Source organism: Ctenopharyngodon idella, chromosome 6, assembly GCF_019924925.1.
Source record: "Ctenopharyngodon idella isolate HZGC_01 chromosome 6, HZGC01, whole genome shotgun sequence".
Taxonomy (NCBI): domain Eukaryota; kingdom Metazoa; phylum Chordata; class Actinopteri; order Cypriniformes; family Xenocyprididae; genus Ctenopharyngodon; species Ctenopharyngodon idella.
Genome location: NC_067225.1, coordinates 19492586 through 19694628, shown reverse-complemented (window position 1 = coordinate 19694628; position 202043 = coordinate 19492586). Strand labels below are relative to the sequence as shown.

Below are 202043 nucleotides of genomic sequence, written 5' to 3'. Positions count from 1 at the left end.
TTGTGATGGTTCCTCGTGTTTATTAAATTCCATAGTTCATCTACGTAAAGCATCTTTGATCTGGATTATCAAGTCAAGCCAGTATGTGACAATGCATATATATATGTATATGTTTATATATGTTTATGTATGTGAATCTAGGTGATATAGGTCACCTAGATCATCAAGTGACCCAGGACTGTCACTGACTGATTTTCCTTATAGAAAACAGATTCATGACTCCCCTGCTCCAACCAACTTATTTTCATATGAATTCTTCATTTGTGCATGCTTTTAAACACTTTACTTTGAGCCATTATAGGGATGGTAAACAATTGGATTTTCCTCCAATTTCCTAAATGTAATTCTGACATGTCAAAGACTCACACATGGCTGGCAGCTGATAAGGGCTGGGAGAGGGGGTGGGGGGTTTGCTGGGGAATCACTCTTTGCCGAGGTGCATCCCACGCTAATAGAACATTCTGTTTACCAAACGATGTTAATTACCCTTGTCCTGATGTGCGATCCGCTTCTCTCTCAGTTCTATTAATTAACTTAATCGGCAAGCTGAGACTTCACACCTCCAGCTACACTGTTTTTTGAAACAGGAGGTGGAAAATAGCACTTTTCCATGTTATTTCCGTGTTATCATAATAAATATTATCCTCTCTCACTTTTTCATCGTGTATGCTCAGGATTATTATTCATTATTAATCACAGTGGCATGTCAGAATATATTAGATTAGCGCTTTCTTCTGACAGGGAAACACAGAGTACTTTGAAGGCCTTTTTATATTTTGGCAGGCTGAGTGAGGCTGGAGATTTCCTAGCCTTAAATATCCTTATATATGACAGAATGTCATAAAATTTGTGTAACAGAGGGGAATCTGCCTTCATCTGAATCAGAATTTTACATTTTAAAGAATTTTAAATCAGAATTTGTAAAGTAAATAAGTTTATCACTTGTTTATACTGTTGAATATTTCAGGAAATGTAGAATTGTGCAGTTAAAGGCACAATATGTAATTTTTCGCCACTAGAGGTCGCCTATTCAAAACAAAGGCGTAGCTTGATGACGCCAAGATTGAGCGGAAAAAACGGAAATCAAGGGTAACTCAGGTATGACATCATTGACAGCCGGCACAATGATACGGACCGTTACACTGGTTAAAACTGCTGATTTCTCTGCATTTGAACATTCTTGGAAACATCTGGGATAATGTAAGTACACAAGTCAACAAAATATATAACACTGTTCCAGTGGTTTTTGAATATTTTAATACAAAAATCTTACGTAGTATGCCTTTAAGGAGCTATTTTAACTTCATCTGACCCTTACAAATGACTTTTCTTGGGATTTTGTTAGTTGATTCATATTAACCCTTAATTTTTTATTATTCATATTTTAACAGACATTTAAGAGGCTATAGGGAGGGATAGTGCATGAAGGGCACTGCTCATTTTTGAGGAATGTATTGAAAATGTGGTCAAGTAACTTGGTATTAAAACTCTGGCATCAGCTTAATCTAAGTGACATAAGGATACAGTTTTGAAGAAAAATGTGAAATTTTAACTTTTTAACTTTTTTCCCCTGTTCTATTAAGGGCTAAATAACATTTTTGACCAGTTGTTTAGATGTTATGCACATTTTTAACACCTTTCATCTGGATTCTCCCACTGCAGCAGCTGAATGTGAGAGATTCTTTGTTGCTTTTAGGTTGGTCTACTGTATTTTTGCATGCATGCGCTTTTCTTTCAAACCATGCATTTAGAATCAAAGAGACTCATTCAGGTGCATAAATAAGCAAGTATAGCATTTACTATTATACCCGGTTTGCCTGTTATACTGTAATTCAGCAGTTCAAAATGAATGCTCCTTAAGCACTGCCTGGTGCACATTTGAATATGTAAATGATAGTAGGACTAAACGGAGACTGTTGCACAGTGATGTAAGAGTGATGAGTCATGCCTCAGGGTCGAGTGAGCAGTTGTTGCGGTGATGGCCTCTGATTTGGGTGGGAGGCTGCACTGTGGCTGCTCACGCCTCTTCTATTAGATGAGTAACACACCCCACTGGGTGAATAGTACTGATGCTCAGTAGGACTGCTACAGTGAATGCCAAGAAGCTCTGCTGACGTAAACATACAGTCATCAGTATTGTAGTCCAGTTAAAATCCAAAACAGAGAAAATGTAATAAAAAGACACTGAAGGTCACCTAACAGCATTACGTTGACATGTGTGGGTCATTTGTTGCTGATGTTGCGGGGACCAAATGCCAATGGATTCTAGTTTATAAAGTTATAAATATGGATATTTTTCTTACAAAAATACATCGCTTCGCTTCACAAGGCCTTTACTAACCCCCTGGAGCTGTATGGATTACTTTTATGATGGATGGATGGATGTGCTTTTTTGGGCTTCAAAATCTCCAGTACTATTCACTTCCATTATAAAGCTTAGAAGAGCCAGAATATTTTTTAATATAACTCTGATTGTGTTTGACTGAAAGAAGAAAGTCATATAAACCTAGGATGGCTTGAGGGTGAGTAAATTATGGGATAATTCTCATTTTTGGGTGAACTAATCCGTTAAATCTGACAACTAAACAAACGTAGGCTCATTAGAAAAATATGCCTCTATGTACATTTATGTGCTGGTATGATATTTTCAACGGGATAGAGCATTACCTTTAAAGTTGGCATTAAACGGAAATTGTGATAGCCTTTTCTTCCATATTACAACTAATGCTGCTTTCATGTGCTAACTGAATTATCGTAAATACAAGTTTCCTAGTTAAAAATTGGACATGAACGCTCTCTCAAGTTGTATTTACCACTGGGAATCTCTGGGATAATTTTGATAGTTCCAAGTTCATAAACTTTAAACATGGCGGAGGGGAGAATGAATGCTGCAGTGACTGGTATTCTTTATTAGTTTTTTCCACAACAGCTACATCGCCTTGTTTTGTCATTAAAGTAGTGCATATTTACATATATGAATAACCAATTAATTATTGTATGTTTTACACACAGCAAAAATAGCCTGTAGCAAGCTGACGATCTAGATATAGCGGTAGATGTTTATATGATTGTCAATGAATGGGACGCCAAATATCATTTTGGCTTTAATAAGATTTTCCTAATAAATAAGCAGGAACAAACCTAGTGTCCTCCATGATTCTTGTTCTTTCTGACAACAAATCACTTGAATGCTACAAGCTCGTAATCATGACTTCAGAAGTGGGAAGTAGGAAATTTCTGATAGCATGTGAAGGCAGCAAATATCTGAATGAAACAGCTTCTCGAACAAGAAGAAATGTAGGGCAGGACTTAATCTTGTCTATCAGGAATTGATTAGATCATTGGATTGTTGTGGTTTCCTATTACTGTAACAGGTTGTCCCACCATGTGTCAATAAACAAATCATCAGAGAAGAGACGAGGTGTAACTGGTCTCTTATCCTCTTTGCGTTGTATTGTGTCAATAAAGCTTGTGCTTCAAGAAATCGTCTCCCACTAATTTATTGATATATAAGTTGATGAGTTGATACATTCCAGCATATTCGACACTCCTTGTGCTGGCGAAAATTTAAAAATATAACCCATGGTTCAAAATAATGCATTGTCACAAAATCAGAACATAACAATATCTAACACTTTTCTTGATATCGAATATATATATATATAATAATTATAAATAATTATAACAGAGTTATATATATATATATATATATATATAAAACTCTGTTACACATGGATAAATCATTCATAATCACTGCAGTTATATAAAATCATTTTTGATTTCATGGTGACTTTAACTGCCACTCACTGGAACTTCTGTGATACTTATAACAACCAGTATAATAAAATGTTGTCACATTCTGGTTCATCTGTTTTGAATAAAATGCTCCTTTAGCTCCACTCACTGGACATTTCACTTTATGAACGTGCAAGAAGCAACATATTATTTTGTTATTTTATTTATTTTTATTATTTACAATGAGCCTGGTTTGGACTAAACTTTGTGTGGGGACATCCTTATTTGTAAAAATGGTTGTAAAATAAAGTTTTTTGGGTTAGGGTTATGTGGGTTAGGTTGTGGTATTGACAACTAGCTGTATATAAAAATGAGAATCAATGGAATCTCCCAATTTAGCCAATGTGCCAGTGTTTCAGTGCAGTTTTCGTCACTTCTAGACAGAAATTTTGTTTCCTGAAAAAGTATTGTCCTTTTTTACTTTTCATAAAAGTTTTGAGAAATACATCAGTATTTTCCTGTGGCCTTTGTTCTACTGCTATTACAGTGAAATCTGTAAACACATGTAAAAAAAAACATCTTGATTTCTAATCTAAACAAGGCCTCTGTGGGGGTCATTAATCGCTAGGCTAATTGCTGGGTGGTTACTAATGAGAAGACAGTGCTGGTGTTACAGTGTGTGTAATTGTGTCCTCAGGGACCTCGATATCCTCCTGCTCTGTCTAGAGTTAATGTGATGTGTCTGAGCAATCGAATGCTGTCTAATTTGTCAAGCTCTATCTGTCTACAATGTCAGTGTGCCACAGGGTGAGAAGATTTCTGAATATATGTTCTAATCCAAAAAATATTTAGAAGGCACTTTTTAAGTGGACTAGAGGTTTGATGGACAATACACAAGCATAACATTAGTAGTATCCATTAATCATTTTTCTCATTGCCACTAGAATAGATGCTTCAGTAAAATGTGGGCCATAAATATTTAAGCGTGAAGGCTTGACCATTTAAATATCTGTGTACGGGTTTTGTCATGAGTTTTGAATGAATATGCGCATGAGAGAGAGTGTGTGCATGTGAAAAAGCTCCTGTCATTCTGACACAGGACAGCAGATGGTCTTATTTCTTAATCACGGTCATGGTGCTTAAGCACTAAATCCTCACTGGAACAATACAACCAGGCTTTAGCTTTAGTCTTTGCCTGACCACCTCAAACACCCGCCTTTACTGGCACACACTGGCCTTGTCCCAATTCCCTGAGTAGGCACGCTAGCCTCATCTTCTTCAGTCGTTATTAGGGATTTTCAGCCATTAGTAGTCCAAGAGTCTAATCAGTGCTTTATTACCAAGTGGAGTAACTCCAAAGCTGATTATGAAAATGATCAGTGAAAAAATTTCATTAAGGTTCATAAAAATGTTTTAACCACCTTGCAATGACTGTGTGCTTTTAGTGTCTGGAATATTCTGTAGTGTTTTGTCTGCCAAATTAAACACTCATGAATGAAACTCTAATGCATAACCTTGCATAATTGTATAACTAAACTCATAATCATGTGGATCATTCAGCTGTTCATTTTATCAGCAGCTTTGAATACTGTCCAGATTTTTTAAATCTGTAGCAGCATATTTTAGAAATTCAAATCCATCTAATAATTTGACATTGCATGGTGTATAGTTCAAGATGACTTCGAATAATTGGACATGCACAGGCTAAAGAATTCAAACTTAATAGTAATGTATCGGCCAACATTTCCCATATGTGTGAAAACAACAATGAATTGTTAATTTGTAGCATAAATGGTGATGTACAATATAATGACAATAATAAGACAGCTGAACGGAATTTAAACAAGTAACAGTGATGATTAATATAATCAATTCTGCCTTTGTAAAAATTAAAAGATGTCATGATAACACCTGTCCTCCTTCCCACACTCTGGACTCCATTTCCCAGCATCCCTCCTAGTTCTAACCTGTGTAACCCCTCTTGTTCGAACTGTCCGCTCTAAGCGGGATTAGAACCCGGGTCCCGGGCATGGGAGACGGGCGCTCTAACAAGGAGGCTAAAGACCTCAGTCTCTACCATCAGTTGCTAGAGCGCCCCTTGAGATCAGGGGAGTGAGGTTTACACGCACAGCTCTTCATTCCTTCATACCTGCTATAAGGACAAAGAGACTTTCAATTCCCAGTTAAGTGGTGCATCAGTGGCTTTCTCTGATACAGTTGGCTTACCGGATTCATTCCTTGTGTTACATGTTTCAATAAAAAAACTGTATCTGTGAGTCTCCTCTTCTGACCCTGATGGTACTGGTGTGGCAATGAGGATCCCCAATTTGTGCCTTTCAAAATGACAAGTATCTTTCCTTTTTTTTTATTTTTTATACAGTATTTTACGACTAGACATTGTAGTATTTTATGATGTCCAGTGCAGCTGGAACCATCAGATCTTTGCTCACAGTGTGCTGTATGAAAACTGGCACATCCTCTTCATATCATGTGGTGCATTGTTCTCTTTTTAACCACTGTGTGCGTGTGAGTATATTCAACACTGTCCATGTCTGCAAAGTTGATTTATACAAGCCCTTGGAAATGCTGCGTCAAGACCAGCACTGCTCGTCACCTGATTTTATAGTGTGTGAGCAGGGCTAGTTGTCAAATGGGGGAAATGTGTCACAAAGTCTGTCTCAGCTGTCTCAGCAACTATTGGTTTTAAATGTCAGTTTCAAAACCAAAATATGTTTTTCTTTGTTTTGTTTTTGTCACACCCTGGCATACATTCAATGGTCATCTATATAAAGAAGGTAGATTTTTAACCAAAAAGCTGAACCATACTCTCAAGACATGTATTTTAAGTTGTCACAGACTGTACAATATATCACAGACAAGGCTTAAGACATTTTTTTTGCAGGCAAGGCTTAAATGTATGCACATGTAATAAAACTGACTTTCAGAAACAGCCCACCCCTAAAAACATTAACTGTCGTAAAAAGTGACAGTATCCCCAGCCTCAACCATGGCTTTGGTCAGGCTAGTGACTCGTGCAGGACAAATATTCTATTTGAACCAATGCCTGGAGACGAACATAAAATAAATGCAGTAAATTGAGCATTCATCCCCCCATCCAGTGACTTAATCACACGCATCCCACGTCTCAGTGTATATAAGCGCTCTTGTATTGGAGATCCTCCTCTGCTTTTGACAGGCACAGTGCACGCTCAGCCTCTAGAACGAAAGCGCAAGCCTGGTGCGCGTGAAAAACGCCTGCTTCTTGCCAAAGCGACACAAAAAAACGAATACCAGCATCTTTTTAATTGTAGTTGGAGTGTTCGTTTCTTCTGTACGTACCCCGTGTATCAGTTCAGACTGTCTGCGATTAGCAGTGCTGAAGGACACAAGCGGAGCGGGTTTCGATACCGGGACAGAAGATGCTGGTTCTTCTTCATTGACGGTTCTGGTCCACCTCATGGGTTATACACACAAAAACACAACGGCGCAGCACTCGTGTTATTGATCACGAGTTTAAAACGGGATCATTTTGTGCCTCTTTTGTCTCCCACGTGCAAGAAAGTGGATCCGTATTTGAGGTGAGAATGTTATGCTCAGATGCTTGTTCCTGCTTTTGTTCTATTGTTTACACTGTTGCCTTTATTTTTGATATTAGAGCGTTGTATTTTGAAAATGGAGTGTTTTTTCATCTCAGGATTCTCAGTTGGGATGCTGAGGGCTGTTCATTAGGATTATTCAGTAATGTCTGATTAAGTTGCTCTGCTGGATTTAATACCAACGCTCATAACAGCGTTTTTTTGTTTTTGTTTTTTTGTTACAAGACGAAGTATTATAGATGATATGGGTACTTTTTGAGTGCTGTTCTTCTAAATATATCATTCTATCTCCGTTTGTACAGTAGCATTACAATGTAGTCTTTTGTAGCCAAGTGTTAGCTCGGAATCAAAAGAGTTAATTCCTACTATATAGAATAGAAAGGCAGCCAGCGATGACGCGGGAATTAAAAACAACTCCACAGCTGACAAAAATATGTTACAAAAACGTTTTGTTAACGTTCCCATTAAGAAATGAAAACGTTATTTCTGAATGTTCAAAACGTTCCATGATTGATGTGTAAATAACATTTTGTGCTAATGGTTTGATAACGTTAATAAAGACCAGATAACTTACATAAGCCATAAACAAACATTCTGTTAACATTACTGGAACGCTTGCTCATAACTTTGAGAGAACCTTGACAGAATGTTAACCAAAGTTCTGAGAACGTTCCCTGTTAGCTGGGACAGCCATTATTAAAATAACGATTTTAAACGAATGCAGCAGCCATTTCTGTGTTTTTTCCCCTTGAAAACGGAAGCAAAGTTGTTGATTTTCCTGTCGCAAGGAGCAGGTTTTAGTTGGAGCATCTGTTTGTTAATAGAGAGGTTTTCAGTCTGTGCGTGGTTTGTTGACACATGACATACACCACACTATTTTAAAGCATTTCAACATCTTCACTGTGATTTACTATAGCCTACTTTATTATGAACTATAGGCTTTTTTTGCGCAAGTAAAGGGCATGTTTGAGCTAAGTGGAAGTTTGTTACAGTAAAACGCACATTACATACAAATGTATCTAATTCTAGTATGAAAATACATATAGTTTCCCAATTAATCTGATGCACCAGAAATGTTATATGTTAGATTTAGCTTAATCTGTTGCAAGCACTTTCAGTTTGACTTATCCATGCAAAATGATTGTTTGCAGGGTTTGTTAAACCCTGTTTTTTGTTTGAAGTCACCATTCAGCCAACAACAGCAGACTGAAGTGCTGTCAGCTGGCAAGGCAGTGAGCCCTGGGAAAACCCCCCCATCTCCACACAACCACATTATATTGCCATCTTTGTTTTTTCTGTAGAAAATTTGTGTGTGGTTTCCTACTATGACCATTAGACTTTTTTGTTTTGAATAATTCTCCTTTCTCCCTTCAATCCTATCACATGTATGTCACACATGATCTGCACCATGTATTTTTGTCAATATAAATACACATTTTTTCCAACTCGGCAAGCAAGAAGATTTGTATTGATGACATATAAAATATTTACATATCTGCTGCTCGTATGTAATAAAAAGCCTTTCAGTTTAGCAGTATTAAGGCAATTTCTTAAACAGAATTGAAGCAGAATTAGCAAACAAGTCTGAAAAACTCTTATTATGGCATCTCTTTATGGTGTTCCCTGTAACAGCTCCAATTTAGTTCTGGGTAGATTCTTTCACCAGCTTAAGTTCCTTTTGTAGTTAATCCTGATGAAATAATAACATTACATAAAAATTATTATCACTGTTCACATGAGTCCAGAGGCTCCTTGTTAATTTGATGCATATTATTTTCTAGGCCCCTATCAGCATAACTATAGCAGTTTTGTTCTAGAGTATCAGAAAAAATGGAAGATAGATTTAGGTAATGCTTACAAAAAGATCAGTTAATCAAATTACTTGACAATTCTTTAATCATTTTTGACATCTCTTATTATTCATAATATTGCTCTAAGGATTTTATAAAAGTGACTATTTTTTGGCAGAATATACCACATACTGGAAACCATTGATGCAAAAGATTAAAAATCTCACAAAAGTCCAGAGATTGAGAGTGTATATGAGAAAGATCATATGTGATTTAGTTTGCCCTCCTAATGCTACTTGGCTTTTCTCCTATTCTGAGGCTTTCCTCATAATTACTTGCCCTGTTGAGCCAAGCATGTTTGCTGCCATCATCTCATGGACAATCAATCAGACCTTGGTTGAACAGATGGACCCTCAGTAACACAGGATAAAGGGTTTGCTTGATATATTTCATACCAGAATAACACATTCAATGCTTGGCTTGCAAGAAAGTCTGTATTTTAAAGTGTGAGTGCGGGGAATTGCCCTCCCACTCAACTGAATGTGCGATGTGAGTTTATGCATCTATGTTACAAGGTCTTTGTAACAGGCTGGGTTAGTTTGAATATATTGCTTTACTGAGCAGAGACCCAGATAAGTTTTTAATTGAAGTTTGTACTGTGTGCTATGACTTCTCATGTATAATTGTTTGTGCAGAACCTCAGCCACATAGTACCTCATCTGTTAGACCTTAGCACACGGCAGTTGTCATCAATCTCCCTGATTGTTCGTTTACTTTGGCTAATGAAAACCATACATTTCATTACTTCAGTCCATTGTTATAAAAATTATCTAGATTACTGAATAAACCTCTCTTTTATTCAAATATGGATTAGTTTCTTGTATATTGTTTGGCAGGGATTGAAGACGGACACAGTTTCATGCTTCAGAAAGTCTTTCATTTGGTCAGAAATACAAATATAAAGGAAGAAAGTCTTCAGAGGGTGGCTATAAAGGCTTAAACAAAAGTCATGCATGGTGACCTCCAATGCTCAAGACAGAAGGGATAGGTTGTTGAGCCAGAAGAGTAGGTGGTCATTCATTAAGTAGCCTCCCAGTTAGGTTTTGCCGTTTTGGACCTCAAGGAGAAGCTCCTCATGCACAGTCAGTATTGGCATGATATACACACCTCCTTGTGCCCGACACGCTGATCAGCCTTACAGGCTCAAGTAGTTCAGGCTCAATTAGTTTAGCGTAGGTTTAGGGCCATGTCAGCTTGTCAGCTCAGGACACCTTGCACCAGTGGGCCAGAACTGGTGCAGAGATTGAGGTAGAGGGGTTTTGGCAGTGGTGACAAGGTGCAATAAGCAGCAGGTGCGTCTCATTGTACTCTGCCAGCAGCACTCATGCACCTCCTCATTGCCATGCACTCCTATTGTGAGCCTGGCCATGGGCCAGTGAGAGGAGGGTCAATGTGACATTAATTATAGGGCTTGATTCTGTGTCTGTTTGCATATGCATGAAGATGAGATAAAGTGTGTCCTCAAATTTCCCAGGATCAGGATCTCAGTGGTTCCCAACCATGTTCCTGGAGCCCCCCAACAATGCACATTTTGCATGTCTCCTTTGACACACCCATTTCAGGTCTTGAAGCAAAGCCACTGGAAGGCAAGCCTGCAACCTTTAGCCAAAAAATCATAATGGCTAATGCTAACGCTCCGGCTCTGGCGGTACGCAGGGAAGGAGTTTTGAACGGCGGACACTGCCATTACACAATAGGCTGAGAGGTGCCGCACATGATTAAGTTAGCCGTTACGCTTTCTCCAATGGTAAGAGATACAGACCCTCTCATCTCCCTATAATATACAATCTCTCGGCGTTTCTCAATACCAAGTACACGAAGTTCGGACTTGCGTCCTTGGTAGTTCGGACTTGGCAAGTTCGACTCAGGAGAACGGCAAATGGTACAGCAGCGTACTTGATTGCGTCAATCAGCTCGCTCTGGCTACTCCGGTTATCTCTGTATGTATATTTTAGGCAACAATAAAACGAAATAAGTGATAAAACACCACTCTGCCTCTTTTCGTTTTCATTTAAAAAATCTTGAACATATTTATAGCCTCACAAATGTGGTTTAGGCAACGCGTTCATGATTATCTTCACTGCATGTAGTATTTATAACAAAACGAAATATAAAACACTGCAACCCTGTTTACATTTTAAAAAAATATGAAACATATTAATATGTGGTTCACTGTTATAAAATGAAATGTAACATAAAACACAACCCTGTCTCTTTTTGTTAAATGTCAGTTTTAATGATAATGGCCATTATAAAAGTATAAGTAAAAGGTATAAGAAGCAAAAAAAGCAAACAATTCAATCAAACGTACAAGTCAGCGCTTTAGTAGGTTAACGGTACATTTAAATAGAATTTAACTTAAATAGAATTATAGATTCATGAGACCAAAGATCACCCGTTAGATATACACAAGATGAATTTTGTCATGTTTAACCACTACAGAGACATTAGAACCAGCGGCAAATATCAGAAGGATTAGCCAAGGTAAAGCTGTTCTCGGCGGGGTATATGAGCGCTGAGCACCGGTGATCGCCTGGATGTCACAACTCCGAAAACGTTAGATCAAATTTTCAAATAGGCGCTATCTTTATCAATAAACCACAGATTTGAGCTTTAAACCAGTACATCACCTGAAAAACTTTTAAAACTACATATCATGACATAAAAACAGTAGTATGTTTAAATTACGTGGGTTTTCTCCTTTACTATTGATGCTTGCTGGTTAGTGCGAGATGCATTCTGGGATACCTGGCTGTCTCAAGTCCGCACAAGTCACCTCTCGATACATCCTCAATAAAAGGGGCGGATCAAGAACACATCCTGGGATTTTAACTGTACTTAGTTAGATGCGAACTTTGAATTGGAACAGTACTTAGGTAGCGACTGATGACGTTTCACAAGTGCACAAGAACACAAGTACAGACAAGAACGCATATTGAGAAACGGCTTCTGTCTTGAAGTCTCGACTAATGAGCTGATGATCTGAATCAGGTGTGTTTGATCAAGGAGACATCGAAAACATGCAGTGTTGGGTGGGGGGGAATCGTGGTTGGGAATCACTGTCCTATCTCTATATTCACATTTAACATATTAGGGCTGCATCTAACATAAATTGTTGTAACATCCATCAGTTTAAAACAATGAGAGTCTGATAAAATGATTAATTAAATGTATTATTATCCTTCCTTTTAAAACTTAAAACTGCTTTAGCTTCAGTTTTAGCAAGATATAAATGCATGACTGAAATTTAGAGGACCTGTAAAATTAAAGTTTTGTGATTAATTGCAGTTATTTATAATATTCAATCTGGCTGTAACCTTAAAGGTGTCATGACATGAGAAAACTAATTTTCCATTAAAACATTACCGTTAATGCATCCTGCAAGTTTCATAGCTTAAATTGTCCTCCTCAGTACAAAAAGAGGATTTAAAAAAAACAAGCTCCAAAAATGGCACATTTAGATGTTGTGGGATTTGCGAATTTAGAGGTGACTTTACATTTGCACATGACTGCCTCTAGAGCAAGACATTGATGAATACTTTTACATCATTGCACCGTTGGCCCCCCCCCAATTTCTGAACTACTCCATCCATTCACTTGAGCTGCTCCTGCCAACAGAACAATTGAGAGAATAAAAGAACGTTTGCTTTGATGCGGGGGGTTGATACTTTTTCCTATGCAATGACATTAGCCAGTCATAACAGTGATATTTACTGACAAGCCTTAAGGGTGATGCCCTCTTAAAACGATGAGTCATAATGAGACTTGAAAATAATAATTTGTGCGAATATATGACTTTTTTTTTTTTTTTGGCAAAAAATTTATTAACATAGTAAGTGAACCTCAAGAGACAACGCTGCTGTTTCTGAAAAAATTCATAGATGCATCCTTAATATCAGGCTTTTTAGAGAAGCTCTTGCTTTTTGTAGATGTTATTCTTATTTTTTTTCTTAATATTCTTTTTTTTTTTTACTTTGTGACCATGAGGTTAAAAGTTATGAAACTTTGTATGCCTGTTATTTCTGTAGCACAGGTTTTAAATGTGAAAAAATGCACCAAATATGGCATTTCCTTCTATTGAAGAATGAACTTGCCAACAGTATGTCCATGTTCTGCTTTTTTGGTTTATGAGTAACACGCTAAAATTGGTTGTCTTGAACCACTGAACTGTTTGCTGGAATAACTGAAAGGGTAAACAATGACAGAGATATTACAAAATGAATGTTTCAGTCAATGAGTTTTCATGCAAAATTTAGATTGCAAATGAAATGGAGTCAAACAGCCTGACAAGCCTCTAGGAAGGAAGAGCTCACGAACTGCTGATGTTGTGCAAACTTTCATGGTTGTGGTTGCACTGGTGTTGTTTTAGCAAACTGATATGGGTATGACAACATTTTTTTTTTTTGTTCTGCTTATGTTATTTGCATATTACCAATGACAAAATAGACATTTCCTCTCACAAGCCATTATCACTTATCTAAACACAGTTAGAGTAACAAAGTTTTCTATGCATGTTCTCTGTAGATTGGAGCTGTTTGCATCTATACAAACATACTTAATGGTCTTTAACAAGACATAACAGTATCCAGTTTCCATTATGTGGCCTTTAGGTGTTTGTTTGAGAAAAGACCATGAGAACATTGTCTCATGATGTCATGTCTTTGCAATTGCTTGTTTTATTTAGCCTATTTTTCTAGATGTGCCAAACCAAGTGTGTCTTTTGCATGAAACCTTGGGAAAACAGCATATTAGCCAGGAGATATTTGTCAGCATTGGCCCCAGTCCACTCAGTTTTATGTAACACAGTTCAATAAATCTATAATGGCAACACAGGCTGAGTTTTATTCACTTTTGATGAGATAAGTAGATGCATTTTGTCAACTGTGAATTTGCCCCTGTTTGAGTGTCATTTTCATTAGTCTACTCTAGACAGAATGATTGGATCATTCTTCACGTCAAGATTAATCTATTTTATTTGCCTACTGAAGCTCTTATACAATCCTATCTTTAGGGCAATATGCAACTCATTAAATATACAGTTTTGACTGGTAATATTATAAATGCAGTAGTAAGTGATGTTTACATACAGTATGGATACTATGTATTTTTTAACGCATTTTTAAGCTTGTATTGAAGAGAATGTTTTGCATGTCTCAACTGACATTTATGTGTTATGTGAATTTCTATCTGAGATTAATTACACATTTTAAGTGATTTAATTAAAGATATTTTTATAGCTTTTAATGAACTACCATAAATCATTCCTGTAAGTCCTGTAAATTAAAAACTTAATAAAAATAATGTGGTTCATTGCTATTGATTAAAGTGGTTTTTAGAGAGTAACTGAGCTTAGTGTCTGTGTTGAATGTACATGACATTTATATTTGATCAATTGCTGATTTCTTTTGTATAAGCACAGTGCACAGTGCCAGCTTGACCTGATTCAACATGGCATTAACAGTGGCAGTGATTTGAAAAGCTGCTGTTGATATGATCTGTGGTTATCGCAGCTTCAGATCCCATGGAGAGTCAGATTATCTCTTTAGATTTTAATGCATGGAAGTATTTTAACAAGTATATTCACTATGGTTTCGCAGTCTCAGAATTAGGGCACCAATTATTCAGATTTAAAATTAAAATAAAATCCTAGGTTTGCATTTTGGCTTAAATCATCTTTGTTAGAAAATTATAAATGCAGAGGGAAGCAGAGACTGGATGTCTTGAATTAAGCTAAAGCTTAAGAAAATATAATCCGTGGCCCTGAGAATATTATGAAACCAAAAGAACCAAGGTGGATGTTAAAGAAAAAATTCACAGTCAAATGGCAGCAGTGATTGGATTCTAAAACACGCTTTGTTTTCAATGAAGGTCTATGGTTAAATCAATCAGGTCTTTAGCAGACAGCAGGATGTAAATAGTAAACAGTATTCCATTAAAGCTTCAGATCCTGTATATGTGGATAATTAACTGAATCCAAAATCCATCCACTTAGCTTTTTAATCAGAGAGAAAATGGAGGAGGGCACATAATGTGGTGGATCGCGGCTGTGTCATGTTTTACTCTGTGGTGACTTATAGGCTCGTTGTGTGTGTGTGTGTGTGTGTGTGTGTGTGTAGAGAGAGGAAACCTGTTTTTTCCACAGGGTGTCTGGAAGGAGCTAATACATCATGATGAGGCTGGCCAAGCTGCTCCATTTGATGCCTGCATGTGTAGCCTTTGAGAATTTATATGGTTTCAGCTCTGCTATTATAACCTTTAATAGATTATTGAATTAGAAATCTCCTAGATGGTTTATTTGGGAATTGTGATTGTACAGATTTTATAAAAGTACCATTTCCCTTAGTTATACATGGGCTCTGAATAGCCGCAGTCACTAAGTATACTATAGTCACTAAGTATAAATAAATACATAAACACACACACTAACATTCAAAAGATTGGGATTGATAATATTTTTTAAAGTCTCTTATGCTCAACAAGGCTGCATTTATTTGAAAAAGAAATAAATCCTGTCACATTTCATCAATTTAATACAACCTTGCTGAATAAATGAACTTACATTTATAAGAGACATAAAAAATATACTGGTGCAGTATATGACACTTAGGTATTTTAGTCCTCATATTTAGGACTAAAAGCACCTCTACCTTTTTTGAGCTGATAATTGTATAAGAGTGCAAACACTATGTATCTCTATATACAATTTTGTCTAGGATAGTAAAAATGTGCCAACTACTGTATGCAGTACAACCCAAACCTAAACTGACAAACTAATTCTGCATTTAATGCCATCCAATAAAATTTGTAGGAAAAACAGTTAAAGCCTTTTTGACCCTCATGCTTATTCTTTTGTGACAGCATATTTGATCTGAACTGTGTCTGAACTAGGATTTGTTACACAGCCTTCATTTTTTTATGAATACACATAGTGCTGTTGGCTGATGTGAGAATGGTTTTTCATTTAAATTTCTTGGGAGTGTTTGAATGTGTGTCTGAACCCAAAGCATATGTTCCTGTGAGACTGTGCCCAAAACCAAGCCAATGCTGCTCAGGTTCTGCTGAGCCAGATGTTGAATGTTTCTCCGCCAGCCATTTCACTATATCACAATGACAGTTGCTGGTAAGAGCCAACAGCTTGGCATGCTGTTCCCAGGTATACCTAGTGTGTCATTTGGAGCTGTCTATGGAAATCGTGCCCTAGTTTTGTTGAATATTTCATGTTGTTGTCAGGCCATTGTTTTGGGTTCATCATATAGTGGTGTGAATGTCTGTGTGTGTGAGTGTGTTTTATAAAGCTTTACAAAAACCAAAAACTTGGTCAATATAAGACAGAGCATGGATACCCTCTTACATAAAATACAACCCGAATTCCGGAAATGTTGGGACGTTTTTTAAATTTGAATAAAATGAAAACTAAAAGACTTTCAAATCACATGAGCCAACATTCTACTCACAATAGAACATAGATAACATAACAAATGTTTAAACTGAGAAATGTTACAATTTTATGCACAAAATGAGCTCATTTCAAATTTGATGCCTGCTACAGGTCTCAAAATAGTTGGGACGGGGGCATGTTTACCATGGTGTAGCATCTCCTCTTCTTTTCAAAACAGTTTGAAGATGTCTGGGCATCGGGGTTATGAGTTTCTGGAGTTTTGGTGTTGGAATTTGGTCCCAATCTTGCCTGAAATGGGACCAAATGAAATGGGCCTGAAGCTGCTGAAGAGTTTGTGGTCGTCTTTCAGTTTTATGATGCACCAAATGTTCTCTATAGGTGAAAGATCTGGACTGCAGGCAGGCCAATTCAGCACCCGGACTCTTCTACGACGAAGCCATGCTGTTGTAATAGCTGCAGTATGTGGTTTTGCATTGTACTTCTGAAATACACAAGGCCTCCCTGAAATGGAAGTCGTCTGGAGGGGAGCATATGTTGCTCTAAAACCTTTATATACCTTTCAGCATTCATAGTGCCTTCCAAAACATGCAAGCTGCCCATACTGTATGCACTTATACACCCCCATACCATCAGAGATGCTGGCTTTTGAACTGAATGCTGATAACACGCTGGAAGGTCTCTCTTCTCGGCGTCCGTGATTTCCACCAAGAATGTCAAATTTGGACTCGTCTGACCATAGAACACTTTTCCACTTTGAAACAGTCCATTTTAAATGAGCCTTGGCCCACAGGGCATGACGGCGCTTCTGGACCATGTTCACATATGGCTTCCTTTTTGCAAGATAGAGCTTTAGTTGGCATCTGCAGATGGCACAGCGGATTGTGTTTACCAATAGTGGTTTCTGGAAGTATTCCTGGGCCCATTTAGTAATGTCATTGACACAATCATGCCGATGAGTGATGCAGTGTCGTCTGAGGGCCCGAAGACCACGGGCATCCAATAAAGGTCTTCGGCCTTGTCCCTTACGCACAGAAATTTCTCCTGTTTCTCTGAATCTTTTGATGATGTTATGCACTGTAGATGATGAGATTTGCAAAGCCTTTGCAATTTGATGTTGAGGAACATTGTTTTTAAAGTATTCCACAATCTTTTTACGCACTCTTTCACAGATTGGAGAGCCTCTGCCCATCTTTACTTGTGAGAGACTCTGCCTCTCTAAGACATCCCTTTTATAGCTAATCATGTTACAGATCTGATATCAGTTAACTAAATTAGTTGCTAGATGTTCTCCCAGCTGAATCTTTTAAAAATGTCTTGCTTTTTCAGCCATTTGTTGCCCCCCGTGCCAACTTTTTTGAGACCTGTAGCAGGCATCAAATTTGAAATGAGCTCATTTAGTGGATAAAAGTGTAAAAATTTCTCAGTTTAAACATTTTTTATGTTATCTGTGTTCTACTGTGAATAAAATATTGGCTCATGTGATTTGACAGTCTTATAGTTTTCATTTTATTCAAATTTAAAAAACGTCCCAACATTTCCAGAATTCGGGTTGTATATAATATAATATAATATACAACAGTTCGTTCTGCTCCTCGAATCTGATTGGCTGAGAGCCTTTTCCAGCCATGGTATTTTATTATTTTTTAAATTTTATTAGTAAAATTGTATTATTTTACTATTTGTATCACTCTGCTTGTCTCTGCCGGATCTATACTGGCAGCATTTCTCACAGTGAGCTTCAGAGGAGCAAACCCACTATAATTTTACAAATACTACTTATATTGTGTCACGGAATGTAGTTTTAAGAGTTTTTTTAGGTGAGAATGTAGTTGTTTAGACCTCAAATATGCAATTTATATATAAACATAGCCCCTGTATGAAAATTGATTTAGGCGTTTTCAGAGATGTGAGTTCCAGGCCGTCAGCGGCTGTTCAGCACCCATGTACCCGCTGAGAAGAGCTTTATATGGGCCAGTCCTTCAGGAATTTGCTGCTTATGTAGATAGTGGTTAAACATGAGATATAATTTGTTTTTGGGTATGTCAAACAGTCAATCTTTGGTCTTATTAATCTATTACTTGCCTATGGCCTAATCACAGCAGTGCTGATATAGAGCCATATCACACTCCTACTCGTGTGATATATATATATATATATATATATATATATATAATAATACAATAATAATAATAATACAGTAATTATTATTGATGTACAGATGTGCATTACATTTCAGTTTTACTTGATATTGGCAGGACAACAAAACTGTTGAACTTAATCATGTGGTTGAAGTTAACTTTATATTATATTAAATTACAACTGCATTTCCAGAAAAGTTGGGACATTTTGTAAAATGCAATAAAATCAAGAGTATGTGATTTGTTATTTCTCTTTAACCTTTATTTAACTGACAAAAGTAACTTTTCTAAAAAAGTGGGGTTGTATTTTTTTAAACGCATATTATTATTATTATTATTATTTTTGTGCAAAAAATAGTATAATATTAATGAATAATTGGCAGACCCCTTGCAGTACCACTCGCAGACCCCCTGTTGAAGACCCCTGGTATGATGGAACAAGAATTTCCAAGTGTTGTATTAAATTTGTTTGTTTTCATACTGTCAGATATGCCAACTTGCACCATCTGGTGTTCACCAGTACATGAGATGAAACGTCAGTAAGTTTAATAGAAAACAGGATTAGAAAAGCGCATGTGATGAAAGGGACAGAAATACTTGGATTTGAAAGAGCAGGTGGGAGGCAGTAAAATGGATGGATGATAGACAATCCCACTTGGGAGGATTCTCAGAAAACACCTTGTAATTAGTTGAAAAGCGTAGTTTCAGATCACCTTGTCCTCTTCCTAGCCACCGGTGACTTCAAATTGGTAGAGCAGCTGGCTCAAAGGTAATGATCTCAGAATATTTGTTGCAGAACAAGCGCTGCTCCAGGGACCTTCTGTTTGCAGTGTCTCTGCTTTTACGTTTCTCCATGCACTTTCTCAGTAAATAATGAGAGAAGGTGACGGATGGAAACGGGAGAGTAGGAGGATAAGAGAGGGAAATTGGGCTGGAAACAATGGATGCAAGTGGGAGAGATTGCATGAAATGGCTGGACAAAAAGATAACTGGTTGTGTTTTTCACAGAAACGTAAGAAGATAGAAGTGACAGAAGTTGGCAGAGAATGAAAAAGAGAATCAAATCACTGACAGAAAGGCTTCCACAGTGGTGTATAAACCCCAGAAATGGTCTCCTCTGGGATATTGTCTGGCTATTTTCTTTCCATTACACACAGAGGCAGCAGAATGCTTGTCTGTGGTCTTCTTTCTTTGTGCTATATATGGTACATAGTGCTGAGCAAGATTTGAATATTCACGGTATACAGTACACAATAATTTTGCAGCTATATAAAATTAAATAATATAAATATAAATAGTTTTTTTTTTTTTTTTAGTTGACAATTAAAGGGATAATTTACCCATAAATAAAAAAAAAAGTCTGTGATTATTTACTCACTGTTATGTCCTTCTAAACCTGTATGACTTTCTTTACTGATTGCTCACTAAAAACCCTGAAAAAGACCGTAATTGTGAATTACGGTCTGCCATATTCTTCCGTTCATCTTCATCTTAATAATCCTCAGAGTTTTTTTTTCTTTTTTCCTTGTGAGAAACCCATTTTAATGCTGTTGAATCCTCTAATACTCATCCATGAATCTTCAGTTTGTGTTGATTTATTACCACTGACCAGCTAAGCCTCATTATTGAATGGGAAAATTTTATGTAGACAACATTGGCGACTCAACATTATTTTCACTAATTGACAGCAGAACACAGATGGCTTCGATAGAGCTTGACTTGTGTTTAACACTTTATGTTCCTTTAGGATTTTTTTCAGTCTAAATTGGGATTTATTTTCATTGTATTTATTTCAGTGGAAGCCATTCTGTCACACCATATGCTCACAATGATGCTCATTTTAAAATTCTGGACATTTAAATAATCGTTTCCTGTCAACCACCCACAAACACATGCCTACACAAACACATAAACACACATAAATACTGTATATGCACACACAAAGAAAAGTATTTATACTTTTGACTTCATGTAATCTTTTTTTGATAGATGTGGATGAGGTGGCATTGGTCTTTTTGAAATGAGATTATGACAGCAGCCATAATTCTTCCATTCAGTTCATCAGCTTGTTACATTTCAACTCATAAAAGCTAACTAATGCTTTGTTGGTAATGCTTTAGATTAGGGAATACATATTAACTATCTTTTATTAACTAGGAGTTTTCCCTCAATAAACTGCTAATTACTGCTTATTAGAAGTTAGTAAGGTTGCTTAGGTATGCGGAGGGATCAAGAATATGGTCATGCAGAATTAGGCCTTAATATGTGCACTATAAGTACTAATAAACAGCCAATATGCTAGTAATATGCATGCTAATAAGCAACTAGTGAATAGTGTTCCCTAATCTAAAGTGTTACCACTTTGTCCTTTGAAATCAGCCTTCCCTTCAGCTGCATCCGCTGAACATTCCAGAGTGATTTTACCAGCTCTTTTACTCACTCTGGATGAGTACAGTTCTTGGAGAGTGGGAAGGGGTGTACTGATGATTCTCCCAGCAGTCTGGACTATCCGCTGTACTCTTCTGAGGTCTGATTTGGTAGCCGAGTTGAACCAGACAGTTACAGAAGTGCAGAGGACAGACTCTATGACTGCAGAAGCAGCTCCTGTGGCAGGTTGAACTTCCTCAGCAGGTGAAGGAAATATAACTTCTGCTGGGCCTTTTTCAACAATGGAGCCTAATATGTGAGTGTCCCATTTCAGGTCCTGAGAGATGATAGTGCCCAGGAACCTGAATGACTCCACTGTTGCCACAGTGCTGTTCATTATGGTGAGTTGGGGGAGTGCTGGGGGGTTTCTCCTAAAGACCACAATCATCTCCTTTGTTTTGAGCATGTTCAGCTCCAGGTTGTTGTGACTGCACCAGACAGACAGCTCTTTAACCTCCTGTCTGTAAGCATACTCGTCACTGTCCTAGATGAGGGCAATGAGTGTAGTGTCGTCCGCAAACTTCAGGAGCTTGACAGAGGGGTCTTTTACTGTGCAGTCGTTGGTGTAGATCAGTGGAGCAGTGTCATGATAACTACTTTTTGTTGTGCGATATATTGTTCCAGAAATAATTGCGATAAACGATATTATTGTCATTTTAAGACCATTTTATGCCACTGAATATATAATCATAATATAACAGCATAATAATGCAAGTAGGCCTACACACTTTCAAATGACAAAAACCATTTAATTCTTTAGATCATGGAAATGAAGGATCAAAAACTTTAATATCCTAAATAAAAAACTTGAATAAATGGTAAATATTTTCTACAAAAGTGCACAAGTAAAAGTAAAAAAAAACTGAAAATGCACAAAAGGCACTATGGAGATTTTCCATTTACAGATTTTTATGGCCTTCTTTTCTCAGTAAAGTAAGGGTGCACTATTGCTGAAAACACAAACCCTACTTAGCAGTCAGATGTCCGTATGAACAAAGAATTTATATTTGCACCGGAAGAGTGAATTGCAATCAAGAGCATTCGGACTTGTTCTTCCAAACTGTATGTAGTTGTCAGGAAAACACTATAACGCCTCAAATAATGCCTTTTTTCACCGGTCGTATGTAGGAACTGCAGATGATTGGCAAAATGTTGGTGACATTCGTTATCGTGTAAACATAATAGGCAATATATATTGCGTCACCAAAATTGATTGAGGTCATGCACATACATTGCGTGATAAGTCGATATATTGATTATTGCGACAGGCCTAATTTCAATTACTGACAGGGATTTAAAAATCAGTTGTTAAGCTTTTAATAAATGCAACAACAGCAGAAACATTAAAATGATAGCATTAAGCCAGCCTTTAAACCAGTTTTAAGAAACAGGATGAGTCAAAATGATTATACGTATTTTTATCAGCTCAATAAATAATTCTAGATACCTTATTATCCAAGTTGTTTAGATTTTTAGAATGCACATTAGCTTATTTTCTATTAACTGGTTAAAACTTACAACAATGCATGTGGTCTGAGTTTCACAAACAAAAACCGCAGACAGGCTGAATGAAAATGTAAATCCACTCTTTGTCGGTAGGTGGTGCTTATGGAACAGCAGAAATAGAGCTGTTTCCCAGGTAACCTCTGTAAACAAAGTAGCGCTGTGCTTAAAAACACTACGCGTTACACGGAGTCAGTTCCCTTCAGAGATACATTCATAGAATCTATTCACACTTCAGTTCATCAGCACTCGGTTGTAAAATCACTTCTTTCCACCATTTTTCAAACTGGTAAACGTTTCATCCCTAGTCCCTCAAACTAGAGTGAGCTTGGCGACCCTTCGTAAATCTTTAGCGGTGGTCGTGACCCCCAGGTTAGGAAACACTGGTGTAGAGGGAGAAGAGTGTGCTGATTGTACAGGTGTTGGATGTGAAATTTCCCAGTTAAACTAGCTGTTGTCTAGGTGTCAGAAAGCTGGTGATTCACTGACAGATGGAGCTAGGAACAGAGAGCTGGGTTAGTTTGGTCTGGAGGAGTGTTGGGATGATCGTGTTGAAAGCTGAGCTGAAGTCCACAAACAGGATCCTCACATAAGTCACAGGTCTGTCGAGATGTTGCAGGATGTAGTGCAGTTCCATTTTGACTGCATTATCTACAGACCTGTTTGCCCGATAAGCAAACTGCAAGGTGTCCAGCAAGGGTCCAGTCAGGGGTTCAGTATTGTGATTTTTGGGGAATGATGGTGGAGCATTTGAAGCAGGAAAGGACTTTGCATAGCTCCAGTGATCTGTTGAAGATCTTTGTGAAGATAGGGGCCAGCTGGTCAGCGCAGGATTTCACATCCTCTTCACAGATCGTAAGAGCGGGACTTGAGGAAGAGGGGGGTTGCTGGAGGTGTTGATGAATGCATGGAAAGAAGGTCAGAACGGGTGCGGGGTACTTGAAAGTACAACTAAAGAATGGAAGCAAGATATGGAAAGGCAAACACTTTAATTAGATTTTTTTTTTTATCATGTCCAAAGTGCTTTATATTTATATTTTTGTTTAGCACACATACTTCCAAGTTACAATTTTTAGTTAAATTGGTCACCAAAAGAAACAAACCTTGTACAATTCGTTGATGGACAGCAGCACTCAATGACTTTTGTCAGACTATTGTTATGGTAACTCCTTTTAGTTTGTTTTCATTTCCATCATGTGTTCCTTTGTTCAGTTTTCCCGTTCCTCATTTGTGTTCTTGGTTTCAGATGTGTTCACTATTTATGTTGTTCCTTCTCCTGCACTCCTGGTCCGATCTCAGTTGTGTTTAGATGTGTTTGCACTGCCTTTCTGCCTGCCTTTTGGATTTACTATTAAACTTTGTCGTTTGGGACTATCTTCATCTGCCTTTGTCTGTTTAACACCCGTGACAATAATGATAACTCAGATATTTGTATGTGTTCCTCAGGCAGCAAGCATTTTTAGCATTAAGGTTGTTATGAGCAAGTTTTACACAATTATTCCAATGTTCGTTTGACCTTTCATCTGCTGCAACAAATACATGTAGCTGCTAATGACAGATGCAATATGCAGAGAAACTATGGTTTAGAAATGCAATTAAATACAGCCCTAAAGGCATTACTTGCATGACTAGATGTCAATAAACAAGTTGGTGTCATTTGGGGCAAAGACTACATCAGCTTTGCACATACTGTAGATCTTTGGCCTCTGGATGTTTAATCATAGGATCAGAAAGGGCTCTATGGACTTAGCTCAAAGTCATTCTTCTTAATGCCTGGTTTTCCACTAAGTAATCCGCACTTCAGATTTTTGACACTTCTCAGTGCACCATGGGAGGCATATTCAAGTTCATCATTAACCCTCAAAGACCAAATTGTGCAGTGATTAAATGTTATTCTTAAATTATAAAATATAGAAATATAGAAATAATTAAAAAAATATATTAAATAACAGCTCACGCACACATTAAATGTATCATAACATCAGTTTTGGCAGGAGAATATTTACAATTTCTATCGCCCACACAATGTGGTCTCTGCCAAGCAGTGGTCAATTCCAGTGGACATCTTTGCTAACTGTTATGCATCAAATTTGCAGTAAAATTCCAAGTGATAAATATTTCACCTTTTTAGAAAATGGGTAACATCCCTAAACAAATTAAATATTTAATTTAATTTAATTTAATTTAATTTAATTTGCCTAATCAAACTATAGAGAGAGGTTTGCTCTGAACTGTCAACTTATTGGAAAAGCTATTTATAAAGGTCCAAACAACTGCATTGTACAATTCTAAATATACTTTTCAATTCAAGTCAGTGAGGTGTAGAAATGTCCAAGGATCTGGAAACCATAGAGTATTGGTGGGCTGGGGTGAGTTCAACTCACTGAACTTGTAGCCTTCTAGGTCAAAGCATCTGCTGTAGGCCTTTGTCTAAATATGCATTTTCAGTTTATTTTACAGCAGGGTCAGAAATCTGTAAGAATATTTGAGTGTCATAAAAATATCCAAATTTAAGCCTTCCAGCTAGCTGGAAAATCGTCTCAGGAATGAGAAAGCATTTGTATTTGTATATTTCAACTGAAAGATGAAAGTTTTCATGTCATTGTTTACTGGACATTGTAATGGTCTTCAAGGTACATCACAGAACCTGACCTGATTCAAGTTTGACTGCATTCAACATCCTGCATTCATGCTTAAATAATTTATTATATCAACATGTAGTTGTGAATGCTGTAAGCTCAATGGTTTGAAATTAAGCATACTGCAAATGCTTTCCTTTTTAGAATTCATTATGAAGGCCATGCTTCACAGCTTCCAATTAATAGATACAATACATGTCAGAATTTCTTCATTTTAAAGCAAAAAAAAAAAAATGTGTAAAGCAGAAACACAGATAATACGTAAGCAATAAGGTACGAGAGGCTGTGCTGTTCAGCCGTGACTTATTCACGATACAGCACTAGCCTCGAGTACTATATTGCTTTTATAAAATGGTTACCACACAATACAAATATTAAAGCCAAAAAATATGTATCAATGCAACTTTCATGAAGTAAAATCACTAAAAGGCTTCCTTCCACTGGAAAAAATAGTCCCTGACCGTGAACATCAACAGAAGTTACATTATTACACCATTAGATGGCGGCAAAGACTGTCTTTATGAGTGAGTCACTCAGTAGCAATAGCTTTATATTGAAAAGACTGAATTGTTGTGAACACGGAGCAAGACACAACCAACAAATGCATTGACTAGCGCTGTCAGTGACAGGAAAACCCCTTAAATGTTAAAAGGACAAGATATTGCAGCGGACATTTAAACAGATTTTTTACTCGATCTCTTTCTCACGATACTCTTCTACATAATACAGTAAGCTTCAATGAACAATATAAATTGAGAACAAACCGTTTACATTGCTAAGAGTGGTTGCTAAGGGTGTTATACAGAACCGTTGGCTGAAGCGGTCATAGCCAATCAGAATCAAGGACAGGAACTAACCGTTTTATAAAGGAACAGTAAAGTCTGTTTTTTTTTTATCATTAACATTTATTATCAACATTTACAGAACATGATAAACCATTTAATAACTTTTAAATTAAACATCACTAAATGTGCTTCATTCTCTATCATGATCTCTGGCAAGCATGATTCTCTCTGTATAAATGAGCACTGTCTGTCTGTGACTACTTGCAGTATTCAGCATTTCTGCTTATGTTCAGATGAAAGGAAAATTATTTCCTATTTTCCATGCCTAACGCTGTTTATTTTCACTTTTAAGTTTATAATACAGAATTTTCAGGTTAAATAAATATATAATAAAAATACTAATACAATTTTTAAGTCAAGATAATATCGACTGGTCTGCCCGTCTGTAGGAAGTAGAGACTTGGCTACATAGATGACAAAAGGAATTCGATTTAGTCTCATTGCACAGTTATCAGGCTCAGTTCTGTTGACCCTCTTTTTTATGCAGGGTTATGTTACAGTGAAACTAATTAAGTAAAGTGTCAAATATTCAGTCCTTCAGCAGTATCGGTAATTAACCTAATTACACATTAGGTTAACTACCAGTCTTCACTCTGTTATATGAGCCAAAAATAGGAGGTTAGTATCTAGAATAATAATTAAGGGGTGAGTAACTTCCCAACCTGCGTAAATCACATTAGTCCGCTGGGCATGGAGAAAAGGCACAGCTGCATACAAGAAGAAAATTGATACAGACACCAATATAATTTAGAGATATTCTAATAGAATGAGAGGATTTGGTTAAAACAGCATGTATTCAGTAGTTCAGTCCTGAGCTGTGACAGAAAATTTTCAAATTCTAAAAACCCTCCATACAAATAGTGTAGTATCTATATTACTAAATGAAATATCATTACTAGAGATGTCCATTTTCAGTTTTCAGGAATATTAATAATCAATTTCCATTCAAAATGAACGATCATTAAAGTTTTTTTCTATGTTAAAAAACATTTTCACACACTTAACCCATGCAGTTTATTGTTTATTGTCTACTACTAGTATGCCATTCATGGGTTTGTCTCCCCCAAATGTATAAACATTAAGCCTCCTCAGGTACCATCAAAACATTGAGAGCGGCCCGCTCAGATCCGTCAATCTCTTTCCAGCTGGGCATGGCTACTGTAGCAGGCTGAGCCAGAGGGCGTTTAACCGGGCCATGGTTGATGTGTTACCTGGGAAAACACATTCAGCTTTGGTTATAGAAGTGCCAGCCAAAATTTGCTGCATTTAGACCTTTTATTAAACAAGTCATGAGCACGTCAACGTGAACTGGGGATTGTGATGCAACGCGCTACAACGGACACTTCAGTACCATATACAGCATCATGATGCATCCATTCAGAAAGACAAATGTATAGTTTATAATATTTACTTTGATGTGTCTAGTGTAGACCATCTCAAACAGTTGTGGCTTATTATAAGCAAGATGCTCGTGTTCGCTCTAGAGGTCGCGTTAACTGAAAATTTTCCATCATTGACTGAATTTTTTTTAGCAGTGACGGAAAAATCTGAAAGCCGTCCGTCATTTTGACAGATTACACTGAGGGTCTATTGTAACTTGTAACTGTAATTCTCACCCCTGTCCACTTGGTGGCGAGTGCACTCTTGCTTGAATGGTCAACGAATGGCTTTTCTGAGTTAAGTGACAGTGTTTACAAGCTGTTTTATTGACGTCTTTCCGCGGGTGAAACTCTGATTTAGCGATTAAATGAGACATGATACGGATTTCGGTAAGTTTTACTGTATCTTTCAACATATTTTCTGATGTTCATTCATGTTTATTTTGTTCTGTAACGTAGTAAAGAGGAAGGTCGCGTTCACTTTCGCTCTGCTGCTTGAGCTGAGGCACTACAGTGATCTCTCGCGCCACATAAAAAGCGACAAAAGGGTATTTATTGTTTGAATTTTGTGATACAATGGACAAAATTTGAAAGCTGAGAGTGTGTTTCATATCAAAAGTAACAAAGCACAAAGCTTATTGCGATGTATTAGACAATTTCATGATAAAACTTGAAAAGTGACCCACAGTCTCTGTTCAACTTTCTCTTCATAAATGTGCATAATCTAGCCTAAATACTTGTCCTGTAAATTCGTGAATAAAAATGAATATGTGAACAAAAACAGAGCATATTAAATAGCTTATTATCATTAAAATATAAAAATTAAAATGATGGATAATAATAGATTATGAGAGAATTTTTACGACCCTGTCCTCTGCTCTAGACAGTGTTAGCTTACTCATGACACATAGCAACACAGCTAAAAGTATTCCTAATATGTTGGACCTTTCATTCAAATTAACTTACTTTTACCTGTTGAGACAAACCTTCATAAGCACCTGTAAGAGATGTCTTTGTGATGTTTGAGTTGGGGGAGGCATGACGCATGAAAGGGCGTGTAAGGGGCATTTGAAAGGTTGTTTGATTAATGAAAATATGCTTTATTTTTGTAATTTTGCAAGGTCCCATTAGTGTTGTAGAAACTTCATACATCCCCTTTAACTTGGTTAAAGAAGTCACTGCTGCTCACCACTGAAACACATGATGTTGCACCAATTTTCTCCACTTCTCATCTCTCATAAGTGCCGTGGTGTCTATTAACAGACACTGGAGCCACACAAATAGTGCTCCTCACATGAAGTGCACCAGACTATCAAGTATGATGTCACACATCAATGTTTCTGAGCCCATGCACTCGTGTCAGACCCCAAAAGCAAACTGTGAAAATATACACTCACTATGTGCTGTAAAACTGAAATAGGCCTATATCCTAACTTTTATCTCCATACCAAACTCTCTGTTGGCCAGATAGTGATTCATCTTTTCTCAGTCGTCAAAATATCAGGATGCCGTGATCACAGAGACTGTAGTGTACACAGTGGGTTTTTAAATTCTTAGCTTAAATGAATGCTATAAATAAATAGTGCCCATAAACGGCTGTTAAGAACGTATTTTCAGTTGAAACGAAGTGGAAAGCTTGGACCCGGAAACGGTAATGTCACCACTTAACAAGCAGATTTCTCCTTCTGCTCATCTGAACACAAGCAAAGATGCGTAAAGACACACAGACAGCGGTGACCTCTGACATCTCACTCATAGTGCACATTTAAACAGAGAAGTGCATATTAGAAATGACAGAGGCAGAATAACATTATCACTGTAAATAATGCTAAAGTGCTTGTTGTCATGTTGTACTTTAGACATGATCACAGTGTTTGTTGTGCCCATAATTTTTGTTGCAGATTTTATAATTTTTTTTCAATCAAGGAAGGATGCGCGTTTGACATGAATACATTCAGTGCAGGGTCTAGTGCGCACACTAATGTTGGATGATTTTATAGACCGTGTTTTCGCCATTTGCTTGTATGATTACTGAACGCAGTTGTGCTGTAATTTATTAATGAACAATCTGTAAACTAGATTAAATCATTAATGCAGATAAATTGATCAAAAATCAATCATTAACATTAGCATTATATTATATAGCTATAACTAACTAGCTATATATTGTGCCCTTCAAGTGAAGTCGGAAATATCGCAATTAGTTCTGAACATGAATGATCAAAATGAAGTTGTATTTAAGTGGGAAACTCTAGATGTCAATTTATATATATATATATATATATATATATATATATATATATATATATAAAAGTACAATCTATATAGAGAGATCAGTATGCAGAAAGCAAATCAGTAGTGAATTATAATTAATTAGTTTTTGCAAGTTGTTTTAATTTTATATGCTGTATTTCAGTCATTTTAAGGTTTTGATGAAGGAAACATCTGTAAAGTTAGTCATTCAAGGTCAGTTTGCTTTATGTAAATTTTTTTTAGTTTTGTTAATGTATGAATAAGTGATATTAATTTATCACTTACAAATTTATATCACCAATTTTCATCATTTTAAGTTCAGATGTAGTTATTTGTGTTCATTGTTAGTTTGACTACTTCCATGTTATGTATCCAACTTGAATGCGTGATATAATGAATGCTTGACTCTCACGGGAAAACATAACTATGTTACGAGGTGGCAATTGACCCTTCGCCGAGGATTTGACTGACAGGCGATCTAACCAGTCATAACGCCGAATCTGCCATTTTGTCCGACAAAGAAGTCAGGGAGTTAGTAGATTAACGTTGGTGGACTTGAACTTGAAAAACTGTGTGTACTGACATCTTTCCGTGGTTAAAACAACATTCCTTATGATGTTCATTCATGTTTATTTGATGCTATAAATGAACTAATAGGAAGAGATATTCGGTTCACAAGCCGCTTGAACTGAGGCACTACAGCGATCTGTCACGGCACATTAAAGAGCCACAAAATGGTATTTATTGTTTAAATTTCTTTAAAATGACAAAATTTGTCATTTTAAAATTAACAAAAAATGACTTTGTTTCATATCAAAAGTAACCTGCTCTGTCTTGTCTGTCGACGCGTTGTCAGTGTCCTCTTTGCTCCGCAATGTATTTTTCACTGCGTGAGAGCATGGTGTGTGGTGTGAGAGCGGCATGGCTTGTCAGACGTAGCAACACTAACTAAAGGGGGCAGATCTTTGCGAACAGTCAAATTCTTATTTGTTCGATGTGAATCGTACAAAAATGTATGATTATTAGAAAAAAGTAAGCATGAAGGTTCACCCCTAAACATAGCAGTCATTGGGACATAAGCAGATTATATGAAAATGTACATCAGATCATAAGAATACATACGAATTACCCATCAATTCACCATAACGTAACGAATACCATGAGATTGTGTTGGGGTAATGGTATCATGCTAATAAGCCAAACCTTGACCCCTTAGAAAAACTCAGAATTAATAGTCAATAGTTTTGATTTTATTTTCTTTTAATCAGAAAGCATGCATCTAACTAATAAAAAATCTAAATGCATCAAAAACTATATTGCCTGATGCAGTTAACTAAATTCTTGGTATTGGTTCCCCAGATAGCTTTTCTGAACTGCTGTACTCAGAACTCCAGTTTGGAGAAGCAAAAGAGGTGTTTATTCACCCATGTCCCATCTGAGAACAGAATGCCAGTGTGACTGGTATCTGGTGGTGACATTACATCAGCAGGGAATAGCACGCAACAGATCAGATACAGCAAACAGGAAAATTTCCATGACACCTTCATATGCATTGATTCCTGTGTTCTTCTGACATCCAGGAACTTGTTTCTGCCCTCTAGGGAAGACTTTAAAAAACACAGTTCTACTGTCACCAGACCCACTGGGTGCAATAAGTCTCTCATTCATTTTTTTTTTTAACAGATCGGATGATGACACCATAAAAATTAGATAAGCTGTATGATATGCTCAGGGACTGCTTTAACAAACTTATTTCCTCCTGAGTCCTGGAGTCCTTGTTTGTGTGTTTAACAAGCTACTTTGCTGTTGCATTGTTGTTGCTGGTGCTCGGTAATTGATGTCTGTGCCTCCTCCTGTCTTCAGGTATTGAGTTTGCAGAAACGATGACAGCTACTGCTGAAAAAGTTCTGCCTTTCCAATCCTTGTCACTTACTTTTAAAAAGTCTTTACTTTTCTAATGATACGTTTTGCCCATATAACAGTACAGCATCTGTTCCTCGCTGTTGCTTGTTTGTTCCTGTTCTTTGATTTGATGTTTGCACACCGCTCACACTGTGCGATGTAAAAGCATTCGCCACAAGCATAACTTGCAGAGTCTCTGATGTCAGGCTTCCTTTGAGGGATGTTATCTGGGCTTGGTTAAAGCAAACTGTTGTTCATGGCTGACCATCAACCACACTTTAAAAGTTAAATAACTGCAAAGCAAAATAGCATCTTTGACCAAAAGTGAATTTCTAATCAAGAAGTTAGGGGGCTTCAATTACCTGATTTAACTGCTTGGAGGAATGTAATGGCATTGTAAACAGCTTGATAAAACTGTTATTTTCAATTTCAGCAAATAATATTCTCATTTTACTCTCTTTGAAAGAACTAAAAGTCTGCCAAAAATAGAAAAGAAGTGCAGAACTGTGCAAATGTTGCTGTAGATGAGGATATATTTTAAAAATAATGCCATGAATAATATTTATCATTGAACTTCTTCTATTAGCTAAATCCAAATCATATTTGGTGTCTTCAAAGCAGTACACTTTCAAGGTAATAGGTTTTTGGAGCTGAGCATTTTGGAAACTTTTCCACAGTTCATCTATGGATTTTGCCTGCCTTTTTTCTCTCTCACTTTCTTCAGTTTCTTCATGTAATTCCATGCTGACTTGATGAGGTTGAGATCAGGGCACTGTGTGGGTCATACCATCTGTTGCAGGACTTGTTCATGCAAAAATCTTACTGGATTATGACAGTATTTGGAAAAGGAAGGTTTGAATTCTGTACTGAAACACTAAAGCTGAATGTTTTTTAATGAAGCATCTAATATTAATAAGCTGTGGTTCATGGTCATTGCCACTCATGTTCTTAGCACCCAGGTCTAATGAACCTAATTATACTGTACTTCATCAAACCTGTGTGATACCCTGTCAAAGCTTTGTGTATCTTTTACCAGTTCAGATGAGCTTTGCAAGGTTTTAATGGAGGAACATTAAGGATTGTAGGGAGAAGATGTCCTTTCATCACCTGTTTGCTTCTCCCTGGAGATATTCTGCTCTCTTTGCCACCTGTCTAGTGTTGCCTCTTTTTTGAGCAACTTGGGCTTATTTTCCTTAAACTCACTTTTAATTTCGGAAGTCATGGCTTTTGGGACTTATTTCCATAAAAGTCACATTTTAGGCTTTCTTAGCACAATTAAATGTGTTCTACTATTCATGCTACATTCTATATTATGGCATTATTAATCACTGTGGTTTGCTTGGCCTTTTTTTGTAGTTTGTTTCTCCCATTCTGCCTTTCCAAGTTCCTCCCTCACCTCAATGATGAGTACTCATTTATTCTTTCTCAGCTTTGTGTCTGAATATTTTTGGATTTAATTAAGGGATGCACATAATTCATTGGTAAACTGTTAACTGACAGAATTTTGACTGATTAATACTCTTAGGCCATGTGCACACACTGCAAATAAATGTGGTTGTCATTTCACATTTTTGTGCTTAATACCGTTCTGTACACAGATCAGTAATTTATGGGAATGACAATTGCAGGTATTGACAATCGGATTTACTCAAAATCTATGCAGTGTGTTTGTAACCAAATTGTCAATTCGTCTGTCCGTCCGTCCATCCATCTATCCAACTCACTCTACCCTGTCTGTGTTCCCTCTTAGTTATAAAGCTCAACAGAAATGCTGATAATCCCTGATACATGTAAGCCATTTCCCCTCTTGCACTCTGGATTATTGCTTTACTGAAGAAATCCCCTGCTACAGACACAGGTTATTAAGGAAACCTAAATTGCCTCACTGGAGGGGAGAGCAGCTCAGTGACTAGGAAGTCATTTTCATTGAGTCTGGATCATTAGGACAGATTAAACATTAAAGACCTTTTATCCAACCGTAATCATTATCTGTTTGGTTTGATGTTCAAATGGGTGAGTGTGACTCTCACTAAACATTTTACATGGGAATTATCCCTATGATACAAAATACACAAATCAACAAGGTAGTATAGCATAAGCAACAAAATATTTCTGTAAGTTTGTTACTTTACCTTGATACGAGGATTTCTGCTTTAGTAGTTTTTCATTATTTGTCCGAAGCTGTATATCATCAATTCCCTTACTTAACTCCAAATATTTTAACCCTCATCTGGTCTGGGAAGTATATTTAGGATTCCTCAATGAACTTTGACACAGATTGGCCAGCAGTTAATGACTGTTTAGAAACAGCCCCAGCTTAGCAGTGTCCCCAAAACTAATATTTTGTATAAAGAACATCATGCTGGCATTTTATGGTTTTAATTGAGTTGTAAGTACCTCCACAAAACAACAATTCGAGCACAGTATAAATGCCAAACTCAACTAGGATGTACCTAGTGTTGTCAAAAGTACCGGTACTTCGGTACCAAGTCGGTACTGAAAATTTGAAAATGTGACGATACCAGCATTTCTGTAGTACCGAGAGTACCGAGTATCCGGGTATATTCGGTACCCACTGATAGGGCTGTGCCAGTATTTACGTGAATATGAAACAAGTGAAGCACAAAGCTTTGTTCATGAAGAAATAATAGGTTAGCAATTAAATGTGACATCGCAGCCATGGAAACATTTTGGTTCATGCTGAATGAGGGAGGTACGCGAGTCAATATTTAAGCTTTGTCAGCTTTGTGTTCTATTTTGCGAATCACGATCTGGTCACCTGATTAGCAGAGAATTTAACAATATTCCGTTAGTTATTCCACTGAACATGGAATCTCCATTTCTTTTCCCAAATCTCACGCAGGGGATTATAATCGTTTCTTCCTTTCGTTCGCTTCAGGCCTATTATATTCGCATTCTTTACTGTGGTAAAGTAGAAAAAACACTGTAGGACAGAAACCTTTTTGCTTGCACGTCAATTTCTGATAAGGCTCGTCAAGTTTATTTGTATAGCGCGTTTCACACACGGCAATTTTTAGTTTCGCTGTAATGATGGGCCAACTGCGTGAGGATCCATTTGCAGTTTCTTTATTGCAAGAACAAAGCACAAAGCAGACAAGGGCAAGACAGTATCGTAAACAGGGACAGGCTTAGGTCGAGACAGGCGGTAGAGATTCAGGGTCTTACAACAGGCAGAGTTCAGGGCAGGCGGCAGGCAAACACAGTCCAGGAAGCAAGCAAGGTTCAGGGCAGGTGGCAGAGGTTCACAGGAGATAAGCAGTCCAAACAATAACAGAGTAACAGTCCACAGGAAAACACTCAGTAATGATCACCGGGGCAAATCAAGACTTTGCAGTGGATGGATGCGTGTGTACGTCTTAAATAGTGTGAGTGTGATGCAGTGCAGGTGTGCGCAATCAGTCCTTAGGAATGAGGGCCTATGGGTAATGTAGTCCAGAGGGAAGTAGCTCAAAACTCAGGTGACGGCTCCCTCCGGCGGCCGGGAGGAGGAGCCTCGGGAGCCGTGTTCATGACATTCGCTTTCTCTGGCCTTTTACAACAAGTGTCAGTTATCAGGAGATAACATGAAGATATTATTGAAGAGAAATTATCTCTTTCCTGCTCGTGTCCCACATCCCTCTCAAAGCGCAGAGCGGTAGGCTGTATGACGCATCTTTGTGTGGAAATAAAAAACGAATGTTTTTTTTTTTTAAATAACATTTAACTTTCTTATTATTTAGTTTACCGTTATTTACTGATATTTATTTCATAGTTTTACAGGCTGTAGTGTGTTGTTTCACTGACAGAATAGCTAAAATAAACACGCACGTCTGTTACAAAATGGATGTTTGAGCATTTGTTTATTTTTTTTATTATATTTAAAAATGTATTTTATTGAGGTATATATACACACACAAACATACACACACACGCTCCAAATATTTATATGTATGATTACCATCATATTTAATATGTTTTTAAATTAGGCTAGTTAAATAAAATAGTAAAATAGTTCCAACAAATTTTCCTGTGGTACCGAAATTGTTACCGAGAACCGTAAAATTTTAATGGTATTGGTACCAACTACTGGCATTTTGGTACCGTGACAACACTAGATGTACCAGTTGACAATGTTTATTTAATTACTATGCTCTATGATGCAAAACATTCTTCTTAAGATTGGTTTATATTGTTTATATGTGTTTTATAGTGTAATAATGGTAACAATAAATACTTGAAAATTGTCTCCTAGAAACAAGTTTTCTTTCAGTGTTGTCACTAGTTCTTCATACAAATGGACTGTAACTAATTGTGTTTAACCACTGAAACACTCTGTCTTAGAATATGTATGTTTGCTTGAAGGCACATTATACATGCTGTCTGTCAGATGTCAAAACATCTGGCAAAAGAAGAGCTTTAGTCACAGTAATTATTATCAGGATGTCAGAGCCTTTCACAGAAGAACAACAAAACGACAGCAGTGGGACTAAATTGTGCTGTTGCCCAGAGGACGCCTCAAATATTATAACCCTTTTATGTTATTGTCTAATGAGAATAGACTCCTCAGTGCATGTAATGCTGTTTTTAAACTAAACGTAGGAAAGTGAGCAAGCAAAGAGCAAAACAACAAACTTGACCTTTATGTCGAAGAAAAAAAACAAAATCTTATTTAAAAAAGCAGCTTTACAAAAAAATAGTGGCAAAGAAAAACTCCCTCAGATGTTTGAGAAGATGAGGGATAAATAAATAAGTGTAAATTATGTAATATAGTTAGCCACATAGTAAATGATAATATTGAATAGTTTGCTTAATTAAATATGAATACAATGACTAATAGGAATCCATGCAAAATGCACTTTTCTTTTGTAATAAACTAGAGAACAAACAAATTAAGTTCAAGGTCTATGGGAGAACATAAAATGTGAAGGAAAACAGGATTTGAGATCCACATATACTGACATATTCATGCTGCATCTGTACAAGACTTTGTAATTAGTAGGGGGGCGTATATTGATTTAATGGGGATGGTAATTTAGCTGGCAGTGAATCACCCCCTTTTCTTTTGTGGGCTGATGATTGTGCAGATTACAGCAGCTTACAGTATTATATTAGAACACATTTATCATTCATTTACTCTTTGAATGGGGAGAGGTGAATAGGTAAATAGGTAATTAGGCCCTCAGACTGTGGAGTATCTGTGGAGCTGATGTTTTTCTTGATGCTGCATTGCATGTGCATCCATTCTTTAAATGGATATGAGAGGATTGGCTTTTATTTCAAGGGTTTCTGATAACAGTCTAGTTCAAATGTAGACTAGACCACTTTGGACCTTCAAGATCAAAGGTTGAGGTTATTATATTTATATATATATATATATATATATATATATATATAGCTTTAATGCTTCTTTGCTCTCTCTGGCATTCTGACAATTCTAAACAAGTATAACACTGTATACAGCATTATATCATGAAATATGTCTCCCTTAAATGTGATTTCATTTCTTGTAATTTCATTTTTATATCTCACATTTTATTTTGTTTCTCGTAAAAGGGATCTCATAATTGTACCTTCATTTCTCATTTTAAATAGCACATTGTGACTTTATATTTCACAATGTGATTTTTTTTTTAATCATAATTACTTGTTTTATTTTTTACTTAGTTGTGTGAAGTAACTTTTTTTTTTCACGTGCACTGATATTGAACAAATTCGTAAATTGGAAAACATTCAAAAATTTCACCAACACAATGTAATGTTGATTATAATGTAGAATTGGTGAGTTATTTTTAGATTGTTTTGAAAATAAACATCTCTGCCTTGCCTGAAATGTTCTTGGAAAATCCTTTTCGGGGCTGACTGGACAGAAAAATGGAATTCCCCTTTTTATGTGTCTAAAGATGAGCGACTGTCATATAAAAGACACATTGCCAGATACTTTTCATGCCACATATTCACCCAATTCAATGAAGTCTGTGACAGCGGCAATATTTAAAGTGAGCTCTTACTTACCGTTAGACCTGACAGGGCATCTAAATCCTTCTCTGGTTAATGTCAGTATGGCCAGGCTGCTGAGCATAGAACAGACAGGGTAAGAAAGCAGAGGTCAAATCAATAGAAAGCGGTTATGGAGTCACGCTTTTCAGGCTTTCAGCTGTTGAGAGACAGCTGCCCAATTCCAAATTCCCTACGGGCTGGACTGTCCGTCATATTCAGTGGCTAAGGATTAAGCTGGGCACAGAAGGGGCTGATGTTTTGACAAGAGAACACAGCTTTAAAGAGATACTTAAGAAAGAAACTTGGCAGTGGCTGCGAGACGACTACACACACAAAATAACAAGATGTTCATTAATGTTTACTTAAGCCCCGTTTCCACTGCAGGAACCAGGGTCTAAATAAAGTTCTGGGTAAAAATTCTCCCCTCAAAAAGTACCTGCTTGTGAGGTAGTACTTTTTCAAAGTTCTGGAACTTTTGGGGGTGGGACTTGGGCGCTAAACTAGCTGATTGGTTGTGTTCACACAGCATTTTGATTGGTTGACTCCACACAGCATTTTATTTCAAACACCATTTTTAAAAGTCTGTTGCGGTGCGTGCAGTGAGAGTTGTTTGCTATTTGAATCAACATTGAAGTTTAAAATTACGACCGATGGACCGACGACGAGTTTCAGGCTTTATTAAGCTTATATGCGGAGGATGAAATTCAGCAGGAACTGGAAAGTCTCATTAATATATTCATTCATTCATTCATTCATTTAAACTCTAGTTTGAGTGTTTGGCATGGTAATGGATATGACAAAGCTAATATGTTTGGTCTTTGCGGAATAGATCTGCTACACTGCTGCTGCTACAGAGCAAGTATAGGACTTGCTACTGTCAATACATAACACGCTGCTGTGAGCAAGTAGGACATGCTGCTGCTGTACAATATTGCATGCATGAATTACCTGTAGCAGATCTATACAGGTGGAGCTGGAGGAGGTGGAGGGTTTTTGAAAGTGTGCTGCAAACTGCTACAGCAAACTCTGACCAAGTATTTGGAAGTTGAGCAGCGAGCTCATTGGCTGCTGATATAGCAGGAACCAATCAGCTGTGCCCTATATGCAAGTAAATTGAGTTAAGGACCTATCACTTGGAATGTTTACGTTTGAGCAGCTCCAACGTACAGCAACAGCACATTGTCAATGTATTATTTTCTTACTGGTTAATGTTGCTTGTTTTAATATCATATTCAAACTGATTGCAATATTTCATTAATTCAGATTCATGTATTTGCTCAGCTATAAAAATCAACCCATCTGTTTGATAATTCTCAATCAGTACACGTCCATAGAAGAGTAAGATCCTCTAAATGACCCTTCACTGAGCTCTGCCTTCCTTGGCTACTGTTGCTAACTTTAAGCATTATGTCAGGATTATATTTAGTTTTCTTTTTGTTCCCATGTTTGTTTCTGGTGGTTCATTTTAATCCTGATTAGTCCCTAGTTTTTTCCCTTGGTTACTGATTACGTTCACCTGTCAATCATAATGTCTCTGTGTATTTAAGCCCTCAGTTTCCTCAGTTCATTGTCTGGTATCATTTTTATTTCATGTGATTGTATGTTAGTTTTCTCCTTCGATCTTTTGTGTGTATCTTTTTGGATTACTTTGTATTCTCCTGCATTGTGCGATTGCTACAACCACAAGTATGAGACGCTTTACATAAGATTCCATAAGAATCAACTGGACATTTATGTGAACAGCATGATTCAGTTAGATGTACTCATAAAGTGGTAAAAATTGACTGAAAATTATTAATTAATGTGGGATGGAATTATAATTAATATGTGCGGGATATACTTAACTATAATATTACAAAGCAGTTATATCTTTTTTTTTTTTTTTTTTTAAAGAAACAGCATAACATAAATTCAAAGCATAACATACAAACTTAAGGCAATCAAAATTAAGGTAACATCTTTTTACTGTCAAATTAAAAGAGAATTTGAAAGTGATTGCAAGTGATAACACTAATGTAACATTTCTACAACACACTTTGATTTTCATTTTTGCTATTGTAAGTGACCCAGCAGCATCATGCACAAGGGATGAAAAAAATATCTGTACAGGGATCTCTTTTTGAGATAATTTTTGCAAGTCAGTTTAGACAGGCTGAAAAAAATATTGAGCGCAAAAGCTGATAAAGAGGTTACTGCAAGGGTTTAAGAGATGCTTGTCACTGTCAGACTGAAGACAAACTCTGCCTCTCTCTCGATCACTCTCATAGAAGAATAGAGAAAGACTCTCCATCTTAACTTTACCCTGAGGCTCCTCTCTCAAGAGCATGCAAGGTCAAATGTCTTTTCTTTCCTCTGTTCTTTTTGTCTTTGCCACGAGAGCTGATTGTGTGGGTTTGTGTTGATGTTTTGTGCAGGAGAGTCAGCGGAGCAGGCCTGTGCAAGACAGGGAGAGGAAAACTTCACAGAAGATGAGGAAGAGCCGGAGCGTTCTAACTGTGTCACCTAATGAGGTGAGTACTGGGAATACAGAATCATATAAATGACAAGTTGATTGACTAATTTATGACATTAAACAGCTCTTTGGCATATTTGATTCTTATTGGTTATATGCAGCATTGAACAGTCAGGTGTTTTGGAATTATTCAATTGGTTTTGTATAATGAATATTTTTGTATCATTTTTTCCACACTTAGTTCCGGTCCTTAAATTTGATTGGCAGAGCAGTGTGTAAACAGTGATGATATTTAATCCGCATTTGTACAACTTTACAGATGATCGATGATATTATGTTTTCAGTCACATTTATCAAACGCAGTTTACTCATGTACTTAATATGAAATGATAACATTTCGCTCTGTTCTGTGTGACTTTTGCTTAAAACTCGTTTCCAAGGATTACTATATAACACCGTGTCCTAACCAGACGCGACGCCGCAACAAGTGATAAAAGGTATCTTTTCCATGTTAATTGGAGTTTTTGTCCTAACCAGCCGCGACGGCGACACGCGAATATTCTATTGTAGAAACGGTTTCTAATTCTCCACGATGTCGCGGCTGGAACAGCAACACAAAGTATGGCAATGATAATATCTGGTACTGTTCATGTGCTTTATTTAATGTTAAAAGTGTCTAATGTGAGTTTCCAGCTGTTCCCAGCTTTTTAGCTGTAATGAAAATAACACTGGCTAATTCACCTCAGAGCTTGAAAATAAATAAATGGGCATAAGAACGTTCAAACTGTCAACTCAATGCGAACAAACAAGTGTATTCTATGACAAAGATTGGTTCAGTCACTCCGTATGTACTTTAAATAATGTTTAAATTGTGTAATATTTATGAATTTTACTAGGTACTTGCCCATTTCATCGTGTCTGCTGTGCTTTTGCCGAAAGAGCCCGCCCACACTCTCTTCTGATTGGCTGTGGATTTTGATTGATTTTATCGCTTCTCATTTTCACGTCGTGTCTAGTGTGGACAGTCAAATTGCTCATCGCTGGAATCTTATCGCATCGCGTCTGGTTAGGACACGGTGTAAGAATATTTATTTTGTTTGCCATGGGACACAAAAGGCGTTTTCTCAGTATAATCCTATATGCTGTGATTGACAATAGACCCATAAAATACACCAAAAACGCAACATAATATAAGGGGTACAGGTCAATTTAGCTCAAAGGGAATTATTAATTTCTAGCAATACTTTGTAAAACCTGACCTGAACGAACCATCAATCATTAATTTAACCCTTCTATCGTTTCTTAGGCAGGGTTATTAAATTTTCAATCAACGCACCAGTTCAATTCGTTACTTGCTTTTGTTGTTGGTGTCTTTGAATGGGGATTCCCTTCATGGTCTTTGCTGGAGAGGGATTTCCCAGGTTCTTTGATTGGCTGGTGGTCTCGTTGTGTCTTTGAGTGACGTTTTTTTCTTGGGAAGCCAATCACGTTGGTATATTGGTGGATGAATGGATGCGGAGTCTCCCTCGTGGCTGAAGTTTGGAGTTTTGAGGCCGGCAAAGACTGTAGAGTCGTTGATTAAACTTTGCGGCAAAAATTAACTTAGAACACGAGACTCTCAATGGAAAAGAAAGGAAACTAAGTAAAAGGAAGAAAAGTAAATGAGACAAGAGCAGTTAGATGGCTTGAATGAAGCTGTTCGTTCTTAACCCATCTTCATCTGATCTTGATCTGCTCTCTGTCTTTGTCTGCTTGTCTTGGCCTTTAATCTGAGGTGTCTATCCAGCCTCTTTGAGAGTTTCTGACCAATTAGGTATCGTCTTTGGTTCAGAGGTGGCTGTTTCTCCTCCCCTCACATAAATTACATGTTATCACATGGTCTCTTAACTTTCTCGTTCTTAGCAGAGAGTACAGAGGGTACAGTTTAGACATGATTCCTATAAGAATACTATACATTTTACACAGATTTCATTCATCATCTTTTGAATTATGAGCAGACGATCATACTGATAGGAAACAAGAAAAACTTTCAGTCAACCATTCAATAGTTATAACACTTACATGAATTATGTGTGATCTAAGCATAATAGTCACATATATAGGTTGTAGACATGATATAAAATTATGCAGTTGAACGATTACAAGTCTGTCTAGCATCGTTTTGGGATGATTTGATGCATTTTTATATGTAAAAGCAGTCTCTGTGGTTTTTAAGAGATTTCAATCCTGTGTATGAGCTCAGGTCAAACAGAGGTCTTTGAAAAGGAGAAGGCCTGTTTTCTCTCTCTGTCTTGGGGATCAAACAGCCTCTGGCGTTAACCCATGGTTTTCCTCATTCAAGTCATGATGTGTTGTCTTTTCGATCATTAGCCTTGGGTTAACTGCCCAAAGTTGACAACGTTCTTCCTTTAGCTAGGATTATCTCTTACAAGCGTGCATGATCATAAAGTACTTAGCTGGGGGTTCCTAGACTGAATGGCATTCCAAATGACAGATCCTCTGATTTAGTGTTGATTCGGAATTCTATGGAATTCTGTTTGAATGAATCATCTCTGTCCGATCTGCTCAGTTCCTACAATAAATTTACAAAAGTAATCCAAATCTTCAAAATTCATACAATTGGGAGTAACATACCCACATTTTTACGGGAGTGATATCAAATGCTCATTGGTCATTTTTAAGAAATGGTTATGGTCAGGTTTAGATGTAGGAGTGGGATTAGCCACTTATCTTTTTAATGCTATATTGTTACTAAAAATGTAATTTTCCTACACATTTCTGTAAATTACGTTTTATATATTCTTGTTTATTCTATATATAATTGTAAAAGGACAGTTATACAAATACTATCTTTGTGATAGACTTTTTAAAAAAATATTTTACGTTTCTTTAGCTCTACATAATAATGTTTACATTTGACTTTTGTCAATACATCCATACTGTATGTTTCAGCATCTATCCAAATGTACAGAAATGTAGGTTTTGTACCTCTAAATGTTACGTATGAATACCTCTATATTAACAATAAGATCAGGCTGGAATTTTCATTGTGATCACAGTACTTGCACTATTTATGCTACAAAAAGGCATAGAATAGTGCATAAGTATGCAAATTGGGAATAATCTGAGTCAGCCACTGTCCTGATTTGTTCGAAAACTCAGGAACCTTATTTCAGGAATGAAGCCAGTGACTGTCAAGCCACTGTCTTCTTTAAGTCATTGAATCATTCAGTCAACAGATTTGTTCAAAAATATTATTCAAGAACTCCACCATCTCTTAGGGTGTACTCACACTAGGCTCTCTCAACCGTGCCTGAGTGCGTTTGACCCTCAAAGCCCAGTTCGTTTGACAAGTGTGATTGCTCCAAACCGTGCCCGGGCGCGGTTCGTTTAGCCGTCCCTGGCCCGCTTGGAAGAGGTGGGCCAGAGCGTGGTTCAGTTGGGCTCGAGCGCGGTTCGCATGCAGTGTGAGCGCTGACCGTGCCTGAGCACGGAACAGTGTGCACTACTGTCATCATTACTACGGCAAACATCTTTTTTACTACTTGGATAGTACACTTTTCAGTTAATGTAATTAAATTGAGTGTATTTGGCTTTATAACGGGTTTGGTTCTCACCTTATTGATGAACAGGAATTGTAGTTTGCGAGCAAAGCTGCAAATTCCTCCATTAACGTCAACTGTCTTCGTAATAGTCCTCTGATATGTGCAAGTGAAAATCGCGTGGCATAAATGATAAATCTATTAGGCAATATCTTAGCGAAAAAGTGCATTTCTTCCTGTTTTCTTCCATTCAGAAAGTTGCATTGTATATGACGTAAGCGTGTTAAGGGCAATGTGAGTGCAGGCCATCGGGGGAGTGGGGAGGGGGGACAATCGTGCTCGGGCTCGGTTCAAGGCAACTGTGCCTAGTGTGAGTACACCCTTAAAATATAATGGTTATTACCTAAAATGGCTGGAGGTGTATAATGACGGTTGTTAAGAGCAAATGTGAAGACAAGGATAGTCAAAACGTGGATCTACATCCCTGAGATAGGGAAGAAAATGTCATGAGAAGGAATGGGGGAAGTTAAAAGGAATGTAGAGGAGATGGAGAGGTGTAGGAAAACTGTCCCTAGATATGAGCTGAGCCAGTGATCAAACCGCACAAAGTGTTCCTTGACAATCAGATTGTAGGAAGATGTGTGCCTGTAAAGATAAATGTTGAAGATATACTGCTTTTTCTATCTATCTTTCTTACTCATCCTTTCACTTGTTCAACACTCTTTTCTCACTGTGCAGATCTGTTTTTTATCATCTATGGTTTCCTCTTGTTTTGTACACTTCCTAACTTCATGTATGTGTATGTTTTCAGCAGCTTTGTGGTATTTTTTTAAAGTGTCATTTTGGTTGACATTGAAAACACTATCCTTATTACAGAGGATGTAACAATTTATTCAAGATTAACCAAATCTAAACGTTTTAGAATATTAGAACTACAATACCCTGATTATTCCAAACCCTGATCTATAACAAATGTTTACATGTTACATAGCTGTATGTAGTAGCAGGTGAACATCAGTGCCTGGTGACATTTAGAAGCAGTGTTTGAGGGTTATCTAACAAGGTTAACCAAAAGTCTATGTTTTTGACACATGTGTTTGTAGGAGGCTTTTCAAGGAAATTTTGACATTCTTCTTCTCTGCATTTTATTCTCACATGTACACACACACAGACAAATGTGCACTGTTAAAAATTGTTCTTTTTGACACTGCTTGCTTTCTCTGCTCTGTTGTCAATCTAACAATTCCTGTTCAAGTCTGCTGCTTCCTGCTTAGCTCTGCACACTCCATCCTAGTTGACATAACACATACTTTTTTATATATGGGAAGTGTAAAGCTGCTTCTTTATCAGCACTCTTATTTAATTCTCCATCTGAACGTTCTTCAGTCTGTTTTCTTTAATGCGATTGGTCTTTGAATGTACTACAGTATGGTCTGCGGCCTTGGACCCATTACATTGAATTCACAGAGCTGTTTAAAAATTGATAGAGTCTGTTGCCAATGGCTGACATGATGAAGACATGAAATGCAATAGATTGATTGTGTAACCACAAGGCCCATACAGACTGACATTTAACATAAAATATTGAATATAAACCACAGAGTGCTACCAGACTCAGTATTTTTGAATTTATATTGCAGAGAATTCTGGTTGTGAAGTATTTGAGTTTGTTAACATATGGTTTGTTCCAAGAACTAGTGAGCTGAATAGAATACAACAATAGAAAGTCATGTTTTTTTTTTTTTTTTTTTTACATTATTATGCAGTACACTCTCGTTTTTGCCTTGTCATATATAATTCAGACTGCAAACTCATTCGTAACTCAGGTAAATATGATTTATTTTTTGTGGTCCTTGCTAGTTGCCCTTTTGTCATGTCATGTGATTACATGCCGCATGTGTAGCTTGCAGCCAGTTTTTAGCTTGCTAGCGTTTCACCTTGCAGGCAGGAGAGTTTGTCCTTGCATGCTTTCAGATGGAAGTCTTTGTGGTGTGCTGTGAAATTGGAAAAGAAGTGTCACTGGTCTGTGTGTAGTTCAAACATGAGGTCAAGAAGTGCACTTCTGTTTCCACTTCATTTGTGTGCAGTGGAGACTGGAGACACAGCCTGTCATCTTTCTCTGTCTACTTCTTTCCTCTCGTCTGTCCCTTTCTGCATGTATCTTTGGGTACTTTTCATAGTCACTGTACTCAAATATTCTGCCAATTTGCTTTCTTTGTTTAAGGATAGATATTAGCACTCCAATGTACTTTTTTGTGATGTTGCTTCTGTCCAATGTTTGAGGGTTTTCTCTGTTTGTGTTTTAATAATTTGGCTTGGTCAACTTAGTTTGAAATGCTAAGCCAAGTCTTGGATTAGCTAGCTGAGAGGGCTTCTGTGTTGTTTTAGCCCTTGAAAGCTCAGGACTGTGCAGTTTTGTCACTTTTTTTTAGGTTCATATGGAAATTAATTAATGTAGAAATTAATTAGTTGATACAATCCTAATTCTGTTAAATGCATTATTTACAATTCTGTAGAGTCTGATTTCCTGTCCATGTAGAAAGTGTTTTTTGAAGAAAAAGTACTGATCATTTTCTGGCATGACATTGTCTGTTAAGTTTACGGACATTTCCTTTAACCCTAATATACACGGGTATTTGTAAACTAATACAAGCTGAAATTCAAAATACAGGTAAAACACCTGTGAAAAATCAATACAGAAAATTCATTCATATTAACACAGACACTGTAGATAAAGTGTCTGCCAAATGCATAAATGTAAATTAGTCTCTATTAGATGTGTGTCCAATTTATTGAACTGTTGGTTTATGAGTAGCCCCCTGAACTCACATCGATATTGTGGTGGGTCTCTTCTGTCTCTCTAGGCATCTTTAATGATTCTCTTTATCTCATTTGGGATAATTGTACTAGTAGTCATTCACAAGGGTACTTAACATAGTTAAGCTACTTATCTCCTTATATTTGTTAGGATTATGTATAATTATTTGTGAAAGTATGTCTTTACACTTGGGATTTGTATACAGAATCATGTTTATTGTAGACATTTGCTCAAAAGTTGATTAAAAAAAGGCAACAATACACAGTCTTCATGCAGTACAGTACCAACTGAGTTCTGACCTGAGGGCCGTCTGAAATATGGGGGCTTTCAAATCCCCAAATACTGTACACTGTGAGTGAAGTCAAATGCACTTTTTGTTCAAAATGCCCATCTTGGTGAGGTATTAATGTATACACTATCACTGGTATTAAACAACAATATTAATAATAATTGTCATTATCCAATATTAATATTAAACTATGTTAAATAAGCCTTAAGCAATAATATTTATTCAGTGGAAAATACTTGAAAACTGCATTAATATGTTTTAAACTTAATAGTTATTATTATTATATAACTTTATATAAAAATCATTTGTATTAAACAACAGTATTAAAATAGTATTAAACAACAATATTAAGAATAGTTGTCATTATTCAATATTAATATTAAACAAAATGAAATACAAAATAATTTTTATATTTAATATTGCTTCTTTAATTAATATTAAAAGTACTTAAACTACTTTTAATTATTGTAACCTTTGAAATATTGAGTGTTCAATAACATTAGTTTTACGCTGTTATTGGTATCGACTACTGCAGTGGTTAATTTTTTTGATGTCTTCTTTATCTAACACACCTGATTCAAATCATTAGCTCGTTAGGAGAGCGCTCCATTAAAGGGTTAGTTCACCCAAAAATGAAAATTCTGTCATTTATTACTCACCCTCATGCCGTTCCACACCTGTAAGACCTTCGTAAATCTTCGGAACGCAAATTGAGATATTTTTGTTGAAATCCGATGGCTCCGTGAGGCCTGTATAGGGAGCAATGACATTTACTCTCTCAAGATCCCTAAAGGTACTATTTAAATCAGTTCATGTGAGTACAGTGGTTCAATATTAATATTATTAAGCGACGAGAATATTTTTGGTGCGCCAAAAAAACAACAAAATAACGACTTATATAGTGATGGCCGATTTCAAAACACTGCTTCAGGAAGCTTTTGAGCATAATGAATCAGCGTGTCGAATCAGCAATTCGGAGCGCCAAAGTCACGTGATTTCAGCAGTTTGGCGTTTTGACACGCAATCCGAATCATGATTCGATACGCTGATTCATTATGCTCCGAAGCTTCCTGAAGCAGTGTTTCGAAATAGGCCATCACTAAATAAGTCGTTATTTTGTTTTTTTGGCGCACCAAAAATATTCTCGTCGCTTTATAATATTAATATTGAACCACTGTACTCACATGAACTGATTTAAATATGTTTTTAGTACATTAATGGATCTCGAGAGAGGAAATGTCATTGCTGGCTATGGAGGCCTCACTGAGTCATCGGATTTCAACAAAAATATCTTAATTTGTGTTCCGAAGATTAACGAAGGTCTTATGGGTGTGGAACGGCATGAGGGTGAGTAATAAATGACATTATTTTCATTTTTGGGTGAACTAACCCTTTAACTGAACTGAGTGTGTCAGATAAGAGAGACCTATACAAAGTATGCAGATCGGTGGGTCGCCAGGACTAGGGATGCAGCGATTAAACGATTTCACAATTAACCGCGATTTAAAATGTCACGGTTAATTAATTGTAAAGGCTCTGCTACACCGAATGTTTCTGTTGTATAGAAATGTTGCAACTTGCACAAAATGAAAACGAAGTTACACTAGCGGTGCACCAGCTTAAAGTGTCATGCTTATCAGAGACACGGAGATTACTACTCCACACACTAGATTAACTATGGCCGAGGGACCAAACAGCGAAGCTTTATTTCCACCAAAGAACGCCACCACCGTTTTTAACAGTTTTGTAATTTTCACAAACATTTCATGGCCCCTACAATATTTTGTTGTATGAATATCTGAACATGCAGTATATCAAAAGAAAGAACAGAGCCTCTGCTTTTAAACAAAAAAAATTTATTCTAGCTTCATGTACAAACCCGATTCCAAAAAAGTTGGGACGCTGTACAAATTGTGAATAAAAAAGGAATGCAATAATTTACAAATCTCATAAACTTATATTTTATTCACAATAGAATGTAGATATCATATCAAATGTTGAAAGTGAGACATTTTGAAATGTCATGCCAAATATTGGCTCATTTTGGATTTCATGAGAGCTACACATTCCAAAAAAGTTGGGACAGGTAGCAATAAGAGGCCGGAAAAGTTAAATGTACATATAAGGAACAGCTGGAGGACCAATTTGCAACTTATTAGGTCAATTGGCAACATGATTGGGTATAAAAAGAGCCTCTCAGAGTGGCAGTGTCTTTCAGAAGTCAAGATGGGCAGAGGATCACCAATTCCCCCAATGCTGCGGCGAAAAATAATGGAGCAATATCAGAAAGGAGCTTCTCAGAGAAAAATTGCAAAGAGTTTAAAGTTATCATCATCTACAGTGCATAATATCATCCAAAGATTCAGAGAATCTGGAACAATCTCTGTGCGTAAGGGTCAAGGCCAGAAAACCATACTGGATGCCCGTGATCTTCGGGCGCTTAGATGGCACTGCATCACATACAGGAATGCTACTGTAATGGAAATCACAACATGGGCTCAGGAATACTTCCAGAAAACATTGTCGGTGAACACAATCCACCGTGCCATTCGCCGTTGCCGGCTAAAACTCTATAGGTCAAAAAAGAAGCCATATCTAAACATGATCCAGAAGTGCAGGCGTTTTCTCTGGGCCAAGGCTCATTTAAAATGGACTGTGGCAAAGTGGAAAACTGTTCTGTGGTCAGACGAATCAAAATTTGAAGGTCTTTTTGGAAAACTGGGACGCCATGTCATCCGGACTAAAGAGGACAAGGACAACCCAAGTTGTTATCAGCGCTCAGTTCAGAAGCCTGCATCTCTGATTGTATGGGGTTGCATGAGTGCGTGTGGCATGGGCAGCTTACACATCTGGAAAGGCACCATCAATGCTGAAAGGTATATCCAAGTTCTAGAACAACATATGCTCCCATCCAGACGTCGTCTCTTTCAGGGAAGACCTTGCATTTTCCAACATGACAATGCCAGACCACATACTGCATCAATTACAACATCATGGCTGCGTAGAAGAAGGATCCAGGTACTGAAATGGCCAGCCTGCAGTCCAGATCTTTCACCCACAGAAAACATTTGGTGCATCATAAAGAGGAAGATGTGACAAAGAAGACCTAAGACAGTTGAGCAACTAGAAGCCTGTATTAGACAAGAATGGGACAACATTCCTATTCCTAAACATGAGCAACTTGTCTCCTCAGTCCCCAGACGTTTGCAGAATGTTATAAAAAGAAGAGGGGATGCCATAAATGGCCATAAATGGCCTGGTAAACATGGCCTTGTCCTAACTTTTTTGAGATGTGTTGATGCCATGAAATTTAAAATCAACTTATTTTTCCCTTAAAATGATGCATTTTCTCAGTTTAAACATTTGATATGTCATCTATGTTGTATTCTGAATAAAATATTGAAATTTGAAACTTCCACATCATTGCATTCCTTTTATATTCACAATTTGTACAGTGTCCCAACTTTTTTGGAATCGGGTTTGTACATGTAAAACAAAGATTGATTAACGTTAGATCAAGTTTATCAACACCCCTCCCCAAAGCTTCACAGTCCTATAGTCGACATTTCATTCAGTATGGTTAGGCAGTTTTGATTTATATGCTGTTTAATGCTGATGATCGCATTATTTTTCATATGCATCTGCTTATTTGCGAGATCACTCTTTTCTGCTTCTTTTTTGCCTGTGTTTTGGAATGGAGATACTGCACTCGTTCAGGAGATGCGTACTAGCGTACTGTATAACAGTGAAAACACGGAAAGCCGGAAAAACTAGTCTCATAAAAGACGATAACTCAATAGCAGGGTAAAAAATGAAAGGGAAATCCATAGCTAATTTGTAGCTTATATTTCATTCCAAAGAGACAAAGACTTTGTTTATTTTCATTGTGATTTATCATCCCTGTTATAGTATTATTTATGTTTAAGTAAAAAAAAACAAAGACATTTTTTCACCGTTTCCAAGTCCTCTGTTCCAAAAGAAATGTAAAAAGAATGCACGAACTTAAAACACTAAATAATTTTGTGATTATTTCCATTTGTTATTTTCAAAAGAGAAATACTGATGTGGATGTTTATGGTCACCTTTAATTCAAAAGGGAGAGATGGACTTTTGTTTGTCTTTATAATTATTTTTTTTAAAGAGTGTTTATGTGATTTTATACATTAGTAGTGTTGTGAAATTAATGAATGCATAATAATCGTGATAATCGTGAAACCGTGATTATTCCTCAGACTATAATTGTACCAACAAAATCTATAATCGTTGCATCCCTAGCCAGGATTGGAATTGAGAACCATCTGGACTACTGAAATTTTGATATTTTGGCAATCCTATCATGTTGTTTGGTCCATTAAATGTGCTGTGTATGATAAAACACTTTTTTTGAAGTTTTTTCTTTCAAACAAAGTCAGTGAGAGTCAAGCACCATATGGTCGAAGGTATTTTGTTAGAGTGCGTGTGCTTTGGGTAATTTTAGTTTGAAGGAGAAAAGGTTGTCTGTAGAACACAGGGCTGTTTTATAGAGTGATGCTGCATTAGTCTAATGAATTAAAAAAGAATGTGGTCTCGGGTGACTGCAGGAGCTGACTGTGAGCTGACCGCAGAATGTTCCAAACACAGGGAATCTCAGGAGGTCACCTTGGTCATCCCTGGTCTGGCTGATTGCTCCGTCGTGCTCCTGTGCTCTCCACACAGAGTTCATTCGGGGACAAAACGCTGTAATTCTGAGTCACAGACAGGGCTGGTCCAATCGGCTGGATAACATCAACTTAGGAGGACGCTGTCCAATCAAAAAATGATTTGTTTATCGTGAGCTAATGTTTGGATCGGTCAAATGCAGATTATGTTGTCCTTTGCCTGACATCATGAGCTCATAGAGGACATCTTAATTCTGCAATATATCTTCATTTCTGGCCTTTATAGGAGGGGAATCTGAACACGGTGTCTAAGGACACAGTAATAGTTCACCCAAAAATGAAAATTTGTTGCTGTTTTGACGCGGATACTAGTAAAGAATGGGAACCTAAGATTTTGACACACACACACACACACACACACACACACACACACGTATATATTATACAGTATAATCCATGTCTTCTGAAGCCATATAATATCTTTGTGAAAAACATACCAAAATGGAAATCATTGTTAACTGAAAATCTTCTTTTCCAGAGAGCTGATTACACCACTACAACTGGATCAACTCGAATCATTCAGATTTATGAATAAATTAGAATGAATCAGGTTGATGTTGTGATCTGGGTCAAATGATTCACTGAATAGATTTGACTCAAAAGAATGATTTATTCACAGAACAAACAGGGCTACTTTGCTCATGAATGCTCTCAAGGAGAGATAGACTGGATGTCAAGTTTTTCAGTGAATAACGGGTTAATGTCAGCATGAAATGGAAGTTTTCTTCTTTATTTTGATGTATATCTGAGTGAAATGGTTTCTCGAATGAGAATTTTGTGGGTGGGATCAGTTAAAAATCCATTTACTATTGCAGCGATCTAATCAGTGTGATGTGGGTGACAGCAAGTTTACTATGAAGACAAAAACTAATAAAAAATCTAAAAATGTGTTTAAAATGAAAATGAAAGGTTAAAATAAACTTAAAATAATTTAAAATATTAACAAAACTATAATAGTATGTTAATGATACTAAAGCTTTGTTCACGGCATGTTGGAATTACTGTAATTACAAAACTGTTCACATCTTCGTAGAACTCGTAATTACCACTTGTAAACTTGAATTTTCAGAGAGCTCAACTTGTACCACGTAATTTCATAAAAAATTAAGAATTTGTTCTGTCTTTCTCATAGACCTTTTGTATGGCTTCAAAAGACTTGGAATACAGTACATGGGTCATTCAAATCACTTTTATTTATTGCTTGAAAATCTCTGTAACATCTGTCTTTCTAGTAGTCACCTCTAGCCAGGAGACGTTTTGTCAGAAACAACATGTTCAAGGATCAGAGAACAGACCAAACCTTTGAATAAGTATCGCTATATGTCTGTGTGGAAAGTTGAACTTTTCTGCAGTGTCCCTGTCAGAGTGTTTTGAAATATTGAAATGAACTCTAAGACTCTCAGCATGATTCATTCACCCAGGATGTGATGGGTAGCAAATTGTACCCAGCATTCAAAGTGAATATTGCATTTAAGGACAAAAGCAGCAGAGCGAAGCACATGAAATTCCATGCTGAAGGAACTACATTAGAAGTTGTTTTTTACAGTCTTGAAAAAAAAAAATTCTATGTAGGGTTGTAAAACTTATACAGATATTTCTACAATTTGACCACGTATGTACAACTGATCTGCGGTAATGCCTTTTCTATTAGGTTAGGGCATCATTTGGCCTCCACCTTCTCTGTTTTCAAATGAAACCTTCCCCTTGAATTGGTTCTAGTAAAGAGGGAGTGTGTAGGTGTGTTTTCTTGTCGTAGCATCTAGAGCTCTGTAGCTCTGACTGTTTAGATGAGCTTTTTAGCAGACTGTCCACAATGTTCCTCTTCATAACATGGAGCTCTGTTCACTTCTGAGAGTTTTTCTCGTGGTCCCTGGCAGATGATGCAGAAATACTCTTCTTCTTTTCTCAGCTGTACTGATGATATCAGTTGCTGGCAAGTTTCCTTTGCTTTCCAGCCAGTGATGGTCTGCTATCAAACACCTTCAGCTGCCCACATATCTTCCCATCACACTCACTACTACCACTCTGTTGGACAGCACAGCACACAACATTGTAATGCAAATGGTCTTACATGCACAAAGCTGTATTAAACTTTTAGGTAACACTTTACAATAAGGTTCATTTGTTAACATTAGTTATTATATATTAACTAACATGAACTAACCATGAACAATACATTTGTTACTGTATTTGTTAATCTTTGTTAACATTAGTTATTAAAAATACAGCTGTTTATTGATTGTTCATGTTAGTTCACAGTGCATTAACTAATGTTAACAAATACAACTATTGATTTTAATAATGTATTAGTAGATGTTGAAATTAACATTAACAAAGATTAATAAATGCTGTAGAACGTCTCAGGTTACGCATGTAACCATGGTTCCCTGAGAACAGGGAACGAGACACTGTGTCTTAACGCATATGGGGAACGCCTTAGCGGGAACCGGTGTCTGAAACGCTATCAAATCACGGCATTCGTATTGGCCGGCGACAGCCTATGACGTCACTACTAGTGCGACCCAAACGCACATAAGGGGTGCCTAGAGAACAAGTCATCCACTTATCGTCTGAAGGGACTGTTCAGCAGGCGGCCCCGAGGCATGGCAGGGAGACGCAGTGTCTCGTTCGCTGTTCTCAGGGAACCATGGTTACATGCGTAACCTGAGACGTTCCCTTTCGAAAGGGAACTCGCACTGCGTCTTAACGCATATGGGGAACGAATACCCATGCCGCCATGCTGAGGGAAGTGCATGCCAAAGAATGGCAGTGACAACTATCAGAAACCATTTCAACTGAAATGCCAAAAAAAAAAAAAAAACACTCCTCCTAAGGGTCGCAAAGGCTGTCAGTGACAGCATTCCCTACGGCCACCACCCAAGCTGTAAGCCTCAAAGAGGCCTCCAGAAACATCTAGAGGCCTACCAAGGCCGCTCAAAGGCTTGGAACCAACGACTTCAAACAGAAGGGGACCCTTTAAGGGAATGTGGCCAGGGAGCCGAAAGGAGCCCCGGCCAGTCACTTCTCAGGGGAGCATAGTCTACCCTGACTGCCATCAGGGAGGCCGACCTGGTCCCACTTAGTAGAAATCTAGTCTGGCCAGCAACCTGTCTGTTACCAAAACAGAATCTCTAAAGCACTAGCCTCCAGAGGAGGGGTCCAGAAAGAGGGACTGCAAACTGGCAGTAACTAGAAGTAACCAACTCAGACCGGACGTAGAGACGGGCATCCTGAGGAGCAGAACTAAGCATACCGCTAGAACCCTTGTAATCGAGGGGAGTTACTTTGCTCAACCTAGGATCTACAGAGCACTTCTTAATAAGCACTCTGGAGGCTGAATACTCTAAAAAGGGTCCCAAAAGAGAGACGTACCTCCAGCTCCAACAGGAGCTGATCGATCAAGGGATTTCTTTCTAAAAAGAACCCTTTAAACCTCAATGAACAACTCAGGGGCGAGGCCCTCAGCCTTCAATACTGACCTCCCAGGGAGGTCTCACGAGAGACCTTCAACCTTCCGATCAGATCTCGGGAGTGCAGTACTTTAAAGAACGACCCTCAATGTGAGGGGAGTACCCACTGGACTCAACCGAGACGAGTATTGACCAAGCTCAATGCAAGTACCAGCGAGGCCCCTAAAGAGCCTACACTCTGATATAACTCTAGGGAGTCAGAAAACTATCTTAGCTGGAAGTGCTAAGGACCTACTCGACCCAGAGGATCTCCTTCAAGGTGGCCCGCTCGAGGGCCAACTATTTGGTAAAGATCTAGAACTCCAGGGCTAGTATCAGGGAGGCTCCAATGGAGCCTGAACTACCTGACAACCATCTGCTCAATTCTAGGGAGCTAGGACACTCAGGAACCTAGCTCAACCCAGAGGATCGCTTTCAAGGTGACCCAAGGAGGGCCAACTACTTGGTAGCAAATCTGACTCCAGCAGAGATAGCCACTAGAGGTATGCAGGCTTGGAATACTCGTTCGCATTGCTATAATGAGCTGTGTACTCAGCATATCGCTTTCTACCCTTAAAACAAGGGGAGTACAAAACTATGGGGCCAGGCTGACGAGGAGGCCTTAGTCAGGGCCTACTACTCTAGCATAACACGGCCACAGGCCCGAGGCTAATGCTTGAGCTCTAAGGGAGCGTGCTCAACTCACCCTGAAAAGGGGGAGCACTCGACACGCTCGACCTGAGCATCACTGGTGTTGGGCACATATGGGGCACATATGGGGCACAGAGCTCTGGGAGCAAAGTGAGCTAACCCGAGAAAGGCTCAAAGGTAAAAACCTGAGCAAAAGCTCTCGCTCCAAGACGAGAAAAGCCGTCTGAGCTCAGCTCTGGAGGAATGGAGGCCCCAACAGGAAGAAATTCCACAGGAGGGGCCTGCAACACTCGACTCCGTGACTTGATAATAATCAAGGAGCTTTTGGTGGAGAGATGCTCCAAGCTCAAACAAGCTACTACCAAAGCTCTGGAGAGCGGAGACTTCAGCATAGTGCTTTCCACTCTCTAAACGAGAGGAAGTCTAACAATGCTCAAGGACAACCACAGGGGAGGCTTTCAACAAAAGCCTACAACACCTGGCTATTTGTCAGTGCCTAACACCACCAGGGAACTGAAGCTCAGCATATCGCTTATACTCTAATATCGAGGAGTTTCAGCTCAACCTAGATACATTGAGGAAGCCGTAAGGCCTGCCACTTGCTTTAATAGCCTATTGCAGAAGGCGGGCCCCGGCCGGGGACGACTATAACAAAGAGAGGAGGCATACTAGGATCACTAGCTGCTAGTCTTACGCTGGAGAGGCTCTCCAAGGAGTAGCCTACTCCGGGCTACTGCATGCTAGGAGGCAGAAAGCTACAGCTGAACTGCCTCTGTCAAAAAAGACGTATTCCTGAGTACAAGCCTAGGCCGGATATCAGGGCGGCCCAAAAGAAGGGCTGGCACACACGCACTCATGACCTTCCTGGAGCTCAATGAAGCGGAGACTTCAGCCTAACAACTCTAAAGAAAGGAGGCCAGCTCATACAACACTCAGGGGAACTGACCACCTAGAGCTCAATGGAGCGGTGGCTTCAACAAAACGACTCTCCAAGTGAGAGGAAACAACACACTCACCACAGGGAATGTCAAGGTGGCCTTAACAGGCCATCACTTGAGGACATCAACTACCTGGAGCTCAGTGGAGCAGAAGCTTCAAAAAACTCTCAAATGAGAGGAAGCCAACATACTCATCATAGGGTGATTGTCAAGGTGGCCTTGCAGTAGGCCAACTTCAAAGACCTCAACTACCTAGAGCTCAAATGGAGCGGCAGCCTTGAATAGAGACTCTCAAACAAGAGGAAGCCAGCTCACTCATACAGGGTGATGTCAAGGGTGGCCCAGAGAGGGCCAACACCTACCGTCATGATCTATCTGGAGCTCGGGGGAGCGGAGGCTTCAGCATATCGCCATCTACTCTCTAAGTGAGAGGAAACCGCTTCACTCAACCTAGGGGAAGGTACCAAGGGGGCCTAACAAAGGCCAAACACTTCAAATCGTGATATTACCTGGAGCTCAGCAGAGCGGTGGCTTCGACAAATGACTCTCTTTAACGAGAGGAAGCCAGCCCACTCAACCCAGAAGAATTATCAGGGCGGCCCCGGAGGGCCAAACACCTGACATATCAACTACCTGAAGCTCAGATGAGCGGCGGCCTAGAAAACCAACTCTCAGATCGAGAGGAGGCCATACCATTCACCCCAGGTGATATTTCGTTCTTAATGCTGCCCGCTATTAAGACCTCACAAAGAGAATAGGCTCATATAAAGGGCGTCACGATAACCTTCCCTAAGAATGGGAGCTCCAGGGTCCCAGTTTAAATGCCTCAATACATAAAACATAGAGTACATATCCCCTTATTCCTTTCTAAAGGGAGCTGAGGTCACTAAATTTGTAATGGCTCTCACAGAGGGAGAAGTAACCTAAAAGCTCAACCTGAGACTTCAAAGAGAAGAGGCCTAAATGTAAAAGTGGCCTGCTATACTCTGCAGTCTGAAAGGATGCGCTCACTAACAAGCTCTGTGCTGGATCCACAGATGGGTTCAAACAGATGGAACCAACACATCATTGGTCCAGCCTCAGGTCTGGTGTAAAGCGCCTGGGATATAAAAGAATAAAAGCCCCCTATTATTCCTTTTCTATAGGGAGCTGAGGTCACTAAGTGTAAAATGGTTCTCACGCCAGAAAAGACAACCTGCAAAGCTCAACCTGTAACTACAGTAAATGGAGGCCTTAATGTAGATGAGGCCTGCCATACTGCTGTAGACTGAAAGGATGCACTCAATACCAAGCCCTTATGTCGGACCAACAGAAGGGTTAATAATAATGAAACAAAACCCAACATCGGTCCATTCTAGGCCTGACAAAAAGCGCCTAATATGAATAAACACCCCCTTTATTCCTTTCCATAGGGAGAGATGAGGTCACCAAAAATATAACAATTCTCACCAACGGTGAGGTGACCTACAAAGCTCAACCTGTGACAACAGAAAGCGGAGGGCTTAATGTAAATGAGGCCTGCCATACTGCTGTAAACTGAAAGGAATAAACACTTACTAACAAGCCCTGCGCTGGACCAAAGGGCCCTAATAATGGAACAAACTGATCATCGACCCAGCTTCAAGACTGATATTAACAGTGTTTGGGGGGGGGGATTTTTAGTTGGAGCACAGCATAAACTGCCACCGCGTATGTCCTGCCATATACAGACAGGACCGTTTTCTGCTTTATAACACATAAACACGAGTGCAGACAGGAAACACGCAACTAGGGTTGCCAAGGGAAACACTCAAGTGCGGGTAAACAGCCTTATAGAGTCAAGTGTGTAACTATACATGGATGTGCACACTGACTGAAACGTCTGTAAACAGCCGTTCTTACCTTTGAATAGCGCTTCAAACAAAACAGTCCCTGAAAGACAAAAGAGGATGACTTGCTCTCTAGGCGCCCCTTATGTGCGTTTGGGTCGCACTAGTAGTGACGTCATAGGCTGTCACCGGCCAATACGATTGCCATGATTTGATAGTGTTTCAGACACCGGTTCCCGCTAAGGCGTTCCCCATATTCGTTAAGACGCAATAAAGTCAGAATTGAGAGATGTAAATGCACAATTGTGAGAAAAAATGTTAGAATGGTGAAATATAAACTCACCATTAACGATTAGAATTTTGATTCCCAGAAGTCTAACTGGCCAACTGACTTTATTGTGTTTTGGCTACAGTAGGTAGTTCCAGTGAGAACAACAACCATGCATGTCATTTCTGCAGGCCGCATCTTACTCTGTGAGATAAACAGTCATTCTTTTCATAGCTTTTGCTGGCTCTGAGACACTCGCTTGGTATTTCTCCTGTTCTTTGTCTAGCAAAAAAATCCCTCATCACTAAATAAAAGCTTATGAAGGCCTGATTATTTCAGGGGCCTTGTCACAAGTCCATTGTTTTTGAATTTCTGTGTTACTTTTGCTATATTTTCACACTTAACACAATGATTTGGTAATCCTCTTGTACCACTGTCCTCTTTTGTGCTAAGAAATAAGTCTCCTGACAGTTCTCTCCCAAGTGGTTCCATTGTTGTCAGCATTAAGTCTGAGAATGATTCAGTGGGCTATATAACACTTTTAAATGTCAAGAAATTACTTCTCTTTAAATGTTTTGGTTCAACATACTTACCTGTTGATCAAACATTGCCTTAAACTTGCACCAGAAAATTTTTATTTTGTTTTATTTAGTAACTTTTAGGAGGGTGTACTCATTTTTGCTACACAACATTTTATCACCTTGATAAGAAAATCTTATTTTCCTGAATAATTTTGACATACTTCCTTGATAATTGATTAAGCAGACTTGCTGGAACATTATATCTCTAAAGAATCCTAACATGTCTTCTAAGTAGTTGAGTAATTGCTGACTTTCAGAAGTTTCAGAGGGGGTGTACTCACTTATGCTGTGCATTGTGTGTGTATATATATATATATATATATATAATATATATATATATATACACTGCTCAAAAAAATTAAAGGAACACTTTTCAATCAGAGAATAGCATCAAGTCAGTTAAACTCCTGGGATATTGTTCTGGTCAGTTAAGTAGCAGAGGGAGTTGTTAATCAGTTTCAGCTGCTTTGGTGTTAATGAAATTAACAACAGGTGCACTAGATGGGCAACAATGAGACAATCCCCAAAACAGGAATGATTTTACAGGTGGAGGCCACTGCCATTTTTTTCCCTACTCATCTTTTCTGACTGTTTTTCACTAGTTTCACTAGCCGTAGAAGGTCCTTAACCCATCAGCAGGACCGGTATCTGCTCCTTTGTGCAAGGAGGAACAGGATGAGCACTGCCAGAGCCCTACAAAATGACCTACAGCAGGCCACTGGTGTGAATGTCTCTGACCAAACAATCAGAAACAGACTTCATGAGGGTGGCCTGAGGGTCCGGAATCCTCTAGTGGGCCCTGTGCTCAATGTCCGCCACTGTGGAGCTAGATTTGCATTTGCCATTGAACACTAGAATTGTCAGGTCTGCCACTGGCGCCCTGTGCTTTTCACACATGAGAGCAAGTTCACTGAAATCCTTGGACCCATTGTCAGACCCTACGCTGGTGCAGTGGGTCCTGGGTTCCTCCTGGTGCACAACAATGCCCGGCCTCATGTGGAGAGAGTGTGCAAGCAGTTCCTGGAGGATGAAGGAATTGATACCATTGAATGGCCCCCACGCTCGCCTGACCTAAATCCAATAGAACACCATTGGGACATTATGTTTAGGTCCATCCGATGTCGCCAGGTTGCACCTCAGACTGTCCAGGAGCTCTGTGATGCCCTGGTCCAGATCTGGGAGGAAATACCCCAGGACACCATCCGTCATCTTATTAGGAGCATGCCCTGATGTTGTCAGGCATGCATACAAGCACGTGGGGGCCATACAAACTACTGAGTACCATTTTGAGTTGCTGCAATGAAATATTATATATTATATTAAATATGATATTTTTCCCCATTGAGATCTGATGTGTTTTCAAAGTGTTCCTTTAATTTTTTTAAACAGTGTATGTGTGTGTGTGTGTGTGTGTGTGTGTGTGTGTATGTGTGTGTGTATGTATATATATATATAGAGAGAGAGAGAGAGAGAGAGAGTCAGGTCTTAAAATCAGGTAAATACAGATGAACAACAACACATGACATATCTCACAGTGTCATTATTTATTTAACAACAACTAGGCCAAAATGGAAAAGCCATGGGTGACAAACTAAGTACACCCTTACTGCTTCCATAAGAATTAAGAGGGTAAGTAGCAGTCAGACACTGCTGATCAAATGCTTTTGATTAAACAGATCATCAGCAAGCGTGACCACCTCTATAAAAGCAGAAGTTCTGGCAGTTTGCTGGTCTGGAGCATTCAGGTTTGTGTTAACACAGTGCCAAAGAGAAAAGACATCAGCAATGATCTTAGAGAAGCAATTGTTGCTGCCATCAATCTGGGAAATGTTATACAGCCATTTCCCAAACAATTTGAAGTCCAATATTCTATAGTAAGGAAGATTATTCACAAGTGGAAAACATTCAAGACAGTTGCCAGTGTTACCAGGAGTGGACGTCCAACGCTCAGAGAAACATGCAATGCTCAGAGGAATCGCAAAACACCCAAGAACTACACCTCAGACTCTACAGCCCTCAGCCAACTTGTTAAATGTTAAAGTTCATGGCAGTACAATTAGAAAAAGACTGAACAAGCATGGCATGTTTGGAAGGGTTGCCAGGAGAAAGCCTCTTCTCTCTAAAAAGAACATGGCAGCACGGCTTAGGTTTTCAAAGTTGCATCTGAGCAAACCATAAGACTTCTGGAACAATGTCCTTTGGACAAACAAGACCAAAGTGGTGATGTTTGGCCATAATGCAAAGTTAGGTGAAAACTAGACACAGCATATCAGCACAAACACCTCATACCAACAGTCAAGTACGATGGTGGAGGGGTGATGATTTAGATTTGTTTTGCAGCCGCAGGACCTGCGCACCTTGCAGTCATGAATTGACCATGAACTCCTCTGCATACCAAAGTATTCTAGATTCAAATGTGAGGCCATCTGTCCAACAGCTAAAGCTTGGCCGATATCATGCAAAAGGACAATGATCCAAAGTTACCAGCAAATACAACAGAAAAGAATTAAGGTGTTGTACTGGCCCAGTCAATGTCCAGACCTCAACCAATTGAAATGCTGTGGCAGGACCTTAAAGGGTTATTTCACCCAAAAATGAAAATTCTGTCATTAATTACTCACACTCATGACAATCCAAACCTGTAAGACCTTCATTCATCGAATACAAATTAAGATATTTTTGATGAAATCCAAGAGCTGACTCCTCCATAGACAGCCATTTAATTACCACTTTCAAGGTCCAGAAAGGTACTAAAGACATCGTTAAAATAGTCCACGTGACTGCAGTGGTTCAAACTTAATTTTATGAAGCGACGAGAATACTTTTTGTGCGCAAAAGCAAAACAAAAATAACGACTTTATTCAACAATTTCTTCTCTTCTGTGTCATTCTCCTACGCGGTTTACGTTTACGTTCACTTCGACTCATTATTGGCTGGCTCCTGCATCAGCATCACACCCATGCGATGGGGGATGGGTTGGCGCTGATGAAAGTGAAAGTGAAGGATATATATATTCCGTCACTAATATAAATATAATTAAATTTAATTAACTTTTCAAGGTCTAAAAATCACACTTTTAAAATTCCCTCATATAACCACTGGTCTCTTTGTGTCTCTTTGCTGGTGAAATGCTGTTACAGACTTGTAGCTTTTTGCTTATAAACTACCTTATAAGTCTTAGGGGTTTGCTGTTTGTGTGTGTGTGTGTGTGTGTGTGTGTGTGTGAGAGAGAGAAAGAAAAATATGCTTTAACACAGAGCTGTTATGTTTTCTTTGCTATTTTGAATAGTCTTTAATTTTTTTAATAAAATTGTGGTTTATTTAGATCTCCTTTCTTCATCTGCCTGACATGACAGATTCTAATCGATTCATTAGAATCTAATCAGTTCATTAGAATTGCCACATGAGAGTCATTTGTTTGTGAATCTGAGTGCAGGTTGTGTTATGTTTGATTTTGTGTGCACCTTTTGAGGAAATCTAAATTGAAAGAAGCATTTGCTTGATTTTGCAGTACACACAAATGTAGAGTCTGCATGCCAGAAGGTAATGGGAAATTTATTACAGCGACTACAGCATATATCAATCAATGCAAAGCATTTTTCATATCTCTGTTCTGTGGGGGAGTTTCTTTTTCTTTTTTGCCTATTACAAAACGTACAATGGAAGTTCCATGGTAAGATATATATATATATATATATAAATGCATATACCATGGAATTTCATGGCACTCCAAAATACCTAAAATACCATGTCCAAAAAACACAACCATACCATATTACTTTTTTGCTTGTTTGTTAGTGTTGTAACAGCACTCTTGTTTGAATATATTAGACTGAAGATTTGTCTGACATGCCTAAACCAAATATGTAAAATATATTAATTGCAGCTGTTTTCTGTTTTATTTAGATTTTTCCACATTTAGAACTTATGTTCGTAGGGCAGACTTCTATTAAATGTAATTTTATGTACAGTATTTTCAAGAAAGATAGAAATTGAATATTAAGTGAAAGGTGTTGCTGCCCTCTAGTGGTATGAATTTGTATTGACATACCATTCAATTCTTTAGTCCAGTGGTTCTCAAACCTGTTCTTGAGTACCACCAGCCCTGCACATTTTGTGTTTCCCTCATCTATCACACCTGATTCAACACATGAGCTCATTAGTAGAGACTGCAAGACCTGAAACGGATGTGTCAGATATAGGGAGACATACAAAATGTGCAGGGCTGGTGGTACTCCAGGACAGGTTTGAGAACCACTGCTTTTGTTTACTGAAAGGCATTCCATGTTTAGCCTCTTTTTCTCTCTTTTTCTCCAGGACAGTAAAGAGCCTCCGGACACCAGACTAAGTGAATCTTTCACCTCTTCTGGTTGCACGCTGGGGGTAGACCTGCGCAGAAGGAGGCGCCGTTTCTCCGGTAACCTACAGTTGCCTCCGTTATCATGGCGGCAGATGGAGAGGTCACGCAGTCCGGATGACGAGATCATGGCAAGACCAACAACCCTGCCCTTCATCACACCCCCTCGCATTGACATCACACCTGTGGACTCTGAATGGTGAGTCCATTTACGCAGTTGCTGTGGAGTTGATTCAACTCATCAACTAGCATGTGCCATCATGTTAATCTTTTGTGCAAATCCAGTGTTGAATTGACCTTCATTTGTGAAGCAGTCTGGCGTAAAATAACGGCATGGCAACAACACTCTACTACAACACCTCTTCCTCTTCTCTAAAGCAGCTCAATATGGCCTCACCCCCTTTGTTGCGTGTTCTCGGGGGCAGGGTTTATGTAAATTTTAGGGTTACTGATGTCACTAACCCAGGAAGAAGCTCGTTTTAGTTCCTACCAGCCATTAGTTGTAGTCCTTAAACAAATTCTTTAAAAGAAAACATCTCCCTTTGCATTGAACTTTGAGCGTCATAACTTTACAGACGTTGTTTATTCTCTAACAGAAACATTATACACTAACTAAAGTTAAAAAAGTGAAATCATAATCAACCACCCCTTTAAAAACGATCTGTGTAAAATGTCTGATGTTAAGGAACTTTCTCCAATCCCAGGTTAAAAATGCAGAGAACTAATTTTTTTAGGTTGTTGTAAGACAACAGAATTTAAACACTGTGGTTCTGTGGCACTTTCAAAATATGAGCTTAACAATTGAAATTTTTGGGAAACCTCTTTGTAAACAATCATTAAGTTTGCAATTCTTTTTGCATAGATTATATAAGCTTTTATATTATATAAGCCTATATAATATACGTATACACTACCGTTCAAAAGTTTGGGATTGATACTTTTTTTTTTTTTTTTTGTCTTTTATCCTCACCAAAACTGCAGTTATTTGACCAAAGATACAGTAAAAAGAGAAATTTTGTGAAATATTATTACAATTTAAGGAAACTGTTTTCTATGTTAATATATTTTAAAATGTAATTTATTCTTGTGATGGCAAATCTGAATTTTTTGCAGCTATTACTCCAGTCTTCAGTGTTTTAACATTATAAATGTCTTTACTGTCACTTTCGAGCAATTTATTACATCCTTGATGAATAAAAGTATTCATTGAAAAATCTTTCTGACCCCAAACTTTTAAACAGTAGTGTATACTACTTATATAAGCATGTATTTATTTTTAAATGTGGTCATGTCAGGTACCCTATAACCTTAATATTAATAATAAAAATAACTTGAGCTCGTTGTGCTCGTTTTTGTGGCAGCTCTCAATATCAAAAGTTTAGAGCATATAATGGCTTGCGCTTTATATTCATTTAAATATTTGTTGCCAGCCAATCACTGCATTGCCGATCAACATTTTACAATATTAACACTGTATTGTTAATGTGAAGCTGCTTTGAAACAATCTATTGTGCACTGTATAAATAAATGTGACTCGTCTTGGCTTGACTTGCTGATCATGGAATGGATCATGCACATATTTTTCAGGAAACCAAATTGGCCAGATAAGAATTAGCATACGAATGGTGCAGAAATGACACATTTACAAGAATGGTATTTAATTGCACTGGCATTTAATTTGTACAAAGTTTTTTTGTCAGTAAACATGAATTAAATGTTTACTTATTTGCATATGTGAGGTCTTTGGCTGTTTTGGTTTGTTACTGTCTGTTGCTCTGGTATGTTTCAGGAGTATAAAAATCACTTCTAATTTGTAGCTATGAAGCTGATTCTCATTATTCATGTTTTTTCAGTGTGTTACAATATTCTTTGACAACATTCAGATTTGAATGATATGAATAGTATTGAACTGGAAGTTGCTGTAGATGTGTTAAAGTGTGAAGTAAATAGTAGACATATTGTACAGAGCATTGAATAATTAGAAATCTCCTTATGTCTTGTTAGGTCTTTCTAATGTATATGTCTTAGCGTCTGAAATTTGCTTTATATATAGCCTAAAATTATGTAAATCTCAAACTGCTGCACGATGGGAGATTAAATTATATTAATTTGTGCTTGCAGCACACTGGTTATTTAAGCTGCAGCTGCTCAGTGTTGTTGCCATGAGGAGAGGGAAATCTGTCTGGTTGCAGTTGGCAACACAGCAGAAGCTGGTTTATAATCATCAATCAATAAATTTGTCTGGTAAAAAGACGTGATTTGACATCAAAGTTGCAATAGTCTGATTGCCCCAAAGCAAATGCACCAATGAGCCCCAACTACATTTGTGCTTAGATACTTGTAATACATTATAATTTTATTTGTTTTTTTCTTTGTTTTTTTGTTTTGTTTTGTTTTGTTATTTCTATATATTTCAACTTTTTAAATTTCTATATATTTCAACTTTAAAACACATAAATTGTATTTATTTAATAAACATTTGCCATTAGATGACATTTATAAAGTTTGTAGTTGTTGTTGTTTGCCAGTGGAGGGCAGCATTGAGAATAAAATACATCATGATACCTATTCTCAGATGTTTCTGTGTGACACCTCTGGTTTAGTAAACCTCATGAGCATTCATCAGTCTGCCCCCTCTCAAAACACTCCAGACCCACATTTGTCATATCAAAGTAGGGCATGTGGTTGCAGTCCTCTTTAAAATGGATAGCAAAACGAGGTTATACTGGATGTTTGTCTCAGAATGTTTATTCAAAGGAATAGTTCACCCGGAAACACAAGAGGTGAATGATCTAGGTCAGGGGTATTCAAGTAAAGTTCTAAGAGGTCCGGTATCTATAATTCCTTCCCAGCGGAGGTCCGGACAATACTTTTTTGGAACAGTTATACATTTCCATCAGGGCAACTGTAGTACTTTGTAAAAGAAAAAAATCCTAAACACTCAAAATAGTCATTAGAGAATCTTGGACCCCCAATAGCCAAAGCAGTGATGTCTAATAATTTTTTACCAATATTTACCAAAATAAATATTTCTCCCAACTGGATATGAATATAAAAAGGTTCGATCAGATATTTTATCAGGCTATTATTATTATTATTATTATTTTAGACAACTATGTTTATGGCACATATAGGCCTTGGGACTGAGAAAACATACTGGGGGAGCAGGGTTTATCTCTTAAGAAAAGTATGGATTATTTTTATATTTTGCACAAAGTAATAAACTACTAAAAACAAACAATGTACATAATCTGATAATCAAAACTCTCATCATGAGCACAAAACAAAGTACTTTCTAAGTACTAACTAGTACTTTCAAAGTTTTTGTCTTCCCTTGCCATCTCTAAATAATTTTACAAATTATAACATTGTTTATTATGAAATGCTTTTAATATGCTGATTAATAATGCTAAATGTATGTAAGAAAACAAAACGTCTAAAGACACCATGCGTTAACTTTTAACAAAACTATTTTACTTAAATGGTCAGAGTCATCTGTATTAGTTGTATTAGCTGCATTCTCGTTTTCTGCAGCGTTTTAGCAAAAGTATCTGTTTTGCTCACCGTGTATCTGCTACTGTTGTTAAAATAACCGCGTCACCTGGAGCTCTTAATGCAGCGCTTTACGTCTTTAGCGAGAGAGAGAAGCAGCGTGCACAAAACAGAAAGGGCTTGAATGAAGCGCATTTGGCTCTAGATAAAAAATATTAGAGGATGTAGCACGGAAAGATCTTTACTATAAACTACCCTGAGCACTTGTGGTGTGTACCACTCTGTTGTTTTGTTGTGCTGCTCACTTTAAACTGTAGAAAAGGTAAAATGGCACAATTATATCCAACTGTCTGGATGGAACCAAGCCGTGGTCCATTTGAATACCACTGATCTAGGTGAATATTCTTTTGAGGATATTTTCAGCGAATTGTTTGATCAGGATAACAAAACAATTCACTGGAAAGACAGATTATCAGTAAAAAATTTCTTAAATTTCAGTCTGTTTGTCACACAAAGACATTGTATGATACGTTATATGGACCATGTTTATAATACTTTAATGTGTTTGTTTTTTTCATCCTTATATGTAAAAGCTGGCCAGAATTTTTTTTTTTAATCTTTAAAAAAAAAAAAAAACTTTTTTTGTTTTCCAAAGTAATTCATGTGAAGCTATAACAATATGAGAGTGAATAAATAATGATAGAGGTTTCATTTGTGGGTGAACTATTCTTTTATAGTGATCGTTAAAGGGTTAGTTCACCCAAAAATGAAAATTCTGTCATTAATTAATCACCATCATGTTGTTTCAAACCCTTAAGACCTTCGTTCATCTTCAGAACACAAATTAAGATATTTTTGATGAAATCCGATGGCTCAGTGAGGCCTCCATTGACAGCAAGATAATTAACACTTTCAAATGCCCAGAAAAGTACTAATGACATTTTTAAAACAGTTCATGTGACCTACAGTGGTTCAACCTTAATGTTATGAATTTTTTGTGCCAAAAAACAAAATAACGACTTTATTTAACAATATCTAGTGATGGGCGATTTCAAAACACTGCTTCATGAAGCTTCGAAGCTTTACGAATCTTTTGTTTCGAATAGTTCAGACCGTGTATCAAACTGTCAAAGTCATGTGAACCATTGAAATTTTGAAACGTTTCAAAACACTCATGACGTAACAAAGCCTCGTTTACTGAAATCACATGACTTTGGCATTTGATACACGCTCCGAACGAATGATTCGAAACAAAAGATTTATAAAGCTTCAAAGCTTCATGAAGCAGTGTTTTGAAATCGCCCATCACTAGATATTGTTGAATAAAGTCATTATTTTGTTTTTTTGGCGCACAAAAAGTATTCTCGTCGCTTCATAACATTAAGGTTGAACCACTGTAGTCACATGAACTGTTTTAAATATGTCTTTAGTAGCTTTCTGGGCATCTGAAAGTGTTAATTATCTTGCTGTCAATGGAGGCCTCACTGAGGATTTTATCAAAAATATCTTAATTTGTGTTCCGAAGATGAACATAATTAATTACAGAATTTTCATTTTTGGGTGAATTAACCCTTTAAAGTGAGATTTTCATAGTCTAAATGGTTTAGACGGCATTTATTGACTGCACTGCAGCATGTGACCCACAAAAATATACTTGTTCCTTTTTAACTACACAGGTTCATATGTAAGCACGAGCCTGTGTAGATTTAGAAGCTGTGTAGTGCATACACACATATATACACATACAAACACAAATGAATACGCACACTCACCCTGGAAAGCATTTGTTATTTGCCTGCTATCTCACACTCATGCATTTCTGCTCTTGTTAGAGCTGTCTGTTTGATGTGTGTGTCAGGAGAATCGGGAGACAAGGTTTAGGGGAAGTGCTATATTTAGAGCACAATTATTTTTCTGCTGACGTGACTCCGTTGCAGATTGATTTGGGTGCTCCCAGGTGGCTTATGGGATAGCTTTATGGGCCAGGCATAAGCAATGATGCTGGAGGACGAACACTGCAGGGCGCTGAGCTGTCTGCCAAGCGAATTCATCAGTGACTTTACCCACTTTCTCAGGATCAAGCTATTGTGTGCGTGTGTTCATGAGAAAAGAGAAAAAAATTCTGACATCACGTCACACAGATTCATTCAGAAGTGCAATTACAGAAGACTCCAGGGCAGATCTCCTCACGCTATTGAGTCTGGGTCAGGCTGAGGTTTATTTAGTCCTAATCTGTCATCCTGTACCATGAATGGCTTTATGATGTAAGAACACGTCTGTCTTTGTAATGTTTAGTCATTATTGTCTCTAAGCAATATTTAATATACTGACCCTCATGTTGTGTGAAACCTGCATGACTTTGTTGTCAGAGGAACACAAAAAGGAGAAGTTTAGCAGAATGTTGAAGATGCTTTTTTAATAACAATGTAAACATTCATGTAAACATGTTCATAGTTCATACAAAAATGAAAAATCTGTCATTAATTACTCACCCTCATGTCGTTCCACTCCCGTAAGACCTTCGTCCATCTTCGGAACACAAATTAAGATATTAAGATATTTTTGATGAAATCCGAAAGGTATCTGACTCTTCCATAGACAGCAATTTAACCACCATTTTCAAGGTCCAGAAAGGTACTAAAGACATTGTCAAAACAGTCGACGTGACTGCAGTGGTTCAACTTAAAGCTACAATATGAAAAAATTTCACCGCTAGAGGTCACCTATTCAAAACAAAGGCGTAGCTTGATGACGCCGAGTTTGAGCACGGAATCGTGACGAGACTCGAGCAGAAATCATGTTCATGGATGAGATTACTAACGTTACTGTAGTATGAAGCAGCGCAGGGCCGAATGAGGTTGGAACTGAACGAGGACGTGGGAGAGATTGCTAATGAGAGACGAACGCGACACACGGCTCGAGAGCAGCAAAACTTTTATTATGCTGCAGTCGCCAACGCTGCTTCTTCCAGTCATGTGTATGAGGTAACACAGTGTTGTTTATCATTTTAGATACATTTGACGGCGTTGAAAATTATGTTACGACGTTACTTTGTGCGTTCGGTCGGTGGCTGCTATGAGACACTTGTTGCACACTGTAGTAAGCTAGATCGATTTTAGAATATCATAATAATAAATACTGGGTGGCTTGTGTTGATAAATGGCATGCAATTAATTTTAAAACGTATTGTATGATAGAGAAAATGCTGTATTAGCTACTTGACAAAATAGTGTTTTTCTCTGAGGCATGGTAAAAGCATGGTACTCTTGGAAAATCAAGAAAACTAGATTTAAACAATAAGACTAAACGTGTTGAGCTATATAACAATAATTAGTTTTCTGTCTATAAATGTGACCAAACAGTTATTCCCTTTTCTATTAAAACATGTAATATATTAAAGCATCTTTAGTGTTTCCATGGTTTCTACAAAATAAAACCGGAAACCGAGGGTAACGCGGATATGACGCCATTGACAGGCGACTCCCGTACACGTACACGATTTACAAATAGTTGGAAACATTTGGGATATTGTAAGTACTCAACTGAACAAAATATATAACTGGCTTAGTGGTTTTTGGATATTTTACTGCAAAAATCTTATATATTGTAGCTTTAATTTTATGAAGCGACAAGAATACTTTTTGTGCGCAAAAACAAAACACAAATAATGACTTTATTCAACAATATCTTCTTTTCTGTGTCATTTTTGTACGCTGTTTATATTCAGCGCTTCCAGGTTCTACGTCAGAATGCTGACTCAGTATTGAACGAACCCTTTAACAAAAGGATTTTTCACCCAAAATGTTTTAACCATACAATGAAATCAATGGCATATAGATGTTTTATTTTGGCCAATCAGTGTACCCAGTAAATCTGACAAAACTTCTTTTGGGGATGTCCTCCTTGGTTAAAATTGTATAAAAATATAGTACTTTTTTATTGTAAAAATTCCGAAGTTTTCTATTAGTGTTAGGGTGTAGGATATAATATATATAACTAGCTGTAAATAAAAACAATAGAAGTCTGTGAAATGTACCCATTTAGACAGCAAAGTAAAACGTGTGTATGTTTGTTTTTTCCCAGTCTGTTATTTTCTCATTACTTAGTGGCCTTTCTTGCAGAAGATTAGAATCGTTTTTCTCAAAGGCTTTTGATTTTTTTCTATTGATGGTGTCCTTCAAAGCTCTTAGTGGAGGATTTTTGAGACATATCCTTTTGTAGACACTTCACCTGAAAATGGCTGGCTGGGTGAAGGATGGCTGGGACACACGCACACACACACACACACGCACACACACGCGCACACACACACAGGTTTGTTTTTGTGAATTGTGGGGACATTCCATAGGCATAATGGTTTTTATACTGTACAAACCGTATTTTCTATCGCCCTACACCAACTCTACACCTAAACCTACCCATCACAGAAAACTGTGCACATTTTCACATTTTTCAAAAAAAAAAAAAAAAACCTCATTCTGTATGATTTATAATCCTTTTGAAAAATGGGGACATGGGGTAATGTCCTCATAAGTCACCCTCTCCTTGTAATACTTATGTCATACCCATGTCATTATACAAATTTGTGTCCTGATATGTCACAAAAACACACACACACAGTACCGTTAGAACTTGATCACAAAACTGTGGTCATAGTCAGACACATATTGTGTGTGCGCAAGCCATTTTATTGGATTATTTTGGCATCAAGCTTTTGACTTTCAAGGCTCGATTTGTGCTTAGAGACTAAGTAATGGAGGCAGGCTAGGGACTGAGTAGGCCTGCAGTAATCAACTTCCCTCCAAATCAAACTGACCTGCATTTCCCACATTGTCAACTGCAATGTCTCCTGCCGCGGAGTGGAGTACTCATTCTAATCATTTAAATGAATTTACTAACAGCCCAAAGAGTCTGTCCCACATATCCATAAACTGCAAGAACTGCATTTCAGTGCAACTTCAGGAGTTGCTGACTGGCTACAGTGCAGTTACAACAGTAGTAATTGAACTAGATTTACATTTCCTTTTTGCCTTGGCTCTGTGTAAATGAAATGGAGCATCAGAGCTGCTTTGCCATTGTTAGTACAATTAGTATGTGTCTTGTCAGCTCATAACAGCTTCTATGCTGCTTTTGCAATAAACAAGCGGATGAGCGAATATGGTTAAATAGATGTATAAAGAAAAACCAATCACAATTCAGCATGCAAATGAGTGCAAGAATGAAGCCAAATTGCAGTTCAGTATATAAACATGAAACCTTCAAATGGGTTAGATTTTGAATAGTGAACATTCTAACAATATCAATCAATTGGAAAGTTTAAAACTTTAATCTTAAATTTCTTAGTAGAGTATAAAGTTTATAAAAACTAAATAGACGAGACTTTGTTTAAACGTTTTGAGCTGAATTAATAGCAGAAAATTGCAATTGCAAGCACTGTAACCATAACCAGCGCTCTAAAAGATGGCTTTACAGTAGCTGTAAAAATAGATCAATTAAATCTATTTATAGCTTGATACATTATTTACTTTTAAAGGCAGAAACCACAACTGATGCACTCAGTATTTGGGGTAGAGTAAATCTTACTTGTTCTTACAGATTCATAAAATACTTGGCAGCACTGTGTAGGGTGAGAAATGTAGCAGGGAGACGTTGGAGTTTACAAGACGGCTTCTCACAAATTGTAATCCTGTGAAATGGTTTTAAATTCACTCTGCAGGGGTTGTGTTTGCCCTCATTATCATTCTGTCACTACCACACTTCTCTCTCGTCTTAGCTTTCTATTTTTCCTCATAATGTCCCCAGTGATGCCCAGCGTCTCTCATCCTTTTTACTGTATGAACTAGCATTGTGAGCCATATGACTTTCGTCATCTCAGCAGTAAGGAAATGTCTTTATGTAAGACTTTCAGTTATGTAAGACCTCTCCACTAAGGCTCCATCAGTGAATAGGCTCACAACTCAGAAAGGTCAGAGTGACTTGATCACATTCCTCTTCATTGAACTCGGTGCTCAACTTGTATTACTACACAAGGTTTGTAATTCACAGTAGCGCAAACCACTACAAAGGATAATAGTTATAGTAGTTTAGTAGTAGATGTGGGAGAGTAACCCAAAGGTTATAGGTTCAAATCCTGACAGCAGTGAGTCATGAACTATCACCTATTAGCAAGCCACTTTATGTGAGGTTGATCCTGGAGGACTGTCTGTTGTGTAATTGTCTTCTAAATGGAGGTCCCACCATCTGCAGGGTCCTCAAAATGGTGTTTACAGATTTGCACTGTAGTTTCACACTATGGCGTTATCTCCCTGCATGATACTTTATATGTCTATAACTGTAAATAGAATAAGAGCCCCAGTCTCCCCTCAGTGGGAGCCAGTTTACCACAATGGTGAAGATCTTGAGAGAAATACAGGGCAGGTTAAACATTGACAGTCAAAGACTGCACTGAAGCCGTGTTATAGCTGTGTTTACAAAACCAGTGCATAAAACAGTAAGTTTACCTCACAGGCATATCCTTTAAAGCTAAAAGTATACTCCCCTTGTCCATTTTTTGCTCCGGTTTGTTGATGTCTGCGCAAACTGTCTGTGCAGCCTGTGTTCACGCAGACGTGCACGAACAACAGCAGATTTGCAAGTGATTGAGTGCTCCAAAAACAAAGGTTGACTAGGTAGTGTGTATGTTTTGTATGATCATCCATCCACACTCGATAGAGTATACTTTGAAGGCCTGCGCTGCAAAAATAATGTATTCTAATTTCCTGGAGAGAAGGCGTGTCCAAGATTCATCAGCTAGTCAGTGGGGTGCCTCAAGATTCAGTTCTGGGTCCCCTCCTTTTTTCGATATATACAACCTCACTGCTCACAATCATAGATTCTCAGGTGGCCAGTGAATTTTTATGATGACCTTGTTCCAGTTTGAACTGCAGTCCAACTAAAGGTTCAGTAGCCCTTAAACAACTTGATACTGATACTGTCCATACAGATATGCCATACTGATCTCAGTTGCTTTCCAGTATCTGGCTCTCTCCTCTTTCACAGCAATCTGCAGAATTTTACCTCTGAGTTTTAACCCAGATCAGTACTTGCTTAACTGGGGAATTTACGTTATCTTTCATAGGTCTTCTGTGTTGAAAGGTCTGTCAAAACATCACATAAAATATAAGATTTTACCATCTGTTCCAACTTTTTTGTTTATCCTCTCATTCATTAACTTTTCCTGTTCTCATTACTTCCTCCTCTCCTTCGTCTCCATGGTGAAGTCCTGGCTGCCGGCGGGTGTTGACTGGCAGGTTGATTGCTGGCTAACATACTTCCATTCTTCAGCATGTCTCTATGAGAGCCGAAGATAATCCTGCTGTACTGTGTCACACAGGGCGAGCGATATGCTGTTTCACGTTCAAATGTGATTTGAAGGGCAATTAACAATTCACCTCCAGAAAATGCATCACGGTTTTGCGATTTGTTTCATTAGGTGTTTTTGGTGATTAGGTATCTAGGTGTTTATTGGCTTCTGACTGAACATCTGATCACGTGTAACATGAAATGTTATTTAAAGAAGGTTGTGCATTGATTTTCCGGGGTGGTTAATGAAATTAAGCATGTTCGGTTAAATATGTATGGAGGATATTCACACATTATTATGTTTTCTGTCTTTTTGTGTCCGTGCTTTGTTTTCTTTCCATATGTATGTTCCATTTAAATAATTTTCTCTTTCCAATTCACTCACATTATTTTCTCTTCAAACCAGCCACTTTAGTATCTAAACCCTCATTTAACTTGGAGCTATATTTATTTCCCCAGACACTGCTAATCCTGGGCTTAAATTGCTTTTGAATTTTTTTTTTCTTTTATCAGTGTCTTGAACGCTACTGAGCTGTGAAAGGGCAGAAGCCCTCATCAGAATTCAGCCAGAGACACCCATCAAACTAACCACAGCTCAGCCAATCAGCTGCAAGGAGGGGCGGAGCTTTTACGTCACTATGCACATTTTCTTAGGGTTTTTTTTTTTTTTTTTTTTAAATCCAAGGATCTCAAAGCTATTTCGATTATTTTCAAAGCAGACAGCACCTGGGTTAGCAGAGTTAGGTGCTCTCAGTCGGTTCCTTCTTCCGGGTCTCCTCTCCACATCATGAGAAGCTATACCTGGTAGTTCCTAAAGAGATGAGCCACTGATGGGAGAGAAGACCTGCTCTTGCCCACTGTTGAATAATTAAGACGGAGTTTCCTGGAGCTGAGTGAAGTAAGTGCAAGTCTGAGGAGCTGCGAAAATGGAGCAGGAGGAGTGAGTGGGAGAAAGTCTTCTAAATAAATGAGAGAAGAAGATCCTAAGAGTCAGTTATGCCTGTGTAGGAGAGACAGAGAGGGCTCTTTTTTCTCTTTGCCTAAATGGAGAAAGACAGAGAGAGGTGTGGTTAAAGAAAGAGAGAGAGAGAGTGAGTGTTTTTTCTTCTTCTCACAGGAAGGAGGTGTGACTGCACTGACGGGGACTGCTCTCAGTGTGTCAGTGGAACTGAACGAGAGAGGATTATTCTACTGCATTGCCGAAAGCCTAAGCTGACAGAGGAAGCTAGAGAATAGAGCAGCTCAAGCGCACACATTTATTCCTGTCTGACACACAAAACATCAGCCTGCATGGCATAACCTCTAGTTGACTGAGAGAAACGGAGGGAACAGTTGGTAGTGTGACTCAGAAAGGGCGAAATAGGGCTGTTTCCACCCTCAGCATCACCATGTCCTCCAATGAGCTGAGTGCTCCGGAATTGGACCCCTGCATTCGTACCTTTAAGGAGCACATGCATTTGGAGCTGGAGCCTCCGAGACTGGGTACCGGCAACAAGCGCATCACCTCCCCCAAAATATCTCCCCGCAGCTCCCCGCGCCTCTTCCGCAAGCTCATGGTCAACAAGGGCGGCCGCCACAGGCGCCGATTCACCGTCGCACACACCTGGTAAGCGTGTCTGGGGTATGAAGGAGTGACAGGTCATGAAAGGAAGTGCGAATGGGAGGGTTTTAGTATTACGTTGTTTTGAGGTTTTTTTTATGAATGACAGTGAATTAGTTTGGGTAAATGTTATTATGGGTCAGTGGGGTGTGATGTTACTGCAGGTGTGATATGGTAGTGCTATGACCAAAAATAGAGCTTAATGGCAAAAGAAACTAGTAAATGATGTGTGATGTGTCGACCGCAAACCAGAGAAGCTGAAATAACAGGGTAATTCTGTCAATGTGACATGACATATTGTGATGCTCTCTTTGGTCTCTCTAAGTGGAACTGTCGCAGTCTCCTTTCAGGAATGAGTTAAGACTATTAACCCTTTCTCTGCAAGTTGCTATATAGATTTTGAAGCAATGTATGCTGAAATTTTATTGGCTTATTTCACTGTTGGCAATGACAACATCATAGTCAATGATGTTCATACCCAAAGTATTTAAAATAATGTGCGTTTGTTAGTAGAATAATATATAATGTAGATATATTTATACTTATATAATATTTACTATACATTTTCCATAATTTTATATAATTTTCTATCTAAACAGATATGTGACCCTGAACCACAAAACTAGTCATAAGTCGCACGGGTATATTTGTAGCAATAGCCAACAATACATTGTATGGGTCAAAATTATCGATTTTTCTTTTATGCCAAAAATCATTAAGATATTAAAGGTGCAATATGTAAGAATTTTGCAGTAAAATATCCAAAAACCACTAAGCCAGTGTTATATATTTTGTTCACTTGAGCACTTACAATATCCCAAATGTTTCCAACTATTTGTAAATTGTGAGAAAATTGCAATTTTAACCAAGGCTCCGGGACGTGTTAGGAGTCGCCTGTCAGTTGCGTCATACCCGCGTTACCCTCAGTTTCCGGTTTTATTTTGTAGAAACCTTGGAAACACCAAAGACGCTTTAATATATTACGTTTTAATAGACAAGGGAACAACTGTTTGGTTACATTTATAGACAGAAATCTAATTGTTTTTGTATAGCTCAACACGTTTAGTCTTATTGTTTAAATCTAATTTTCTTGGGGTTTTTTTTTTGGCGAGTATTAGACCATGCCTCAGAGAAAAACACTATTTTGTGAAGTAGCTAACATAGCATAATCAGATGCAGCTTTATTTTTAGTAACAGTAATACAGAATTTTCTTCATCATACGTTTTAAAATTAATTGCATGCCATTTATCAACACAAGTCATCCAGCATTTAATATGATATTCTAAAATCGATCTAGCTTACTGCAGTGTGCAACAAGTGTCTCATAGCAGCCACCGACCGAACGCACGGAGTAACGTTATAACATAATTTTCAACACACTCAAATGTATCTAATATGATAAACAGCACTGTGTTACCTCATGTGCTTGACCGGAAAAGCGGAAGGTTCCGCTGCTCACGGCGTGTGTTGCGCAATCGCTCCAGCGGCCTCCTTCAGCTCCCACAACACTCGGTCCTGCTCTATCAAATATTGTTCTATCCTAACAAACCATACATCAGTGGAAAGCTTATTTATTCAGCTTTAAGATGATGTATAAATCTCAATTTAAATTTAGTTTACCCTTTTGACTGGTTTTGTGGTCCAGGGTCACATATACTTATAATAAATAAATATGTACAGACAATATATAATGTTTATATATGTGTAATGTTAAATTATTTTTTCATATTTAGCGTTAAACTAGATGTTTCGAAATTGATGTATGTGTTTATGCATGTATATTTGTATATTATACATCTAGTTCAACACGAAAAACTATTTATAAAAAAAAAATAATAATTTAATAACTGGAATGTTTTTTTTTTTTTCATTGAACTACAGTAGACTAAGCAGTTGATGAAAAATAAACTATCCTCAGTGTTAATTATTTGATACATTAATTTAGAAAATGCGTTGCTATTATTGTCATTTCCCATAAAAGGGTGGCCGCTCAAAGCGTTGGCTTTAAAAGAAGGTTTTGCGTCACTCAGAGTAATAGCATAGCAAGAGTCATATCCACTCTTATCGCTTACTATAACAAAATGAAAGCTTTGTGCCGTGAGATGCTTCCTGTCTATTGAAGAGATTGGATCAGTGCTAGGAGGATGTGGGCAGGATATGATGTGACACGGAAGGTTTTTATCCTTTAGTAAATAGAACATTTGTCATCCTGTCTAGACTCTTGCTACGGTTATGTTATACAACAATGAAATAGTGAGGCACTTTTTATGAGAGATCTTATTGGATTCTCAGAAAAATAGAGACTGTATGAAAGAATATTTGAGTTTTATGTTCTAGAATGCAAGGTAATCGATTTTGTTTGTGAGTTATGCATTAAACTCGAGATGTATGTGGATTGGGCCACTTGTTTTATTGCCTAGAATTTAAAGCCGTAAGATGTGTTGTTCTTGGAATAGAGCCTTGGATATTTGCCACACATGTGCCTCTATGGTAACTGTTTCACATCCATTCTGTGTCTAAAAGGTGTCCCTTCTTCTGCTTAGTTAGCTAGGCAGTGTGTGTTTAATGTTTAATGTGTCAGGGACAATACACACTGTGACTGGATTACACCGTGAAACATGCCACACAGTCACCAGCACCTATGCATTACTCATCCAGACAGCCATTAGACACAGACAGAAGAGTGTTTAATAGGGGGAGTTTAATGGTGCAGACTGCAATAACTGCAGTTATTTGTACGATTATAGTGGCTGAGACTTTTAGCACCAATCTGCTGCCACATTGTCAATGGAAGCGCATGCTTTTGACTTCAACCATTCATAAATTGAACCACAAATGGAACCAGAGCAATCAGAAATGTCATATCTTGTCTCTAAAGGAATGCTACAGCCTTGAGTTATGGTTGTCATCCTTTCTACGTGTCCTAATCGGACAGATTAAAACCTATGTATAGAGAAGTGGTTCTTATGACCGTTTAATGCAACTTGAATGTCCTCAGATGATCAGATCTAAACTTTTGCAGCTCATCAACGTATTATCGCAGTTGTGAATTGTGTAACCGGTGGTTCCACATTTTGTGCAACAGAGCATCCACGTTATTGTGAGTGGAGGCTTGTGTCTTAGTTCTGTTTTTGGTTTGGTCCTTGCTGTGTTAGGTAACACACACCGGGAATGGAGGGAGGGGGTAGGATTGTCTTGAGGGAGTGAGGTGGTGCATGAACATGGAATGGAGGTGGAGAAAAGACAAGTGCAGTGGTGTGGAAAATGCTGAAGAGAGCCTCATCCCTTCATGATAAATGAAGTTCAAGGAAAAATGGAAGTATAATCTCAGATTAACCTTAGGTGTGTTTAAAAGAGGTTTTTTTGTTCATATTAGCCTTTCTATATATTTGAAAATGACAGGAATTATTGGGAGGAGACAGGGGCAATGGGGTCAGGACATATTGCAGTTCAGACTCAAACTCACTCAATGTCTGTAGGGTGTGTCATAACTGCTGTGCAATGTCTCTGAAACAAAATTGCTTTTTTAAATGTTTTGACCTTGAATTAAGAAATATAATGCCATATTCTAGGTGTGATAAGCAATGAACACTTTCAATCTTTTCCATGTTAACCTAAGTTTCTGTCCTAATCAGCTGCAGCAAGTGAGATGACAGTTTGATGATCAATTTATTTTTGTTTTTGATTTCCCACAGATAAATCTCATTGGTCTAAAAAATCTGCTCCACGTTGCTGTATATTAAACATCACGTTTTGATTGGTTATTGTCAGGGTTGTGCCACATCAAGATTTGAATTTATTCAATTACTGCATCTGCAACTTAAATTGAAAGTTTGAGGAAGTAGAATTAAAATTAATTGAAATTCAAAGAAAATCTTATACACTACTGTTAAAAAGTTTGGGGTTGGTAAGATAATGTTTAATGGTTTTAAAGGAAGTCTGTAATGCTCACCAAAGCATTTTTTTTTTAATAAATCAAAAATACAGTAAAAACTGAACTGTAATATTGTGAAATATTATTAGAATTAAAAAAGAATTACTGTTTTCTATTTTAATATATTTGAAAATGTAATTTATTCCTGTGATGGCAAAGCTGAAAATTCAGCAGCCATTACTCCAGATTTCAGTGTCACATGGTACTTCAGAAATCATTCTAATATGCTGATTTGTTGCTCAAGAAACATTTCTTATTATTATCACAATATATTGAGAAAATCATGTTACCTTTTTCCAGTAAAAATATTTATATTTAAATTTATATTTTTTTCTTTACTGTCACTTTTGGTCAATTTAACGAGACCTTGCTGAATAAAAGTACACTGTAAAAATTATTTTCATGATTTGTTATCACAACATTTTTTCTTTTGTCAAATCAACTTAGATAATTAATGTGGTTCAGATAACATAATATTTTGAGTTTCTGTTGATTAAACCAATTGCCTTCAGTGTATTAACTCAAATTTTTAATTTCAATGAACTCAAAATTTTAAGGCAACCAGATAACTTACCTTTTTTTAAGTTAAACCAACAATTCTTTTTTACAGTGTATTAATTTAATTTAAGTTAAATTAATTCAAGTTACTTATTGCATGATAAGGCCACAGTGAATGAACATTCTTAATTCAGAGAGGGTTAGACGATTTTCTTCAGGTTTTAAATTTGAATCTGAAGGTTATCAAATGCACATTTCAGAATGGAGGACCGTGCAAGGCAGATGTTACTAAATATATAACGATAACATTCCCTCAGCTGTATCTAAAAAGAGAAAAATCAACATCCTCCCCTTTTTTTCACACTAATCTGCTTTCTTCTTCATCTAATGAGATATTCTTTCATTCTGCCTCCCCAGGGCTTAATATTTGGATCTGTTCCCTCTCTCTGTGGGAGACATTATACTGCATTAGCATACATAAACATCCGAAGCATCCTAAAAAAGTTTGGTACGCTCTATTAAAAGTTAAGCAAACAACTCCTTTCCGTTACTCAGTTCTGTTACTGTGAGTGTGAAGGACCCTTATTCAAATAGAATGTTTGGCAAAGGCAAATGTCTCTGCATCACTTCAAACTTGGGTCAGCGTTTGCGCAAGGAAATCTGATTATAAACCTACGGTTGTACTTAAAGATACTTTACTTGGACACATCAGTGACTTGCATTTTAAATGGGCCAGTTGTGCTAATTATGTTGGCGTGTCTTGTATTTTGTTTTGTAAACTGGCCTTCCTGTCCCCATTCGGTCTGAAAGTGCTTGCTTACTCTGTGTTGTGTAGCGTGTTTATGCTCCTCTGCTTTGGATTCATCAGGCCACTGGACTGGAATGGTTGATATTCAGAAGAGTGAGAGAAGAAGAGAGATTCGTGCATGCACAAAAGTGCACTCACACACGTGCAGATCCTCATACATATTTGCTTTCTTTAATGTGACAGGCCTGAATCAGATGCCATGGGGTCATATCTCAGCTCTTGTCACATATCAAGAGTTTGAGCCTTTTTTGTAAATTCAGATTTTGTGTTAAGCCAAGCACAATGTGAGCAATATTCAGATTTTAGCTCATTTTGGTGGGCCTTGTACAGTCTTTTTGTAGTAGTCTTTTTGTCTCATTATTTTTAACTGTTAAATAAATTCTATTAGCAATTTGTACTGTTATGCAGTGCTGTTTGAATTCCATAACTTGTACAAAATTAATATGCTTGTGTTGTAATTTTAAGGATGTTCAAAATTATGCAAACTGCAAAGAAAATACTGTTGATTTTCCAATTATGTCACTTCCTGGAGTATGATGTCATTAAGCAATAGAGGGTGACCAATATATCATTTTTACCAATTAACTAACATTGATGGTTGCTTTGAGGAACTACCGGTTATTTGTAAAAATCAACAACAAAAATTTCCATTTGCAAGTCTTTGGTTCTACTGTCTTAAAAAATACACTTTATGAAGTAGTTATGCGCAAATGAAACATTATCTAAAATATGAGCATGGTATAAGGTTCATATAAAGTTATAGAAAGCCATTTGAAATTTAAAATGACATTGAATTGATTTTATGTATCTGTTTTTCTCTCTCTCCATTTCTGATGCATTATTTATATATTTTTTTATGATAATAAAAATAATAAAAGCATCAATGTGTCAGTAGTGATGAAGCTTGGCCATTTTTATGTATTTTAATTTGTTATAATTATTACTGTATGAAATATTCACATGGTTAAGTCATTGTTAATTTTCTAATAAAGATCAGCACTATTTTATATGATATTAAGTTTTATATTAAGTGTTCACATTATTGATTTTAAAAACCATTGGCGATTAATTGGTTATTGGCCATATTTTCCAATTTTAGTTATTGGTATCGGCAAAATCCACTATCGGTCAACCTCTATTAAGCAACTGGTATTTGTCAGTTTAGGGAATATTACAAAAGTCATAAGCTAGATTGGACTCTTCCCAGATTGGACTTTCACTTCCATTCATATGCATGCAAATCACATTTAATATTGATTCATTATTTGTCATTTGTGATTTATTGTTTATTAAGAACAAAAGGGCTAGAGCGTAATATCATATCCTGTTGTCCAATTGTGTCTTAATAAACTATGAGCTTTACAAGTGCATAGCACCCAGGGACATGGCAAAAAGGGCAAAAGTATTAAAATTATTTTAAATTCACCCATATTGTGATATTCTGATTAAGAAATGCCATCTAATATGATTCCATGTTTTCAAAATTCTATTTTGCAAGTTTAATACTTACAATATATTAGGCATAGGTTACATGAACATGTATGATACAGAGCATGTTGACTGATTGCTGTAAGCACAAAAGGGAGGAGGGTGGTGTGGTCTTTTATCAAGGTTCTGAGTAATAGGATAAACAGAAGTAACATACAGTCACACTCATTAGACACAAACAAGGTCAAATGCCGATTGCTTTTTGAACCAAACCGACAGTTTACCAGTTGCATGAGGTCTCTTCAGGTTAGGTGCAATTACGAGCACAAGTGATAGCACAGATAGAACATGTGGTTTCAACATCTCTTCCTCTGATGTGATAGAACTTGCAAGATTTGGGTCAAGAGGTCAAGATAATTTGCTGGTAAACAAATTTACTAGCAGCTTTACCACAGAGCTGATCCATTGCTGCACACGTATTTAGATTGAACTAGTGATTTCTGTCTCCACACGCTTTATTACCATCAATAATGCTGATCCAGACACACACACACACACACACACACACACACAGTTCTGTTGTTGGTAGTCTGTCAGTACATTTAATTAAAGGCCTGATAAAATGTGTGTGTTATACTATATGCTTGTTGTGATCTCATAAACCTCAGGATTCATACAGAAGTAACAAGATAAAGATTACTGGTTGTTTAAAGTTTACAAATTTTCTCATGTATTGACAACTGTAACAAACCACATAATGTATTGCTCTGAAAACACACATATGCACATAGAGCCAATTATTATCTACAGTAGTGTCCCAAAGTTTGATAACACTAGTGAAAATGCTTCTGTTTTGCATTGTTTTTCATTACAAATATTATTATATAAGCATAATCATTTAAGTGAAATTCTTTTAGCTCTTTTTACATTGTAATTGCGACTTTTGAACCCCACTTCTGGGGTATGTCTTTTCTGAGACTACAATGTTGTGCCAGCATTGTAAGAATAACTAGGTGACCTTTTGACTTGCCGGTTGTTGTTAATGCACCTCGTTCTCCAGCTCTCAGACATTTTCAGGCTGGTAGAGTCACTTTTTGTCTGCGAGTTAATCAGTCTCCAGGGCTGAAGTATCTGGAACACAGCGGGTCTCCTGGAAGCAGATTCACTCAGCTGGATTTATGGCTGCAGTCTTATCTACTCTATAATTATTATGCTATATTTTTCACAAGACTACTGGTCAATGCACACATACAGAATACAGCGAACGCTCAAGGGACTACCGTTGTAGTTTAGGGTTTGAGAAGCTAAGTTTCACAATTAATGCCATCAAGCAGACCACATCCTTAAAAACAGCTGTGAATTGACCTGCAAAAATACTCTCTCTCACGTCCCTCTTAACAAAGTGCAGTCATGGGTTGCAAATGTGTGGAGAGTTTAAGCATTCAAGGGTTGTTATGATTCCAAAGTTAAGTAGTTCTGTAGTACCCAATACCAATTCCAGTAGTGAAATGTTTTAACTAATCATCTTGTAATGAAAGTCACTTCAGTTGTACTTTCTGAGTATGAATTATCACATGCAGTAAAAGTCAGAACAATATAATGCAAGCACTGTAAAAGGTTTTGTCACATACTCAACTATCGCGAGACAGCTTTTCACCTCGACGTGAAATATCATCATGTTTTAAAGGATTAGTTCTATTCAGATTCAGAATTTCCTGATAATTTACTCACCCCCATGTCATCCAAGATGTTTATGTCTTTCTTTCTTCAGTCGAAAAGAAATTATGGTTTTTGAGGAAAACATTCCAAGATTTTTCTCCATATAATGGAGTTCAATGGCAACCAACTGGTTGAAGGTCCGAATTGCAATTTCAGTGCAGCTTCAAAGGGCTCTACACAATCCCAGATGAGGAATAAGGGTCTTATCTAGTGAAACAATCTGTCATTTTCTTAAAAAAAAAAAATGTATATACTTTTTAACCACAAATTCTCATCTTGCACTAGTTCTGCGATGCGCCACGCATGATGTAATCACATTGGAAAGGTCACACGTGATGTAGGCAGAAGTACCGCGGTAGGGCCAAAAACTCCATCTCATTTTTTCCTCCAACTTTAAAAATCGTCCGACATCGTTGTTTTACTTTTTTTTTTGTAAATGCGGTTTGATTTAGTCTTTGCACATTCGCTTTGTAAACACTTGCTTGGTATTTCTGCCTACGTCATGCGTGACCTTTCCAACATGATTATGTAATGCGTGGCGCATCGCAGAGCTCGTGCAAGATGAGCATTTGTGGTTAAAAAGTGTATATACATATATATATATATATATATATACAGTTTTTTTTTTTAGAAAATGACCGATCATTTCACTAGATAAGACCCTTATTCCTTGGCTGGGATCGTGTAGAGCCCTTTGAAGCTGCATTGAAACTGTAATTTGGGACTTCAACCCGTTGGTAGACGTTGAAGTCCACTATATGGAGAAAAATCCTGTAATGTTTTCCTCAAAAACCTTAATTTCTTTTCAACTGAAGAAAGAAAGACATAAACATCTTGGACGACATGGGGGTGAGTAAACTATCAGGAAATTTGAATTCTGAAGTGAACTAATCCTTTAATATCGTGAGATCTTTTTTGGCACGCCAGGTTGCTGCAAGACCTTCTTTTGACATTCTTAGTGCAAGAAACATTTTTGATTTTTGTAGTAATTATTTGAAATGTAAAACTGAAGAATTTAAAATACAATAACAGAATTTTACAATTATATGTATTGCATTGTTACTTTTTCCAATTCATGCAGGCTTTAAAACCGCATTAAACGTTCATGATTATCAGACTGCTCAAATTATCTGCTCAAATGAGTGATTACTGTTTACTGACACCCATTGCCAGCCTCCATCCCTCCACCCTTTTATTTTGCTGTCTACTAGATCTTTAATCAATCAACATGTCTCAGACTGAAAGTAAACACTTGTGACATTCGTTTTTTGTCCCAAAGCTATGATTAGGATATCAAAGTGGGCTCAGCAAGCTGGACAAGAAGAGGCTGTGAAATATAGAGCATTGCAGGAAGAGCTAATTTAAAGACTGACGTTAATAATGCTGATGTCATGCATGCCCTGGAATGATAATCTTTCAGTGGCCACATGGATTGTATGAGATTAAAGCAGATATAATATTTTGATGCTAGGATTATGGTGTCCATTATGTTGCAAACTCATTTTTTTCATTATTATTATCATTATTTCTTTTTTTCTTGTACAGTAACTGCCATAGTCATCCTTTTAAAGTAAATTGTCAAATGAGTGATGCTAAATGTGTGTTCAGTTTTATCTGAAACAGATGAATGTGAATCTGGCAACATTTTATTATGTTGGCTGTTGTACGTACCATGGCAGTTCAGAAATATGTCTGGTGAGTTGTGCTAAAAGGTTAATGTTCTAAACCCTAAACATATCCGATAGTGTTAACAAAAGCAAATGTGGGATACAAACACATTTAAAAATCATGACATTTTGGCTTGCTTCAAGTCTTTGAGCTATTTTATCATGACTCGTGTTTCACGGGACTCGTACCCAAGCATTCCACATTACAAATGCAATGCTAGATGCCAGAAAAGCTACACGTATGGAGCTGGTTATGTGATGCAAATATGAAAGCATGGTAATAGCGTTTTGAGGTAGTATTGTGCAAGGAACCACACGTGTGAAAAAGAATATAAGTTGTTGCTGCCTCTAGTGTACATTTCAGCTGGAAACTGCAGCGATACGTATTTTTACGTTTTGCAAAAATGTAGGTAGAGGCACGTTTTTTCAATGAGCCTGTGTTGATTAATTTGGTCCTAAAACATGATGAGCATGCACAAGAAAGACTGGTCTCAAGGCTCAAGTCTGAATGAGGTTGTCTCTGAAAAAGACAGCTTATTATTGACTCACCCTGACTTCCTTTACCATGACAGCAACCCCGTGGAGAGTTGCCCTCGCACTGTATTGTGGGACCATTGCAGCTTCTGCCATTGCAGTGGTTTTGTCATGAATAAACCAAAAGCCAAATGCACTCTCTGCTCTTAGCGTTCCCGTTGTTTGAGTGTGTTTTCTGTTGAAATGCTTTAACGGACTTGCGCTACATGTGTGTTTGTGTACCGGTGGGACACATTAACTAATGGTCTGCTCTAATTTAAAGCATACTTGAGACGCTGGCACTGTTTACTCTTTCTATTTTGAAGTTTAAGCAAGCACTTCTCTCTCTCTCTCCATCCATCAAGGTCTCCCAAGCTAGCCATTAATGTGTGACATTTAATGTTATTACACACTTTTACACACTTTTATTTTTATCTTCTCCATGTAGAACTGTGTGCAATTAGGATGAATAGGAATTTTAATGACTAGCTTTCTTCAGGTAGTGTACACTAATGTTCTTTTGGGGTCAGTAAGATTTATTTTTATTTTTGTTCAGCAAGGATGCATTACATTGATCAAAGGTGACAGTAAAGACTTTTATATTGTTACAAAAATATTATATTTTAAATAAATGCTGTTCTTTTGAACTTTCTATTAATCAAAGAATCCTGGAAAAAAATCACCAATTCATCAACTGTTTAACATTGATAATAATAAGAAATGTTACACGAGCACCATCATGTGACACTGAAGACTGTAGTAATGGCTGCTGAAAATTCAGTTGTGCCATAACAGGAATAAAATTACATAAATACCTTAACTTTTAAATGGTAGTTTATCATAGACCTTCTTGGTTTTCTAATTATAAAAGGACTTGTGTTTTGCATTTTATTTGTTCTTGCATTTTCAGAATGGCAGGTGGACTTTGAGTCATTGCATGTCATCTGTAACACCAGACCAGTTTGTCATCCTCTCCAGATTGCCCAACTGAATTCCAAGAGATTTATTAGGGGCTTTATCTGGTGTTTGATTCAAAAGCGGTCTCTAAATATGAGCATGTATCCTTTTATTGAATATATGTTTAGTTCTCTTTTAATCACTACAGAGTGATAGTATACGGTCTGGTGCAGTTTTCCAGTGCCTCATTAGTGCCTGTGAGATCCAATTTTGCTTCTTAAGAAAGTCCACCCACTCCCTCAAGAAACTCTTAGTGCTTATTAACGGCCTATTCATTATGGAGTATCTACTGAACATATACACACACCACAGGTGACCACTCTCCTACACACTGTACTCCCAAATCACAACTATAATTAGAGCAGGGAGCTGAATTTGGTTTTGTCTTTTAACTCACTTTCATTCTCTGTGCCCAGCACAGCGTAGACGTGGAACAGTCTCGTGGGAATACATTTCTTTTTTTGTGAAACTGAAAGTTTAGATTTGTGCAGTAAACTCCATCAGATACTCGTTTAGAGCAAAAGAGAACACTAGAAGAACTGTTGCGGCTGAAACATGTTCTTAAGTGTTGCTTGATCCTTTCACTGGAGTTACAAGGTTTAGTCGCAAACTTTTAGTACAAAGTTCTATTCAAGCTCTTGTATAAAGTATAGGGGGGAAAAATAAATAAAAAATGTTATTAATGTTATTATTATTTTTCTAATAAAACTGTTTTCATAACTGTTTTACAGAAGGAACGCATGAACAGTTAAAGCTAAAAATACTGATTCTGCTTGGAGTAAACCAATTGATTTTTCTTCTTCTCGTTTTTAAGCCCTGTTTAAGAGGATGTGACATATACAGTCTCTAGTGTTCTGTTATTTTCTCATAAAGAGCAAATTTACGCTTTTTTTCTACAGGTTTCCCAGCTTGAAAAATGTATTACATTCATCAGGCAGAGAGGCTTGGATTGTTTTTTTTTTGTTTGTTTGTTTTTTTAATATTTATCTTTTCAGTGACTTTTCTAAATATGGCACAATAATAACCCTAATTTACATAGAAAGGAGGCATATTTGCTCTGTAAAATACAATGACCTAATTAAATAGCACAGAGCTAAACTGGCACAGATAGAGCCTGGTTAAACCGGTTTTTCGATAGCTGGTCTGCCCAGGTTTTTGTGCTAAAAGCACTATTTGGTGAATTTGGTGAATCTTTTTTCCCCCAGTGGTAATCACAATAAAGCCTTTCCATACCACAATAACAAGTACAAGAAAGCTGTCACATACATACATTATATTGCCAAAAGTTTTGGGACGTCTGCTTTACATGCACATAAACTTTAATGACATCCCATTCTTAATCTGTAGGGTTTAATAGGGTTTAATATGGAGTTGGCCCACCCTTTGCAGCTATAGCAGCCTCAACTCTTCTGGGAAGGCTTTCCACAAGGTTTAGGAGTGTGTTTATGGGAATTTTTGACCATTCTTCTAGAAGCGAGGTCAGGCACTGATGTTGGACAAGGAGGCCTGGCTCACAGTCTCTCCGCTCTAATTCATCCCAAAGGTGTTCTATCGGGTTGAGGTCAGGACTTTGTGCAGGCCAGTCAAGTTCCTCCACACCAAACTCGTTCATCCATGTCTTTATGGACCTTGCTTTGTGCACTGGTGCGCAGTCATGTTATTATTATTATTATTATTATTAAGTTTTATTTATATAGCGCCTTTCCAGGGCTCAGTGACGCTTTACAATGTACAATTATCAGGAAGGGGCCATCCCCAAACTGTTCCCACAAAGTGGACTTGCGGCTATAGAGTTGACATTTATCTCTGAGTGTGGATTAGTCTTATTATAAGTTGTATCCAAGTGATTTTTTTAGTAGATCAGCTGGATAGAGTATACAGGTGCTGGTCATATAATTAGAATATCATCAAAAAGTTGATTTATTTCACTAATTCCATTCAAAAAGTGAAACTTGTATATTATATTCATTCATTACACACAGACTGATATATTTCAAATGTTTATTTCTTTTAATTTTGATGATTATAACTGACAACTAAGGAAAATCCCAAATTCAGTATCTCAGAAAATTAGAATATTACTTAAGACCAATACAAAGAAAGGATTTTTAGAAATCTTGGCCAACTGAAAAGTATAAACATGAAAAGTATGAGCATGTACAGCACTCAATACTTAGTTGGGGCTCCTTTTGCCTGAATTACTGCAGCAATGTGGCGTGGCATGGATTCGATCAGTCTGTGGCACTGCTCAGGTGTTATAAGAGCCCAGGTTGCTCTGATAGTGGCCTTCAGCTCTTCTGCATTGTTGGGTCTGGCATATCGCATCTTCCTCTTCACAATACCCCATAGATTTTCTATGAGGTTAAGGTCAGGCGAGTTTGCTGGCCAATTAAGAACTGGGATACCATGGTCCTTAAACCTGGTACTGGTAGCTTTGGCACTGTGTGCAGGTGCCAAGTCCTGTTGGAAAATGAAATCTGCATCTCCATAAAGTTGGTCAGCAGCAGGAAGCATGAAGTGCTCTAAAACTTCCTGGTATACGGCTGCGTTGACCTTGGACCTCAGAAAACACAGTGGACCAACACCAGCAGATGACATGGCACCCCAAACCATCACTGACTGTGGAAACTTTACACTGGACCTCAAGCAATGTGGATTGTGTGCCTCTCCTCTCTTCCTCTAGACTCTCTGACCCTGATTTCCAAAGGAAATGCTAAATTTACTTTCATCAGAGAACATAACTTTGGACCACTCAGCAGCAGTCCAGTCCTTTTTGTTTTTAGCCCAGGCGAGACGCTTCTGACGCTGTCTGTTGTTCAAGAGTGGCTTGACACAAGGAATGCGACCCATGTCTTGCATACGTCTGTGCGTAGTGGTTCTTGAAGCACTGACTCCAGCTGCAGTCCACTCTTTGTGAAGCTCCCCCACATTTTTGAATGGGTTTTGTTTCACAATCCTCTCCAGGGTGCGGTTATCCCTATTGCTTGTACACTTTTTTCTACCACATCTTTTCTTTCCCTTCACCTCTCTATTAATGTTCTTGGACACAGAGCTCTGTGAACAGCCAGCCTCTTTGCAATGACCTTTTGTGTCTTGCCCTCCTTGTGCAAGGTGTCAATGGTCGTCTTTTGGACAACTGTCAAGTCAGCAGTCTTCCCCATGATTGTGTAGCCTACAGAACTAGACTGAGAGATCATTTAAAGGCCTTTGCAGGTGTTTTGAGTTAATTAGCTGATTAGAGTGTGGCACCAGGTGTCTTCAATATTGAACCTTTTCACAATATTCTAATTTTCTGAGATACTGAATTTGGGATTTTCCTTAGTTGTCAGTTATAATCATCAAAATTAAAAGAAATAAACATTTGAAATATATCAGTCTGTGTGTAATGAATGAATATAATATACAAGTTTCACTTTTTGAATGGAATTAGTGAAATAAATCAACTTTTTGATGATATTCTAATTATATGACCAGCACCTGTATAAGACCTAATTCCTAGAAATTGGAAGGAAACTATTGTAAGTCTCAGATTCAGTCGCTGTAGCTGAAGCATTGGAATGCACAGTGTGTAGTATGGCAACCTTTTCCTATCTGGCAACACGCACATCATTTGAAGGTCATCGTTTCACATTTCTCTAGTGGAATGCTGTGATACCAAAAAGGTAGTCCGTTCTCACTGGTGTACAGTGCAAGTTAGGGTAGTGGTATTTTCATTTCTGAGAAAAATGTTAAATAGAATGAGATTTGCATTCTTTGATAGAAATACCAATGCTTGCAAGACTACAAATTATTATTATTATTATTATTGTTAATGGTAAGCTTGAAATGCTGAATGACACTCATGACCCTCAGCATGCACCTTGGTTTTTATCAGCTGTGTAGGAAAATCAGCAAATTATATGTAATGTAAATGCAGCTATAAATGGTTAAATGTATGCTAGAAAGGAAAGACCAATCAATGTTTATATTTATAGACCTTTAAATTACTGGAAATGAATAATGCCTTAGGTGTGTGTGTGTTAATTTTCAATAAGGCCGCGTGTCCACCAAAGCGTTTTTAGCCAGCTGAAAATGCTAAGTACTCCGCAATTTTTTTTTTATTCCAGTTGAGACACTTTGCTTGCTATGATACGGAATATCCGTGGAAGTGTTACTAGTATCTCAACAAACAGAGTTTGTTTCTGTACTATTTCTATATAAAATGTTGCTCTGGGTCTTGTTTTAAATGTTTTTGTTCCGTTATTATGTGTGTTGTTGTCATCTGTTGACGTTGTACAAGCAGAATGTGGCGGATGGTCGGTGTTGTATTTGTGCCACCCCTCCTCCACTGTGATTGGATGGCTGGCTAAAAAGTGACAGTGATGAGCACAGCGTTTTACTCAAAGTTGAACATTCTTACGCTCCTGGCGTTTAAAAAACGTGGTGCTCCTATTGAAAACAATTGAAAAATTACGCTAGCCTCTGGAAAAAAACGCTGTGGTGGACACACGGCCTAATACAACATTCTGGAGTAATTTTTTTAATATCAGTTCCCATTCAGTCGGTCACGTTCGACGTACGTCGGACAGACCGACGAATAGGAATCTCGCTAGAGAGGCCAATCTACTTCGAGTGTAACTACAACGAGCCAATGCACATTGGCATGCAATCATATGCATCAGCTGCTCGCCTCGCAGCGCAGGTATATAACGAGCAGCAGGTGCGTTGCATCTTCAGCTTTTCGCTTCGGAGCCGAACGGTGTTGTTCCTGTTCTCTGCAAGCAAGTGTCTGCTAGAAGACGAGTCAAGCTTTTTGGTTGAACTTCTCTTTTTTTTCGAGTGCGGGCGAACAGCACAGCAGCGGGGTCGAAGTTCTCTCTTTATTTTCTGTTTTTTGTTTCGTTTGCCGTTATAGAGCAAATAGCTGTTTTGACAGCGTCAGAAGGCTGTTCTCACGGCCGGTACGGTGCGCTTCGAGCGCTGAAAGCCGTTTTTACGGCTGGTAAGAGTGAGCGCCTTCAAAGAGAGAAAGAGCACACGACAGGCTGCACACAATCCCTGTCTGTGTTGCGGTGGCCGTTCCCCTGCGTGCTTCAGCACTCTAAAAGAGTAAAGTCCCTAAAAGAGCTTACACAAATAGAGCTTGCGTCTTTTTAAAGATGACATTCTATTTGTGTGTTTCTGGATGCGGTCGTTTCCTGTCCTCACTGACGGCCACGATCGCTGTTTCACATGTCTGGGCGCGTGCTGAAACGATGTTCGTGGGTGGTTCATGTTTTCGTATGAGAACATGATCACGTCGACACGCCGGTCGTGACTCTTCTTTCTCCGGGAAGCTTGAGTCCCCTCTGTTGTTGGCCAGCTGCCGCTTGTGTGTAAAAGCACAGCCGCGGGTCTGCCCGACACTCTGGGAGACCGCGGAGATCAGCGAGAGCAAACCTCTCGCTCCTCTGCGTGTCGTGTGCCGTCGAGCTGTCGGGCTGCAGCGCGGGTTGTCACGGCAACCCAGCACTCGCTCGGCGCTCTAGATGCGCGGTCTCCTTGCCTAATCTCCATTGTAGCGCCCTCTCTGGTGCACCAGAAGAGGTCTACTTTGGTGAAATGGCTTGGGTGTCTTGAGGTTGAGGGGTTCCTTCGGGGAACCAACCCCCTAGGGCCCCTCCCTCTAGCGCATTACATGCTGTGCAGCTTCTGGATTGGATTGCTGGTCCTCTTCATAGGGGAACCTAGCATTCCATTTAGGGCTCCAGCTGAGGGTCAGATGTCGATTGCAGCATCGGAGAGAGGGCTGTTATGCTCTGGAAATGAGGGTGACGCTGCCCACTGTAATGGTGTGTGCTTATGCTGACTCAGATTCAGAGTTTACAGCCATGCTTTACCGGGTGTTCCGGATGTGCATGAAAAACTTGGCAGTATGGAGCTATATTGGTGCCATAAATATGGAATGCCAAAAGTGCCAAAATCTGCATAAGTTTTTACTCTCTCACTACCCTAATGGGTGGGGTGGCTGTTCACAGACCACACCCACCCTGCATGTGAGGCCAAGGCACTCTTTATGCATGAGGGTAGTTCTGAGCCGGGGTTGAGCTGCGCTTGTTGACTAACCGTGATCAAAGTCACGGCGCAGGCCTTCGGCCAGACGATGTCCACCTCAGTGGTCCAGAAGCGCCCCCCTGGCTTACCTTGCTGAGGTGCAAGAGGTCGTCAAGCTAAACGCTTTCTCGACACTCCCATCTCACAAGGTGGCCTTTTCGGTGACACTGTTGGGGACTGAGCCCAGCAGTTCTCCTCAGTTAGTGGCAGACCGGGGAGCCTCCCCCGACAAACCATTGAGTTCCTCGTGGGCCCTCAGTCTGCTCGTCGCCAAGGGTGTCGTCCCCTGCAGAATAAAAAAAAAAAAAACTCCGGCCCAGTCTGCTCTACTGTGTCCGCTGCAGGAAGATGACACTTCCCGTCTCTGCTACTGTTTAAGTGGTTAGTGAAAAATCACCCCTGAGACGGGTGACCCAGAGACGGGTGGGGCTGCTCTCCCCCCCCCGGAGGAGGGCCGGGTGGTAAATCCTGTTGGTTGGGTTTGTTTCTGTTCTCCCGCTGGTCCAACAGCCAGCGGTACCCAAATTTTCAAAAAGAGAGCAGTTCCTCCATCTCTGGGTCTGAAGAGGGCTCGGAGAGCAGTGGGAGGAGAAAAGCCTCACCACTCTCATCCCCCTCTTCCTTCGCCAGAGGGCAGCAGCGTGCAGTCGAGAAGGCAGCAAAGCCTCTCCTGCGCCCCCTGCCCAACCGTGGAACCAGGTAGGTGTTGCACAGCACACTCTGACCCCGCTTCGGGCCGCCTTGCAGAGAGAGCCTCCCGAGCTGCGTCCCTGTGTTCCACCTCGCTGCCTCACTGCGGGTACGCCTGCGGTCCCTTTGATCCCGCCTGTACGGTCTCTGTGAGCCTGGTTAGCGCTCCCCAGTCCGTCTCGCTGGCTCATTCGGACCATCGGGCTCGGCTATGCGATTCAGTTCGCCCGGCGTCCCCCCAAGTTCAGGGGTGTCCACCTCACTGCAGTGAAGGCTGTCAATGCCCGTGTCTTGCGTGCGGAGATCGCGGTCCTACTGGCGAAGGACGCGATAGAGCCGGTCCCTCCAGCCGATATGAGGTCAGGGTTCTACAGTCCCTACTTCATTGTACCCAAGAAAAGCGGTGGGTTACGACCGATCCTGGATCTGCGAGTTTTGAATCGGAGCCTTCACAAGCTACCGTTCAAAATGCTCACGCAGAAATGCATTTTCGAGTGCATCCGTCCCCAGGATTGGTTTGCAGCGATCGACCTGAAGGACGTGTACTTTCATGTTCGATTCTTCCGCGACACAGGCCATTCCTGCGTTTTTGCGTTCAAAGGTCAAGCATATCAGTACAGAGTCTTACCCTTCGGGCTGGCCCTGTCTCCCCGCGTCTTCACGAAGGTCGTGGAGGGAGCCCTTGTTCCCATGAGAGAACAGGGTGTTCGCATCCTTAACTATCTCGACGACTGGCTCATTCTGGCACAGTCCCGGGATCAGTGGTGCGAACACAGGGATTTGGTGCTCAGACACCTCAGCCAGTTGGGTCTTCAGGTCAACTGGGAAAAGAGCAAACTCGCCCCGGTGCAGAGGATCTCTTTTCTCGGTATGGAGTTGGATTCGGTCGAACAGATAGCACGCCTCACAGAGGAACGTGCTCAGTCGGTGTTGAACTGCCTGAATACGTTCAACGGCAGGACAGCGGTTCCACTGAAATTTTTTCAGAGGCTCCTGGGGCATATGGCAGCCGCAGCGGCAGTAACCCCGCTCGGTCTGCTTCATATGAGACCGCTTCAACACTGGCTCCACGGCCGGATCCCGAGATGGGCGTGGCAACGCGGCACGTTCCGGGTGGCAATCACTCAGGAGTGCTGCCAAACCTTCAGCCCGTGGTCGGACCCCTTGTTTCTTCGGGCTGGAGTACCCCTAGAGCAGGTGTCCCGGCATGCTGTGGTATTCACGGATGCCTCTGCCACAGGCTGGAGTGCAACGTACAACGGGCATGCAGTGTCAGGGGTTGGACGGGCCCCCATCTGCATTGGCACATCAACTGCCTCGAGTTGCTAGCGGTACGCCTTGCCCTGAGCCGCCTCAAAGGGCCGCTACGGGGCAAGCATGTACTGGTCCGGACGGACAACACTGCGACCGTTGCGTACATCAACCGTCAAGGTGGTCTACGCTCCCGTCGCATGTCGCAACTCGCCCGCCATCTCCTCCTCTGGAGTCAGAAGCATCTGAGGTCGCTTCGTGCCATTCATATTCCCGGTGTGCTCAACCGTGTGGCCGACGAGCTATCACGAGCTGCGCGGCCAGGAGAGTGGCGACTCCACCCCCAGGTGGTCCAGCTGATTTGGAGAGAGTTCGGAGAGGCTCAGGCAGACCTGTTTGCCTCACCAGAAACCTCCCATTGCCGGTTGTTTTACTCCCTGTCCGGGGAACACTCGGAACAGACGCACTGGCGCTCAGCTGGCCCCGGGGCCTTCGCAAATATGCGTTTCCCCCAGTGAGCCTACTTGCACAGACCCTGTGCAAAGTCAGGGAGGACGAGGAGCAGGTTCTGCTAGTTGCGCCCTATTGGCCCAACCGGACCTGGTTCCCAGAACTCTCACTCCTCGCGACAGCCCCTCCCTGGCCCATTCCTCTGAGGAAGGACCTTCTTTCTCAGAGACGGGGCACTCTCTGGCACGGAGGTTCTAGGTGACTTACCCCCCGAGGTACTTAACACCATCGCTTCGGCACGTGCTCCGTCTACGAGACGGGCTTACGCCTTGAAGTGGAACCTGTTCGTCGAGTGGTGTTCTTCTCGTCGAGAGGACCCCCGAAGATGCTCGATCGGTGTCGTGCTTTCCTTCTTGCAGCAGGGGTTGGAGCGTAGGCTGTCCCCCTCCACCCTCAAAGTCCATACTGCTGCTATCTCCGCATATCATGACCACATAGATGGCAAATCTGTTGGTCAGCACGACCTGGTCGTCAGGTTCCTTAGGGGGGCGAGGCGGTTAAATCCTCCTCGTCCTCCCTCCATACCCTCTTGGGACCTTGCTCTGGTGCTGAGAGCACTTCAGATTGCTCCCTTTGAGCCCTTGCAATCAGCAGACTTAAAGATTCTGTCTATGAAGACTTTGCTGCTGGTTGCATTGGCCTCCATCAAGAGGGTAGGGGACCTGCAGTCTTTTTCGGTCGACGAATCGTGCCTGGAGTTTGGGCCGGGTGACGGCCATGTGGTACTGAGACCCCGGCCTGGCTTGTGCCCAAGGTTCCTACCACTCCCTTCAGGGACCAGGTAGTGAGCCTGCAAGCGCTGCCCTCGGAGGAGGCAGACCCGGCCCTGGCTTTGCTCTGTCCAGTTCGCGCTTTGCGACTGTACATAGACAGAACTCAAAGCTTCAGGACCTCAGACCAGCTCTTTGTCTGTTACGGAGGCCAGCAGAAGGGAAAGGCTGTCTCCAAGCAGAGGATGGCCCACTGGATAGTGGATGCCATCGCCCTGGCTTACCAAGCTCAGGGCGTGCCCTGCCCGCTCAGGTTGCATGCGCACTCCACGAGAGGCGTCGCATCTTCCTGGGCGCTGGCTCGTGGCGCCTCGCTACAGACATCTGTAGAGCTGCGGGCTGGGCGACACCTAACACGTTCGCTAGATTCTATAGCCTTCGTGTCGAGCCGGTCTCCTCCCGTGTTCTCACCTCAGGTCAGAGGCACGGAGAGGCCCCGGCTTAGTGTCGGCTTGCTGCGCTTACATGCGCTTTTTTCTCCAGAGAGTCCCTACAAGGCAGACCCTGTTGAGTCCTCCGATCTCCCTTCGGCAGCCGACATGGCGGAGCGTCTGGCGCTAGGCCTATACTCCGTTGTATCCTTGAGAACCGGGTTTAGGCTGGGTACCATATGTGTGACCCTACTGGGATCCCATATGTCTAGTTCCACGGTTGCTCCTAAACGAAGCCCGTGTCTTTCCCTCTGGGAGAACCCACCTCTCATCGAGTTGGAGTCACCCCAGTTCTTCCATATGTAGTACAGCCTACGTGTTAGTCCATATGTACTTCTCCACTTAACTCCTTCGGGAAGGATGTGGCTTCCGCAGCGTTCCTTTCCCAGCGGAAGGGTACGCTTTCCCAGCGTTATCCAATAGTCTCACTGAATGGGTTTTGGGGAACAGCAGTGATTGACACTCTCTGTGTTAGCCCTGTCCCACCGTCCGTAGGCAAGGGGGTTCAGGTGGCTTACAACAGAGCGCTGGAAGAGGGCAGCCCCTGTGGCGCTTTGGTAGGGATTCCTATTCGTCGGTCTGTCCGACGTACGTCGAACGTGACCGACTGAATGGGAACGTCTCGGTTACAAAGGTAACCCTCGTTCCCTGAAGGAGGGAACGGAGACGTACGTCCCGTCGCCACAGTCGCTGTACCCCGCTGATGCTGCCGCCTATCCGGTTCGGCTCCTCAGCGAAAACCTGAAGATGCAACGCACCTGCTGCTCGTTATATACCCGCGCTGCGAGGCGAGCAGCTGATGCATATGATTGCATGCCAATGTGCATTGGCTCGTTGTAGTTACACTCGAAGTAGATTGGCCTCTCTAGCGAGATTCCTATTCGTCGGTCTGTCCGACGTACGTCTCCGTTCTCTCCTTCAGGGAACGAGGGTTACCTTTGTAACCGAGACGTTACCACATCTCAGTACATTCTTTGATATTTTTACCCATTTTATTGAGTTGCATCCCTAAAATAGTTTTCTCTGTAGAACAATTTTCATACGCTTCTGATTGAAAATCTTGCTTAGAAACAGCCCAGTCTGCTGTTACTAATTCAAAAGAGTCCTTCAAGCCTTCTTTACAAATTTGAAAGCATTTGTCATATTTATACTGCTTGGCAAATGTGTTTGTTTATTTCCGTTTCTTTTGCTGTAAGGCTCTGAAATATTTTGGAATTGTTATGTGTAACTGTCAAGAACTGAAACTACTCTACAGCATGCATTAGTAAAGAAAAAAAACGCAAAAAACACAAGCATTCTAGGGAGTTTTTTTTTTTTTTTTAAGTTTACAAAAACAAAAAAAGCACACGTAATGATGAAGTCTACAAAACAAACTTTAAATAGAGTGTGTCCAAAAATTGCAGATGTTTAATAATTCTCATTAGAGGAAATGAGCAATGGTAGCGTATTGAAACAGTCATATTTGGAACACACACACACAAACATATATATATATTATACACACAACAATACTGAAAGAATGTATTCTATTCTGTTCTATTTCTGTCTTCCATTTAATGTAATATTGGTAACATATTGTTTACAATATTAATATTAACATTATCTACAAAATTAAGTAATATTAGAAAGAAGAGAACATTGTGTTTTCATCTCTAATTAGATGACACAGTGGACTAGCTTTTCATGTTGAATATATGCCATAAATCAGAATAAACAAACACACACGCATATTAGAGTATGAGTCATAGAGTTGAAGGAGAGAAGCACATTTCAGGAATGTGTTTACATGCTTCCTCAAGCGGCTGATCCGCTGTGTCCAGCATCTAATTTAATGAGCGAATATGAGAATCCTTCAAAGAGGTTAATGTAAGGACAAGAGCAGCGTGAAACTCTCTCTATGATAAGCATTTATTACAGTTCTACTATAAGCCCTGCTCCACAGTATGAGAGAGAGACAGATAGACAGAGATTTCTACCTTATATATTTAAAACAAATAATAAAAATGTAAAACCATGGTAAATTATAGTTGGATGAGGAGTCATCCAGATGGTAATACCATGGTACTTTAATATGTTATGTCACTACAATACTGCAATATTATTATGTCTACAAAATCAGGATGGTTCTGTAGAAGTTTTTGGTGCTTTGTTGTGAACTTGTGTACTGTATATATGTGTGTTCTTGTATATATGGTTTATGAGGACACAAATGTGTATAATGACATGAGTATTACAACGTAAATATGGTTTATGAGGACACTTCCTGTGTCCTTGTAAACCAAATGGCTTAAAAAACATACTTAACTGTTTTTTTTTTTTATTCAAAAAATGCCAAAAGTTTTCTGTGATGGGTGTGTGTGTGTGCATGTAAGCACAGATGTGCACATGTGAATCAAATGTTATGTCACAGTGTCCGAGTTGTGTGACTGCATTAGTGTTAGAGAGACTGCTATAGGGAACTGTTTGGATAACTTTGTCCCAAGTCACTTCTCATCTCTGTAGCTTTTTTTTATATGTAAAATATCTCTCAGTGCCTCTTTTTTGCTGGGATCAACGGTATCTGTGCAATGTTTTAAATTAGCAAAAAAAAAAAAAAAAAAGGGTTAAAAGAGGTTTTGAAGTTACTAAATTAACCTAAAATACACAGATTACACCAATGAAAATAATTTATAAGACTAAATGTGAGTAAAATAGTGGTACACATATATGTACCCAAAATTTTGTGGATGTAAAGGTACACCAAAATGAAGGTTTGATACAGTATGTATGTATATATAAGTAAAACTGCATCTGTAAAAAATATGCGGCAGTACTTCATAATTTTGTTTTAATGTGAGGAATATTCCACATTTGTACTGCCACATTGAGTTCTGGAGGGAAAAAATAACTTCCTAGATAAATACCTGGCAATTAAGGTAAAGTAGTATCTCTGAGTGAAATGTGTTTTTTGTTTACTGGCCTGTTCTTTCCAGGGCTGTCCAACACACACGCAAATAAATATAGACCCTCAGTATGGTATTGGACAGGTCATCCTGACACTAGGGGAGGTTGATGGATTCATGCCTTGCAAATTGAAGAGCCTGCCATCCTGGTACTGCTTGTAGAGTTATATACTCATTATGCTGTGTGCGTGTAGGTGGATCATCAAGAAAAATGAGGTGCTTCACTTATTTTTTGAGAACAATAAGCAGTTATAGGTGTGCAGCAGAAACACAGACACACTAATTGTAAGGTGTAATGGGTGTGTGTTGCTTTGTTAGCAAGGTACAGTGTCTATATTGGGAGACTTCGTTTAGCTGGGATGATTTATTGGGCCTGTTACGTTTCAAATGAATGCAATTGAGAATCAGTCGATAGCAGCGGCTGCTGTGTCATGCAGTCACACTTTAACCTGTTACCCAGCATTCAGCTTAAATATGATTCAGCTCCTCTGGGAGAGCAGAAAGTGAGAACAATGAGGAGAGAAAGGCAGATACAGAAAATCGTAGAGAGAAAAAGAGCGGATAAAATAGATTTCAGATATACACTAAAAGGGCCCTTGTTGGTTTCCGTTTAGTGTCTGTAAATCAAAAACAAGTTTCCTGTTTATTGCATCACATGGAATACAATAGATACAAAGGAACCAATAGCAATAGATGCTTTGTCCTCTTTTCTAGCTCTCACAATACTGGCTAAATCAAACATTCAGGTGGAGCACAGCTGGATGCATGTTTTGTTGATGAGATGTGTTTGATCATGACTGCTGTTTTGGTGGAATCTCGGTTCTAATTGCCAGCACGTCTGGTAGATTAGGTCACATTAATAGGTTCGTTATTGATTTGGGTGCCATGGTTTAGGTTTTGATAGAAAAATGTAAAACTAAAACATGGAAATACTCAATTTGAGTAATTTTATACTTATTATATTCAGGATCATATCAGGTAGAAATAGCTCCTTAAAGGGATATTTCAGCCCATAAAAATGAAAAGTCTGTAGTCATTCACTTACTATCATGTCATTTCAAAAATGTATGACATTTTTTTTTTGGGAAACAAAAAGATATTTTGAGTAACAGTGAAAGTCAGTTTTGGAGTTTTGGACCCCACTGACCTTCATTATATGGAAAATATTTCTTTAGAATATCTTTTGTGTGTGTGTTTCACAAAAGAAAGAATGCTGGAAAGGTTTGGAATGACATAAGGGTAATTAAATCATGACAGAATTTTCATTTTTAGATTAACTATTCTTTTAAGGTAACAATTGCACGTTTATTTTTTTACAGTGTGCAGCAGATGCTTTTAACATTAAGAACAGGTCTAATATAAAGTCTAATAAAAATATTTATTGCTTGTTTAATCCCTTTGCTTGCTTGCCAGAGAATGTTTCATGATGAAGTCATAAAAAGGCCTGTTTAAAACCTTACTTTTATAGTGAAAAAACATGAAAGTTCATTTTGTTTTTTAACATGTTGCATCATAACATGATTAATGTGTGACACTAATGAACGTGGTCTTTTATAAAGAAGAATACATCAACCATTGGCTATGTAGGATTTTTATTTGGTAGCGTCCATTTGCAATAAGTTCAAATAGCAATAGATACTATTTACACAAAGTGAAAATAGCATATTTTGTTAGCAATAGATGCTATTTACACTAAGTGCAAATAGCTATAGATGTATTTTCCTCATTTTTATTGAAAAGAAATGCCTTTCCGATCTGATATGTGATGGGAAAAGGGAGAAGAGTGAGTACGACGAAAGGTGGATTCGAACTCGAGTTGATCGCATCGAAAGCTACTTCCACGCTCCATACTCCCTACGGCCTACACCACAGCAGACATTGAGTGATGCACATCTTTTTAATCTTGTGTGACCCAACCAGACATTGGTGGGGGGAGATAGTGTAAATAGCCTTTGCCAACAAGACAGGCTATTTACACTTGGTGTTTTTATTATAGGGATTGAACACTCATTGATGAAAATGCGAAAGCCTGTTTGGCTTTGCCCTAGAAGGTTTTTGCTGGATAGTGGCAGTTTTTAGATTCACGTTACGAGTGACAGTCTGTCACATTGTCAGTTCATTCTCTGCATACAATTTGGTGACATTTCAGCAATAAAAGTTCTTTACCCACAAGATTTTTTTTTTGTATTTCAAACTTTTTTTACTCTAAGCATGTCAAAGAAATCAGTATCTCTTGCAATAAAACTTTAAAGACTTTATTGCAAGGGATATTGATGTATTGATATGTTTTATAACAAACCATAACTAAGCAAACTGTAATTCGTTGACAATTCCCAACCTCATTAAGATTTTATTTCTTTTTACTAGATTTACGAAACAATGAAATGAATTGACAAATGCAGATTTCACTCATGTGTTTGAAAGGTTAGGTCAGGGTAATTTTTTTGGTCACCAATATTTCTGGTCCATTTTCCCAGAAAGCGAGACTGTAAAGGTTATTCTGTTAACACTGAAGGAGTAAATTAGCGTACAGATGGTCTAAAAGCTAACAGTCATAAACTAAAAGCTACAGTTTGATTAAATGGGCTAAACCTACTTTACTTGACCTTCTAATGACCTTCAGAGATTTTATAGTTATTCCTGATTGAGCAAAAACTGCTTCACCACAAAGCATCCAAACATTGCAAAATACTGTGACTAATGTTTGAGCACAGACTAAAATTCCCCTACACTCTATTAACACACCATTTGATTAAGAAAAGCAAATATTTAAAGACCCTTTGCTACTTTATTTCTGTTTGAGACCCATGCCACATAAAAATACTTGTCATATCAAATATTCATTTTGAGAGACAAATCACTTTAAGATGAGCCTGTGTTTCTCTCTCTCACTCTCTCTCTCTCTCTCTGTCACATAAACACACACACGTTTATTCCCCTCACATATGCAGCATGTTGCCATGGGGACAGGCCCACCAGCTTGCCAAGGGTAGAAATTATAGCAGGTTGTGTATCTGGTTGACCGCTGGCACCTCTCGTCTTTACTTTCATTTCTCCTCTCAGCACAGTAACTGTACCCCATAAACCTGTTGTCATCGCAGCACCTCTGTAACAAAGGTTTTCCTGACTCAGGAATGTGAGCCAATTGGTCGATATCTCATTAGTGTAGGTTGTTCAGACTGAGACCCTTTTGTCATTGATTTTCATTCTGAATCTTTTGCACATACTGTAACAAGTGCTCTTTTTTGGTTTGTTGATTTATAGGAGATGTGTGCATTTAAAATGTACTGTTTTTCTGTTCCCAGAAAATGGACTAAGGATATTTGTGACTCATACTGCACTATACAAATTTTTGTCCAATCTGATGCTCTCTAGAATGAGAATTCCTCTCCAGCAAGAAATGGTTCATGGCTGAGACATAACTGAAGCCTATTATGTATTGAAAATAAATTAAATATACTTCATTGTCCCCAGAAGGACCACAGCAAAACCAATGGAGGGAGGAGCCAGGATGGAACCAGGAGCCTGACCGACTGAGGTGATGACATGATTGGTGGAGACCCAGGCAGAGCCGAGACGTAGACTCAGGGTAACACAGAAGACCTGGAGGGCCAAAGTACTGGGAAGCCCAAGGCGGATCTGAGCAGCTGGGCAGAACCACTGAAGGAGTTGAGGGGCTAAAAGGAGCCAGTGGAGGTGGGGCCGAGGAACTAGATGGCTTTGGCAGAGGAGGGAGAGGGAGACTGAGGTGGACCTTCCGCAACAAAGGAGACTTGGAGCTGGGCAGAGCCAATGGTGATGAAGGAGACTTGGAGCTGGGCAGAGCTAATGGTGACAAAGGAGTCTTTGAAGCTGGGAAGAACTAATGATGACAAAGGAGACTTGGAGCTGGCAGAGCCAATGGTGATGAAGGAGTCTTGGACGACTTGGAGCTGGGCCGATTATTTATACTGGCGATGAAGACATAGACTGGGCTGAAACGACAGAGATGAAGACAACTTGGGACTGAACAGAACCAATGGAGACTGTAGACCTTGAGACATTATACAGTCCAGCTCATCAAATAATATTTCATTGAAGACCAAGCTCATTAAATACACCTCAGTGGCGGGAGTGTGGGCAGGGCTCCAATCCATTACATCGAACTCCACTAGTATGCCCTCGATGACAGATGCTAGTGCCTGCACACGTCTGTGGTGGAATTGGGGCTGGCAATGTCTTCCTCTGCATGCCTTGGACCACTCGTTTAGTCTGGTGTGAAAAAAGACGCAGAGCGAGTGGTCTGGGTAACGAGAGGCACGCCAGATCTAAAAAATCCCTTGTGTGGTCCCCGAGGGAGTGATCCCCCTGCTCCAGTAGGAGCAGGCACACAGCGGGAATATCTATAATTTTTTTTACTTTTAATCTACTTAAATCTATAAATCCCTTTTTACTTGCATTTAGGGTTCTGCATTCTGTCACAGGAGCATGTAGTTAAATCCAATAAAGAGAGATGTGTGACACAACTACCATTAATGTCAATGCAGAGCCATGAACAGAGAAAATGTCTCAGGTTACACATGTAACCATGGTTCCCTGAAAAGGGGATAGAGACGCTGCATCCCCTAGAGGGCGCTATGGGGAAAGCCATCTATGGGACGCAGCGCGGCTTCCCATTCGAAAGGGAACTGAGGAGTTAAATACACTAAGGATGGCAATCAATGAAACGGGGAACAGGTGTGCAACTAATCGGAAACCATAGTAACAAACAAACAAGTACTTGGGCATAGACAGTGTCAATGAAAACCATGACCTAGAAACTAAACTGAAACCTACTGAAACTAAACAGATGATGATACTAAACAAGACATGATCATGACAGAAATATTATTACAGTTTAAAATAACAGTTTTCCATTTAATATATTTTACTCAAATGATCTAATATGCTGTTGGTGCTCAGGAAACATGTCTTATTGTCAATGTTGAAAATAGCTGCTTAGTTTTTTTTGTGGCAACCAAGATTTTTTTCAGGATTCTTTTATGAATAGAAAGAGTGATAGTTTATTTATTTATTGATTTATTTATTGAACCCTATCAAATCTTCCAGTAGGTCCAAGTGGACCCATTTTTGACCGGTCGGCATGGGCATTGGGTCTCCAAGGGCCTACAGCATCAGTATATTTATTTTAAAGAGAAATATTTTGTAACAATGTAAAAGTCTTTACTGTCACTTTTCATTGATTTAATACACCTTTGCTTAATAAAAGTATTTATTTCTATGCAGAAGTGGCTGTTTCCTTGTTTATTTGAGTATCCAGACTCAAATAAGAATATTTCCATACATCAGTGCCTATGACCTTCCAGCTTTGTCCTTGCTAAGATCATAAATATATGGTGTGTGACGACAGTGTTCATTACATTAAATGCTCAGCTTAAATAATACGAACTAATAATATTATGTAAACAGTCACTGGTTTTAATACAATTTAATGTTATCAGAGCATATCTGACCCAATGCTCACAGGGGGATCAATTATGAACCAAACTATTTTTAAACTGGTGTGCAAGCTGAAATTTTGCTGATCACAGCGTCAGTTTCTGAAGACAATAGCATTTTAGTTTAGTATAGAGTCGTGACTGACTGTGTGTCCATAAATAATTCAACATGCATGTCACACTGTATTTTGACTCGGGCAAAGAGGAGCAAAGTCTAGGCCCCAGAGAAACAGGTGGAGCAGGTTGAACTGCAATGTATTTATGCCTCTATTAATATCTGGGGCAGGCCATTCACTGCCCCTCTTGGCCCTAATGTTCATCGCTGCCGGTAATGTTGCTGAACCCCGTTCACAGACGGCACCAGCTCGGCCAACTGCTGCCATCTGTGCCACCACATTTGCAGTGTTCCTGAACAGAGAGGGAGAGAGAGGCAGGCAGGAATGGGGGCGTTTGGCGGTGAGAGGAACAGTCGCATAACAGACCCATTGACGGCACATGTGGTGATGGATGTGGTGATGAAAATTACTGCAGGGGAATCTTATGGATGATGATGATGATGATAATGATGATGATGATGATGAAGATGATGATTGTATACTCCTAAGATTTTTCATAGACACTTTATATTATGTTGTAACTTTTAATGTAATTAATACATCAATGTTTTTCTTTTCTATTTCACGCTTCTGAATGGGGTTTAGGTAAGTGCCCACATCCTCTAACCCTCTACAACCCGTTGTCTTGTTCTCTGTCTCTCTTTCTTTCTCTTTCTCTCTCTCTCTCTCTCTCTCTCTCTCTTCCCATATCTCTTTGAGCTATTAGTGAGTGAGATCCAACTCTTACATAAGAGGAGGTGAAGTTAATGAGATGGGAGTTATACACTCTTACCTCAGGTATCGTATATCACTCTGCAATAACACTACTGAGGAATTGGCGGTTGTGCGGCTGCTATTACTTATGCAGAATCTATTTCCCTGCTGCCCTCAAATTGAGTCAATAAGCTTTTTAATTACAGGCCGCTTATACCACCTTCTAGAAATTACCATCTCCTTTTGTTGCACGAGTATCTTCTTCCTGGGGCCACTCAGCTTTGTTTCTCTTCTCCTCGTTCAGTAACATAACATTTCAGTTTTTTAATGTGTCTCATAAAGAAAGCTTTAAGAGTAAAGAATAAGCAGTGAAAGAGTCCCTTTATGCTCTGCAAAAAAACAAAAACTGGAAACTTGGAAAGACATCTTAGAGTTTTGAGGCCTAATGGCTATATAGAAGTAGATTATTAGCGCAATTCCATCAATGGCTGTTATTCTGTGTCACAATCCAGAGATCCAATTTCCTGTTCACTTTTTTTCCCATTGCAAATATATGTCTCAGTGATGTGTTATTTTTAGATATAGGGTTTTTGTTGAGTTCCATTTAATTGCATTCTTCTCTGTGTGTTCCAATTTCGTGGCCTTTATTTAATGTCTTCCATTTCGTTTGCCACAACTAATCAAATCGAACAACTCTGTTTTCTACTAACAGCATCAGGGTCTTTTGTAGCGAAATGGCCATTGGGGAAGAGAGAGAGGAAACATTGTGGCTGCAGAGGTGCAAACAAATCAAATCTCACTTTGCAGGTTCAAGATCACTAAGCCCATTTCTAGCCACTGATCAATATTGTATGGCGGGTTGTAGGTAGCGGAAAGTGGTACTAGGAATGGCCGAAAGGGTTACCCTGGAAACAAGCTCTGTGGCATTTGCGTCTTTTAACCAGCCAGATTGTTAACCCAGAGGTTAATTGTCTCTTGTTAATACTGGAAATGGCAATATGTGTATAGTATTTGATTTCTGTGGCATTTACAGTGTGTAAAGACGCTTATTCTTAATTTGATGCTACATTCTATCATGATAATAAATGTTAACATAGCTTATGTATTGAAACCTGATATATAGTCTAGTGATTCAGGGAGTTCATTCAGTGAAGACGACTTCACTGGCCATCTCATTAGCCTTATCTTCTTCATGTTTGTTTCTAAAACATTACTCAGGCTTATTCATACATTGCAAAAAGATCCATGCTAAATAGCAGCACATTGTCATGTGTTTAAGATACTGGAATTTACTACCATGAACTAGGTGTGATTGACAGCCGCATACTTTGATTGTTTTCCCTTCCCTCCACCCTATGTTCTGCTCTTCACCTTTGATCCTGTCTGTGTCCATTTGGCGGGCATTTTGAAGATTTATGAAGCCATTTTTAATATACATTCTCCGACTTACTCTACTCAGTAATCTAAAGTTTTAATGCATGTTCTTTTAAGAAAATTGCTCCTGAAATGAATAAGGCAGGTACTTATCAAAGGCTACCATTTATAGTCACGTTAACACTGCCTACACACAGACTTCAAATGTTCTTCCACTTCCATTTTCCCAAACAGCTACATTTGGCTCAGGGGCTTACTATTTTAATCAGAACCTCTGGTTTGCATTAGTTTGTCTTCTTCATGTACTACCCTTAAAAATGTTTGGTGATTGGCTCTTGTTGTTTTCTTAAAGGGATAGTTCAGCTAAAAACGAAAATTGTGTCATCATTTACTCACACGCTTGGAGCTTGGCTGCCCCTTTTCACCTTTCACTTATATTGTATGGAAAAGAGCAGCGTCAACATTATTATAAACTTCTCCTTTTGTATTCTATGTAAGAAAGTATGGATTATGAGTTTGGTATATAAATGATGAGAGAATTTTCATTTTTGTTAGCACTGTTCCCTTAAAAGTGAATGACGTGAACACTTTTAGAATACAGTGAAGTGCCCTTTCTTTTGAATCTTTAAACATGGACATTTTTGTAATTTGGTGAAATTCTCAATGCAATTTGAAGTACCTGACAAAGAAGAAAGGAAGAAAAGCCTTAACTTTGTTGAAATCCATTTTAGTTCTTTTCTCATTCAAAGGTCTGCACTCCTGCTCGTACAAAGAGAAGGTTTTTCGGGTGCGGTATTAATCATTGGTTCTTGCACTGACAGATCATTGAAGTTGGCTTTACTTTGGCATTGTGTAATAGGTTATAGTTTCTATGGTGCTGTGATTTGATCCATGGGTTCCAATTTCGAGCCAGACGTATGTGGAGGGGGTGTAACACTGGTCCACCTGGGGGTATCAGACGGTGCTGTGTGACAATGATATGAGGAAAAAGGAGCCTTTACACACACGCTCTTCACAAAAGAACCAACGTCACTGATGATGTCATTCCATCACTGAAAGCTTTCCTGGCTAGATTAGGATGGGATATTTTGTCACAGCACTTCCAGCCAGAATACTTTATAGTTAACTGGTTCTTTTCTATTTCAACAAACAACAGTTTCCTATTCCAACAGATATTTTGAGATTAAATCATGTGTGCAATCGTTGAGAATTCAAATTTGTCACAACTGAAAATTCACATTTGCCATTATAGGATTAAATATATTTTAAAATGAACATCTTTTAAAATATATTTAAATATTAAATAGATATTGTAATAGTATTTTACAATATTACTGTTGTACTGTATTTTTGAGCAAATAAATGTAGCCTTGGTTGAGCATAAGAAACATAAGAAACATCAAAAACAGTAAAAATCTTACTGACCCCAAAATTTTGATTTTATTTGAATTTTGGTGTAATTTAACATAGGTATAAATAAGTGTCAAAAAGTAATTACAGAGTGTCTATTTACACTAAGTGCAAATTAGCGTCCCTTGTTGGCAACCGCTATTTACACTAGCTCGCATCTTGTTAATGTACAAAAATACTGGGGTGCAAATAGTATCTGCCAATATATAGATAGCATCTAATTACTATTTACTCTTATTGCAAAGAACTGATACTTTTACGTGGTGTAAATAGAATTTTTCACCTAGTGTAATTAGCATATCACTAAGAAAATGCTGCTATTGTCACTTAGAGTAAACAGAATATATTGTTATTTTCTCTTAGTGCACATAGCATCTATCACTAAGAAAATATGCTATTTTTACTTAGTGTAAATAGCATCTTATTGCTATTTACACTTGGTGTAAATAGCATGTATCTCTATTTGCACTTAGTTTAAATAGCATTTATTGCTATTTGCACTTAGTGCAAATAGCTGCTGCCAAATAATTATCTGTCTCTCTGTCAAATTTTAATTGCAATTTCGTATCCTGTTTGCTACCGGCAAATTCAGGAATCAAAAAGTAAATTTAAAAAGCGTTTTTAATTCAATGCTGAATTAACAAACCTTGCTACAAATACCGTTGCACGTCTGGCTTTAAAACTAAAGCATTCATGTAGCCAGATAACATGTCATTAAACACTATCATCTTTAACATCAGAGACCTCTAAAGGGAATTAGTTTGCACTTATCTCAATATTTGTAGTGGTTTCATTCTGAGAATGAGAAGCGTGTGGTGCAGTGGCAGTTCTCATGTGCTCTGAAGTGATCGTTCCTCTCACGATACATCATGCTGAGATGAGTGTTCCTAAGTGCATGCTTCACTCTTCTTGGAACGACCCACATTTTCCACTTATATGCAGCACTGAGTGCTCATAAGAGCATATGATCCATGAGAAAATGAATCTACTGCATTTCTAATGCCTTGTGAAATGTATTTCGTATTGATTAGGAGGATGTCAAGAGTGATCTAGCATAGCAGAGGATATAAAGGGGCTTAACGCTTTTGCAAATGCATCACAAAGTGGGATTCCCATCCGTTTGATGCTGATCATGTGATTTTTTTTTTTTTTTTTTTTCAGAAGCCTTTTTTGTGCTGATTTATAGTGTCTACTAAATGGCAGTAAATGTAATAGAATCTAAAATATTATTGCGAAGAATGTAATTGCATTTAATGAAGTTTTATTCCTCATTTAATTTAATGAATGATTTTAAAAGAATCTATTAAATGCTGTGCATATGTATGTGCTGGGCAGCTTCAGATTGTGATGCATGGTTCATGACACAGTTTTCTCAAGTATAACGGGAAGTACAGGAACATTTTTGGAGGGGCTCCAGTCCAGATGAGAGCAAGGAAGGAGAAAGAGCAAAATATCAGTCATCTGATGCCTTAGAGTCATGGCAACGGAAAGATCTTTTATTTAGCTTGCGTCATGCCCAGTGCCCTGCACTGGGCCCAATTCAGCACAGACTTGCAAATTAACAAGCTCATATGCACGTCTGTTTCGGTTTGTTCAGTTTGAAGTTAAATCTACAGTCTTTCATCTACAGGTCTTTTCCCAAGTTTTTAACACATTATACACATAGACAATATACCAGGTGCACAGTAAGAATCCAGTAAGAATCATCTCTAAAATGTATTAGTAAGAAATGTATGGTTTATTATGAAAGTAGGTGCTTTTTCTTCAACATTTCTTCGTCATTTGTAATACAATATGAGTCATATGCATATTAAATAAACTCACAGTACTCCAAAAAGGGATTTTTTTTCATGATTCTTTGATAAATAGAAAATTTAAAAGAGCAGCAATTATTTGAAATTTGTAACATTATAAATGTCTTACTGTCATTTTTGATCACTTTAATGCATCCTTGCTTAATAATAGTATTCATTTAATTGAAAAATAAGATTGACATGTAAATAAATTAACATGTTATTTTGAATAAATTAATTGCTTCATGAGAAATCATTTTGTATCACATTAATGTGAGAAAACCAGGAGCATTGGATAAATCTACAGTATGTATATTCTAGATTCTCAAAGTTTGTCCACATAGACAGCAGTAAATCTGCCTTTTAGTTGCATTTATTTACTCATACATACATGCCCAAAATGCATCTAAAAGAGACAGTTCTCTAAATATACAATGTTAGTATAGTAAATCAAGCTTATACGTGTTGTTATGCATGCAAACCCTTAGTAAATCAGGTCCTTAGTCATCTAGCCGATTGTGTAATAAATTTCATGACGATGAACAAATGTTTCATCTTCTGAACATTGAACATTGCCTCTATTTGGTTGTATCGCACTAGTTTTGGGTTCAGAGGATATTTCTGAATCACCATCAAATGTTTCCCGTGGGTTTGACACTGTGTGCACATTCACCTGTTTTATATAGGCTAGTTTATTGAGCGGCTGTGCTATCTTGGCTTTGTTTTAACAGTAATCTGTTAACCCAGCCAATTAGTGTGGCAATAGCCCACCATCCACATTTGTCTCTGTCAAGCTGGCCGACTGCTTCACATTCACACGCGCACACGCAGACCCTTTACCTGGGTAAGATTCTTGCAACATTGCCAATATCTGTAGTGGTAAAAAGCAGGACCCAATTATCACCTCTACCCACAGAGGATTTATGTTAAATACACAGCAATTAAATGATACCATGTTTGGCATATTGCAAACAATTCTCATGGTAATGACAATTATGTTTTCATTCTTAAAAAAATGCATTTATATAGTTTCTTAGCGGTTTGTATTGCTGTTCACTCTACTGGAAGTCATGGAGGGTGGGGTGTTGTAAATGTGTGTCATCCACATGTTACAGATATTAACACCCACCCACACATGCAAGACACACTAGGTGTAGATTTGCTTTGGGAGGGGCAAAGTCACAAACCTGGTTGCCATGGAAACAAAGGCAGGGCATTAAAGGGATTAAGCGACGCGGTTGCCTTGACCACCGCGCGTGCGTTCACTTGCGTGATCGTGACTAGCATGAGCAGTAATACCACGTCATTGGAGTGTGGTGACGCTGTTTGCACATCATGAATGCCGTGGATCCGCTGCATCCAGAGAAGCCAAGTTTTACTAGTGATTTATAATGCATCATGTGTGAATCATGTGTTATTTGCTGAACAAAGCCACAGATGACGCTTGAAATGACATGGGACTTTTGCTGGATGGATGGTTGTGGCTGACTGTGCATGAGTTTGACATGAATGTAAGAACTTCAGTAGATAAATATGTCTAAATCTGTACTGTGATTAATGTTAAGGTTTTTAGCTGCAACATTAGGTTACTTTGACTTAGTAAAACACAACTTGTAGCAATAAGATGACCAGGTTTAGGACAATATAAGAGTGGGCATGGTATGCTACCCTGCATTTGATGTGTGGAGTTAGTCCTGTCAACAAAATTATTGATAAAAATGTTTGATGTTAAAAAAGATTTTCTTCTTTATTTTGTCAGAATTAACAAGGATGAGACAAAAAAGACACACCATGACTAATGTGATAAATCATTGATTAGGGATTAATACTAATAATTTTAGTATTAATCACAAAACATGTATTAAAATATGTATATTTTTGAACTACCATTTAATGTGTTTTTTAATGTTTTTGAGAGAATTCTGTTTCCTTACCAAGGCTGCATTTATTTGATCAAAAATACAGGAAAAACTGTAATATTGTGAAATTTTACTAGACTTTAATATAACTGCTTTCTTTTAAAATATAATTTAAATTAGCCATTACTCCAGTCTTCAGTGTCACATGAATATGCTGATTTGGTGATGAAGAAACATTGATCAAAAAATATGTATGTATGTGTGATGTGTGTGTGTGTGTGTGTGTGTGTGTGTGTATATATATATATATATATATATAGCCTCTAAGTCCGTCAGACGTTTTTCTTTAAAATTTGCATTTTTATCAGGTTCTTACAGTATGTATAGGTTATATACCTGGGATTTAGCGGGTTTGAAGTGAAAGTATTTGATGAACGTTTACTATGTGCAGAGAGCATTTACTCAACATCGTTATTGCATTTTTGAGGTGGCTTTTAGAGGCTTTTGCATTGGAAGTCTTCATATATATATTCCTGCTGATATGTAGGTCAGGTCCTTCATGATGCTCAGATGGAGTGTCAGAGTGACCTTGGAGTGAGAGAAAACACAGACACTCTGACTTTCTACAAAAGACACTGCTAACACACTCTGGATGTACAGACACACAGTAGAGAAAAATCCTTTTTTTTTTTTTTTTTTGAGCACTTCTGTTAAAATGGGCTGACTGGACATTTGTTACACTGCCATTTTATATGCCGACTGTTCAATTCCTCCTCCAAAATTGGTTCTCTGACCTAATCAAATGTCATTACCTTGGTAGCGGCACATCATCCTCTAACAAAATGCTTGTCTGATGGGCAAATTTCTATGCTAGTATGGTTTTAGTTTTTTACTAAAAATGTCTAATGATGCTTTAGAGACAAATTGACACGCTTGAAGCACAGTCACCTTGACAACTTCAGAGCCAAATTCAGAGTAAATGCAGTGAGTTTACAGTAATACAAATCTGATTGGAATCAGGGGAACCATTATGTCTTATATCGAACTGTCTTTGTCCTTGCATTAAAGCCTGTTTGAAGAGTAAGTGCAGCAGAGTAAAAAGGGACTGGTCCAAGCAGCATATGGCATAGACTTTGCCAACGGGATAGGCCATTGGCAGGTTCGAGTGTACTCAGCTTCCATCCCTAGAGTACATATGTGCAACAGCTGTGTTTCATGTTCCAGCCTTTTGAGAGCCAAGTCTATCTCTAAGATGAATTTCCAGCATGGGTTTCTGTGTCTGAAACGGGTATTATCTCAGGTGGTTTCTTAGGATCTAGGCCGTAGTAAAAAGCACCTGCTGAAGCCTGATCCAACGAACTTTCCTCCCAAAGATTTACCATCCTCTGCTCCAACAACAGACAATTAATAAAACCTATGTCCAATTTCTGTCCCGTTTATATCCAACACCTGCATTTTGCTATTAAAATTCAATGATTTCCTGTAGGATAGGCTAAAATAACTCAAGAAATAGAACACTTTGTTACAACTAGGCCTGTCAACTAATTATCATTTTATTATTATTATTATTATTATTGTTGTTGTTATTAAAGTGAAAAATTGAATAAATCTCTGGTTACATCCCAAGGCTGATATCAAGCACTAGTCAAGGGCTACATTTTTATTTTGTTTGTTCAGGTAGCTAACAAGTAGAAAAGAAAATACAAAAATAATCTCTCTCTCTATATATATATATACACACAAGAGAAAGCTATTCATTATTCACATGAATAATGAATAGCTATATATATATATATATATATATATATATATATATATATATATAATATACTGTTGACTGAGACTTCCTGCAGAGTTCCGTTTTATGAATGATGGCAACCAGCATTAAGGTGCAATACTGCCATATATGTTGAAGTGTTATGGAATGTAACGGCTGGATTATTTGCAATATTATCTTATGTGTGTTTTTAACATGATATCGATATTTTATTTTTTATATATCTTAGTTATTGTCAATACCAAATCCCTAATGTAAATTTTTTTTGATGCACTACACATATCTACATGTAATATGAAGTACGTCAACACTTGCTATGGATCATTTATGTGAATGTGTTGTGTGTAGATATAACCTAATTTTGTTGTGTAACGAGTCTCGGTTAGCTGTGTTCTGGTCTCATATCGCCCAGTAACCATGTAAAATATCTAGCTAATGCTGCTGGGGTGTGTGTGCTTTAAAATGATTTATGGCAGCTAACATTGTCTAGCTGTTCATTTGTATGATCAGAGCAGGGAGACAAATCTAGCTGGAACCATGACATATAGCCTAGCTTTTGATATGATTGACAGGTGTAGCTTCACAGCTGTTCTTCAGATTGACAACTTGTGAAATTGTGGCAGTTATTATAATAATTCACAGATCAATTCATAGGCTAATTGGAAGGCAAATATATCTTTGTAATGGGCAACTGTTTTCCACCTGGGTAAATCACAAGGAGTAAATATTTAAAGAATATGTTTCCAATGTAATACTGTTGCATATCATGAAAAAAACAATGTTCGTTTTGTTTGTTTGTCTTGTTCACGACAAGGAGAGAAAAAGGAAAATTAATAATGTGTAAAAATGACATTTATAATATAGAAATAATAATCAGCAATTGACAGATTATTGGAAGAAATTATGGACTTGAACTTAAACACAAACACTTCTGAAATTGCTTTTTAGCAGATTTGTAGACATGCAGACTTTAATAACGAATAACAAAAGTTGTAAATAACTGGTTTGTAACAGATTGGTTGAGATTGAAATTTGCTTTTCAATCAAAAAAGACTTTTGTGAAATATTATTACAATTAAAGTAACTTTTTTTAAGTTTTCTATTTTAATATATTTTAAAATGTCATTTATTCATGTAATGGCAAAGCTGAATTTTCAGCAGCCATTACTCCAGTCTTAAGTGTCACATGATCCTTCAGAAATCATTCCAATATGCTGATTTGAAATATTTTTATTACTATCCATCAGAGGTGGGTAGTAACGAAGTACATTTACTTCATTACATTTACTTGAGTATTTTTTTTTTTTGAAAATTTGTACTTTTTAGAGTAGATTTAAATGTGGGTACTTTCACTTTAACTTGAGTACATTTCTAATGAAAAATCTGTACTTTTACTTCGCTACGTTGGGCGACGTTCCTCTCGTTACTTTATTTTAATGCAATACTGTACATGTTAAGAAATGCGGAGTTTATTCCAAGCGTGCAAGTCTCTTTTTATCATGAACGATGCCCCATTCACAAATGAATCGCTCTTTTGAGTCGATTCTGTTCAAAGACTTGATCAAACAAGATGTCAAAACTGTCTAAATTGGTTCGTGTCTGTGAACAATTCCACAGGTATTGATTGCATTTGATTTAAATTCATACAGCCAATAGCTGACATTTTACAACCAAACAGATTATTACGCCACGATAACAAAGTATGTAGCATTTCTTTACCGTTTTTTATGGACATATATCTTAATTTATACATTAAATAAGCTACCATTGTTCAGAGAGTATGAAATGAACACCCGCCGTCCCGCAGTAATTTGTGGGTAGCCGCAGTGGAGGCAGGGCGATATATATATATATATATATATATATATAATATATATAGTTACAAAGTAACTAGCTACTTTAGTAGTTTTTTCATTGGATACTTTTTTACTCTTACTCAAGTAACTATTAAGATTATTACTTTAATTTTTACTTTGAGTAAATATTTCTGTAAGTACTTGTACTTTTACTTGAGTACAGTTTTTGGATACTCTACCCACCTTTACTATCCATTTTGAAAACAGTTGTGCTGCTTATAGTTTTGTGGAAACCATGATACATTTTTTCAGTATTCTTTTGTAATATTATAAATGTCTTTATTATCAGTGTTAATTTAAAGGCGTCATGTCGAAATTAAATTTGCCTTGATCTTTTGATATATAAAAGGACTTTGTACCATTAAAATATCCTGCACATTTCATAGCTTAAAACGCCGTCCTAATTTTTAAAGAAAGCATTTAATCAAGTTCCAAAAACGGCTTGTTTTGATATTGCGGGATCTGTGGCGTCACACAATCAAATGCATTTGCATATGACTGCCTCCAGAGCAAGACATCAACGAATAGTTTTACATCATCACTAGGGCTGATCCGAATACCATTTTTTGAGCATCGAAGCTCGGTAGTAATCAGCACCGAATATTCGAAGCTTCGGCAGGAGGAGGCTGAAGATATTCTTCTCTCTAATAAAGGCATGTGTAACAAGTAGAAATATGGTGTGGCACAGTTGAACTGTGTCGAACGACTCGAGCACCGCATGTATGCGGGTTATTTCTGTTTTTCTGTTGCTCATTTAAAGTTATTTTATTAAGTAACGCTGTAGACGGCATAACATTTGCAATGGACAGTTGCATGTGTTTCATGGGGAATAAAGCGCCAGTTGTGAAATGTCATTAGCCTCTGTTAAGTCTGTGTGGTATCAATAACTCAAGCTAAGTGAGCTAACGTCATCCCTATTTGCTCCGTAAACAACACGTTACAGCAGGAATCTCTGTGTGTCTGTCTGCCTGTTTGCATTTTGATTATGTCGAGAACATGTTCAAAATTAATAAACTTTTAATAAACTACAGAACAGCGCGAGCCGGGCTTAAATGCTACTAGAACGGACACTGCACTAGTGATATAAAACACAGGTCTGTTAAGAGCAATACTTTTAAAAAGGTAGGCTAACATTTTTCTGACAAACAAATCGCTCCCAAATCAGAAATTAGCAGCACAGTAATTACTGACACAGTAAAGGGTAGGCTATTTAAATAAAAGACGAACGAAAAATAAATGAACGAACGGTAATAAATAAAGAACATGCCTTCCCAGTAAAATCTAACGTTTGAGTTTTAACAAGCTCCTATATTTCGCAGTAGATTCATTTAGACTGATAATAATGGGTAAAAAGGCTATTACATTTTGTTTCTATTCTATTTTCCACAATGTCAAAGCAGCGCAGCTTAACCCAAAATACGAGCTCATGCAGTTGTGCGCTTCAGACAGAGAATACTCCAGTTGCAGGGAACACATTAGAGGGCTAAGAAGACAATTTATATTTATTAAGTATAACAAGGTTGGGTTCCTTAAACTGTCCATCATATTAAAAACAGCTAGGCTATATAAGATAATTGTAAAAAAAGAGTATTGTATTTCGCCATATTTTGTAGTGTAAACATATTCAAGCGCGAATGAGAACCGTTTCGCGAGGGGTATGCCAGATGTGCAAAAAAAAAAGAATATTCGAATCCCAAAATTGAAAATCGAATACGAACCTACCAAACGAATATTCGAATATTCTGGTCCAGCCCTAATCATCACACAATAGGCCCCGCCTACTGGCGTTCAGTCTCTTAATGGCTGACATTCATCTACACTGGATGTGGGCATTGCGTCGCATTGAAAGCAAATAGAACCCATTATAATCACTGACGCTGTCTACACTGAATACAGTATACAGATGCCCATTCACTTTACTCTACACCTGTGATTCTCAAACTTTTTTGGCCATGCCCCAGGCTTGTTCAGACAGTGATATGTCAATGGTTGTTTTGCGCGTTTGAATTGGCGTTCGGTGCCGCTTTATAAAGGGCAGCTTGCGCCAACCACTCTTCACACACTTGAACGCTGTTGTGACGGCTGTTTTCTTTGCGCCCCCCCTGCAGTACCTGTGCGCCCTCCCTGCTCATTTGGGCTTCGGAAGGATCCCAGCGTCGGAAACAATGGATGGTTTATTTTAATCCTGGATCGCTTTGGAGGATAAAATGTTTGTTTGGAGCATTTTGTTTTGTCAAGGAGGCACAGTGTTATGGATAGTTCGCAAAGAAACTTTTGTTGAAAGATGAAGCAGCCAACTGTATTGATTCTGACAGCAGCTGCATATATATATATGGGTTTTTTAGCAAAAAAACTTTATTAACATTATAAGTGAACCTATTCAAATAAAAAAAATCATGTCATAACCCCTTTGAAGCGTCCTTGCTGAATAAAAGTATTAATGAATTTTATAAAAATCTTTCTGACCTCAAACTTTTAATCTTTAGTGTAGTTTACTTAACTGTGGCTTTGTGTTAGTTTGAATAAAAAAATAAAAAAATAGATATTCAGAATCTAAATAAAGCTACAATAAAGCAGCTGCAAAAATAGTCCTAAATATAGAACCAAAATAGCCAGGGCCAGAGAGGTACCAAATAAAGGGATCATCTGCTAATCTCTCTCCTTTAGGACAGAAAGATACAACTATAATGGATTTTGGATAAAGCATAAATCCTCTGAGACTGTCATCACCACAGAGATCAGCTGGGCGTCTGGTTTCCATTTTCTAGACTGTTACCACGTGTACAGTCTACTTGTTGATGAAATCCATCAGAATAACATTTAAACTGTGCAAGAAATATAGGTCTTGTGTCTTCTGTCTCTCTGTGCGATTAGAAACAGACTTACTGACTGTGTGAATGCCCCCGCACTCCGGATCTTCTTGTTTACGGCTGAGCAGCGGCCACCGTCTTCCTGTTTCTGAAAGTACAGAGCTGCGGTACACACAAGAGACACAGTTTCTGCTAGGTGTGAGCAGACCTATGATACTCGACCCCCCGAGGAGGTAGAAGCGTGACTGACTGACAATGCAACCAGAGACTCTCACTAACAGATACAGTGACCCTCTCTCTGCTGCCCTGAGTCCCTCCAGCGTTTTTAACTGGTGGAAGGATGAGTTTAGAGTTCAAAGAGCTTCCTCTGGACAACTCCTAAATCTGTTGGGAATTTAAATATGACGGATTTTAACCTGCCAGAGAACAAGAGCTTCCTAAAGTCCTGTCTAAGTCTGGGCAGCTTCGCGTACCGTCGCCACTCTTGGGTCTGGTAAGCACAAATGTGGGTGGAAGGTTGTTGTAACCACACAACAGACCTGTTAGTTTGCATTAACTGATTTAGCTTGCACAACTTTTTGTAATGGGAAATTGAACTAATTTATGTTCTAGAAGATTGTTGCACACACACACACAGTTGCACAGTGTTTTGAGGGGATAATGTTAAAAAATTGTGCCGTTACAGTTTTAAGGTTATCCACTGATTCACAGCTTTTATGTTTTGAATTGTATTGGAGACTAAGGATTTTGAAATACTGAATTTTACCTTTTAACTTGAAAGTGCCTGCAAACTGAAGTCCAGGTGGATGGGTTTAATTTTATTCATCCATAGAGTTCTTGGCCTGGTGGGAGAGTGCTGCTGTGAAAAGATTTTTCTTCAATATGAGAGTCAATTTCTTAGAAAATCAACTCTTTTGCTCTTGAAAAGTCTGACCTTTTGCCACTCTCTCCCATTCACTGTCTCTGAGCTTGACATACTATCATCACTCTCTCTCTCGTTGATAGCCAGGCTCAATGGAAGAGCCGTGGTGGTTGATTTATTGCTTATTCAAGCTTATTCAAGCTATTCAAATATATTCAGTATAATAAAGCAGTATATACATTTTTTCTCCTCTCTGGCCTACACAGAACTAAATAGGTGGTGTTTCCACAATCATTCCTTGAGAGAAATGCTTGAAGGTGCATTCGGAAATTTCCTTTTTGTTTTGCTGGCTGATACAGGAGTCATCCATGGATGTTATACTGACACCTAGTGGTGTGATGTTGCACTTTGCAAAAACAAAAGGTGTTCGATGCCATTATAGAAATGTGCTATTCACAGTCTGTCATTATTCAGTTGTGTAAGTGTCCAACAATATAGGTGTTACCCAGGTAATGTGTGTAGTTTTTAGCTTGTCATGTGATCTCAAAATGGCCACCCCCATGAGGCGACCCTTTCCATGTAAAATAAAATGGTTTATAGTGAGCTACTGATATAACTGGAGTCATAAGTGAATGCACATGATTTTAAAACTACATAACATAATTCTATAAATAAAGGCAGAGTTTTTGTTATAGGAGTCCAATAGACTGCCACTTATATATGCTTGCATTGGGATTGACAGGATTAGATGAACATGCTCCCCTCAAACTTTTAATTTCAGAACCCATTTGTGAAGGCTACACACGGGCACACAAAAGGCAGCTGTCATGCCTGTACAGCAGATCAGCTTACAGCATGCTTTGCGACAGGGTCATGGAATACTCTGCGCTGCGCATATCGTGTCCAACAACAGCTCTGACCCCTCTAACGGTGTACAAGTGTCTGTTATAGAAAAAACCCTATGTTATTGTTATATCAACATACATCCAGAAAGCATTATGATCTTGTGGATTGAACTAACCTACATTCTTTTTGAGTTTAGAAATCAGCATGTTTTAAACCAGATTTATATATATGCCAAAGTATTTACAGTACGCCGTAGTAGTTTTATATTTGAATAAAGTATATTTTAAATAATATAATTTAAACAAAATTTTAGCGTCTCGCTAATAATGTTTCGATGGATGAGGATTGCAGTCAAGATAAAGACGATTGCGGTGACGTACAGGAGTCGTACAGTAAGTGAGTCCGTTATTGATTGCGCAAACAAACCGGGTGCACTGATCGCACATTACATTTATGCACAGATGCATTTCAGTACATTCACATTGTTTCCACACACATTCAGGATAATGTTTGGATTTGTCAAGTGTATGTTGCTGTGTTTAGTAATTCTGAATGAATCCGTGTACTGTAGTAGGCATACAGTATGCAGTCAGGTCAAGGCGGTTGGTTTAGGGTTTTTTTTTTTTTTTGGCATTTCCATGTGGTTCTGTTTGGTATTGCAACTTGACATGTCTAAACTGTAAACAAGCTCTTTGCTGTTGCACTATACAAATACTGTACACTGTGAATTCCGAAATATTTTTTTCATGGGTGCTTTCGTGTGCGTACATTTATGAATTATTACAGTTATAATTTATGTATATGGACTCCTTGTGTCATTTGGTTATTTGGTGTCCCTTTGGAGTCTCCAAATGTCCTTTTTTGGAAAGACACCTAAATTTACCTTGAAAAAAGCTTGCAGAAAATACAGTTTTGTGTGAATCAACCTTCAATTTGATGGTTTACTTTGCTGTATATAGCAAATGATGACAAAATTAACATGTTAATCAAGATAAATAGTGTATGCTTAATTTGATAAGGGTGCGATTAATGCAATTAAAAATTTTAATCTATTGACAGCCCTAATATATACAGTGTATATATATATATATATATATATATATACAGTATACAAGAAGTGGGATTTATCACACAAACCAATCATATGCAATTATAACCAATCATATCCAATCCAAGCGCAATGGAGGCATTGCCTCCTCTCACGTGACTTTCCCCCATTTATTCTCAATTACCCCCCATCAAACCCACCGCACACTTTAGGGGGTCTAGTCAAACCATTTTTTTCAGTTCACCCATTTTTAAATCGACCTGAAATGTAATTCACAGCTCCACATTCCTGTATCTCCATTTCCACATCTCACCTCTAACCTAAGTGAGATTTGAACTGCATTACAGATGGAACTGATCCCAGTGCTTTAATACAGTCTATTTGCTCTATTATGGAATACATTATGCATTAAGATGTAGACACCCGATGAGAAGCGGTTATGTGTTATTTTTATGATCAGCAAGCTGTTATCCTAGTAGCTGAAACATAAGTGCTATCCTGTGTTTTTGCCAGTCAGATAAGCTTGTATAGAGTGAGCAGTGAAAGCATGTAGATTGGGTCCACTGGGTTGTCAGATAGCCGGCTTCACAGTGGGAGTCAGGCCCTTTTGCCTTCTAACATTAACCTCACCATCTTCTTTACTTGTGCCCATCTGGTGAGATCATCCCTTAATCTGTCCTTTCAGTTTCCCCTTGCCATCTCATACTAATTTCCACCAGTTATTTTCTTTTTCTCACCTTTCCCCCTTTCTAATAGCCTTTTGGACTTTCTTTTTCTTCTAATGTGCTTTCCTTTGCTCACTGTAAAGCAGTAGTTCACCCAAAAATGAAAATTCTGTCATCATTTATTTATTGGCCATCATTTTGCTGTGCTCTATATTCTAATCTTCTGAAGTAAAATTTAAGTCATTTCAGTGTGTTCTTCATGCAATTATCAAATAGCTTTAGATAAACAAAGTGTTTCCATTTATGGATATAAAAGTGGAAAATTCTGTCATCAATTATTCACCCTCGTGTTGTTCCAAACCTGTAAAAAAAAAAATATATATTTTGAAGAATGTTGGTAACCAAACAGTTTCGGTTCCCAGTGACTTCCACTGTATTTTTGGTTAATTCCCAATGGGAACCAAAACTGTTACCAACATGCTACATAACATAATCTTCTGTGCTCCAAAGAAAAAAAGTCATAGAGGTTTGGAATGACATGAGGGTGAGTTAATTTTCATTTATGGGTGAACTATTCCTTTTAGTGATCCTCTCTCTCGCTCTCTCTCTCTATCTCTCTCTCTCTCTCTCTCTCTCTCTCTCTCCTTGGCTGTCCTCTGTCTCACACCTGTCAGACAACATCAAGGAATCAAAGAGATGCATGAAGCTACTATTGGACGTGTTAGATTGAATTAGACAGAGCAGGTAAACAGAGGTCTGTGCTCTTTGATTAGAAGCAAGAGAGTGAGTGTGTCACATGAATCAGTGAAGTATATCCTAGAGTGACAGGTGTGTGATGTTATGCAATGATTCAGTGATTTTGAACACATTAAGACAATATGAGACAATGATGTGCTGGTGTTTCCAGAGTGGATGGTAAAATATTTCTGTAACGCTCCTCTGTGAGCTCTTATTAATACTAGTTATATTTAGAGAGAACGATTGACACTAAAGAATAATATTTAGATCTCTGTCATCTTATGTATTTGACTGATAAGTACTCCCACAGATTTTGTTCATTATTTTTATTTTAGTGTAATCCTGGCATTTTTATTGAATAACTGTATGCCTTTCATATTCATTTTTTTTTTTTCTTGAATGTTAATGGTATTCACATTTTAGATATCAGAAATGTTCCTGAGCTGTTTATAAATTTAATATGAAAACTTTAATGAATTCATTTTTAAATCAGTATTTAATTCATTCTTCTTAACTATAGACCTTATGTAGCCCCACCCCTTTTCAGCGATGTGCTCGTTGCGTTCTGTCTACCGGTTTGTATTTCCACAGCATGAAGGTAAGATCTTACGGATTTATGAATGAACTGCTCATTTTCAAAATCTTCCCGGTTTACTGACATTTGTTATGACATCCGCTTCAAACATTACATTTAGCTGACAAAGTCAATATTTATTGGAATAAAAACAACACATAGTCTTTTTCACTACAACTTCAAAGGAAGCAAGAAATGTCGAAACTAGTGCTAGATACCTGGGGTAATTTTATGTTATGCTGTTTGCTAGCCTGGCATAATGATCTCATCGTTAATACTTCTCACCATTTATTCCGAGGGTATGACCAGTTATTTTCCTTATATCCATTTTCTTTAAAGTATCCTGGAAAAGGGGGTTTGACTTGTCAAACAGTGGTGGATTTTTCTGGACGCAATGTTGTCTGCCATTTTAAATGCGCAAGCCCTTAAATTAGAACGGATTCTGATTGGCTGTCAGTGTTTTATCGTTCAACAGCTGGGAAAAAAATTCTGAAAGTGATCCTAACAATATTGTTCCTCTATATCGTTATAGTTATGGCTGTGAACAGTGCTATTCTTTTATATTTAGAATGATTTTTAGAACTATATCTTTATCGTTCTCTTTATAGTTACCGTTCTTGGTGTGAACAGGCCTTTAGTCCTTGAAAATATGTTGGGCACAATAATCCAAAAAGCAACCATGTCCCCCAAATGCTGTTTTATATTGGTCAGAATGATTCCCAATCAGTTTTGCTTTCTCACTGCTTTGTAAGTGGAGAGATTAGAATATTAATTTAGGTCATACATTTATTCAGTCTTTTATGCATCAGTAATGAATTATTTGATACCTCATGCAGACATCAGATTGAGACTCACAAACTGAGTTTATCAGAATTCATACAACGTACCTACTTTGATATGATGTGCCGTAGGTTTTTAAAGGATTAGTCCACTTTCAAATAAAAATGTCCTGATAATGTACTCACCCCCATGTCATCCAAGATGTCCATGTCCTTCTTTGAGCTAGTTTGAGACGAGCGTTTGTGGTTAAAACGTATATAATTTAGTATTTTTTTTTAGAAAATGACTGATCATTTCACTAGATAAGACCCTTATTCCTCGTCTGGTATCATTTAAAGCCCTTTGAAGCTGCACTGAAACTGTAATTTTGACCTTCAACCGTTTGGGGCCAATTGAAGTCCACTATAAGGAGAATAATCCTGGAATGTTTTCATCAAAAACCTTAATTTCTTTTCAACTGAAGAACATCTTGGATGACATGGGGGTGAGTAAATTATCAGGAAATTTTTATTTGAAAGTGGACTAATCCTTTAAGGACAATAAATGAATTTTTCAAATTGTGACAGTACTGAGTTACTGTATGATATACTGAATAGAAAAAGAGTAATAAAACAAAACGTTGGAAAAAACATTTTCCATAGAAAAAATTAAATCCTAATATTTTTGACACCCTAATTCATGTTTTCTGTATTTTCTCTTCAGTAGTTCTTGTGGAGTACTTGAGGTGAAAATTATAATCAAAGATAATTTGTAATCAGGTTACTTAAGCGCCTCAAAGTCAATCTCCAATCAAGCCCAGACACCGTCAGAGAAATACCCATGACATTAGAACTGAGAGCTGCTGAGCTGCGGTCCTCTTTTAGTCTCTTGCACGTCAATGCTATTCAGGTATCAGGGTGTCAAGTATGAAGGTTAGATGTCAGTAACGACTCAAAGTAACCAAGTAGGTGAAGCCTGCTTAGTGATTCTGAGCTGTTTCGATTCTCCTCAACCTGTTTGTAGCATTATAAGGTTAGTCAGTGACCTACTGCTGTTCGCACTGCCAGAGATGTGTGTCCTTTCTACATTCTGCTGCATTTCTAATCAGTTAAAAAGAGAATGTTGCTTTTTAGTAACAATCAATTGATATTAATTTAATTAATGAACTTAATTCTCAGTACAATAAAACAAGTGCACAAGCTTATGGTTAATGTGTGAGAAATATGTAAAGTGGGATTTTCTTTATTTGTAAAATGCTGCCATCTAGTGGCCAGTAAGGTGTACTGTCGTCTTAAATGTTTTTGGCATTCTTAGTACCACCACATTCTGTAGGTTTCTGCACACTACAAACCCATTATCCTTTAACAGCCATGTCCCTTCGTATGATTTAAATTAAACCTTTTTCATTCTTATTTAATCACAGGTATAGGCCTAATCATCATGCCTTCTGAGGCTAGTTTAGTGAATGAAGTGTATGAAGTCAAAGACATCTCATTTTGAACCTATTAGGTTCTTGGATGTTTAAATTTGACAAATTTTGATGAATATTGTTTAACTGTTTCGTTTTGACAGGCAGCGTTGTGACATTATTTCACACTGAGTCATCCTCTGCATTCACACCAGCCTGTCCGACTCATTCTTTCCTTTCCTATTATCATCAGCTGTACGGCAGACAGATCTTCCCCTGCACTGCCATTGTCTGCTCTGTTGTCAACTCAGCCTTCACACTTATGAATTGTTTACTCTGTTTAACTTCATGTGGCTTTTCACAGCTTCATTTCCTATCATGGGCAAGTAAGCATCTATGACGACAGACCTGTGATCACTAAGGGATTTTTTTATAATGACTAAAGATCTCTTTAATCCACCCGCCGCCACATCATCACAACGATGACTTGTAAAGTGGAAAGACTCGTAAGGAGGAATGTTTGGAATGTTTTGTAATCCTATAACACAGAACACATTTTCTTCTCATTGATGGTACTATTTTACTATGTGTTATGGAACTTAATGTGCTCTTGGTGCTCTATTCACGTGCCTATATATGCATGTGAACGAAATGCAAGACCAGAAATGCAAGCTCACGTAGTTTTGTCCTCCACTGCATACCAAAGTACAAATATGATAACCTTTGACCTGTGAATTCAGATAGGACAAAAACATTTGACCAATAGAGGATCTAAGCGTCACAGATTGAACTCTTGGCAAAATTCACAGAACACACACTGAAAGGCTGCATATTTTGCAGTGTTTATGGTGTGATGTTTGTATGCTCATAGTAAATGTGATTACAACACAAGAAACTCACTGCACAGAAAACACTTCTACCACAAACTATCAACTTTACTTTTTTGCGTCTAACTATTTTGCAAACAGGCACATAGTATGGATAGAACATATTATATAAGGATGCATTGATATGAAAATTCTGGCAATGTGATTAGCTTGATTGTTATTTTCATTTTTTTTTTAACCCATTAATAATATAGACAAAACATACTATATAATAAAAAGAGGCAATAATATTAAAATTCTGTCAGATGCGATAAGCTGATAATTATTTTTATATTTTGACTGATAAATGGACAAGATTGTTATTTTTATTTTATTTTATTTTATTTTATATTATTATATTATATTATATTATATTATATTATATTATATTATTAGATATATATTAAAGTCTAAATAAAGTAAAAATCAAACCATTTTTAAATTGTTTTAGTGAATTTAGGCATCACAACATTACAATGTACAGTATAAAAGTTTATATTCATTTTTATATTTGCTAAAAATTACATTTAACATTATTAGTAGTATTATTACATGCATTATGAGTTTTAAAGATTAGTGGGCAAAGATCACTGAAATGAAAACTAGAGAAGATGAGTATGCCAATATCGACCAGTTCTGATAAACTTAAAAATATGTATCTGTAATCAGTGTTGGGGAAAGTTACTTTTAAAAGTAATGTGATACAATATTGCATTACTCCCTAAAAAAATAACTAATTGCATTACTTAGTTACTTTTATGGAAAGTAATGTCACGTTACTTTTGTGTTATCTAGGCTGGGCTTATTTATTTGTTTTTTAATAACAAAAAATATTAAAAATCTATTTTTTTGTCAAATGTTAATGCCCTTTCACATAAGAAGTGAAATTAATAAGCTTCTGGCAGAAGGAAATGCAAATTCACGCCTGTACGGTTAATAAAGTGATATTAAATACATAAAGTATATGCGTTATTTATCATATTTTATTATTGTAGGTTTGAGTAATATTCTGAGTTTGCATTTCACTGTTTTTATTTATTTTGAGGAATACTGAATACACCTTACTCCCGATTTCTCTTAACATGGGGACAGGAGAGGTGTCAGTCAATAAATGGGAAAATAAAGTAACTTGCGTTAATTACTTGAAAAAGTAATGCATTAGTTACTTGAAAAAAGTAATCTGATTACGTAACTTGCATTACTTGTAATGCGTTACCCCCAACACTGTCTGTAAAATAACTGCTATGGTTGATATACCTATATATATTTATATATTTTACTTGTCATTGAATGTTTTTTAAGTAGTTTATGCATTAGAACCTTGCAATAATCATTAGCAATTTAATTATGGAATGACATACCATTTGCGTATAGTCAGTGCGCCTGCATTTTTTTGAATGTAATTTGATGTAAGTTGCTTTGAACAATCATTACAGTTCATAAGTCTTACAGCAGTTCATCACTGAACTGGAAAGTGTTTCAATTCAGAAGTTGCAAAGAGATCCAAACCAACACTTTCCGGTCATGGTTTGAAGCATCCAGAAAGAGATAAAACATGTTAATGACCTTTCTTGAATATAGAATGTTCCTCATTAAATCAGGCTGCATGTATTTTGTTAGTGTCTACAGCTGACATTTAGGAATGAAACTTCTCATTTGTTCAGACATTCCAACTCCTTGTTTAGAGCTCCGCCCCAGGTTTCATGTGCGACCGTGTTCTCTTGCAGAGAGCTAAGTTGAGTGGTAGCGCAGCTGGACTTCAAAAGGAAGTGGCTGTGCGGTGAAGTTAAGCTCTGTGGGAGGGCACTAAGTGTTAGGGGAGTCATGCAGGGGAGACATTACTAGAGCCACGCTCAACATCACAGCGGTGTGTCTCAGGGCCATGCTCCGCAGGTCACCCTGCCACAGAGGCAGGGTTCATTTTGACTTCAGTGAGGAGGTGGTGAAGAGGCTGCACACCTCCACCTTAAGGTTAGAACTAACGCCCTCTTTTTCTGTATCTGTTACGTCTCAGGCTCTGTCTGGTTCACATGCTTTCACACACTGTCTCTTACTCTCTTTTTTTTCCCGCTGACTTATTATCACTTACATACTGTAATGTGCTAAGTACTACTATAAATATGGGTCACTGCTTGCCCATCTCTCCGCCTGTCTACGTCATGAATTTCTGTCCCTTTCTTCAGGACACTTGTCACACAGCGATCAAGTGTCATCTCTTGTTGCGTATCTTTTCTTTTGAAACAAATCTTCATCTGTAGTATCACTTTCTGTACTTTTTCCTCTTTCTCTCCACTTTTTTCTGGGCTTCTTCTTGAGTTCGTTGTGATGAATTGTTGTTGCTCAAGCAGTTTGTGAGTGTGTTTGTAAGTAAACTGAGCTCTGTGTTTATATAAGAGTCAGATTGTTCACAGCTGTTGTACATTTTCCATCAGTCTATTGTGTGCATGCATTGGATCAAGCGTTATACATGCTCTATGTGCTTGTGATATCAAATGATACATTCAGCTCCACTGTAATTTCACACCTGAGACCTGTTCTTGCTTTACATTGTCTGGATAAACATCACCACACAGCTTTATCTCAATTCCAATCCAAAATAACCTTCCCAGACATTTTGCCCTAATTGGGAAGAAAAATTGGTTTTAAGCACCCGCTCGTGAGAAGTTTAAAACCAGTTTTGTTTAGAAATCTTTTATTTTTTCTTTTCTTTTCTTTTCTTTCTTTCGACTTTCGACTTTCGACTATTGAATGGCTATTAGTCATTAATTTAAGCCATTAGACAACTAATCTCATGTTTATATTAATTGAATTACTTAAATATACTGTGGAGAATACTAAACCATAATGAGCGTTTAATATATAAAGGCGTTATAGCCTATTTTGCACTTAAGCGCACACATAAAGCTTGCCGCAAAGCACCGGCAAAAGTAAGGATTATGAATGTGTCAGAAAAAACAGCAAGGAGACATTTTAATTGCTTATTAATAAACTAGTGTTTTCTGAGTCAGTGTCGGCTGCAAAGATGAAGTTGATGATGCTGCATCGCCATCTCCGCAGTATAGTGAACGAGCCTAAAGAGAGAAATGCAACTTTCATACGAATTATATAAGCATTAAGCATATCTTGTTTATTTGAATTGGTTCATTTAAAAGTAGACATTTCAAGCTTTCTATAGATATATTTCTCATTCCTGTGAGGCAAGTAGCCTATACACTGAGTTCCGGTTCATTTTTATGACGCGCTCCAGTTCAGGGAGACCGAGACGGCAGAAAGCGTATCCTGTTTGTTTTCTTTATTTTACAAAAGTTATTGTGAGTTTACACAAATAAAAGTAGACAGTAAACATTTACAGTTTCGAATGATGTATTACTCTTATCTGAATGACCAAAAATGACGGAGTATTTTAAATTGTTTCCGCTGTTATCAGAAAAGTGATTGCGCCGACAGCTCAAAGTCTTGCAGTAAGTGTGCTATACTTTACACTTTGTAACACTTGGATATGCTCCTAATAATAGCGCACATATATCTAGGTTAACGTTAGAGCAAATAGCCATGCAAAGTTACTAGTACTTAGGCCTACTTTCTTTCTTTCTTTCTTTCTTTCTTGCTTACTTAAAATCAGTTCTGCTATTTGTTGCATGTATCTGTTTTAAAACTGTCCTGTTTGTCCGTGTGTATGAGTGCACTGTTTCTTCAGTTAGGAATTTGTCGTTGTGTCAGTCTGTAATGCGTGTTTATATACACTCTAATTGTCAAACACATGACTGAATGAGTGTATGAACATCTGTGTTTACACACAGCGTGCTCTGACGTCCGGACAGGGTGTGTAAATGTCTCCCATGACTCCAAATGCCAACAAAGATAATCTCCACGTTGGGTGGATTTGTGCTGAAAGGCAGAAATGTGTGGCTTGAAACTGAGCTCTGCGAAATACCTTTTACCTTCGCATGGTATGTTGCCTAGACAGCATATGTGGATTGTTTTGAATTGGTGACTCTGAAATGCAAATTTTGAATTCAGAGATATTTCTTTGGATCATATTTATGAAATCAAATCACTTTTGTCACTCACTCCACCATACAATGCATAAGTGTAATGAACGATCATGTGTAATGTAATTTGCACACACAATTTGTACATTGTGTATACAGTAATGTTTTCCTGCACTCGCATACACTACAGTTAGGAGAATGTTACATACTGTATCTACGATGAAAGTCTCCGATGCATGTTCACGCAACAATGTCTGCTCTCGCTTCAGCACAGCACGCATGCGTAGTGGTGCTCTCGTGAATGTGCATTGGAGATTAATATTTTGTAAATAAAGTGGTAAATTATGTTTAGTTTTTTTGTGCAAACAAAGCACTCATGTCACTTCATAAAATTGAGGTTAAACCATTGGAGTCACATGGATTACTTTAATGATGTCTTTACTACCTAGTTTTCAAATGTGCAAAGTGCTTTGAAAGGTTCAATTGTAGTGCAAATGAACTGGACGCTTAAAATATACACATGTATAATATACAAATGTTACCTTAAGGAATTATTTTTTACTTGATCTGACCCTTAAAAGAGACTTGACTGAATTGAATGTTTGTCTAAACTTTTGTATTCTGGTTGATTCAGTCATATGAAATAGTTTTTAGTTTAATAAAAACCTTTAAGTACAGTAGATGCTACATGAAGGTGCACAAAATGTGCTACATGAAGCCGCATCTGACAAAGATTGTTACAGGTATTTGTGTCATGTCTTTAGTGCCATGTCTGTGTGGTTAGTGAACTGAAACCAAATATAAAGTTGACATTGGGACCAAGGAGTTAAACAAGGCACCAGTGATTACCCCAGGCGGTGTTTCTCCTGCGATTAGTCTATTTGTAACGCTGTGGCTGTAATGAGCACACAAAGGAGAATCCAACAAAAACACTTTATTATTAACCAAAACTAACACGCAGGAGATCACAGGAGTAATAATAGTTAAAAACACAACCACATTAACATAAATGAGACCGAACACTGAACAGAGAAACCTAAGGGCTTAAATACAGAGGACAGAGTAATTAACAGAACTAAGAACAGGTGTGGAACTAATGAGTAACTATGGAAACTAACCATGACCGGGAATACAGGCAAAATGAGAACAAGGAAAACAAAACCAAAACACAATGAAACTAGAACTAAACATAGCCCTGACACTAATAAAGCTGGCAAAAACAAACATTCACTTGCATACCAACTGATTTACTGAAAACAACCGCATCATCTTAAATGGTCCCTAGAGTAGGGCATCTATTTGTTCCGAAAATATGTCATGGAAAAACAGCAAGCATTCTGCATTTTTCAGTCGTGTTGAATGCCATTTAAAGCGTAGGTCCACAGCCTTGAACATTCTCACAGACTGGCTCATATGAACTTCCCTCTTCTGTCAGTAGAACAGTAGATTCCAGTGCAACTTGCCTTTAGAAGTCCCCTTCTTCCCCACAAACATATGATCAAATCTGACATTACAAAATATCTATGATGCCTGATAATGTAATAATTGAATTGCTTATGTGTTACAGTGAAGTCCATTTTGTAATTTTGTCATTCAATTCCACTACAAGACAGAGGAACTGAAAATGTAGGCTATGTGAATCACAGAGACCTTTATTTGAAAACCATTATAATGTCTCCTTGTGTAAAGATGGACCATTGTTAGAGTGGTGGAACACACACTGTAAGTGAAGTGGACAAGCAAAGAATATCTTTTTGATATGCCCTACATAAACTATTGTTGTGTTGTGTATGTGCTAGACAGTGACTCAACACCAGTCACAAGATAATTAGATACTTACTGGAAACAAAACCTCCTCTTTTTGTTTCATGGTGAGAATATAAACATCAGACAATATTTATTCTTTTTAATAGCTGAAAAACATTTTCATTAGCTGCCCTGACAAACATATGATACTCTGTCTATGCACAAATATTACAAATCAAAACAAATGAGGCAATCACATACAAATGTTAGATCTTATCTTTAAGACAAGGGGTTATTTGTTGCACTGTGGTCAGCTCTGATGTCAAGTACTGTATTATTGAGCTTGAAATTGTTGATGATAGCCATTCACGTCACATTAAATATATTGCCTGGTCATTGAACAGTGTTGTTATTGTTAACTAAAACAAACGAAAACTGTTAAAATTGTTTTTATTAATTGAATTAAAAAGATTAAATAAAATAACAAATATTTAAGGGAAAAACCTAAACTTATTTCAGATTTTTAACAGTCGGAATAAAAAAGTCACACACAACCACGTCAATCGGAATGAATTGACCAAATCCGATTAATGTTACATTCAGATTAATTTGGAAACCTTTTCTAATCCGATTGAAAGGACGTGTAAACACTTGATTGGATTAAAAACCAAAACGAAAAATGAACTCTGGATTAACTCCAACTTTTCTTTAAAAGTCAATCTCGAAAACGGCGTAGAAAATAAATTAGCAACAATATCCTCATCATTAATGTTTCTTGCGGTTTCCATAGCGAATAGTGCTAGCTGTTTTATCAGCTGTTTTTTTTTTTTTTCGATCGAGTTCCCCACATTGGGTGGAACGCGTCATAAATCTACTGATAACAAGCCCCACCCATTAAAAGGGACGATATGATTAGTCAGTTTTCCTGTCATTTGAAATTCCTCTCTCATTGACTTGCTATGGCTTGGCCCTCTGTAATTTCACAGTTGGATCACCAATCACAAAGCTGAAAGCGTTAGGCGGAAACATCCTAATATGGAGAAAACGGACACCACCACAACACAACTCAAACTGGATAGGCAGATTTGAAGGGTTTATTTCCTCAAAAAGTTTTAAATGTTTATTGTCAAATTATAAATTCCTAAAATAACATTAGAAATTATGACTTTTTATTAAAAATGTTTTTAGTTTTTAAACTATTAAGTTTTTAATTAAGTTTGTAAATATTATTTTTATAATAGTTTAGGCCCTTTCTGAGGGCCTAGAGGGCCCTGATGGTTCCCCACTGCTCTATATTCATGCAGTGTGGGCATGTCAAGAAATCAATTCTGAATTTAGGCTTGTTACATATAAACGCGCACATCGACCTGATCTCTTTATTTAGCTTTCTTGTAAACACTACATTCAGATTCATCAATCGGAATGAATTCATTCTGAATGGAATGAATTTTGTGTACATAGAAAAAGTCTTAGGTCTTTGAGTTCAGCTCAATATATATATATAATGATGACTCATCATGCACTACACATTTTTGTCCAATCAGATGCCCTCTAGAATGAGAAAGTCCCTCCCCCTTGGAGCTTATCATCTGTGATGTAAAAGCTTGTTAGGCTATTAAAAATTGTCAAAAATGCCAAACTTCCTAGTTCAATAAGGAAAATCCTTCATCACAACACAGAAAACTGCACTCATCAATTGATTTCATGGGGTCTTTAAGTGCTCAGCCAAGTAAAGCTATTGACACTTGTTCTACTTAACTTTATGATTGTTTATTCCTTCCAATGTAAAGCCACTATCACCTTTTACATGAACTCTGTAATAGTAATGTCATGGGAATCAGAGATACTGGTTACAGCTGAGGTCAGAGGTATCATTTCCTGGTAGCTTTTTTCAGTCTTAACCTCTCCGGGGAGCTCAAATGACCCAGAGTATATATTCTGCTTTAGACAGGATTGCTACTCAATGAAGATGTCAGTCAGACTAACACTGAAAGTTTCTTACAAAGAATTTCCATTGAAAGGATATTGTAAAAAGTGTGCAATGAGAAATGCCACTCTGTGGATCATGTTCACAGTGAAAAAAAAACACAGCTTCCATTCAGTCGGTTTCAGTGTAAATGTTTGTCTGGCTTTGTCATCTGATTTATTTCTTTTGTTCAGCAATTGATGTTGAGTCAAGGGCAGTTATTGCTTTATATCATAAAGTCTTGTGTATAGTGGAATGGTCAATGAATGGCTGAATGTATACCATAAGGAGATCAATTACCTAAAGTTAGGTCTGTTTGACACAGTATATATAAGCAGTTTCATTTACTGGCTTGTCGCACCCTTCCTGGACGTCATTCACACTTGCAGCGTAGCAGAAGCATTAGTTTTCCTTATTAATATTGCAGTGTCTCACTCCACATATCTGACTTATTATCTCTTTTATCAAAGGCATTTGATTTATTATTTTCAATTGTATCGTACCTTTGTGAGTTATGTGTTAATAACAACATCAAAAATTATAATTTAAATAGCGCCTTAAGAAACCCAAGCATGCGTCAAAAAATGCATGACAGGAAACAACTGCAACTGAAACAAGAAGAACAAATACCAAAAAAAGGGACAACCTACATTGCAAACAGAAACACAAGAGACAAAAGAAAACACAAGATAGAAACATTTGTGACAAAATGAGAGATAAATTGATTGTAATCATAAGACAGAGTCAGAATGCATAAACACTTCAATATGATCAAGTAAACAGATGCGTTTATAATTGAGTTTTGAAGATGGGAAGAGATGAAATTTCACGGAGATGCCAGAGGGAGGGAATTCCAGTATCTAGGGGCCATGGTCAATTTATTGTCCAAGGAGGACAGTCTGAACTTCTGAACTGTACAGACTTTGCATGTTATTTCTTAATGATTATCCATAAATTAATATCTTATTTGTATCAAAAACTGGGTTAACATTCTTATTGGCATATATGCGGTATCAATATCATTAGCCAGGTTTCCATTCAAGGATTTTTTTGCAAAAAAAAGGTTTATCGCTTCAAAATGTTAAGCGAAATAGCTGATGGAAATGCTATTTGTCGATAAGATTTCTCAAATGTCGACAAAATCTTTTTCCCTTTATCTCTAGCACATTAATTCTATGTCGATACTTGAAATGTCACAAAAGTTGTTTTGGAAACACTTTTTGTCGAGAAAAAGGGCTTTAAAGGGATAGTTCACCCAAAAATGAAAATTATCCCATGATTTACTCACCCTCAAGCCATCCTAGGTTTATATGACAATCTTCTTTCAGACGAACACAATCCGAGATATATTTAAAAATATCCTTAGTCCTCCAAGGTTTATAATGGTTGTGAATGGTAACTCACATTCTGAAGACAGAAAAAATGCATCCATCCATAAAAAAAAGTAATCCATGCGGCTCCAGGGGGTTCACGACCGCACGCAGAATGCGCAAGTTGACTTGCGCCAAATGAGTAATCCTCTGACGCGATGTATGACGCAGGATGTAGGAGTATCGTAAGCTTCTCACGGTTCAAACAAAAATGGCTGGGCAACAAACTCAAGCTCCTCTTCTCTTATATCGAAATCCTCCGACATGTATCTTCAAAATTTCTCGTTTTAGACTTCTAATTTGTGACCAGTGTTTTGTTTTGCTCTCTCCTTTTCGCCTCCACATTCGTCATTGCGTCATTGCATTCGGGTCAAAGGTTGCTCTTCCGCCCAAATTGACGTGCGCAATATACGTACGGTCGTCCACCGGAAGCTCATTATTCGAATTTATAAAGTTTTATATATAGATATTTTTCTTACAAAAACACATCTCTTCGCTTCAAAAGGCCTTTATTAACCCCCTGGAGCTGTATGGATTACTTTTTTATGGATGGATGTCTTCAGAATGTGGGTTACTATTCACAACCATTATAAACCTTGGAGGACTAAGGATATTTTTAAATATATCTTGGATTGTGTTCGTCTGAAAGAAGATTGTCATATAAACCTAGGATGGCTTGAGGGTTAGTAAATCATGGGATAATTTTCATTTTTTGGGTGAACTATCCCTTTAAAGGGATAGTTCACCCAAAAATATTTCACCCAAAGATATTTGATGTTTATCTGCTTATCTGAACGTGCTCTGACAATGGAGGTGATGTCTGGCACTCATTGAAGTATAAGCCGTGAGACATCACTTCCGTCATCAGAACGCGTTTTCAGACCTCAATTAAAATATAATTTTATCTTAAATAAATTAGTAAAATAAAGTGGTTGACTCCTAAAGCTCTAATAGAATTTTAGAAATGTTATGTGACAATAAGCCTCAGTTAATGCAGACGATTTAAGTTAAATACACAAATAAAATGTTTTAGGTCACAGCTGCATCTGTCTCTGAAAAAAAATCAACAGCGATTTGATGTTTTTGATCGGTTTGATGTTACTGAGCTCTGAAACCATAAGGAGTACTCTTTTGCTTTGAATGATCTTTTTGCTTTGAATGCGTTCTCTGCCATGTCAAACCGCAACTGGCTCGACTGCATGTTCAAGGTGTTAAAGATATGCAATATGCAAAGACTGAATATTTCACTGTATCAGTCTTTTTATGGACCCTAAACATTTTTGCATACAGGACAAATGAGCTGCTCTGTATCCAAACCTGCGCTTCTTCAAATAAAGGCAGTAAAGTCCTGTTAGATGAGCTGCTCCACTTCACTGTCATCTTCTTATATTTCTTATTTAATAACAAATATTTAGGATGCAAACGCTAAGAATTTGCAATATACACAAAATTATGTATGGAAACGGCTCAAGGGAGATTTTTTTTAGCAATATAGCAAAACTTATGCAACAATGCATTTTTTTTAAGGGATGATGTCATCACACACCATTTTATTGGTAAAAGGCCAACTGGATGGAAGCAGTCTTGATATAACAAATTTCGCAAATATTTTTTTGCGCATATTTGCTTTATCAGTAACAAAACAGGGCAAAAACTGGATGGAAACTTGGCTATTAATTGATTGAACACAGCACTCAATCTAGTTTGTCTTGAATACATTTTCTCAGACCATGACTGCAAGAAAGGTGCTTACCCCCTTTCAAAAATTGTTTGTAGGGTTTAAAAAGATGATAACCCGGGGTTAAGCACAGTGTGAAAAGCCCAAATTCTCTTGACGGTTGTTGTGAATGGCAGGCTAACAGGAAAGAGGGGCACAATAGAAGGATGTTGATTCAGTGTTAGCTGCTGTTATCAGACGCCGGACCTCCGCGTGGACCAGACCATTCAGCGACATCTCAATACCTCTTATTATCACTTGAGAAATATTCTAATAGAATTATCAGATTCATACATGTATGTGTGGTGAGTATGTGTTGTAGTAAATTTCCGATGGACTGCAGCAAACTGCAGCAAAACAAGGAACTGGCTGTGAATGGTTCTCTTATTCCCTAGTTTTACTTTAGAGCATTTTTTTTACATTGAGATTCTCCAGTGCATGAGGAGCAACAGTGAAAGGTCACCAAACCTCTGGCGCTCTGAGTGTAAAGACCATCGCTACTTCCTCCTGGTTAGATCTGAAATCACAAGCACATTTGAACTGAACACAAGCGTCTTTTGAAGCTGTTTATTTGAGTTGAGCGTAATGTGTTTCCCCTGCTTCTCTTCTGTTTGATGTGGGCTGAGACCATCTCCACTATGTTTCCTTATGGTTTGGAAAGATGAGACGTGTTTCCGCCCCAAGTGCTGGGAATCTTTGAGACTTTCCAGAGCTCTCTGGTCCCAGAGGACAGCTTGTGTATTTCTCCTGAAATTTTCATTAAGCTATATATAACTTATCTTGTGGATGGCCAAGGTGAATTAGTCCTGACTTGTTTTTAGTTTTGAATGAACAGTTTTATTCTACAGTAAGACAAAAATGCATTTATATAATATTATATATGTTAAAAGGACACCAGTCTAAGTCCATTAAATTACCTTTACCTTATTTTTAATGTATTGTTTTTTGTGCCATTGCAGTTTCGATGTGGAAAATGGCCCGTCTGCAAGCTGTAGTCCTTTGGATCCCCAGGCCTCACCAGGTTCTGGCCTGGTTCTTCACACAAACTTTCCCGGCCACAACCAGCGGCGAGAGTCCTTCCTCTACCGCTCAGACAGCGACTATGACCTCTCACCAAAGTCAATGTCTCGAAATTCTTCTATCGCCTCAGAACTGTGAGTATAATAATATTTGTCATTGTTTTAAATGTATTAATAGCCAGTGTTGGGGGTAACATATTACAAGTAGTGAGTTTCGTAGTCAGATTACTTTTTTGAGTTACTAGTAAAGTAACGCATTACTTTTTCAATTTACAGCAAAATATCTAAGTTACTTTTTCAAATAAGTAACGCAAGTTACTTTTTCACATTTATTGACTGACAGTCTCGTAGTGAGAGAAATAAAGTGCAGAGGTGTTGTGTGCGCTGTGTAAACATGATGGTTATTGTAGCTCTAGACTAAATGTGAACATGCATTTACTCATCTCACTTGCACGAAAACATTCAGTAATACTCAAAATGAATAAAAACAGTGAAAAGCAATCTCAGAATTGTATGCAAACCTGTAATAATTAACAATATTAATTTACACAAATATACTTAATGTATTTAATCTCAATTTATTAACCAGTGTCTTTGCTGCTGACCTTCAATGACCTAATTCAACGATACTAATAAGCAAACTTACTTCAGATTAGATTTTGAAATAAGAGTGTTGAACGTCCTTCTCTTGCATCCTATTCTTCTTTAATCCAGAATGCCAGCACATCTGAAAGGTTTTTTTTGAGCTGCGCCCTCTACTGTACAGGTGTAAATATGCATTTCCTTCAGCCTGAGGCTTATTCATTTCACTTTTGGTGTAAAAGGGGCTTAACATTTGCCAAAAATAGAACTTTTTTTGTTGTTATTAAAAAACAAACAAGCAAGCCCAGCCCAGGTGAGGAAAAAGTGACGCAAAAGTAATGTAACACATTACTTTTACTAAAAAGTAATGCAATTAGTTACTTTTTTAGGGAGTAACACAATATTGTAATGCATTACTTTAAGTAACTTTCCTCAGCACTGTTAATAGCTACCTTTTATTTATTTATTTATATCTTGGCTTGTCTTCTAAACTGGACTGGGTTCTGGGCACTTGTCTGCTGGTTAGGCTGAAAGACCAGCTAAACCATCTTAGATCAGCTAAAACTAACAAATCACCATAGGCTGGTTTAAGCTATTTTTTATTTAGATATTTTTATGAGAGAAAGATATGTTGTAACTCTGAACACATTTTCCTGCACAACACATCTTTTAAGTAATTATTAAATCATCTTCACTAATGAGTCAAGTTACTAGGAAACCACTTTAATTTGCCACCACATCTAAATCATTCAGCATCTGGTAATCTGAGGACCTTGAAGTTGTTTAATATGCCTTTTTTCTTCAATGCTAGGATTTCTGTTTCCAAACATGTCTGCAGGGTAAAGATGGAGGCAAGGCTTATTAGTGAAGTTGATTTATGCGCTGTTGCTCACGGCAGTGAGATTTGCATGCCAGGACGTATCTCAATCAAGGCCTTATTTCCTAAGCCTTCTGGCAGTAACTGCCTGCAATTATATAAGAACACATTTTCCAGAGTCTTAGATGCCAAATATCTGTTGAACCCTGAGGAATGTGCTGGATTGTTCTTGGTAACCTATTTTTTTAATGCCATTTAGGGTCCCGGTACTGAAAAGAACCTCTTTTGATAATGAGTCTGATTTCTAATTCCATGGAATATGAAATAACATCTGACATATAAACTTGAAGTCAATGAATTGCTGTTCGCAACCCACTTTACTTCCGTAATGTGATGTATTTCTGAGTGAAACTAAATATTTAACACAAAAAAATGTAGCCAGACCAAATGGGAGTTTGCTAAAACAATTAATAGCTATTTGGTTATTAGTTATAACATTGCGTGGCCTAAGTGATGTCAGCGGAAAAGAAAAAGTAATTTCAGAGAAAGAGCAATTTTTCTTTTTTGGAAAAACATTCACCAGTGAATTATTCACAATAAGACCAGGAACATCCATTAAGGAAGTAAATAGGGTCAGTTTTGATTTCTTGTTGACTTGAAATAATAGGTTTTGCTTCGTTTAAGTGTCGATTGCTCAAGATGTTATTCCCTCTTGTTTGCAGGCATGGGGATGACCTGATAGTCACACCTTTTGCTCAGGTAAACACATCAGTGTCACATTTCTTTAAGGATTACATTTCAAATGGACATGTCCTTTTACCTCACAATTTTATGTTATTTCTGACTTTTTCTAGGTTCTAGCAAGCCTTCGAAGTGTCAGAAACAACTTTACTGTCTTGACGAACGTTCAGTGCACATCTAACAAGTGAGTATTATTGTAAACAGAAGCTATGACATTAACCAAACTTAAATAGACAATTCAAATAGACAAAATCCAAACCAAATAAATAAACCATTTTACATTTTCAATTTTACAGCTGAGTTTTTAAAGGATTGTTTTGTGTTCAATTCAGAAATGTCGCTCGGTTAAAAAAAATGCACATGCATTAATACAATGGGTGTCTATGGGGCAAGACAATGGATTAAAAATTAAAAATTGAAATATACACTGTTTCATCACAAATCTAGAATAGAATAGAATCTTCTACTAGCCTGAGGAATAAAATCACTTAACCTGTGGAAAGATATATCCCTTCTTTCATCTCATCTGACAATGTAAAGCAACCAAACCATGTAACTTTCACATGGTACATGAAGAAGCCCAGAGAGGAATATGATGTAACTATCCACTAAATACTGTTTACATGGGGCAAACTCCACCAGCAGGAATTACGTCAGAATCGCAGACCATAAGTGTTAGGAACAATATTTTTAATGCTGCTGAAATGCCAATTTAGTCTTTAAAGCTCAAAAAACACATGTTAGTTTATGAAATAATTGACAAAAGTGCTGTAACAGCAATATGTGCTTCACATCTCTGTTTTTAAACGTTCCAGAATGCCTGACCCCATACATAGACTGCCATTGCATTACTCCAGGGGATCGGGGAACTTATATAAACATATAGTTATTTTTAACTAACTAACTATTGTTTTAATACTGTAATAATTGTGTTAATAAAAATATTATAAATGAATAAATATAAATAATGTAAAATACAAAATAATGTTTTAATAATAAATACGACCACAAGAGGACAGTCTTTCCAACCATTTGTTTTATGGACTCGGCCACCCATGCACACTGACATTTAACTAGAGCCATTTTCCACTTAACATGTCACCGGTTTTCAAGATTTCAGTCCTAGCCAAAAATCACTTGCCTACTGTGAAGATTTTCCAGATGCCCCTAAATTCCATTTTTCCACCTAAGCGATGAGGGTAAACGAGGGAAAAGGTGTTTATTCGCTGTTATTCATGGAAGAATTATTTCCACCTTCCAAGTGACCATGGATCTGCGTCAGGGCATTTATACGGCACTGTTAGAGGCTTTTGTTAGGCTCTTTGCTAGTCTATCCAAAGGGCAACCCAGTTCAGATGAACTTCTAAAGGAAATTCTACGGAAGTATATGCGGAAAAGAGGACACACCCTGTGATATTATAATAATACTTCTGTATTAAAGGGGACTGTCACATCAAATCCATGATTCACTTAAGAAAGATATATTGCAGAATGCACAGGCTTGAAAAGAGTTTCTTTCATTATTCTTTAATGTGGAAATATGCTCTGCTGTGACATGCATCCTGTTACAATTATAGATGACGCAATAGAATGACAAATGGGTGTGTTTTTTTTAAATACACACAGAATTGTTTGAATTGCAGGGGTTTTCTGCTTGTGTCATACAGTAATTGTTTGTTTGTTTTTATTTGGCTACAATTTCAGTAACATTTTAACATTTCCCCTTGCAGGAGGTCCCCCGTATCCAACCAGCCCCCCATTACCAGAGTGTGCCTACCTGGTAAGTCCACATATAATTTCACATATGCATAAATGTATACTAAATGCGGTCCAAAAGTCTTTTCAGATTTAGTACAGTTTTTTGATTACAAATGATATTAACAGCAAACTGATTTAAGTGTAAAGTGAGTGCAGACTGTTAAATATTGACTATTCATTATAGTTCCTAACATGTCTTTGTTTTAAATGGTTCAAAATACTAAAAAAAAAACAAAAAAACATGGTGAATCCCAGATTTTCAGTATGCACTCTTTTAATATAGAGGCATTTCCTTTGCTTTTGAAGTAACTCCATTTTAAAGATCATGTGTTTGTGTGTGTGCCTGTAAACACGTGTTTTGTTGTGGTGTGTGTCCATATATTTTTAATGATAGAGAGACCTCTTGCCATGCTACGTGACTGCCCACGCCGTTGCCCTCTTGTATCCCTCATCATCACTCATCTCCACCGCAGCTTCTACTGATTGGCCCGGCAGTGTTGAAATGTTTAGTAGACTCACGTACACACACATTCAAGCACGGTGCCCATATTAGTGGCTGTTTTGTCTAGCTGTACAGAACGTGTTAGACCATAGGAAAAGGCCATGGCTGATACGTGTTGGTCTCTCACACGCATGCACACCTGCCAAACACAATAATGTAACGGACAACAGCCTGCCACAGCCGAAGGTTTTGTAACGGGTGGGAAAATTCCTCATAGTTCACTCTCTGTCCTTGAGGATGGCTCCCAGTGTGATATCAGAGAACACGCCAGACAGAGATTTCAGAAAAACTGTAATCTATGCTAACTAAACAGAGCAAGGCCATTCACTGGAGCCTCTATTATACAGCCCAGACTGTTTCCTTAGAAATGTCAAGAAAACCTTGGCGGACTGAGGTCATTTCTGAAGAATAATAAGAGAGAGATTGTTCACATTTTGTCAAAGACTAGAAGAAAGAGGCTTCATAAAAACGCAATCTTTAGAAGGTTTTGTTTAATGAAATGGAAGAAAATGATGTACAGTAATTGACTGTATTCCTGTAACACAACATTATGTATCAAAAAAGCTAAGAAACAAAATGGCAACACTTTATTTCGATGGTCCACTTTAGGCATTCTACAGTACTAACTTTACATAACTTTGTAACTACATGTCAACTAACTCTCATTAGAGTATTAGTAGACTGTCTGCTTAATTTCTGCTAACACTTTATCTTGATGCTCCCCAACAGACATTTTACTGACTATAATGTTGTAAGTACATATCAACTTATTCTACTAACCCAAACCCTAACACCTAACCCTACACTCTAAAAAAAAAAAATGCTGGGTTATAAACAACCAAAGTTGGGTTAAAAATGGACAAATCAATGGGTTGTTTTAACTCGGCAGTTGGGTTAAATGTTTGCCCAACCTGCTTGGTAGTTTTAAATAACTCAACTATTGTTTAAAAATTACTGTATTGCTTGTTTAAAATGAACCCAAAATAGGTTGGAAATTAAAAATCAGACACATAATTACTAGAGGCAACAATAATAATCAAAAGGTGAACATTTATTAATAAGCAGTTTATAGTATTATTCATTAAACTTATTAAGAAATGTTCATTTATTAAACATATTAATAAATGTTAATTTCCAAAATATTTTGGGTTCATTTTAAGCAAGCAATACAGTAACTTTTAAACAATAGTTGAGTTATTTAAAACTACCAAGCAGGTTGAGCAAACATTTAACCCATTGGCTGGGTTAAAACAACCCATGCAACCTAAGAGTCTTCTACTAATAGTTGTCATGTAGTTGCAAAGTTACTTGTAGTTAGCAAAATGTCTAAAATGGACCATCAAAATAAAGTGTAACCCAAAATTTTACTGTAAAAATAAAGTGTAATTACTGTACCTTGGACAAAAGTTTGTGTAAGAGTACTGTACAAAAAGTAGCGGTCAGTACAAAGACTATAGATTGCTGTTTGACTGGTACTGTCTGGTTTGGTGGGCGTAATTAGGGTGCTGCATTCACAGTTGAATCAATATATTTCTTGGAAAGATGGAAAAATCAAACAGAGTGGAAGAGAAGGGACATAGAATATTGTCCATGTGTGTATTATTTAGCTATGTAAGGAGGACAGGAGTACAACACTTGAGTGTAACAGTGAGTAGATACAGTAAAATGCTCAAAATGCTCTTGTTAACGTCAGTGATCAGGCCATACAGCAAGTCCAGCCTACAAAAAAAAAACAAAAAAACTTCAATTTATCAAAAAGTTTTCAATGCATAACTTGAAAGAGAAGTGTCAAGTGGAATTATACTAAAGCAGAGAGCATGAGAAATGCAGTTATTTGGAGTTCCTGTCAGGTGCGGTGGGTTGTGATTGACGTCAGTCAGCTTGCATGTGGCTTTGTTGACTTCCTCTTAAACCAGGTGGACTGAGATTCGCTTCCTGATGCTCTTCAGGCTTGATCGGTCTTTGTGTATCTGATAAGTGCCTGCTATTATGCTGCAAGTTGAGTGTAACGTCACACTTTCTCACCTCTTAGTGAGCAGTTAGTTTCGTTACGTTGAAAATATGCAATACTCATGCAGAATTAATACAATTGTTTTGATCATAAATGCCACATCATTTCGGAGAAGTTTTGCATGTTTCCTTAAAGCTAGTATTTATCAGATATTACATAGTATGCTACTGTGTATAAGATATATTCCAACAGTATTCAGAAGGAAAGGTAAGCATGGGTTAATGTATTGTAAATTATTCTGGGTCTTATCTGCTTTTAATCATGCATGATAAGGAAGAAAGACTGCTATCATTGTTTCATTTTCAGATTAGTCTCTCTATCTCTATTTTAAAAAATAGCCTCATTGCAGAAGCAGAGGTACTTTCTCTGTTTTAAAACCTAGTGCACTGCCTAGAGAGGCAGCATTTTAATGGATCAGAAGCATTTACGATGTGAAGGTTGTAGCAAAAGGCAGGCAACTTAATTATGCTTTTTCCTAAAACACCTTTTTTTTTTAGCCATTCAAAGGCAGCATCACATATAACCACAGCAGTTAAGGCAATCCCAGAATGCATTGCAATAAACGCAGTAAAAAAATACAAATCCATTGTGGTGGATGAGAGAAATATTGACTATACTTGTATTTCATTCAGTATCAGAAAGTTTTAAACAAAAAAACTTTTAAGGCCAATTTACACTTAAAGGCGCAATATGTAAGATTTTTGGATTAAAATATCTAAAAACCATTAGAATGGTGTTATATATTTTGTTGACTTGTCTACTTACATTATCACAAGAATGTTTAAATCCAGATAAATAAGCAATTTTAACCACGGTCAATTTTGACTGTGTCCGTGCGTTGCCTACCTGCGCTACCCTCGATTTCCGGTTAGATTTTGTAGAAACCATGGAAACACCAAAGATGCTGTAATATAATACATGTTTATTAGACGAGGGAACAACTGTTTGGTTACATTTATAGACAGAAAACTAATTATTGTTATATAGCTCAACACATTTAGTCTTCATTTTCCACGACTGCATGTTTTCACCATGCCTCAGAGAAAAACACTATTTTGTCAAGTGGCTAACCTAGCATAATCAGATGCAGCTTTATTTTTAGTAACAGTAATACAGCATTTTCTCCATCATACAATATATTTTAAAATTAATTGCATGCCATTTATCAACACAAACCATCCAGCATTTATTAATATGATATTCTAGTATCGATCTAGCTTACTGCAGTGTGCAACAAGTGTCTCATAGCAGCCACCGAGCAAACGCTCAGAGTAATGTCATAACATCATTTTCAACACACAAATGTATCTAATATGATAAACAGTGCTGTGTTACCTCATACGCTTGACTGGAAGAAGCGAAAGCAGCTGTGGCATAATAAAAGTTCCGCTGCTTTTGAGACGTTTGTCACGCTCGTCTCTCATTAGCGATCGCTCCAGCGGCCTCGTTCAGCTCCAACAGCACTTGGCCCTGCTCTGCTTCATACTACAGTAACATTAAAATAATCTCATCCATGAACATGATTCTTTTAAAACCGGCTGTGAGGTGAAGACGACATCTCCCATGATTCCTCGCTCTATCTCGGCATCATCAAGCTACGTCTTTGTTTTGAATAGGCGATCTCTAGTGCCGAAAATTTACATAGTGTGCCTTTAAGTCACAAATAACTAAAGATGTACGATAACTAAAGATAACTATATTAGTGTCACGCCAACAAACGTTTTCTGTTTATCATAATCATGCTTAAAATGCTCAAGCTCTTGGATTCTATCATTGGTGTTTTTATCGTTCATCAGCTATGCAATATCGTTTCTCTGTGTCATTATTGTTATAGCTGTGTGGTGTGTGCAGTGTGGACTTCTATTCTCATAGATTATTAAAACTTTATAGTTATAGAGGGTCATGTCTCAGAACTTTTATAGCAATTCGCACATGACACGCCTTTCTAAAAAAATAGTCTTTCAAAAATATGCACCTTTCTGTTTGTTTTTTTTATTCCACTTCTCTGTGACTTGCATTTTTAAATGCAAAAACATAGTCTGTGTGAATCACCCCTTTTAATGCTGCCTTAAAAGACAGTTCACTACATTTTGGAACAGAGAAAGTATCTATGTTTTTGCGATAACAAGGCTGATTTTTATTATTATTTTTTTAAAATGCAGATAGAGGGAGTAATCTGAAAAGAAAACATGACAGTAGACTCCCACTCACAATGTAACCCTCCAACACATGCAAAACTGTAGTGATGTAACCACAACTGAGACAATGAGACGGAGCCGCTGACTTACTGCCTCCTGTGTGTCATACAAACAGGGTCAGTGGGCAGGAAGGAGAGCGCAGATTTTTCCTGTTTTTCCCATACCGCTGGAATCCTCCGGAACCCAGGAGGTGTTTTTCAGTGTGCGAGTGTTAATTCCTCGCACACACAGGTCGTGAGATGAACTTGTCTGTGGCTTAATGACCAAATGGGGAAAATAGGATGTAGACTGACAAATACCATTGTCTTCTCTTTCAACACGCACTGATACGGACACACGCGTGCTCATAATGTCTGCAGGATCAGGTGCCTGTGGTTTTTTACACTGAGCTGAGTGTGTATATATAATCAGCTTATAGTTGAAAATTAATTTGGATCCATAGAATATAAACTAATGAGCTTTTCCACATTCATTTGTACACTGTGTGTGGGGGGTCCATTTGTCCATGATTTGTGGTGTATGAGGAATTTGTTGTGATGGCCAGAATTTCCGGAACTCTAAGTCTCTGGCAATGGGAATGTTTTCATGTTTTTGTGAGAGCAGGAAAGTCACAGGTAAGACCCTGCCATTCTTCATACAGAGGAGGGCAGACATGTTAACGACTCCAGCAGCTAATCTGAGGTTAGGACAAGATAAGGAGGAGATTTGGATCTTGGTTACTGATCATAGATCAACATCTAGAGTATTTACAAAGATGGCAGATATGGCTCTGGAGTTTATCTTATGGCCTTTGAGAGATACACTTCAGAGAAACATACAATAGCAGTGTTTGTTTGACTGTAGCTTACTCTGTGAGATCAAATCACAGCTGAAATCTCTGCACGTACGTATTTCTTTACAGAAAACATCAACAAATATGATGGCTGCATCACCTCAGGCAGAACCAGTCGAAAGGTTCATGACAGTTTGTTAGTATCATTGTTCTGCAAACTATGAATCTATGTATTCAGTTCCTTGTTCTCGTATTTCTTGATCTTAGAATTGGCACAGAATTGAGTTTTTATGCTCAAAGCCAATAAAACTTGTACTTTATAGAGCTTACTTCTGGGCGTGGATGCACACAGTGAACTTGTATAATATGCACACCATAGAGGTGCCAATAAATGTACTTGTAATAAATTTGCGATTACTAATACACCACATAATGTAAAACTAAATGTTTTTAATGAATGTGGTGTATTAATATTATAAAAATGTGGTAAAAATGCACTTGATTACTACATATAAATAACATAAATATATCATGTTATATATTATATATATAATATTTAACTGTTCAAAAGCTTGGGGTTTATACGATTTCTATTTAAAAAAACATTTATTTTTTTAAATAATAGAAAATTTACTTTGACAGATCATGACATCTAATCATTTACTCATGTCACTCAAAAAATTTTATGTTTTTTCCCTTGAGGAACACAAATGAAGTTCCTCATTTCTATGTTTCTTTGAATAATGTCTAAATAATGATTCATTGTGAAATTATGTTCAACCTCTCAACTGTACGCCTAGGACTTACAGTAGGTAATTTAATGACTTAAAGAGGAGAGATGGTTACTGAAATTAAATTAAATTAAATTAAATACAGTATGTGAAGACAAAACCTGTATATTTGTGCAACTGGTTTGCAAACTGAATATATATGGTATATATTTACCTAAGTACAGTGTGTAATCGCCTATATTTTTTAATTAATGTACCTGAAAACAAATTTCACTTTGCATATTTGGTACTTTTGAAGATCCGGGACTCTTAATGAATACCTTCAGTTAAACAAAGAACACGTGGACACGTTTTATGGGAACTTTTATGAAGCTTACTGAGGACTGAGTATAACGGCGTTTTGCCGGACTAAAGAAACAATAAACAGGAGGTGATGCGCAAGTGAACTTCATGGCTTTGTGAACTTCATGGCTTTTTCCTTATCGCATCCTAGCTGGCCTGTGCATTCACACGCATACAGTTATAAGGTCAGCTTACTGTTACCTCAATAAAACGTAAATATGTCTGTAAGATTAGAGAGATTAACACACATGAGGAGCCATCACAAAAGAAAAGTGCTGTCCGCAGCACGTAGAAGAAGCCACATGACTGACAGCTATAATGTGTTGACAGAGTGCCTAGAGAAGGTCATTGCAACGCACCCTGGCCAGCATGCAAACGTTCTTATCAGCTGACTTGCCTAGTGTGGGATAGAGCTGGCTGACGTTCACCACTTGAGTCAAAAACAAGCTCTTTAAAAAATCGGAGCACTATGAAATGGCATGTTATTAAACGCCTCTTTGATTTCCAAAGGACAAACAGTCCACCCACATTTGTCAATAGAAAATACTTTAATTAGTCTTTACTTCACTTCAAAGTTTTCTTATCTGTCATAACCTGACAAAAGTGTTTCTGTTATTTGCTTAGACATTTCGGAATCCACAGGCTTCCCAGCAGCCAGATCCACCCAAACATGGTGCCAGGAAGCTCCGGTCAAGGGCACCTTGACCAATGAGCAGTTAATTTTAATCTGAAATGATACCAGTGTGCGATTCACCCTGAAAGAGCTCCCAAACAAGGTTACCATGACGATAATTTCCTGCCATTTCTCTATTACAGTATCTACTTCATGAGCTAGATATAGTGGCACTTCCAGTCACAGGACTAGTCAGGGTGCACACTTTTAGGCTCTCTGTGTTTGTTTGAGTGAGACTTGCTGGGCAGTCACTTTTATATCCAGTAACTATCCATTTCCTTTTCCCCAGAGGAAATTCTTTCTTTTCTGTCACTTTCAGTAATGTTTGTCTAGGTCTATATTTAGGTTGAATTCTTCACTGATGAATGTCACCATTTCAGAACCAGTTATTCATGGTTGCCCCCAAATTTTGGACTGCATTGTTGCTTTGAGTAAAATGTTCTCTTTCAAAAAAAGGTTCATTTTTACTATTCATATAGTTTGTTTTAGATCATTTTAGGTCCCTCAGTTGCTGTATAATTCTGGGAGGAAAGTGTACATTGTAGTAGTGTATAATGCAACATATCATAAACAAGTTGAAAGGTTATCTTGAATCACTAGGTTAGAATTCAGACAATTTCAGACCCTGATTTTTGTTTTGTTTTGTTGTTTGCAAAAATTTGAACGATTAGCGTTTTTGGACATGTTAAAGTCCCCCTGTGGTGAAAATCAAGTGTTTTTAATATGCTTTTAGACAAACCATGTGCAAATTCATGTCAACACCATTAATGAGTATTTTCTCACGTCACAAACTACCTTGTAACCAATCACGTCAATGTGCCGGTGGGCTTTAGCATATCATTAACTGACCACGCAAAGGAGTCTCAAAAGAAGCCAGTTTATCCCAATTTTTTAGAAGACAGCTGTCTGACTCTGAGATGAAGAACAGAACATGGTTTGTGTAACATTAGCAACACATTATTAGCTGTTTGATAACGTAGTCAAGCAAAAGGCTAATCATATTAATTACTGTTATGTGTCCGACGTTGTAAAAAGCAATACCATCGTGTAGCGTTTACCTCAGTAAGTTGACCGAGTGGATCTCTGAGCTCGTGCGAGTGAGTGGAGGTGGGGCTAATTATCATATTCATAGATCTGCGTATAATAAATGAGGCAAGGGTGTAGAGTTACATTCAAGCTATTTTAAGGCATTAAGAATTTTTTTTCACTAGAAAAAACATTTAAATATGTAATTTTGGTGATCAAAGAGGAGTTTTAATGTATAAAATTATTGACTACAGGGGACTTTCTACTATCATCTACTCATCCTCATGTCACTCGAAACGTAGGATATTTTTTCTTCTGAGTTACACAAGAAAGGTTCCTTATTTGTAAGTTTCTTTGCATAGAAACATCTCTTAAATGAAAAAAAAGATGAATGATTATCAATGCACAAATCAAATTCATTCAGAATGCTGAAAACACCCTAGAACAGTTAAGTATTTCTCACAGTAATACACTTTTCCATCTTGCTGACACTTGATCACATCACAGCTCATTTGTATAGTTAAACTTTTCGTGTTTTACCAAAAATTGGCAACTTTCATTGAAAACAAATGACTTTTTCCCTACAAGGTCACCGTCAATCTGAACAGGCTTCAGATGTGCTGAGGGAAAAATGCACTGGGAATGTTTTCTGGGAAAACCCGTCAAGTTCTCTTGTGCGCTCAAGTTATTGAAAGTGTGTGCAGGTTGTTCACGTGCCACACGTTCAAGCTTAACCCATAACTCAAGATTTGATCTGTGATGCTTACGTCAATAGCAACCTATTCATGCTGAACCTGAATCAGTTTCATTTTATGCGTTTTTATAATAAAGTAGAAAAGATCAGAGCGCGGCTCATTTAAATCTGATTTTGCGTCAGAGCTTGAGGAATGGCTTGCTTGTTTGGGCTTAATGGTTTAGATTAGGATTGAAAGAGTGAAATGTGATTTTAGATCAAAATGTTGTGTGCAGCATTCCCTCTGAAGTTATTTCCCTGGCAGAGGTTTTGTTGGATAATGATTTTAGCGTTAACGGCTTTAGCTTCAACAAAACACTCAAACTCCCCATCTGGCATTATCTGGCAGAGGTGTTTTTGGAGGTTGTTTTCACTGGAAGTCACAATGGTGGTCTTTATAGTAGTCAACCCAAGGGAACGACAACCTGCGTCAGTGTCATCGTCACGGCTATTGGGGTCGTGCTTGTGAATGGCATGAGAGGTAATGCCTCACGTGTAAAACTGCAGGTTTAGTTTGTGCATGAGTGGAAATATTATGAATTGTAAGGGCACTTTGGAAACTGAGTGGCCATAAATGTTTTGGCTAATTCCTGGAGGCATAAGCTCAAATTTCCCTTCCATATCAACAGAAACTGAATGATGGTTTATAAAAAAAAATAGAAAAAAATTCTTTGCAGTTTTTCTCTATTGACTTGCCAATGCTGCATGAATACATTTAAGTTCATAGATGGAAGACAAGAGCACTCAAAGTCTTTATGAGAGGTGAAGATTATGTAAAACTCCAAACAATGAGCTTTGTGTTTCTACTTGCTTGCTTATTTGCCACAGGAAAGCCCATAATAAGACATTTTATGGTTATGAGCAGGAAGTAAGACAGACTCTTCCTGTTTGTTTTGCACGGATATGCAAAGCCACACATACCTACCTCTCTTTTGTACATAAAAAAATTATGCAGGATCTATCGATTAGAATATGCGTCATCACTCATGTGTTTTTGCATGATATTTGTTTAGTTAGTGCCATGCAATATTGCTCTGCATGCAGTGAAGTCCAAACATCTGAGACCAAAATGAATAGTTGTATTTATTTTATTTGTTAGTTTATTTAACGGGGCAGTGCACATTAATATTTTGCTGTCCTTGGACACAATCTGGGATTCAATTCAAACCTTAACATAAAATTTCATTTGACATGAAATTAATAAGAAATATTAATGATTGTGCACTAATCAAATAAATGTGTTTTTTTTGTTTTGGTTTTTTTATTAAAAAATAAATGCACTGTCCATAGTATTTCTCAGACTTTTGGGCCCAACTGTATAAACCAATATCTACCAAAACTCCCTGGTTATTTTCATTCCAGCAAAGGAACTACAAACTTAGTAGGAGAAACCTCTTTTTAAAAACAACATGGTACCTCTGGTCAAATCATCTCCGTTCATCATCTACCTCAGACTTGTGTGCCATAGCAACAGCCCACCCAAACCGGCAGGGTCTGGCAATAAAGTGGGAAAACGTCAACAGAATGGAAGCCTTTGAGGCTGGAAGACCATGATGGGTCAGTGATATTTAAGTACACCACATCCTTACCCAGTAAGGGCTTTGTACTATAGCTGTAGACTCTGGAGACATTTTTCCTGGGCCTTTGTGTGCATGGCTTGTGTGTGTCTACGTGACCGTATCTGCATTTGTCTTTGGCATTTGACCACTAGCTGACTTAACTGATGTGTACGAGTGTGTTTGTGTGAAATGTGTACATGTCATCACAACTCGACTGCCTGACTGATGTCTAGAGTGTGTGTTGATTCTGTGTGTGAAAGTGTGGAATGCCACACTCTCTTCCCAAAGCCCCTGGTCCACTGCTGGGTGCCAAACTGGCTTCAGATCCCTGCCCTGCACCATGTTTATGCACTCAAGACCCCTAGAGACGGCGTGACATCATCAATAATATTTTCAAACACCTCTGGTCTCCAGCAAGGGGTGTGTCTTTTTGCACAAAGGGGATTGTTGGAGTTATCGGAATTGGATTGTACACGCAAAGTGCGTCATGCATGTCTACGTTATGTATCGATGCACCATTTGCCCATCTGATATCCTGACAGATGGCATTTATAATTTTTTATTTGGTTGTTAACAGCAGCTGGATTCACTCTAGTCACCCCACATTGTTCCACTATGTAATGATTATGGTATGAACAATAAGACCAAGACTCCTGCCATAGTCTGAAGACAGGTGTTTTTAAATGCCTATATAAATGTTATGTATGCTACAGCATTGACGTCACCTTGAATTGTCCAGATGCTCTTACTGAAGGACTACCATGGGTCTATTGAGACATGGGGCCTCTAAACTGTTTTGACGATATATTACAATGGCATTACAAACCTTCTTCCTCTCCAAGGAATATATCATAACTCGCTGCTCTCCATCAGTTTATTGTCTTATCAGATGTATTATACTTTTATAGAAGCCTTTAGAAACTTTAGGAATGTTTTTCACCAATTGCGAGAATTTCTTTGTGCATGGGTTGACAAATATTAAATATGTTGGCAGAAATACTAATAAAATAAATAGAAGTAAAATAATAATATATAGGTTTCTAAAGGTTTTAAGTACTTTCATAATATTTTGAATATTATAATAAATATGAAATTTAAATATATAAAAATGTACCATACATTGGGGGCTGGGACTTTTTTCAGCATCAGATTTTTTTTTTTCTACAATTGCTGGGTGTGGGAACCCTGATTAAATACGATATGTTTCACTATATTATACTGAATTATGCATTTATTTTTTTTCTATATTTTGACGGCCTTTGTAGGACATTGGTTTATAGAGCATTGGAGGTCTTGAGATGAATCATTCAGTGGGAGTTGTGCTGAACCTCAGCATGTACGTGCTGATTCTTGTGTTAGCAAGTCAAGTTTGGGAGTACAACTGTATCTTAACCCTAGAATGTATAAAGGGGGTCAAATTGACCCGGAAAGCTTTAGTTTATTAGATATTTTATCAGTGAAACCATTTATTTATTTGACATTCCATTAATTCTTCTAAAAACTTGTTTCTGACCATCATCAATATCATTTTCATATTTCTTGTTGTGACTTTTTTGCTCTAAGCCAAGAATTTGCCTCAGATACCAACCCTGTGTCTGAATATGCATATCTCCTTACTATATAGTAGGTGAAAAGCAGTATGTGAAATGAGTAGCATGTTTGACTTCACAGTATTCATTAAAAAGATGTATATGTACAGCCTACTCAAAGTATGCGATTTCAGATACAGTATGAGTAGAGAAAAGCCAAAGGAAAGAACAGCTGAAGGCCCAAATAAAGAAAGAGGTGCAAACTCTGTCCAAAAGTTATGCTTCGAAATGTGCAAATTTTATGGGAAACTCAGTTCAGTTGCCTTTAACGATATGAAAGTTTCATTTTGATGCTGTAATTATGTAGGGTTCAGTGATCCTTGTTTGCCTCTTTATCTCCACAACTTTAGTGTCTCCGTAAGCCTAAGCAGAGTCCATCATGCCAATAGGAGCAAGAGGTCTATGCCTCAGAAACACTCTATCTTTACTCACAGGGATTAAGGGGCATAGCTGGAAAAGCAGAGATATTATGGGTCAGAAAATGTGTCAAGTGTTTGAGTAAGCTAGAAAGATCAAGCACAATTGACTGAAAATTGATCTTTTGCTTTCAAATTTCAAAATAAAAAGTGTGAAGTCTCAGTCAAGAATTAGAATCTTAGATATTCAGTGCACTACCACCCTTCTTTATATGACTGAACAACAAGCTTCATCCAGACAACTGTGTTGATTAATGTATAAGAAAATGTATAAATTTAAGATGAGTGGTATTCGATGAGAAGAACAGATGTCAGCTGAGACTGTTGTCTGAGAGAAGTCTGTCTCGGGTTTTAACGTTGGCTCTGCTGTGGTGCAGCTTTTGAAAGCTGGGAGCATGCACCCTGCTAACTATTTGAGTTATGCCATTGACGTCAGCACAGCCATAAAGCAGACAAACTGCCCTTCCCCAACGAACAACCCTGCCAAATGGCCTGCATGTCTTCAAATAAGCTCAAAGAGAGAGAAAGAGAGAGGGAGAGTTTGGAGTAGATGCTTTTGTTTGGGTATTTTAATCAGATTTAAATCTTCTGTGGACAGCTGGGAAAAACAGTCTCCAGTTATTTAAGAGAAGTGAGACAAAAATGACATTAGTGGCTCAAAGTTTTATTTCCTTCTCAGAATATCAGAATGAGGAAATCGTAAATACAAACATGTGTGAGTCAACGTTTTGGAAGTTGTTTATGCCAGTGCAGGTAAACTAACTGGTTTATTAGTTAGAATTTAATTAGAGCTGCTTTTTAACATACTTTCCATTTATGAGAATCTTTCACATAATGCTTCACATTAGACAACACACAATTATTCAACACTGACTGCCCACAACTTTTATTTAAAGGATCCACACAAAATTAAAGGATTCACCCACAAATGAAAGTTTTGTCATCATTTACGTATACCCCCATATTTTTTACAGCCCCACATTATTTTCTTTGTACGTATCTATTTCATTTTATTATTTTCAGTAAGTATCTCTTTGGCTACTTTGTATTTGTACCGAGTATCAAAGATATTAGCAACTTTAATCTCTACTTGGCTACTTTTTTGAACAAGTAAATGTACTTTTTACTCCAATACGTTTGTGACGAGTAATGCAATTACATATTACATTTTGTATGACACCTAACTTTTTCTGCAGCAGTTTGTTTCTGCTATAAAGAAGCGATATCGACATCTAAGGGCATTGAAGGTACTACATCTTGTGCTTTTTGCCTTTACTCACCCAAACTTGTCAACAAAGTTACTTTACGTGAATGCGAGTGCATTACCAGGTGGTTGCTGAATTACAGGTGTTTGATTTAGGAGATGAGGTCATGACTGCAGCCGCTGATGAGGCTAAAACCCGCACATCCAGTGCATGTAGACTTTGACTAGTTAATTTTAATTAACATTATTTTATTTATCTGCTATATTGGAGACCTTTTTGAAGGATATTGGTTTACTTATGCCCTTTTTGTGCACTTGAGCTTAACTGAGACTTGAGAGTTTGTAGACGTTTAAGAGGCTGTTGTGCTGACCTTAATTTATTGCAGTTTTGAGGTGTTCAGTTTTATTTTGATTTTAGAAAATAAATGTGATTATTCTCTTCATAAATTAACTGGGTTTTTTTCACTGGCATGTCTCTTGAAATGTGAAAAATAGGTCTTGAAATTTGAAAAATAAAACCTCCGATGAACAACAACACATGACATATCATACCGTGTCATTATTTATTTAACAAAAATAAAGCCAAGATGGAAAATCATGGGTGACAAACTAAGGACACCCTATATTCAATTGCTTATAGATTCACTTTTAGCAGCAATAACTTGTAGTAATCATTTCTGTATGACTTTATCAGGCTCTCACATCATTCTGGAGGAATTTTGGCCTATTCTTCTTTACAATGTCGCTCCAGATTATTGAGGTTTGTGGGCATTTGTCTATCCACAGTTCTCGCCACAGCTTTTCAGTTGGGATGAGGTCTGACAACACTATCTCACGACCAATTCGTACGTATCTTACGAGGTGGCTAATTCGTCTGAATTCATACGATTTGTCTAAACCCCAGTGATGGGTAGGTTTAGGCGCGGGGTTAGGGGTAGGTCATTCGTATGAATTCATACGAATTTGGCAATTCGTAAAATACGTACGAATTGTCGTGACATCTGGTTGGTTCTGGACTTCTATTTCCTTCTCAGAATATCAGAATGAGGAAATCGCAAATACAAACGTGTGAGTCAACGTTTTAGAAGTTGTTTATGCCAATGCAGGTGCACTAACAGGTTTATTAGTTAGAATTTAATTAGAGCTGATTTTTAACATACGTTTTGACAGAAGCATAATTTCCATTTATGAGAAACTTTCACATTCTTTCACATGCTTCACATTAGGCAGCACACTATTATTCTGCACTGACTGCTCAATTAAAGGATTGGTTCACCCAAAAATGAAAGTTTTGTCATCATTTACTTATCCCCACATTTTTTACAGCCCCACGTTATTTTCTTTGTTCTGTGAAACACAAAAATATATATTCGATACAACAATTTTGGGGATTGCTCTAAAAAGTAATTACTTATTTATGACAAGCATTTTTAGATCATCTTGAAAATAGATTGATTTGTGGCTTTTGAGAATCGATATAGAATTGACCACATTTAAAAAAAAAATTATTAATTTGAAATCGATGTTTTTCCCAGCCCTGCTTATTCGTAGGGGTGTGACAATGCACTTAGCTCTCAAGACAAGACAATACCTGATATTGGGTTCACGAGAACAAGATGAGACAATATTTTAAGAAATCTTCAATGAAGAAATGTATGACTGGAAAAAATTCTTTTATTCGACTGAAAGTCACAAAATGCAAAAATGCAGGTGCATTTTGAAATGTTTTAACTAATCTAGGGCTCTGACTAATGATTATTTTGGTAATCGAGTAATCTATCACTTATTTTGATGATTAATTGGGTAATAGTTTTAGCTAACAATGAGGCAATAATAATTGGTTCAAATAAAATATCAAAAGCAAGTAGGTTTTATTGAACAACAGTGTAAAAATACATAATGTAATATACATAATATAATCTACTTATGTACATTATGTATTGTAATATATGCCTGCAGAGGGCCTGGTGATTGTTGTTGTTACACTTTACAGCATGATCAAATCCTTGTTTAATATTGACCAAAGAACATTTAATGCAAATTTCCACTTAATCTTTAATATTTGGCCACTTCTTTACAACAGAATTGCTACAGCCATTGTAATTTCTTAAACCAGTACATGTGGACATCAAACCATGCAAACTCAGAGCGAGAATTTAAACTTTTATTTTGATAATATTTTATAAACATATTGATGTATTCTTCTGTGTTGGCATAGGTTTAATGATTTACGTTACAAATCTGGTGAAATGGCGCATTTTGCGCTCCCAAATGCACATTATTGGAAATCCAAACAACACTCGTGGTACGAGATCTCGTCACACCCCTACTTCTATTAATCTGTTTTAGTCACATTACTTTTGTGCTCATACGCCATATTTGGGCACAGTAATAGAGGTGAATACTAAAACAAAAAAACCAAACATACAGATCTTTGCTTAGCACAAACCCTACCAAAACATTACCCTACCAAATACCAAAACATTCGCGAACAATTCTATATATATTTAATCCACAATACATCTCTATATTACTCTGTATGTGTGTGTGTGTGTGTGTGTGTGTGTGTGTGTGTGTGTGTGTTTGTATACACACACACACACTCTGTTACAGGAGTCCACTAGTATGCCAGGGTTGGATTGTGATTTAAATGTATAAAAATGTCTGCGACTGTTAGATTTCGTAGGGTCTATGCTAACTTAAGATCTGTACAAATGTTTTCTGAGAGTTAGTATGGATCAGATCTTGCGATCACTGTTTTTTCTTGGTATCTCTGTCGTTGTGTTTTGTATTCACCATCATTACTTTCTCCCACTATTGAGCGGAAAAGTCAGGTGACTGAAAAAGATGAATAAGTCTTCTGGGGCCATTTACAGTAAGTAATTGTTCACTGTAATCTTTTGTGTCTCTTATAATTTATTTATGGTTGTTTTTTTTTTAATTTTGGTGCATCGCGATTGGTCAAATGATAAGCCTGAACCAGTGCCATTTGGTTCACATATAAAGCCATCATTTTTAGTGGGTGTACGTGAGCAAGTGAAAAAAAATCATATTTTTGGATGAACTATTCCTTTAACGATCTCTGTTGTCTGCTCCTAGTTTGGAGGTGTAATATACATTTTGCTTTTTTAGGAAACTTTCACAAAGATGTAATTGACAAGCATGAAAAAATCAACTAATCCTGAAAGGTGCTTTTGGCATATTAATCTACAGTATTAAGAATCTGTCTTTATATGTGAATATCTAAGATGTGTAGTAATCCATAGCAAGAAAACAGTAAGTTTAAGTAGTTAAACCTTAAATTGTATCCTTATTTAGCAGCAGTATGATTGGTTGAGATTGTTGAGTTATGGGAAATCACAGGTGACTGAGCTGAGATGCTCTAGGCATGTTGATGTCTGACTTGATCGTAAATCTTTCCGTCTTCCTCTCCTGTGCACCTAACATATCCTGTCCATCCTGTTTCCCTGACGATAGAAGGGAAAGAAAACCCAGAATGACGGAACGGAGTGGTGAGCATGATGGCCGCAGGTTTGTTTTATTACTGTGTACAGTGTATACTGTAAAATAGTTTTCGGCTTTTAGTTGGTAATGAGTTGTCTCCACCCAACTCCCTTCTGCCATCTTTTATTCCACCCCAATTCATTCATTCAAATAGATTTGTTTATTGAACACATATGAAGTTACACGTGGATTGGAATGTTGGGCGAAATCCAAATGGGCATTTTTGTGCCCTTGAAGGACAAATATGCACATGCAGGATGATACAGCAATGCTCTGCCCTTGCAGGACATCATGATGTTTATTTCCAAATTGATTTCACCCATTATCTGGGTACAATCCCAAAATCATTAAAAGTCCAGCTGGTATCCATTAAATCTTCCATCCTGAATATCTCCTAGCATTGCACATCATCATATACTGCTGACCCCATATTTCCTCAGGAATCTCTGTTGGCTGTTCCAGTAATGGTAGGAGTGAAAGAAAAACCAAACCTGACAAAAGTTAGAGCTAATTGGGTTATGTTGGCTTCCTAGCCTATGGTAATGGGGTTGGAATGGGTCAGCGAAGTACTGACAACAGCCTTATTGAGGTCTGTCAATACTCTAGACTTTGGTGGCAGGGTTCAAGCCAGGTGAAAGGACAAAGCCTTCCCTGTGTGTGTATGTTCGCTTTAACCACCCAGGACCTCGTGAATACAAGTTTGGATGTTGTGTGGTCGCTTACCCCAGATCCCCTCACTGAACTGACTATTGACTCATGAAATGCTGCTCATCAATTCTGAATGTAACGGAACAAATTTGGAAATTTCCAAATGCCACTGTCAACAGGATGATCTCAATCAGATTCTAGGTGTTTGTATGTAAAGTGAACATACATTTTGCTACGTTTGGATAGACACTGAAATATAACACTGAAATATTAACATATTGACAGTATGTCAGATGGATTGTTAACCATTTTACACATAAACTTTAGAAACATACAGGTCTTTAACTGGTGTCAAATCAAACATTAACATGTTTTTGCTCATTTATTATTAATACAATAAAATCAACCTGTCAGTTCCTATATATTCAATATTCTGTGAACCTTCAAGAATTGATAAACTTTTGTAAGTTTCAATTCGGGGTTTACAGTCCACCTTATCTTTAACATAAGAATGACCATTTGTAAATTGAATGTGTCTTAGTTATTTTTAGCTGTAAAAAACAGCTTGTTATGCTGCTTGATATTGCAAAATGGTATTTCTTACCATATAATAATGTATGAAGCACAGCTCACACTGTTAAATTTCATAAGAAGGAGCTTTCTGTTGGTCAATGCGGCAAATCCGAAATCTGTATATGGAAATCTTCCGTCTTCACGCAAAATTCTCGATCGTGTGGATTCCTATTGAAATGACTGGATTTCACCCACGAAAATTTGCCTTTAGGACAAAACTTTACGGACATATTCCTATCAATGCTAATGTGATAATATTGATTGCAAAGATGAAATCCATTGTTAAATCTCCAAATATGGACCTATTGTTGATAAGATGTTGTTTTCTAGCTATAGCTGCTTTTGCAATTGATTTCTTTCAAAATTTTTAAGTCTAATTATGCTTTTTATTGCCTTATTGGGCAAATGTGAGTTTTTCTGCCTGGAGAGACCCAATGCGTGCAGTGGTGAAGGGGCGATTTAGACCATAACTGAACAAATGGGTTCAGAATGAGGAGAAGGGTTTGGATCAAGACTGGGAAAGAGTTTCAGACTGCTGTTGCTTGGCTTGCATGCCATGCCCTATCCTATAATTTTGCTTTTGGCAGTTATTTTACCCAGTTTTAGTTGTTGATTCTTAAGCATACCCTTCTAAATGAATGCAGAATATTTTCTGGAATAGTTCTAGAGAGGGGGACGGGCAGCTCTGTGATGGAGAAAAAGAACCGATGGGGCTGTTTTTCAAAAAACGGGCCTTTTAATATCTGCGGATTTGACTTGGTCCCTGTCTCTCTCATATCCATGCATGGAAATGGGGCCAAGTTTGTTTAACTGCAAACATTTGAATGTTTTAACAATGAAATATTGAAATAAGGAAACTTAATTATGTTTAACAAATTCTAACCTTAATTTATTTGTGAAAGAAACTTGGCCTTCAGCAACACATTGCTTGTTGGCTGTCCTTTGCCATTTTCTCTTTTGAAAATATGGCTTCAAAGTCTCATGTTTTGTGTGGTCCAACATGCCCAATTCAACAAGCACCCGTTTCAACTTCGGCGAAGGACTCCCATTCATGTGGTCTGGTCGTCTGACTGCGGTCTTTTCCAGCACTCTTCGTTTATTCAATGTGTCTGTTGTTAAAGTCCTCAAAGCCAAAGCAGTGGCTTCTGCCTCCTAATGGAAAACATTTTATTTGAACCAGTATGGTGCTTCTCAGAAATTGCCATGTTGAGATGAAACCTCAATAAAATGAACTCAGGGAATGTCCCGTGTAGTTGAATGATGCTCCACTGTTGCATTTAAAAATGTGTAACATCTGTTGAGAGAGATTATTGCATCATAAATAAGCACAGGATCATCTTTGTTTACAGTTTCAATTATAGAATTGTTTTTCACATTCAGAATCAAGATTCATCAGTGTTTCTTTGCCTCACTTTATGCTCAGAAATGAGGCTGCTATATTTGCTTTACCTTGAGTTGTCTGTATGATTCTTTGGAAATTAACAACTTATCAAAATTCATTGGCACTTTCAGCCCTCACAATCTCACATATTGCTGCATGGACTGTTGGGCAATATTCCACTATGAGGTCTACACCAATGTGGGTGCATAATGGCCTGAAAGGGGGCGCTCTTGAGCATCTTTCTAAAATGACAAACGAGACACCTTGTGGTCTCTTGTACTTGACGGACTGTCAAAGTTATATTATATGTACAAATTCAAAGAGAAGTATTTGTTTTATAATGCTTTTGACAATTAATATTATTTCTGTCTATCCATAGAAAGATAAGTTGTAAATGAAATTGTTTGTGAAATTTAATAGCAATTTCTGAATGACAATTATTTCTATGCCATTTTTTTTTCTCAGTATACTAGACAAACTAACCTTAAAAGTATATACGTTTGGAAGAAGATATGAATGCTTATTGTATTTCTTTATTTTATAAGTTTGTTTTATTTTTATGACTGTCAATAGAGTAAAATAATCACAATTAGTCTCATAATTTCTGACCAGTCTTTAGGAAGCAAAATGAAACACTAATAAAGACAGTTATTTTATTTTTTTCTCTGAAATTTTCCACAGACCTTGGTTTAAAAAACCCTGTTTTAAAGCACCAGTATAATTTCTAGAGGTATGGAAAAATAGCTTTTTGGTTCTGATTATTCATTTTTAATAAGTTAATTATCAGTTTTAATAATAATAATAAAAAAAAAAAAAAACATAATTTCACATAATTGTTCTAAATCTGAATTACATTTAATTGATCTCATAGTTTTTTCCCCTTAAATTCAATGAGTTATCAAGTGTTCTCTGTCCACAGAGAGAAACCCATCTGTTACGCTGTTTCACAATGTCCTTTGGCTATAAACAAGCTTTTCCAGAATTTCCCCAACCTTTTCTTTCTCTCTCTCTCTTCTTACACTAAGAACTAGAGGAAGTGCTTTCTTATAGGTCCATTGAGATTTGTTCTGACGTCAGTCTTCATGCTTCCTCTTTATTGGAAATGCAATGGTTTATCCTTACACTGCCTGACTAAGTGTTGAGACACTACACATTAATGGGATGGTCATAGATCAAAAGAATGAGAGAGTAAGGAAAAATGACACATGTAAGCACATGCTCACAAGCTAATTCTCAATTTACGCATCAAGAAGACAGAGACACAGCTGTTACCACACACACCACATCCGACAGCTCACACACATACGCTCAGCCCTCAACTGAAGGCTCAAGTCTCATCAACTAAAAGACTTGATATTTGTGATCTGAAGTAACCTCAAATGACACACATGCAAACACATTTTGTGGCCACAAAACCCAAATGCTCGGTACGCTGATACTTTTTCTCATAACACTACGCCTACGCTTGCTCTTAAGTGATGCAGTCAAGTTGTTCACATAAATAAAGATGTGTTGATTGTGACGTGAAATATCAGAAATAATGATAATTTAAACTTTTATACCTGATGAACACAATGGAAACATTTTACAATAAGGTCTCATTTGTTAACATTAGTTAATGCATGAACTAACAATGAGCAATATATATTTACAACATTTATTTATGTTATATTATATTTATTTGTTAATGTTAGTTAAAAACTGTTCATATTCATGTTAGTTCATAGTGCATTACCTAATGTTAACAGATACAATTTTTGCTTTTAAAAACATGTTAGTAAATGCTACATTGACATTAACTAAGATTAATAAATGCTATAGAAGTATTGTTCATTGCTGGTCATGTCAACAAATGGAGTTGACTAATGTTAACAAATTAAACCTTATTGTAAAGTGTTACCAAGACAATAGTATTTACACTTAGGAAATTATTATATTAGATTACATTACATTATGTTATACATGGTGTCTGCAGTCATATCTAGGCCTAGAAAATGTAATTTTATTCTACATAAGGTGAATCGCCCGCTCATTGTGAAGTCACATGACCAGCTGAATACTAGCTGGTTTATCAGGGTTAATGGACATTGTTTATTTAATTATTTATTTATTTAATAATTATTTATTAATTATTTTTGTTTGTTTGTGTCCATAGAATAGAGCACTTCTCTTGATATGTTATGGCAGCTTGTTACATGAGATCTGTCCCATTTTGTCTGTTATTGGATGACCTCATGGTATGTGGGCAACTGCAGCATGACCATATGTCAGCATCTTTCCTGGACCGTTGCCCCCTTTTTCCGAATCCGCATAGCCACCGGTGCTTGTGTGTCTGTGTGTTGCGTGTGTCTTAAAGAAAGAGAACTGGAAAAACCCTTCTTACGCACATGTGGTCAAACACCTCACTGGTCCCATCAAACAGACTTTGCCTCATAATGAGACCCAAGACTTGTATGCACATCACCTTTTTACTGTGGGCATAATACTGAGTAGAAATGAGAAATGGGAGAGGACAGAGATGTGAATTAAATTCAAAGAACACATAAACAGTACACCAAGGCCATACTTTACAAAAACAAATCAAGTTAACTAAACATTAATTGTTACCTTAATGCAGGGGTTCTCAACTCTGGCCCTCAAGGTCCAATTTCCTGCAGAGTTTAGCTTCAGTCTTGATCAAACTCACCTGACTGTAGCTTTCTAATAGGACCTCTGAAGACCTTGATTAGCTTGTTCAGGTGTTTGATTAAGGTTGGAGCCAAACTCTGCAGGAAAGTGGACCTCGAGGGCAAGAGTTGAGAACCCCTGCCTTAATGTTTAAGATGGTTCATACAAAAATGAAAGTTCTGTCATCATTTACTCACCCTCAAGTTGTTCCAAACCTTTATGAATTTCTTTCTTCTGCTGAACACAAAAGAAGATATTTTGAAGAATATGGATAACCAAACAGTTGATGGGCCCCAGGGCTTCCATAGTATGAAAAAAAAATACTATGTAAGTTAATGGTGCCCATCGACTGTTTGGTTACCGGCATTCTTTAAAATATCTTCTTTTGTTTTCAGCAGAAGAAAGAAATTCATAAAGGTTTTGAACAACCTGAGGGGGAGTAAATGATGACAGAACTTTCATTTTTGGGTGAACTATCACTTTAAGTCAAGTCAAAGTGGTGATAAACTTGCTGTAAAATCCATTGCAGTTTCATTGAAGATCACAAATTTATTTCTAAAAAGTTAAATTTGCAGTTAAAATAGACTATGTTGTTATGAAGTATCAAAAAACAACCTAAAAAATGCCTCCATAGTGGAGTATTTTTTTATTTACTATTCTGTCTATCCGTTGATCTATCGTTCTATGTATCGTTCTATCTATCTATCGCTCTATATATTGTACTATCTGATCTTACAGCATTATTTACAGCTGATTTTGTTCTCTGATCATTTGTATTTTTATTTTGAACATAATTCAAAAATTGTTTATATTGGCAATTTGTTTAAACTGATCCAAGTATTTCATGTAAATATTCCCTAAAGCTAAAACTGGATTTTAAAACTTTGGGCCTTATCAAGGGAGCAGATTGTCATGGAGACTTGTGGGTGGTCTTTTGACATGGGTCAGTAAGCAACCACCTAGCGACCACCCAGAACACCCTAGCAACCAGATACCAATGCACTACAAACCACTTAGAACACCTCAGCAACCGCATACCTTTGGCCTGGCACCCACGCGCAAACCCTAGAATTATGGCCGCGTTTTTTTCATAGACAGGCACTATTCACATTTTCTTCAGAAATAAAAAAAAAAATGTGGTTATACTTAGGTGCTTTCATTTAAGTTTTGTGAAGATGTAAATCTTGTTAAACAAAATCCACTTTCCAGCTTTTCAACATTGCCTTGGTGTTGTAGTGTGCAGGTACCCCTCCACAAGCTCAAAAAAAAAAAAAGAGAGAGAGAGAGAGAGAGAGAAATGAATGATCCACACCAAAGAGCTTTTTCTCCCGGTGTTCGGAGAGCAAATATGCGTGTGTGGCTTTGAGCGTGTTGAGATTAGAGAGAAGTGCCGTCATTCGACAGGGCCCTGCTAAAGTTCTGCTGCTGTGTTGTTCTGCAACTAGGAGACCCACCACAGCAAAGTCAGAGGCACACAAGGGTTCGTCTGTGTCCCAAAGCCACAGGGCACTGATTCACCAAACTCCCCTCTACTGTAAACACATCTATGCTTCAACCAGACCCACACACACAGCTCACGCCTATGCTTCATGCATTTCTGTGGTGTGCAAGGAATGATGCAGGCCCATTTACGTACATCTTGACATTGATTCAAGCATATGATAAAACGTGATGGTTTATCATTCGTGTGTGTATGTAAATGTGCTCTTTGTTTCTTTTGTTGCTTGTTTCTTTTGTAGTTTTTGGGGTATCTCATAATATTTAATTAAAGGGGGTTTTTTTTTCTGCAAGGAGATTCAAAATGTTTAATATAGACAGCAAAATACTGTAAAAATCAAATTAAAAATTGAGGTATAATTTCCACAGTTTTAACTAAATAAACACAAATACAAATATTTCTCTTTTTTCATTTATACTGTATACACTAATATAACCACAAGCAGCAATATTTACTAAAATACACTTCTATTCAAAACTCTCTAAGATTTGTTTAATGTTTTTGAAAGAAGCCTCAAAAAAAAAATTATTAAAATAAAATTTAAAATAGTTTTTTATGTAATGTATTCCTGTGATGGCATAGGTGAATTTTCAGCATCATTACTCCATTCTTCAGTGTCACATGATCCTTCAGAAACCATTCTAATATGCTGCTTTGCTGCTCAAGAAACATTTATTATAATCAATGTTGAAAACAGTTGTTCTGCTTGACATTTCTGTGGAAACAGTGATACGTTTTTTTTTATTATTATTATTCTTTGATGAACAGAAAGTTCAAAAGAACAGCATTTATTTGAAATAGATTTTTTTTTGTTTGTTTTTAGATGATTTTGTAGCCAATGTAAAAGTCTTTACGATCACTGTTAATCAGTATTCAAAAAAAATCTACTGACCCCAAACTTTTGAATAGTAGAGTAAGTTGTACGAAAACTATTTTGTACATTAAAAATGCCGTGCAGTGATGTGATGAAAAAAATCACAATATGAATCGGATATACAGCTAATGCCAGTTTGCAACTAAAATTTGAATCGCTAATACAATGTCTCTTGGAAACTGGTCTTTAGGAAACTTAATGGCCAAAAAAAGATGTTTCTTAATTTTATATAGCCAGCAAAATCTCATCAGAATATTTGTGTCGTTTTTACACAAACATGCATTTTTGCTAGATAAAAAGTGTTTTTCACAACAAGGAAATGTGTGTGTTTAAGTACAAGTTTATACAGCAAGCAATGCAAAGTAACCCTCTTTGTCTCCTCTTTATTGACATCAGAGCCAGAAATGATAAAAAGGGGGAGGGGCTGAGAGAGAGAGAGTGAGAGATGCCAAACGGGGTAGTGAATGAGGAAGCACAGAGCCAAGAGGCTGTATCATCCCACCACAGCCAACTCTCAGACATGAGTGAGAGTGGCATACAGAGAGAGGGCGACACCGAGAGAGACAGGAGGGGGTGAGAGGAAGGGGCACGCAGCCAAAGAGGCAGTATCACCTAGCCACAAACACCGGGCCAATGAGAGGGAGCGAGCGGGGGGGGAAATCTCTCACAGCTAGCGCTAAGAAGAACCCACTCTCACTCTCTCATACAGTCCGGGAGTGTGTGTGTGTGTGCGTGTGTGCCTGCAAGCCCAGGATGAAGGATCGTCTGGCGGGCTGTGCTCGAGTGGCCGTGCAGCAGGATTTTCACGGTGCCCCTGTTTCTGTGTGTCTCTGTCCAGACGAGTCGTACCAGAAGCTGGCTGTGGAGACCATGGAGGAGCTGGACTGGTGTCTGGATCAGCTGGAAACCATCCAGACGTACCGCTCCGTCAGCGACATGGCCTCCAACAAGGTGAGAAGATGCAGCACATCACTTTAAGAGGTCCTCTGGAAGTTGTAGAAACTCTTGCACAGTAAAGAACTTTCTTTCTGATAGTTTAAACCCTGTTTTTGCCTTTCTCAATGGCCGCTTTGTTAAATGGGGCTATTGAGAGTCGGTCCTTGTGCCAGTTAGCTTGGTTTAAAAATTCAGGTTGCTGATTTCTAGCATTCCACATGACAAGTTTGCCTCCATTTCAGTTTTACTGTGTTTGGATGTGCAAAATGTATGCTAGATTTGAAATTATATGGTTTATTATGATCACATTTAGCATTTACCAAGGTATTTGAAGTGTAAAGGCTCTTGTAGAAGTCACATCACTTTATTATCCCAGCTATCTCGCACATTGTCTCTATAATTGTGTTAGCAGTCTTCCTAGCATTAAACAGGTTTTAGCACGCCTTTAATTTCCAACACGTTTTTGCACACCCCTGTGTTGCTGTGATTTAATTGACAGCTTGCGGGCCATTTTATATTAACAATGAGGTTAATAAAGTTAAATGTTAACTTTTTATTAGGAGATCTAGTTTTTTACTTTTCTTTAGACATGAATATGTTGTACAGTATTTTACACTATATTCAAGTTTACTCTATATTCAAAGCATTATGACAAACAATATAATCCAATTTGAAACACAAATATTTCATTATGAATCATTTGCTGATATGACAAGCAAAATCTCTGTAAGAGTTACAGTCTCATATACGCATGTTTCAACCTGTATTTTTTGTCTTCTTTTTTTCTACTTTTAAACATTGTGTGTTGTTTACAAATCGCTGTCACTGTCATCTCATGTGATATTCTGCATAGCTCCACAGTGTGTGTGTGTGTGTGTGTATGTGTGTGTGTGTGTGTGTGTGTGTGTGTGTGTGTGTGTGTATGTCCTGCAGCTGTGACTCAGGTTTCCTGTCTCCTTCCTAAGCTCTAGCTGGGTCCAGACTACAATGGGAGTGAGTGCTGTATGGCAGGGCAAGGCCGCACTCCCTGTTTGTTTCTCCTTCTGCTGACGTCAAACAGGCATACACTGCAACACAGGGACTTTTACTGCAGACAATAGGGATGAATACACACTTACTCCTGCACACACTTTCAGAGGCTCAGTCATACAGATGTATGTACAGGAAGGGGATGGATTTATGGGATGACCCAGAATTCGCGCAATAATTCTTTATCAGTATTTTTGGCCTGTTTTCCAGTAAAATATCTAAACATCCTTAAAATGTGATCATTTTACTTGTAATGCCAATTTGTTAATGCATGATATTAAGAAGATTTTGATTTGTTTTAAGAGAATGTCTTTCATTTTATTTATTTATTTTTATTTTATTTTTATTTTATTTTTGCATAAACCTCACTAATTTTTGTTAGATTTATTCTTAACCAAAAAAAGATTACTAATTGGATAAGAATAAAGGATAAAGTGTATTCAAATTAAAATAATAAAAGAATTATTTAAAATTGAAAAATTACATTTAAAATAACAAAGTAACGTTCTCTTTAATATTGCACATAAATTTGCATCTAAAGTTAATTTATCAATTTAAGGATGTATATATAATTTTACTTGAAAACAAAAAAAATACTGATTATTTTTTGCAGTGCATGCAGGGGGACACGGATATCTCCACAATATGTAGGAAAGAAAAGAGGACATTCACAAAGCCTGTGACTGTATCGTGATTGGCTTAAGATCTGCTCATATTCTGGGAGCTTCTGTATGAGTTTGTGGAAATAACATAAAGATAGCCATCAGAGTTGTTCAGAGAGTACCAGGATGTCTGACCTTTTGCTGCCCTTTTGAACATCTATGCCATCTTATGTGCATTATACATTAGCTATATGTGTTTGTGTGTGCATGTAAAATCTATACAATATCAGCTATATATATATTCTCAAATTCAGCCGCTGAATTAAAAAGCTCTGATTCTAGGAGGGGAAACAGTTTGTAATACATGATCATTTCCTTTTTGGACTATTTTAGTAGTTAAATCAAATTATGTCAAATGGTCATTATTTCTTGATTATATTATGTCATTCATTATATTTTTATTACTTAATCTTGCTCAGAGGGACATTTTACAGCTTTGTTGTTGCTCGTTACCAGTGTAATTTTTTTTCTCAGATGTTTCTCATAAAGTTTCTATGGAGAAATTAAAATAGAAAGAATGAGACAGGTGTTTCAATAAGAGTATAGAACTATAAAATGAATGTGAATAGAATTATTTGATGAGAATTATTTGAACTGATATTAAATTTTATTATAATAAGAATAATTGTATTAATATCTTACACATATTATTTATATTACATTAACTCTTTTGATTTTTTGATTGCAAATTTTTTAAACATTTTGAGATTTTACCAGGTGAGAAACAAGAAATATCTGTGAAGCAGGATACTTAAAAGTTTTGATTTCCTCTCTATATTATCTCATTGCTGTCTAGAAGAAGCAATTGAGGCATTAAAGATCTCGTTTGTGATTTTCCTTTGGGTGCAGCAAATAACATTTTAAAACTACCATTTTTGTGATTTGTAAGTCAGGATTTCCAACAGATCTGCATGTTCGTGGCAGTATGTTTTCTCTGATGACTTAAAGAGATCACATCAGTATGCTGAAACTGATTCCAGAGCACACTAGTATTTACCTTATAAACTATGTTGCAATGGGGTTAGAGTTCCAGTGTATGTGTGTGTGTGGGTATGTGTGTGTGTCAGAAGGAGGCGGCCCCACGGTAAAAGGGGGAGTGTGTATACAGTGACACACTCACACACTGAAAGATAGTCAGCGTTCACAGCTCAAAATTAGTCAGTAACTCTATTGCGTCTGTCAAACGCCGAACCTTAAGACTCGAGAGATCCAGGGTGACACACTTACAGCAATCAGGACTTAGAAAACTTTACTCACTTAAAATGGGAGCTTGCTACTTTGAGAGGAAAGAACAGAGAAAGATCGGACAACTTAACGGTTGGAGAAAGGTGAGCCTTTGTTTTATGCTTTTATAAATTATTAGTGTGCTGGTCATTTTTTGTTGGATGTTACCTGGTGGACTTTTCAAGGACATAACTGTTGCTTAAAGTAGCTTTCTGAACTTTTCTGAGATTTGTAGATGAAATGTGGATGCTTGGATTATTTTTGCACAGTGCTTTTTTGTGTTGAAAAGCTGCATATGGGACAGTGTGGATAAAATAGTGTGGACATGTACACAGTGGTCTTTAAGTTATAACTAAGAGAGGATGTGTTGTACAGTAACAGATCTATAATCTAAGCCAGTTGGAGTCCTGTAATATTGAACTAATGCTCTCAAGTCAAACTGTTGTTCCTGCATAATTAGTTTGGTTGTAGACTGAGTATCAGTATCAGTTGTATGAGAATTGTTGTTAAAATAGTGGTTTCATTTTTGCTGTATTTTTCTGATCATCTGAAACCTTAGAAACAATCTCTGTAAATTTTAAAGTGTTGAGTTCCTTTCTAATCTTAAGTGATGTAGAGTCCCTCTTCGTTGTGTGGATATACAGTAATTGAGACTAAATCAGCTAAAAGTGTTTTAATCTGTAATTTAATAACTAATTTATTCATTTACTAAGTCCATATGCTTATTTTTACACATACACGCAAACATGCACATATTGAGAAATTTAGAGGAAGTGAAATGTTGGGCTTGTATCCTCAGGCAGTGTTGGTTAGCACACAAAGAGTTGCTGTTTCTTCAGAAGCTGTTATGTCATTATTGAGTATATTGTTCTAATATACCAGAGAACTCGTGTGTCGTCTTGTGTGCGTCACAGTCTTTCAAAGTCTTCTTCCAGCCATCATCATATATCAAAGGCTGCTAAGAATTTGCCGATTTTGCAATTATGTGCTTCTCAAATGACATCATTCAGTGCAATAAAACTCCCACAGTTTCTGACCAAGAAACAGTTGGGGATTTTCCCCACTAGATGATACAGGACACAAGACATTTAGAAAGGTGAAACTAAAAAAAAAAAACATTAAGTGTATATGATGTCATTTACATGTTAGTTGTAGTATAGAGAAAGAAATGGAAAGAAAAAACAAACCCGATTGACAGAGGACAACTGAAAAGTGAAATGTATTTTGATGATTGATTGACTCGCCTATCCTACATCAAACACATTGATATATTTGACAAGGTCATGATGAGAGTACGAATTGATTGAACATGCCGCCGGCGAACAGTGTGAGGTGACCAAATAAATCTATCTCACTTAACATCTATGGGTTTATACTGCCCACTAGTGGAGAAAATGAAATAGCATCCAATTGCTAAATATCCTATTCTAAAGAAATGCACAAATGAAATCTTACCAGTTACATAGGAATTATTATGATAATATTTGCTGCTGAAGGGTAGTTGACAGGAAACACATTTGGTAATTAGCTTTTATGAGTTAATGTTAATACTGAAGGGAATGTCAAGAAAATATTTGCATGAAAAAATCACCTTGTAGGATCATTTAAATTAACTAGTGATGGCAAAAAGATGATTAAATAGTGGAAAAAAAGGGAAATGGTTTCAGGACATATAAATATACATGCATATAAATTTTAACTTTTAGTCTTGAAGTTCATTATGTGTCAGCTACAAGTGTGTTTTTGTTTTTTTGCCTCTAAATGCATTACATGGAATCCTAGCTGATGGAATCGGTTATCTTTAATCGTGTTTTTGAATGGTCTTTCTCTACTGAATGAAGGTTTTTGAGAATTAAATTCCCTTCATTCACCCTTTACTCCTCTCAGTGCAGAAGTCGGTGCACATCCGCCCCCCTACATCCATGTTTCTCACAGGGCTTAGAAAGAGCCACTCACATGGATTTATTGATAAGGATGATAAGAAGAAATGTGAGCCACAGAAGGCACGGTCTTTGATATGTCAGAGTTGTTTACAGCTCTGACTAGACATCTCGCGCACTGCTGAGGAACCCCCACTGCAGCATAATGCAGAGATTCTCCTCTATTTTCCGTCTTTCTCTTCCCCCCTCTCTTTCCCTTTCTCCCTCCCACTCTCTTTTTCTCATGAAGGCACATAAACACAGACACACACATTTCACATGGATAATCCAAAATCATTGCATGAAACCTTTTAGCTCCTCAAATGTCCGCTTTAATGGGCAGAAACAGTCTCTGCTGCAAAATAAATAAATTGTAATATAATATAAAAAATATAATTTTCAAAGTCGTATAAAGCAAAGAAAATACTGTTTCAGTTGTCTAATTTAATGTGTCCTTTGCTGTTTCTTTGTGATTATTAGTGAAACTTGCTAGCGATTTCTGAGTGAAAATTGCATTGTATGTGTAATTGGGCTATTTTCTGTTAGTTGAGAAACGCGCCATTTTATCCGTCATAGGCAAGTGTGATGGAAAGACCTGGTCTGGTCTGCTAGGTTTTAGTGGTTTTGGCCACTTTTAAGATTGTCCATTTGGGAAACCAATGGGCTGACCAGCTAAATCATCCGAATACCATTCTAATCCAACACATTTTTTATCATATTCACTCAGGGTTTTCCCTGTTGATGGACTTTGCCCGTATTGCTATATCAAGGATGGCTCATCGATTTTGTCCGACTGCCCTCCTCCCCTTTCTAATGATTTAGGGGCTGATTTGGCAGATGTTATTGAGACGCAGTGGTGTCCTCGTGATTCCTGGGCAGCCATCTTTGTAAGCTAGGGAGGGAGGGAGGGAAGCCTCAGCGGCAGCCAATGTCACATGACATTGTTGCCATGGCGTTGGGATGTTGGTGTAATTGGTGTTCGAATGTAGACGGGGAGGCTGAGAGAGAGAGTCGTGGGGGGGTGTTGATGTCACCGAAAAAAGACAAAGAGAGGCAATTATCCAAGTCTCCTCTCCCACCATACTCTACAGTAAAAATAGCACAGGGCTTGTGCATTATGGGAATGCAATAAATAAGAGTGACTGAGTCTGAAAGAAAACCCAGACTCATCGAAAGCTCCCATCTTCCCTGCATTGCCTTTGCAGTACTAAATGTTGTACTCGATTAGGAATCCCTTGAAGACAAAAGTAAATGAATTGTTAGCAAAAAGCCAAGGGGCGTCTTTAAACCTCCCTCTTTTTCTGTCCTTCTTTACGTGATTTCCCCGCATAACAAAGCGGGACTCCCCCCTCTTCTCTGCCATCTCTATGTCAAATCATATGTGCCTATGGAGCGTGTTGCTGGGGCTGACAGACTCGAGACCGGGGGAGAGATGCGAGAGGGAGGGGGCGAAAGAGAAAGACAGAGCGAGATGATGAAAGAGCGTGAGCGTACTGCTGCAGCAGAGCGGCACTAATCCAGCAGAGGAAGACCCCCCTCCAGCCAGATGAGCATCCCAGCGTTTTTTTCCCTCATCCCTCCCTCCCTCTGCTTCACTGCTCCTTCATCTCCTCCATAATTCATTGGCACTTTCAGACCCTCTGCTTCGCTTCCAGCTCCGGCCGTCGCTCTCTGGATCATCCTCCAGCTCAGAACGGGTGTTCCCATCCGCTGTTGGCCCCCGCTCGTATCCGCAGCCATGGAGAGTCAATGCTGGAGCGATTCAGCTGAGAGCTGCCATGAAGATGACTCGTATCTGCTCCTCAGCTACTAATCCATACCAAGCAGAGTAGGAGAGGAGAGAAGAGGGGATTTTTCGTTTTTCCCAACCAGAAGAATCCCTTTCGTCTGCCTCTCTCTGGCTCTTTTCCTTTGTGGTATAGGAGTGCGCTGTTGTGGATTTCGGGAGATTAAATACGATCCAAAATGCCTGAGGCCAATTACCTTCTCTCTGTATCCTGGGGTTACATTAAGGTGTGTATGGTGGCTACTGAGCTGTTTTTTGGTTTGCTAATGGAGGTTGGTTTTGGTTTGGTGTTTGTTGGTGGTCTATGGAGACACTGAGGAGGAAAACCTACAGCAAGTCTCGCTGTGTGGCATCCTGTGCTGGAATGTCTAGATCCAAGCTCTATTTTGAGCTCTTCTTTTCACATGAATCCATTGTATTTTGGCCGATATGTTGATTTGGATGTCAAAAAGCACCGTTATATAGATAGTTTTTGTGATTTATCCATTTGTACTGATGAAGCTTTAAAAAATCTGAGATGTGGCGCAGGATATGGCTGCCGTTTTTTGACTTATTTAATTATATATGCATTTGTTTATTTATTTATTTCCAACATTGCGTCTTTTTGGAACCACATCATTGTTTTTGGTACATATATCCATACATCAAATGTGTCAAATAATGCTAAAGAAAAAAATTGCTTTAAACTTTGACAAACAGTTTGAAAATTGCAATTTACAAATGAAATCTCAAACAGTGTCTATCTTGTCTCTTATACTGCATTTAAATTCTTCATGCATTTGTTACATTCTTAATGCATTTGCATTTTTTATGCTTGGTTTTAGCTATTAGAGATTTATTTAAAAAATAAGAGAAATTAAGGCACTTCATAAATCTTTTTAAAAGGAGATATTAATATTTCAATATATTAAGATATTTAATACAATATTTATATTATTTATATATTTTTTTAATATATGTTATTTATTTGGTAAGATTTAATATTGTGTATCCCATAATACATTGTGGTATTGTATGTAAATGCGTATCCATATAAAGAAATGTTAAATATTAAATTTTTCAGGACTTTGGGGAAAGGAAGCCCTACTGAAATCTCAGTGTAGAACATTTTAAGGTTTTTTTGACTAATGGTTCTCCCTCTCTTTCTTTTCCAGTTCAAGAGAATGTTGAACAGGGAGCTGACGCACCTCTCTGAGATGAGCAGATCTGGAAATCAGGTGTCGGAGTTCATCTCCAATACCTTCCTAGGTAATCACACACATATTCACTCTTACAATATAACACCCGCAGTCAGCGCTAAACATTGGCTATATTCTGTATACGCCATTGTGGATTGAATTTGGGCTGCGTCATTTCCAGACCTGAACTGCAGTTTAGACTCACTGAAAGATGGTAAAGAAAACAGAAAAACTAAAAGCTATGAAAAAGTGAGAGGTTTGATTAGTGAATTTTTTGAAAACTATATTACATGAAAAGATCAGACGGCACAAAGGCTCATTTTGTTTGTGGAATGCCGTGAGATGGCATCAGACTTTCGTTTCTGCATGAGGAGAGAGATCCTCAATGCAGCAGTTGGAAAAGAGGTAGGGGAGGGTGGAAAGGAGAGCAGAATTAGACAGAGGGGGATGGGATCCTGCTGTAAAGCAATGCTGACGGTGGAACCCCCAGCACGGAACATCCAGGCAGAGAACCTGTGACTCATCCAGCTCCTGTGTTCTCACTGAGATGGCATCACATAGCCCGTCTAAACACACGAAGACGCACACATTCGTTTATCACTCAAGATCTTGACTCTTTGAGATCCCGTTTCATTACAAAAAATCATTTCTTAATCAGTATTTTTGTCTTTTTTACTAGTGAAATTTTTAAAACAAGAAAACTTTACTTAAAACTACATTTTATAAAATATAAAGCGTAACACATTAGCATTTATTATAATTACAAATAAATTATACTAATTTATTTATCTGCATATGTAAATAGTTTATCTGTTTACATATAAATGTAACCAAATGTATTGATTTTTATGTATAAAACATAATCAATTATGATGAGGAAAAGGATTTTTACTGATTAAAAAAGGCAAAAATGTTGGTATACAACTTTGTGGCCGGATATTTGTGGCCACTATATAAAAGTGGTTTTATATTCCAAGGATTAAATGTAAGCTGTGAAACATCTGTGTGCTGTGTCACATGTGACTGCTCTTTTGATGCCTCTGCGATGTCGCTCTCTGCATCAAAACGTGTGAGTTTAGCAGAGATAGTGAGATTAAATCTGACCCAAACACAATGCCTCTTTGCTTTTTTCTTTCTCTCTTTTTCTCGAATCTTGGATCTGTGCACACGGCCTGCACATGTGGCTTGCCTTTGGTTATTTTTTTTTTATATATGAGAAGGAGACATGCGACAGTGAATCCTGAAAGGATGGAGACTGAGGGGCGAGAGGAAAAAAGAGCTCTGATGGATGTTTGTGAGAAAACAAGCAAATTGGCTATAATGAGCGCTGTGAATGCTCCGCAAGATCAGATTGGAGGCATTTTCTCTTGATCAGGCATCTTTACCACAAGAGAAGGAGAGAAAAACAGATAGAGGCTTTCGAGATGAAAGAGAAACTAGTACTTCCTTATCTCCGTCCCTTTCCGTTCCGTCATCGTAATAGGACGCCTCGCATTTCTTCACTCAGGTCATAAGCCCATCTGTATGACTGCGGTGCTGAGTACGGCACGGGTTCATGTTTAACAGAGACATGAGCGAAGAGGATAATGACTGTAATGAATTAACAAACCCTCATATTTCACCTCCTCTCATTCCCCATCAAGCCAGCGGTTATTACTAGGTGTTATCACAGTCTTTCAGTGACATGCCAGATCTTAACGAAATGAGAGAACAACGTTATCTGCCATAACCGAGAAAATGGAAATAATAGTACTGTCCACTCAGGGCCTGTGGCTCCTTAGGAAGGATTTGGATTAGTAATTTCCATATGAGAAAATCCCCAACATGAAGGTTTATGGCATTATCAACAGCATTTTTGCTCTCAAGATAAGCCCTTCCTGTGCCGCCATTGTTTGTCAATTGATATCTCCTGAGGCTTGACCTTTGGAGATGCCATTTGAAGCAGACACGGGCTCCCCTGCAGTTTGTTGACAGGTCTGTCACAGTGAAAATGGAGAGTGGAACTGGAGGAGAAGGAAAGGAGGGGCAAGCCCCGCTTGAATAGCTCAGTGGCAAAGTCACTCTGAATTGGGTGTCTGTTCTGCCTTTCGAGGGCAGCGAATCCTGAGAAGCACACGCACGGAGTGCAGATGTGAGCTATTCAGCTGTGCCGCCGCACCTGGGCCAAAGACATCTGCTTACGTCACTCAGAGAAACATGATACATGGTCACCGGTTTTCCAACAATGGGCTTTTGTGCGGACACGTATGTGTCTCGTCTGTGTGAAAACTACAATGAAGAGTTTGAGTTATCTGGAATGTGATCTGCCAACATCTGACACACTTGTGCAGATTTAGGGACCATCTTGATTTCATTGTGACGAGTTAGCAAACGGATATTTTTTATATGTGTTTAAGGTTAATAACCACCAGGAAAACATCCAAAATTGTTCTAATCATTTGGTTCTTGCTGTTTCTTACAGACAAACAGAATGATGTGGAGATTCCCTCGCCTACACCAAAAGCCCGCGAGAAGAAGAAAAAACAGCAGCTGATGACTCAGATCAGTGGCGTGAAGAAAGTGTCCCACGGGCCCATCCTCAACTGCGGCATTGCTCGCTTCGGCGTCAAAACTGACAAAGAGGATTTACTGTCAAAGGTAGGGAGAAGACTAATACCTGCTCTTTAGTGTGTTTGATTGTAAAAATTCCTGTTGATCTCATTCCCTTGCCTCTTCCCTTTCCAGGAATTAGATGACCTGAACAAATGGGGCCTGAACATCTTTACAGTTTCAGAGTATTCAAACAACCGGCCTCTAACTTGCATTATGTATGCCATCTTCCAGGTCAGTTCTTCCTTCAGCCTAAGACTTACCTACATTTTGCTACAAAAATGTAATAATTTCCAGAATTGTAATAATATTGCTTCTCTCTGTAACAGGAACGAGACTTGCTCAAGACGTTCAAGATCCCAGCAGATACATTTGTGACATATATGATGACCCTTGAGGATCACTACCACCAAGATGTGGCCTATCATAACAGCCTTCACGCTGCTGATGTGGCCCAGTCAACTCACATTCTGCTGTCCACACCTGCTCTAGATGTAAGAACGCTTTTTCTTTAGACACAATTTTAATCATTGTTTCCTCAAAGGACTTTGTGTATCTGACCATTTTCAATCTGTCCTAAATAGGCTGTCTTCACCGATCTTGAGATCCTGGCAGCCATTTTTGCAGCAGCCATCCATGATGTGGACCACCCTGGTGTTTCAAATCAGTTCCTCATCAATACAAGTGAGTGTTCTTAATTCCCATCCTACTTCCAGCATAAAGTTCATGGAGACACATGGATTAATCGAGTATTTGCTCATTTCTTACAGACTCCGAGTTAGCGCTTATGTATAACGATGAGTCGGTTTTGGAGAACCACCACTTAGCCGTGGGCTTTAAACTTCTACAGGAGGACAACTGTGACATCTTCCAAAACCTCAATAAGAAACAGAGGCAGTCACTCCGAAAGATGGTCATTGACATGGTGAGGTTCTTCCTTCCTTCCTTCCTTTCTTCCTTCCTTCCAGGCCATCTGCTTTTATTTACACTGCAATGATTAATATGCTAACACATATTGTTCAATGTTTCCTCTTAACAGGTACTGGCCACGGACATGTCTAAGCACATGAGCTTATTGGCCGATCTGAAGACCATGGTAGAGACGAAGAAAGTGACAAGCTCAGGAGTTTTACTTCTGGACAACTACACAGACAGGATACAGGTACAGGTCTTCCTGTTCTCCATCCCCTCTTAATGAAACTAATGTTCAATTAGGAAATCCAATGATTTCATGATCTCCAGCTAAGATGATTTAGATAAATTAGAGGAACATGATGAATTACAATTGGCTGAAATTGTGATGTTACTTCAGGTTCTGCGGAACATGGTTCACTGCGCCGATCTGAGCAATCCCACCAAGTCTCTAGAGCTGTACCGCCAGTGGACTGACCGCATCATGGATGAGTTCTTTCACCAGGGCGATCGAGAGAGGGAGCGTGGCATGGAGATCAGCCCCATGTGTGACAAACACACCGCATCTGTGGAGAAATCACAGGTTAGTTACTATCTGAAATGTAGCGGTCTGATGGAGGATAGCCTAGAATACCCTACATAGTACCCTACGACATCTAATGAGTTTTTTCTCTCTTCAGGTGGGTTTCATTGACTATATCGTCCACCCGCTGTGGGAAACCTGGGCCGACTTGGTCCATCCGGATGCCCAGGATATCCTGGACACACTGGAGGATAATCGGAACTGGTACCAGAGCATGATCCCCCTGAGCCCTTCCCCGCCCTTCTACCAGCCCTGACAAAGAAGGGCCTGACAAGTTCCAGTTCGAGATCACGCTAGAGGAGGAGGACTCAGAAGGCACGGAAAAAGACGAAAAAGACGAACAGAGCCAGGGAGACGAGGAAGAGGAGGTGGAAGAAGATGACAGAGGGGAAGAAATGGAATCCACTACACACATCCAGATAGTTACCGAAGACGCCTCACCGGTCGACACATAGGACTCAGCGTCTCTTGATAGGCGGTATCTGTTTTTTCCCATGCGAGAGGAGCAATCTTGCAGTTGATGCTTTTTAAAAAGCCCACATGGGGTGCTTTTTTAGGCCCCCGTGGGAGGAGGATGTCTTGCCCTCCTTGCACTTACGTTTGGAGACAGTTTGTAGGAGCTCTCAGGAAATAAATGCTGCAGACATTTTGGACCTGAACGATTGACAGGCGACTTTGATAAACATGAAGGATTGGGGCCAACGTGGACAGTTTGTTTGTTTACCAGGCGGTGTGGAGTAGACACTACTGAGAGGATTTCTCTTTTTTTTGTACCAACACAGACTTTTTGTAAAGCTATGGGTGTGTGATGAGGTCAAACACGAACTACTGAAGAACAAGTATTTGTAAAGAGAGAAACTGTTTACTTTTCTGTACCATTTGTCTAAAGACTGTGTGCCTTTTTACTATTGTCTTTTTAATAGTCTTTTATTTATTGAACACATTTTAGTATAACTGTATGTTGAAATGTTTTCGTTTTGTAAAGCAAACCAGACCGAACATGCAGAATTGTTTTATATCTACGCTGGAGAGAGAACTTAGTGTCTTCCTTTGTTTGGCAATATAACTTAATAATCCAAACATCTGACAAATGATCAGAAAACTAAGAAATTATGAAAGAGGCACTTTCTGTTTATTCTATCTACATTTGTGTCAGACTTCTTAACTATGAGCACAAACTGTTTATTTGGAACCATACATCATCCCATCCACATTAGAGTAAGAAATCTTAGGCAAATGCATTGTTGCACAAAAAACTTTAAGTATGAAGACCCCATTTACTTGGATTGTAGAACAAAATACAAGCGCCCCAAAAGAATCTAATCACAAGGGGTCTCATAATGTACTAAAATCACAGGGAAGCCAAAGCTATATTCGCTTAATTCACGTTAATTTGCTTTCAATTCATCATAATTGTCTTCCTTACGGCAGCCATTTTCCACCCTTTCCGTCATACCTCAGAAACGGAATAAAAGCAGTCTAAACTAGCTTTTGTAGCTTTTTTACACACTTTTGATATAGAACTTTTCCTCATTTGTCTTCTAAACAAAACATCCGATTGGCTCACTTTAAAGATGGATTAAAAAAATGTACGTAAACTGATTTCCTTCCCCATCTCGTAGAACACCAAGAGATTTCAACATGCCAGTTTAGTAATGAATATATTGACATTAGCATTGTCGTCTCATACATTTTGTCACCGCTAATGTTTAAGTTTGTGTGTAGTTCATGCTTTGAGGTACTTTACCTTATGCTCAAAGTCTCAACAGTGGAAACAGTTAATGGCCAAAGTAGCATGCAAAAGTATGTTTGTGCGCACATATGTACGTGTCTACACATTACTGTGTTTGTGTGTGTGTGTGTGTGTGTGTGTGTTTGAGCGTCCGTGGGGTCGCTCCATCACCAGCCCACGCTTTTCACAACTCCTTCCATTCACTTTGTTTATATATGCGCTCAGATCGGTCCTCTACTGTTTATAACAGTGTATTTATTACCGTTAACTGTACATAATAATGAATAATGTTTCTTTGTAAATGGGTTAATTTATATGCACTTGCATTACCGAAAATTGGTGGTGTTTCTTGTGTAGTGGGCTCTTGGACTGAGTCTGTTTTATTTAGTAATATTGTTTATGTTTTAATATAAATAAATATATATTATATATACTATGTATGAATATATTGCACAATTTTCAACTGCCCAGAACAGTAGCCTATGAGACACGCGACCCATTGGTAAAGGGGAGAGTCTGTAGATAAGACATAAATACATACTGTAGACATCTGTCAGATATTAGAAGCTTTGTGTATCACTGTTTGGTGTAACATCAATAAATCAAGTATCTCACGAGATTCTCCACAGAATGTGGCCCTCAAATATATATACAACATTTTGAATGGAGATTGCTAAAAATGGCTCAGAAATGGCCTGTAAATGCACATTTACAGGGGAGGAATTGGTCACCGACATCACAATCTCTGAATCACAATGTGAAATCTATATAATTACGAAAATGTGATGATCTGTAATTATTTGTGCTAATGTGAACTATTTTTCTGACCTTGTTAGCAGTTTTGAAATTCAAATTGTCAGTAAAACTTTGTTAATCTATGTTTGAGATCTATTGGTCCGATTTGGGTCCAAAAGGATTCAACAGAATTAGTGCTATCTGCATGAGGGATGAGTTTTTATCGTCTGGTTATCCCACATTGTTGCAGGTGAATATTCAATGTTTCACACAATGTATGGTAATAATATTGTATATTGTGTTCAATAAAATCTGAAGCTACTTTTCTATGAAGTGATTAAAGACAAAGCATGAATATATTCCACGTGTAAATGTCTTCTTTTGTTACATGAACTTTAGTTTAGTCAAAATCATTCAAAATTGTATAATTAGTTTTGAATTCATATAGTCTATCAGTATAATACAGTACACTATCACAATAAAATAAATCATTAGGTATAAAATTAACATATTTCTGTTTCTATTCTTTTTTTTAACAAATAAGTACAGCTTTGGTGAGCATACAAGACTTCCTTCAAAAACATTAAAAATATAAATATAAACCTTGATCTTATATGTGGCCAAATAATTTGCATTTCAACCCTTTGTGTGGTCGTCTTGTTTGAAGCTGAATCCAGTGTGACAGGTCACATTGCATCCAGAGAATATCAGTCCTGCACTGTTCCTCGAGCTAAGTCAGCCCTTAAATGACACAGTCCTCCTGAGTAAAATCTGTGTGTGTGTGTGTGTGTGAATCATTCTGAGGCCTTTTGCCCAGAATCCCAAGAATTTATGTAAGGCAAGAAGGAAGGTACAGCGAGAGAGTTAGATGAACATGGGCCATTTCAGGCTGTTATCCTTGTTTCATATTCAGCTGATTATTTGAAATGAATTGCTAGTGTAGCTGAAAGTTTCCCTAAAGGTTTAGTTAAGGCTGAAGGTGGCGTGGTCATTCAAAAATTACCTTCTGGCAAGTAGAAAATATAACCAGCTTAGAACCAACTTTAAAACAAATTTAAACCATCTTATAAATTATCTTGCGTCACTGTTGTTTAGTCTACATTCCTTTTAACAGTAGATCAACATCAAGGTCATCGGTTTGATTCCCATGGAATATATGAACTAATAAGATGTGTACATTAAAGGGTTAGTTCACCCAAAAATGAAATTTCTGTCATTAAGTACTCACCCTCATGTTGTACAAAACCCATAAGACATTCGTTTGTCCTCGGAATACAAATTAAGATATTTTTGATGAAATCCGAGGGTCTCTGATCCACACACAAACAGCAATGACACTGCATCTTTTGAGGTCAGAAGGGTATAAAACACATCGATAAAAAGGTCAACGTGACTACAGTGGTTCAACCTTAATGTTATGAAAAGTCGAGAATACTTTTTGTGCCCAAAAACAAAACAAAACAACAACTTTTTCAACAATATCTAGTGATGGGTGATTTCAAAACACTGCTTGATGAAGCTTCGAAGCTTTATGAAAATTTTTGTTTCGAATAAGGGGTTCAGAGCGCTAAAGTCACGTGATTTCAGTTAACAAGGCTTCATTATGTCATAAGCCTTTTCGGTTGTTAAGTCTGACGTCACGCGGCAGCGCTTCCGGGTCCAAACGCTCTCTCATACCACAAGAAAACAACAAACGGTGCTAATATACACACACGATGTGGTGTAATACTACCAGAAAATTATAATCATAACCTTTATCTCCATACCAAAATCCCAGATGGCCAGACAGTGATCCATATTTTATAAATGTTAAAATATTAATGTCTGTGACACTGTGAGCACGGAGACGGTTGTGTAGACTGTAAGTATTTCAAATGTTTAACTTTTTAAAATGTTAAATGTTTAATATGAATAAATATCACCCATAAACGGCCGTCGAGACGGCATTCTCAAGTGAAACGAGTCGAGGCTTGGACCCAGAAACAGCATTCCTTACGTTGCGACTTAACAAGCGGTTTGAAATTTCAGTGGTTCACGTGACTTTGGCAGTTTGATACGTGCTCCGAACCACTGATTCGAAACTCGATTCAAAGATTCGTAAAGCTTTGAAGCTTCATGAAGCAGTGTTTTGAAATCGCCCATCACTGGATATTGTTGAAAAAGTCCTTTTTTTGTTTTGTTTTTGCGCACAAAAAGTATTCTCGTCGCTTCATAACATTGAGGTTGAACCACTGTAGTCATGTTGACCGTTTTATCGATGTCTTTTAATACCCTTCTGCACCTCAAAAGATGGAGTGTCATTGCTGCTTGTGTGTGGATCAGATACTTCTTGGATTTCATCAAAAATATCTTAATTTGTGTTCTGAGGACAAACGGGTTTACAGGTTTGGGAAAACGTGAGGGTGAGTAATTAATGACAGAAATTTCATTTTTGGGTGAACCCTTTAAATGCAGTTTCTTTGGATAAAATTGTCTGCCAAATGTATAAATGTAAATGTTTTTGGGAATTATAATCAGTATTTTAGAGAGGTGTACCATTTTAACAGTGCTAAAAAAAATAGTAATCAGGAAAATGTGTTGCTGTTTGTTCATACTTGAGTAATAATCAGCCCATCAAACACCATGAACAAAAAGAGAACTGAAAGCTTCAGCTCTGAGCTAAGAAAGTCCCTCTTTCAATAGTAACAATTTCCTCTGTATATCTATATCACAAGGCTAATAGCTAGCATTTGATATGTATTATAAATGAATGCATAAAAGCAAATATTTTCACACATCACATGTCTTATATTTAATCTCAAGCATGTTCCTATCTGACACACTTGTGAATCTTTGGACAAACTTTATTTGGACAAAATTGTTTATTGTGAAAACGATGTTACAACATACAGCATATGGGATAGTTGTACATTTTAAAATATATATATACACAAAAATGTTTATTTCACTATTTGTTTAATAATCATGACAAATCGACAAATGTAATGTTGATTACTGTCTGTTACTGTTACTGATAAATTCAAGAGGGAGTGCTGTATATGCTGCAGGTCCTCCAAGGCGATGCATAACTAAGGGTTTGGAAACATCATGCAGAGTACTCAAAGAACCCCCTGAGAGTATGTTAGCCTTGTAAATGAAGGCTGTAAATCTGCCCCACGATGGCTAGCCAGAGCTATTTTTAACCTCCAACCAATTAGGAGAAGAGACTGGTGACACTCTTTCTCCTTGCGAGTGTCAAGAAGTCTAGCTCAGCCTGCTCACCGAAATTGGTTCAAAATGAAATCCATAATCACTCAAAGGCACTGACATAACTGCACAAACCCATGTGTGTGCATATGCAAACAGCTTGGGGAATTTGGGAAATATATAAAAATGCTGGGTTGTTTCAAACCATGTTTGGGTCAAATATAGACAAACCCAACTGTTGGGTTTAAAAATTTAATTAAAAAATTTAAACCAATGGTTTGGTTTGTCCATATTTGACCCAACCATGGGTTGAAACAAACCAGCATTTTTTAGAGTGTGGTTTGGTCATATATATATATATATATATATAATGTGTGTGTTTTGGTCAAATAATGCCTATATACAGCCAAACCAAAAATTATTCAGACTTTTTTGTTATATTTTTACTAGTGGGTGCAGGACACTATAGTTCATTTATGTAAGTGAGGATAGCAAAATAAAGTAAACTGTGACATATAATACCCAAAAATTCTTCTTACAGTGGACTACCAGTAAAATTGATAAAAATTTGGAACCAAAAATTATTCAGACACTTTGACCTGACCATGTTTTGTTTAAGTGTTATCTGACATAAGATTAATTTTTTTCTGACAGTTTGTCATATTTTATTGCCATTTTTTTAAACTATAGTGTATAACTGTATTAATGAATGAAATATTCAAGGTGTCTGAATAAATTTTGGTTTGACTGTATAATGTATACGTACATAATATATGCAATAATGTATTGTTGTGACCAAACCACCTGTCACGGTGTATGGTGCTGCAGAGATGAGGCGTTCTCGGACTTCCACAATAAACAGGTTTTTATTAATATAAAGGAGAGAAACAACAACCAAACACATGTAAAATAACAATAGAACAGACAAGGAGTGCAGGGAGTGAGTCCATTATAAAGGGTGTGCAGATGATCAGGTCCAGGTGCAGGTGATGAGTGCTGATGGGGAGATGACGAGGAAGTGAGTGCAGGTGAGGAAACAGGAGGATCATGGGAAATGGAGTCCGGGAACGAAGGGACCTGTGACACCACCCAGATATACCCCAAATTCCCCAAGCTGTTTGCATACGCTCACATACAGTATGTAAAAATATATTTGCAAAAATACATGGGCTACACTATAAGGGGCTGTTCACTAAGACAGCATACTTGTATTTAAAAACACGAAGCACAATGGAAAAGAAAGCAGGGACTTGAGATGTGTTTTTGCTGGTTTTTACTTGATACAGCATGTCAAAAACATGAGTTGACTTTGCGAGATGCAGAGGAAGCAGTGGGACACAGCGCAACAGTCAAAGATGTCTATCTACCTATGTTTATTAAAAAAAAAAAAAACATTAAGTCACGATAAAACGGAAGCAGCAACAGATCTTTGATGATGTTCATTCGATTATGGAAAAAGAAAAAATGCTGGGTAGGGACTTGATTCTATCTGTCAGTAGTTGATTGGATTTTGGGCGTTGCACTCTAAATGATTGGAGTACACATCAAATCCTGTACACATCACCAGTTTGTTTTTTTACTAAAAGGCCCAGTTATGACATTTTGATTAAACATTATGAGGTCAAGAAAAAAAAAAAAGAAACATATGCACAAATTAATCATTCACAATAAGATAACATGCATTTAGGACACAGATTTCATGCCAACTTTAATAAGCAGTGCAGTTGAGCGCAAAAATGTGTACCGTGTGAACTGGTCCTCCAAATAAATGTAAAAAAAAAACTGAGGGGTACAGTATAAAGATTTCAATTTTTCTTGGTGAGTACTCCTCGTTTTACTCTTTACTGCTGTGACAAATTTGGAAATCACCCCCAGTGACAATGAAATTTGCCGCCTAGAGCGCCAAAAATGCCAGAAACGGTCCTGTCTTTGAGACTGTTGGAATCAAATAGGCCTTACACAGAGAGAGCTTTCTTCTGTTCTGTCTGGACAGCAACATTACATTGCTCCACTGTCTTCATCTCTCACTTTCTCCCTCACTCACTCTCTGTTTGATGTACTTAACCAGAGAGTGCTACGAAATTCATTTTCCACACTCATTAGTTGCGGGTCAGCAGTGCTCCCTCACTGGGTGCTCATGCGGCAGCTGTCGAAGCTTTTCAGCACTGATGGTGTGTCAGAGGAGATTTTTCCAGCCTGCTTGCTGGTTAGCTGATTTATTTTATTGCTTGTTCACAGTTGTACAGCAGCCCATGACATCATGGCTGACTAGAAACAATCAAGCAGTTTACAAAGAGCCTGATACGGAGGCAAGAACAGCTGAAATGAGAGATTATGTGAATCTTTTTCTGTCTTTCAATAATTAACTATCAAACAAACAATAAACACACAAACAAACAAAATAAAATTTGCATTTTGTCATGAAATCTATCTATCTACCTATAGAAGATATATATGTGACAACATACGTAAGCAATAAGGTATGAGAGGCTGTGCTGTATCGTGAATAAGTCACGGCTGAAGGGCGTTGTTGCTGTAACCCCTTCAGCCGTGACTTATTTACGATACAGCACAGCCTCTCGTACCTTATTGCTTTTATAAAACAGTTACCACACAATACAAATATTAAAGCCAGAAATATGTATCAATGCAACTTTCATGAAGTAAACTTTTTCTAAAAGCCTTCCTTCCGCCCGAAAAAAGTAGTCCCTGACCGTGAACAGCAACAGAAGTTACATTTTCACGCCATTAGATGGTGGCAAAGACTGTCTTTATGAGTGTGTCAGTCAGTAGCAAAGACTTTTATATTGAGAAGACTGAATTGTTGTGAACACGGAACAAGATGCTTTGACTAGCGCTGTTAGTCACGGGAAAACCCCTTAAATGTTAAAAGGACAAGATGATACATCGGACATTTAAACAGATTTTTTATTATGAAGATAGGACTGACCTGAAGGAAAATGCTAAATCTGAATGCAGGTAATAAACTCGCTCAATCGATCTCTTTCTCAAAACACTCTTCACAATAATAATACAGTAAGCTTCAATGAACAATATCAATTGTGGTATGTTTATGTTGCTAAGAGTGGTTGCTAAGGGTGTTGTGTAGTGATACACAGAACCGTTGGGTGAAACCGTGTTTTATCGTGAATAAGTCTAAAGACAGTACTAAAGACATCATTAAAACCGTCTACAACGTGACTACAGTGTTTCAACCTTAATGTTATGAAATGACAAGAATACTATTTGTGCGCAAAAACAAACACAAAAACAAAAATAACGACTTTATTCAACAAATTTGTCTGTCCTCTGTCATACTGCTACACTATTTTCGTTGCAGAGCTTCAGTGTTTACGTCTGAACATGAGCCAATACTGAGCCGCCGTTTGGACGTAAACACTGAAGCTCTGTAACAAAAATAGCATAGCAGTATGACAGGGGACAGACGAATTTGTTGAATAAAGTTGTTATTTTTGTTTTGTTTTTGCGCACAAAAAGTATTCTCGTCATTTAATAACATTAAGGTTGAACCACTGTAGTCACGTTGACGGTTTTAATGATGTCTTTAGTACCTTTCTGGACCCCAAAAGGTGCAATGTCGTTGCAACCTATGTGTGGATCAGATACCCCCGGATTTCATCAAAAATATCTTAATTTGTGTTCCGAAAACAAATAAAGGTCTTACGGGTTTGGAACGACATAAGGGTGAGTACATAATGACAGAAATTAAATTTTTGGGTGAACTAACCCTTTAATATTGAGAAAAACACATGAAATAACACTTAATTGTAATATTTACTCTCCTTTAACAGTCAGAAGCAAAACATGCTGGGAACTAGAAATCAGCTGTAACTCATTCTGTGAATGTATATATAATTCACATATCTATCTATCTATCTATCTATCTATCTATATACAATGTATTATAATCATATACAGTATATTTTACATTTGAACACCAAGCCTGAACATAATTACCTTTGCATTTTACTATATAACAAAAAATATCAAACAAGGTTGCAGTTATTTTAAAGAAATATATATTTTTGATTTGCAGATGCCACTTGCTTTGATATTTTGTATCTAATACAATGACATTCAATCATTTTGAGTGTTGTGCATTGTACTGTACATTGTCTAAAGAGTTCGATTCTATTTATCACATTTATCAACTCGTCTGGTCTGCATCAGTCTTCAAGTACTGAATAATACACAAAGTTAACAAATAATCTAAAAACGGTGTGACGTGGCGCAGTTTCAGCTAGCCGCATAATTCTCTAAATGATTCTTTCCCTCCACCCACACGTCCCTGCATCCACTCAGCTGTGTCTTCTCCAGGAGGAAGCAAAGCACAGTGCCGTTGCAGTGCAGTGAAGCTGGCAGACAGAGGGAGGGATGGATAAAGCAAGGAGAGAAGAAGAAAGGGAAGCTGCTCTCCCCTGGGGGACAATGCTCTGCCTCAAATGAGGAACCGAAATGCTTTCTGACATTTGGTGGATGCAGCATGTGCCTGGCCTCAGCTGGCCCGAACGCTACTGCGATCACTAGTGAACACGCACTCACACAAATTAGGACCATGCATAAAACAGAGATTTCAAAAATGCACTAATGTGTATCCATCTTTATACTTCATTTAAAGTGTTGGAACATGTGCATGACTTACATAAAAATCTGCAGTGGTAAAAAGTGATGAGAACATTTTCTCTGGACAGCCTTATATGGCATTTTAAGATGTCTAACTTCCCCACAGAGAAGGCAGAAAGAACCAGAAAGAGAGAGAGAGAGAGAGGGGGGGAGAGAGATCATATCATGAGTTGTGACCGTATGATATCATGTTGAATGCTAATCATCCTCTGTCTCTGCCACAAACATCTGAGCAGCAGTACAAGCTGCTCTAGAACACAATGTCTGAGGCCTCTGATGATCTGCAGTTACTATGGCAACCTCATCAATGGACTGCATCTGTAACTCCGAGCACACCTCTGGTATTAAACTTTGGAAATTCTCAAGAAATTAAACCTTACATTTCATGTAAACATGAAGGCAAAATCATTTCACATTTACATAAGGGTAGACGCAATGCCATTTGAGAGTGACTGCCTTACAGATTTTCAATCAAATCCGGGATTGCTGTGGTTACGCAATATGGATTTATTGATCTGCGTGTCCTGTACAGAGAAAATGACCCACAGCAAGCAGCGTGAAAACAAATGTACCTCTTATTCTAACACAATTAGCTGTAATCAAAATAAATAAGCTTCAGTGTTCCCAGAATTCTTTTGTATTTTTTGTGTTTCTTCAGTTATAGGCATTTTTTTTTTAACAAATGCACAGTAATATATATTCATCACAGGGAATTCTGTAATTTTTGTGATTTGTTCATATTTCTGGAAGTAATGAACAATTCCACCACATGTCAGATTGTGTATTGTTTAATCACATTCTTTAGTGTAAATAACATTTTAAGCCTATTTTATGAAATGACTCATTTGTGTTGCTGACTAATTTAATTGCTAGCCTTTATGTATCTTAAATATGCACAAATAATGATGAATAAACAGTATCTTCAGAGGTTTTGTATGCATTGACGAAGTTAAAGCTTAAAATGAAAATATTCTGTTCACATACTCATATTAGGCTATATGCCAAGCATGCTCTATTCTACAGTGACACTGCTGTTGGTAAAACACTAACTTTAGAAAAATAAATAAAATACATACATTGCCTACATATAAAAAATAAATAAATGTACTTTATTGATAGGGGAATAAAGTAAAGTAGCCTAAATAAAGTAGGCTAAATTTATGGGACATGTGCAATTAGTGTAAAATTTATACAAATATGTTTCACACAATAAATATTGAAATAGTTTATTTTTATTCATTCTTTTTCTAAATGATCATAATCATTAATATTTTTTTAATTAAAAAAAATCTGTTCGTTTTAAGCATTTGCAGCATTTGCAGCTATCTTGTTGTTAGCCTACAGTAAATATGCAACATATCTTTAATATCAATATCGTCACTTAATACTTACATATGTTATCAAAAGCAATGTACATATGAAAATAGTGGAATCTATAAAAAAAATAGTGTAGTGGAATCTATTTTATAAAATAAATTAATATTTAATGGATCAGTTAAATCGGTCCACTCAGTGTTTGTTTACGTGCGTCTTAATCACGTGGTAACAGTTTCTTATGCTAGTCATGTCTTATTTTTGAATTAACTCTCCGATATTACCCAGATTCTTTATATTTTACAACAAATTGTGGTGTCGCATCTGCGCCTCGACGAAAGTTGGAGTATTTTTCTGTGAATGTTTGTAGTGGGAGAGTTTGTTTATGTTGTGAAGGGCAGGTCCACACACACAGGCGGGTGTTTTTAGGACAGTGCGCAAAGCAGGAATCCGAGGAAATGTGGTAATGTTGATTAATTTACTGTTGTGCTTTTATTTGGAGTCATAGGAGGAGGTTCTGTTTTCATTTAATGTGACGTTGTTTTATTTCCTTCTCTATATCGAAGGTCAAATAAATCATGTGGACGTTCAGTACTACACTGCATCATCATTAATCAGTACTTTTGATTTGTTGTCCTGTGAAAACATCTACGTGATGTAAGCATTCTTAAAATAACATACTAAGATAGTAAGAAAACTAGCATGAGCTCTTGTGAATTTATTGAATTAACTTTATTTTTCACACTTCATGGGAAAATACTCCATACTCCAGTGAGGCTATTGCTATTAAAACAATTAAGGTTAGGTTAAGATACTGTATGTTGTGTCTTTATCGAATCAATGGGTTTGTCATTGGATCAGGGGTAAAAATGAATTTAAGATGTGTGAGACTAATTATGGGGAAGTGGTTTCTTTGTGATATTTGTGGATTTATGGTTAGCTATAAAACATTTGTAGTTCTAATCATACCTTCTGCACTCTTTGTGCTAGTGTACAAAAATATATTAAGCATGTTTTGTACATCATGCATCTAAAGGAGGATTAACAATTGTGTTTTTTGTCTACATAGGTAATACAACAGCAGGTAAAGTGTGGAATCAGTGCAGTCGTGCTGGATCAGCCGGTTTATTCTCTGTTTACATGCGGGTTTACCTCATGGCAGCCACAACATGTTTTCTTCTATTGTAGGACCGCCAATTTCAAGAAAGTTACGGTAAATGTTTGACCTGTATTTTCAAAGATTTTGTTTTTTGGGGGGTAATTACCCAAGGTAAAACCCAACCCAGTCTACTGCTGTTTACTGTGGTTTGGAGTTTGACGTAACTAAGTGATACAGCAACTGATAACATTATAATATTTTACACTTAAAACGTATACATTCAAGATTGTTGTCTATTTTTACGCTTGTTACGAAATTAAGATAAATACAGGGATCACTCTATATTTTAACCTGGAGGGCTAAAAGATTTACAAGGCAAACTTAAAGGATGATGACAGTATTATGGCCAACAGCTGATCAAAATCTTATTTTCAGCACCACCTCTTTGCGGTTTCAATATCTAATCTCAACACTAGGAGAATCCAAATTTATTCAACACAGAGGGAAAATGAGTACAGTCTCTTTAATACAGAATTTTTTTTAAAACTATGCACAGTCTCAGTTTTTTTTCCCCCCATGGAGGCTTGCATTCTCACTAAAAAGGAACCAGTGTAGCCAGCTGTAAAAGATAGACTGTAACAAGTAAGGACTTGTGCTGGCTATGAAATCCTCAGAGGTTTGCATTGCTGCTAACATTGTGGAAAACATGCCATGTTAGGTAGCTTGTCAGATAAAGTGTATTATCTTCATGAGATTACTTCTTTTTTAATAACAGATTGTGAAGACTGAAGGACATGATGACAGCTTAAGTTGAATGGGTTAGTGTTTGTGGGATCAACTGCTTGCAACACCTCCTTGAGATCTGCAGTACAGTACGTGACCCACTGCACACACTCAGCTCATGTTACACCAATCCAATATACGGTAGCGTCTGCCCAAGACAAGACCCAGAATATGACCTGTAACTAGCCAAGACATGCTTTCAATAACAAACTGTCCACTTTTTGCATTCAGTTCTCATTAACTATCTAACCAGACACATTTCTTGATCTTTTATTTTTTTGTTTCTATATGAATTGCAAGGGGTATGGACTCAACTGTATAAACAAATCTTTAGGCTAACTGTGCCAGGATAGCTATTTATCACTGGTAAGTTATCTAGAGGCTATGCATTACTGTTCTTTGCTTTCTTGTTTTCTCAAGAGAACTCATTAGAAAATCAAGAACTTGTTTTATCATAATTAAAAGAAAAATAAGCCATGATCCATCTTTACTGTCCTTACCTCATGAATTAAGCAGCACTGTATTTTTTCTAGTTTTCTCACAGCTTAAAGGGTTAGTTCACCCAAAAATGAAAATTCTGTCATAAATTACTCACCCTCATGTTGTTCCACACCCTTAAGACCTTCGTTCATCTTTGAAACACAAATTAAGATATTTTTGATAAAATCCAATGGCTTAGTAAGGCCGCCATTGCCAGCAAGATAATTAACACTTTCAAATGCCCAGAAAGCTACTAAAGACATATTTAAAACAGTTCATGTGACTACAGTGGTTCAACCTTAATGTTATGAAGCGACGAGAATACTTTTAGTGTGCCAAAAAAACAAAATAATGACTTTATTCAACATTATCTAGTGATGGGCGATTTCAAAACACTGCTTCATGAAGCTTCTAAGCTTTACGAATCTTTTGTTTCGAATCAGTGGTTCGGAGCGTGTATCAAACTGCCAAAGTCATGCCCCCAGTGGTGAACCATTGAAATTTCGAAACACTTATGACATAACAAAGCCTCGTTATGCTCCGAACCACTGATTCAAAACAAAAGATTTGTAAAGCTTCGAAGCTTCATGAAGCAGTGTTTTGAAATCACCCATCACTAGATGAACGAAGGTCTTACGGGTGTGGAACGACATAAGGGTGAGTAATTAATGACAGAATTTTCATTTTTGGGTGAACTAACCCTTTAATTTCTATAAAGAAAATCAGTGGACATGCAGAACTTTCCTCAAACACATTTTTTTTTTTCAGTCTGCTCTGGAGCAACATCTCTGGAGCTATTGAATGCACGCAGCTTAGTGGGAACATTGCTAACCAATAATTAATTCATCATTTGTCTTAACAGTAAAGTAATTTTAATGAGATTTATGATAGTTTCAAATGATTCAAGCATGGGTACTGTTTTTAATTATAGAAAAAAAAAACATATGAGTGTTTTGCTGACACTTCTTGCCATCTCTTTCTTGGCTGCTCATACTATTCATCATTGGCTCCCAGCTCACAATGAGGATCCATTTGAAGTCAGTACAGTGTTTACTCACACTTACCTGAGGAAATCTAACAGCTGGTTAAAATTTGTGACACAGCTCTGCAAAAGTCCACATTAAAGTGAAATCGGAATCGCAAAAAGTCGTCATAAGAAGGGGGGGATGAGGGACACTTGTCTGCATTTGAGACCGAAGGGAACTATCAGATACATTTCAGTCACATAGCACAAGTGCATGACACAGTTTGGAAACAAACCATGTTTCATTTGAGATATCTGAACTTCTAGCAACACCTGTGCTATTAATTAAGCAGATTATGCAAGTGACAGTGATTCAGTCCCACTGTAATTGAAACAGCGATGCTGCCACTGCGCAGACATTTCTGCTTGTTCTTATTTCAACTTGGCACAGCAGAGTGACATGATGTTGCAAGGTGGCTGTAACCAAAACCAAACCGTTACGTACGTCATACTTGTCATACCGCCATCGCAACCTCTGTTGACCCAGCCATGGCTCAGCGATAGTTGCAGCAGCTGCCGTTTGCCTGACTCCTTTCACGTCCCATAAATCAGCACTCTATTCCAATGAGTGTTTGGCAGTGTCCTGTGACCTTGATACTCAAGGTTTAACAGCTCACTGTATTTCTACAAAAGCAAAGCTTGGAAGAGCAAGGAAAACATGTTTGAGAAATGGCTCCCCAGTTCATCTCAGAAAAGGTTCATCCCAAGGAGGTCAATAGAAGAGGACTTTGTGTGGGACAATTGTGGGTTTAAACACATGTAAAAACACACACTGTACAAACTTAAAGTTATACAGTACAGCTACAATAAATCCCATATTCCAGTCTACACACACACACACACACACCCATCACAACTAACTGCCTAACCCGAACCCTTACCCTAAACCTACCCTTAACCTAATTATAACCTTATCCATAAAACCAAGTCTTGACCCTCAAACAGAGTTTTAAAGGGGTCTCAGAAAGTGATGGCAGGCCAAAATGTCCTCACTTTACTCTTATTGTCCTCACTCAGATGGTCTAAAACTCAAACCTGTCCTCACAAAGATAGTTGTACATGTACACACACACATACAAGGGTTGGTCAATGAAACTGAGACACCTGGTTTTAGACCTGGGGGATTTGAGCCATTCCTCTTCCTGAACAGTGGCCAGGTCGCTATGAGATTCTGGTGGAGTACCCCAAAGTGGCTCAAAAATATTTAGATCTGGTGACTGTGTAGCGCAGGCCATGGGAGATGTTCAACTTTACTTTCATGTACATCAGACCATTCTGTCACAAGTCTCGCTGTGTTTATTGGTGTATTATCCTGCTGATACACTGCACCCCCTTGCCCACAGCCCAAGATTTGCAGTGTTGGCACAAATGAAACATTTGGCATTGGTATGAGTGACCAAAGATTTGGTTATAGCAGCCCGACCATGAATATTGAATGAATATTGGAGCTCCTGACAAAAAGTTTTGGTGGAAACAGGAGTATCAAGGTGCACATTTAATTCTGCAGTGAGTTGGACAGCTGTGTATGTGTGAGGTTTTATGTTTTTTGGATAAAATCTGGCTTAGTACCTGGACATCACATTCAGACAGCTTCATCTTGTGTCGACAGTAACTCCTGTTGGATGTGGTTTGTCCTACGTGGTAGTGTGCTGACATTTCCCTGGATACCATAGCTCTCGATGCGCCACAAAGACTTGCTGTCCTGGTCACAGATGAGTCAGTGAGATGCTCACCAACAGTTTGTCCTCTTTTAAACTGTAATATGTTTCCCATTATGTTGTAAAATATTGCAATAATTTATGTACAGCTGTGCTTTTGCTCTGCTAATTCAACCTTCACACTCTGCTCTTACTGATGGAATGTAAAATCAGTGAAGATTAGCCACCAGGACGCGCATATATAGGCGTGAAACCTCCAACACTATATTGGACAGTGTTTCACTTTCATTGTCCAACCCCTGTATGTGTATATATATATATAATATACCTGGTTTAGGTATACCCCATGTTACCCCACAAAGATGGCAATATCCAAATCCTTGTCGTTTTGTGGACATTTTTTGGTCCCCATGAGGAAAACGGCTTACAATTCTTAATGAATTATGTTTTTTGAAAATGTAAATAAGGTTTTCTGTGATGGGTAGGTTTAGGAGTATGGTAAGGGTTAGGGGATAGAATATACAGTAAAATGATTAGTGTGGTTCTCAACCAGGGTGCCCACTAGATTACAATCAAGAAGTTAACTGAAAACATTTTTATTTTTTTATTTTTTTGTCCCACTAAGTATCTTTTTTGTTTTTATTCAGCATACAGTTCTTGAAATTACATGGACAGGTCCTAAAATGAACACTCGCCAAGCGCCAAATGCGAGTAAAAATCGGTGTTGGCGAGTATATGAAACTGTGTCAGTCGCCAGATGGCCGGTGAACATTTTTATGAATTCTAACAATGCAGTGTTATGAGAACATGAATGTGAACAAACGTGAAAGAAGTTTGAACAGTTGAAGGGTCAGTGCTGCATCATCACGAAAATTTAAGCCTTTTAATGTAAATATTCAAGTGCTAGAACATGCGAAATGGCACGCTGTGGGAAGTTTAACATCCGAAACATCCGAATCACGTGTCCTGAAAGCCGCATCTTCAGACAGCGTGCAAATACTAAGGTGATCTCTCTTCATGCCTTCCTGCGTTTGACAAATTCACATAAAATTATGTCAAAAAATGCCCGTCTCAGCGAGTATCCTAGTAAACATAGTCAGTTATGTCTTCAGTTGAGAAAGAAAATGCATGATCCGTGCGTGCATTCGCTCTTAAAGTGACTGCATCCTAATAATCCTGCTGCTGTCTGCGTTTTTAATGTTAACCAAACAACAAAGATAAAAAAATCAGTCACTGTTCTTGAACTTTAAAAAGGATGAAGACTATGCAGTGTTATTTATTTGATTAGCCTATTTTATTACATTTCTGTACCTAAAAACTACTGTTAGACCTGCCTGAAAAGCACGGTTTATTTCATTTGTATCTTTGCTGTATTATATTTATTTGTGCTATTGCTTGTAATTAGATTATTTGTTCTTATTTTATTACTTGTCTTTAAAAATAGGCTATTAAAATTATATTAGTTAAGCTAGTACATAGTTTTAGCCATGCCATCAAAATTGGAATAGAGGATTGTGAATTTTGTCATAATTACAGCATACATGTCAGAGAAAATGTCTTATATTTGGGGACCTTTGAATATTGTGTTGGACAATAGGGGGTATTTAGATCAAAAAGGTTGAGAACCTACAGGTTGAGAAGTTGCTAATTCTGCTGATTTAAATATGTCAAGTTAACATTTTAACTGCCTAACAAGGATGATGAAATTTCAATAATTAACTGGAGAAAGCTTCAGTTGTAATGGGTTAGAAATTATCAACAAATCATTTTGCACGATATGCCATTTTACATTTAACAGATAATTTGGTACAACCTTAAATAACACATATACAGATTTTTATCACGCATATAGATTTTTATTTTAGTTTGTTTTGTAAATGTTGGTAGGGCAAGAACAATTTTGAACTGGTCTGACTTGGCCAGCAGAGGAAATCGTTACAGTTTAGCTTTTCCGGATGAAAAGCATGATGAAAGATGCTGGAATATTCTTGGTGAGCTGTGTTTCAGGTTATGATTCAGTCTTTGAGTGGGTTGAAGCTTCGTCTACTCATACAGTTCTTGTTAAGAAAACAAAGGAAAGGAAACCGTTTTAATCTCTTCATAGTGTCTTTGCGCATGTAACAGCATCTTTTCAAAATGCTTCATCACATGCTAGTTAACAGGCCATAAATGAGCCAGATTACCTACAAGCATAGTCTCTGCCAGCTTCATTGTGTGTTCCTTTACAGTTCCTATGCTTTGCCACACTGCCTGAAGGAGAAGAGCAGGCGCAATCGTTTCTCTTTCATGTGTCAATGCAGATTTTTAGTGTGTAGGAGTGCCCTACATACAGGTTCCCTAGTGTTTCTGCTGGGTATCTCTCCTTCTACCTCTCTAGTCCCATAAGATCCGACCCTCGCGATTGACCTAACCAACGCAAGGTCCATCAGAGTGTCATACGGCGGAAGTGATTCTTCCTCTAAGCCTAGAAATAGAGCTTGGCCAAAAGTGTCAGTTCACTGTGCATTTATTTAGCTTGAGAAGTCCCACATCTATTAATGAGACCTGGTTATTTGTGCCAGTTAGCCAGTGCTGGAGCACTCCTCCGTCACTACATACGCACAACCCACATTATAGTGACCTGTCTTGAAGTAATCCGGTTATAGATGCAGTTCAGTAATGAAGGGTATGCCAAAGAATCAAGGTGTACGAGCTCCATTTTTATAACAGGAAATGAAATTAAGCGATAATGGGATTGGTACATACAAAGCCATCACTTAAATTAAAAAATATAGTATCTTATACCCCTTATCTTGAACAAAATCCATGTAAAGACATTGTACTTTACAGTATTCTCTACTAGTACTAATACTCAAGAATAAAACCACTGTTTTCTGCAGAGCTGCTTTATAGCTGATACGACTTTGAATTTTGCAACATCGACACTGTTATTGAACTGAATTGTATCAACTTCAGCTGAATAATAACACTTTTGTCTTTTTTGATTAACAATATGATCATATATTTCAAGTAGTAGTGTTTACCTTGTCTTTATATAAATAACATATAATGTTAACCACACACTAGCCTATGCAGTTAATGTGCCCAATTTATGGGAAATATACTGCTCTGCTTTAGGTGTGGAGTGAGGGAGATGCAGGAAATGAGATCAGGGGAGGGGTACAGAAGTACATTTACTGCCTTGTTTATTCAGGCCTAAGGTCCCATCCAGAACCGCTAACTGCTGTGAGTAAAACTAAATATATATAAACACACACACACACACACACACACACACACACACACACACACACACACACACACACACACACACACACACACACACACACATACAGTATAATGACAGCAGACCATTAGAGGACCTAAACTGAGACCCTCTCTAGAGAATTTAAATTATAAGAGTGGTGTGCAAAACTTTTCCACTGTCTCGTTCTCAACTATGCTCTTAAGGCCAGTTAACGCACATGACATTCTATCTATGAATAAATTCTGTGAGTGAACATTACAAAAATCTTTACAATATTAATTTGTCATTGTTGTGCTGCTCAATTGCGGCATTCTGTAGTGCAATATTTTTGTATAATGACCTCTAAACTGTAAATTTGACCACTGTTCCTGCAAGCAGTCATGGCTCCCTGGCACTTTCTTCTCATTTAAAAAAAAAAAAAAACATATGACCATTTGTTTATTCATTCACCAAGACGTCATTCAAGTATAACGTACAGTCAGCCAGTCATTATCGCAGTATACACTCCTTCAGAATGATGCAACACTCCTCTGCTTCCGTCTGCGTCGTGATCATCCTGTCTGGATTTATTTGTGATAATGACTGGCTCAATTTACATTATTCTTTACTTAATTTTTAACAGCCAGTTATGGTAAGAATTGGTAGAAGTAAAGTGTATGAGAACGGCAGTAATTTAACTAATTTTAAATGATTCTTTAATAAAGTAAAAATACATTGATTTAAAGTACGTGGCTCTTATTAGGTCATTCCTAATTCTCATATGTCCCCAAGCTCTTTCATCTTAGTTATACATCTTTTTTTACTATTGTATGGGGAGACATTTTGAGACCAAGGGAAGAGATTATTGGCACTAACAGAAATTAGAGTAAAATATATTAAAATTTAATACTGCCATTACTGTGATCATAGGGGTTTTTATATTAAGAGCTTTTTATGACTGTATGACTTTATGACTGGTAGGAAAGTAAGAAAAGTCAGGGGTAGGATTGGGAAATGAAAGGGTTTGTTGAACATGCACTTATTGAGAGCCCTTTAAACATCAGTCATTCAGTCCTTATTCTTACTCATAGCTTAGTGTCTTACTAGTCTGACTGATGGTGTCACTGCTAATATTATATTTTATTATATTATAATTATATATTTGATGTCAAATAAAAATATATATACCAAAATACCAAACATAATTGCAACTGAACTTTACAGCCAGTGATGGGCATGTATACTTTCGTTTTATGAATGAAAGCATTTTTACTAATAGTAATTTTGTGTTCCACAGGGAAAAAAATCCAATGAGTTTTGACATGAGGCTGGCATTCTGTTAAAATAATTCAGTTATCTGTAGACAGTGTGATCTGATTTAATTGTCTAAACTTATCCATGTGAATATTTCCACCACAGTGTTTTTTTTAATCTACAGTACAAAAATTATGCAACTTAATTATCGAAGACACAAGGGAGTTGCATTAAAAATACATTTGGCTCAAAAATCTGAGAGGGCACGACAGTCTGAATTGGCATGACGTTTCTGTCTGCACTTTTCAGACAGACTTACAACAAAGATTTCACTATCTGCAAGTCTAGAACGTGATGGTCACTGTATCTCCTCACAGCATTTACAAGCCCTGCTGATTCAGACTAGCTTGCAC

General features: G+C 37.7%; 1 protein-coding gene and 1 long non-coding RNA gene across 2 annotated transcripts; one reads left to right on the top strand and one right to left on the bottom strand.

The window, feature by feature from the left end:
• The first annotated feature begins 6943 nt into the window (after window positions 1-6943).
• pde4ba (phosphodiesterase 4B, cAMP-specific a) lies at window positions 6944-183321 on the top strand. Its single transcript, XM_051896307.1, is given in 18 exon segments — window positions 6944-7313; window positions 40078-40173; window positions 63474-63712; window positions 138819-139013; window positions 141000-141036; window positions 141132-141202; window positions 142749-142798; window positions 168516-168628; window positions 176388-176481; window positions 178873-179048; window positions 179136-179234; window positions 179330-179494; window positions 179585-179684; window positions 179771-179925; window positions 180040-180162; window positions 180313-180495; window positions 180593-180735; window positions 180737-183321. Coding segments are annotated over 17 exon segments (2199 nt in total). The 5' UTR covers window positions 6944-7313; window positions 40078-40131; the 3' UTR covers window positions 180951-183321.
• Window positions 144246-150781, bottom strand: LOC127513998 (uncharacterized). The gene is made up of 3 exons (XR_007930544.1): window positions 146625-150781; window positions 146136-146193; window positions 144246-144997 (listed from the first exon to the last, which is right to left on the bottom strand). It is a non-coding gene; the product is annotated as an uncharacterized LOC127513998 (long non-coding RNA).
• Window positions 183322-202043: the final 18722 nt, after the last annotated feature.